This window comes from Xiphophorus hellerii, chromosome 12 (assembly GCF_003331165.1).
Source record: "Xiphophorus hellerii strain 12219 chromosome 12, Xiphophorus_hellerii-4.1, whole genome shotgun sequence".
Classification (NCBI taxonomy): Eukaryota; Metazoa; Chordata; class Actinopteri; order Cyprinodontiformes; family Poeciliidae; genus Xiphophorus; species Xiphophorus hellerii.
The window spans coordinates 26,651,701-26,901,252 of record NC_045683.1 but is presented as its reverse complement, the minus strand read 5'-3'; the positions used below and the strand labels follow the sequence as shown (position 1 = coordinate 26,901,252).

Here is a 249,552-nt window from a genome sequence, read left to right as displayed (position 1 = left end):
CTAGGACAAAGCTTCTTTTTCTTTTTTTTGGACGTGTCGAAATCGATTTATTTCGCAAAACTGCAATGGAAACACTTTTCTCGCATCACACTGGTCACATGATCAACAACCGGATGTTGCCACTGGTGGAAACCACAAAGAAGATGACAGGAAGTAGTTGGAGGATAATGGAGAAGCGTGATTTTTAGTGTCATTAAAAGTCAAACATATTCACGTGGAATTTTAATTGCGTTTCTTGTTTTCTGGGGGAGGGGGGGTTTGACATTAGTCAAATATTGACAACGTTTTCTGCACACTTGTAATAGAAACAACTCCTGACTCTATAATTTGTTGATGTAAAGGTTTTTTTCAATTCTCTTGACATGAAAGTGACGATATCTGACGAACAGCTTCTTGGACTCATTAATTTCATCAGATTTATTTGAAGAGCTTTATTGCGCAGCCTGATATTGACTGCACCACTTTATGCAAACACTTGAAGCAACAACATAATTTGAACATTTTTTTATTAGAACCGCATGAACCAGAATTAGGGTTTCGAAAAAGATTAAAAGCAGTAATTGCAATTTGCCAGTAGCTGTAAAAAAAAAGCTGCTACATGAATACAGCTAATGATTTAACAGAGCACACAATTGTCTTTGATGGGTGTGAGAAATAATTTTTCATCCTTTTCATTTCAGTTGCCTTTTTATAGTTAACATAAAGGGCGACGCTTGCCGCGATTCTTTGTTGTCGTGACGTTTGTTGTCTCGATCGTGAGACAAAGGATTTATCGACTACCTAGGGGAATATTCTACGAGCAGAGGTAACTCCAGACAGGCTGCAGGTGGGAGTGATTGGCAAATTAGAAACCGGTGTCAAAGGAGAGCAGGGAGGAAGAACAACAGAAACAAAACAGGAAGCAGATAATTAATCCTTGTTATCAAAACAAAGCAAAGTCCTGCTTTGTCTCAAAAAATTAAAAAAAAACACAGCCAGTTATGGAATGTGGCATCGTCCATCCTCTCCTTATTAAGAGCAGGACAAAGCACATGGTCCATAAAGAGACTGGCAGCCTGGTTTTCCTCAATTGGCTCTCCGGTCTTCGGTTCCTTCAGTCTGGCACGCTTGGCCTCCTCATCGATTTCATCCATGATCCGCTCCTGGGAGACTGAATAAAACGTGTAGCCATAGATACCCAACACGAGCGCTCCCATTGCGAGTCCCGTCACAATGTTCCGCGTTCGGAGCTTTGATGTTTTCTTCTTCACAGTACTGCATATCTGCTTTCCATTTCAACGATGCACAATGAACATGTAGTTTTTAAGCAAACGATGTTCTAGGTTTATGCTGATTCAAAATCTACCATGACATGTCATTTTGGAGATGACATGTCATGAACTAATTTGCCGGTTTTCTTGAGGTTGTTGTCCATTTGAAAAAAAAAAACATGTTTACCTAAACTTCAGTTCACTGCATTATGTCTTAGGATGCTTCCATATTTCCACATAATGTTCTTTCCTTATGATGACAACTGTTTATTTTTTTAAGTTCTCCAGTCCCTCTTGCAGCAAAGCAACCATAAAACATGATGCTACCACTGTACTGCTCCACAGCTGGGGTGGCGTTTTTTAAGGATTGGTCAACTTTCTCTTTTTCTGCTCCAGTGATAAAAATGTTTAGCACATCAATATTAGTTGGATCAGACCACAGGGCAAAAAGTTAAATATGATATCCCTCAATGTTTTTGCAAACTATGACCTGGCTTTTCATGTTGTTTTTATAGTAATGGCTTCTTCCTCACTGAATGGCTTTTCAGTCCATGTTGGTACAGCACACATCACATCACATCACACATTTGTCTCAGGAACACAGAACCTATTCATTTTCTGGTGTACGGCAACTTCTGAAACTTACAAATGTTATTTAAAAAATTTGTGTTAACGGTCTGACCAAGTCCATGGTTAACCTTGCCTTTAGCAAATGGACATATTTTGTGGAATCCCAACAGACATAAAACACTAAAGGTTTAGTCTGATTAAATGTCGAATAGTGAGGAAAAAAATGTCTTCTTACATTGTGTCTAAACATTTGGTTTCACCTGAATGGGACACTGCAACAGAATTTGCACAAGTGCCACACAAATGTCTTTGTAATCGCCCAACAACGATATTACTCAGTCTCATCTATGCGGACGTTCTGTCTGCACTGGTGTAGATTCATTTAAATTTGCATGTTGAAATGGTCTGAGTGGTTTCACTTGTTGTCTGAAAATTCAGCTAGTAATCAGTCGGCTAAACGGTGGCACACAGTCTCTATTTCGATCAGTAAACTTTCATCAGGGAGTCATTAAGTAGAAATTAAAAACAATGGCTGAGCTAACAGACTAAATACACAAGTAATAAAGTACTGAAACATGCAACCATCTTTCTAATACTTATAGAAAAAGGTTGACACATTTACTTCATCATTCCTGCAGGACTTGGTGTTTCAAACTATTTCCCTCAATTCTTCAGAATAAGATGCAGTGTAAACTCTTGCCATTTTAGAATGATGCATTAAATGGTTAAGGCAGAGTATTGTACTTTGTGGGAAATTAAAACTAACACTATGAGAAAGATTTTGTCACATCCCAGTCCTCGGAGTTCTCTAGCAATTCCTTTTTATAAGGTCGGGCTTGGAGAGACGGCGTCAACGATCAGAAGGTTTTTTTTTTTTTTTCTTGGTTTTTTTTAACCTTGCATTCCTACTCCATCTGAATCATGCAAACCAGCTAAAAACCTTTTAATCTTAGTCAAGCTCCAATTTAATTCATCCGTTAAGGCTCTGTGCTGGAAAATTACATTTCTTGAAGGGGTTTATTAAACTTTAAAGAGAGCCAGCACTGCTCCTACATCAATACACCATTTACTGAATGTTTTCTCCCCGTGCTGCTGGAACAGAGCCAGCTAAAACATACCAGGCAAGTTTCACATTGGTCTCTTTGGTTTTGTGCTCTCCGCTAGTTTATTACACAGTTACAGTGGTTTTCACATACTGCATCTTGTTACAGCCCCGGTACTCCCCATGAGACCATTGTAGCAGGAGAGTGTTTAAATAAGCTTAAATTACACCAAGTTGTCATAAATAATACGTCTGAGTGGTTATTGGTATTTTTGAGTCAGTCTCTCATGCAGATATACTGTAGAGCCAATAGACGTGGCTGATGAGCAAATATTAAACAGTCTGAAGGGATTAAATAATCTAGATATAACTGCAAGCAACCTTTATGGAAGCATGCATACTTAATGATCCAATAGAGTTGAACTTGCAGCTTGTCTCTGTTCCTTTGCGTTGGACTTTTTTTTTTCACATTATGTCAAACTATGACCACAAACCACAAGGTATTTTATTGGGAATTTATGTGATAAAACAGCACAAGGTGCTGCATAACTGAAGTGGGAGGGAATCGACACACGCTTTAATATGTTCTGTAAAAAAAAAAAAAGATGTAGATGTAGATATGTATTGCGAAAATATCTTGGTAGGCTGTTAAAGTGTATAAATAGGGTAGGCAGGTATAAGCTTTGACTTCAGCCTATTCCTTTTTTGGTAAAGTGATTGATTGATAAAATAACTGAAAAGCATAAAGTGTCCATGTATTCAGCCCCTTGAGTCAATACTTTGTCAAATCAAGCATTGCTCCATTGTCTTTTCTCAAAGAGGGGGCTTAGAGCCTGTTCAAACTGCTTGCTGTTCTAATTTTATTTGTATTTTTGAATGGATCGTTTTAGGATAATGTTTTAGAAGCTGTCTGTTATCCATCTGGTACTTTATTTGGTACTTAATTATGCAGGATGCTCCCCAGTGTTCTGTAGCAAACTCGTGAGGCCTTCACAGAAGTGGGACAAAATGTGAAAAGCATCATTACGTATGATTACGTTTCCAGGCACCTATAGTAATGCAGAGATGGACTTAAAAGTGTTGAGGCCAGTAACCTTTTATTAGCCGAACTGCTGGGAAATTTTACTAAATATGGGAGGCGGACAAATTTATTCAAAATATTGATATTATTGATTCCTAGTCGATATCAGTATACCATCATTTTTGGAATTTGGTATCGTCGTTTTTGAAATCTAGCTAAAAAACCCCACATTGTTTGGATTTTCTCTCAAATTCTATTTTTTCCCCCCACTGTTTTAGGAAAAAATGCACACAAATTAGTTTTTCTGTTTTTGTTTATCATGTTTATATATTATAAAAGTATTTTGTAGATGTCTCTAACATACTTCACCCAGACATTCCTTTTTCAAATATTGAAACATTACAATAAAAAAATGACAGTGTTGCAAGGAAGGAAAGTGATACATAGTTTTCAGTATTTGTTTTTACAACTAAATGTTAAAGTGACATGCATTTGAAATTAGCTCCCAGGAGTAAACTTGGCTTTTGTTGCCAAATTAAAGCATTGTTCCCACCATTTCTACACTAAAATCTGGGAATTTATTTCTTTTTTTTTTTTTACAAAATTACCTAAGCTCCTTTAGTTTGAATGGAAACCACCCATATATTACACATGGATGAAAAATTGGTCTTTGATTGAGCCATTCTAAAACATGCCTCATATATCCATAGCAGCTCTGGGCTTATGTTTAGAGTAAATGTCTTGCTGGAAGGCTCGACGTGTTTTTCAGCCTCTGACATGTTTTCTTCCAAAGTTGCGTGACATTTTGCTCCCTCCACCCTCCAAAAACGCCGACATGATGATATTCATGTTGTTGAGGAATATGTAAAGTGTTACTCTTCTCCTGCACGAAACATCTTACAAGTAGCAAGAAAATTCTGTTGGACTCATCCCACCAAACCACACATGGTGTTTGCGTTCACATCTTGTACTGTGTCCCCCAAACGACTTGCGTCAAACTATAAATTAGACCGCTTAATGTTTTCTTTCGACAACGGCTGTCCCGTTGCCGTTTGTTCCCTGCTGAGCCTCTGAGACTTTCACAGAACACCTGGATTTATACTGAGATTGGACTGCACACAGGTGGACTCTCTTAGCTTGTTAAATGTTGTCTTAAGGCAATTGTTTTGCTCAGAGTATCAGAGGCTTTGGGCCTAATCACATACATTATGCACACCACAGGTTTTTATTTGGGAAACATGCTGAAACCACTGCACTGACTGTCCTCTCCCACTAACTTTGCAAAAGCAGCTGCTACTCCGTCTAGCTCTTTCATCTAAAATAAACGGAAGTTTGTGGTTGTAACGCGACAGGATGTGAATAAATTAAAGGCGTTTGAATACTTTTGGAGCCCACTGTCTGTATGAAAAAAAACAAAACCAAACAAAGCAGGAAAAGAAAAAGGAAGCAGCTTGCAAGCCAAGAAGCCGCATGCAAGAAAATAAAACCGGTGAAGTGTGACCCGATGGTCACGAGGGGCCATTTGTTTCAGCAAGGCTTCTCTTAACAGCCACTGCTGAGAAACACACTCCGACTGGTGTCTTAGGCTGATAAGTCTGTGGATTTCGACAATCTGTACATCTACATGCTTCCCCCGTTCTCCGTGATCAAGCACACAAACTTCAGTTAAGAGCTGCGGGGCCAACACTGTGCTTTGCAGCGGAAGGGGCAGGGATTTATGAGGCATAATTGGTGCTAATAACCTTGGGGCTCGCAAGCTTTCCTTATTTTATAACCAATGTATGTAAATATTATCCTAAGGCCTGCGGTAAATTAAACAGGTCGTTCTCGGTGGCATAATTTGGGGGAGCCGAAGAAAGCTTTATAGAAATACAATAAAGTGTGTCAGACTGATGGAGTCACTTTGGGTGGAGATGGCTGATTTAATTTGAACCCTTTCATGCGTGGTGGTTACTATTCCCTGTCTTTTTTTACTATGTGTGGTCCAGGGCGTTGATGGTACGGTGTGCTTACATTTAGGCCACATCACTGGATTGTGATCTGTCATTCCACACAGTGCCACCTGCTGGCCAACCGATGTCAGTTTGTAAAAATGCATAAGACCTATGCTCTTTTGATAAAAAAAATAACAACAACATACTGGTAAGATAAACAACAAAGAAAAATCTAACATGAGTTATAATTTTAAAGTATAGCAACATGATATATTGGGAAGAATTTGCCATTATTCATCTATCGAATAAAGTGGACATGAGGTGATTCTACAGCATTAAATATGAAAAGGAAGAAACTTTTTTCTTATTAGCCCATATTCTACACGTTTTTAAAACCATATTGCATGACAACATGTATCATGCAATATGTTACACGACACTGTAACATGTTGCCCACTTGAGTCGGCATGTAAAAGCTCTTAAAAAACATGTGGCTAATATATACAGTACAGACCAAAAGTTTGGACACACCTTTCTAATTCAATGGGTTTTCTTTATTTTCATGACTATTTATAAGGCAAGAAATCCCACTTATTAACCTGACAGGGCACACCTATGAAGTGAAAACCATTTCAGGTGACTACCTGTTGAAGCTCATCAAGAAAATGCAGAGTGTGTGCAAAGCAGTAATCACAGCAAAAGGTTGCTACTTTGAAGAAACTAGAATATAAGGGGTATTTTCAGTTGTTTTACACTTTTTTGTTTAGTGCATATTTCCACATGTGTTATTCATAGTTTTGATACCTTCAGTGTGAATCTACAATGTCATTAATCATGAAAATAAAGGAAACTCATTGAATTAAAAGGTGTGTCCAAACTTTTGGTCTGTACTGTATATACATTTTTTATGGCTAAAGATGGTTGAAAACCCACAGGGGAAAAAAAACATCTTGAGAGAAGTAATCAAATATACGAGATTAAGACAAAAGCTGCAGCTGCAGTCTGTTTTGCAGGTAGACACGGAGAAGAAGTCAATCCTGATGAGAAATGGCTCCACTGTTTGCTGTGGATTTACAGCAGCAGCAGCAGCAACTCTGGCAGAGTCGTGCACACAATAGTGGAATGATTGGCATTCATTTGGCCGGATGCATTTTCTTCTGCTTTGGGTAATCTCAAGCGGTGCAACAGCTCCCGCTCCTCCTCGTGTTCAATCAGCCGTGGCATTGTGCAGAAACGTGAGAAACATTTTCTTTTGTGACTCAATTACGGCTCCAGACCACCCGGTTTGGAGCGGCGGTTAAAAACAATCACAAATTCAAGCGCAAACACTAAAATGAGAACATCTGAACCAATTTCTCTTGATTTGACAAAATGAAAATATGCTTTAGTCATCCTCGTCTCGACAAGAGTGTAAGAGTGTTTGTGCCGGCTTGATGTGGCTTTAGTCTTGTGACATAATTATGCGAAATATTTTGTCTGAACAAATCAGATTAAATTAATATTTACAATTAGGATACTTTGCAGTAATGCAAGGATAGTTGTTATCCTTTATGTAAGACACTTTCTAATTTGTACCGCCAACTTTATGTTAATATATGGTGGAGGAAGTTAATGGAGATACAGTGAAATAGACTGAATTCTTATAAAAAACTATTTTTGGTTGATGCATGTTGGATTGAAAGAGATGGCTTGAGTATGGTATCGCTCTTGTGAAAAAGTGGTTGTGTTTATATATACTGTATATATATGTGTGTGTGTAAATAGTTTTTTTTCTTACAAAAGGACAATACTTTACTGTTTTCCAGCCACATAATATCATTTTGCAGCTGAATCAAGTCACTATGTTACCTTCAGTTGTTATAAAAATGCTCTATATATATTAAAATATGTCGTAAAAGTAATTTTACTTTGTAATTTAATGTCCTCAACTCTGGACTCTGTCTCTTTAAGAAAGTCCTGCTCTTCCTGAAACTCCACCTTCAGGAAGTCATCACAACAAATCTTCTCTATTTACCCTTTAACCACATTTCTAACAGTGTTGAGCTGAGAAATAGCTCATATAACAAGCTCAGCTGATGCGCCGTTCCATCAGGTGTTTGCTAATTGCTACTGGCTAGTCTGAAGGGGCTATGTACAGTATATATACAGTTTAAGTAATGGTATTTAGACTTGAGTGTTTGGAAATAAATAAACAAAGCTCATTTTTACGGTCTAGATTCAACATATGCGGATATTCCCAAGTGTTTTTTCTATCCTTCAACCTCACGACATACACACATGCAGTCTTATGCTCCCAAATGCCAGACAGAGATCAATAACCCCCGTCTTCCTCCCCATCCTGACCCGAGCGGAAGGGATGAAGGAAGACTGAACTAATGAGCACTACATGCGAGATTGTCCCCCTTGCCCGCCATTGATTTGATCCCATCAAAACCTCATTGTGAGAAAGCCTTGTTAGCTACAAATGATTTCAACTGGTTTCACTCAATTAGGCCGCGAATAAGCCTTTCCGAGACCGACGCCCCGGCTTGTTAGGGTGACAGCGATGACGGGGAAACGCCGAATAAGGGGTATTGATGAAAAACATGTTGATTAGCAACTCAATAGCACAGCAGTAACTGATAAATGTCTCGCCGAGGTTGTCTGCGCTGGCGTGTCGAGAGGGAAATGTCACAATCAAGCTGCTTTTTAGTCACAGATTAGAAAATCCCCCGGAAAGTCGATGCTTGTTGCTTATTTTCAGCAGAACGCTTTCGTAAATAAACTTGAGTGTCAAAGTGGGCATCCAAATGTGTCACCGTGTTATATGTTTCAGATTTGGACAGCATGTCCATGTGAACACGGCCTTACAACAAAAATAATAAAAAGCTTTTACACTCACTTAACAGCCAGCTACCGCCACAGCCTTCTCTCCTCCCCTGGGAGATCTGTCAACAACTATTAGTCCAGAAAGGGAAAGCTTGTGAATTTAATCTGCTGGTGTGTCACTATGTCCTCATCTTTCGGAGTACGAAGGCAAGGGTATAGATAGAAAATGTGAGGAATTACATCCAGAACCACAGATTTAAAACCCCCGAAAGCTGATAAGAGGTTCGGCACAGGACGCGTGTCAGGAGCAACCTTTGCTGAAATGTCTTTTTTTTTGTGTTCCCCTTAATCATCAGCAAGCCGGCTAGCAAAAGAAGATGTGGCTTTGACGCCATCCATCCATTTTCTGTTCACCCTTGTCCCTAATGGGGTCGGGCGGGTTGCTGGTGTCTATCTCCAGCTACGTTCCGGGCGAAAGGCGGGGGTCACCCTGGACAGGTCGCCAGTCTGTCGCAGGGCAACACAGAGACATACAGGACAAACAACCATGCACACACACACACACACACACACACACCCCTAGGGAGAATTTAGAGAGACCAATTAACCTGACAGTCATGTTTTTGGACTGTGGGAGGAAGCCGGAGTACCAGGAGAGAACCCACGCATGCACAGGGAGAACATGCAAACTCCATGCAGAAAGACCCTGGGCCGGGAATCGAACCCAGGACCTTCTTGCTGCAAGGCAACAGTGCTACCAACTGCGCCACTGTGCAGCCCGCGTCACATTTAATTGTATTTTAATATTTTCGGCGCCAGACTGACGCATGGTTTTCAGAATTTGTTTCACCGACACAAATCTGAGAAGTCGGCGAACAAATACTGTGACAACCAAAGTGCACACTATGCAGGTTACTGACGTCTGAGGTGACAGGTGGGCAAAGAGAGCATCAGACTGAAGAAATCAGAGGGCCCATGGCAACTCTGGAGGAGTTGCAGAAGTTCATGAAGAAAGTTGGGCAATCTATCGAAATGTCGTCAATTAGGCGCGCAATCCACAAATATAACCGTCATAGAAGAGTGGAAAGACTCTAGAAAGCGTATTTGGGCTGTAGTTCATGGTGTGGACTTATTTACATTAAGCTCACTTAATTCTGTTGGTTTAGTGATGAGAACTTACCTTTCTGTGTTGAATTAACTGAAAAGTCACATTTTTTTTAACTTAAGGTAATTTTTACTTTGACTTTACTTGAAACAATTAAGTTCAATGCCGGGTCCGTAACCTACGTCTGACAGCGTTGACAGAAAACTGCAAGAATATTAATTTAAAAATAAAAACCTATAGTGGACACAACATTAGCTTGCGTGCTAGACCACGATGTGTGGCAGAATGCTGCATAGCACATGTGCTTCAACACAAGATTTAAACGATGAAACATGATAGAGGGAGCTTCATCAGCAGTAACAGCAAAGTTAATTATAATTGATGGGAAGATGAACTTGGCTCAGTTCTGGAAAGAAACCTTTTTTTTTCGAGGCAGTACAGGCCTGGCTCAGAGGTTCACCTTCAAGCAGGAAAACAATCTAAAATACACACCAAGAATAACGAATTGCCAAATTTCCTTCATATCCCAAACCACATACAGTATGTGATACTGAGCATTTTGTAGCAATTTGTGCCAAAGTCCGCCACTAAGGAAATACTGAAAAGTTTGCTACGCACCTAACAGCTGCCTGGACCTTGTTGAAAATTGTTCAGATCAAACCAGACTTTGGTCCAGATAGACAATCTAAGGCAAGACTTAAAATTTGTTGTATGTAGATGTTGTCCATTGAATCTGATTTAGCTTCAAAAGGGTAGGCGTCACATTCTTGATGTGACTACAGCAAACTATGGTTCTACAAAGCCTTTAAGAAGCGAATATGGATACAAAAGCATGTCGAACCTTTCATATTTTCCTTTTCAAAAAATGAAGACAATTTTAAAGTCTCCCAAGATACTGAGAAGTTTGTGGTTGTGTACTTCCGAAATATGACGAATATTAAAGGCGTATAAGTAGTCTTCCAAAGCACTGCAAATTATTGACGTATATTTCACAAGCATTTCTCCATCCATACTTCTTGGGCCAAAAGAATATGTGCAGATAGCATTTGAGCTGTGTAAAACATGTATCCATGTGGCATCATTCACACCTTTAAAGCACGGTGTGAAAAAACAAGGTAGATTGACTGCATTTTAGCGTCAATCTAAAATGTACCTTATTTTACCTTTAAAATAAGGTATCTTAAAAACAAAATCTATCTATCACAGCCTGACAGGTTGAATCTGTTCAGGAATATGAGGTTTTTTGTTTTAACAAAGACTGTCTCACCTTACAAAGACAGGAGAAAGAAAGCAGAACAAATTGTGAAACCAGTGTCAGTGCAACGTACAGCGTTTCAAACAGAACACAAGGAAAGATTACAAGCCCATCATCTCCAGACCGAGAGTACGGCTATGTTTGTCCCCACACAGGGCGATAAAACCAGCCGGCGCGTAACTGTTAATTTCCTCTTTGCTTCAAATGACTCTATAGCCTTTCCCCTCCTTTGCAGACAGCGCCAGCTGCTCCACAGGTGAAATCAGGAGAAAGTACAGAGAGGATCAAAAGAGAGAGAGAGAGACAGCCAGCGGCAAAAAAGCAATTGAGGACTTGACTTCCATGAAACCCTCAAAGAAGTTAATCTAGACTGCTGTCGAAGCTTGGCAATATGCTGCTGCAGAGAAGATGCTAGCTGAGTCTTATTTTATAACTTTGAGCTCAGGGACTCTGAGCCACAGACAGAATGAATGTAGGTACACTTCTCTATACTAACAGCTTTTCTAAGTCCTCCGCATGTCAGCCTGGCAGCGAAAAGTGTTGTCTACATTAAATATGCTTAGCACATTGATTTGCCCCCATATACTTAAATACATACACAAAAACAAAGAGCAATTTTTAAATAATAACTTCATTTAATAAGGGGAAAAAGCGATCTGAACCAACTTGGACTAGGTGAAAACCCAACCAGGTCTGATGTGTAGTATCAAGAAACAAATTACCGTATTTTTCGGACTATAAGCCGCTATAGCAGGAAGCGGCGTCAACAGCTTGCGCAAAAATCAACAGCGAGAAGAAGCTTTAAGTTTTGGATCTTAACAGCAAATCCTCCACTTGGACCAAAACAATTCTGCAAAGAATCAACATGTCTTCACAGTGACCTAAAAGACCCAGTGACTGATATCGCGATCATTTGATGGGAGTTTAGTGCCACTAGGGATGGAGCAGCCAGCTAACAGCTCTAGACAGCAATTATTTTTCAGTCAGGTTGTTTAGCTTTTTTATTTCAGTAATAAACAAAATCCTCATTTAAAAACCCCATGTTGTGTTTACTCAGGGTTCTGAAAAAGAGCAAATACCTTTTTCACAGCACGGTATTTAACCAACGCTGTTAACACTCCACAGTCTACACATGTAGTTTCCCACGTCTTTACACTATTCTGCACTTTTTTTTCTTGCGTCTACATCCTGACCAGCGATTCAGGACCCACAATCTTTTACACTCCTCCCTCTAAGCTGGCTTTTAGTGCGATCCAGGAATTTATGCTAATTCTCATGCTGTCCTCACTGCAGAAACATTTAGTCAATGCCTCATCTCAAATGCAAGCCTCTGTTGCTAAATGCCATATTCTCTGGATCGGGCCATATGAGGTTATCTGCGCCGGCATAACGGGTCAAAACGTGTTCCCGTCCTCTTTCACAAGTCTTTTAATCCAAATTCGTAATACATGCAGCCTTTTCAACGGAGGAAAGCATGAACTCTCATGATAGCAGAGCGAGTGAAGGCCCAGTGCAGAATTATAATCAGCTCTTTCTACCAGAAAAGTCATCCGGCTCCGTGGTATACCCGTGATCCTGGGCAACTTTTAATTAGTGTTTGTCCTTCAAGCCTGTGTTCCTCACAGCTATCAAGGCTCTTAAGCCCTTTGCAAATTAATTATAAAAGACTAGGCAATCAGAGTAATTCAATTTGGCCCAGGGCATAAGGCCTGGTCTTTGACCTATCTATATTGTGGATAAAATACATTGTGATGTGAGCCAAGGCCAAAACTTGTATCTGTAGAAAAATGGTTCCAAATCAAAGAAATCCTGTCGTAGGCAGCATTTGGTCCTGAAATCTAGCTGTAAATATTTCTTATTCCCCTGCTTATTAGATCTCGTTGCATATTAAAAAAACAATAGAAGCTCAACTAATGAGTACGGAAAGCCACATACCCATAGGCCAATGGTTCTTTCAGTAGCACAAGGAAGGGCATCTTAGCTTTCATTAAACGCAAATATCCTGTCCTGCTGTTTTCTTTGTTTTATGTTTAGGTTGGCCTTCTACTGCGCAGGTCCTGAAGGGGTTTCACCCGTCCCCGAACATGATATCTGACCTTATCCACAAGTAATGAGGTGTGTACAGGCAACAAAGCACAGAAGTGAAACTGTTGTCTTTTTGCATTTCAATTAGATAACAACTGAGTCGGATCTTGGAGCAGGACAAATAGGCCGGTGCATGGGTGCCAACCGCTGGCAGGGGTGCAACTGAATGAACCCAAAAATGAACAATACGACAAAAATATCAGCATTATGCAACGCTGCCAGGAGTCATGTGTTCATGCTTTGTCCTGAAAGTAAAAACATCCAAAAATACAGTATAAACAAGTGTTTTTGTTCTTCTTTTTTGATGGAAGTTCTCTAACAGTCAATCATCTGTGCCATAACTGAGCCTACCAGCCACCGTGCCAAAATCAGGCGTTCCAATTCACTTTTAAGTTTTCTTTTCAAAGTATTGTACAGTTTGGAGAGAGGTTGAGAGTAAATGGCAAACTTTTTAGCATTTTTTGCAATTTATAGCTTAGCTAAGCAGTGCTACTACATGATTGGATTGTGCCTTTACTGATGGTGAGGGGGTTTTTTTGTCAGTTTTTTTGAGCTTCACATGGTGAAAGTCTGCTCTTGTATGCTGAGGGTCTGATGTTTTTCTTAGGTTAGCTTAATTAAAATAAAGCAATGTTGCCTAACAATGCTACAGACAACAAGCCGGTGCTCACTATGGAGAAACGATGATCATAAACTTCTGCACACACCCATCAGCCTCAGCAAGCAGAGAGTAGAGGGAGTGGAAAGCATTAAATTCCTCGTGGGGCAGATCTTCAATGACCTCTACTGACTGAAGAACCACCGGGATTATGGAACAAGCCCCGGCAGAGACTGCACTTTCTCAGAAAAACTTCACACACACCATCCTCCTGATAATACTTTTTCAGAGCTGGGGTTCTGCCAGCGTGTGGATGAACCCCATCTTACTGTCGACAGAGCGCTTTAGAGCTTTCTGCCTCGTGTTGTTGAAATGCCGAAATGTTAGCATACACTTTAACATCATTGCAGTTATTTTATGTTTTATCTTTTGTGTGTTTTTTTTCTCACCATGGAAATGTTTAATTGGTTTCCCTCCCCCCCCCCGCATTTTTCCTCCAAGGCTATTGTTTGAGAATTGAACTCTCACAAGGTTTCTGTGGAATTTAAACGACCTGTCCAGGGTGAACCCCGCCTCTCGCCCGGAACGTTAGCTGGAGATAGGCACCAGCACCTCCCAACCCCACTAGGGACAAGGGTGTTAGAAAATGGATGGATGGATGGATGGATAAGAAACAAACACCTAGCTAAGAGTTCTGTCAGGCAGAAAGTCTCTTGTCTCTTGAGAACTAAATGAAGTAGTAGAGGCTACATTTAAGCAAGGAACACGAACAAGAAACCCCAGAATTGCGTTTGCTACAAGAGATGTCATAATTAATGTGGAGAAAACACAATCAACTAATTAATAATTGGAAGTCAAAAAGATTAAAATAGCTTTAAATAATACAAGTCATGGCACCACCACACATATAACCACTGAAATCGGAACAAAGAAGCAAGAAAGGACAAGGTTAAGTAGATTGTTTAGTAGGGAAGTGTTTGTCTTGAGTCCCTATTTTAGGAACCCCCACAGGATTTGGACTGAGCCCACAGCAGCACAGTAGTGGCTTCAGCAGAAAGGTAAGTGTTAAAGTAGGCCAATTACACTGCAGGGATTGGCTGGTCTGAGATCAAGTCTTTAGAAAGGAGGCCAGGATGCCAAACAATGAGCAGCTATTCTCCTCCGCTCAGTAAGCAAAGCCTGCCTGGCCCAGCCGTAACATGAGGCCCAAAGACCTGCAGGTCTCACAGTCCCACAGAGCCGCGTTCCAGATATGTCATTTAATCATGTGCGGAGCCTGGAAGGTCCCTCAAGCAGAAGGGCTGGCGACCGTCTTCGCTGTGGACAAATGTGTAAAAAGAACTTCAAATCTTGAGGAACTGATCGATACTAATGGGGTTTTTTTCCCAGTGTTTTCTTTGGAAGCTGTTAAGTCTCATCAATGGAAAGGGTACAAATGACTTTTATTTAAGTAGACCTGACAGATCAGAGCATTAAGTTACACATCTTATTAAATACAATAAACAATAATAAAGCTTTAGTCTTTCTCTCTTGGCGTACTTCCAATATTTTAGCAAATATAAAGTCCATTTCAAATTTTTTTCTTTCTCCAGTTCTTTTTCTTGTTGTTGACTGCAATCGTATGCGAGTTAAATAAAACTCTTCAATCTCAGTTCTCAGTCTGATGATGATTCCTGAAGTATCTGTGAAATGATTGATATGTAGGAATAAGCTGTCTAACAAAAATCCTTTATTAAATACGTATTTTAATTTAACCTTTACTTAACCAAGTAAGTGGAGTAAGGACAACAAGCTGTTCAGAAAACAACAAATCATAGTACAACAGAATATTATACAGCAGAAAAATAGAAGAATATCATTAAACTGATTAAAAATATATAAAAATACAATGTACTATAATACATGTGATAAGTCAACAGCTGTGAAAACAGATGCATTGATCATGTACAATGCTTTTTACCGAGTTTATGCAGGTTGATACTGAAGTGAGCATACTGTTTCGGGTGCAGCAAAATGAAAGGAGAATTGGTCTAACAATGCACGAACTCTTGGAACCGTCATTGTGATGAACATATTAGAATGAAGAGCATGGATGGGTTCTGCCAATCATAGTGTTATAGATTAATTTATACCAGTTTATCAATCTGTGTGAATGAAGAAATGGCCAGTTAACAAGTGAGTATACACGAGTTCAGTGGGTATTAAAATAGGCACCAGTAACAAAGCGGATTGCAGAGCGATGGATGAACAATTCTGTCCTTTTTGTGCTGGAGCCTTGATGCCAAATGACTCAAGCTTCATTTACAGAATGAAATGTTTTCATTAAGTCTTATTAGCATCAGAGGTGAAGCATTGTGAACTGGAATATTCTTAAGCAACAAAATAACGTTATGTTGGGTTAGGCACTCTTCTGTAGAGGATAGGATATATTCCTTTGACCCTGACCAATCAGCAACAGCGCTGGTCTTTAAGTATGACACATTTTTCTGTGTTTACCTGAAACCATGTGGTTATAATGGAATGAGCCATACCAGGTCCAAAATAAATTGCTAATTGTTTATATTAAAAAAAACAAAACTCAAATACATGCTATTTTTGCTATCACAGCCAAGAGTTTTATTATTTTCCGTTAAATAATGAAGACTTCAAGTGTGAACAGAATGGGAGTCCCATTATTATCTTTTCTACGGAGGCTGGAGGGGTGAAGCAATAATCTTGCTTAGGCCACCGAAATGGCCGGAACCGCTTTTGATCGGATTGGCTCTCTCAAAGATCACACACGTGCCAAAGTTAAGCGCTTTGAACATCCCCTTTTAACTGCTCTGTTTGCGTATGAGCGCGTTTGCGGGTGTGTGTGTGTGTGTGTGTGTCTCCTCACCCCCATGAGAAGATGCCGTTGTTGGATTGCAAAGCGCAGATGTGTATATTGCAGGGTGCCGGAGGTCAGTGTGGTAAACAATACTCCCCGTGATAAATCCTCCTGTCTGTTCTTTGTGTGCGCCTCGCTCATTTTTATTTATTCCTTTAGAGAAGGAAGGCAAAGAGGACACATAGATAAATAATTCAGAGGGACATTAACATGAAAGAGGACCGCGGGGAAACAAAAACACAGCCATTTGGGTCGATGTGCCGTTTTGGATTAAACCAGACATAAGAGGTTTTTGTATGTGGGTGTGTGTTTGTGTGTCTGTGGGCCACTTAGAATGGCTTCGCCAACAGCACAAGGCAGGTGGATGTCTCACACATGATCGCTTCCTCTATTTCACTGCTGGAGATGAAGCTGCACAACAAACTGGATGGTGGGACTAAATTAGGCTGACACTTGTGCATTATATTAGTGACAACCATAATAAATAAGACAAATATTAGCCACCAGTGGACTAAGGCGATGGCGCACAGGGATCCAGCAGGTGGAAAAAAAGCAGTGCACAGCGCCAGCGTCACTTTTTTTCTTTTGGCCTCCGACCATCCTTCAATAAAATGCATAAATAATGTATCATGTCACTAAAGCTTGTTTATAGTTCCTCAAATTTCAAAACCGATTCTGTCTGTGCCTGAATAAAATTACTCGAGAGGCTAATTGTAAGTGACCGCAGGAGAAAAAGGGAAAAAAAAGAAACGTTTTGTCGTAATACAGTGAATTTTTGCTAACATAGTTTCCGGCAGCAGGTCGGTGATACAATAAAACATACTGGTGCAAGGGCAGTAATAGACCTAAACATAACCAAAAAAGAACCTTAAATTGACCCTTAAACAAATCGGCAGTGGAGCGATTTGCTCTCAGTTCTGTGAAACTGTTCAAAACTGCACTGCTGCATTTTAGACTAATTCAAGATGTGACAAAGTGACTGCTTAATAGAAGATCTGGTCAGCTCACATTTTGAGAGTATAAATACTGAAACGCAGCACCCTTATTTTTTAAAGAATACAATAGAATAGAATAGAATTTAATTTACTGCAGCTTGGACACGATCCTTCTCTCTGACACTACTGTCAGAGTCCAGCCTCACTCCTGCTGCTCCAGCACAACACAGCATGCAGGAAATCACTGGCATAAAACATCCCGAGCAAGGTACGGCAGACGTTGAAGGACTTCAGGTGCCTCAGAAAGCAGAGGCGACTTTGGCCCTTCGTCTGTAGAGCAGTTCAGTTTGTCATCAATATGGAGTCCCAGGATATTTATAATCCTCCACAATGTCTGCAGGTGAGCCAAAAACCAACTTATGTAGTCAAATGCAGTGTGTGTGGTGAAAGTTGTGCCACAGAAATATGGTTTGTGAACCGTGAAAGCCAACGATACCACATGGAATCAGTGCATATTTTTTGTATTTTCTTTGTACCAACATAAAACTGAAAAAAAAAAAAAACACCGGGGCAAAAATAACACTAAATGACGATTTTTTTTTCCAGACTCTTGTGCAATTTATGTCCACAAAAATAAACACACCACAAGGAAATCCCTTTAGCTGAAACAGCAGCAGTGCATTGGTAAATCACGCACCCAAACCTTATTTCCAAGGGACAACTCTGCTTTGCTCAAAATCACATTTGCAATTCGTGTACAGTGCCTCGGCGAATGGCGGTGTGTTTGTCAGGGAGTTTGTATTTATATTTGCCGGGTCCGTCTCACTGACTGCCTGCTATTGTGTTTCGGTCTGGCTGTGAGTAGGGGAGCTGAAGGCGCTTGTGATTGACTCCCCTGCTGTGGCAGGATGCCAGCCTGTCCGTGAAGTGCATACAGTCAAAGTCCCCTGCATCAGTCAGCTTGACTGACAAGCCGGCGGCCCCCGGGGAGCCGAGCAAGGTGTCAAGGCGTTCAGCTCACGGCGTCCTTCAAGGCCGCGCTGTCGCTCAGAAGTGGTAAAGGTCCTGATGTAGAAACTTAAAAACATTTTTCCTTTTTTACACAATTATGCAAAATCTTGCCATGGTAGAATGGTGTCAATCTCTATTTGGTTTTGGCAGCGCATGTCATGGCTCTGCATAAATCACTCTGCCACGTTAAAAGCATTGGCGTTTATTGGAATAAAAATGCTGCTTTCAGAGAGGAACTCTGTGGATTTTAAATTGAAATCGATTTTTATCAACACGATTAATCAAATTCTACAGCAGGACTTAACATAATCCTAAAAAAAAATCAGACATCTTTGGATTGGAACCGACTGAAAATGTCCAAGCTGTGTCAATGTTTGCGAAATGAACTCCTGTTTCCAGAGACACAGATGCACAAGAGTCACAGCCGGAAACCGCTGGAGTGTGTTTCCAGGCTTCGTCTGCAGAGCTTTCTGCCACTCTGGTTATGTTCACGATGCTGACCTCTGTGAGATTGCGAGCTCCCTCCTGTTTCCTCTTTCCACACCATTTGCACTGACTTTCTGTGGCCTGCAGTAAACTGCATGCCTTTGCCTGTTTATCGCTCGCATTAACTGCCTTTTTTCGTGCAAGTGTGTGGCATAAAATCAATGCGTAGAGGTAAAAAAATAACAAAAAACTCTACCCTTAGGAAAATGTCATCATCTAAATACTCCCTGTGTTCAATAGGCAGCAAGAATGTTTTCAGCTTCGCCTATAACGACATCTGCATTAGTCAATGAGCTCACAAAGTTTTAGTTTGAGGCACACCAGTAAAGTGAGTTTTGCTATAACGTGAGCCGGAAAGCCGTCTTCTCATTTCTCAACAAATAAATGTCTACTGTGATGTTAGCGCCGTAAATTCGGATCATGAAATTCCTTTGCTAATGCAGACCATGCGTGGTGGTAGATGGAAAAATGGAAAGCGGGGTGTGGAGGGACTCTGATGACATTTGGCTCCGGTTCAAAGGCAGCTTTCCAAGTAAGCAGGTCGAGCCTGAATCCCCTGGGGTATTGTTGAAAACCAAAGATAATCGGATGTGAAAGAGGAGATAAACGCGCCCGATGATTCCACGTGTAGAAGCGAGAGAATGAGGACCTTGGGACAGGGAGCGGCTAACAGAAATTTCACAATTTGACTCAAATTAGTGGAAAGCGTACCAAAGAAGAGCAACAAAAAAAAAAGTGACTTTTTTTTTTCTTTGTTTGTATGCAGTGTCATAAGCAGACATTTACAGTTACTAATCATTGGCAGGAATGTAATGTTCATGATGGCCAGTGATGGCGTTTGCATTTGAACCGCTCTTTGTTCAGGGTGAAATGATAATGCACCTAATTTTACATGCAAGAATAAGGAGCACAAGTTTGAATTTGCTGTGGATTTTCTCAGATTATTTTAAACTCAGAGAGAGTTCTGATCAAAAGTCTTAAAATTTGGGCAGGAGGGAAAAGGCTGCTATTTATATTTTGTGCTGGTAGTTCACAGTTCGTGATGGCAGAGATACTTTGAAAAAGTAACTTGATTTCTGATAGCACCTTGAAAAAGTAACTTAGTTACTTAACTGATCACTTGATATTGAAAGTCCCAAAGCTACTTTATGAATCACTTTCAGCAGCTGCCATCAGTAACCCAATTGGTCAGTGGTTTTTCATTGAACTGGTCGTTCTTTATCAACCCTGCTCAATTAGAACTGGTTCCCATTGTACAGTTCTGTCACAGTTTTGAGACCTCTTCATCTGACGCCATTTTTACTAAGACTTTCCATTCTGATGCTGTCTTTCTTTCTGAGACCTTTTTGTCTGATGCCGTGTTTGCTAATACTTTTTATTCTGATGCAGAGGTCTGAAGGCTTTTTGTCTCTGGTCTGACATCTGAGGCCGTTTGTTCTAACGCATGAGGACGCTTTCCCAAGATCTGAGGATGTCCTAAAATGTACGCCGTAGTTCTGCCTCGGCTGGCTTCTCAGTAAATATTGTGATAGCGAGGATTATCAGGACTGTCCTCTCTGTTTTTAGGATTATTGTGATGTGGTGTGAGAACATGCTCCGAATGCCGACGGCATTATGGCCGACAGATTTACATGGATAATCTCCTCTACGGGTTTAACAACAATTTGCAGAATGACTTATCTCTTTATCCCATTGCACTGAAGTCTACCAGAGGTCTTTACGCCAACATGCAGAACGATGATGATCTGAGTGATTTCTGCAACTTTTACAAAAGACTTTCAGACGGTTTCACTGCGGCAACGAGGAGTTTGTATTTTACCGACAGTTTTTCATTTGCTAGGAACCGCATAATCTATCTTGTTTTCATTAATAGCAAACCACAGCAATAGCGTTGCTGCAAGATCTCAGGAGAAAACCACAATCTCAGGAGAAAACCACAATCAATGTGTGAGACCTGGCTTTAATTATGACATAGAAAACCTTTACTTTCCTTGTTAAACAAGCAACACATCCCCCGTTCCCTTTTTCTTCTTCTTCTTCTTCCCCACACAGCGTGTATTTCTTTGAAAAGTTTGTTAGAGTTATCAGAGATACCCGACTGGGATCCAGATACAGTTTGGCAGCAAATCAATGCCATAATGAGAAGGAGCCGTTTCGAGCGCATATGGGCATCTCCGTGTTGAGCTGAAAATCCCTGACGGCACAGCAGTTGTGTAATATGTAGTAGCGGAAAATAAATCCTGTGGGGAAATAACAGCCAAAAGTGGCTCATGTGAGAGTCAAAAAAAAAAATAAAAGAAAGTTGGCAAACATCTCACCACCAAAAAGAGAGTTTGCCGTTATCGTCAAAACAAAGCTAAACACACATCTGTGCGTTTACTTCCGAGACCTCTCAGATTCTACAGATCAGATTATTATTCGCCAAAGAAAAGTGAAAAAAGAAAGTCTTCAAATTTAATCTGCTTGTCAACATTTTTGTATTGACTCCAAAGGGTATTTACTGGTGATGGTCTTTTCACCATTTTCTGCCGTGTCCTGTATGCCACGGGATGTTTCATGTCTACCCAGCAAGACGTCGATTTTCCAATCATAAACTCCTATATCTCTAAACTGGCATCAGAACAACAACAACAACAAAAAAGAAATCAGTGAAAATAGGCTGTTGTAAGAAATAATATCATCCATCCATCCATTTTCTAACACCCTTGTCCCTAGTGGGCTCGGGAGGTGCTGGTGCCGCGAGAGGCGGGGTTCACCCTGGACAGGTCGCCAGTCTGTCGCAGAGAAAGAAATAATACCAGCAAGTAACATTAGATAAAACCAACTCAAACCTAAGATATGAACTCATTTTAAGGTTACCTGTGTAATTTATCGAAATGCTTAACAACCAAATGAAATCAACCGGTTCACGGTGGTTCAGCAAATGGGTGCACATTTTTGGGGGGGATGAAATGACAATGTATGGGAGCAAAATGGTGCCACAAACTATAACAAAAATGCAGAATGATGCACATTCAGTTATTTGTCTATTTATCTTTTTGTACGAGTGTACTGTATGTGAGTGTGGTCTCACCTTTTAAGCCCATTTTTTCAAGAAATATGTTGTGAGGACCTAGTGTTTCTAATGGGATGCAAAACCTGAAGAAGTGCTGTTTTGGGCTTGTGGGTTAGGGTTCTGAATAATTTGTGAATTGAGTTCAGGTTGGGTAAACAATGGTTAGGTTAGTTTTAGGATAAATTTTAGGTAATATGGACTGAAAGTCCTTCTGAAGATATGTGCGTTTTTGTTTCTCCATCCTCGATACTTGTATTTCACTATGACCTAAAGATGCTCTCTCATCCACAGGGTTTTTCCACAAAGATCCGTTGTTACCATGACAATCTAAGAGAACTAGGAAAAAAAAAAAGACGACTCCAGACGCATCCAAACTGCATGCTGCTCTCTTGTTATTCAAGCCTGGCAACCTGACAAACCTCATCATCATCCCATTGAAAGCTGCACCTGCAGCAATTCAGCTGTGCTGTTTCAGCTCCTGATTTGTGTACGTGTTGGAGAAGTCTGTTAGAAAATCTCTGCTGGTTGATAAAAGCTACCGTCCCCCCAACTATTGGTTTAGATGTTCCTTCATCACAATGCCCGCAATATCGTTCAAGAATTGTGCTAACCAAGCTGCTGAATGGAGGCGATAACACGGTTAGCTTCATTAGCCACAACGGTTGTGGCTACTTGCAAACCTTTTTGCGTTCTACGGGGAGTAAAAACGAAACAGCTGACGCAGACAGGCTTGCAATCTGGTGTTTTGATCAATTATAAAACGCTGTCACTGCTGCGGGAGCAACTTCCAGACTTGGAATGTCTGAATGTGCATTGATCACAGGCGCTTTTAAGAGCTAAATTATCCTAGATGATTATAACGCAAAGCCTCTTAAGAAAAGAAATGCAAATGCGCTCAAAAACAAACACGACTCACTCAAACTTGTATTTTGTCATCTTGATGATTCGTCGTGCAAGAGTAAAATGGTGAAAATCGCAACCCCAGCGTTGGTTTGTTGAGTTTTGTTTTCACCCTGAACACGTCATCCGATATGTGAAACATGGAGGCGGTATAGTCATGCTTTGGGAATGTTATAATCCTACTGTATTTTCCGGACTATAGAGCGCACCTTACTTATTTCTCTTCTGTTGTTAAATTTCTTTATATCAGGGCACGGCGCATTTCGTTTTGATTTCTTTCAGCTTACTTTATGTTGTCGGGCAGGCTCTATTTACCGCACCTCACTATAAGCCGCACCTACAAAGTTTTTCTAAAAAACTGGAAACGTACATATATAAGCCACACCGGGCTATAAGCCGCTGGCATCTCCGCCGCTCTCGGTTTTTCACAATAAATCTATGAAAGACGCAGCCCTGTGTCTCCAACGCAAAACCATGGATTCGTTCTCGCCGAGCTTACGTGCAGCAGCTATCAATCTGTACTGCCAGACTGACAGCCTTCAACTTAAAAGCTGCATCATATGAACTTCTTCGTGTTGTTTCCATGAGGAGGGGTTATGAGTTTGAAAACATTTCTCCGACATGCCTGCTGCTAGAATGTGTTGTTCTAAATGAAAATTAGCACTTTCTTCTTTGATTTCCAATTCTGACTTCCAATGATTCATTTCCTGCTAAAGAGCCCCCTGGTGGTTGAAGAAAAATCCACAGAAAAGCCGCACCAGGCTATAAGCCGCATCATGGTTCAAAGCGTGGGAAAAAAAGTAGCGGCTTACAGTCCGAAAAATACGGTAATTCGGGGGTGTGTAGAGTTGCTCCCTCCTCAGCGTGTCGTAATGTCATCATCTGATCCAGGCGTGCAGAACTGAAAACATTCAGGATACCGACAGACTTTTAACACCTCTTTACCGATTGCACCAATACAAGCGACTGACATTTTGGCGACATTTCTACAATGAATTCATCTTACCGGAAATCAACATTACTAAAAGGAAAAAAAGAAAACAAGATATTTTTTGAAAGGATTAATTCAGCTTGGAGCTAAATCTCTTTTGTCTCGGTTATTGCTTTAGCCAATAGTCCATGACAATCTTGCATTGGGCCGCAGAGAATCCTTTAGTCCGCTCTGAATATGTTGTGACCTTTCGTGCGGATCCCTGCAGAATGCCACAGACACGGCTTGCAGCTGAAAAGCTTGGGCTGCAATCAATACTAATCAATTTGCCAGTCTGTTAGCTAATAACAAGCTAAGAACCCGTGGCTCAGAAAAATGTCTCCCAGATCTCTTTAATTTGTCATAATAGGAGGTCAGAGAGAGCCAACCTGATTATCTGGATGAGTCAGATTCCTCATCTGTGGTAGATGGCGTTCAGAACACAGCAGGGTTATTTAAGGAGACCCACTTATGCTTTTCGGTCAACATTCGCTGTCAGCTGGATTTGATTTGGAAATCTGGCTGTTCCTAATCACATTTTAGCACCACTGGAGCCCTGACGTATGGGAACACGAGTAGTTACACCTTTCAAAAAGAGCAGAGCACGCAGAAAGAATACAAGTCAAACAAAGAGAAACTTCCAGCAAGGTCTGTTGGTAGATTTGTCACTCAGAACATACGTAATATGTAATTAAATACCCTCAGATTCTTGGTTCTGGGTGTCAGCCTTACGTAAGCATTTGGACATGGTGTTGTAGAAGCTAATATGATTCATTAGAGCAGAATATTTTGCCCACATATTCAGATGTATTAATAAATGAATAATAAATTTTGGTTTCATGCATATACTCACAATCTGACTTACAGACTGGTGAGGCGGCAGGACAGACTTCGGAGAATAATGGAAGTTTGAAAATGTCCGCTGCTGTTTAGACGGACATTTCGAAACTGTTTCAATGAAGTAAATGTAATGATGGTGTTGTTAACAGTCATGGACCTCAGTTGACGATACTGACCACCTTAGCAGACTGTGTTTCAGATTCCTACCTTGTGTTTAAATCTGCCAACAGATTGCCTGTATTCATAAATCCTTTATTTGTTTTTTGGCAGATAGAAACTATCTGATCAGATAGAAACCTGAAAAGCTCAAAATGAAGCCGCTGTCAATTTTCTGATTATGAAAACACACTACAAAGCTTTGTGGCATCTAATGTCACCATTATGAGATTATATAATGCCCAAGTTCCTCTTGCAAAGGATGTCTGGATCTCAATGGGATTTTACCTTGTTAAATAAAGTAAAGAATTTTAAAATGATCTCAAAGGAAAGTAGCTACTTGCTGTCCTAAAAGTTGCTCATTAGTGTCACTGCTTAATCTGCACAATCATCAATTTCTATGTGTATGTAAAACATGTGGGAAGACAGACAAATATATTGGGTTAGAGACAAAAGTGGCAAAAACCTTTAAGAATGTTTGGAACTGCAATTAAGTCATCTTTGGTCAATTCTGTCTCACTTCCTTCTTTATCTCTGCTTGGGAAACACAAACATGTGTTCTTTTTTTTTTAAAAATTTACATTTATTTTTAGCTGCATAGATAATTTTTTACTTTACTGTGTAGTGTTCTTAAATACAGTGTGGTGTCTAGCCATACAGTCACATAAAGTCATGGTTTAAAAAAAAAAAAAAATAGAACTATAATTTTTTACATTTTTGTACATAATCTACATTAAAACTTGAGATAAACCTACAGAAAAAAAAAGAAATGTAATTTATTTTTGACAGATAATTTTACATCTACACGCCCACCTGGGTGTGGTCAATTCATTTGCCGTCTGGAGGGAGTTTTGAATGCTTTGGGAGAGGGGAAGTTCCCATGGAAGCGCTCTCTAATCTTCCTTTCTATTTCGCCAACATCTTCCTTTTGACTGGAAGTGATGTCACTGTTCCGGAGCGCCAGACTAGACTGAAGTTTCCCAGTCAATCTGTTGGAGAATGGGCGCAGGAAGCTAAAGATTAAGGTCTCATAACAACAAATACTGGAGGCTTTTCAGCAACTGCAAGAAGTGGAATACCAATAAAAGCCCTAGTAAGGGAACATATAATTTCTGACATTGGTCAAAATGTGAAAAAAAAAAACAAAGAATTTTTTTTTTTTATTAAACTTTCTTACTATGCCCATGTCATTTCCTATCAGAATAAACTTTTGGTTGAGTGAAAATAACTTGGGATTAGTAATAAGTTCCTTCTCAACTGCACAAGTTTTGAAATAACTATGCTTTGCTTAGCAACACGCTTTTAGGCGTTAAGCTTAAATTTCTAGCTTGAAACCATCGACGGTTATACCACAACATAAACAGGAGTGTTTTCTTTGGATCATTGGCCTCAAAGTAATATGTGATTGAAGAGCAAAGTCAGTATGAAGTTTGCCATACATCATAAAGTGATGAAAGTGTATCTATGAACCACTATGGAAACCTGCTGGTCAGTGTGACAAACTGGGCAATCCCTCAGGCTGACTGGTTTCAGTGATTTCGTCTTGCGGTGACGAACAGGCTGGAGGACGCATTGATCTTAGTTGGGTTCTTCAGCCTGTCACTTCTCCCCTATTCAACACTCTGTGGCTCTCTGTCAGAGCTGTAGATCAGAGAGCCCATTAATCAAACCCAAAAGGTCAGCAGCTAAGCCCAGTTTACCCCTACTCTCTCCTTTTTGCTCACAGCGGTAATGGATATGTTGGTGGGTGAAGAAGCCGTCCAGCTACAAAATCGTTCAGAGAGGGTTTAGTCCTTAAAGAAAAAAAAACAAAAAAAACATCTGCAGCTGACTTTATCTCAGGAGGGAAAGTCGCTGCATCATTCGCCCATCGGCTTTTCCTACTCCTTTCTTTTTTTCCTACAGCGGATAACGGTAAGCACAGTGGATGTATGAACATGTTCAAAATGACACAACTCCAGTCTGCAGTGTGGAGGCTCAAATATTCAACAAAAGCGGACAGAAAGCAACAGGCAGGCTGTATTGTTAGAATATGACATCAATCAAATGGTCCAAAAGAATGCATTTTCTGGTCACTATTTTCTCTTTTTACACACTTTATATACTGAGCAAAGGTCTTTCACTCACCTTTCTCTGTACATTTACATTTGTTTCCACAAATTAAGACTGGAGATGTCTTTTTCATGTGTTAAGAAATATTCCAATTTAATTTCTGCACAAAGGCCATTCTTCACCCTATTTGTTTCTGGGTGCTAAGCACCGTCTTTTAAGCAGTTGTGTGTACTCAATCTGAAAACTGCCAGGTTACGTCTTTAATACAAAAGCTGAAGTTGGGTAACTTCAGGTAAATGCTGGGTCAAAAAATCAGGACCAGCAGTTTCTTATTTACATAACAGACAAGTTTCCAGGTACTCTGGCCTGTTTCCACCCTCCAAAAATAGTTACTTGGCCAATCTAAATTGCCCTTAGGTGTGGATGTGAGTGTGTTTGTGTATGGTTATTCAACCCATTCTCACTCCCGACTCGTCATATGTTGACGCTTTTGCAGGTTCCCTCAGCGTCACATGTTGAGGCGTCGGGTATCCCCCTCGCGTCAATAATTGACGTGAGAGGGTGAACCCTAAGCCTAACCGTAACCCTTACCCTAACCCTAAACCAGTTCATCGGTTTTGGACGCTTAGGGAGCTGTACAGCATTCAATTAGAGAACCCTTCTCGTCAATTATTGACGCAAAGGGGGGTAACCGACGCATCAACATGTGACGCTGAGTCCCAAATCGTCAATATATGACGAGTTGGGAGTGAGAATGTGTTGGGTTATTTGCTCTGTGTTGCCCTGCCGAAAAATGCAGAGACTACCCTGTGTTTTTGCTCAATGGCCACTAAAGATAGACACCATTCTCCCCAGACCGCCAAATCCCTCCTGACCAAAATACTTCTCAAAGATAAAGCAAAAATAAAGAAAAAATTATATGTATATATATATATATATATATATATACTGTATGTATATATATATATATATATATTTGTCTTGCAATTTATTTTATGGGTTATTCTTTTCAACGCATTGTACGGTGTAATTTTGACCCCATGGTTTAGGCGTTTATAACCAAGCAGTTGTTTTTTGAGTGCCACTGACTTGGCAGATACAATTTATCGTTTTTCCTCTGCCTCGTTTTCATTGACCTCGTTAGCTTTTGGCCATAAAACATTTACTGCCTGATGGTCCCACTTTGGTACTTTTGCTATTTTAATTTTAAAGCCACGTTTGCCCGCAGTGCATTTCATGACAATTGATCTGAAGTAAATCATAGTTTTGGCCCACTTTAGCAAAGAGCAGAGAACACTAACGAGACAGCAGTGGTGCCTGCTGGGCATACTGAAGGACGAGAGACAGGCCATTATCAACAGCATGTCTTTAACTAGGCCCAAAATGCTAAATCTATCCTCGGCACAATCTTTGTTGCACGTCCTTCGCTTTATTTCATATATTTTTTTGAAAGTGTGAACATGTGTTAAGATAAGGCTCCTTCTCCAGTACCTCTTACTCTTCAAACACGTTGTAGATGTTCCAGAGCGCCATCAATGTCCACTGCTTGTCTTTCACGCCCTTCGAAATGCCTGTTTGTACGTGACTCCTGAGAGTGTCCTTCACTTTCTGTCGGCTTCCTCTCTGCAGAGAGAATCCAATGACTTTCCCCTCATCCATAATTGAGAGGCCATGCTAGGTGCCTGGAGAGCTGGAATGAATTAGCTGGAGGTATTAATAGGCATCTAAAAATACAGCTTCAAGTTTAATTCTGGGGCCCCAAAGGGACAAGGTCTTACTGCTATTAGAGGCATTAAAAGAAAACCGTAATAAAGACGTACAGGGGCCAGTCACAAAGGCGCTTTCGTGTCAAGTCGAGTGCTTTGCCAGACTTCAGCAGTGAGGAAATTAATTGGATTCAATGAAAATGTTTGAGATGTGAAGCGAAGGAGAAATTAAAATTACACCGACTCTTTTGAAAAGCGCTTTCTGTGTTATTGTGATTTTAAAACGGTATTCAACTTCTCTCTTTTTTTTCTCTTGCTTAATTTGTTTCAATCAAACCTCTGTTTAATTAAACGTCCTACCTTCCTCTCTCTCTCACTCTCTGTAATTTTAATAATCTCCCCCATCATCGAGTGCCGCCCACAGAGTCTTAATAGAAACACAAGAAGATTGTCGGGATAATGCGGGTGAGCCCGAGTCAAACGAGGCAGACACATTTCAGCTTTAATGATCTAAATGAACTTATCACTGTCTCTTCCCCTTTGTGTCTGAATGCCTCGGCTGACCTGCTGTAATTACACCTTTCATTAGCCATTAGCAGGGATGGCCTGCTGGCCCTGGTGGATTGATCGGGTGTTCAGGGGAGTGCTGTTAACCACACGGCAGAGGCGGACGGGACCACATCCAGACGGCTGATAAGGCCAGGTACTTCAGGGAAAGGGAAATGATGGGCAAGATAATGGGAACTGTGCCGAATGCGCCAACTGTTTCAGCTTCATATTGAGATTATATCTAATGTATGAATCCGTGGCCTTACAGGCATTGAGACGCCTCTTAATATTGTACATTAACCTCTGAGATTTTTCCTCGATCGCTTCCGTTTCTTCTAAGATTGCTGCTTCGACTGGAGGGGTTCTGCATTTTTTAATTTCTGTGAATGTTATCACTCATATAGCTTATATTATTATCACCTGGTTTTTTTATTTGATATCCCTTTTAGTAGTAGATGAATACATTACTTATTAGGGGCTAAATGAGATCTCACGAGACTGAAATGGAGCAGGGTCGCTTTCACAAGCTGTTATTATTGAACTCCGATATAACGGTGTGTGCTTACAGTTTGACTGTATTTTTGTTAGATAGTCGGATAGAGAGGTGAGAAAGGGAGAAAATGTTCAGTTGTCTTGTTATTTAATTTCTCTTTGAGATCTATAAAGTATTTTTGAATTGTATTAATGGAGTTCCTTATAAAAACTTAGGGAGAAAAAGTATTTACCACTAGCGAATAAGAAACATACATGGACTGTGATTGAAACTTTAAATACCGGGGGAAACCCTCACTCAGTGTGTTGAAACAAAAAATGCTGATTCTTAGTCTTCTGACATGGAGTAACTGAACCAAGGATTATTTATCCTGGGGACTTTGATTACAGGAATCAATGCAGGGCAGAGGACGAACACACGGAAACCGTTGCAACCGAGGCAACTCCAGCAATCAAAAACACAGAAATACAATGAAACAAATGCGTCAATGCAACCAAAATTATGACAAATGAAACTTGTGCTCCAACAGGTTATGACAGAGTCTGTCATTCACGTTCTGATTTTCAAAATAAATGCATTCACATTAACGGCTGCATGCCATTTATGTCTTCCGCGGCTGATCACAAACCAAACGCGCGTTCTTCTACGTTGAGGAAACATTGTCGAGCGAGCTACTGATAGCTAACAAAATAAGATGAACAGAAACATATATTTCATTAAAAATGTCAACATCCAATTGGTGAATATAAAATAACAGTTGCTGGGATCACGTCATTGTTTTGCGAGTTACTAATAAATCTCGAGTCTTACCACGCAAGTATCGAGTGTAGAGCCAAGTAAAGGCGTGAAAGTCCAAGTTGAGTCCAAGTCCTAAACGTTTAATTTAGTACTTTTAAATGACACGTCTTACACGTCATTTAACCATATGTGTAATTTAGTCAGAGTGTTGATCTTACTTTTCAATCAGAATAACCAGCAACAGGAAGAAAGCCTCAAAAACATTTGAAAATCGGTGTCGATGTTGCTGTTATGCAGGAAACAATAACCAAAATGAATAAAACATCCAACACCTCAGAAAAGGAAGAGCTATCTGCTCCAGAATTTTTTAAAAAAAAGTGATTTCTATACATAATGAAAATCATCACCATGTTAAGCAGCTGGAACTTTACAAACTTATTTTACAATATTATAGAAGTAACATAAAATCATTGAAGCGACAACTCAAATTATTTATACAACTGTGTAAAACGTAATTTTTGTAATTGTGCTCATTTTATGAGACATGATTATGGTGCTGCTACCTGCCAGCTTGGATGCATCGACTGTATCTGTGGTTGAGGCTCAAAGCTCAGAGGCTCGCTGTGCACACGTAATACGAAAAGTCTTTTCACGAGGATTTACTGTCTGACTTAAAAGTCGATCTCTCTTCTTTTATCAATTTACATTCAAATTAGAACGTTTTGAGTTTCCAGGCAGCATGATTAGATTAGGGAAGACAAAGAAAACAACAATTGTTAAGCTAGCACTAAGTTTATTTTAGCTCTTATAAATAGCTTTGATTCATCAGTGTTGGCAAGTAACTTTTAAATGTCCAAATGATATTAGATGTTGCTGCTTTTCTACTTTTCAGCCCACATCTTTTCCTAACGCTTTGATCACCTTGTAATCTGCTCAAGCAAAGGAAATAATACGTTATTTTCCTCCGTTGTGTTAGAAGTGGGAATTCTGAGAATTTACCAAACACTGGGTGGAAATGAATGCATCTGACTTTAACTAATTAAAAGTTAAAGTTTATACTAAATCAAAATCACATTTTACGTTTCACACTGTAAAATGTTGGACACTTATTTCACTTGTAAATCTTAGGAGATCACGACTGCGTTTGGCAACAGTAAAGTACAGAGGTTCATCTGAAAAATTACTTTTTTCATTTCAAAAATAAAGACAGAAAGAAAGAACTTAAACTATAACATTGCACTGTTGTAGGCACTGTATTTGTAACATATTAATTAAGACAAAAAAAAAAAACCCTGCTTGGCATTATCCCCATAATGCCAAGCAGGGGTTTTTTTTGGAGGAGAAGATATTGAAAAAAACAACAACATTGTTTTATCTGCTCATTTTGACTGTAGGGAATTAAGGGGTCTTCATAATATGCATTGGTACAGAAAGCGTAACTAAATGGTTCCTTGGACAAATTTCATTTTTTTAATTTGCAGTTTCACTTTCACAGTGAAAGTTGTTGCACTTTCAGCTTCAGACGTGTTTAGTCAAGACCACAGCTGTTGTCTGCTGGGTCAGGGCTCTGCAACTTGCAGCTCCGGAGCCACAAATGGCTCTTTGGCTCACTTCATAGACCAAACGATAATTCACTGCCTTGTTTTTATTTTGTTTTATATTTTTTTACTTCTTTGTTTTGTTCTGTGGCCCCATGAAGAAACTCTGGCCCGCCTGGTGAATTTGGTCTGCCTCTGCGTTTATGGCAGCTCTGGCATCTTCCCTTCACCGACTCCAGGGTTGCAATTAAGGATAGGTACCCAGTGTGCTTTTATTTGCATTTAAAATCTTACTGAAAGTACCTTAAAGTAATGGAAAGAACTGCATAGTTACCCACCTACTGTTTGAGTAATGCAACATGCAGCATTTTCTTTTCCTTCTTTTTCCTTTTTCCGACTTTAGCACACCTCGTTCATAGAGCTGGAACAGAGCGCAGCTCCACACCCACCAGCTCATTCACCGTCATCGTGGGATACAAAAAGAAATCAGACAAACAGAACAGCAGACTCAGAGTGGACGTTACAGCAACATTAGGAGGGAGTATTGGGAAGTGGCCAGAGGTGAGCAGCGGCCTGGATCCTGGACCAGGCGTGGCTCTGCTGAAACACACTTTCTGTTTCTGTAAGATATTGGGTCTTTTCCAGTCAGAGTGGTCAAGTAGAAATGACATCATAAGTCCATTGTCCTTTACGATACTCTCAACAAACAGCTTAAAGTAATCACATTTGTGGCACGACTTGATTCTGAGCCACATGACTCGAGTCTATGCCTTCGCAAAAGCACCAGCACACGTTTTCTGGTGTTGGGGTCTGGTGTTTCTGGTCATTTCTGGAAGATTTTTTTTTTTTTTTTTCCAGAGCAATACTCAACCAATGCTATAATATAAAATTATTCATTTTCACTGGCATGCATGAACTACTTTTATGAAGTTGCTGTATTTTACATCGAGCGTATAATTTCTTGCTATTAACACGTTGGAAAAGTTGAGCTGAAGTGCGTGCAAATGGACTTTAGCCATGGGTAGTTTTGTCTGTAGTGAAAACAGAAGGCGTTAAACTTCATTGAGGCGGTAAACCCTGTAAAATGTGAAATGTTGGACACTAATTTCATTTGTAAAGCCCAGGAGATCGTCACTGCTCTGCGGTTTATGAAAGCGGATCTCGAGAATCAGTTTAGGATGGATTGGGGTTTTTTTCTTGCAAAAAGAAGACATCGCTAAAAACCTAAACCTTGAAGATTCAGCCTTTCTTTACAGTGGATATCTGCCTACAAATGATGACCACGTGCAATAACAACTCCAGTTATGCTGACTGTTAGATTCACGGATTTGTTTTCTCTGTCAGATTCCAAAAATGTCGGAATGCACGCATGTTAGAAATCCCATAATCCAAACCTAATTTAGTCTAAACTTTATGAAAACTTTTCAAAGATAAATATAACTGTAGTTGACTGAATACAAGAAATGAACAAAGGTTTCTTATAGGTTTTGGCCTGCAAACCACGAATACCGCTCTTGTCTTCGCCGAAAGAGGATATTTTCTTCTTTACTTGGAAAGTTTTGATACGCCTGAAACCACACAAAAAAAACTCTCAAACGCTTTAGTATAAACAGTTTTTTAAAGCAAATGTTCTGACCTCAACATTGACTTCTCTGCCAAGCGAAGAAGAATTTGCAAGCTGACGTCGAGAGGGCCGCAGCTCTGACAGATTTAAGGGAAGAAAATTCCCACAACTATCACAGGCAATATTTAAGTGCTGTTTTCCATCACGACTGGATCCGCTTGAGGTTAAAATGTGATTTCAGAAAGCCGAACAAAAGACTCCCAATTAATTCCCTGGCCAGTATAAAACTCCACGATGGAGCTAATGTGACAGTAAAAGGCACTTGGAGACGGGGTCCAAGAAAAACAGAAATATCTGTAACACTAAGAGCTGTCATATCACATCGCCTCGGCAGTCGTTATATCCACAGCGTGTCATGAATCATGAGTGTCACTGGTGTGTTGTAATGCAACGTGAGACAGTTGTGAGTCTCACAAGCCCCCTTTGGAATCATTAGAAACGGCAAAAATCAAATAAGACGTTCTGGACATCACAGTAAAAACAAGAGGTGTTAAAAAACAGTTGAAGTCCTAATGTGATGCCCGCAACACACTGCTATGATTCAATTTGAGTTTCTGGAGTCAGCGAGTTTTTTTTTTTTGGCAGTTCGTTTCAGCTTTTTGGACGTGGCCTAGCTACAACTGCTCTTGACAGAAAGGGGAGATCATGAATTTATCAATACAATGAAACTTTTCAACAAATGTTGATTGTCCTGTGATCATTATTGTTTAGCATCAAGAGCTCGAGAGCCGTTCTGGATAGAAATAAAGCAGTAAAAGCAAGAACAGAGGTAAATTGCTCTGCTGCCAATTAAATGGCGACTCTCTGCACTGGCAGAGTGACCATTTGGGAGCCAATCATGCATTGCCCATCCCAAGAAAAGTTACACATACAAACATTTATTTGGAGTACGTAATTGGAAATTGCAAAAATAAATTTGCTTAATGGAAACACAGCAATTTTTTAAAAACACGTTTTCCGCTAAAATGTTTTTGCTCTTGGATAATGTCTTGATTTCCATGCGCCAAAACTGCAATGAAAAGGCTTTTTCTGCACCACACGAGCCACGTGGTCAACCGCCGGATGTTATAACCGGCGAAAACGACGACAGGAAGTAGAAGGAGGATGACGATTTGTCTTTGGGGGGTTTTTTCGGACAACGTGCAGGTGACTCCACCAGAGCTCTCAGAGCATCTAATTTAGTCATAAAAAGTTGTGTGTTATGAATCCATAGCTCTTGTGTAAAATCACTTACTAGAATTTCTCCCAAACGCAGCACACGTTACTGCTCCCATGCATCACAGGTTTGTCGCTCCTGAATAACACCGATGTCTCAAACGTTCTTCTGTAAAGACATTTTTTCCTGTCCACAGTTGCATTAGTTTTCCTGATATCTTGTATTTCTTATTGGGGAATCCAGCCGCTGCACACATCCAAGGATCCTCAATGGGTTTAAGGTCTGGACTCTGTGGTGACCAATCCGTTTGTGTAAATGATGAAACACTGCACAGTTGAAGCCTGATGAATCCTGGCACTGGAATAGTCTCTCATCGTCAGAAAGGATGTTCACTGATGGAACAACCGGGTCAGTCAGTGCATTCAGGTTGTCAGCTTGACCGCAATCTTTGGCCACATAATGTGCGTGCGCCTCTCATCTTACTCTGATGCTCCAATCACACTTAGAGTAAAATTTGTACACAGTAGACCACATGGGCTCCAATTCTGGTCTTCATTCTACTTAGAAAACCAAAGTATTTCATTGTGATCAGCTTCATAGATCACTGGTTTGCTAAAGGTTACAGTGCCGTTTACTCCCAAAACCTGTTGTCCCATTTGCATCGCGGCCGCAGACCATTCACAATCCAGAGATGGTGACTTGAGTTTAAAACTGCGACTTGAGTCGCACTTAAGTTGCAAAAGTAAAAAAAACGTCAGACTCAGCTTAGACTTGTGCTCTTAAGCACGTCTGAGACGTAACTTGGAAACTTGGTTTGAAACTTGAATCATAGTAACAAGTTTGATGGATTTGATGGGAAAAAAAAGTTTGTTTCTGCTGATAGACTTGAATCTTGAGTCTGAATTGGGTCAACAGACTTGACCTGGAAAAAAAAAAAATCACTTCTGAACAAATCTGTTATTTTCATTAGTTCTGCTGTTGTTTTTAACTATTTGATTTCACCAGATGTTTAAGCGATCCCCAATCATGACTATTTAGGATCGTCTTCTGACCGCAGTTCTGCAAAAAATAATGGTTCCCTACTATTCCTCGAGCTTCTAAAAATATGTTGACAGCTCTTTCCCCCAATTGCAGTAGCTCCACCAATCTGATGGTCTCCTTTCTCGATTCTTCTCAGTAACTTGACCCTTCTGAAAGAGATTGAAATAATTCTCTCAACCACAGGATGCGTCTTCTTTGATTTGTTTAATCCAAGTGGTTCCTGTTTTTGAACATGCAAAAACATTGTAAAAATGCTGGAGCAAATTTGGATAAGATATACTTACAAGTCTGACTTCAAACCGCAACACAGTGTTTTTGCTTCAGATTTTCCCTGACTAGCTACGTTTGCGACTAGCACTTAGTGTAAAAAAATATATATAAGAAAAATCACAAAAGCCCACTGACAGTTTTTTCTTAGAATATACTCAAAAAAAGGCAAAATAAAGAAATTTGAAAGCCTCAGTAGATTACCTGCAGCTCCTGGTAAATCCTCTGTAAAAAATAATTAACCTCAGGAGCATTTGATGCAATGCAAAGTAGATACCAACTGAACACAAAACCAGCTGCTTCATTAACACAGAGTGCACACATATTAACTAAACACCTGGCATCTTATGGAAAAAATGACTACTAATGCTTAAAACAGCAGTTATGAAACCAGATTGGCCATAGACTGTTTGCGAAAAGTGTTTTTTTTGAGTAGTATGTTTCTTCATTTCCGTTTGGACAATAATTGAATCACTTTAAGGCAGCATGGAAAACCTAAAGTTAAAGATATACATAGGTATAACTCAACGTCGCTCTGTTTCGGTCAGGCAGACAGCTGAGTGAACAATCCCACTGTTTCCACTACTTAAGATAAAAAGCCTACTTCCTAGCAAGAAAAATCAACACAAAACAAGACTTCAGTTTCAAGCAAAGTAAGAAAAAAGCTCTCTTTTTATTCTGGTATCTCTCACTAACGGCCTGGGGGTTTATATTTTGTTTAACAGCTCGTACGTGTTCTGTATGCTGATGGCAACGTGATCGCAAATTGCTTTATGTACTGCTCTGAATCCCGTGGTTATTAAACCCAATATCAAGAGGATGATTATGAGGACGGAATCAGTTAAGAGAAGGAGGTGTTGCATATTCATATGGAGCTTAGTGAACTATAACTCCATTGGTAATATGTCTATTCATTTCTGAGTCTGAGCTTTTTTATCTCCTATTAGTATGCTGAGACGTAGCAGGAGCTGTTGAGTGCTCTAGGAGATTCATTTGATGCCATTAAGTCTGACCCAAAAAAAAAAAAAAGTATATTTATATCACGTGTCCAACGTACATGTGCAAAATATCATGAGCAAACAAAAGCCTGAGGGTTCGAGAAAGTGATTACCGCCTCAAATAAATGGTGATGTAAGCTCCCAAGACCCGTTTAAAAGTCAGCAAACTAGAAATCTCTTTTAGTGTCCTTTTATTATTATCACCGTTTTACGACAGATGATTGAAAGTGGTTAGTTTTGCTTTAATTTCCCGTAAAAACTCAAGTCTTGTCAGTTTAACGGCGTGCCAATAAATGTCTCCATGAGCATCTCAGTTATCTAGCAGACATGTTTCTTCAATGACCTTGTAAAACTTTGCTGTGTAATGATACCGGTTTGACATTCACAGAGAGATGAGCCGACTTATAAAGACGTTCTAAGTCAGAAATCAGTACGTGCCCAGAATGTCACTACTCCAAAAAAAAAAGAAGAAAAAAAAAACAAAAAACAAACAGCATGGTTCTGTGCTTGGTTTATTTTCAGTATTACTCCATTTTTTATAAGTTAATATTTAAAATGACACAATGAACTGATCAGTTACAACATCCAGAGACTTTAAACAACCTGTTAAAATTTTTCTCTTTTTTTTAAAAAAAAAGCACAGCTTGACAAAGAGGGATCTTTTCCTACCAAACAACATTTAGAGCGACTTTGTTCTTCACCAGCAATAAATGTTGAGTCCAATAATTTAACCTTTTGCTGAGAATGTTTATATTAGGGGGAAAATGATTTAGCTTCTCATTTCATTAAAATGTTTTTCCTAATAACAGAAAGAGCATGATTCATATTTTTATTAATAATATTGGTAATATTTATATGGAAGACTGTCAAACAGCTTAATGTAGGTTAGCATTATTGTCAAAAATGTAGTATAATACATTTAATATATATTATTTTTTACAATACAGAAACTCCGTATAGAAAAGTTCATTCATTTACACATTTATTTGCTATTTTGGATCAGCCTGTTGCAGTGTGGTTGATTTTTTTTTTTTTACCTTTAATTGACACTAGCATTGGCTTTCCTAGTTCAAGATTTACTTGCACTTATTTTTGATTAACTTACTGTAGCGTTATGAATACAAGTGACATGGGACAAAGATATGCTTTTTGCGCAATTGTGTCACTTTGTATTTACCTCTTTTCCAATAGTCCAAACCTTAATGTGGGGGTGTAAGCCCACCTTACAGCTTATAATTTATAGCATAGAATGTTGCAATTTATTTCTATTCTGACAACATACATAATGTATGTAACATTAACACACCATGTTTTTGTGTTTGTACTCTCAGTGGACCTTTATTCTTCGTCCATGAAGGGCATGCTTAAAAATGCACGTTTTTCCTCTCTCTCTGTCAAGCATTTAACACATTTAACCTGACAAAAAGAGTGCAAATTGCTCTCATCTGCTGGAGATAGCGGCGCTTGCGCCAACATGTCATTGGCGCTGTCTGCTTTGTGAATCAGGTGCAGCTGGCAAAAAAAGATGGGCAACAAATACTGCAGTTTTTGTGGATCATTTCTGGCAACAACACATTTTAGTGTGTGAACAGAAAATGTCAAAAATGTATGCTAGTAACTTTAGGTTGCTGGTGAGTCAACAAAGTCTTTTCGTGTTAAGAAAAACACATAAAACCTTGCGTTGGCCTTCTTTTTACTATAAATCAGGGGCAAATGGATGAATAGTCAATATATTGAAACGTCAAAATGAATACGAGACACAAAATGCAAAAGCATTTGCTTCTTATTTTTAATAAGAATCACTTAAGATGATTTAATGAACAGCTATTGTGCATAAAAGAGGAAAAACTGGGGCACCCCTCGTAATGGGCCTAGTACAAACTTTAATTTAACATGATGAGCTTTATAAAAGACTGCCGCCGTATAGTCTCGTAAAATCCCGTCTCCATTCTCTCTATTTTTTTTTTATCACTGTCCAAAACAACGAGGAGCTAAAAGTCTAGGCTTAAATAGATTCGGCCTAGCATGTTATGTTCTACAAGGAGCAAATCTTCGTATGCCTCAGCCGCTCTTCTCCCAATGTGCCGAGAGTCTGAGCACTCGCAGAAAATCAGGAATGAGTGTGGTGAGCAACAGCTTCATTCCAACTGCAGAGCGCTTCTTTATCCTGCCAAAATTCATCCGCCATGCCTTCCTTCTCACTTAACTAAATCCGTCAGCTCCCTTACAATGTGCTGACAGGTCCCCTCATTCAGCATCATTCGATTATCAATTCTCATTTCTCGAGCCGCGGCTAAGCTCGTTTCAGATTTAGATCCCAGACTTCAAGCAGCCATAGATCACCTGTCACTTGTCAGAGCTCTGTGGCAGAAAAGGACAGAAAGCCGTCAGTGGCTTTGGGCAGTCTGCCAACAATGACAGAGAAATGACTTTATTTTTATGCCCTGGAATTGGCACTTATATTGGAAGTGACAGAAAGCAAATACCTCCTGCATGTTCACGCCGTGTTTGCCTCTGGTTATTGTGGTTGTGTTGAATGTGTTCTAGGTCCATCGGCGCAGTGCCTTGCAAAGTCCCCATGCCGCTTATGTTGTGCTACAACAGTCTTTAAGGTCTTATTGTGGTCATCAGTGAAGCAGTGACTGAGTGGTAGTATTACATGGTTTCAGGTGCTTCATTAACATTTGCATTCAGACTCCATGAGATATTACTTCTTTTCACTGTCAGTTTCAGTGGTGGGAAGTTTTTTGGGGGGTACATTTCTACAAACTTTGCACATAGAGACTGAAATCTTAGTGGATTTTCTTTCAGGCCTCCCTATGAAGTAGCTGGTTACCTACATGTGTCAGAGTAGCATGACTCTGCAATGAGGATTGCTTGATTGAGTTTATTAAATCAGAGTTGCATCTGGCATCAAAGTAGACAAGTTGAATTAATAAAATATGAACCTGTGGGAGAGTGATTTATGTATGACCTTTTGGGTATTTGTGTGCGTGAGTGTGAAGGTGTGTGAATGTGTGTCTGCTGGTTTCATTTCATTCACAGGGGTGACTGTGGCTTAGAGGGTGGTAGACTTTCAATTGGAAGGCTGTAGGTTTGATTCCAGCTTATTTCAGTCATAGGTCGATTTGCCTCTGGGCGAGGTACTTAACCCTAAGTTGCCGACCTATTTGCATAATGATATATCGATGTGTGAGTGGGTGAATGTGACTCTGGAGTGCTGTACTTTGGGTGGTCAGTATGGACAAAATACAATTTCTTGCCACTCCATTAAGGCCAGTGTACAACCAATAGTTCCCCTGTCAACAGAAACTTGCCCTTGGGGTACGGAGATTCTTGGCTGCCGGTAAATTAACGAATGCTCTGCGGACATTTTAGCTTGTTTGAATTGCGCTGCTGGGATTTTTAGTCAAGGTATCTCTAATGTATAGTTTGAGTTTTTTTATTTTGTTTTATTGAGTATCTGAGTCAAACGATGGTTGGACATTCCCGTCATGTCTACAGTTGCCTACAATTGTTTGAGCAGATGAACGCGGCTCATTCAAGCATCGGTAAAATTGTTCCCAAGGATGAATCAGGTTTATGTATATGATGCGTTGGCTGAATTCTTTTGATTTACCCATCATGTCATACAGTAAAACTATTCATGATGTGGCCTTAAAATACATTTTAAAAGATGAGAATACCCAGCACTCAAAAAGTGTTCAAAGGTTTCAAGAAGGGTAAAAATAAGCCATTGTCAGCTTGTAACAGATATGCGACAAACAATGTCTATATAGAAATTAAAGGGCGACTAAGTCAATCAGAGAAAAGCCAGACAGTCAGTCCCAGAAAAGAGACATCTGTAAGAAATGAGTTAAGTCAGTTTCTCACAAAATTGCAGAAAACTTAAGCACATATGAATACATAAAACCACAAAAGTCAAAGGGCACAATTCAAAACCAATTCTTTATATTCTTTATTGTTTACTGCTTCTAAAGAATGGATCTAAAATGCTTTCTTTTGTAACAAGAGTTCATCTCTGCCACCTCCTCTTTTAAGATCAGACACAACTATGCCCTGAAATGTCAGATTTCCTCTAAAATCTCCACAAAAAAAAATCACAACTATTTAAAGAAAACCGACCGATAGGAACGCACTTTTACATTTCAGTAGTTACCGTCCTCCTAGCTTAAAGAAGAGTCTTCCTTTCAGTCAGAAGGATTTGTAATACCGAGGAAGCTTTCGATGTGCAAGCTAAAGATTTATGTCAGAGATGAAGGGATGGAAGTTATGAGGACCAGTTACTGCAAAACTGTTACAAGGAAGCTAAATGTCTGAAGACGTTAGCATTGGCTCCTAACTCTCCTTCTAATATAGACTCAAACATTGTGTTGGCAACTATATTCTCTCCACTTTCTAAGGAGATTAAAAGGTGTATCATTAAACATTAGTACATTTTATCTAGCGACCCCACAACAGGCCACAGCTTTTCATTTTTTGCCAGTAAGCAGGCCAAGAGTTTGGGGAACTTCTTTAGTTAGAGCAGACTCCTATACCTCTACTTCCTGTAGTTTCTTTTATTCAAGTTGTGCTCAGTGTAGTGAGATGATTAAAGGCACCGTGGTCCAACATCCTCACGCAGGCAAAAAGTTTTCTGTCTCGCACAAAATAACTTGTCAGACTAAAAATATGTCATATATTTATCGATGTGTCTTTGTGGCCTGATTTACATGAGGAAAAACCAAAAGAAAATTAAAAATCAGAATTTTAGAACATGAAGGTAATATTCGTAATAAAGATGAGAGAGTTCCTATTGCCAGACATTTCATAACACCCGATATTTGCTCCCTGAAATTTGAAGGCACAGAAGTTGTGTCTGTCTGATATCTGTAACAAGCATATTTTTTTTAACCTCATTAAAACTTCCGAGTACTTTTGGATTGTTGGTTATTCCCTTTATTTGTAGAACAATTTATTTTACCCCTGTCTTTTTTTTTTTACATTAGGGTGTGCGCACCACTTTCCTATTCTTCTTAAAATACATCCACAGGTGTGCAACGAATTAACACTTAACACGTTTCAACGAAAAGGAATTATTTTTTTAAAAAGTGTAGGGTTTCTTTTTTTTAAAAAACATCTTAAATGTATACTGTTTGTCTTCCCCCCCCCCACTGAATTCATTCTCTCTCAGTCGGGGATCTGATGGAGGCTAATGCTGAGTCCCCGCTCACTTTTACAGCAGTGAGACTTCACAGCCAGCTGTATGATTTATAAGACTGATGCAAGGTTAAGACTGAGTTCACATACAATTTTCAAAAATCCAAATCGATGCTCTTAGGGGTAAATAGAAAAAAAATAAAATCCACCTCTTCTCTTACATGACTGCATAAAAAATGAGAGAAACCTTTCCCTTTGCTTTCGCTCCAGTAATGGTTCAATCAGGGAGAAAGTGAATTCATTTCTGTGGCAGGCTGAGAGTGGATTGAAGAGTTTCTATCACTCATTTCACCACCCAGTGGGCACGTCGCTCTCTTCCGGCCTCTTTCCGCGTCTGACAGACGGCCCCACGTTGTTTTAACCCCCACAACTGTAATTTTTGTGCGAGCCGACAAGAAAAGAGACGCATTTACAAAGTTAAGATGCATTCACGTCACCCTGACTGCTGCCGACGATGTAAAGGAGGATGATGAAATGTTGTGGCGCGCAAGGTTCAGGCGACCTAAATCCAAACCGGCGCAGAAAAATTTGCCGTTTGCTTTCCAGAAGTGGTAGCTTCTGGAAAACATTTGCAAAACTCAGACGAACGTCATCAAGTTTCAGGCTGAGGTTGTAGCTACGCCCCAAAAATAAAGACTTTGGAGTTGACTTGAACTTTAAAGTCTCTAAATTCGACTTTAGACTTGAGTCTCGTGCACAATCTTTTTATTATTATTACTATTATTATTTTTCAACAGAGGCAGTTAAAGAAGTTTACTCCAGCTTCTAAATTTGGCTTTTGCATATTACCACTGAAGAAGTATTCACAGTACATTAGCCAAACACTGCAGCTCTGACAGGGATGCCAATATAGAAAGTTAGATTTATTTGCCTGAAACATTCACCGGCGTTGGCGTATAAATAGTTAATAGCAACCTGCTTATGTTTGTAGCCTCAAAATAATAAACTTTCAAATGTCATTTAAACTGAACCTCGCACTGAATGACTTTTATTTTATTTTTTTAATAACAAAATTTAATTAATTTACCTCTAGTATCTGTTAAAGCTTAATCATTGCAAAGGAGTCATTCATAACAAAGTTAGTTCCTGTTGCATTGATGTAGACACATTAATTGTTTTTTTTCTAACTATTTCTACTATTGTTCTTATATCTTGAATGCATATTTGTCTAAATCAGAGCAGTTAAATTGTATCTAAAATAAAATATTTTAATTATATTTTCCTTTGAAATAAAATGTGTATTTCTTACAATCGAATTTAACCGAGTTGGAAGATGTGCCAAAAATATTTTTCTTTTCTTTTTTATTATTGAAAAATAAATCCATTCAATCCTCATGAATTAAATTAATCCTAAGGATAAATATTTAAATTCTTAGCAGTGTTTGTGCAGTTTTATAGGCAGGTTAGATGGCTTCCATTCGAAGTGAGATTTACTTTCAGACGTTAAAGAATTGAGACTTGACTTGTGAACATCTCTGCTTAAAACTGAGAACTTGTCTTCTGATCTTCAGTCCAAAGTCTACTCACTACAGAGCGACTCCATTCGTATGCACATTTTTTTCTTTATAAGATTTTTTTCTTACTCGGAAGAAAAATAATAAATTAATCCTGCCACATAATATCAACCCCAATTCATCTGAAAAGCAGCGCAACAGTGAAGTGTACTTCAGTACGGAACTTAAAAATATAGTAATTTCCTTGAAAGGCCTCGTGTTCTGATTTATGGGGATTGTTTGTCAAGTTCGAGGGAAGAAGCAGGTGGTGGAGGTTGGAGGGGTGCAAAGCCAGAGGGGAAAAAAAAAAAAACATGTCAGCTCCTAATCCATTCTTTCCATTGATATATGTGAGGAAGGCTTAACAGAGATTTAAATAATTCAAACTGCTTGGATTGCCAAAGCTTTATAATCAGCTTCCAAGCTCAAGGAAGCAGTGTCCCAGAGTGCAGACTGATTGCTCAGCCCGTGTGAATAATTAAGCGAGGTGGTGGTTCAAACGCTGGAGTAGACCCATTTACTGACTTCTCTGAGCAGGTCACCAGAATGAACAATCAGCTGGATGGCTGTCTGAGAAGCCAAACAAGATGACATACGGGATGCAGACCGATCGACGAAAGACCAAGTGCATCATCCCGGATTTTGTCTATCTCATGGTTCAAATCAGTGGAAACTCAGAAGAGCAGACGGAGTTGATTAGCAGCGGCCCTCCTGTTTAGGTCCAGGCAGCTCTCATTGTACGATTTAGTGCGCCAACATCCAAGAGCAAACAATTACTTTTCACAAGCTAAATATATAATGAGCTGGAGACTGCTAAATATGTTTGAGACCAACCAAAAATTATTTTTGAGTTTTCATAATGGAAATGAAATGGGGGAGGGGGCGAGAGACAAAAAAAAAAAATCACACTTTTTCACATTGAAATTGAAAAAGGTTTTCATTTTAACTAAATGGCAAAAGAATAAAAAAATTTCTCAAAGGATGTAAGGAATTTGGAGTAGATGAGCCAAAGACAAATACTTTGAAAATAACTCTAAAGCCACCTAGTGTTCAGCTGAATTGGGTGGGGAAATTCATTTATTAATCAGGTGATAAAGAACATTATGGGTAACAAATGTGTGTAAAACTTTGTTCTGCTAATGTCGAAAAAACACTTTTGCAGATAATGGTGTTTGCAATAACTTAAGAAACAAAATTAAAATCTCACATGATGAGTCACTAAACATGCAGTACAATCATCCTCTGTCCATTTCCTGTTATCTTCTTTTTTATGGTTTACGCCAGTGGCAATATCCAGTTTTTCATCAAATGTGTTTCCATTCCAGTTTTGCAAAACAAACCAGTTTCGAAACGGTGAAGAAAAAACATTTCATCCAGTGCAAGAACTTTTTTATTGAAAAACAAGGTTTTTACTTCTCAATATTGGTGTTTCTATTAAGCCAATTTATTTTAAAAATGTCAAATTGTACTATTTCGAGGACAGTGAGAATGCAGTTTATGTGAAGTGAGAATCACTCAGATTATTATTTTTTTACTGTATCACCTCAGTGTCATTGGCAGTATTAGAAGCTCTCAATAACTAAACATCTTTTGTTCCATTTGAGCAGAAAATAATTCTTTGCAATCCAAAATCTAATTTTCAACAGAGTAAAAAAAAGTGCATAGAGGTGGTGATTTTTTTCTCTTTCAAAAGAAAAACAAAAAATCACTTTAGGCAAAAAAAAGAAAAAAGAAAAAGACAGGCCATTATTTTAGGAAAGTGACAATATTTTAAACTATAACATCTGGACAAAGCATTACTGAGATTCACTGTAAATATATTTCTACGTTTGATCTCGAGTTCAAACTGTCAGAGATAGTCCTGTGAAATAATGTAAAGTAAAAAAATAAAAAACATAAAAATTGTGTGCCATGATTCGATTTCAATTTTGACTATTTTAGTCTTCTTACATAAATTGCTCCACAAAGAGATAAAACATTTCTGACTTACTTCCATGTTTATCCAACTGTGACAACAGTTAAAACAAATGAAGTGCTGAGAACGAACACCATGAAATCAGCTCCATCAGGCAAACTGTGTGTTAACCAGTGTAGGCGAGAGTGTATATAACATTACCTCCTGTCCTCCCACTGACATGTCCCTGTCATCGCCCCCCCAGGCGCCCCCAGCCCTCCACCCCCGGTCCAGATACCCAGATGGCATGAGGTGGCAGTGACCGGGGCAACGGCCTGTCTCCTTGTCCGGCTGACAGCAGTGCCAGAGGCTCTTCACTGCAATGCTGCCACAGAAAACGCCACTGACAGGAGCATGCAACCTCCATATGGCAGCATCCAGCTGACCACACACGATGCAGAACACAAAGCCATCTGTGACCACAGCGTGCCGTCAGCAGGCCGCAAACAGCCCACTTCTTCTTTCTCTAGTCTAACAACGGCAGCAGCTGTGATTAGGAAACTTCCACTTCCAGCAGAACTACGACCGTACGGGACCGGTAGGAACCCCCCCCCCCCCCCCCCCCAAAAAAGAAAGAAAGTGTGTGTGCCGCAGGATTACATTTGATTCTGCTTTTAATACCACAAATGTTAAGAGAATCAATTTGCAAATAGCCTGTTTTCTTTTCGACGCCACGATTATTTATTTTGTTTCAGTGCTCGTATCTCCAAGAATCCTCACAAATATTTTCTTATATGATGAGGCACTGAAGCACATGAGTAATGTTGCAAAAGAAAGTCAGAAATGAAATCACAAGGTGTGACGTTTGTTTACAAACACTCGCTAAGAGAACTTTTGTGGAAAGTCTGAAAGTTTTGTGTCCCCTTAAAGGGTTCCATTTGCTTTCGAACAGCAGGCAGCACAAAAAAAAACAAACAGTATCCACAGGGAAATCTTCTGGTTGCATGCTTTACCTACTGAGCAGCACAAATTTCTCAAAAAACAAAAGGAAGAAGACATCCTGCAGTTGAGCATTTTCTCTTATCTTTGCATTCTCTGTTTCAGAATAAACAACCTGTTTGTAGTACGCGAAACAGAGGAAAAGATGGATTTCTGCACACATTGTTTTAAATCTTTTTTTTCTGCCAGTCTGCAATTTTCACTACGGAGAACTGTAATGTTTCCAGGAGAAGAAAGGATATCTGAAATAGCAAAAGAGATGGAGTGCATGAGCGCAGATCAGAGCCGCAAACCCATTCTGCTGTGGATTTAATTACCGTAAAGCCTAATTTAATCTTTTACCTTTAAATGTTTACTTTTCAGTGAGTTGTAATTACAGAAAAGTGCCTTTTTTTTTTTTTAGAACACAGGAAAACAGGTACGGTAATATGTTGGTGTCATAAATTAAAAAAAACATCCTGCAGACTGAAATCCAGTTTGACCCAGAGTTTAAGAGACATTAAAAAAAAAATGGTGTTCAGTTATTGAAGGTGTCCTATAATCTTCCACTGGCAACAATCAAATGATACATGAGTATCAAATGATACATGAGTATCAAATGATACATGAGTATCAAATGATACATGAGTGCAGCTAATCAGTGGTAATTAAAACAGCTCAGGAAATGAAACCAGAATAAACCAAAGCAATCAACGTCAAGACACACTCCTCTCAGACTTTCACTCAGGTTAGTAGAACGTGTTTTACAATTAGTGCAAAACTTTTAACACGGCGATTTAATTGAATTTCAGCAAAATAGCCTTTGGTCCAGAAAATGTAATTAATCGTGAGCTAATTACTACATACATGGATTTTTGTTGTTTTTTTTGTTACAGTTGTATTGTTTGGTTTCTTTTTCATGCAGCTGCTTGTTAACAAGTAGCACTCCTAATGTTTCTTTCTTTTTTTCTTCCTCTTTTCGGCTATAGGGTTTAGAATTTCGGACTCGGTCCGTTTGCCTCTGCATTATACCTAGATTTTCTATTTCTGTTCATCAGTTCAGACGAACTTGCTGTATTCTTGTTTCTTTTCCAGCTCCGGGTTGTTTGAAAAACATCTGGATGGACTCCAGGTCAGTTCAAACCAGCGTTCAGGTACATTCCTAAAACACGCAGAGCTTTTTTTCCCCCTTTTTTTTTTAAACATTTCTAATGTATTTGTAATCCAGAAGTTATCTTTAAGTATACATATAAATAAAAAAAATCAACATACTCATCCTCACTGTGAATATACACACACCAGAAGTCACACATGGTGCAGAGACGCAGCTGCGACGCCCAGAATGACTCTCCGGAAAGCTTCTCGCCACGCCTGCCGCCGTCTGACAGGACCGGAGGGCCTCGCAGCCTCACAGTGACGTTTCCTCCTCATCGTCCTTTTCACAGCAACTAATAACCTTCTGGCAAAATGTCAGCAAAAATAAGAACTCACTTCAACAACGCTGAACAGTTTACACGACCCTCTGCACTGCTAATTCAGCCGCCCGTCGTTTCATCCATCGGCCAGTTCGTCTGTCGTTTTGTCCCATTCAGCCATTCATCCCGCAGTTTTCATACATTCATCTCTCAATTTTTCCATCCAGCCGCTGGCTGCTTAATCTGTCCATCCACTAAATCATACACTAAAACCATCCGTCCATCCGCCTCGAACGTCCAACCATCTGTGCACCAATACCTTCCTTTCTTAGATCGTCTGAGCATCCTTGACTGTGTGCATTTTTCTTTATTTTCAGTTGACAAATGAAATAACAAAAAAACCTATTGGTTTCCTTTGTAATTTGTTTGTGAATTGGATTAAAAAAAAAAAAATTGAAAAAGTTTTTTTTTTGTTTTCCGACATCAAAAAATACTAAAAATGGAACACCGGGCTGCAGGACTTCAAGATTGTATTTTTTAGGTTTCCGTGACCTGGAAATGGTCAAATCTTGCATATCTGTCTTTGGTTATTACATTCAGCTCAATGTTCAAGTATCCACTTTGTAATCTAATTTACTTTTCTGTTTCTCCATGTCTTCATGTCCTCTCTTTATTTTCTCTTCTTGAGGAACTAAGCCCAAAGGAGCTGAAATTGTTTTGTGTTATTTTTTGTTTTGGTTGGTTTTTTTTTGTCTCCATCCCAATTGTCATTATTAAAAAAAAAGGGATTTGACAGAAAACTGTACAGTTTTTCCTACTTGTGCATCATTAGTTGGAGGAAGCCCTCCTCTAAGTACCTTTTTTTTCCCCTCCCCTCTAAATTCATTTTCAGTTAAATTAAAAATGTGCACTCCGTTTTAATTAACAACAGCTGTTGCTTTGTCATGGCTTACTGAAAGTGGAGTCATGGGACCAGTAATTTATTATCCAAAGTGTTCTTTAATGATGTAGTTGTGTTTCCATTTAGCTGCTATTGATGTGTCATTGTTATGTTTTTCCTTCCCTGCGAACAGAGTTTAATTACACAAAGAACAGACAACTATATCTGGGCGCTCTGCGGGAAACAACGCGAGTCGAACCCTGATGGTTTATTGGGTTTTGTCAGCAGGAGACGGCCAGTTTTCCCCAGCAGAAACACAATGCCGGGTTATGTGATCCTGACATAAAATCCCTATGTTGAATTGCACATTTGAGAGCAGAGCTTACTTGTCAGTCAGTATTAATTACAAGTATGCTATAGCGGTAGATGTCTTCATAGGCTGCAATTTGAAAGACACATGTGAACTTGGAAATTGTAGCACATTCGGCCACATGTTGTTCACTCAATGGACCGGAGTCATTCTTCCTTCTCTTTGCTTACAGTTCAATCAATTTGCCCAAAGAAACACTTGAAATTATCAATTTTGTTTGACACAAAATGTTCCTATTTGAGGGGGTGGAAAAAGTATCTGCCCCCCTGCAGATTTCTTCTTTCATTTGCTTTTTGCCACACCTAAATATTTCAGATCCTCAAGCAAATTTAAATAATAGCACAAAATAACCAAAGTAAATCCAAAAAAAGCAGTCTTCAAAATTATTTTTTTTATTTACTAACTGGGGTGGAGCAAATAGTCTTTGGACTGACGAGCTGAAAGTGAAACTCTGCGGACGTTTTTGATCCTGTTACAACCGACACGAAACTAACGTGGCCTTTCAGAAAATCATACCAAAGTTGGAACTGGTGGTGGTGTAATCCTCTGTGGATGGTCTGGGCTCTGCTGCTTTAGGGCCAGAATCATGAATTGTGCTTTTTATTTTACTGTATTTTTTTAACAATATGCTGAAAGAGGATCTGACCATCAGCAGGGAGGCGGTTCTTTGTGTCACACATGGTGTCCATTTTCCCCCTCAAATTGGACTGTTCCAAACAAATAAATAAATAAAGGCTTTAGAGTGGCCTAGTCAAAGTCTAGACTTAAATTCAGTTGAAACGTTAAGCAAGACTTGCTAAGCAGCCCCATGGTATGTAAAATACTGCTAAAGATGCATAAAGTGTTCTTGAGTCATTCGAGCTGTGTGTTCCTGACATTATAATAAAATGTATATTGTTATTTAAATAGTAAAATGAAGTATGGCTAGATGATTTTTATGGGCTGTATTGTGCTGCTAAAACAAGAGAGTGCAGTAGAAAAAAAAAAGGCCATCTTCTTGCGATCCAACCTGAATTCCATTTCAATGCATCGTCTCTGGGCGTTGTGCTGTTAGATTTCCTATAGCTCCGTGTAAAATCAGCACCGTTGCTAGAACACAGCCGGGGACGGCGGCAATATACGGCTTACGTTCACTCTGCCGTTTCCTGTAAATTACCGAAAGCGGCAGAGAATCCCTCTGAGCACAGGCGCTGCTGATGAGATGCTGGTCAGGATTAACCAACAGAGAGGAAAACTGGTGAGAAAACAAAGTGCAAGTTAAAGGAGTTGCTGTCTGTGGAGCCTTGGTTGCGCCTCCATAACCCCCCTCCCCACAACCCTCTACTGTTTCTATTATAGATGAGGGCCTCTCTGTGCTTTCATGCTACCCTCTTTCATCCAGACTGAAAACTTTGAACTCCCCTCTGCCTGTAGCTTTAAATGTGCCGCGCCGTAACAAATAGCAACCAAAGCTTCCAGCTTCTTTTTGGTCTGTACACAAATACTGGTGGGACTCTCCTGGCAGTTTATGGAACATGATAGCCCCTGTGTGTGTAAATGTGTGTTCAGCAGTTCTTAATTAACAAAAGCCCCTGAAGAGCTTTACTGCGTTATGTTTGGGCATAAAACAGAACAATGAATACATTACCCTGTACATTAAACCCATTCTTTGCGTAGTCGCTGTAAACGCCAGCACACACACACATGCATTCATATGGATCAATACACACATGCCAGTCCCCTTCTAGTGGATTTATAAATGACAGAACTCGGTCTGCTCAAGAAAAATAGTCGGAGTAAAGTAAAGCTTTCCAGGGAGCGATTCCTTGACTCCATGCTCCTTATGTCAATGGCTGTAAACCGGTCTTTATTTTGCAAAGTCAACAGCCAGCTTCAGTCTGTGAGCTGTAAGTCTGTCAGAGGAGACTTGAAATATGTCCCTCCTCGGACCACCTAGTAGCTGAACCCAGAATAAGTGCTCATGTTTGTGTTACAGCTGTGGATAGCTCAGAGCTTTGTTCTACTCAAAGCACCACTGTGGTTTTCTCCCTTTCTGCTGCTCGCTTCTTTACGAGCTGCTCTTTGTCCTACTGCGCTCACAATGTGACCCAGAGAGAATTTGTTGTTTATGACAGCGGCCGGTGAATCCGACAGAGCTATTTCAACTCTATCAAAACCTTTGATTTTGCAAAATCTGCAGTGTGGATTTTAACCGCTTCCTCCTAGATTATGTTCCACCAAAGCATGCCTGGAATGCCAAGGAATAGAAAGCTGTTTGCACACTTGCAGGTATGTTTTGTTTCGTGGTCTCACTTAAAAGGGGCGGTATTATGTCAAATCAACTTTTTTTGAGCTTTGCATCATGTTATCATTCCCTCATCAAAAACACACCTGGAGTGTTGCTTTGATTCTTTCGTGCATGTTTGAGAAATCCTTTTAATCTCCCGTAGCAACCATTCAGCCGTGTAAAACACCTGGGTGGACTTAGCCCCGCCTTCAAGGACATAGCTCCTCCTCAGAGCTGCAGTTTTCAAGCTACTGCACTTCTGCCCCGCAGAGCACCTCCCTCCTGTGACTCCTCCTCTCAGTTCCTTCAGACTAGCCAGCAGCAATTAGCAAACACCTGGTGGAACCGATTCAAAAATCGTTTTATTTGGGTGGGTAAAAGCTCCCAATATATGGATCTATGGGAAAAGCAACCGCCCCTTAAATTCCTACCTCAACAAATGTGATCAAGAATTTGGAGCGAATAACAGCGAATCCTTTAATCACAATGCGAGGATGTTTGAACCATTTTTTTTTTTTTTTTTGGAGAGTTGTTTTGTTTTAGCCATGTTAAAGGGATTTTAGGCATGAACAATCTGCTTAAGCCAGAGAATTTCCATTGGATATCATTCCAGACTAAAATCAAGACCAAGCTACTTTGTTTTAACCGTTCAGTGATGTAAGCACAACACACGTGATTGACAAACAAAGTGATCACAAACTGTGTTTTTTGTTGTTTTTTTTCGGTTGCAGAGAAAATAAATCATGATTTCATTAATTACGTCAAGTCATTCAGGCCAGAAACCATCACACAATAGCGCCATGCAAAACTGATTGTGTTTTTGAAATGCTGAGTTTCTTTAAGACCAGACGTAATGCTTGGCAGATCTTACAAAAAAAAAGAAATCACTTTTGTCCCGTCAGTACACAGAATATTTCATAAGCATTTGCGTTCTATCTCATCAGAATTTATGTATTTATTTAGTTATGCCTGGGTGAGTCATCAATCAGCGTTTGCGGATAACACTGATCAACTTACTGTGGTTCACTGGAGTCAAATGGTCTTAATAATGGCTTTGCAATCCTTTCCAGACGGATGTCAGTGACTTTGTTTTTCATCTGCTCTGGAATTTGTTCAGAGTGAATCGTGATTTTTGAGAACTATACCCGTGCGTCATTTTTGGTTGCAGATACTTCCCTCCGGACAGAGAACGAGAACCGAATTTAGGACAACACATAAAACAATCATTCTAAAGAAGGGTTTCTTTGTTTATCAGTGGAACAGAATGTGCTGAATATTTTATGGTCAGATTATGCTTGTCTTCATAAGAGCGAAACAGGGTGTGAACCACATGGCTGCGACTTGACGTTTGTTGTTTGTCGGAGATAATGAGGGGTTCCTATGGCCTCGTGTTGTTTTGTTTGAATTCATCGTTTTTGAAGTGAAGCTTTACAAGAAACCACAAAAGAGTTTTATTCACCTGAATGCACGCTCAGACAAGTGGAAAGCGCTTGACACATGCCGCTAGTGTTTACTGTTGAGCATTGTGTCAGCCTGACTTCCTAAGCCGCTTTAACATCGCAGGTTATCAGTCTAACTCAGCACACACCGCGACCTTCTGACCCCTGACAGACTGCAGCTTACTGCCTCTGACATCCATCACCCGCTGCACTCTCTTCATCCAGCTGAAAGATTTCTGCTCTTTGTGTAAAAATACATTCAGTGCCGGTCAGAAATGCACTTACATTGGTTTGAATGTCAAAATCGAGTTTGGGCTGTTCTTTTTGGAGGATTGGAATGATTTCACGTTTAAAAGGGCATCAAAATCAAGAATTTTGTGGAAAAAATGTAATTTATTTTGAGTGCAAAACAATGCATAAGAATACATGACAGGTCAAACATTTACATACCTGTTAATAAAATTCTAATATATGAATAAACTGTAAGCTGCAATTAAACCACAAACTTTTTGCAGCCATTCAGGCGACTCTAGTATAATTTTGTCAGAATATCTGACAGGTTTAGGTTGGAGCTTTGGATAGGTCATTCAGGAAGCTTCATGTTTGCCAGCTTTAGCTGTATTTGACCCGTTTGGGATCATTGTAATGTTGTAACACTCAACTGTGTTGTAGTTCCAACCATCCAACCCAACCTTTCACCCTTAGGTGAGGGGACGTTGGTCAAACTACGTAATAGCAACTCAGGAACCCTCCAACTTCAAACCAGTTGTCAACTGTCAGAAAGGCCAGAGACTGAGATATTGAGTATCACTCTCTCCAGAAACAAGCCTGACTTACTGCCAGCAATGGGGACCAGGTTCTGTACCTGTACAGTGACCCTGAGTACTCTTTGGTACCGGGTCATAAGGTTGACAGAAGGACGTGGTCAAAATGCCTTCTCTAAATACACAAGGCAGTTCAATGCAATTGGCAATCAATGAACTTTAATTACAAGTCATGCCAAAAAAAAAAAAACAATCGATTTTGAATCGACTCTGCTAGAGTGAAACAGCTAGAGTTAGCCCAAAACATTTGTTGTTTATTACAAAAAGAAAAATGCTTATTTACTCTGCAACTTGCCAACAGAAATCAAAATGTATACATATGTCATTGGGGGAGAGAATGTATTTGACTTTATGTGTACCTGTTATGGATATACGATTCTGTGTTTTTCCTCTCCTATATCTAACACACATACACACACGTTAGGTTCAGGAAATGACTTCATGGGGAGGGAAGGCCGTCTTTAGGGAGTAGCTTAGACAGAGGCCAAAAAAGGAATAGCATTCTGTTGTTCGGTTCGTGTTTGTCCCTTAAGGACGCACGGCGATGGTCCAGCGCTGAAACGGTAAACTGTTTCTCTGTTGTTCCAATTCAATGTTATCACTTATTCATTGTTATTTGGACTGATGATTTTAACTCTTGGTTTTGTGGTTATTCAAGACGATCCATCCCAATATGGGAGAACAAACCTTAGAGTCCGTGTAGATTAGGTGAAAATCCACCAGAAATTCAAACTTGAATCCTTGAAATTGTGAGATGGATCATTATCCTACTTTGGAAAAAGAGCAGCCCATATATATATATATATATATATATATATATATATATGTATATACACACACACGTATACATATACGCATACAGTACATAATACAGTACAGACCAAAAGTACAGACCAAAGGTTTGGACACACCTTTCTAATTCAATGGGTTTTCTTTATTTTCATGACTATTTATAAGCAATAAATCCCACTTATTAACCTGACAGGGCACACCTATGAAGTGAAAACCATTTCAGGTGACTACCTCTTGAAGCTCATCAAGAAAATGCAGAGTGTGTGCAAAGCAGTAAGCACAGCAAAAGGTTGCTACTTTGAAGAAACTAGAATATAAGGGGTATTTTCAGTTGTTTTACACTTTTTTGTTTAGTGCAAATTTCCACATGTGTTATTCATAGTTTTGATGCCTTCAGTGTGAATCTACAATGTCAATAGTCATGAAAATAAAGGAAACTCATTGAATTAAAAGGTGTGTCCAAACTTTTGGTCTGTACTGTATATATATATATATATATATATATACTGTATATACGTCCATTCATGAGGACAAGTGGATGGAGATTTCTGCATGTAAGCCTCGGGGGTGTAATAGTGTGGGATTAACACCATAAAAGCCATTCTTGTTTTGATGAACTAGTCGAGATGTGGATGTCTCTTTGTTCAAATGAAACCACACATAGAGCTGGTGGGCGTGCGCGCGTGTGTGTTAGTTATCGGAACCACTCAAAAATCCTCTAGTTACACATTTTCCCATATAAAGCTGAGCCCTTGTGTTTTCTCAGCATGAAAGACTATAAACCTTTCAGCCTTGTCAGTTTGAATGATGTTATCAAATTAGGATTTAAATGAGAGCAGCAATAATCTTGTTAATTAATTTCATCTTGACAAAGTATCAGGCAGAAATAATGCCTCATTTACAGCCTGGTGTAATGTTGAAAGGACTACTTCTAATGATCTTGTCTTTTTTTGTGATAATGAAGTAGTCAAACAATCTTACAAAGCAGACTAGCATTTATAGCTGCTGCTCATATGTCAATCGTTCCAAAAAAAAAAAGGATCTGGTTATTATTTTGTTGTGGCTACAGAATGAATAAAATCACACACAGAAAGGTATGGTGGAGAATTGCAATTAATATATATACATATATTTTAAACCAGGAGTCTTTACATTAATTTATTAGATTACCTTGGAAATATGATGCTGTTGCTGCATAAGTTAAGTGAGTGTTTACTCTTGTGTGTAGTGTAGATGTATTTCAATTCAATTTAATAAGTTAGTAGAAAAATGTAATAAAGGAGAATAGAGAGATAACGCTGATTGTCAAAGTAGAAGTTGTCGTCAATCAGACCAGTAGTTAAGACAAAATTTTTTTTTGAATGGATGAAAAAAGAAATATAAGACAGCAATATATACACAATAAAACAATATCGTAAAAAGGTTTGTAAAACAGTAAGAGAAAGCCTTCATCCATCCAAAGCAACTGTGCTACCAACTGCTACTGAAGATTATTAAAGTACTGCATTATGTCAATTTATCCAGCAGCATTATGGGAACTTTAATCAGGAAATGTGCACAAGTCTTAAATGAGCACAGTTCAAATTACACTGTGTGCTGAGTACTTTGTAATGAGCTGACAGCTGTCTCAGCTTGAATATCATTTAGAGGACTTCATGTTAATAAAGTTGTCATTTCTGTATGCAAATATACATACATATATACATATGTATATAATTAGCAATCGAGCTTCTAATTCACATGGGTCAATTGGCTGCATTGAAAACAGCACAACGGTGTGTCAAATAGCATTGTGTCCAGGTATTTCAGCTTCCAAAGCTGCATTTTTTAAAAATATTTCGGATAGGCGTTTTGAAAAAAATACATATTCTATTAAAATATATGTATATTCTTATTTCTGTTTTTATACTAGGGCATTGTGGCACCTCTTTGAGCATTTGAACTTGGTTTGTTATACTAATCTTAAACACTTAGGATGGGATTCATGTCAAAGAAATTGTGACTTTACAAAGTTCCCCTCAGAAAACTTGCTAAGAACGGTGGTTGGGGTGCTCGGCAGTCATTCATCCAGCAGCCTGTTGTGTTCTTTGAGTTTAAAAATGTTTAAAGTTGACAGGAAATTTGAAAATATCCATTGATAGTCATGTGTTGTTGGAAGATTAATACCTAAACACCAACTATAAAGTTTACAAAAATTCAAACAAACAAAAAAATGACTTAACTAAGCAAAGCTAAGCCTGGTGGGGGCACAAGTAAAGTCTGGTGGCCCTCCAGGCTTATAAGACACTGAGGGAAACCCTGCCTTATTTTTGGGCTGTTAGAACACACCCCCTCTATTAGCATTAAACTTAAAGATATTTTATCTCTGTCTCATTATCAAAAGTTATAGAGCCCAAAACATTTATAAAAGAAATGTTTGGATGTAGCTACAGATATGTACGATGATGAACTCATTAATACTGTAGCAATAATCAGTGTTATTGATAAAGAATGACACTTAAGGGTAATGACTTAATTTAAGGAGGATGTTGACCTGAGCAGTATTTCATGCATTAGTTAATATTCAGTTTTATCTTAGAATATTTTTTTCTTTAGTTAGGTTATTTAAAATGTGTGTTTTGGGGGGTTTTTTAATCGATTTTGTACAGTTTGTTTTTAGGGTGATGTTCAGTACTGGGTTTTGAATCTTGGCTGGAAAGTTGAGTTACCCGAAAACCTAACATGTTCACTGTGTCCCTTACTGCTTGTGGTAAATAAGAAACAGAATGGTTCTCTATTTACCAGCTAGATAACTTTTAAATGAATATGCTTGGTTTTATTTACAGTTAAAGTAAAAGGAACTGTTTACAAACGCACGCCACACTATTCAGTTTTTGATTTGAACACACACCACACTACTCAGGTTTTTATTTAAAACGATAACAGAAAGCAATCTGCTCTTTTCCTTCCAACCTCACAATTATCCACTACTCTCTACTGGCCTGTCAAATTAAATCTTATTGAAATAAATTGAATTCTGAGAGTCCAATTTGAAAACAAAATGTTTAAAAGTTCAAAACGTATGGATCCTTTTTTTCTTTGGAGGGACGCATTTAAAAAAAACCCACAGAAATAAAGTCTAGCTGGTTTAATCAGATAACCGTCCTTTGATTATTTCACTCTCTCATCTTTGTACTTCCTTATGTAGGTGTTTACACTGGAGACAAAGTCAGACCTTCTTCCTCCCCCACTTCGCTGGATCCACTTCTGTTTAAATGACTGGGTTGTAGGAGCGTTGGAGGATAAATGTAGGCTGGCAACCACATCTTCTGAGTCACTCTCCGTTTCTCTCCCGTTCCTAGTGTGCCTACTCATTAATGATTTCTTCACACATTATGTCTTGTTTTAGGCGCAGGGGCAAACAAACAAAATTCCACTTAGCTGTGCCGCAGGTGACTGACTCCAACAGCGCTGACGTCACCAGCCCACCTTTACTCGGCTGCTCAGCAGTCCTCCCTCACTTCTCCCCGACTGCAGTCTCTGTGGTCTGTTTAATGAGCTAACTCTGAGCTGTGTTTAAGCTCATTAACCTTTGTGGGTGGTGAGTCCCACTGAGAGGGAAAGCCATTGATATACAGACACAGATGTAGAGAGGGAGATTTCTTTTTTCTTACCCTTCAAACACGCAGCTACTTAGACGTTACAACAGTGCAAATTATACTTGATATCTTGATAGCTATGAACAATGGATGGTTGTTAATATCCATGAGATAAAGAGAAGTGGGGAAGGTTTTCCTGTTTAGTGAAAATTAATCCAAATGATATTTTTTTGGCATAGGAAAACTGATAATGCCCCGTAAATAAATACACAACCTTTCCAAAGAAATGTATCAATTTAACAAAAAAAAAATTAAAGTGAATAGGTAAGATGCTCCAGATGGACAATTGCTGCATGGATGATTATGGTTCAGCTAGCAACAAATTACTTCACCTAACTGATGCATGATGCAGAGAGTTTCTTCTTATATCTTTAACAACCTTAGAAGATAAACAGCTCTTCCACAACCAAAAATTCAAATCACTGGCATGCATCGAGTAAAGAAACCGTCTAAAGAGATTGCTGAAACTGCTAAAATTAGGATTGGAACTGTCCAACCCATGTTAAAATGTGGAAGCATAGAAGGAAAGCTTCATCAACATGAAGAAATGTAGTCAGAAAAAAAAAAAAGAAATCTTGGACAATCATGATTGGAACTCATTTAAGCATTTGGCGAAATCAGATCTTAAACAACTGCATATGCACAGCTGTGTTGAATAGTGAAAGTAAAAGCATTTTCAAATGCATCATGGGAACATCATGGGATTGCAACCAAATGACATTCAGTAAATCAATGATCAGCGAGGCTAATCAGTGTGAAATGGCTTTAATTTGCCAGAGGGAATCTCCAGAGCAATGGGAGAAGATTATATCCCGAGTCACAGTGATGGTCCCATCAAAGTAAAGAGAGAGGTGGATGAAGTGATCATGCCTCCTCCCAGCCTGTGGGGGCAGTGTTGTGATCTGGGGTTGCTGTATTTGGTCAGATTTAGGTTCATTTCCTTCCGATAACAGTACCAGGATTGATTGGGCTTAAACTGTGCAAGAGTGTTTCAAGGAGCACGAGATGTTTGAATAAGCCCCACCAGAATCCAGACCATAAACACATTGAAAATGGGATGTGCCGAAGAAGGCTTCCTTCCATATTTTGCAAAAGCTCATCAAAGTGAAATATTAGAGCCTGTGGCATTTTATTTTGGGCTATTATTGTATGTTGATACATGAAATTTACTTAAATACTTTCAATTCTCTTGATAGAGTCCATGAGACTTGAAGGGGGAGGGGAGAAAAGCCTGGTTTCTAAAGTTCTTAGACGGTAGACACCTAATTCTGTAACCATTGTATACAGTGATGATAGGAAGCTTTGTTTCATCTGTTCAACTCAATGCCTTTCAATTTTTGTAATTTATTTTCTGTAAATTGCAAATTATATGTAAATGTAATGTTTAAGTATAATCTTAGCAACCCAGAATCCAACACACAGCCAAGACAACGTAAAAGGAAAAGGCCTCAAACAGCCGGGGTTGCCAATCTAATGGATGTACACAACACACAGGGAAGGTTTGAAGCCAGTGGCAAAAACATTACACGATCTAGTTTACGAAGCAGGTGTTCAAATAGGGAGCAACACAGGTGAAGACGATGAGTAATCAGCAGGAGCAGTTGGGAGCATGAGCAGTAAACGGCAAAGCACGCCTCAGCAGAATGAAAATGACGCTAGAACAACAAAGCTTGTGTAAATACAAGAAATCTCACTGGTACATAAACTGTAACTCTGTGTCTGGTGCATGTTTGGTTCTTCATTCAGTGACACAACTAAAGGCGGGTAGAGCAACTGCAAATTGTACTCAAGTGAGAGTGGCGTTGCGTCAAAATGCTGCACTCAAGTAAAAGCAAAAGGTACAGCAAAGTCAAAGTAATATGTAAGTTTGTGTTTTTCATAAACTCAAATAAATGTAACAGAGTAACTGCAATTAGTTACATCCCATCATTGCCTGTTAAGGCCAAGGAGAAGAAAAACCTCAGGTCTGTCTTGGTCGGACAGTCGAACGTAGTTGCAGGGAGTTGCTTGCGGTCTGCGGGTTCCCATCAACTTTAATGTCTTCCAATTGCTGCGTACATCATCCGATCATCGGATCATGGACGCCAACAGGCCAAGACACACCAGATCCGTTTAGAGTGTGACGATGTTACGCTTAAAACATTTGACCACAACATGGGTTTGACACAAAAACAACATGCCTCATCAATGAAATGAAACGTCGTAGTGGCAATATTTTTCAGCTTTTTCTTTGAATTGTACAGGATTACACATCGAGTTTGAAAAACGTTGGGAATAATTTGTCTTGGGCTTTTTTTTTTTGACACCACCAGACTTAAACACTTCTTCAGGATATGTAGATGTTTTAACTCCAATGTAGGCACCATTTTTTTACTTTTCAGGAAAAAACTGCTAAATGTATTTAGCTGTTATTAGTTTTCATAGCTTACCCTTTCCACTTAACCAGGAAAATGTCCTCTTCATCTGTTGAATCTTTGACTATTTTTGGATTTACAGTTAGAAAACGTTGGGAATAATTTGGTAAAATGCCATGTACTCCATTGCTAACCGATTCTGGATTACTCTATTGCAATTGCTTTTTTGTTGTTGTTTTTTCTGTGTGTGTGTGAACCAACGTGTGTCATCAATAGTCCCAAGGTTTTACAGAATCCAATTCAATTTTTTCCCCCCCACACAGACAGTTTGACTAATTGATCATTTCCGGCTGCAGACGATGGCTGCAAATACATGTGGAAGGAGTTATCTGCAGCTCGGACATCACATTCTCCACATCCGCCCGTTTCTTTTTCCCTTTTTTGTGCACTCTCTTCAATGTCTTCTTTCTCCACACCAGGTCGAGGAGAAACAGGAATATTTGTCTATCCTTGACCTATGCTGAAGCAGCTTGCTCACAGTTAAAAGTGTGGCAGTTGTCGGACATTAGTATTCTTGTCAAACTGTATCTAAACAACGCAAGTTGCCGCGGCTATTTAAAATGAACTATCATATCACTCCCCCCGCCCTCCCCCTTTTACTCTCGGTTTCTTTCGCTTCAAATTTGCATGACTTGAAGAGTTGGGTTTTTTTTGTACAGTGGGGAAAACAAGTGGCATACATATTAACTGACTACACAGGCTGACACCGCTGTTGAAGGAATAATAAACAACAAAACATCCTTTGCCTGGCTGTCCTGTGGGACTTGTGGTTTCGATGCTCATCTGTCTCTTCTAGAAAGCCTGCTCGTTTTCACCGCTCTGTCTATTTCTGATTGTCTTTTACAGCCACCGCTCCCCGGGGAGGAAGCCGTCATAGTGTTTTCTCCCTGTAGCAGATGCTCTCCTCCTGCTCTAATCTGTCCACTGCTGAGCCAATATTATTAGCTGCTGATGTTGTTTTGTTTTCCTTTTCTTCCCCCCTCCCCCCTTCTTTTTCCAGGCGTGGGTGTTGGTGGTGGGGGGGGGGGGGATTTGGGAGGGGGGGGTTGACATTATTCACATCTTCACCGTTAACTTCCCTCGCCTTGTGGTGGTAAAGGTTAAGAGTGAGTGAGACCAGACCATAGGATTAGTCGTGGGAGACTTGCTTTTTATCACCGCTAAGGTCACGGCCATATTTAAAACCCATCAGAGGAGCTAGCGTCGGCGGAATCCGTGGCCAGCTGGAAGTGCTTGTCTCAGCACCGACGTCGATTTGGCTAAAGGAGACGCGCTGTCAGGAATGAACAGCAGCACGAGAGGAGGAGATAACGCCGACAGTGGTGTCAGTAATCACCGGGAATCTAAACGGGAATAGAGAGCCTGTCTGTGCCATGTGATATAACGGGGGCTGGAAGGGATTACATCATCGTTTTTAGATGTAGGTGTGGAGGGAAGCGGAGACGGAAGACTTAGACCGCCACCTGGTGTCTGTCCCGCTTACTACAACGCATTCTGCAAGAAAACAACTCTTATGTTGCTGCTGCAAGAAAAAAACAAAATGCTATTTTATCTCAGAAACCCTAAAGGAGCAATTTAAATAATCACTTTTTGTGATCTAGATGAAAAGCAGAGGACATCCATGCACAATGTGTCGGGTGGAAGTCGACGTCTCCTCGCCGAACCTCTGCTAATGGTTCCGCAGTCTGCCTGAAGTACCGTCATTGCCTTGACGCCTCTGAACAGCTGTGTGGTGTTTGTGCAGCATAATGACACAGAGGACTGTATTTAGTGCTTGTCATTACTTGGGGATTAGGACTCCTCTTCCGAGTCAATGCATCCCCCCGAAGAGCCTGCAGCGCACGGAGTCAGGAGGGAGCAATAAAGGCCTCGCCAGGCGACGAGACCGAGCCGTGTTCTTGCATATTGCGAGCACGGCGAGTGCTTTCGTGTTTGTTTGCAGATTGCAAATTGAGAGCAAATCTCAGTAGAGCTTCTTAATGGCACTTGCAAACTAATAGCAAAATGGCTTAAAAGCCTCTGCTGATACCGCGCTGTGAGTCTGCCAGGAGCAGCAGAAGGGGCTTTTATCCACTACCTGCTAATCATTTAGTTTCTTTTCACTTAGCAGTGATCTTAAAAAAAAGAAGAAAACATTAGAGGTGTATTGATTCAATTACACATCTTTATTAAGAGATTTATCACAATTTATGGAGTGGAACTCGAAGCAGACTGTGTGCAAACTGACTTCATCCTAAGCAAGGAAAAAAAGCATGAGGCTCTGAATGATTTCAAAGTGGCTCATTGCTCTAATAATCTGGGACTGCTTATTTCTCTTTATATTTATAGTTCTTTATTATTTGCTAACTTTGATTACTAAGAATTTATCATAGTTGGGTTTTTCTCCGTTAGACTATTGCGTATTGGCTTTGCATTAACACTGTAACATAAGTAATTTTGTATGTATAAGCTCACAAGCCATGCCTGCTGAACATGGGTGGGACTGCTACCGGAATGATTCATGGGCTACTGAAGTAAATCAGTATTGACACAACAATTACATTCCAAGCCATACAACACAATACAAACGCAAATGTCTGAAGATTCATTCCCCTGGGTATGACAGATGCTTGACATCTAAAGTGAAACTTAGATCTTAACATACGTGACATGTTGCAGTTGAACGCTGAAATCGACACACTTGATCCCAGTGCACATGCACTATTCATGCAGGAATGGATTAAACGCAATGCACCTACTTTACAGTCAGGATACCTCCAAGGTGAGGTGTTCCAGGCACGTTCCACCAGGAGAACACCCAGAGGAAGACCCAGGACACTCTGGTGGGGCTATGCTTTGGGATTCCCATGGAGGAAATGGCCAATGGGAGATATGTGGGTGGATGGAAGCAAGGAAGAGTTAGCAATGCTAACACTAATCAGTAGTAAAGGTTGTTGAGAGCAGAAATAACTTCTTAATATGCTCTTGGGTTCATTTCATGAAAATACTAAGATCATATTTCGCTGGTCGGCTTGCTGCTACATCTGTACATTTCTGCAGCTTGTGTAATATTGATGTGTATTAATAACTGACTGCTCCTGACCGAAAGGTCTGGTAAATTACAGTGTAACTGAGTGGTTACCTGAAGAGCTTAAGTAAAAGGCAACTGGACTTCTTCAGTTCTGAACATGGGGTGGAAGCAATAGGCTGATATATTGTTGTCAGATCAATCACACTAATAGGACAATTCAAGTTATTAATGGGACAAATGGGACACGTGTCACTGGCCCTGCCCTCTATTAAGATCAATATTTGGGTCTTGGCATGATGTATTTATATTAGCTATTACACAGTCATTAAAAACAAACTGTCTAACTATCGGATTGGAAAGTATTTAGTGTTTGCAGATAATTAGATTCAGATATTGGCATTGGATTAAAGCCTAGAAAACCAGATTGGGTCGTTTGTGTTATATCTGTCACCATAGGAATGAAACATATAAAGCACTAAAGATACATTTGAATATTTTGCTTGTAGCCTTGAGAAATGTATATCACACATTGCTTGTTCAGCACAATCAGCCAAACCTAAAGACAGAGTCTGCTGACAATAAAATCCTGTGGATTATCCAGAACAAGCAGCCATGACAAGTTTATGTAGAAATGTTCTCCTTTTAATTGCTGTGAGGATAAGGCCTCTGGCTAATACTGTATTCAGCTGTCTCAAAACACACAAATCTCACGACCAAAGAACCGTCCAAGTGTGTTTCTGCATAGAGCTTTTTGTGCTGGTGTGTGAGAGGAGGAGTTGGGGGGGGGGAAGGCTTCTTGAAATGGTAATGATGAATTGCGGTGTGCAGCCCATTTTGGGGTAAACCTAAGTTTAGACTATGCAGATTAATTTTTCTCCAGTGAGCGTACGCACTGCGCTGAACCTTGCCTTAACTGTAAAAGCGAAACTCTTTCAACACACCAGAGTGGTTCTGAAGTGCTTTTTCATGACTTGAGAATTTATTTTGAAGCACCATCTGCTTGAGAGATCTCAGCAGCAGCATAAACTACATCATCCCGGACCTGCCACTCTGCTCATTCTCGGGGAAAATGTAGCAGAACTAATAACTTCAAATATTAGTACAATCATTCACAGCGGCTAACTGCCAGTGCCGAACACTCCACAAGCCGAGATATTTCATCCGCGCTTGTGATTTCACAGCCGCCCCGCGAACGCCCGCTTATGATCTCATTTCGGTTGCTAATGTATTCACGTTCCTCCAACTCGCTTTGTTCTCCAGGCGGAAAGTGTTTAGTGTGCCAAAGTAATGATTTCTGAAAAAAAAAGAAGTGCTGTTTACACGCTTGAATGGGAGCGGCGAAATCAGAGTGAGAGAGAGAGGCCTCGAGGCTGTATGTAAATTTAATTAGGTTTTCAATCTCCGCTGGTGATTTCTGTCCCTGTTTCATCATGGACATCTTCATAAAGATGATCGCCCTGTAATTTATGCTTCAGAGAAGACAAACTCACAAATTAAGGCAATCAGTTAAACGTTAGCCGCAATGTTAAAAAATAAATAAATAAATTCTACAGGGTGAGGCTCTTACAGGTTCATTTGCAGCCTGGAGTCTACAGCCCATTAAATAGCAGTGTTCTTACCCTTTTCCTCACCTGTCACAATAAAACTGCACAAGCTACACGATGGTGCATGTTTTGTAGCAGTGTCGCTTTGCTGCAGGAAGGGCTTGGATTTGAATCCTAGCCTGGGGTCTCACTGCATGGAGTTTGCATGTTCTTCATATGTGGCTTCGCTCTGGATACTCCAGGTTCATTGCCCTTCCAAAAACATAAATATTAGAATGAGTGGTCTCTTAAATTTGCCCTTAGTATAAATGTGAAAGTGAAACACACCGGATTCTGCAGCACATCGACATGTTAAGGTCGTCAAAGTCAAGCTAGCATAACCGCCCTACTTCACTTTCCCTCTTTTTCCTGACCTTCTTATCTAGTTGTCGTAGTGTTGACAATCGGTAGCTAAAGCACTGTCGCTTTTTCTTTCACATGTCACGCATACATGTAAGATTTCGCACAACATGTTGGCAACTCTTAAACTAAAGCTCTAAATCAGGGGTGTCAAACTCCAGTCCTCCAGGCCCACTGTCCTGCAGTTTACTCTAAATGTAGAATTTCTAAGTTTCCAATCAGAAAAGTAAGACTGCCCCTTGAAGTCTGAACTCTGACAGGGAGAGTTTTGGTAGCGAGTGTTCATATTAGCTATTTACTAGCGCCTCTGGCAGCTTGTAGCTTATAAACATACCACAATGTTGTACAATACATATAGGTGAACATATTTCTTCAGTGTTTGAACACAGCAAGTGGAGAAAAAGACATTGTTATAGGCTTGCAAATTGCAGATACAGTTGCCAACCAACCGCCTTCGATGGCTCAGCCTGAGTGAGAGATCATCTCCAGCTCTGACCTTGGACCTCCAAATGCAGCATAAAGCCCATACAGGTGGAGGAAATCGGGGGGTTTTTAACTGCATTTTATTTAGGAGTACTATAATAAATGGAACTGACTACAAATGCACAAAAGAAACATCAGTTATTTCCCATCCACGTCTCAGTTATGCCTTTTATCACCGAAGAGTCCTAACGAAATACAACAAACGTTCATTTTCACGTTACATAATGTGAATGAGCATTTTTGTTAGGCACTGTTTGCATTCAAATTGAGGAATTTTGCACAAAGAAGAAAAAGTATTTGCCTCACAGAGGTTAAATGCAGAGGTACTTTTGAGGCTAAGTGATTTCAAAGACCTGATGTAAAAGCACAAATTGAGGAGGGTTTGTAGCCTTGTAAAACCATTGTGGATACACAATTCAGATGGAACAAAAAAAAAAAAAAGGCAGAGTACATTCAGTCCTACTATCAAGGAAGGCAACTCTAAATTTGTTATTCAGGTCAAGTTCTGTTCTCTGCTACTGAATGAGCACATTTTTAATAGCGGTGGATCCCTGCGGCAACAAACTCTATTCACATTCCAAACACAGCGCTTTCATTTACTGACCTTGAAGGGTCTTGTTTACACAAATTGAAACTGAACACCAAAGAGGAAGGATTCTCAGGCTTTAATTGACCTGTACGGAGTAAACAGATCACACGGGGAGAGTACAGTTTTGCCCACAACCGAGATAACGAGCTTTGCGTTACGACTGAGGAGGGACAGCTTCCATTTCTGCTGCATGTTCGTGTCAGACCGTCCTGACCTGGGAGGTAAGAAAACCAAAACCAACACTTCCCATCTGCAAACTTGAAGAAGGAGTGCAGTAGAGTGTTATGATGTGTAGTCTTCTAGGGTTTAGTGTCTATAAAAGTCGCTGTAATGGAACTGGTTGGATGGCATGCATGGTTAGAAGGTAGTGATAGGAGGTTTGGGGGGCGGTGGAGGAGGGAGGGTGAGGCTTTTCCAGAGCTGGCTGTAAAAGCCCGAGTCCCCGAGGACCTCTATATGTCACCCAGCTCCGCATCTGTGAGCGCTCCGCCGCACACACTGGCCAACCTTTTGAAATGTCAGCGTGATAAAACCCGATGGATTCAATGTGCAGAACTCGCTGGTGTCAAATGCCATTAGTTTTAATCCCATTTGCGGTGAAATTGCTCTTGAAAGGTAAAGGGATCTATAACTGTCGTGGCCCTGGGCACGACCGGTTTAAATCTCTCTCTGTGTGCAGACGACTCCGCTGCGTCCCGCGTGGAGACGCCGTGCCCCCGCTATTTCCTCGGCTGAGTGATGGAGCTGTAGCAGTTTTAGGGTTCTATGCATAACACTGCGCGGGGTGGATTGCAATTGCTCAGAAAAGAGCTCTCCTTTCCGGTCCGCCACTCTCCATCAGTGAGGGCCGGCAGGATTCAACGGTGCTGTGATGACTCCATTTTAAACTTAAGCTTAAATTTCCACTGTTGATTTCACTTTTCTCCTTGGTTGAGAAAGAGAAAATTGTGATAAAGTGTGTTTTCTTTGAGTAGTAAGCTATGTATTTTGTTTAGAATAAACTATTAAAAAGAATATAATGCATAAATTGAATAAGATTTTTTTTTAAATCCACAAACATGGGAAGGTATGATAGTATAGCGTGAATTGAGATCTAGCTATATACTGTATGTCTTGTTAAAAGTGAAGACTGTCGGTGGTATGTAGTTACTGTTAGCATGTGACTTTGTCTGATAAATTAAAGTATGAGCTATTATCATGGGGCACAGGTGCAAAAGTGAAAGGTCATCCTGTTGTATCCACAGCTATTGCTTGATTTGCAATGTTACATTGACACTCAGGCAGCTAGCTAACAACACTTGGTTTACAAAAGATTTGAGAAAGCCTCCACCACTTTTAAATGTTAATCTGCTGGTATTTTAGTTACTCCGTACCAAAAAGATGCAGTAACAGACGAAGATTAGAACATTTTGCACATAGTAACAAAAACAAAAGATGACTGGCTGCTAACATTGCTAAAGTTAGCAACTGCTTTTGGATTTCCTAGCTAAATGGATGATTTAACAGTTATGTTTATTTTATTAACCATCTCAAGTTCAGAATTGTAAACACTTAGACAGGTCAAACCTGAAGCTGGTAATTGTGTAGTTTTAGATTAATGAACATGAACATTTTCAAGGTATTTTGTCATCAGGGCCATATCTGAATTTAAGCAAGATGGAATTACACCACACTGACTTAACTTTCTTGACTTATTTGGAAAATCTATACAGAAAAAATACAAATAATATTACACAAGTGTAAGCAGTTGCAATCATACTATAATTTTTGTATTACCTTTCCCTCTACAGTTCTCCGCACAGTGTATAACAACGAAAGCTTACTGAAAGTAGTGCACCACTAAAAAAGTTCCTAAGGATTATTTGCAAAAAAATCATCAGATTCTTTAGAAATGATCACCTCGAGCAAACATGATTGTGGTTTAATGTTTGGTAAACTAATGTGTGCATAAACCTGTATGATGTTTCGAGTTCGGAGTTGTTTTAAGATGATCAAAGTTCAAAAAGGATCTCCTTTCAGGCTCTGGGACGGAGTAATCTAGATAGAAGCTAAATGAAAACAGCAAAAACTTCTGTTACCAACCCAAATGTATTGCAACATTTAAATTTCATTCATAATGGTCTCAAAAGGTCTTGAATTTGAGTTGGCAAAACCTGCATAAACCCTGTGATGGGCTATTTATTGCCCATAACTTTTAAAGTAAGATAGAATATGGAACAAAGAGATACTTGCTCATTCATACTTGCTTTTTGTATGAAGAACGGTGCTTTCTAGTGTGAGATAAACCCGTTGGTTGTATAACGTCAACCATTTGTTTGAACAGAGCAGGAATAGCAGTGTGTGTTTTGTCTTGGGACCTCTGCTGCCATTCAGAGCAGATCTGTGTACCTCTCACTGCCTTGTGTCGGCCAAGGTTACGGCAGGGTTCCATAATTTATCTAAAATATGTTTGCTAGAAAAGAAAACAAGTGTGAGAGCTTCTGAACGCAAAAAAAACAAAAAAACAACACGATTCACTGCAGGCGGAGGATAGCAGCTGACAGCTACATTGTGTAGCCCATCATCCAGGCCTGTCAAAACGTGACTGCTTGCTTGTGTTTTTGTGCCACCTCCTGGACGTTGCTGCCGGAGCTACACTGCAGCAGCAGCAGGAAGTACAACGCCACCATAATGTCTCCCTCGCTGTCCAGTTAGGTTCTGTTCCGCTGCACAAACGCTGCACACGGGCTTCCAGGAAATCATCAGCCACTGGGAAAGAGACCATCCTGTGGGTGTGGGCGGACCGCGTCGTGTTGTCTGTGTGCGGCTGCCAAAGCGATGTTGGTGTCGCTGTGTGTTAGTGGCTGTTTAAAGTGAGCCAAACATGAAGCGCTGATGAGAGGACACGCCACAAGACACGGGCCACAAGAGCTCGCTGTGGTGTCATGGTAATGTAACTCGGGCCGGTCTAATTTGGAATATCAAGGCGAGGTCTTAAAACACCAGATGGTGTCTCTGCAGCCCCGCGCTGCTGCCCGAGAGCTCCCCAGCTTTTGGCTGCCGATGAGGTTCTGTGTGTGTGTGTGCGGCAGAAAATACACAGGAGGAAATTTCCATCATCCAAAAATTGTCACTGCGGGCCCGCGCGGGCTCACGACCAGCTCAATCAGGAGAGAACCGCTGCAGATTCTGCAGGTTCCTTCCAGGCCCGGATGGGCATGGTCCTATTTGCATGGTTACTGGAGCCGTGTTTCCACCTCCAAGGCAAAACCAAAACATCCCCCGCTTTCCTCGCCGGCATGTGAATCAGCTGCGAAATAAAGCTGCTTTTCGGGTGAGCTGCACCAACAGTTATTAATTTAAGTATGACAGAGCAGAGTCACGTAGGGGGCCACAAACGTAAATCAATTCAAGCACAAGTCATTCAGGTCGCAGTGTTACATGCCTTTAATTTCACTTCGCATGTAGAAGTTACGTCCACAACATGAGCTGAATAACACATTCTGTAGAAGAAGGTTCAAGCTGGGGCTGTTGAATCCGTCCATCCGTTTTGTTTTCCTGCTTACCTTCGCACGGTCACCCCGGGGCTGGTGTGTACTTTTAGTGCGAGGCCGGGTACACTTTGCACAAGTTTCCACTCCAACACTGGGCAACACACCGGACAAAAAAACAATGCATGCACCCACTCAGATCTATGGGCAGCTTAGAGGGACAAATAAACCCAAAAAGCTTTCCTTTGGAAAGGTGAGAGGAAGTACAGGGAGAGAACTCAGGCATGCATGGGGAGAACACGTTAACCTCATGCAGAGAGATTTCAGGCAAGGATTCAAACTTCCTGGAAGACAAGTCATTTTATAAAGATTTGATTAAGTAGATTAAAGACTTTTTGCTTTCAAATTCAAATCCCCCTTTTCTTCCCCCAAGGAGAACACTGACCCCAAGTGGAATTTTGTGACAAGCTCTTTTTTTTTCTTTTCTTTTCTTGTTAATGGTAAATTGACATTTACCAGTAACAAAAAAAACCTGTTTCAGATACTTCATCATGATCTAAAAAAATGATTATTCCAATCTAAAACTTAAGATTTAACATTTCTGGTTTAGACACGTATGAAGACGCAGACAGTATCTAGAAACATATGAAAACATGTTTATCAGAATTCATCCATTCATTCATTCACTTTTCTGCCATGACTGAAAACATTTAAAACCTTGAAAAACATATCACTTTGCAAATTTTATTTTTTTTAAAAGAAATATTCAGAAAACTCAAAGACACAGCTTTAGCTAGCTGTTAAAAACCAAAGTTTTACTCTTCTCAGGTTTACAAATGGAAGGTTTAAATGAATAGTTCTGATTTTTTTTAATAGCGATTATTTTAAAAATGCACATCTCTTATGTAATATCTCACCTGCATTGACTAACTCTCTATCCCTCATTTGGTAAAATTCAGATTAAGCACACAGCTAGTCCAACAAAGGACAAGATCAAAATGGACTCCACTGTCTTCATGCGGCTTTAACCCTCAAAACATCACAGCAGTTTGTCTGAACTCCATGTTATAAATGTATAATGCCATATGAATTTGTAACCACTACTTAATTTAATTAGCAATAAATTCAGTAGGAAAGTTACTTTTGTTCTAGGGTCACACAGGAGGATGATAAGCAAATAAGTTTTAACAACTCAAGTTTATTTTTCTTTCCCCACAAAAAAATTATCCAACACTAATTACCTTAATAAAATTAAGGTATAAAACTTAAATTGTCCACCCTTATAAAAAAAAAAAAATCAAATTAATATATAGAAAATTGAGGGTAGGTTTTCTAAACAGTAGCTTTAAAACTCATTCCAACAAAGAAATTGCATATTCCAGTTAGTCCTTCAATATAACAGTTCAGTCAGTCAGTTCAGTCAATGTCCACATAAGTTGTCAGTTTTGAAAATGTTCATGAACAAATAGTTTATGGAATAAAAAATTTTAAAGGATTGGGGACCCACTTTTTGTTCAATAAGCTTACCTGTTGTCCAAGCAAAACATCCAGCTCCAGCAGCACCAGGCCCTCCGTCTTTCCAGGCTTCAGTCCGAGTCACAAAGATGGCGGCGGGACCCTCCTGGTTCTGGAACCACGGCTCGTTCAGGTATCGGTCGTCCAAAAAAAAAAAAAAAACCTGCATGCAGAGCGTTAACCGATCATGCAGGTATACGGAAATCAGAGAAATCTTTCAATTACTTCTCAGTGAAAACCAAACTAGCCTCTAAAATAAACCAAAAACGCTCAGTAATAAAGAAATTACTTAATAAACATCACTTCATCATAAACAGTCTCATTTCACAGAGCTATGCTGCTTACAGAGAGACACTTTACACTCTGGTTGGGTTTTTTTCCAGTTCGAAAAAAACCGAGCAACGTTAGCTCCAGCTAGGTAGCCATTCTGCGTAAGTAAGCAGCTGAAAATAAAACAACAGACTCACCGGAGAACTCTCAGAACAGAATGTACATTATCCAGTTCAAGATAAACAGATTTCTCTCATATCACAGCAGGACTTATGAGTAGTAACTTCTCTACTTCTGCTGAAATGTGCATAGTCTGCCATTTCTTTCTTCTTCTTCGTTTTGTTTTTAATGGCGGTTGGCAAGCAACTTAATGGTGTGCATTACCGCCACCTACTGGTATGGAGTATGGATCAGAACGCAACTTAAAAAAAAAAAAAAAAAAAAAACACTAAATCCTTTCTATCAGTTTAGTTTTCTTAAGAAATTTTATGAAATAACATAAATATTCAGAGGAAGAGGAATATCCCAAAATATCTGGTATTTTTAACTGTAACTTATTCTTTAGAAGCCTATATTCTAATTTCCTTCTCTCCTCGGAGTATGCCATTTCTTTTTTCTTCTACCCTCTCTTTACTCTTCTTCTCGTACCGACACAGGAGAAATGTGGGTCTAGTGCCCTCTACAGGACATTCTGAGAACTAACAAAACAGCACATTAAACATACAGACAGATCAGCATAGTTTATGGGGGTTACACATTGAACGGATATGTGCAGAGAACCTGATGTTTTAAATATGGCATTTTGCTATGTCAAAATGCCAAGAGTTTTCTGCATGTAAGATATTGACTTCTTTTAATATTTTAGCAGGACCCCACTTCCAGAGTCCATAACCTTCCCTTTAAGATTCCTGAGAGGCTGAAAATAGTTCTATAGCGAAAACGCACTTTTGGGGAAATGAAAGCTCAGTGTCAAACTGTTGAGATTCTGCCTTCTTTTGTTATAGTTTGCAACCCTCAAAAACATTGAAAAAATAAAAGAAATAGTGCACAGACAGTGGACGACTGTTGTTTAGGGAGCAAGGGGGTGTGTTGATGGTTTGAAACCGTGCTTCGTCCAACTTAGCGGTTGTTTCCTCGTAGAACAAGGGTGTCAAACTCCAGTCCTCGAGGGCCACTGCCCTGCAACTTTTAGATGTCTTACAGAGTCATTGAAAATATGAGTTTGTTGCCACTGTAATTTCTTGCCGGACCGAAGAGACGCCTGCATTAAGAGACCACAGCGCATAGCGTTGATTTTAATAGTATGCACAATTAATCAGACTGCTTCTGTTTTATTGGCCTTATTAAAAGATTTGCATAATGCCACAGAGGCCATGCAATTGTGCCTGAAGGAAGACGTTTCTGCCTGGAAAGAGAAATCGGAAGGGGCACGGTAACATCTAATGTTTAAAATTACAGGTATGAAATTCTTCATCATACAGACATGGTTAGCTCAGCGGTGATGGTGGGAGAAAAACAACCCCTGAAAACCCGTCTAGAGTGTTGCTTTTGCAGACTCAAGCTTAGCCTCATCTGACCAAAGCATGAAAGCATCACTTATGTTCCTATTTATGAACAGACAGAAAATGTTTATTATTATTATTATTATTATTATTATTATTATTATTATTATTATTATTATTATTATTCCTGCATCATTCACAAACAATCAGTTGGCTTGTGGATAGCATTTAAAAGCAAACAAACTCGGGGACTTACAAACATTTTCCTGCATTTCTCCAATAGTCAGTTTTGTCAATTTTGTACCTTCTTAAAGATAAAAATAAACATGAATCCTCATCTGGCCTAATGCCTACAGTATGAAAGGAATGTACTTTTTTGTTATGTTAAATATACAACTCAGAGAAAAAGAGTACACAGATTAAATAGAGGTTTTGTTAGAGTTAGGGTTAGGGTAAAATAAACGGGCGGTAAAATATAAAATTGACTTTTTTAAGCTTTGCATCATGTTATGATGCTATTCCCTCATCGTACTTGGAGTGTTGGTCTGTCGTTCATGTTTGAAAAATCCTTTTATCTCCCATGCCAACCATTCAGCTGTGCACAACGCCGGGGAGGTGGGGATGGACCTAGCTCCGCCTTTGAGGCTCAGCTCCTCCCCAGAGCTGCCGTTTCTAAGCTTACAAGCTTCTGCATTACAGAGCAGCCCTCCCCCTCCCCACTCAACTCCTTCAGACTAGCTAGCTGCAATTAGCAAAGGCTTTGTGGAACTGTGCATCTGCTGAGCTCGTTATGTGAGCGCCTTCTCAGAGCAATGCTGGTAAAAATGTTGTTTAAGGGTTAATAGAGGAGCGATGTTGTGTCTCTGTCTCTTCTTAAAGAGACAGAGGCCCAATTTGAAGGGGTTAATTTCTTTTAAGATGTATTTGATATATACAGCATTTTTATAACATCTGAAGGTAACATAGTTACTTGATTGTGCTTTAAAATGGCACTATGTGGCTGAAAAACATGAAATTAAAGCAACATTTATGTTTGGTTCAGCTGCATTTATACTATAAAGGTTTCAGGTCTCAGCAAATTTCTTTCCACTCACTCCCAAAGCTACTTTTCTGTACTTTCTCCTTGTGCCCTTCATTTTTTGTTCTTTAAAAATACACATTTATCTATCATGTAAGCTGTTTAAGAAAAAAATAAACTTGAGACCAAAGGGTTCTTTTATCTTCTTCATCACTCGGGTGAATTATTTCGACAACACCACAGCTACACCGAGAACGTCTGCGAACAGCAGCACGGTCCAATTCTTCTTACCGATAAGAATCAAAAGGCGGAGAGAAGCTGGAACAACAGTCTGCTCTCCTCGCTCGGCGCTCTATAGGAACACAAATGTAGAGTGTCGACCTCAGAAATGCAGGCAGAAGGTTAAGTGAAGGATTTAAAACAGTGTTTAAAAAAGCAAGAGAGAGTGAGCGAGAGCTAGGACACCAGCCTGTGTGTTCGCATGCCTCAGGAGGAACATGTGCACTGACCATACGCTCTGGGCCGGGGAGATGCACTAGCTCATGCTGAGCCGCCGGGTTGGATCAGGCTCGGCGGAGGAGAGGTGAATTCGTCCACCCCCACTGAGCCTGTAAGGCACTCCAGCCTTCTCCACTGACCTGCTGCTTTTCTGGGAGACCAGCGGGTAAGAGGACCAGGGGCTGGAAAAGCAGGACAGACCATGGCCTCTGTAAACTTTGTGCAGGGTAGAGTTTGATTTGTATAGACACTCTTGCAGCTTCCCACGCCAATGCTGCAGCTACGAACTGATAAAAACTGAACTGGATGTCTCTAAATTTTTGGCAAAAACTGAAAAACTGAAAGTTTTGTAGGGAAAAAAAATTTAATATATTCATCAAAACTTTCACTATGTAGACAAATATGTGATTTTTGTTGTTGCTTCTTTTGCGATGTTAAATTGTTTCTCCTCCATTAGCAGGAGAAACAATCTCATATATGCATGGCATATATGAGATTGACTGACAGCGCTAAGACCCTCCCCCTGGCTCTGATTGGTTGTCTTTGACCAGATGTGGTGCATTTCTTCAGTAGAACTAGTATGAGGTGGAGGAGCTTGATTTTTTTTCAGAGTATATGTCACCTGCTATGCTGTCACGACTTGGTGGCAGTTTTAACAAATACATAAAAAAACAAACAACATATTTTTGGAAAACGTGCACACTGTAGCTTGAAGAACATATCTTTGGTTTCAGAAAGTTATGCAAGAGATAAAGTAGTAGACTGCTGACTCAAAAATGTACAACTGAAAATCAGAAAATCTCCAAAGCCAAAAACTGCACTTTATTCATCTAGATTATAATTTCAGGTGTGGTAGCCAATATTGAAGGGCCATTATCCAAGCTATTCAAATGCATTTCAAAAGGACTCATAATGCTAATGTTGTTTGCGTTTAATGCCATATTCTCCTGACTTCTTATTGTGGAAAAATCCAACTTTGTCTGTTGCTCCTTTTCATGGAGCTTTGGAACCTGTGGCTCTGAGAGACTCCACAGTCTTTTTAATGCGACTCTCCTCACCACATGCAGGACAGCATCTGACCAGTCGCACCTCCTTCAGTCTTACAGGAAGTCGACCACATGTCTCTGCGGGGCCCACCGTCGCATTAGTTGTCATTCTCAGCAGGGCAGGCGCTGGGAACAGGCTGGAGAGCCGTGGGGTTATTAAGGGACTCAGCTTGGCATCACTGAACTCTTTGGCACCATGCTGGAGAGGGGCTTATGCTGAGCTGATGGGTTTTGGGGAAGAAGTAATGGGGGAGTGGAATAAAGGGAAGAGGTGGTACGGTAAAAGAAAATGACAGAAAAATACCCCACACATTTTTTTTAATGAGTTAAGAGTTTCAAAAGTTATATATCTATATATATATATACAGTATATAGATATAGATATATAAAATCAGAAAAGGAGCACAATTGTTGTTTATTTATTTCTAAACAGACAATGCACATCATATATTATGCCAGAATTAACCATAAAAGTTAGCTTTCATCTGTAATCTCCGTAACTGTAGTTGGTAAAACTGTTCTGTTTTTGTTGAGGCATTTTGTAGCTTTTAAGTTTCGTAAAAATAACATAAATTTATATTAATATAAGCACTTTTGTGGGGTTTTTTGTACTTGCTTGTTAAGTTCTCCACACATTGATAGAGTAATTAGTCAATTATCTTCTGTATCAATAGTGTAAGAAAAATGCTGCTGTCTTCTCTTTACTGGCATGCACATACATCACAATGTCATCTGCATGCGTCTGAATGTTCTGAATGGAAATAGGACAAAAGATGATCTTAAGTACTAAAGTTATGTGATATTGTAAGAAGCAATGTGTGGCCCATTTTTAACAAGCACTCGGCTAACAATATTTTAGCTTGTTTGCATCATGCTGTTGACAAAATCTTTCCAGTTTTCCACTGAGGAGTATGAAACTTTTATTACCCTTCACAGTGACATTCACAGTGAGACAGAGGCTACCTCTGCTTCCTGTCTGGCGCCATGTGACCTTTTCTGCCTGCTGTGCTCAGATATTCCCCAGCAGCTGCCAGTGCAGAACAAAACAAACATTATTTATTAGGCTAAGCACAGAGTTTCTGGAGGCAGGAGAGAAACGGTCTGTAAGTTTTGTCACAATTCTCAGGAACTAAACTAAAAGAAGTTAGGAAGTGCTATCAAGAGATGGAGTTATAATTAGCCTCACACTAAAACAAACTGGGCATTATGAAAACAGGTAATCTGAATTTATTGAGCACTGTTGGTGTATTGTCAGAAGAAAATGCTTTGGTTAACTTTTTTAACCTGATCCTGTCCTGCAGAAACTCTAGTTTATATTAAACATTTGCAAAGTCTCAGCTACCTGTAACATCATTGTTGACCGAGTTGTAATCTTGAGAACAAGAACTGTGTTATTTTACATTTGTGTTTTAAAACTACTTAGTGTAAAACTTTGATTTTATGAACTTCAGTGTATTTGAAGTGTGTTTTGGCTGATGATTACTCATAAAAGACCCAGATACGGATCAGAAACAGAAACTCCTGCGGGACATCACTGAGTAAAAGACCTAAATATGAACTTAGAGAGACACAAGTAACAACAGTGAAAAGCCAACTTTCTTTGTTACCTGGCTTAACTTGTATCGGCTTTTTAAACAAAGATATCCAAAGTAACTCAGAGATAAGGAAAATCACTCACTCTAGGGAGTGAATGATTTTTGTATTTTTATATATGATTTTGGCCTTGTGTAACTTAGAAGGAAATTGGGATGAAAAGTGAAAATTTTGGAAGATATGTGTATTTACCAAAAATAATGTATTATTTTTAAAATCCAAGTATTCTGTGAAGAATTAACAGCACAATCTCTGCAATGATAGAAGAGACGGAAATCTGATGCCTATCCTAACTAAATTCCATCAGAGAATATCTCCACATATTTCCAGGTACATCTTTGATAGACTACCTGTATGTCAAACATCAAATGTTGCAGCATAGTGAAAACATCTCAGAATGTTGTTTTTTTTCTCACTTTCCCTCTATCAAAAGACAACTTTCAAGCAATGCTGGGTTTGCAAAAACCAAAAGCCATTAGAAGGACCCTTCCAGCCACTGCCAGATTGTTTGACTGTCTGGCAGGAGGTTCTGCAGCATCAGGATTTGCTCTGCAAGACCTGCTGTTATTTCCCCAAGCTGTTGGAGCTGTAAATACCCTGGTGCACCCAACAATTCATTTTCAGAACAACTTACTTCACACACCCAAACCTCACACACCCACGCACACATGTGTGCGTGGCTATCTTTGTGGGAACTTTCCATTGACTTTCATTCATCTCTACAGCCTAAACCAGCCTTAAAAAACCCTCATCCTAACCCTATGCATTACATACCTAACCCTTCACACCTTAGTCCTAAATCTAACACTTGACCCCAAAACAGTGTTTCGCTTTGTGGGGACTAGGCTTTGGTCCCCACAATGTAGTATGTGTCAGGAAAATGGTCCCCACAAGGTATTACAAACAAACGCACACGCAAAGATCATCCAACACACTCAACAGACCACAACATCCTGAAAAAAAGAACAAGAAATGATTGTCCAAACCTCTGAGCACTGTCACAAGAAAATGGACAAGTGTTCCATATATGGTTCTTATTTTCGATAGAAAGCATCATAACATGTGTCCTGATTCTGCCACTTCTGCTTTATGTGTTCTTGGGTTATATTGAAGGTTCACTTTTTGCAAAAAAAAGATAACGATAAAGTTGAATTGGTGTTGATATACAGTCACATTCGACAAATTGCGATATGCTTTCCGACGAGGCTCGTTTGTCACTTTAAAATTGCCTTTTGAAAAACCTTCTAATTCCTTCAGGCAGGAATTAAACGTAACCACCGAGATCAAATTTCTGCATTAAACATGGTTTTTTATTACTCTGATGTACTACTCTAATGCTAAATGTTGCGTTTTCATCAGCTGTAAGCGGAAAATAATCATAATTAACAGAAATAAAGGCTGGAAAATATCAGTCTGCGCGTAATTAATCTCCATAATGGGTTTTACTTAATGAACTGGGCGACTGAAATAAATAAACTCCTCAATAATATTCTGATTTTAGTTCACGAGTCTGTAAGTCGTAACGTATAGGGGGAATGTTTCTGTGCTGGTAACAATTGATTTCTTCCACTGCTGTGGAAACAGGAGACCAGCCCAGACCTTTAAAACTCCTTGGCTTGTTTTATTTCATTCTTCTAAAATCTGCAAGCAGCCTACTCGATTCCGAGAAAATATTGACTTTTTTAGTTTACTTATTTTGTAGCAAGAAAAAAAAGAAAGAAAGTAAAGTAGTTAATTAAACAGCTCAACATTAATGCTTTATAACATCAATTAAAATAGAAAAACAAGGACACTTGTAATTAATGGTGCTTCATTTTTACAGATGACATTGGGAAAAACGTCTTATGAAATGATACGTTATGGGATTGCTAGTACTCCACAGTTTCTTTTTTTTTAAGGTACTGACTTCACTAATGAAAAAACAATATTCTTCATCGCCGATGTTCCGGCGTTGTCGTGTAACATCTGGCTGATCAGCTTTGAAGGATGGAGCCTTCCGACGCATCACTTTATCTTTTAATTTCCATAATAAATGTTTAATGGTTTGGGGATGGATGTGTCATTGAGTCGATCTGCCTTTCCTGAACAGAGTTTAAATGATCGTTGCTGCAAATGTATCCAGGAAATTAACTTGGGTTGACCGATGTGGAGAAATGTCCACACTTTCAGTGACTACCTGTGTGTTTCTTGTGCAGATGATACTGTTGTCCAGCTCCTTTACCTGTCAAGTAAAACTATATTTAATTTCCAATGATGGGGGCCATGTGCTTGTGTTTATGTATTAATCGTTGTTTGTTTCACTGGGATGGGTCATAAATGTTTCAGCCACATCGTTTTGGCCAGCGTAGTTGTTTTCATCCAATCATTCACATTTAAAAGCTGCTGCTCTTTGATCAGCTGCAATTTAGAAGCCGACGATGAGATGTTTCATTTATTTTTTTATTTCTCTGCCTATCACATGTCCTATTTCCTGTAACACATTTCTTAAAGTTTGGCCGTGACCACTGACTCCTGTGTACGCCCACGTCCATTTATCTACCTTTTTGTGTTTGTTTTGTTTTCGGTGTTAATGTTTGTGTTCATCAGTGGAGCTCAGTCCACTGAGTGGAGCTCAGTGGACTGAGCAGTGGAGTCATTTAACGGTGCTCTGTTTGCTTAATGCGCTCAAATGTGCTTAACTAGAGTCTGCATTTTAATCAAGAGGAACGCTGTAGTGCACCAAATTGCAAGCACAGTTTTGACTAGACTGCTTTCTAACCGAACTTTCAGACTAATTCGGTTTTACGATCACAGAAACCACTAACATGTGGGAATTAATATTTGCTGCCCCGAGTCTTCGGCCATTGGGATATGTAATCTATGTGAGCAAAGACAAAAATAATAAGAGCACAGTGTAGACCGGGTGGCCCCATTCAGGACTTTGGATTCCCTTTTGTTTAGTTTTCCCTCAACTAAAAGGAGAAAAGACCTTGTATGGATTTTGAGTACTCAAAAAAGAAAAGCTTACAGGCACACGCAGAGATTCAAAAGAAACAGCACATCAGTGGCAAGGACATGAAGAGGATTAGTAGCACAAGATGGGGGGAAAAAATGGGCTTAATAAAAGGATGATCTGGCAAGTAACTGAACGATGTTTAAATGGAGGAGGGTGACTGCTGAGCGCACAATCAGATGAGTTTCACCAAGTGACAGCTGAGGAGAAATGAGTAATTGACATAAAACTATGGAAACAATATAGAAAACTAGAAAATTTCTGAAGAAATTTTAACGGAGCCTGCCAAAGTCTGCCTGTCGGTTGGCACACTTCGTGGGCGTTCTGATGCTACAAATTAGCATCAATGCTAAAGTAAGCTACAATGTACTCAATAGCATGTGGAGATTGACAAACATGTTGAGTAACATGGACTTATGCCATTCAGTATGTTGAAATTAGTGTACAAGTTAAAATGAGCCAAACTGCTAACATTAGCCAAAATGCTGTCAGTAGCATGTGGAGCATCACTCCATTCAATGTACTAAGCATGGCTAATAAATAAGAAAAATAGCTAAAAGCTTCTTTTAGGGAAAAGGCTAATGCTAATGGGGGCAATAAAATGCAAAGGTTTGTGCTAAGGTTAATTTACTGTCTTGTGCAGCAGGGCAGTGCAATAACCTGAGAGAAAAAAGATAGTAAAGGCTAATACTAGTTAGCACTACCCTGAGAGGAATATTTAGGCTTTTATTTTGAAATTCCGTTACAAAACTTAACGCGGTGTCACTGTTGCTCCCCGTGATTAAGCTCATAATTACAACCCTCTGTACTGAATAGCTCTCTGATAGCAGACGGTGTCCATAAACAAGTTTACTAAATATTGTACAATAACTGAAAACAGAGATGTAACTTCTATCATGAATATAGATTAGCCAAAAACCCTCCAAATTACAATGAAATACTTCTACTTCTGGTGGGCGACGGAAGTAACACCCTTAATCGTTTCCCCAGTAAGCCTCCCAGGAAAAAGGTTGATAGAATGTTCAGTTCCAATGGTATCAATGACATCAGCGGTTATGACGTCACTCTATGATACCACAAAGGAGTCTCTCTCTTGAATGTAGCTCGCAGACAGAGTTTTCTCAGACCTGTTCCACAGTTCTATCGCGACAGATCACTCTTCAGAGCACGTTCGAAATTAATTGAAACAAGCGGGATATCGATTCCAGATATTACACGCCTTTCAGAGAAGCAAGAATTTACCACAATATAGACATGAAGCAACAACAGATTGTTTGTGAACATGAAGCTTTTCCAGCTGAGCTTTCATGGGTCGACATGATGGACCTCAACATCCAAGTCGACTACGACGCAGTCATTTCTTTTGAAGATGACAGCGACAGCCCCATTAAGCCGGAAGATGAATCAGTAGAGATCCAGGGGGAATCAGGTCCTTCTGGCAACTTTGAGAGTCCAACATCATTGGAAGTCAAGCAGGAAACAACTCCCTCTGCTGGCTTCGAGATTACCCCCTCAGTGGAAGTTGTGGAAGAAACAAGCCAACACGTCATCGATCTCACAAAGCAGGTAGACGATCTTAAGAAAGAGTTGCAGAGTAAGACTTTTGATCTCCATGAGGAAAGAGACCGAAGGATTGCATATCAGGCTGAAGTCAAATCACAGCAGGAGGAGATTGAGAAACTGCAAAACATGGTAGTAAAAGAACATCACCTGCGAGTCAAACGTGAACATGAAAGAAACGTGCCAGAGATTAAAGCTGTATCAAAGGTTTCTTGCTCTACCAAAGTTACAGCCGACAAGAGCATCCTTCAACAGCTGGAGTACTTCAAGAGGGAGGCTGAAAAATACGCCTCCCGCAACAAAGGTCTGATAGAAGTCATGGTAGAAGAGTACAGAGTGAGACTTAAATACGAGGAGCAGCTCAAAAGTCACACAGAGCAAGCTTCAAAATTCAAAGAACAGGAGGAAACGGTGAAATCTCTGCAGGGTCAGGTTGCAGACCTGAAGGTGAAGTTAAAACTTGCTCTGGAAAACAACCGTCCTAGAGTCTCCACCCAACCAGAGGTCCCCCTGCAAATAGAAGGCTCCCTACGACCAGAGGAGTCCAAGGAAAGACAGACCTCCAATCAATCAGGGAGGTACGAGGAAAGACAGACCTCCAATCAACCAGGGAGGTACGAGGAAAGACAGACCTCCAATCAACCAGGGAGGTACGAGGAAAGACAGACCTCCAATCTATCAGTGAGGTACGAGGAAAGACAGACCTCCAATCTATCAGGGAGGTACGAGGAAAGACAGACCTCCAATCAACCAGGGAGGTACGAGGAAAGACAGACCTCCAATCAACCAGGGAGGTACGAGGAAAGACAGACCTCCAATCAATCAGTGAGGTACGAGGAAAGACAGACCTCCAATCAATCAGGGAGGTACGAGGAAAGACAGACCTCCAATCAACCAGGGAGGTACGAGGAAAGACAGACCTCCAATCTATCAGGGAGGTATGAGGAAAGACAGACCTCCAATCAACCAGGGAGGTACAAGGAAAGACAGACCTCCAATCTATCAGGGAGGTATGAGGAAAGACAGACCTCCAATCAACCAGGGAGGTATGAGGAAAGACAGACCTCCAATCAACCAGGGAGGTACGAGGAAAGACAGACCTCCAATCTATCAGGGAGGTATGAGGAAAGACAGACCTCCAATCAATCAGGGAGGTACGAGGAAAGACAGACCTCCAATCAACCAGGGAGGTACGAGGAAAGACAGACCTCCAATCTATCAGGGAGGTATGAGGAAAGACAGACCTCCAATCTATCAGGGAGGTCTAACGAAATACAGACCTCCAATCAACCAGGGCTCTCCATGCATAGTCTGGCTCGGCCTTTGCACCAACCCACACCCAGGTTGCAATCAGAGGAGTCCACGCAAAGCCAAACCTCCACACAAACATGGAGGTCCGAGGAAAGACATACGTCCATGCGACCAACCTCCACTGGTTGCATGAAGGGGCTTCATGTTGGCATTGGCATGAAGGCCAGTCTATGCCCGGCTCGGCCTTTACGCCGACCCACACCCAGGTGGCACTAACCTAGGTCACTATCCAAACCTAGGTTTTGCTAACACTCGGCATTAATTGCTTGATTAATTGATCTCTCTAAATTGTCCTAAGGTGTGAATGTGTGTGTGCAAGGATAAGTGTGTTAGATGATGGATGAATATTTGTTAAAAGTGTCTGACAGTAGAATTTGAAACAGAGAATCTGCGAAAATGCATCTAGCTCTGCTACTATCCAGAAACAACCAATCAGAACCAAAAGGCAAACCTTTGGTTCTGATTGGTTTCTAATGCGTTGAATGTGTCTCAGCACATTCAACACATTAGACTACTAGTGTACTGCAGCTACACAATTGGCAGAAAAACACCCTAATATTATATCATCATTGTGTATAATGATTTAGAAAACAAAATGCTGTACAGGTTTGTCAAAACTATTTCGACCCATATTAGAACTTTGCATTGATTTCCTTCATTTTAGTAGCTGTGATTTTGCCTAATCCACACATTTTCCCTAACCCCAAACAATATTAGTCTATTCCTAACCCTAACCCTATCTAAAACTTAATTAGCATCTTACCTCTAAATGTTACCCCTGACCCAAACCAATGAGTCCATCATATTAGGACCAAAGCCTGGTCCTAATATGATGGAACTAATGCAGTGTTTCTCATTTCTGGTCCTCAGGCCCCCCTGCCCTGCATGTTTTAGGTGTTCCCCTTCTGCCACACACCTGGATTGAATCTGTGGGTGATTAACATGCTACTGCAGTACTTGATGACTGCAGAAGAGGTCATGCTGTTCTGGAACAGCTGTTCTGAAACAGAGACACACCTAAAACATGCAGAGCAGGGGGTTTAAGTACTGGAATTGAGAAGCACTGACCTAATGTGACACTGGACATATAATGGTGCGTTCACACCAAATGCGTTTTGAGCGTCAGGCGCAGCTGGTTTGCATTCAAAGTCTATGTGGAGGCGCGTCGAGGGCCGTTGCGTCGCGCTTCAGGCCTCTAGCGCGGCGCAATTTGAACCGTTTGGAGCTTTTGACAAATCTAGCGCATCCAACGCTTCACATAGACTTTGAATATAAACCAGACTCGCCTGACGCTCAAAACGTGTTTGATGTTAATGCATCAGTAGAATGTTCAGTTCTACTGGTAACAATGACATCAGCAGTGATGACATCACTCTTTGATGCATCAAATGAATCTCTCTCTTGAGTGTAGCACACAGTCTGTTTTTCAGACCTGTTCCTGTTTCCTCACCTGGTATAAAGTTAATTTTTTGGTACTGGAATCACACCGGAGATAAATTAGTTTAATCAAAGTATGTCATGAATATGTGTGCATGTACTCCATCTTAAGTCCAGAGCACACTAGATTTTTGTTGCTTTTGCCACCATTTGATGATATGCATATAAGATATAACATAAACAGCACCATTCAGAGATGCGATGAGTTTATAGCAGTTGTTCCACCATGTCTGTAGTTCTGACGTTCTGCCATCACTGTGGTTCTAAAGAGCAGCTCAGAGAGGCAGACTAAATTCTATGTCTATTTTGAGTCTAACTGACACTGTTTTGTGTCAGTTAGACTTTTGTTTTGAGTTAAATTTGGCTCGTTTTTTGTTAATTATGTCGCCAGTTACTCGAAATGCCAACAAAAGTAATATCTCCCCTCACGGGATTGAGCCGCACGTTTAGATATATATGTTGTGAGGGGCCACGCAGCGGTACGAGCCACATTAACGGTAGTAGGAAGGGGCAGTTATTTTGAGGTGTAGAACAATACATCCCTATGCATTGCTATGTGCAGGCCCCAAAAAGAACATCGAGGAAACAAACTGAAAAATTGTGAAACTAGGACAAACCTAAACTCAAAATCCTTTGGATCAAGACAAACATTTAGTTTCTCTTCTCTGCTCTGGGTGAAACTCCATGTAAATCTGGAATGGGGGTGTTCTGTGGTGGTGCAGGGGGTTAGCACGCCCCACGTTTGGAGGCCTTAGTCCTCGACGCGGACGTCGCGGGTTCGACTCCCGGTCCCGACGACCTTTGCCGCATGTCTTCCCCCCTCTCCTCACCTTCCTTCCTGTCTGCCTACTGTCAAAAAAATACGAGCCACTAGTGCCGCAAAAACTCTTCGGAGAAAAAAAAAAATCTGGAATTCAGAGAAGTTTTAAAAACTTTACAATTTACAGGAGTTTTACCGTAAAATGGAAAGTCTTTTCTTTTAAAAATCTATTTTAGAATGTCTTTGCAATTTGGTCAAAATAAAAATAAAAATGCCTTTCTTTATTGTAACGTTTAAATTTTTTTATTGTATTAGTTATTCCCAGCAACATTTTGCTTTCAGTCTTCTCCTTTACTTTTCTTTAAAGCGCTACAAAACGACTGCGTTTGTCTTGTTTTTCCTCACCTTTCCTTGGTTGTTGCTGCTCTTGTTGCTGCTGCGTTTTACCCCACAGCACCACAGACAACCAAACGAGACCTAAGCGCAATTTGACAGTGTTTCCGGGAACATGTAAATCTGTAATGATGCTGCGGGTCTACATGGATGCAATGTGAGGAGTGGGGGTGGGTGTGGGGGACGGCTTTGGTGACACTGCAGCGCTGTTGAGGAAGGTGACAGCTCTGGGAAATGGCTTTCTGTAGCCATATAAGATTCTGTTCTGCGATGCATAATGCAGCAGAACACGCAGACATGCGTTCTCTCTGAAGAACGGGACGGAATACTTAAAAATACCTGAGAGTCTTTCAGAGGCGGAGGAGAATTCAGCAAACACTCGCTTGTTCTGAGGCCAGCGGTTTTTGGAGCGGTTTTAATAACATGCTCTGGAGATTTTACGTCTGCACTTGCTGCAGGTGAAATAATAAGCAGAGATGATGCTATGCAGCACATCAGAGTGAACTTTATTCTGCCTAAAAGTTGTTGAAGAGATTTTCGGGGTTTTTTTGCAGAAATGAGGCTTAGTGTGTTTGTGCAACTTTTTTGCTTTCCCCCACCAAGAAGAGCAGATGTGTTGAGAGAGCTTTATGTGGAAGAATGTGAATCGAGCGTCCCTGCTCATTTTGGTGAGCGATGCAAATGGAATAAGCAGATTTTGACAGAAAATATACAAGTCTAAAGGTCGCAATGTGTGTATTGTCTTTTCATCTGGTCTGACGACAGACGCTCAGAAATGTCTCTTATTTTTATTCTCTTTAGCTTTCAAAAACAGCAAACTTCGTTGTCAACGACAACAAATAAGTTTCAAGAGCTAAAACAGATTGTGCCCAAAGATTAGATCATTATTTTGTAACAAACATAGAAACCGGTATAACCTCTGAAATGTTTTTGTCTTAGGATAAACTCGAGATATTCCCAACGTCATGGCGATGTTTTGGTTTGGAAAACCATTTTCCCCACACTCGTTGTTCGATGAAAATCTAACATTGAGGCAGGCTTATTTCTGAACGTATCAAACTGTCACTGGTCGGCTTTCTGGTGACACTGATGAGCTGCGACACACACCACATCGTCTCATCTTGTTAATTATGATGCACAACAGAAAACAGCTGTGAAGCCAAAAGAATACCAATTAGTGTTATTTGCACCTTTATTTTTCTCCTTCAAAATAAACCGTTTTTTATATCAGTTGTTCTCAGGATGTGTTAAAAGAAATATTTTTTTTTATAGAACTCAATCTGATAGAGGAGGAGGCTCAGAAAAAAATGAAAAGAGATTTTTATATTCCTTCGGAGATAAAATTCTAATCGGGTTATCTCATCAGTTTTTAAATTTTGTATTCTACACTTTATCTGAATGATAAGATTGTAATTAACTTCCTCACACTTTGTATTATTTCCACCATAGCCAAATATATCTGCAGGGCCATAAAAAAGCATCCACCCCCCTAAACAGATCTTTTTTACTTTTGCTTTTTTTTATGTTTCAGCTCATCAGACAAGTATTAATAAAAACAAAGATAACCTGAGTAAATCCAGCAAAGTGTCGAGTCCGATGCTGTTGGTCGGTGGGGTGGGGGGGTGGAGGGGTGCGCCGCAGTACTCCGATGTTGTTTTGTTACTCATTCTGCTGCAACTTGGCTCAATTTTGACGCGCAAGACGTAACCGGTAAAACCGGTTTAGGATTTTCAAAATAAAAGATCCGGAAGTAGTTCATTATTTCTTGCGCTGCCCGGTACCAATTGGCCCGGTGGTTGGGGACCACTGCATTACATGACAACAAACACAAAAACACAAAGTCACACAATGCAACATACAATCAACAATCAAATCATTACATTAAGTCAAATGCCATCGTTAAATCCGTAATTGATTACGTTTCAAATACAGCTCTAACCAGATGGGTTTTTAGTCGAGATTTAAAGAAAGTCAGTGTTTCAGATGTTTAAGTTTTCTGGAAGTTTGTTCCAGATTTGTGGTGCGTAGAGGCTGAATGCTGCTTCTCCATGTTTGGTTCTGGTTCTGGGAATGCAGAGCAGAACCAGAAGACCTGAGAGGTCTGGAAGGTTGATACAACACCAGCAGATCCTTCATGTATTGTGGTGCTGAGCCGTTCAGTAATTTATAAACTAACAGCAATATTTTAAAGTCTATTCTTTGAGCTACAGGGAGCTAGTGGAGGGACTGTAGAACTGGTGTTATGTGCTCTAACTTCCTTGTTTTAGTGAGAACGCGAGCAGCAACATTCTGGATCAGCTGCAGCTGGACGACTGATTTTTTAAGGCAGACCTGTGCAGTAATCAATGTGACTAAAGACAAACTCGTGAATGAGTTTCTCTAGATCTCGCTGAGACATAAGTCCTGGAAATATTCTTCAGGTGATAGAAGGCCAACTTTGTAACTGTCTTTAAGTGGCTCTGAAGGTTCAGGTCAGAATCCATCATTACTCCCAGGTTTCGGGCCTGATCGCTCGGTTTTAGTTGGAATAACTGAAGCTGTGCATTGACTCTAGATCGCTAAAGATCTAGAGTCTAAAGATCTAAATGTGTTTTTATTAATCACTGCATTGGTCACGGACTATAACTTGATATCGAGTAAGGCTGAGGCAGCAGTCACTTAAACTCAATGCTTTTGGCCAATTTTGAGAAAATATTGCGGTAAAAATCACAAAAAAATGTGGGGCTCTGCTTTTGCTTGAATCTGTGAAAAACTGGAGAGACTTTGGAGTCTAGAGGGCCACATAAAAATCTACGGCGGGCCAGATTTGTCCCCGGGGCCTCGAGTTTGACACATGTGCCACATGCCGTACTTTTGCCACATATCTTTTTGATAACGTGGGCAGGGGTTGAATCTTCTCTCATATACAGATAAAGCTGATAAATCGTCAACCGGGCAGCTTCTTGTTTATCGTTTTGAAATTTTGCTAAACATATAAAATTATTTGCTAAAATATTCATTTGAAGAAAACAAAATAAAGGCAATATTCACAATGAAGAATCCCTGTGCCGTATATCCACCTCTGTCCATCCTGACCTCGTTCAGTCATACACACACAGCATGAGGTGTGTAGCCTGTTAGGTGGGGGGGTGAGGTGATGGAGACTGAAACGGTGGGATTTAACTGGATTTCTTCGTAAATCACCTAATCTTCCCAACCGGCTTACGGCTTCACCCCTTTAACTGGAAATGAAGCCAAGCCACTTTTCACCCACCTCTTCTTCTGTGCAGGACGTCATCTGGACCCCCGAGACAATCGCAGGGTTTTAATAGTCAAATAATACTAGAGTAGATCTCAAAAGAAAGAAAATATTCATTCTTCCTTCTTTTTTCCATTATTCAGGGTGTGATGGATCAATTTTAATGCGAACAGGTTTGATGCTTCAAGCTTGCATCGTTATGATAGCCTATTGAGAGCCATTTTCTTTCTCCGTTTTTTTTTTTTTTATTATTATTTCCTATTTCGTCTCCTAGTGTGGCATAATGACACACTGACTCACTCGCAGGGCAGAGGGGGATGAGACAAGCCATGAAGCTAGTGGCCTTGAAAATCCAAATCAAATAGCATCTTAGCTCCAATCAATTCTTTGAACCTTTTTGTCATCATAAGCTGTAGAGTCAAATATACCTCTCACAGGTATGAAGTGAAGTGAGAACAGCTCATTTTCATCTTCACCGACAGAGAGGCTATACTCTCTACATGCAGAGTTCTTGAAATATTCCTCGGCCCCCGGAACACTACTGAAGGAAATCGGATTTCATTTTTCTCTCGCACAAACCTCCGCCACCTCTAATCCAGTGGCGGCTTCCGCAGTCATCTCCCCCAAACGGACTAGAAATTTTTTATTTTTTTTTTAAAACACGATTTCCTCACCACATCAATAAGCCGGGGGTTTATTCAGCTGCATGGTGGTCCGTGCGGACTGGCTGCCTGCCCTGCCTCTGACAGGGCTTTATTAGCGGGAAGAGATGGGGAGGCTCTCGCTGAGGCAGGGGTGGGGGAGGGTATGTGCTGCCTCGGGGATGAAAAACTGCCGCTTATTATCGGCGCTGCTGCATTAAAACCGCAACAGTAAATGTGTTCCATATTTCTTCCCAATTGTAAAATCGGTACCTCTTTTCGTCGTAAACCTTTAGCGTTATCACTGTAAACACAAAGCAAATGCATGTGGATTTCTCCTTTAACAAAGTGGCAGCTGCATTGTTTGTTCTACTACGAAGACTGAAAAGTAGAGTATTGCACACATAAGAAGCATGTCATCTCTTTATCCCCATGGTTACTCGTCCCAGTGACTGATTCCCTTGGTCTTGGCAGAATTAAGTCACACAAATAAAACACAGCATTATCAGAACGCTCAGTGGATCTCAGTAGGATAAAAAGACACTTTGCTATATTGAAGATGACTCCTTTTATGTAATCAGAGACTGTGGGATGAAGTCAGAGTGCCAGGAGAGAACCCACATACGAACTGGGAGAGAAAATCCTTCAGCTGATAGTGTATGGCATCGATTTTTAGAAGCGTTGAGTAGATTGTTTTATTATTGCTTTTATGTTATTTATTGTAATGTATGTAACAGGTTACGCTTTGAAAATGAGACCCAAGAGATTTTCCTGTATAAATGAAGGATTAATAGTGGTTAACAACATGCAAACTCCAGGCAAAAAGATCTTGGGCCAGGACTTTCTATGGACAAGGAAAGAGTGCTAACAACTGTGTCAACAGGAGTCCAATATTATCACCAGCATTGATAAAAAGGAGTTGTGATAACAGTAATATTTCTTATCATTTAATCTCTCTCTTAACAACATGCTGTACACAATATGACTTCTTCTGCATTTAGTAGTTGTCATGCACAAATCACAGTCAACAGTCTGAACATACAAAACAGCAAATTTCAGATTGTTGTGTTTCTTGAGGCAAAGAAGATGATGGAAGCTATTTTAATTAACGTTAGGGTACGACATCTTCAGCTTAGAGCCCAGTATTCACTTTATACCTCATTGGGGCGACTGTGGCTCTGTGAGAAGAGAAGTCGTCTTGTGATGGGAAGGTTGTAGGTTTGATTTCAGATTCCCCCTGGGCAAAGCACTTAACACCAAATTGCCCACCGATCTGCGTATTGGTGTATGGGTGGGTGTGTGTGTGAAAGGGTGAATGTGACTCTACTGTAAAGCGCTTTGAGTGGTCAGAATGATTGGAAAAACATTATTTAAGTTCAGTCCATTTACCATTTGAGATGCTGTAGGATTGACTGTGTTCTGAACTTCCAGTATGAAAGGATGTTTAGGTAACAAATTGCGTAGAGAACTCCTTCCTTTGTCCATTGCTGTGTAGTTGACAAGGAAGGTCTGTGTGATTGTTCAAAGTTTTTCAGGTCATCCCCACAAACTGAGAAACATGAATGTCCAGCTATCAATTTAATATATTAATATATGTAGGAGTAAGGCGGATCCAGGGCTGAGGCTCCTATTGTGACGGTTTGCAGTTAAACATCTAAAAAACAAAACAAAGCAAAAAAATCCTTCCTTCTGCAGTTTAAAATTCAAAATGCATTTAACAAATTATGATATTTGGTTGATGAGATATCTTTGTATTTCCACTAGCTGCAGTTTGTGTCTGCAGCAAAATTCTAACATTTCCCCATGAATTACGACATTTGTGAAGCATAACAACATGTTACTAAATTGTATGTTGGGCAACACAAGTATGATGCCTAATGATTTCGAAGTTGCATTCTGTCCTGTCTTACTGGTTTTGTTTATTCATATACTATTAATGGTTTGACAACCATACAGTTATTAAATCACACAGTACATTTATTGTAGACGTAGTTAAGGGGACCAGATTTTGTTGGAGAGACCGTCATTATACTTGGAGGTTGACGATATCTCGATGTGCTGCCCAACAGTTCACCCGCGGTCGCTATATTAAAAACAAAACAGAACTGTCATTATTGATTTCAGGTGTTTCAGTCATACAGTCGCTCGTATATTTTAGTAAAGGTAGATTATCCGATGTCTGAAACTTTGAGTGCAGCAGGTAAATTATACAGTCAGAGTCACACCGACTGAGATGTCAGGTTGATTTCCTATTTCTTTGCAGAGCAGTGGCCCATTGTCCAAACAGCCTGTCTCACACTGCCAGGATGCTGTGAAGGGTCCATTGTGTTTGTCACTATCTGTCTACACCTGTCAGACATATTGTCTTTCATTTTGAAGTTCCAGCATCAGGTATGTGTGTGTGTTTTTGTGTGTATTCTCCCACACACACAACATTGAGCCCATTGATTTTCTGTAGATGCTTCTGTACATGCACAGACCTCACCCCCGCCCCCACCCAAAGCAGCAACCCATCAATCTCAGACGCTGTCTGAGTGAATTGGGTTCTGGTTTTAGATTCCTCAGTCTGTGGCACAGCCGACTGTAAGATGGCTATTCACAGCCCCACTCAAAATGCCTGTTGCTGCTGATAGCATTCCCTAACCATTAGGCCCCTCCAGACGATGCTCCGTGAAGAGCGTTCAATTTTTTGTGCCTGCAGAAAGGAAAAGAAACATCCGTCAAGAGGCACGAGGAATAGAACAAAGAATGTTTTTAACGCGTTGTTTCTTTCGAGAAAAACGTTTAGACACGTGTTATTTTTAAAATACATATATATAAGATGGCAGAGTGTAATGGAACATTTTATAATGTGCTCCTCACCCCTTTTGTGCTTTAGTTTGTGTCTGATGATGAGATCATGTGTCTGCATGATCTTATCATGAAATTGGTCAAGCTGCTCTCCTATAGACTTCTACAGTGCCATATAACAGCAGGGGATGCCTTGACCCTGGAGACTATCTAGTGTTACTTCCCCAACACAGGACTTTTCTGCCCCCTTTAGCATTAAAGAACAACCCCCTTTCCTTAACAAGAGACAAATGGCAAGACTATTTGAGTTGGGCTCCACAGAATTGTTGGTACATAACAATCAGGGATTCACACCTCTTGTCCAATCAAGTCTCTCTTCTCTGACCAGAACCTATAAAAGGAAGCCAGATCCACTGTTAGTCAGAGCAGACTTGACAGACTCCTTTGACTCTGTATTTCTTTTTCTCACCTTGCAAGGTTTTAATACATTTCTCATTTCTTCTCATCCAGACTCTTGTTACAGTAATTTCTTCCATGACACAGAGTTCAAGGACCCTGCACAGAGCTGCTCTTCCGTTAAACCGGAACGTTTTTCCTGCGATCAGGCTGCTGGTTTACACGACACCGGACCTTTTTGAATGCAATTTTCCTTTAACATTCCAGTGGAGGTGTGAAAACCGACATGCACAGAACGCACGGCTGAAGGGTTTGTTTGGGCTGATACCAACCAAAACAATGGCGGATAGCATTGTACTACTTAACCTGTTCAGTTTAGCACATTTTCTGATAATGAATATATGTGTTACATTAGCACTTTGTTCATGGCAGATGGGTTACCGTTTAGTGGAAACTAGTGAGCTGGAGGCTAAGGATCAAGAGCGCAGACACCATCTAGTGGCCTGGCATGACAACTGCAGATGACTCAATTTGTCTTGGTGGTGTCAACTAAACTTGGAACATTTTCCCAATTAACCTCCGAACATACCAGCGGTTTCCAGGCAGCGATCTCATGTAAACTTAACCTAAAGTAAGACGTCAGCTGCTGAAGTAACGTTCCTCTGCAAGTTTGTGGTTGACTGCAGATATGATCAAAGGTTCCTGTAAAGGTTTGTTGAAAAAAAAGCCTAAAAAGAGCAACTCAGCAGACTGGTCTTGTAAACATTCATGCCTCCTCGTCCTTCCCTGGAGATTCTACGGAGGTACTGCTGTGATTTTGATGATGATATTTGACAAAGTGTAATGTTTATTGCTTGTTTCATAACTGATGGCTGTATGATGTTTTTAATGACATAAAGCTCTTTGAATTGCTTTATCGCTGAAATGTGCTATATAAATAAACCTGATATGTAACCTGACATCTGCAGCAACATTTACAGTGTTTTTTTTTTTTTTCCATACGTGTCTTTACACAAAACCCCACTGACTACCCTGCACACACCGACCAGTGAAATATCATAAATAATATACACACAATGCTGCAGGAGGTGAATCATTTCTATTTTTCATGTCACAAACATAATAAACCCGAATGATGGTTCCCACCCCAAAAGCAAAAGCAAGAAAATTATTCTTGAGAGTTAGTATCGATTCGATTTGCCAGGATTTCCCCATTTTATCATTTATTATGACTGCTCAGGTGATTTATGGTTTCCTAACATGTCACTGAATTTCCTCTCATTGACTGAAACAGGAATACAAAGTGGCACCTACAAACATCCATCCATCCATCCATGGACTACACCTTCATCCCTGAAGTTTAGCAGCCTGTCATGATGTCAGTATGTTGAGGTGTTGTGTGGTGTTTTTTTTTGTTGTTGTTTCATATGTGTTGTTTCCTGTCAGATGTCAGGTTTTATTTTGACCTAAGTTATTCTCCAGTTCTCTCTCTGTTAATTTAGCCCTTGCTTGTCACCAGTGTCCGCTGATTAGTTATTTCCCCTCACCTGTTTCCCGTAGTATTTAAGTTTGAGTTGTGTCTTTGTCTACCACGGGATTCTTGTCTGGGTACTACAGTATGCATGTCAGTGTCTCTCCAAGTGTTGACCTGAGTTAAGAAAATAAAAGCAAGATGCCACATCGCCGTCTACCATCTGGTTCATCCCCACCTTTAAAGACTCCATTCCTGAAACAGTCCTGAAACCTGTTCAGTTTAGCACTTTTTCTGATAATGAATATATTATTCATTATTATTATAATTCATGCACTTCGTTCATGGGAGATGGGTTACCGTTTAGTGGAAACTAGTGAGCTGGAGGCTAAGGATCAAGAGCGCAGACACCATCTAGTGGTCTGGCATGACAACTACAGATGACTCAATTTGTCTTGGTGGCGTCATCTAAACTCGGCCATTGGACGAGAGGCGGGTTAGAGCGTGGACAGGTCGCCCGTCTATTGCAAGGTCACAGAGAGACATGCAGGGCAAACAACCATGCACACACACTCACTCACACACACGCAAACCTAAGTGGACTATGATTTGTAAACAAAGTGATAATCATTGCTCCCATTGGACAGATCTGACGGGGGCAGGACAGAGCACAGATCTGTCCTGCCCCCGTCAGATCTGTGCCAATCAAAACTTTGTCATTCCTGCTTCTTGTATTTCTGTTGTCTGTTATCACAACCAGTTTGAAAGTTAAGAGCAGCTCATACGACACAGGTTTCGCAATATGATATTTTTAGTTTTGGAAATGCCTACCTAACATCACGCCAGCAGCAGCCTTGATAAGGATTGGACAGAAATGATGGGGAAAGCAGCAGAGGGTTATTTTTTTACCATTATGTCCAGAAACGGTGGCTTGTGAAGTCCAAAAAGACATAATTCATATCACTGGTTTGGACTGAAACCAGTCTGTGTTCACACCAGAAAAGAAACCGCACCAGAGTTTGTTTGAAAGCGGACACAGATCACCTCTAAATGCGAGTCTCGGTCTGGTCGTTTGGTCTGCACCAGAATTTCCTTGAGCTTTTTCACGACATGCACAAAAGGTCTGGACCAACAGGCAAAACTCTGATGCACTTAAAGTGGATCAAATGTGTCAGGTGTTAATACACCTGGAGAAAAACAAGACGAGGCAAACCTGAAATGCAAACGGTAAAGATGAAAGAAAGACATCAAACAGACATAGCAGGGAAAAGGACGCTAAAGGAGAAAACAGAAGTCCGTGCACAGAAGACTGACACTTGATGTAACACTAATCAAAAATGATTTGTTCCTTATATTGGAAAGGCAATTTCACATGCTGGGAATCTGAATGACATTCCACGATGTTCATTTAGAGAGCTCAGCCTCTGTAGAATGTCAGAACGTGTTCATAATTTAAAGGTAAAATGTGAAATATCACAAGCTGTATTAAAAAAAAAAAGGAGAAGAGTGGGGATGATGTGTGACTAGAATCAGAATATATCAGTCTTACTGCAACAACCTTCTTAATGAAGTACAAAAATAACTGATGCAGACAGAAGAAAGCTCTTTGGATACAGCAGCTTTCTGCACTCAGCTGCTGCCTGCTGAGAATTAGCTGTCAGCAGCGAATGAGAAGTTGGGGAAGAAAAATAAAATAAATGTTTTTGTGCTTTTGATAAACCTGAACACATGCTGTCAGCTCCTCAAATGTGCCTGTGACAAAATATCATATAGGTCTTTAGGAAAAGACCTATATGAAAAATATAAAAGATAAATTAGTTCTCAGTAAGCTCACATACCTCCCAGTTAGAATAGACACATAATGTTACATTTTCTAAGAGTTGTTTTTTTTTTTTCTTGCTAGGCAGATTTGAGTAACCCTTGAGTTTAGACATATTAAATAAAGAAAAAAGGCATAATTAAAAGAAAATACACTGAGGTTATTCAAAAAATGTTTCAGCAGAAATCTATTTTCCAAGCTCCTATTTAGGAAGAAACATTTGTTGGTTTGTTATGCCTTCCTGATTCATAAATCCTGTTTTGGGATAAAGACAACACTTGAATGTGTGTTGCTGCACATTACAACTCCCGAATATATATATATATATATATATATATATATATATATATATATATATATATATATATATATATATATATATATATATATAATCTTTTTTTCTTTGTTTATTTTCTAAGATATGAAGCCTAAATTCTTAATAGCAGTAACAAATGTAATGCTTAAGGATAATTTCAATTAGACAATCTGAATTTGGGGTGGACAGACAGATAAGTTTGATGTTCTTTTTCTGTTAACACCTTCCAAAAATGTCCACTTTTGTCTTGATATACAGCAGAATGTCTTCCCAAAAGTCTTGGGGGCCATTAAGATGTTCTTGTCCAATTTTTTGACAAGCCTTTTTGTTCTTTTTTTGTGCCTGGGCATTCCAGTTACTACTCAGTCTCTTGCTTGTTTGTTGAATTGTGAAGGCTGACCTTTACTGAGGTAACGCCTGCAGCGCTATAAACATATTTTTAGGTTCTTTTCTGACCTCCTTGTTAAGTAAGAAGGTCAGAAATGTTCTTGAAGTCGTACAGAAGACCAGCCACTTAAAGTTCACCAGGTTTTCTATGTTTTCTCTGTTTGTGGATAATGCCTCTCACTGTGGTTCACTTGAGAGCCCAAAGCTCCGTTGAGCAAAAACCTTTATGCCAAATGATCAGCTGATCCTTGAATAGGAAAAACACTAAAACAAGACACTGGTATGGCAAAAGAGACATCCTCCACACAGATAATGGAGATACACACTTGGGCACAATATTAAAAACATACCTGGTGAATACAAGAGGACTTGATTGTCCATGAAAATGCACTTCATTTTCTGATAATTAGGACGTTTTCACACTTGATAGTCCTGTAGGCTAAGTTCGATTGGGGACCAAAACTGCAACATTTGTTGCACTTTCAGCTGGTGTGGTTTGTTTTCGAACAACCTAAACTAACCAAAAAACGTGTTGCTCTCCTCGCCTGTGGTGGCGCTGCACCGAGAACTGATGTAGGAAACAACACAAAAACATTTGAAGAAGAGACGAATTTTACTTCTTTGCAAAATACATGTAAACAGAAATGGAGTGGCATTAGATTTTAGGAGCTGTTGGGTTTGTCTTTTGTCTTTGGTAAAAAAATAAATAAATAAAAAATAAAACCACAAATCATTTCTTCAGCTAACGCAAAACAAGCACATTTGTTTTGGCTGTATTTCCCCAGAAAGCCCTGCGCTTTAGTCTGCTTCCTGCTTTTGGTCTCTGGTCCGCTTGCATCATTCGAGCCACGCCAGACTGAAGAGTTTTCAGCGGATGAGAGATTTTTTGTTTGTTTTTTTTTTTGGTCCGCATCAGAGTTTGATTGCACATTCACACCTCCACAAACTAACCAGACTATCAAGATAAATGAACTGGAGTTTGATTAAAGTGAACTAAACAGCCCTGCTGCACTATGAAAACACCATTTCCAATCATTTCGAAGCCATTAGCTGTTGCCCCGGGCTCTCGTGTGACGTTTTAGACACTCCTCCTTGGAGGTAAAACATGCTTCGCCCAATCTGTTACAGCAAGCAACTGAGGTTGCATATAATTTCCCGTAGATTGCTGCTGATGGTGTGGATTTCAGCCACCCTTGAGTGGTGGCGATAACACCTCCGTGTGCTGAGTGGACACCTGCCAACCACAGCTGAATCTGCACTCTGGAGCTTAAAAGTCTTTATCTCTGCCTTTCCGTTTATCATTTAGCAGCTTGGAGCTATTAGTTTACAACCCCTTATCCAGCTAAAACCGTAAAACCAGACCAATCAAAGGCTCGGTGTAACTGAAAAGTTTAGAGAAATCCATTGGCTTTGCTGGGTTATTGATCTCGCCCTCCAGAGCCAAGGCCTTTCTGTGGCTCAGAGGCTTTACGAGAAGGTTCAGAAATATAGACTGGTTTGAAAGGGGGCTGCTTATCCCATTAAGGGGTGTAAATTAGATGCTAATTAAACGTCCATTGGGTAGAATATGGAACCAGATTATTGTCAGCTAATATTTTGTCAGATTGTAAACAGCAATTTTAGAGTAATTTATGGGCATCCACTGCTAATAATAATGTCAATTATTAGCAGTGACCTCCACAGATAATGACCATAGTGAAAAGAAGAAAGGTACTGTTGAAGGAAAGCCGTCAGAAGTCCCTTTTCTTGACAATAAAAAAAAATGTAGGGGACAGAACAAAATGTATTTTTGTGTTGCACAATTCACAAGTTATGCAGCCTTGTGAGTTTTTCCTTCTTGGTAACATTTTATTGGACGGGGTGTGCATAAGACTGACATAGATGTCAGTCTCTGTCATAAATGTGACATAACACCTGTCACAAAGATGAAGGAGTCTTCATGAATGTTTACGACTGTTTTCCTGAAGTCTCATTCGGTAAATAATGGCACTTTTAATGCAAAGTTGGCAATTTTAATGGACCTTTAATACAAGTTTTAATGCAGTTTTGTATTAAAAGTGTCATTATTTGCTGGATGACTCCTCACAACAACAGTCATGCTGGAATTGTCCGACGTGTTTTTGTTCTCCTCTTCACATCGGCTTTATCTAACAAGTAACCATTTGCATGAAATGAATATGTGGAAACAGGCAGCAAATGGCCGAGTACTCAGCTTAAACTCATTAGCAAGCCCAGCAGGGGCATTCGTTCCCCAGCTATTAAGGAATTCTGGGCCAATTTTCATTATGTATTCTCCCCTAATGCCTCGAGTCTCTATTTGGTTGGATAAAAGCATTTAACTGCGAGAGATATGAAGATTGCAGAACGGAATAGCAATGCCTCCAGCTTCTAGCAGAAGGGTCTGGTTCGTTTTTTAAAAACAAAAAAAACTGCATTGTCCATGAAAAAGAAAAATTGATTACTAAGAATAAATTAAATTCTAAGAAAATATGGTAATTGTGAACTTTGTTTATTACTCTACGTCTGCTTCTGTCAGAAGCCTTTAAACTTAATGATTTATTTACAGATCAAGCACTGCAGAATTAGCGTTTGCTCTAATGTTCTCTATCATCTTCCTTATAGAAAAAATGAAACGGTTTGGAAGACATTTTCTGTCCTCTTCCCCCAAATGATGACGCAAAAGTTAATAGACACTTACACTGCCACTCGGTCTTTCTCGGGAAACAGAAGTGCTTCTGCATCAGAGTGTAAAAAAAGATCTTGCGTTCAGTTTGACAAATGTCCTGGCAACCATCACATTCCTGTAAGGACAATGTCGGCGTGGGGCGAGAAAGAAAAGGCAAAGTGACACACAAAGACAACCGTCGTTTTAAAGGCCGTAATACTGAGCTGATCGATCAAGGACAACGCTGCCCGCGTTCTGTTTTGGCGGCTCTTTTGTGAACAGATCAATATTTATCTGCTTATGATGCTTTGAAAACAGCCTTTCAGCTCCACGGTTTGTGCGGCCAAGGACACGCTTCGTCTGTTTTAGCAGTTATATTCCCTCAAAATAATCAGATTGGTTAGAGGCTGTCTCCTGAATGCTTAGTTTTCTTCAGACTATAGTTTCCAGATGAAAAGAAAGCGCAGCTCAAAGGTTCAGTGAAAAGCTGCTGATGTGGGAACCTAGAAAAAGGAGACAAGAATAGTTTGGTCCATAGCGTCTATGTTAGGTATGAATACATTTTGACTTGCATTATGAAAATGAATTAATAGAAAATATTAGCCGTGCATTTTTTTGTCACATGTCTTAATCTGCCAATGTTGTCATGGATGATTTCTTTGTTTCATGTTGAATCATTTGATTGGTTATTTGCTTTCTTACATTTTGCCGTATACCACTTAGCTCCTTTATTGATTGTTGCCCAGCAGTTCCTGCGTTTCCATTGACCATATGATTACAAAAATTGGATTTACGAAAATAAATTTGCTGAAAGGAAACGCGCCAATTTTGAAAAATCAATTTTCGACAAAGAGAGCAAAGACAAAGAACACAGGAAACGGTGGCAGAGTGACGGCGGTGCGTGTTTTTAATGACTCAACACAGTCAACAAACTTAACCGTGTGTGATTTTAATTCCGTTTCTTATTTCACGGAAACGTTACAATTGCAAAATGTTTTTTCCACTTTAGTGTAACATCTACAAAGTTTATCGCACATTCGTAATGGAAACACAGATACTCATTGTCATTTTCAGTTTACTAGTATTTCTGTAAAGGTCTCGCTTTACAATGTCCACTGCTTTGCATTTAGCTTCTACATTTATTTTTGAGTTCTGTATTTTTGGGCATTTGAAATGAGATTCCTTACATTAGTGTTGGCCTTCTCACCTTGGCTTATTATTTACTTATGTCCTCTTCAGCTTCTGCCATGTTTGTTGTTCATTTTCTCTTTAAATACTTGTTTACCTTCTCTCTCTCTCTCTCTCTCTCTCTCACAGCTGCACCCTGTTTCCAATTAGCCACCTGTTTCTCGTCAGTAATCAAGCTCCCTGGTATTTAAACCTCTTTTTCTCTGTCATTCCCTTTATGGTTCTTTTGTCGCCCCCCATGTTTTGGTTTCTCTAGTGGTTCCTCAAATTCTTTTCATTTCTTTATTAAACAAATTTACTTCTTTTTTTGGTCTGCCTGTCATGTCGTATCCCTGCCAGGTATCTCTGCACCTCCTGGATGACGTCGGCTGTGACGCTTTTGGTCTGCCTGCCCACTTCCATGTCAGGATGTTGTGGGTGCAGACAGCTGTTGTGACGACAGCACTTGGAGGAACTGCTGAACCCAAGTGGTTTAAACTCGGGGTCCAGGAGTGTTGCTAGGGTCAACACGCTTAACGACTCCAGATTGGAAGCAGCGTCTGTGCTCATGTAGGTGTATGGCTGCCTGTGTGTGCAAGGTTGAAGCAATACGCTCTAGTACAAGATAGAGCATTTTCTCATCAGGATGACCTTTGACCCCGTCACTCGCCGCTCTTCAGACAACTCCACTGTAGCTCGACGGAAAGGAGCAAGCACAGGAAGTGTCCCTCCTATGATGGCGTAGTCTTCAGCTGTAAGTGGAGATAAATCCGTTTTTGGAGAAGCCAAACGTTCCAACACTGGTTCCCTCTCACCATGTGGCCTTGATAGCGTTTCCTATGTGCTGTTCCAGCGCGTTGGCACCTCACTGTTGAGTTTCCGGGTCGGTCGTCCCATCTGTTGCTGCACTTGAGCAAGCTTCTCCTTGGCTGTAGCGCTTCATCTCAAGCATGTGACGGCGTGCCTGGCCGGCTTTGTGTCTGGTGGATGTAATTGTGGGGATCTGATCACATGACTTGATAACTAATAAATTGAAACTATGTTCTATGCAAATTGAGTGCCAAATTTGGAGCTGTCTAATGGATGCAATCATGTTTGGCGCCGCGTCGGTCACAAGACGCTTTACTTTATTGGTTATGGGCCAGTCCTCCATCGTGTCCCTTTTGACTTGGGCCAAATCGTGTGACTTTGTGGCAAGTATTGCATTCCCGACACAGATGTGCACATGTGAAGATTCTCAATGTAGTGACAGGGAAGAGCCAAGTGAGCCTCCGTGTTCAAAGCTGCTATACTCCCAGCCACAGCTTGCTGTACTTTCTTTTTCACTTGCTCTCATTCTTCCTTGTACTTTTTGGCCACCCTTTGTTTGGTGGTCTGAAAATTGCACCAAGTTAAACCAAAAGCAGATCATTATACAGTATTTAGATTAAAAATGAAATAAATTGGGTATATTAACTACTACTTCAGATAATTTCCACGCAAATATTTCCTGTTCTGAAAACGTATGAGGGCTGAAGGAACAATTTCGCAAATTTTAAGACTTTTCTTAAGACAGCTCCCTTGTCCTTGGAGATCAATTTTATGTTGATCGTTTCACCAGATCACAAGTGTATACAAATAGGCCATTGGTAAATTGCTGACAGCTGAGCATCCACATTGCTATCAAATAGATGATGTGGTAAAGTGACCAGCAGGGTGAGAATGTTTTTTTTGTAAGCCAGATTCCACACTCCCACCCTCTACTCTAACCTGCCTATCTGAAAGGTTCACCTCCAACTTCTTTATAGTGACAAAACTGAGATCCTCTTTGTGGAAACCAAATCTCTGTAATCCAACACTGACTTTCTCCTTTTTACTTAACGGTTCTACACTCTCCCCTCTCGTCTAACATTAAGAGTCTGAGTATCGTCCTCAGCAGCACTCTACACTTCACTACTCACATCAACAATACTACCTGTTCTGCTTTCTTCCCCCATCTATGTGATATTAATTGTCTTTGTCCCTCCCCTCACTCCACATGTGCTCTTGTCCGTAGCATTATCACCTCCCACACTGACTACTGCACCTCTCTTCTCTTTGGTCTTCCTCATAAATCCTTCCATAAGCTCTGAGTGGTACCGAATTCAGCTGCTCACATCATTATTAAAACCTCTTCTCTCACCACAGCGCCCCGACCTTACAGGCTCCCTGTCAAACTCTGAATACAATTCAAGATTCTCCTGAATGCATTCACCTTGCTCCTCCCTACGTTTCGGGCCTATATTTCTACTTCCTCCTACAGCCTTAGATCTTCCTCCTCTCTTCATTTTGCTGTTCCCTGTGTTCGTCTCAGCACCGTGGGGAGCAGAGCTTTTTCTCCCGCTCTCCTCCCAAACTCTGGAACTGTCTCCTTCTGGACATTTGCAACATCGATGCTCTACCTCTGTTCAAATCCAAACTCAAAACCTGTCTAAGATTGCTTACTCACTGTGGTTGCCTACTCCGTAGCAATTGTTACTGTGTACTGTTTTCAATTTGTGTCTTTTGTTGCACTCCTTTTCATTTGTACAGGATCAAGGAGTTTCTTTGAGTCCTCTGAAAAGCGTTTCTAAATTAAAAAAAAAAAAAGATGTATTATAGAAGCCGTGACAAATCCCAATAACGATGAGGATGTAGATAAGGTGCGATCAAACGCGTTGCTGCGGTATGGCAATTAATTCAATTTTACATAGTTTCATCATCCTGACACACTTTTCCTAATCCAGTCTAGACTCCACGATTGGCTGATTTCTATTGGGATTTTTGTGCGTCTTATTTTGTTTCTTGTATCAACCTAGCAACGGGATCAAACACACCTCATCACTAAGACAGGACTTTCTGTTGACCCCTCCTCACTCAAGAGAAACTCTTGGCAGGAATTTTTTGTAAAAAAAATAGGAGCTCTTTGAGCAGTCAATATTATCCGATTCTCAGCAACACTTTAATCCAAAACCTGTTCAGGCTCAACAGCCTGATTGAAGAAAGGCTGGCTCTGTTCTGGGGATTACTGTGGAACTGTTTAACCACAAGTTAAACACAGGTTAGCCCCTTTTATCCTTGATGCCCCTAGTGCCCTTTTTGAGTTTTTTTTCTTTTTCAATTTTTTCTTTTCAATTTTTTTATCTGTATGTCAGAAGGCCTGTTTTGTGCCCCTCCGCAATAATATTTAGCTAAACATAATAATTTAGCTAAATAAGTTAGTCTGGCTGCCCTCAGTCTAATAATGACTCTGGATATTTTGGTGCAAAAAAGGATTTTAAATACAATCAAGAAAATTCAGGAAAACCCTGACAATCCTCTTCATGAGACTGTCATAAAAAAAACCTTTTCTTCGATCAGAGGATTCTTCAAATTTGTGGTTAAACAGATACCCATTGGAGATGTTCCCTGCCTACAGCCATCATCATCTGCAATAACGCTTTAATTAAATGAGTGGCAACGGCATTTAATTTCCCTTTTGGGATCAATTAATAATTTTTTAATTGAATTTAATTTTGCTTCACACATGATATCCCTAGCACATGTGCTCAGGAAAACTTGCCTGTGTTACTTACTGGTTCATGACTGCAGATACCATAATAAACAGTATATATTCTTAACAATGCAGTTGCTTTTTAAGATTACAGCCACTGGAAATGTCCAGGGTTAGGTGTAAAGCTTGTTGTGGAAAAAAAAACCCAACTATTTCCAAGCACTGTTCAGGTAAAACCACTCAGTCAGGTTTATTCATGAATTGTGCACAACTCCGAGAGCTTGTAGGACAATCAATAATGAAGCAAGTCTGGATGAAAAGCTCTGCCAGGCAGAGACAACACATGAGTTTTATACAAAAGGGATAAAGGATCCAAAGCATTGGAAACAGACTGGTTCCCATGCAGCTGTGAAAAACAACGTCCAACCTTGTACATGTAACCCAAATAGCTTTATCTTGGTTGGAATATACAGGAACTTAGAATAAACATATAGCAATACAACTAGCAGGTGTGACCTTATTGTAATTTTTCCACATCAAGCGCATGATTAAATTTCTGCAAAAGAACTTATGAAGTGTAAAAAGACTGAGAAAGCTGGGACTGAAGAGCAACAGGGCTTGACAACTTGACCTGCAGCTAGATATAGTTCTCATAGGAGTGATTAAAAATGTTCCATAAACAATTGTCGCATATTTCTTTAAAATATAAACAATTCAATTCTTCATCATTTTAAAGTTGTCAATTTTGACACAATTACCAAAAGTTGGCATGTGCACAATCAGTATGAAAAATTGTCAGATATCCGGCATCCTTTGTCTTGCTTGATTTTCTTTTTTTCTTTTCTCACCAAAAATTCAAACTGAGTGCAAACATTGCAAAACAATCTGCAGGTAAAAAATATCCATGTCGGTGTGCACAGGTCCTGTGTATGTGTCCACAATATGTGGGCATCTGTATACCTAAATCTGGTTTCTCTTCTGTTTCAGTGGTGGGGAAAAACATGATGTCATAAGAAATAATTGCACCCACGTCACTTTAAAATAATATTTAATATGGCATGCATATACAAGCGAGTCTAACAGAGTTCTTGGCCTGGTGTGTCAATGCTGCAGAATCAACTGACTTAAACGTCACAACAACTGAACAGTGGCACTGTTCTATCCAGATGATTAGCTCACCTCGGGATGCTTACTGCTTAAATGTTCAAAAGGGAACATTATGGCTTCACCTACCGTCTGATTAATTAGACGAATGATTATCTGATCATTTTGAAGCACTCTGACGTTTTCATTTGTGGGTAATCAACTGAAAAAAGATTAAATGAAATGGTAACGTCACAAAAAAGTAACCCAGTAGTGATGCAGCAGAACATTGTGAATTCCTCTCCCTTGAACCCAAACACACACACAGACTACATGGAGCAAGAGCCCATCAAAGGTGATTCACATACTTCAAAGATGTGGCAGGGCATGATGTTCATAAATTACCTTTTTATTTACTCATATTTAAAAGGTGTTTTCTCAGCATTCCAGCGTGGCGAGCTTTCACTTTTATCTTACAGGGATTCTATCAGAAACCAGCAGCTGTCCATTTCTGATAATCTAGCTTAAGCAACTGATATCATATTTTACCAGCAGATAGGAACACACAACGGACGTGAATAAACTGTCAGATGTGGGTGTTTTCTTGCTCTGAGGCGCCCTCAGGGAAGAAGTGAAACCTGGGACTTATCTGTGTGTAAAAACATCACTGGATAGACACCCAGTCTTGTACTTTCCCTTTTTGGCTACTATAGGTTTATAACTGTAAACGAATGTTTTTCTTCTAAAAGTGGAACTCTTACATCAACACTTACACGTACTTACAACGTGTCATTACGTTATATAGTCATCTAATCGCCACGTTGACCAAGGTATGCATGCCGGGTTTCACCAGACTGTAAGTTAATCTGCTTAAAAGAGACGGCGCCACATCAAGGTTGTCAGCCTTTACAAAGGGCTTGTGTGAAATCCAATTGGACGAGATGAGTTGCGACAGTTGATGTAGAGAGCTGTGGCGCTGATGAAATGGATTCATTGTGACGGCTGAGGATAATGAGCTTTACTCAATCAGCTTGAGAGGCCTTCCCACTGCCGTTTCAATGGCTACCTTGTTGACTGCTGGAGGTTTGGGGGCCTGTGGGACAGATAGGACACAGGCAGATGTTGTTGGGGTTTGGTCTCACCCGAGTCAGTGGCGTTTGAAACAAACAACTTAACAGGCTCAAATTCAACATCCTCCATAGAGAGAGCGCTTTTTTTTCCAGGGTTTTTTTTTTTTTTGGTAAATAAATACATGAACAAGCAACAACAGCAAAAATAAATATCATTTCTAAATATCTGTAAAGACAGCAGGGACTCTTCATGGTTTACTTCATTCCATCCATCCTATTTCCAACTTGCGTTTTGAACAAAGTAGAACAAAATCCCACACATGAAAAATGCATTAGGCTTATAAATGATGCACATACACAGAGCAAATTATTAAGGAAACGATGGCAAAAAAGGAAAAATTTTTGGGGGTTTTTCGCTGTTCTCTGAGTGATTTTTTAAAATTATTATTTAAAAAAAATGCATTTCAACATCAATATGTAGGACACCGACTTTGTTGCTTGGTGTAACAGTCAGCAGCTTGTGGTGTGGAGTGGGCGATCAGGATTAGTAGCAGATACAATACCTCTCTGAATCACTTTGCTCTGACAATTTCCTCTGAGAGTAGACAATGTGGAAAATTAAAATTCTATTCAACAAAAAGCAGAAGTCTTTTGTGTGGGAGGCACAGCGATGCCCGAACAGCTTCTTTTAGTTAGAGCAGTTGACATCGACACGGCATGATTCCAAGACAATACCTTACAAAAATGTTCAGACCTTTTTCTTTTCTTTTTTTTAATTGTCTCATTACAATAATGAATTTCTAAGGATTCTTCTGGGTATGATGCGATAGAGCATCCAGAAATTGTGTAAAATTGTGAAATTTAAAAAAAAACAAAAACAATTTTTACAAATAAGATCTTAAAAATGAGAGACATGTTTGTGAACCACATTTTGATTTTCTTTTGAGTTAAGCCTCTCCTTTATTTCTCCATGTAGAGACTGACATCTTCCGTCTCTGGAAAATTGCTCAGGTTTTTTCAGACTGAATGAATATGAATGAATGAACATCTAGTTTTCTATTAATTTCCAATTGGATTTCTATCTGTACTTTGGCTGGATTAAGTTGACTCATGAGTATGCTGTTTGGTATCCAGGGTTGTGCTGTATTTATCTCCATCCACCTTCGAATCATTTCTGACCAGCTTTCTGTCTCCTGCAACATTTGTTTTAACTCTGTAGAAACTTTTTAAAATTATTATTTTTATGTCATTTTAATTGAATAGATGGGGTCCGCGGTGACAACTCGCAAAATACAAAAGATTTTTAAAAAATAACAAATTTGGGTTTTGTTAATCGGACAACTCAAAAGCTTTAAGGGGGACTCAAGGTGATGCTCAACACATGACAAACTGGTCGAGGACAATGGGTGTCAAATTCCTTTTTAGTCATGTTTCATTAAACTTAGCATTTTTTTAACAACTGAAGTAAAAGCAGTTACTTTATTGTGTTATGAAAAGGCACTATGTCCCTGGAAAATGCATACTCCCCCTTATATAAAAGTGTTACCTGAATTTCTTATTGGAACCACAAAAAAAAGAAAACCCCAAAAAAGCAAAATGAACAAAACGTTGGATTAAGTCTGTATCCTGGTTCAGCCAGGAAGTGATAAAACTCAGATATTCTTGATTTTTACCACCTGTGAGTCATTTGTCAAGATTTCAAAGGTTTTAGAGGCATCTTTTTTTTCTATCATTATTTGACGTTCTTTTGATGTTTCCCTGTGTGGTTTTCCTTTTCTTTTTTTGCATCACGTTGAAACCATTTTGCATCACTTTGGTTTTCGTGGATCTCTTTTTAGCTTTCTAATCCTTTCATCACTTGTAGTTGTTTTTGAAGAAACGGCGGCTCCGTATCGGTTTCCGTGCCGCACGCAGAGAGGAGCTGATAGTAACAAGCAGAGATAAATCCCAATTTTTTGTGTTTTGGTGGAGCATTTGTATTGGTGGGAGGGCCCCAAATTTGGCCAATCACTCTGCAGGATTCCACCCTGCTGGTCCCACCTCTGCTTCTTCGTGATGCCTAATGATATATATATATATATATTAGATATTTATATAAATATATATATAGGAACAATCAGTGTAAGATAAGGTGTTATTATTTCTGAAAGCGGTTATCTCCCCATGGTACGCCTCCTACCTATTGAGCTGTGCGTCGAAATTAATCAAACTTTAATTGAGGAGAAACATTTGAAGGTAATTTAATTCTAACAAAGCCATTCAAGCTGAGATAAACTGAACATCTGCTGAAGGGAAAGTATCGCAAGTTAAGTGGCATTTCTTCTGCTTTATTTACTGCGGCTGCTGCTTTGAAAGCATTGTGTTTGCTCACAGTGGTAACAGAAGACAATTACCCTCTATGCATCCAGCTTGCCTCCGCAGAGATGAAGCAGTGCAGGAGCAACGGTCCATCCCTCACGCCACCGAGGTTATCCGTTGTTTCTCCACATTTTCTTTTTCTGAACGTGCACAATGTGATAATGAGAGCAGAGGAAATGGAGGGGGGGGGGGAGAGCCGGATGTGCATAAAATATGGGCCGAGCGGCTAATGAAATCCACTTGTCATGTTTCCGCCGTGCATCACACTGACTCATATTGCTTTATTATGGAAGAGTAAGCATGTTATGAATGTGTTTTGATGGGGGTTTTTTTAGCGTGCCCGCCGTGATGGACTGCGGCGAGGGTGTTATCGCCACACCGTGCAGGGGAGGACTCGGAGGGGGAACAAGTCAAGGAAATGAAATTAGTGGAAAACCATAAATATCTTGTAACATTGTTGATGGTGCCGCACGATTTATTTTTTTTTTTTTTCGGCCCGATGCTAAATGAATTCCCCTAATGTCTGTGGTGAAATGAAAACCCTATTCAGTCAGGGATATTAAATCATTTATGCTCACAGTTTCTATTAAAGCCCGGTCTGGCCACTCAAGCAGGGAGGAGGCTTAATGGAAAGAGACAGTAAGGTTAGCAGTGAGAAGGAAAGGGAGCGTGTGGGTGAGGTGGGGGGGAAAAATCTTTAGAGAGATGTTTTTCAAATTAAATGAAATCCAATGAGTTTTATGAAAAATTTAAAACCATTAATGTGGTTAAACTGAAATTAGGTTAAATTCTGTTTATGCCGTGCTCCACGTGAGCACCGTCTGTTTGTGTGCAGAGCTTTTTGCATGCACTGGAAATTTGCTGCACAGAACTTTGCTCTGTGCAGCAGGGAACTGGGCTGGAAAACACAAAGCGCAAGGACTCAGTCAAGACCAGAAAACAGATTAAAGAAAACAACAACAACAACAAAAAAGAATGTTTTGTTTGTGAGTTGAACTGGACAAAATGCACATCTGCACTGAAGGCACATCTGTCGCATTGACAGTAAACGTCTTCATTTTCGTTATTTCAGACCTTTGCCACATGATGGAAGCGGAACAGAGCAAAATCTCAGAACGTTGGTGACGTTTTGTCACCTTACGGTCACAGACTTCTTTTGCCATTCATCCCACTTTACTCTGATTCCCCCAAATAACCCCAACGTCAGCAGAAATTTTAGTAACTCTGTAAAGGCCTCAGATGTTCTCCAGAGGTTCGCTGGAGAACATCAGGGAGCCGGGAACAAAGCAGACGGTTTTGAAGAAGTTTAAAGTAAGATTAGATGTGTTGTGGAAATTTTCCTTTAACAAACACTCAGGGGAAACTGTTTCAAGAACCAGAGAAAGAAAATATTCTTAATCAGTATTTATTCGAAGGCTCTGCAGCGTACGAAGTCTCTGCTCACTGATTGCAGTCAGGAGAAAGAGCCTCGAGCAGAACACAGCTTACAGTTTTACAGGGAGAGTTTCATTCCATTCACATAGTTTGATAATGTACTTGGTTACAGAACAGACAGCAGACAGCAAGCACACGTCTTCTTTCACTAGGAGCCATGAGAGACGAAGAAACAATTCAGTGACTTAATTGTAATGTTGAGGACAGAGGAACTAAACTCCTTCAGAAGTCTTTTTCATGTGCTCATGCGTCTCACAAGAATCTTAACACGGCTAAGCAATGATTCAGCTAATAATCATAGTAACCTTAAATTTTCCCACTACACATGATCAAACAATATTCTTACTTTGAACATCCCACTGATCATTTTATCACCGGAAAATGGAATTGCCATATTCCATGGTGGCATTTGTCCCCCCTTCTTACTTAAAATATATTACCTGCATCCCCAGAACCAGAACCAAACGAGGAGAAGCAGCTTTCAGCATCTATGCACCACAAATTTGGAACAAACTTCCAGAAAACTGTAAAACAGCTGAAACACTGACTTCTTTTAAATCTCGACTAAAAACCCACCTGTTTAGAATTGTATTTGAAACGTAATCAATTACAATTTTATTGATGGAATTTGACTTAATGCTGTGTTTTGATTGTTGATTCTATGTTGCATTGTGTTTCTGTGTTTGTAATGATGTAAAGCACTTTGAAATGCCTTGCTGCTGAAATGTGCTATACAAATAAAATTTGATTGATTGAATGGCACAATTGCAAATCTACTAATACATGACCCTCTACTCACAGACTAGGTAAAGTGAGCATTAGTCACACAGGAGAAGAAGAAAGCCATTATTAGAATATAGCTCTAAGAAGACCAATTTATCCACAAGCAATGGCTAGCATCACAGCAAACATTTTTTATTTCAAGATGATATGATTAAATCAAATCAGAGCAAAATCTAACTTTCTCCAGGAACAGGGAAGTGGTTGAAAGATAATGGGAAGATGGATGGAGCTATAGATGCAATAAAGGCAGTCATGGATTTAGACATATTATCTAATAATGGTGAAACGTGGTGGTGGTGGTGGTGTGGTGTGTGTGCGTGTGTGTGTGTGTGGGGGGGGGTGAACAACCGCCACAACTTTCAGATATGTCAAAGTTTATTTCTGTGGCACGTTTAAGCTACAAGGCAGTTCAAAGTGCTTTACATCAGAAGGAAGAATAAGAAGTCATAAAAACAACATACAGTCAACAACTGAGAAACCAGTGGCAAACGTTACATTTTGACGAGTGCCATCATCAATACGCATCAAATATGTTCTAATTTTGCAAAGTTTATTTGTAAAAATTTTCAAAAGTATGTCTGGTTTTTTCTATTTTTCTACATCGGCTTCGTCCAACAACCAGTTTAGGTTAGGTTCGAGGGCGCATGGATGGTTTTCTGTCCGGTTTGTTTCTGCGTTGCCTCGTGATGAACTGGTGACATGTGTCCACGGCGTGCTGTTGCCTCTCGCCCAATGAGAACTCGAGACAGGCAACTCTGGCCCTAAGATAAAGAAGGAATAGAAAATGGATAGATGTGCTGTATCTTCTTCTTTCAACTTCACAATTATGCATCACATCAAATCCATATGAGGCATATTTAACTTTGTGGCTGGAAGGTGAAGGAAGAACAAAGGCAAGGCGCTGTACTGCACAAGTCGGCTGAGCAGAATGTTTTCACCTCTTCGTCTATTTTTCTTGCTGCTCTGTCGTTACCTTCTGAAGAGCGAAACTCCAGCATCACCTGCAGCATCAACTGACTAAAATCATTCTGCCTTCCTCTTTCATTTTTGTACTTTTTCTTCTTCTCCAGAATTGCCAAAACTGTACATCTGTTAACAAAAAACAACAACAACAACAAAAAAACACAGACGACACCTCCAGCACCTACAGAAAGACAGCTGTTGTCAGACGATGGCAACCCGCAACAAAAACATTTACTCTGGGAGAAAGCGGGGGAATAATTACTTGTGTGTGTCGCTCGAAATGAAACAGTTGAACAGATTAGAGCGCCTTCCTCCAGCCCCCATTAATCAAACACACTGGAATTAACTTTCAATTGACTTTCCTACCCTTCCACATAAAAAAAAAAAAAAAAGATGCCATGCCTGAGCAATGGCAGGAGCAGGCAATCTCTAGTTCAAACATAGTTTTTTGGGGTTGTTTTCGTTTATGCAAATGTGTTCCACGTTTCTGCTTCTGTTATTGTCATTAGGAAGGATTATTTTTTAGTTTATTGTTGACTTCCCACTCATGAGACATGGCGTTCGGCCCAGCAACAAGGACTAACAAATGGATGAGTTTGAGCTCATATTCAGAAATGGATGTGTTCATGGCTAGCTAGATTTCTGGTAGTGTAATTAAATCTAAAAAGTAATGTGTGTTCTTTACAAAAGAAAGAATCAGTGAAGCTAAATTAATAGGTAACAATTTTCGTTATTTCCCATCAGGATTTCAATTATAATAGGCGGGATATTACTTATTGATGTGAGGATTAGTTAGCTAATAGCTAACAAGCTAATGGCTAATCCCAGAGGATCAGAAAGAGGGGAACCAGGAGAGGATTGGTGCTGTTCTAAAAATCCCTCCAGTCTCAAAACTATCAAAGCGGTTAATATGAAGGGTTGTTTATGAACCTTTTATTTGTTGTCACATTTATTTTGGGTCGTTATTTACCCAGAGACTGGTGAGAAATGGAGGTGGGAGGGCGTGTGTTAGCAATTATGTAAAATGCAACCTGAAAACAAAAGATGTGAAACATTTTCAGTCAAAGTAACTGAGTAAAAGCCAAAAATATTGTAGAGGTTATTTTGTGGTTTACATCTCCTTAATATTTTAGTAGGAAGTCACTCTGAATAGAAACGCTTTGCATGTTTCGTCCTCACTGTGCCTGTGTGATTCCAACCAGGCGGTCTACATGTATGTGTATGAGTAATATTTGGTCCAGCACTCTGTTTACAGACATGGGAACGTGGGAACACGTGGGAACGGATAGAACTTTACCAATGCTGAACATTTGTGTAGTATACGTCACAGCAGCAATCTACGTTCTGCACCAAACTACAACAGAAGTGTTCTGTTTGGGAACTCTGTGGGTTCTCTGTTAACTATGTTAACAATGGAGAACAAAAGGACAGACCTTACTCCTTATTTTTTATCAAACCAAAATAACCTCAGAATAAATTCAGGGTAAAATCCAGTCAGTCACACGCTAGGAAACAACAGACCCTCCCTCAGTCTGAAATGGCACGGGTTCTTCCCCTTCGTTTCCAAAAGAGCCAGTAGCCAACATCTGAGCCAATGCTCTGATTGCCGACTAACAGCAGCAGGTTCTTAGCCACTATTCAGTCTGCACAGACATTCACACACACTCACAGGCTTACGCGCTTTCAGGTGCAAATTAGTGCCTGCACACAAATGCAAATGATATTAAAATTCGCTCTCTATAAAACTTTATTTCCCCCAGGTTGCCTGATAGCTGCAAAAGTGAATCGCCCCACGGAATACCAAGAAACACCAAGAAAAGGCTAAATATTTTATAGAATGTAATTTTGTCTATTTTATGCCTAATTATAATTCTTTTGAAATGCACAGTGCTAACAAGGGGCGCTTCATAAAACCTACAGCAAAGGCTTACCCACACTCCTGTTTGTGTACAAAAAAAAGCCCTGCTGACAGTGTTTCCTTTACAAAAGAAAAAAAAAAATAGACAAAGTCTTGCTGGCACTGGCAGCGGGGATCAAAGCGCTCAGATGGCCGGACTGGAATTTACTTTTGGTGCAGAATAACATGCTGGCCTTGTTAACTCAATGCTACTGCCTGAAAACTGGCGGCGTGGAATCCAAGCTTTCACAATCTGCTGTGGACAAAGGCGCTCCGTCCATCACTGCCAGAGAATATGAGGCGCTCCGGTGTGAATGAATGGGCTCCAGAAATAACCGTACTGCCATTTGCCTGGACATGAAAAAGAAAAAAACTGGAGGGCCAGGAGCAAGACAACATCAAAGCCGCCTATCTCGCCCCTCCTGTTGAAGCTCCCTCTTGCATGATCGTAATTAAAGATAGAGACGAACACCAGCAGCATGTCTCCCAGAGAAAATAATTACGTGGCTCCGCCAGTGAAGAGGTTATGTGGGAGGTGTAGTGAGGAGGAGGAGGAGGAGGGATTGTGTGAGGATGAACAGTAGTTAAGGTGTGTGAGAGAGAGCCACGGGGGACTGCAGCGGCCAAGGTCGAAGAGGTTGCACGGGATTGTGGGTCACTGCTGTTCTCTGCTAAAAAAAAAAAAAAAAAAACGACACACAAATGAAGACTCTCACAATCCCTGATGGCTGATTAGAAGGCAGAACAACGGAAAAAGATAGAGTAAAAGAGGTTATGGGTTACTCTTTGTCCAACAGAGGCTCTTTGGCCCTCCCTTCCCTTTTGGGACCTGTTTAGAGACCCCGAGCTTCAGGGAAACTAATATGCTCATGCTGCAGAAAATCAAGAACCCACGTATTTTAATCATCTAAGATTAGAACCGTCAATGTGGAGAAGTCTTTGACATCGCTCCAACATAACATAATACGCAGAGCTGATTCCATGTGCTTCCGGCTGGGATTTGCCATTGATATTTTTGCAGCGTAACGAGATTGCCAATCATGACCAAGCATAATGAAAGCGAGGCCAGAATCTGATGTGCGACAAGTGATCATTGATCCTCCTGGCCTGGGTCTGACCGTCGGTCAATTTTCCTAAAACAAATGCAGGAATTTATCCTTGTCTCTGAGGGGGTTTTCACACCTGATCTTCCAGAAGACTTGATTCCGTTAATTACCAACGTAATTAATATTTGTTTCGTTCTCGGTTAGTGCAGTTCGCTTTCACACTGCACTGTGTCAAACGAAACAAACCCTTCGACCACAGGTGAGAGGGTGAACAGGTTTTTCAAAGAATATTGAAGGAAACGACATGAGATCCTCTGAAGAAGACATTGAGCGTGATTTCCTTCTTCACAAATGTAAACAAAAACGGAGTAGAGTCATATTTTAGCTGTTGTAGGATTTCTCTTTTGGCTTTGGTAAAAGACCACAAGCTATGCCTCCCTCTAGCACCACAGTTACGCATTTGTTTTGGTTGCTCCTACCCGAAATACTGTGCAGTCCACTTCCTGCTTTCTCTTGTATGCTTAGATCCACTTGTGCATCCGGAGTTCACTTCAGACGAAGTGAACTCTGGGTGGACCAGAGTTCAAACTTCTCCAAGCGAACCAGACCTTCTAGGAAAACAAAATAGTTTGATGAAATCGAACTAAAAAAGGGCCGGTGTGAATGCAACTTAAACAACATAAAATTGTGTTTGACAAATAAAAGTCGAAAAGAATTTCATAAAGACATTAAGAGACGACCAAATTTGATTGAAAGGCTGATGGAGTTGATTAAATGGGCTAACTAACACTGATGTTCAAGCTCTTTGTCTAGGTTAAACAATATTTTTCCGGACTAAATAAAGACAAGCACTGTGCAATCTTTTATTGCCTTAAAACGTTTCCATGGATCACCGTGTTTGTACGGAATAAGTTAAGCTTTTAATATTACAAGATGGAATATTCAAATACGAGCTGTTCTGGATGTTCAATGTGAACTTCTGTGAAAAAAAATGCATAAGTAGTAAATAAACTTGGCTAAATACCAGCTAACCAATGCAGCCCCATTTTAAAGAAACAAAAACGAATTGATGGTGAGGTGGTGGGTGGTACAGGTACAAATTTATCCTGTCATGGGCTAAATTAAATGGCGCCAGCTGTAAATGTGGATGTGAGATTACCCTAAATTACTGAGGTGAGCTATTTCAAGACATAATGTATTGTTATCTCTGAATGTACCTAAATGTAAATTTTGTTTTTCCCAACTTATCAGCTTTTGTGTTTAGAAAGTTTAACAATCAATAATTATGTGTGTTAAGAGTCAGTATTGTCTGAAATGTTCACTTTTTTAACAGAAAACAATTTCTACTGCATTTTTTGTGATCACATAATATTGCTAGCTAACCTATAGCAATGTCATGAGCACAGGTGGCGCTATGAACCAGGAGAGCCAGAATCACTCTGTCGGATCGGCAGACTAATTGTTTTTGCAAGCGGCCAGATGTCTTATTGTGTTCCAAATGATCACTTCTAAAGAAAATCGTCATCGCTTTGCATCAAAATTGTCTCAGTGGAAGAAAATACCAGATAAGCACACTGGGCAATTTTCTTTCTGGATAATCAGTAAGATCCGTGTGAGATTTTAAATTCGCGACATCCTGTCGAACGCTTCACCAGCAAGTGCAATTAAGGAAACCGGGTGAGCAAAACAAACCTTTCCCGACACTCTGAGGAAAAATAAACCTGTTAGAACTAAACAAGACAAGACTAGTTAAAAGAGGTAAAGGAAAAAAATTGAGATTCTAACATATTGTTAAAAACAGATAGGTTGAACGTTGTTTATGTAAAAAAAAAAAGAAGCTTGAATGCTTTTTCTTGTAACTATATTTTCTCTTGTAACCGCCCAATTCACACCAAGTAGAATCAGTGCTTTAAAAAAAAAAAGAAGAAAGAAATAAAACAAACACAACTTGTTACCTGATTGCCTTAGGATATACCAAGCCTCTGAAGCATCAGCCCATCCATGGGGAATGAGTGGGAGAGAGTGAGGGAGGGAAACTTTAGAGGAAGCTCTGAGCTGAATTCAAAAGGTTAACCCTTCCAATTTTCTGTAGATGGAGACAGCATCTTTTAAATCAGCACAAGACAAATGCACTTAAGCTGCTGGACCAAAAGCAACTTGACAGGACAAAAGGGAAGGGTGATGGTGGAAGGAGGAGGCCACTGCGCTGCTCTCCTTCTCTGCTCTACCAGTCATTCTGGGGCTTTAGAAGTTAAAAGGTTTGCACTGCTGCTGTGGTCAGTGAAATATGTTCAACTCTTGAACATATTTCTTGGTCACAATACGTGACCAAAGAAGGTGAAAAATATAAATAAAAACACATGCTACGTGCAGAAAATGTTAAACGTCTTGCCAGTGGATTTATGTTGCTCCTACAAAACCAAAACATTGAAGGTAACATGGCAGAATAATTCGGATGTCCCAATCAGAGTCACTTAAGAAAAATCATTACACCTATACTGAGATTCAGTCTGACCATAATAAAGTTTATAAAATCAACCTCATGTACATGCTTTAAAAATCAGTGTCTTTACAGCGGAGTAAAATAAAATGCTACGTTTAGTCAGAATTACAACTCGCTCTCCAGTGATTCTTTGGGTGCAGCAGTCTCTCCTAATCTTCCTTTTCTTTATAGTTTATCCCCAGCTGGAGTTTCTGCAAGTCATCCTCAATATGCTGCTCCAACAAGAAAGCTTCTTTTAAAGTTTGGACCTTAAACCACGTAAAATGTGCAATGAATTGAGACAAGTTAAAATGGCTTTCGTTTTTAAATGAATCGGCAATATTGTGCGAGAGAACAGGTTTAGTAAAAAATTGCACAGTTTGAATAAGATGGCAAATGAATATTTAAAAAAAGATGAATAAGAGAACAGGAACAGGAAGTGGTAAGGGAATGACGACTCGCCATGTTGTTTATTGACTTACTGCGTGAACGAATTTGTTCACGAGATTTTATCTTATTTAATGGAAACACTGCAATTGCAAAATTGTGCTTTTTCAACACTTGCTGAATATCAACAGTTTTGAACATATTTGTAATGGAAAAGCTAATGACTCTGTCCTACTACAGGAACAGATTGGTACAAAAATAGAGACGCATATAGATTGGGGGTTTCTGATATGGGCAACTACCCGGGGCGGCACCTTGTGGGAGGCAGCATGATGATTTTTGTGAGGATCAAATCATTGATATAGTTTTGTTATAGTTTCGTCCCAATCAATACAGTAAAAATCGTCACACTGTAGTTGTTCGTATTTTTATGAACTTCATTAGAAAGAACCCAAAAAGATTTTTGGTGTATCGCAAATGGTATGAAGCCATTTTCTTGGTCTTGGAATCGAGTTACAAATTCTTATACCAATCAAAACCTGGTTGTCTGATAGCAAGCTAGAAAAAATCTCACATTTACTGAGATGTTGTAAACTACTTAGAAAGTAACCGGGGATGTGTTGGTAAACGGTCATGTCTTCTGAGATCCTAAAATCTCAAAAACATTTTGACATTGTCTATCAGCCAAACATGAAACTGCCCATTTAGCAATAATGTTGTTTTTACAGTTTCAATAGAAAAACTATAGTCGTGGTATAGTATAGTGCATTAAAGGTGAACTCCTGATCTGACTCGCTGTTAAACTTTCCACTGATCCAAGAACTGTTTCACTTTTCGACAAATTCTCGAGACTTTTCCACTGACAGTCCGGGAACTACAACTGATAAAAACCTTCACATAATATCTAAACTACTCCAGTAAATAGCTTTGGTTGCATTTCTTTGTATTAAATGAATAAACCGAAGTGCTTAGCCGATTTTGAATCTGAACGCGTTTCATGATGGTAGCTGAATTCTTTTGTCAGTCCATCAATAACCTTCTTTCTGACTATGATACCCCCCATTGTTTCAGCCTGCAGCTGAGTTTATTCACCGAGGGGATGTTTACATGTTATGAAATATCAATCAGTCTGCAAACAAGTTGGCGGTGTCAGCACAGCAATAGATTTTGTTTGAAAAACAGTCCATGGCTGCTGCACTCTGGGACTTAAAACAATCATCTCTCCGACCTAATGACTGGGTAATATGGACGGGCCATTTATCTTTGATTAGTTTTTTTTTTTTTTTGAGGCAGGAATTCATTCCCCCGACTCCCTGTTTCATTATTCTTTCTAATTACCTGCACCGATTTGCCCATCTAGCACTGGTACACTGGCATGACATAATTGCTTCTGCTATAAATCAGGAAGCATTTGCCGTCATCTGGAGAGCTCCAGCTCTAATACAGCGAACTTTCTGAGAGTCCAGGCTCGCGTACATATTGAAAAACCAAGTCATTAATCCTGACATTTTGATGTTTTGATGTTAGTAGTTTCCAGCTGAGATGGCGTGTGCGGGCGTGTGTGTGTGTGTGTGTGTTATTCTTGCAGTGCTGTCACTGTTCACTTGCTAACATACAGAGACAATGAATGCTTTTATTCTCTCCGAGTGTCTCAGTTATTTAAAGGGTCAACAATCACCTTGGCATACTTTGAGTTAAAAAAAACAAACAACTATGCACACTTTGTTGGTTTTTCACTGCACAATACAACAACCAGCAAAGCAATTTAAAGCTTTGCTGGTTGTTGTATTGTGCGTGGCAAAAGCTGTTAGTTTCCTTGAATCTTCCACAATTTTGTTACTAAAGCAGCCTTCAACGTATTTTATTGAGCTTTTTATGTCTGTGTAAACTCCTAAAGTTATGCATTTATATGCAACACCTTTTCATTCTGATGCAGTATGAAAAGCTCTGCTGCAATCAGATGTGTTCAGGAGGCCTTCGCGTGTAATTTCACTTCAGAATAAATGCACTTGTTCTGCCAACGCTTTGGATGTTTGTTGGAGAACATTAGACAACAGATAACTTGAAGTGGACCGTGGAGCAGACAGGTCAGCAATGAAGTTTGTATTAGATTAAAGTAAGGTCCGGTTAAAAACTACAAAGAAACTCACATCTACTAGCAACTTTTAATGGAGAACAACACAATTCTGGCTATTGTGGGAGTCATAGAAATGATATCTATAATTTCAGTATTCAGTTTTAGTTTTATAAAAGCCAGATATAGTTCCAGCTAGTTATAGTCCCTCCCCTCCCCATTAATTATCGTTTTTATTTATTTCAGTTAACAAAAAATGTTTGCTCAAGCTCAGTTTTCGTCATTTCATTTGAGTTAAGTGTAATAGCCTTGCTGGATACAAATGCACACTTCACTTTTGTGACTTTTTTTTTCAATTATTATTATTTAAAAATATGGAAACCATGTGAACTATCTCCCACCTTACAATTGTTTACTGCTTTGTATATGTGGGAAGTTACAATTTAATGTGAAAGTACCTCACAAAGATTTGAGGGGCATGGATACTTTAGTGAAGTACGGTATCTTAGATACAGCCGGACTCCTCTGCACAGGTTTAAAGAGCACACTGTGTGCTAATGAGGCCCTGGCTTTAATAAACACACAGCTGCCATCTGGAGCGTTGGCTCGTCTCCGCTGTGCAAAAAATAAAAAAGTTTTAAAAAATGAAAACACATCCCTGAAAACGCTGGAATGCGCTTGCCCGCAGCCACACATTCCTTTCCTCGGGGTTATCATTCTAATTTAGTTAAGGCATTAGGCAAATCAACATCTCCCACAGCAGCACAGCAGTGGGGAGAAGTAGCTGGAGGTGGAATGTGAATGAGCTAAGTTAAGGCAGACAGAACTGGGGCTTCGCTGTTAGCCTCAGGGTCAAAGTGATAATGCATGAACTTAGCCGAGGCGGCCAGGCGGGCAGCACTGCATTAGCGGCCAACAAGTGTCCTGGTGCGGCCTGCTTTACGCCGACACGGAGACGGCAGGGTCCGCTCCCCGGCCGACCGAGAAGAAAACAAGCGTTTATTTGCTGCGTTTAATCAGAACCCGTGTTCCTGGCGCATCACGCTCGTCTCACTTGTTTTCCTCGTTTTTGCAGTGGTCACACTGACCTTGGTGCAGTTTGTGGTGAATGAGATTGTTTTGCAGAAACATTAGGCTTATTAGGCACTCGGAATACAAACGGAGGACATTTTCTCTCCCTCTTTGGGAAACACGATTTGTATTTTTAACAACCTTTTGTTTACTGTGAGACTTGCATAATTTATTGTGCTTCTGTTTGTTTGTTTTTTCTTTTCCCCTCAGATCTAAGTGTTGCTACTCAGCTTCCATCGCATTACAGCAATGCGTGAGAAATATGAATGCAAAAGGCCGTTGTGACTCTCAGTTGATTGTTTCTGGTGTTCAAAGGTTCACGCAGGAGTGTGAAGTGTTGAGAAAAGGCCGAAAATAATGGAGGCATAAACACGACCGCCAGGGGATGAAAACCCTTAAACATCAAGATTTTACTGAGAAAAGGCAGACATCTGAATGTTTTTATGAACATATGAAAGGAACAGGACACTGGCGTACTCATTAAGGGTTGGATAGACATGTATTTTTAACTTAAAAACAGACAGAAAATCATTTAAACATTTTTTTAAGTATGGCAAAGAACTCAACATGTCTAAACAATGGCCTATCAGCTCATCTCTTTTGGTAGCTATATATACAGTGTATAACCACATACTAAAATAAAATCGCTTATTTTTTTCTGCATGCTTCTGCTTTCAGCATATTTAAATTTTTTGTTCAGTCTTCACTGGGCCATATTGTGAAATATTAAACTAAAGTAAGATAATGTGTCATAATCTAATGTTGTTTTGGGTTTTTCTTAGCCTGGCCATTGCCTTCCTACACCATTCAGCTTGATTCTAATCTCCCTTCACTGGTCCATCTGGGCTTCCTCCCATTGACCTGGATTTGTCCGGTAGAATTTCCAGCAGGCCAATCAACAAACAGAAGGACAAGTTGTGACATCAATTCTCTGCGCTGTTTTAGAATTGTAGTCAAAAACAACGACAGTGGAGGAAGTGAACGAAGCCATGCGGTCTGTGTTGACCACGCTTCCAAAGATTGAATTAACCTGAATTTACATATCTCACAGATAACAGTTAGTGATTGGGGGAAGATTTTAAACTCCAGTGCACCGGTCACACAGGGCTAGAGCACATAAGCCAAGAGCGGCGGCTTCGGTCCTCGACGTGGGAGTCACGTGTTTGATTCCTGCCTCGTTGACCTTTGTCGCATTTCTTCCCCGTCTCTCACAGACCACTTTTCTGTCAATTCCCTGTTGAATAAACACCAGAAGAACCAAAAAAGATTCTTAAAAAATGAGGTCCCAGACCCTCTGTACAAAGCAAAACGTAGAACAAGTGGCTGGTTTTTACCAGGCTAGATTCTCTGTTTGTACTTTTATTCATGCTCACTTTAGATCATATCTTTTAGTTTGCATTGTTGTGTTCAGGTTAGTTGATTCTTGCTCTTCCTTAGATCGGTTTTTTTTATTTGGTTATTGTTTATTCTCTCCTCAGCTCCTTTCATGCTCATTAGTCTCCTTCCCTCAGCGTGCCTCCTTTGTTTTTGTCAAGTAATCACGCTCCCTTCAACTGGCTCCCCATTTTCTGTCACACACTGCCGGATTCTCCTGCTTGTTTCTGGGTTCCCTGCCTATTACTTGGTTACTTGTCCTCCTCACCATTTTGCATTTATTTTCATTAAAAAGTCTTTTGATATTATCATGTGAGAGAAAGTGACCAAAATTGTACTTATTTACCACTTTGTGCCTTAATTTAATCTTCCTAATATTGGCCACAACGCCTTATTGTAACATTGCAGTTGTAACTTTGCCTCACATGCTAACCCGGGTTTGTTTGTGGTAGCACTACGTCACGCATCGCATCCAATATAAATACAGCCAACACTACAGAATCATCAGCTAATTTGAATTTTTCTTCTGTTGAGGGAAATTTCTGACGTATTCTGTTTGTTTCTTTGATTAAACCCACAATTGAACAGAGGTATGGGAGGGGCCTACCCAGCACTTCCTGTTTATACTGGTTTATGATCGATTTCATCACCAGGTACAACCAAATGGAGGGTTTTCTTTCCTTTTGTAAACTTCGTTTATTCTCTTTAGCGTAGCCTTTTGAGTTGTACTGTATTTAGTGTTGTTTTTTTTGCAGGACATTTTGTCGTGTAGATGAGTTTGTAAGTTAGAGTAATCTCAATCCTGTTTTTGTTTTGTTTTTTGTTTGCGGGTGTGTGTGTGTGTGTGTGTGAGTGTAGAACCAGTGAGATTCTGGTTTTTAAGGTGGCAGAAAACCAATATGACTCCATTCCAGTAGATGGCGGCAATGTACATCTAAACGTTGCTTTCCAACCGCCATAGAAAAGGAAAGAAGAAAAAGAAAGTCAAGACGTAGGAAAATCAAATCCACCAGGAAGAATTTGAACTGTCTGCTGATGCTGTTGACTCATCACAGTCCTTGACATTTCACATCATGCCTCAAACAGTGTCTGCATCCGAGTCCAACACCAACCATCACATCTCGTGACGTCCTGCTGATGGATATTATTTACTGAAGTCAAGGTGAGTATGAATTGATGCGAGGTTAGGGCGAAATGGCAGGAGTTTGTTAAATGCATATCGTGCGAAGCAAATTTCCCTCTATCCATAAGAAGGCCATGTTAACGCAGGATCTTTCTCGATCACCTGTTTTCTTCCTCTGGATTGTTTGACTTGCCAAAGAACACCATAAACATCTTGACTGCTCAAAACTCATAATTTTTCCTGATTCTCAGACTCCAGCTAGACAGCAACTCCCCGATGTTGTCTAGATTGCTTTTGAACCTATTCACGAACATCAACCCTTCCGATACAACTATCCACAGCTGAAGATCAGTCCTCTGCTCTGTGTTTGTGAAGTTCAGACAGATGTGTTCTCTGTGTGTGTTAAATATGGCGATTGAGTCACAGCTCTTAATCTATGTTCCTCTTGAGGGGATATTACACTTTACACAGTCCATGAGATGAGTTGCTTAGGTGGTTTCTTGGTGATATCTGTAAGTCTGTTCCCACTCAACAAATCTTTGTACGTGTCATTTTGTCCCAGTACATTATGTCCTTTTTGGTCGTCTTACCATCTCTAGCATATCGCCCGCTTTAAATAGTTCTGGAAAGTTTATCGAAGCAATTGTTTACCCAGACAGAAGCCCAGTGCTTTTTTTTTTTAAAGGAGCAGAGAACATCTTGAGTCTTTGTTTGAATAATCCTGATGTACATCAAGATACAAATGCTGATTAAAAGTGGTAAGTGAATTATGTTCATGGAAAACAAGGACAATTTTGAGAACAATTTTGGGTTAATCACAATCTATATCAAAATGTCTTTTTTTTTTTTTTAACATTCAGCAATCTTACAAGAAACTTTGAGGCTTGACAGGGTTTTTAAAAATTATTTAATTTTATCGTTAGAACCTAAAATAAATAAAGTGGTAGAGCACTTTGACCTTGAGACCTTTGCTGCATGTCTTCCTCTTTTCTCTGTCTGCCCATTTCCTGTCTAGTGACTGTCAATACAGGCCAAAAAAAATCTTAAGTTACCTACAAATGGACTGACTATAGAAAAAAAATAAAGGCTTGATTAGATGTTTAATATTGTATATGTCGTTCAAAAGCTAAAGCAAAAGAAAGAATCACCTGATAACCTGTATTATGGTATTCTTTCCATCCTATGAGCTATTTTTAACCCTGCTGGCAAGAACTATCCAGTCTTCTGTATTTCATTCAGTTCAGTTTATTTATACAGTGTCACATCACATCATCTCAAAGCACTTTACAAAATATGTTGAATCAATCCAATCGTATGTGCATTCCAATAGATCCTAGGCTTGAAGTCAAGTTTAATTTATTCTTCTAATTGGTCATGTTTTCTGGAGGAGCATGTAGCTTTGTTGTCTTTGTAGCAATCCGTCATACCGATTGTGCATGTGGCGACTGTGGGAGAAAAAACCCCTCATGTGTGACAGGAAGAAACCTGCAGCGGAACCAGGACCTGGGTCAGTGTGAATGGTGATCTCCTATGACCGTCTCAGGGTTTGAGAAGACAAACCTGAGGTTATTCAGCATTAAGTGTACCAACGGTTTAATTAGATACAAACCGTCGACCACTGGGGTGATTGTAGACCTCCTGGTTTTCACGTTGGAAAATCCAACTTCCAAGCACAGATTATGTACTGTTACTTCCTGTTGTTTCTGCCTCCCAATTCCATCTGGTACCAAATAACCAGACCTGTTAGTCATGCATAACTTCCCTCCACAGTCTATATGTCTCTAGGTTTGTGCCAGACCTTTGTACTTCTGCTGATGGCATGTCTCGCTGCTTGTGTTGGTGTTGATTTCCTGTCCCTTGGTAGCATGAGGTATGAGCCTGGCTTTCGCACGGATTCTCTTCGGTCGGTTACTCTAAATGAATCTGACAATCGATGCTTGTTTTGTGCATAAACAAGGTGACACTTTTTAACAAGCCTTAAAAATTCATACGCTCACTTTGCAGAACAAGCATACTTCTTGGTTGGTGTCAATTTCTTGTATAAGAGTAGGATACGCATTGCAGTTTTCCCGCATGCATCATGCAAAGGAAATATTAGCAGACTGACTGGTTGTAAATTCCTGTACCACACAGGTCAGTAGAGATGGTTGCTTACCTTAAAACATGCAATGTTTGTACATCAAAGCTGGGTTATGTAATGTTTGTTAAAAAAATCTATTTTTTACATATTTGCTAAAACTGTCACCATTTGTGAAAAAAAAAAAAATCAAGCTCCTTCTGGTGAAACTATTGACATCTGAAGAAATCCACTGCTCCCAGTCAAAAACAACCAGTCAGAGATGGGAGGAGGGTCTTAGCGCTGTGCATCAAAATCGTGTACGCGCAACTTAATGGAACAACTTACCTTTCTAGGAAAAGTTTTATCCGCTGTCATCAGTGGCCATGCCAGCATTACTGAGCATTCAAGGCAGGCTCTGTTGACAGGGAGAAGCTGTAGCGTAGCAGAGAGCAAGGGGGAGGCTTGTACATGAGCATGATTGACAGCGCTAAGGCCCTCCTCTTGGCTCCAATTGGGTGACTCTAACCAAGCTGTGTATTTCTCTAGTTAGCACTTTTTTCCCTGTCTCATACTTTACCGTCATGACAGTTTTACAAAAAAAATGTTTTTTTTTGTTTTTAAACTTTTCCCATCCGCTGTAATTGTGACTGTCTGCATTCAGAATGAGCAAACAACTCCCAGCATGTTCTGTGAACACAGACAGATGACCGGGCGGATCGTTTCTGGCGCTCGCAACAGGGCCACATCCACATATTTCTGTCTGGTCTGTGTCCTCCCACTGAATATGTTCAAGTGGGCAACACCGCAGAGTGGGACGGCTAAAAGTGCGGCAAGCCACTGACCCAGGTTAATATGATTAAAACGCTTTTCGGTGCCAGCGTCGGCAGTCGCAGAGGCACGCGGGGTGCTGAATGCTGAAAACAGAGCACAAATCCTCAGAGAGTCTTACAAAGCAGCGTTGGGTGGGAAGGGGAGGTGTGTGTGTCCATGTTGTGTGTGTGTGCGGGTGTGCGGGGGTGTGTGTGTGTGTGTCTGTAGCTGCTGTATAAGCAGCTGTGCTGAGGCCAGATCTGAGGCTGCAGAGGAAGCTGTATCTGTGATTTCCCCACAGTCTGTTTCTGCAAACCCTGAATAAAATTCAGCACCTTTTTGTTAAAAGAAAAAAAAAAGTTGCTGCAGAAATTCTAATGATAGACTCAACATATACAAAGCAGATGATTTTGAATAAGCTAGTGAGACAAAGCTGGAAATCACAATTTCTGGCCCGGACGTAATGGTAATGATCTGTGACAGGAAGAAAGCGACGGAGCCATCACACAAAGGTGAAAAGGACAATCACAGGTTTTTCTGTTTTGTTTTTTTTTTGTTCCCCAAAATGCATATCGGATTTCAGAGGCTTTTTAAAACCAGCATTAGCACCTCTGGCCGCATATCCCTGTGACGATGCTGAGTAAAACCTTTTGATTTGTCTCATCTCGAAGATCATCAAGGATAGCACAGGCCGCCATTCACACAAACCACGATTTAAACTTCTCCTTACCATCTGATCGCAAAGCTCAGAACGAGCTACGGAGGACACCGCTCCAGGCCTTTGCTAGTGCCAAGACATCAAAGTAGACAGCCAGCATCTTTGTGCAGGATCTGTTACCGCCATAATTAGCTGGTTGTTACAGGAGGCAGGTTACAGAGGAAAGTCCTTAAAAGCCACAGCAAGCCTCTATGGAACGGATGGGTTTTAATAATCCGGGTTAGGTTTTGCTTTCTGCGGGAATCTGCCAGCACTGTTGAATAAATCAAAAGCCTTAAAAAAAAGCATTCTGGTCAAACGTTTTTTTGTTTTGTGTTTTTCTTTTCTTAAATTGTTGTGTAGCAACCAGAAACTTTATGGAAAATTTTGGTTTTGGAAATCTTAAGTGTTGCATGCATAAGCATCCAGCCCCTTTTTTACTCTCATAGCCATAAATAGACTAAGAATAGAATAAAAAGAGTAGAAATATCAACACACAAGTGTAACAGCAGCATCTAAGGTATGTTAGTTCACAGAAAACATCGAAAAGTGTATAACTTTTTGTTTTACACTAATAATAATATATAACCCCGGAGAGTTGGCCCGTCAGGCGAGGCTTGCAAACTGATTTTCAGTTGACTTAATGCCAGTCCACATGTGCAAAAACTGATAGCACCCAAAACGACTTGCAGCTCTTTTGTGTTGCCTCAAGGGGTTGAATATCAATGCGTACCTCACTTTTCAGACCTTTTTCTCTAAAATGTATAATTTAGAACCAGACGTTTTGGGGATGGAATGTGACAAAATTGGAGAGGGGTGGGGGAAAAAAAAAAGTTGATGTGAAAGTTCTGCCCTTTCACAGAAGGAGATAACACCGTGTCAGTTTTTAATATGCGACATTTAGATGAGAGCCGCTCTACGAACGCGTGCAAGGGCGGTTGCATAATGGTCAGATTTAAGTCGCGGTGTGTGGAAAGCCTTCTCACCTCACGTCACCTATCAGCTCGCATCTTCACGCACGTTTTCACAGTTCACTAAGTGGGAACCGCTGCCGAGTGGAAGCGTTTGTTTCCTGTTTCTCTCTCTCTCTCCCCCTTCGAGTGTGCGCGTGTGTGTGTGCGCGCGCGCGCTTCTCCTCCAGTCAGCCCAACACGGTTCCTGAATATTCATGATAGCGGCTCTAAACGTCAGGACGCAGCGGCGGCTCGTCCTCCTTGTCAGAGAGGCTGGGAGAGAGAAGAGGAGGGACAGCATGCCACATCGCTCGGCTGCGTTTCTCCCACCGACGCTGAGCGACGGCTTGTGCGGTTAAGCGCAAATCTGCCCTCAACCCGTCTCCAGGCTGCAGCGGCAGCTCGGCGAGGCTCGGCGCTGCGATGAACTGACGGGAGGAGAGAAGCAGCAAAGCAAGAGAGAGATAGAGAAACACCGCCTTCTTCTCTAATCTCATTTATTTATTTATCTTTAAAAAAAAAAAAGCGAGCTCGTATTTACTGGACGCACCTTGGGTTCGTATCTTGAGAGCGGGAGAGGTGGGGAGGGGGGTGTGGGGAAATCGAGCGACCGCCGAAAAGGAAAGACGGTGACTGCGAGGAAATGCTTTCGGGACAAGCGGCCATAAGCAGAGAGGGAGAGTTACCTGCACGATGAAGGAGACACGTCGGGGTTAAACGGAGCTGGCGACTTCCCACGTTGCGGGGGAAGAGATGTTTTGCAACTGTCGTCCGCTGTTTGGAGGGGATATGCCTCCCCTGGCGTCAGCATTCGCTTGTATGGCGTAGTGTTTGGGGGAGCTGAGCACGTAAAGCTGTCCCCGTTGAAGCCCATAAACATAATAATAACAATAATAAGCGTCGTACTCCGGCTTGAGCAACCATTTCTTTCTTTTTCCTTTTTATATTTTTTATTTTTTTTGCCCTCGGTCTTGAACTTCCATGACTCCGAGCGCAGCCTCCTGAGCTGTCCGCGGTGCTGAATGAACCAGCCGGCACCGAAGCCTCCGCCACGCCGGGACAACCGCCGGGCTTGACTGGGTCGGCCAGACCAGTGTTCCCGCACTCCCCCCCTTCAGTTGTTTTTTTTTTTTTCATGGCTGTGGCACGCAAAATCAAAACTTTGCTGACCGTCAACATCCTGGTGTTCGTGGGGATCATCCTGTTCTCGGTGTACTGCAGGATCCAGGACCGATCCGAGGAGCTCATCCAGCTGGGGCGCCTCTCCGACCAGAGGCTGAGAGCCAGGAATGGCAAAGTTTCCAACTTGGTGGACAGGCAGTCAATTCTTCAGCGACTGGAGAGGCTGGAGGATGTGGTGTACAACCAGCTAAACGGTAGGACGTGGCTTCAAAAAGCCGGGAAGTGTTTTAACTTGAGATGGGTGAAATGACTAAACATGAATAAAAGGGACAGTCAAAAAACTAGGACATCACATTTCTTCTTTTTATTAAGAAACGTTCACATATTGATGCTTAATCTAATTTTTTTAAAAATTTTTTAGAGAAAGTGATTTAATTGCATTTAGGCAGAAAAAGAATTCTTACAAAAACTACTTTCTATCTGAGGATCCTACAGAGAAAGTCTTGGGCTGAAATAATTTCAGTGACACGCTTCATGCAGTCAGATAGCAATACCAGACATCCGTCTGATCCAAATTTTCTCAGCTGATTTTTTTTGTTGTTTTTAAACTGATGATCTCACATTTTTCTCAAGCTCCTTTTTAAATTCCATGTTGGTTCATGGTGGAATCCATGCTGCAGCAACACATTCCCAAACTATGGCAGTTCTAGCTCTGTGCTTCACAGCTGGTTTGAGATCATGTTCCTAGAATGCCGTTTCTAGTGTTTGAAATATTAAAAGATCAACCCATCTTGTCTTAATAATAGTTTTACATGAGTCTCGGTTTTTGTCTGCCTTTTTTTTGTGTGTGGAAAATGTAGTCTAGCCTTCATGTTTTCCTTATGGTGCAGCTGTTCTCTCCCATTGAAGTTAAACCTATGCTCTCTCTTTCTGAATGTAAATGCGTGTTATAAAATGGAACAGCAGCAACGCTTGCTCGGACAGCCGGATTCGGGCATGTCGGCAGCTGCTTTGGATGTCCTCCTCTTGCAAAACGACTTTCAGTAAAGAATCAGAATGACTGATTTGAAATTCTTTTGAGACCTATTTTAGGTCTCCCTGAGGTGCAGCAGCTTATCTGAATCATAAGCTGCTGCAATTTTGCGTCTGAATGCTCTAGACAATTCTCTTTTTCTTATGTTTTGTACTGACCATGGTGTTCACTGCTAGAAACACCGACCTTTTATAACCAGGAAAAGTCCTTCAAAACGCTGAGGAATGTTGTCCTAATGTGTCTAATTTGAGACATTTTAAGTGGGTATGCATATAGGGATGTTGCATTTTACAGTTTTTGTAATTTATTTGTGCTGCTTGAATTTCTCAGTATTGCTATGATTGACGTTAAACGTCTCTATATCCAAATACAAAAGAACAACAGCCTCCTATTATTTACACCACTGTATAGCCTATCTTGTCAACACAAGCTTGCAGTCTCATGAATTTGCCTCTATGTGGACCACAACTCATGGATCTGTGTTTTATTTTGTAATCTTGCGGCCTCAATTTTATTTTTGTGAAACACTGAAAAATAATTGGTTTCCCACATGAAACTGCATTAACCGGTTTGGTGAGTTTTGGCTAGTTTCCTATTAAGAGGCTAATGAAGCAAGGCTCTCCACTAGAGTGTGATGCCGTCTGCGTGTGCTGTCCGTTCAGACTTTACTGGACTATATTCTTTTAACAGCCTTCCCAGTAAATGACTTGTTGTAAAGTTCACAGTGACTGTAAGTGTTTGTGTCGGTAATTGTGTGCACATTAGATATTTAAATAACAGACGTCAACATGCCAGCAGCATCACCTCCAAATAATTTTCACCAAGCGATTTGCCTTGGTGGTGTCAGTCTGTGGTTTGGTCACTTCAGCAGTGCTGCTTTCTATAAAATCATATTTTATTTGACAATAACCCCTTTACATCTATAATCTTCCAGTCAGAAGACTGGTTTGGAAATATCCCTTGATCTTTTCCATATGTTGTCATGGTAATATTTGCTATGGTAGGGAGACATAAAAACAAGCTCCAAAAACTGTGAAGTAGAGCTAAAATGATTAAACATTTTTTACAGTTTAAAAAATCTGCTTTGCGTTTGTGTTTTTCGCTGCCATTAGCTACTAGTCTTTACTTATCAAAAGGAGCAGTAATTTTTGTTGCCTAGTTTTCTTGGGAGAAAAGCACAAGCGGAGTCAGACTGTATGCAGAGCGTCCGTGGACATCAGTTGTCAAACCTCGCTAGTTAGATTCTGGCCCAGACTTTGACTAGGGCATTCTAACTTATAAATAAACCTTTATCCTAACTAGGCTTGCAAAATGTTAGGTAAATTTGTAATTGCAATACTCCTAATTATGATTCTAAACATATTTTTTGACTTGTTTTCTTTAAAATTGCTCAATTTTCCCATCCTCTCTGAGCTTTAGCATTTCAACCACTAAGGACAACCACCATATTTGGGCACTAAGGCTGGTTACACTCCTTCCACCATATATTTATAGAATTTTATTTTGTATTGTTTAGCAAAATATTGCATCAAAGCAGTCCTTTGTGATTGCAGTAACGCATAGACTGATATTACAATAAATATTATAATTAGATACATTGATTGAAAATATTTCATTGTATCTCTGGATATACTTTTGGCATCATGGTCCTACTAAAAGGTAAACCTCTGTCTGTTCTGAAACCATGTACTTTCTTGTTCCTTCTATTTTACCATTAGGAGCAACTTTATGTTTGTTTATCAATGAAAGGCAAAAAAACACGCAAGTTTGTTGTAATAAAATCTTAACAGACATAAGAGGTTTTAACACTGTGTAAACAATCCACCCTGAATATCAAGACCACTACTGGCAGGTAAAGTGTAGTTTATTGCATCTGCTGTATTTGTGGGGGCATCTTTTTGTGATTCTATAGGGAAATCCTTTATGATAGTATTTAAGTAACTTTAGCACTTAGGATATATCTCGTGTGCTGACCCAGTTTTAATTTTCTTAGTAAATCAACTAATGGTTTAGCCGTAACTAATCAAAGTGTAAAAACAGTGTAGAACAATACATTATCTTCAAATGTACTCTTTTCTGTTATATTGAGAAAACGTACATGCCTGTCGGGGAGGGTGGCACGAATAGTTTTTCATTCTGTCTTCTGTGCACCCCGCTGTTGAAATGAAAGAAACTATCTCTTATTGAATAAAGTATTTTTTTTTCTCTCACTCTCCACAGAACAAGTAAAATGTTCTTAATTTTCGACTCGTACAGCGGCGCTTTATTACATTACATCACGCTCGGATCCAGCAGCGTTGCTGATGGAAGACTGATTCACTGATTAAAAGAAGAAGTGAGACGGCAAATTGCAGACATTTCAAAAGTATATTCCAGCTAAAATGTGTCATTTCAGACACTCGCTAACTCTGTTAAGCTGTAGCAGGCGTGTTTAGTTTGTAAAACTTTAAGCACCTACAGTACAGACCAAAAGTTTGGACACACCTTTCTAATTCAATGGGTTTTCTTTATTTTCATGACTATTTATAAGGCAAGAAATCCCACTTATTAACCTGACAGGGCACACCTATGAAGTGAAAACCATTTCAGGTGACTACCTCTTGAAGCTCATCAAGAAAATGCAGAGTGTGTGCAAAGCAGTAATCACAGCAAAAGGTTGCTACTTTGAAGAAACTAGAATATAAGGGGTATTTTCAGTTGTTTTACACTTTTTTGTTTAGTGCATATTTCCACATGTGTTATTCATAGTTTTGATGCCTTCAGTGTGAATCTACAATGTCAATAGTCATGAAAATAAAGGAAACTCATTGAATTAAAAGGTGTGTCCAAACTTTTGGTCTGTACTGTATATAAAGACAAAAATATTCTATGACTTATTACTTGCTGGTCAGTTAGTCTGAATAATATAGTCAGTAAATATCACGAAGTCTGAGTGCATGCAATGCAGGAATATGATCAAATATTCCCTTGGATTGTTTTATCTCTTCTAATACTGTGTCTAATAACAATTTGAAATCTAGAGATGGCATTGAAACAGTTTCAGAAAATATATTTGGTGCTTTAAGCTATTACTGTGTGGCAACTATACATAATACATATATTAATTCTATAATTAGAGGTAACATGTAATCAACTGATTGGAGAACAGCAGAAAAACAGAATTAAACAAAACTATAAGAGAGACATCTTGTTTCAAGCTGTTCACATTGAGCCTCTTGTCCCCATTTTTATTTTCATGAACTCCACTTATTATGGCGATGAAAATCATTTTATTCCACTTTAAATGTTTCAGCAGTAAGAACTGTTAGACATTTCCATTTATGAAAGACTGCTCCCATGTTTCTTTTACTAAAACAGATATTAAAGCTAGCATTGAAATTGATTTCCTTGGCTTTTTAGGGTACTTAAAAAGCTCTTACAATGGCTGCTGGAGAAACGACACAATTAAACCAAAACTAAACAACCCGTTGTTTTGTTTTCACAGAGTGAAGGTTTTCGCGTATCTCATAGTTGGAAAGAATTTTTAATAAGTGTGAAATGTTACAGTTTAGGTTAGACTGTGTTGTTTTGTCTTTTAGTGCTTAATTTTGAGGAGGTGCAAGTGTCAGAAGTTTTGAAATGTTTTCGATTCTGTTTTCATGAGCAGAATAAAGGTTTTATACATCAGCAACTTAGTTCTAAGCTATCTCAGTTCAGTGCAGAGTAGAGAAATTTACAGAAAAGTGAAATAGGCCTTTACTTCAGCACAGAGCCGGTTCTGACCTTTTACATTGTTGGCAGCATCGGTAACAAATTTATGGCATTTTTAAAATGCAGCATTTTGTGGGACTAGATTTTATTTTGCTTTAATATGGTGAGATCTTGTAACATCTCTGTCTTTAAACTTGTGCATATTCACCAGGTTAGAAAATATTTTCAATTCAATGCTATAATGCAATACATATCGTATTGTCCAAAATGTATTTTGATAAAAAAACATTCATCATATTCCAAAAACCTTTTGATAGGGAAGAAATTATATAAAAATATAGATTTAAAATTGGGCATGATTTTAGTTTACCACACCTGTATGTCATTCAACAATAGCTGCCAAAAATGTTACATCCAAATAAAAATAGATTCTTGGAACATGGTAAAACCTAATGTATGACAGAGGAGAAAGGTTGCAGCTTAGTTGTTGAAGTTGCAGTATCTCATCAGCTTAGATAGTTTCACAGTAGTCCGTTTTTATTCTTAGTCTGTTTATTCACATTTACAAAGTGCAAATGCAGGCTTTTCTGGCCTTGATCCTGTTATAATGCTCATGTCAGCACATTTTGGAGGGTCAGTCTGTCTTTTTGAACTATGCTTAGCTTCTGGCATACAGCCAGCAGCGTTAGGCTCTCAAACCGAACGTTGAATCCTCTCATTCACTCAGATGTACAGTACAGACCAAAAGTTTGGACACAACTGTGTGTCCAAACTTTTGGTCTGTACTGTATGTGAAGATGATGCAAGTGAACAGTGAGGTAAAACACCCAGTGGGCTCAGAACAGGGGTGTCAAACTCATTTTGGCTTTGGGCCCAATCAAAATCATGAATGCTCTTAAAGGGACTGATGTGCCAGAATATCCTGATAAAACCTGATCTCAAATTGTTAAAATGTCAATGAATTCTTAAAATTAAATAATATTACTTAACATCTTTTCAGTCCCTCGAGGATTTTGTGATTCTTTTTGTGATTTAAAAAAAAAAAAATCAAAGTAGTTGTGGTACTAATTCAAAAAATATTCAAGATATTTACGATATTTATTTATGACGGTAAATGCGACTTTTTATTACTTGCTGTATAGATCATGGACTATAATTTGACATCGATTAAGGCAGAGGCAGCTGTGTAGTGCAGTCAAGAAAGTTTTTGAGAATTTTTGAGAAAAATCTGACTGATATAATTTGACAGTAAACAGATGAAAACTGCATTGATTTGATTGATAACATAATATTCAAGCAGACTAGAATTTACTAGTCTAGAATTTAGAGGACCACATAAAAAGCCATGGCGGACCAGATTTGACCCACGGACCCTGAGTTTGAGTTTGACACACGTGGCTTAGAGGAAAGAAATAAACACAACTTTAAAAAAAAAAAAAAGTTTAAATCCGTTTCTGTTTCTTCTTATGGTATTGTAGAAATGAATGTAAAACTTTCATTTTTGTCCATTCTTGACCGGTCCAAAAAGTCAGCTTTAATTATTTTCAGGTTCCAGGTCCCACATGTGACACAGTTAAGTTGTTTGTGCCTCAAAAATGAAGATTACAAAGGAGGAGAAACAAACACGAAAAAAGGAGAACAGCTTCCACAATTGCCGCATTGCCGTTGTCGCTCGAATATTTGCGTTCGAACGCAGCAGATTGAAAGCATTTCTGATGCTGAAGTGGCTCCAATAAAGCCTTCCAGATATTTGATATACATTTGATGAATTAGATTTACTCTGAATCATTTCGCTCCGTTTCAGGCTGTTAGGCTCAATTTCAAACCGATTTTTAACATAACAAACTGCTGAACTTTATTCTTCAAACAAATTAAGACGTTCAGCGTGACTCCGACAAATTCTGATTTACCGTCTGCAAACAGTCTCTCTGTGAAATGTAGGTCTCGAAAGGAGAACTGCAATTCAGTCGCAATTTATCTCGAACAGAGCCAAGGGTGTGTGGAAACATTTGCTAGCTGTCGCCTTTCTCCATGATTTGTTTTGAACTCTTTAATGGCATACTTAATCACGTCCTCATAGTGCAGGTCAACAGCCTCCTTTTTTTTTTTTTTTTATCCCCCCGCCTAACTTGTGCAGAGACCACAAATTGTATTCTCCTGCTGTAGGGAATAACTACACTAAGAGGGAGACTCATTGTGCAAATAACTATTACCATGTCCACCAGCAATGCGAGGTAATTGCCCATTTCCTTCGTTGTTTATGGCCTACCAATGACATGCCATCGGAGCAGCAGCAGGGACCAATTAGATTTGGAGGACAATAAACAAGTCGGAGAATTCCTCTTTTACTGTTTGCCTGGTAGACGGTCACCAGTCTCCCAACGAGTAAACAGCGAAGCCTTTTCAGCCGCCCGTTCTGCACAAAAATGAGCGATAAGAGGGTTATAAGCAACGCCGCTCTGCTGTTGATGCCATCAGCCTCGGAATAATCAGACGAAGGGGGGTTTTAGGCTTGTTAGCAAGCTTAATATGAAGCAGTGTTTGACCCCAGGCGTTGCATTAGGATCTATAAATGCCGCTTCTCTTTTGCTCACCTTCTGGGGGTCTAGTGAGTGCAAAGGTCCTAAACGAACCGTTACGCACACGTGTGGAATGACGCCGAAAGCAATTATTCTCGAGACGGCGATGTCCATTTCGCTGCGTTCCCTTTCAGCTCGAGTGGATTAAGCCTGACGATGGTAGACCGAATGTGCTTTTTCCTTTTCCATTTTCTCTCGAAGATATTTCTCTCCAGCAGTTATTGGTATGATGTTTATTATCGCGGTTGGTATGTAGGAGCCCGGCGTTCAGTTTTATCTACTCAAACAAGAAAAAAAATTGTGAATGTTGACAGAAATAGTGAAGAGGGAAGAGGAGATGGGTTCATAAGCAATTTGTTTTTGCAGTTTGGTAAGAATTCGATAGATGGTCAGTATTATGCAGTTCTCCAACAATTGTTCTCTACTATTTTTGGAAAATTAAAAATGGTTTTTTTTGTATTACTACAGTAAGGTCAGACTAATCCAGCACCACAACAATAAAACTCAGTAAGAGCAGGAATTGCTGCAGTCTTCAGTTTTTACTAGTAATCTAGTATATACTGTCTTTTGTGAGATGCTGGGTCTCTAACAGGGCCGGTTCTAGCCATTTAGGTGCCTTAAGCACAAATGCTTTGAAAAACCCCCAAAATCCAGAAATCCTGAAAGTCTTCAGAACATCTTCACATTAAGTTACATGTCATTTTATATAAACCCACTTTAACACTGCTGTTCAACATAAGTCACTTTTGTGTAGGACAAACGTAACAGGCTAAATGTAGGATTATTTTCTCATGATTTTGTTGCTTTTGTATTTCCCATTTCTCATGTTTTCTTAGTTTGCTCAAGGAAGTTCAGTGTTGCTTTAGTAGTGAATAACTTCTATTTTTTCGTTTACATCAGTAAAATAATTCCAGAGGTTCTTTCTACTTCCGTCTCTCTCGACCACGACAGACCGTCACTCACTGCCGCTCTGAAATTGTGCACAAACAGCGCAGAGTAGGAGGAAATACGGATGGCAGGGGGAGAGAGAGAGAGTACAAGTGACACATGAGCATCATCTTGCTGTGTCTTCTTTTCACTTGTCCATCTCCAGCTGTTCGTGCCTTTTCAAAGGGAATAATATGCCACTTTTGTGTTATATCTGCTAAACATGTTCAGCACAATATTTGGCCGTTTTTTTGGTGTCCCCTGCGGGCAATCTGTGCCCTTTGCGTGGTGCTCGATCAGTGTGAAGCTCTTCTTTATCGTGGTGGCAGTAGCATATTTGGGTCAGGGATGCTGCATGGAGGAGCCTCGGTGTAGAAAAGCTATTTTATCGATGGCGTATGGCTCACAACCGATTCCAGAAAGTCAATGTCATCGTTCATGACTTCACCTTCTGTTTGCTGATTGGCCCGGTAGGAAATCTACCGGAAAGAAAACAAGTGAAGGGGAGAAACCCTAGACTCTGCTGTAAGCAAAAAAAAATAATTCTTGCGAAGTTGCACAGGAAGGCGATGGCCAGGCTACTAGGGACATAAACTGTCCTCCAAATTATGAATTGGCTGGTTGATTAAACAGAGTAGAGTTGTTTTGTTTTTTTTTATTCTGTCTCTCTGTCTAGGGAAATGGATTTGCAGATGGAAGTAGCATAATGGGAGGATGGCTGGATGCTGCAGTGGCTGATTGCTTCAGGGTAGTCTTAGTCTAGTTCAGAGGGGATCTACATAACATGAGCTCATATTGTATAAACCTTGCTGTTTATCGCCAGCTCTCCCAGCATGCAGGTGGTCAGTATCGATTCGTTCAGTTTAATAAAAAAATTATCTATGGCTGTCTTGTTTCAGCAGGAGAATACAAATCCCTGACTTTCCTTTCCACTGTCCACCATTTTCTCCAGTCACTCACTCACATAGAAACTCAATGAAATAAAGCTCTGTCAATCCGGACATTGCTCTTGGGTTCGCTGTCTGACCAACGGCGGATGCGTCGTCTTTCTTTTTATTTTTGATATAGGCTGTTGTCCCACAGCTCACGGTCACACTGAGGCTTCTGTCATCAGCCACGCATGTCACTGCCATTCGTCTCCCGGCGCGTAGGCGCTGACGGGGATGGAGGCCACAGAGGCTCAGCTGCAGCACCAGATATACGTCTTATCTATGACGCACAATTATGACAAAGAAACCAAGGCTGTTTATATGCCAAACCCGCTGGAGCAAAAAAAAAAACAACAAAAAAAAAAGCATGATGAGAGAGGGGGGTAAATGTCACATTCACTGTCTTCCACGCTGACAAACCCGTTAGGCTTAGAGTAGATCTGGGTGATGCGCATCTCCGTGTGCCTATATATTGTGTAGCGTGCGACTGCGCCGTGATTCCCGATGACATGAAATGTATTCCAATAAAGATATGCAGATGAGCAGCCGGTTGATAACATAGCTTCAAAAACAGATTAAAATCAGTTTTTCTCAGACTTGGAGGGGTGCGGGAGAATAAAGTTAATGAATTCAGCGACTCACCTGACAATCAGCAGGTGGCCTCAGAGAATAAGGCTTGTTATTGATGGAGCGAGTCTTTCTGTTATGCATGCTGCTGGCTTGGGGACGTGCTACGATTGCATACAGCTGATGGTAAGATTCAGTAGCAGAGGGGCATGTGCTCATATCGATGCCAGTAGACTTTCAATGAAGAATCCAAATACCACTGTAATCGAGTAAAATAAATAATTTATCTTTTCGCATTCTAACTGAACAACAACATATTTTAACAACCTGTGTTGCGGCTGTAAATACATGTTCAAAATCTGTTTAAACACATTATATTATTGTTATATTATTATTATTATTATTATTATACTAAACAATGTATGTTTTTAATACATTTGCATTAATGAACCAGGTGTATCTTTAATAAACAAACAAAATGCTCCATTTTCATTGTTCTGATCAGATTTTAAACCTAAAAATACTTTTGTGACAGGTTTTTTGTTTCAAAGTTTTTATAATTGTAGGTACTATTTTCCAACATAAATATTTATTGACCTTGAAAGTCATTGACATTCATTACATTTTTTTCTTTCACACTGCAACTACACACTTCAGTAGGTTTTATTGGTATTCTATGTTATAGACTATCAGAGAAGTAAAGCACTAAATTGTGAAAGTTATACATGGTCTTCAAAATGTTTAGCAAACAAAAAGTGTTGTGTACATTCTGCTTTCACCTCTCTTTTGCTGTTAAACAAAATTCAATCCCACCAACTGTCTTTGCAGACTTGGTCTTGAATTGAAACGTAATCTTAACCTCAATCTTTTACAGACGTTTGTAAAAGAGTTCAAAACTAGCAGCATCACGAAGACAAAGGGCCACAGCAGATGGGCCAAGGAGAGTTTCAAAGAAGTTTAAACTAGGACTAGGTTATAAAGTTGAATCTTAAGCTTTGAACAGTTCACAAAGCTCTGTGGATGGAAAGAATATGACACAGCTGAAAATCTATCTACAGTAAACATGGAGGAGAAGAATTGATTTTTTTTTTTTAGATGAAACCAAAGTGAACCTTTTCGCCTATGTAGAACATGCTTTTTGGGGAGGAAAACCAGCACTGCTCATCATCCACATTATAATCCGTCATCCACAGTGAAACATGGCGGTGGCTATGTCATGCTGCGGGGATGCTTCTCTTCAGCAACCCTGGTGGCGGGAAGATGGATGGGGCTAAACTTAGGTTAATGTTAGAAAAGAAAAGGTCAGGCGTGAGATTTGAGACAGAGCTTCACCTTCCTACATGAAAACAGCCCTAAGCATAAAGCCAGAGCTACACGTTTAGGGACTCAAAAGCTAGAACGGCCCAGTCAAAGTCCAGACCTGATGGATACCTTCACTAAGAGCAAGTAAAATACCTGTGATACAAAGACAAAAGATGTTGAATACATACGCACCAGATTTCTTTTAGATTTTTACTCTACCTCCCAATTTTTAACTCCTTTGTGCTGCTCTCTCATAAAATCCAAACAGAATACATTTGTAGTTGTAATGCGGTGGAATATGGAGATGTTCACAAGTTATGAATGGGTTGCGAGGGACTGTAACATTCAGAATAGTCATGCAGTAACTCAAACAAAGAAAGGAAAGGAAGTTAATAGTGAAAGCGAAACTGTATTCAGGTGTGGAACATAATTATTTTGAATAAAAACGCTTGCTGCAGTTGTGTCTGACCCAACACCAGCACTAGTCAGATGATGGTGCTGCTAGTTTTATTACACAAATGTCTGACAACAGCTTGCTGAGGCTGCAGGGTCGATGTAAAATGCTTTTAAAAGATGATGATCAGTCAGACTGGGTTGTTAGTTTGATGTGGATTGCAAACTTGCTTTCAGTTAAAGGTTTGAGACATTTTAAAAAGGGTAGAAATACATATGCCAAACCAAGCAATGTAGATCATTTTGCTAAAATATTCCAGTGAACCTATCACACCCACATTATGTTACAATGGATACTGATTGAAATGAAATGTTAAATTGTAGTTTTGTTTCCTCTTTGTCATTTGACAAAAAAATTAATTTACCCTTTTTAAAAAAAAAAACTATGACGGCAAATTTATTATAAATGAGATTCAGATGCGTGAAAATTCCTTGTCACACCCTTTGTCTTGGGATTTGTATGTTGAAAACTTAGAGGTCTACTTCCAGCTTTCAAATCACGCTAGCTGTTCCCTTGATGTGCCTGCAGCTGTAAGTGGAAAAGCCAGACTTCCTGAAGCCCTTCTGTGGGCTCTTAATATTTCATAGGTTTGTTTTGGTTTTTGAATCCTTTTAAACCAACAAGATACTTTTTTTTCCCTTCCCCCCTCCTCTTCAAAAGATCACGAGGATCCCCCCCCTCGCCCCCTCAGCATCAATATTTAGCACTCGGCTGCATCACTTTGGACATACATAAAAACCACTCTTCCTCTTAAATATTTCACTAAAAAAATGGGTCATCTTTGAAAATGAGACTTGTTTTTCATGCAGGCAAATCAAACGCTTTCTGGAAGTTTCCTCTTCAAGTCGAAGCCGGTGGAGGTTTACTCAGTCATATGATGGATTGCGAGTGAGACGAGCGCGGAGACAGATGCGTACATGGACACAATGAGATTTAAATTGGTGCCCAGCTTACAAAGTATCTGCACCCAGCTGATTTCTTTAGATGGGAACGGAGCGTCAGCGGAACAAACAGATGTTGGCTTGTAATTGCTTCATTGTGAAATGATAAAAGAGTCAGAGCTGTGCGGTGTGTTAATAAAACTAGAAACACTGAATGTAAAAAAAGGAAATGCCTTATTTAAAATATATGAATTCTTGAAATTTTTATCAGCATTTTCATCCATCTGGAGTCAGAGTGTGTTCTTTATGTTTTACACATAAGGGTTTCACACGTTCAAAGAAATCAAAACAAAGCAGTCAATAAATTAATTTATATGTAATAAAGCCTAATGATGCAAAACACTGACGGCATCAGCTACAGATGTGTTTCTAAATGTTTGGTGATCACCAGAACATCCCATCGCCAACAAGACCACAATCCTGAAACAGAACATAAACTCAAAATGACCGACCTGTGAATACGTGCTCCCCTATGAGTGTTCGATGCACAAGACTCCACTGCTGAAGAAAAAAACGCATTGACCATAAAGCACACCATAAAGCACACAAGTATTTTCACACACCATGGTTTGATTAGAAAACATGGTGCTGTGTAGCTGTATTAGCTGAACACTGAATTAGCTGAAGCTACGGCTGTATTAGCTGCAACTGTTTGTTGTGAATGTGTATACACATTCACAACAACACGTTCTGCTAGCTGTAGGTGTATTAGCTGCAGCTAATCTGTAGCTAATACTACAGGTTATCTTAGAAAAATCATACCAACAATGAAGTTTGGCGGTGTGAGGTTGTTCTTCAGAACTTGATAACTAAGAGAGGATGAATGGAAACATTTTCGGAGACATTCTTGATGACAGTATGAAGATGAAACAAAGGTGGTATTGTTACACAAGAGAAGAAAACTCAGAGAAAGACCATAATCCTAGAATGACCTAGTCAATTAAATGAAAGAGCCGCTTAGAAGATTTTGAAGGAAGTTTGTTCAGAATGACTGTAATCAGCAGCTATGCTAACAAAACCAAACATTAACAAATGCTTGTGACTCATTTGTCCATACGTAAGATGTTGTGACATATTCAAAACCTAAAAAAAAAAAAAAGATACTAATTCGCATCACCATCTACACAAGTCCTATTTATCAAAGCGTCCGACTTTCACAGCAGCTTTCCAGACAGGCACTCATCCTCTCCCCTCCCTCACCTGAATGATTACGTTTGAGATTTAAAGCGGTGAGCTTTTGCTGTAGCATTTCAAGAAACTCTGGGAAGGAGCCTTTGCGACGCTTTTTAGTCAAAAAGAGTTATTTCGTCTATGCGGCAGATGAACAGAAAAAGATGAAGTCTTCCCATAAGCCCGGACGCTGGCCATGGTCCAGAGACGAGTACTAGAAACCTGGCAAAACATCCTGAAGAGTGACACTCGGATTTCTGAGAGGGATTTAAGCCTGTTAGTACGACTCCTGGCTCTGTAGCCGTGAAGGAGTGAACACGCCTGACGACTAAAGCTAGTGTTATCTGGTAAACTATTAGAAACGTACAGATGGCTAAAGACAGGCAGAACATGGAGAAGCAGCAGAATGACCAACTCATCCACCCCATGTTGCACCTCAGTTCATTAAAAAAGCAGTCAGTGGCTAATGAGTTGTTTAAAGTTGTGAACAAACCTAGATTCAAGTTGAAATTTAGAGCAGAAACTAGAAAATGTGTTCAATACTTTTATTTCACACAACACACAACTTTATTTATGGGCTCATTTGTTTTGTTGTCTGTGTGTATGAGTAGATCAAAGCTAAGTTATGTAACTTTTATAAAAAAGTTGAATTTTTTTTTACATATTTGTTAAAATGTCACCATGTTGTGACAGTTTGCTATGAGACCGATAATTTGTGAAAAGACTGATCTCTACCTTCTCCTTCCTGAGCTACTATTGTCATCTGACGAAATACACCACTCCAGACCAAAAACAACCAATCAGAGCCAGGAGGAGGGTCTCAGTGCTGTCAATCACCACATGTAGTCACTGCTAAATGTGCTAATGGCAGAGAAACTAATCACTGTTACAGGAAAACTGCTTATCCACTGTAATCAGCAGCTATGCTAAACAGTTCAAGCATTCACAACAGACTCTGCTAACTGGATGAACATGGGGGACGATTGAGAGCGCTAAGACCCGCCTCTTGACTCTGATTGGCTGTTTCTAGTTTACACAGAAGAAGGTAGAGGAGCTTGATTTTGTTTATTTCTCTTTTTTTTCAGATTATCTGTGTCATACAACATACGACACATAGTGAGTTTCAACAAATATTTAAAGAAATATTCTTTGTGCAGGTTACATTCTGCAGCTGGTGTGGTGTGAATTTTATGTCAATACAAGAGAAAATGTTGGCATGCTAAGTAGAGTACTTATTTTCTCTGATGTATAGTGCTTCTAACAATAAAATAATGTTTGTGGGGGCCCCTCAGTTCTGTTTTCCTTTTTCGGAGTGTAGCAGCTGACTTGCTTGATGTTTGTGCCTCAAAGCATTCTGGGTGCATGCATTTTTAACCCATATAGTCATGGAAGGAGAGGAGCTCTTAATCCTAAGCGTTGCTGTTGTAGTTGGTGCAGTGCTTTCCCCGCAGGCGAACTCCGTCCAAATTCTGCCTCTCAAGATGTGCGTTAAGAGCTTCCATTCAGCGTTGGTGAGAAATTTCACAAAATGAGTGAGGTATCTGAATTTCTGCAAGTGATTTTTTTTTTTTTTTTTAAGCAAACGATTTCAACCAACATTAAAAGGTAGAAACATAAAAGAAAAATCAAAGCAAGTCAGTACAATTTCCCTCCATCAACAAACCGACCAAGCTTCATAAAAGCAGCATTTTATCAGCAGCTGCGTCAATATGGAACCGTGCAAGAATAAAAGTAAGAAAGAAAGAAAGAAAAAAAAAAAACACTCCCGCTGAATCTGGCAGCACTGATTACATGTCAGGTGTACTCTGACAATATAAGAATGTTTGTGAATCTTAAAGCCCCCCGCCCCTTTCTATGCTCCAGTCCAAGTTGAAGTGGATCAGACAGGCAGGTCTTATGCTGTTATGGAATTTCCTCCAATCAGACAGCCGACAGCGGAGGAGAGGCTTGGAGTAGGCGACACAGCTGGTGGGGACTGTTTGGCTTCCAAGACTCACACGTAGCCTCTATAGCTCCCTCCTCCACCCCCAGCCCCATGCGCTCACTTCTCAGACTATCTGAATTATTGTGCGACGCTGTGCCAGATGGCTGGCCCGCGACGTGAACCCCATCCTTACTTGTCAAAATGCCACCCGTTGGCCGGCGCCGGGGCACGCTCAATCCCTCTCGCGGGAGAAGCCGGTTTGCAACCATTCAGCTCCAATTACAAATCTCCAGCAGCACCCGAGGATTTGGGGCCATCCAAACACGGTGATTACTGCGTGGCTCCTCGAGGGGCCCCCGAGCTGAGAGATGAGCTCTTCATTGCTGTGCGCTGTTTACTTTTTTTTTTTTTGTCTGTGTGTCCATCTGTTGATACGGAGAACAGACGCGACTCGACTTCTCTCGGCGGAGGCTGCGCTGGAAACTCGGCTCGCATAACAATGATCTGACATTATCCTGCCATTTCGCTGAATTTTAAATAGCTAAACAACGGCGGAGGCCTGGCTTCGACACAAGAAGCTGCGCGGTTTGGTAACAAACTGTCCGGGGTTTAGGGTCTGAACCGAAATAAGGGATGAGGGTGGGTATAGCCTCGGTGGGGGGAAGAGCTTTCATGTAGCTGGTTTCTGTTGGGATTCTTCCTCATTTTGTAAAATTTTAATGCCAAAAGAAAAGAGAGAGAAACATTTGCACACTCTCACTCCACATGAAGGTTTAATGTAACGTTCAAAGGCTACCTTAGAAAACGCGTTGGCTGATCTTGTTTAAATAAAATTCCCAACAAAGAATCTATTCCCTTTCACCTTTTTTTTTTAAAACATTTAATCACAATCATAAACTTTAATTTATTTCATTTGGGGTTTAGGTGATAGACCAAGAGAAAATAGTGTGTGTTTCAAAAATGGCTGAACAATAATTCATGGATTTTGAAATAATTTACCAAAAGACACCAAAGTCTGATTGGTAAGGAAAGGGCATCCATGCAGGTCAGATAAAACATGACTACAGTGGAATAAAAACAAACTCTGAGAAAGAGAGTCTGCACAAAGTTGAGTTACCATGGGAACACACCGAAACGGTTCTGAGAAAACTCAAACCAAAGTTAGAGGGAGAACCTACTTGGAAACAGAAAAGTGGAGCGGTCAGGGGAAAGGTGGAAGAAAGCAGAAATGAACAAAGAAAATATTAAGCAAAAAATACAAAAAGGTAATAATGAGACAGTTTTATCGAACTGCTAATGAAATTTAAAGACTGTCTAAAGACCTTTTTTTCTCCTTTTTGCTCTTTATTTCTGAAACATCCTTCTGTTCCTTTTCTGAAAGCCACTGTGTATTATTCTGACAGCAGTATCCTCTGGGTTATTTTTTTTCCTTTACCGCCAGTGTAATAATGGCCTGATGGGTCTCAGAGCTGCCATACAATAGCCTCCTTTCACTGATACAAAATGTCAGTCAGCTGCTCGTTCTCGTGGCCTTTCACTTCGCCTGTCTCCCCTTTTGCTAATTTCTCATTGTTTTCCTTCCGTATCTTCATAATTGTTCTTCTGGTTCATCTAAAGGTCTGGCGAAGCCAATGGGGCTGGTGGAGGGACCCGGAGGCCTCGGCCAGGGGGGGGCCGCTGCCACTCTGGGAGAGGACAGCCACGACGCAGAGGGGAAGTATGAGGAGTACGGCTACAACGCTCAGCTCAGCGACCGCATCTCCCTTGACAGGAGCATCCCTGACTACAGACCTAAGAAGTATGTCAGCCTTTTGCTTCTTCCTCTTTTTTTATTGCCACACATTACCACATGTGCTGTCCTTGTCTTGAAAAGTCATCTTGGGGGGTTTAGACTGGTAAACAAAACTTTACTTTCTCCTACCTTTCTAGTTTCTTGTTAACATGTTTTATGCTGCACTTTTTTAAGACTTAACGGGTTTTATTAAATTAGGGAGTAATATGTAAAATAGACTTTTCTGAACTTTACATCATGTTATAATGTTACTCTCTCATTTAAAACATGCCTGGAATGTTGCTTTGATTCTTTCATGCATGTTTGAGAAAACCTTTAGTCTCCCTTGGCAACTATTCAACTGTGCAAAATGCCTGGGTTGACCTAGCCCCGCCTTCAATGTTGAAGCTCCTCCTCATAGCTGCAGCTTCCAAGCTTCTGCCTCATAGAGCACACCTTCCCCGCAACCCCCCTACTCGGCTCCTTCAGACTAGCCAGCAGCAATTAGCAAACATCTGGTGGAATAGTGCATCTGCTCAGCTCATTATAGGAGCTACTTCTCAGTGAAATGCTGTTATTACTTTGTTATAAGTAATAACAAAGTAATAAGGAAAGTAATAAGGAGCAATGTAGTGGTGACGTCCTGAAGGCTGCTTTTCAAAAGGAGCAGAAGACCCAATTTCAAGGTGTTAAGACATGAACAATTTTTTTTTTTAAGTCACAATTGACATATAGATAATTTTATAACAATTGAAGTTAACAGTTATTTGATTGTGCTTTAAAATGCCTGGAAAATACATAATACTGCCCCTTTAGGAATACAGGTTAGGTTTTCTTTTCTTTTAGGTCTTAGTTTGACTTTGAGTAAAGCTGTATTACTTTGCAAAAACAAAGTAGACTCCTTTGAAATGTGGGATTGATAAGATAAGATAAGATAAATCTTTATTGTCATTTTCACAAGAACAACGAAATTTAAAATTGGTTCTCACCATCTCATCTGTGCAATTTTCATATTGAGTTTGCATGACACCAACGTATAACCTTCATATCTCCACAACATAGTGGACAGACAGCGGAGCACCTTCTCACATAGGCTGCTCCAGCTCCGCTGTCGTAGGGACAGATACAGGAAATCCTTCCTGCCACATGCCATCTCACTGTACAATAAAAGCTAAATCATTGTTCTGCACTAATCAGTCCAATCTCGCACAACTGCACTGTGGCACACTTGCTGTACATATATTTACATATACATTCTGTTCTGCATTTTGAATCTTTGCAAGGACTGCTCTAAGCTGCTTTTTATATTGACATCATGTCATATTTTATTCTTATTTTATCTTGTCTACATTGCTACTCAGTGGTGGATGTTGTGTGTCTTGTCTCTATGCTGCTGTAACTGCGAAATAATTTCCCTGCTGGGATGAATAAAGTAATTCTATTCTATTCTATGCTATTCTACTCTCTTCTATTCTATTCTATTCTATATACGGTTAGAACAATGACAACATTAAAAAAGCTGCCCCTTATCACTTGGTAAATACAAACAGAACACAAATTGACCAAATCCCCCCTTCATTTCAGGAGTAGGTGAGCAAATCGATGTGCTTTTGCAACATGGTATCCAAACATGCTTTCTATTTCAGCTGAAAAGAAGCTCTTTATTCCCCGGACTTCTTTCATAGAGCAGAACCTACCCTTTTATTGGCCTCTCAAATTACGAAATGCAACATTCATCAAACACCGCCTCATATTAAAGTTTTAGTCATATTAAAGACTAAAAAAGTGTACTGCACTGTTTCCATGAATGAATGTATGAACTTACCGAGGGTAAAATACTGCTGGATGTCAAATTACAAGGTTATGCTGCATAAAGGTGCCTGGACTGGAATAAGTGTTGTTGACTTAATACTGCATGTAGTCAATTTTTTAAGGCTTTCTAATAGATCCAAAATACACAGACGTCAAAACATCTGCCAGAGTGCACCAGAAAGTCCGGTAGACATGGGAGACATCTTTTTGTCTCGTTTTTTTCTCTGTTACAAACGATCGCCATGGCTTCTTCATAGACGGCCATGTTTGTTTACTCTGAATTCACATCGATCGCCATGGCTTCTTCATAGACGGCCATGTTTGTTTACTCTGAATTCACATCTGATCTCCAGAGATTTTACAAGATTTCCCGTCTGAGATCTGAATGTTTGAGTGAAATATGTCCGTGTGGGGTGTGTTGCATTTGCTGTGTGGCTGGACATCATCCTCCCCCCCACCACCACCAAACCTGTTGTATCTGTGAGGTTTTATCATCATGTGTGGGATCTCTCAGGCTCTGGAAAATCAGCTGAGAATGTTAAAATCTTGCCACGTGAACCAGGCATTAGTCGACTGCTTCGATACACTTCTGGTGGATCGCAATCAAAAATTCATTGACTTGAGCCAAATCATTTTACTGTCACTGACATCCTTTTCAACAGCCTATTGCTTCTGTCATTAATCTCCATCTGGAAAAAATTCCTTTGAGAATTTCCCCCCCTCCATTCATCTAATTTAATCCTGCTCATCTTCCGTGTTTGACTTGTTGTCTAACTCTGGTGAATTTTGCCGCAAGTCTCCCACTGGAGCTCAGGCAGTGTGTGACCTGGGCCCTGGCAAGTGCCGGAAAGGAGATCTCCTTTAGGCATACGCTTCAACCCAACATGAATAGAATCTGAGAAGATGATGATGATGGTTGGTTTGTCTTCTTAAACTTGTAATTAAACAAATGTGGAATTATCTGGGGGGTTGAGGGAGGGTGGTTTCCCCCTAGAACAGACCTTTAATGGCCTTTTTTCTTTCTTTTAAAAGAAATTTAGCATTTAGAAAATGAAATGTAGCTCTATTACAGTCGGGACTCTAGGGGCTTGCTGATAATCAGCGCTGCCAGTGGCATTTATATTACACCGTGTCAAAGAACAATGACAACAGGCAGTGGTGTAGAAAAAATCTGATGGCCAAGAGAGGTTTCTGTGGGTTTAGCGGGGGGATAACAATTCATTTCATCTGTGGCCCTTTGTTCTCTGCTCTTTTTCAAGACAAGGAATGGGGGAGTTGAATAAGAGAAGATTGCTAATTAATAAAGTCATCTGAAAGTGTTTCTAATGAAAAAATATTTTTTTATGAAAAGGCAGAAATGAAGAGTGCTGGTTTCTGATTAGAAAAGCTGCCTTTATTAAGGGCTCTGTGTGGATTCCGGCACTTGTTGCATCAGTAGGCTTGTCCTCCCACACTGTAAAAGAACAACATAACACTTTTTGTCTCTCTCCTAGTTTTTACTAATCTGTTCTTTAATTGTCCCAGAAATAAAACTATTTTTTGTCTCAACGAGCACATCAACAAAAGAAAACACTGAGTTGGTCAACGAAAGCTTTTATCTCTGCCAGCTTTGTGATACTTTAGACAGAAGTTAAAAAAAATGCTTCTAGATTTGTCATTAGAGCAAGACTGTTAAGAAGAGAAGAAGCATCAAACCAGAATTATAGGAACTAACACAATCTTGAACTGCTGCTTTAGCACTGTTTTCCCTTGACTTATCTGGCTGATATGCTAAGATAAGTACTATGGAGAAAGATCTCTAGCTACCCAGGCTAGCTTGTTATCATAACTTACAGTGGAAATCTTGTAACCTTTTTCAGAAGAAATAGGAGATAATAATATCAGATCCAGACCATATTTATCATACAGACACATTCTAGCTGAGAAGTCCAGATATTTAAAAGAAAGCGCTTGATGTTTACATGAACAAATTTTCAAGGTTCAGTATATTATACTTATGAGATGTTAGCATTTAATTCTGCTAATTTAAACCAAGTACATGTTCAATGACTTTTTTCGGCATTCATTTATTTATTCATATAGGTTGTTGGAATGTAGTTGAAATGCTTACCTACTTGCATTTTTGTTTCTTTTAGAACTGATTAAAGAAAATAGTTTGCTTCAGTTTGATGCTTATTTCTAGTCGGTGACCCCGGCAGAGCTGTGCTTTTTTTTTCTGTTTTGTGATTGTAACTGTGGAAGGCTCCTTCAGTTTTTTGTCCCTGATCAGTTCATGAAGAGACATTTATCAGTGACTACCTTCAGTTCATTACTACATGAAAATTAAATACTGTGAATATGTAATGAATTTGCACTGTTTCCATGTTACAGGGATTAGGTCAGTATTCTGATTGTGTTCTAGGGCTGTTGTAAAAGAATATTTTAGTAATCAGGTACTCTATAGAATATATTTTTTTAATTTATCCGAGGAATCGGATCTCTCTCTTTCTCTGCGCCATTCCTACCGTTCGTTCCAAAACCGTGACGATGCGATTTCAACGCCAGAAAAGCTGTCGTAGTCCAACCATCCCACCGCAAAGTCCTACAATCCTTATTTGTCCCCAAAACGCCGCACAATTCAACACCAAGCTGCTAGCACTTCACAACAACGCATAAGTGGAAGTAAGAGTGCTGCCCTCCACAAACAATGATCCGGCTGGAACACGGTGCGCTACATAATAAAACATAATTTAACGAAGCTTTGAGGCAGATAAATTTACCTCGAGGAATTTTAATAATCGAGGTTCTCAAATCATTCGAGGAATCGTTTCAGCTCTATTGTGTTCCACTTCACTCACCCACCAATGATGTCCTGGAAGATTCTGTGTCCTCGTGTTGACAGATAGGTTTTCCATACAGAAATGTCTGCACATCAGCTTCAATGTGCTGCTCCAACACAAGTTAGGAAAGTTACTTAAATTCCCTGAAAGTGTGTTACCTTAAATGCTGATAGCTACGTTGTTTGAATGCAGCAGTGTTTCTCAAACAAACACTCACGGACGACCTGACTTGAAATTGCCCCCCCTTTCCCCGACATAATAACGCAACATCTTAATATACATAATCTGAAATGAAAATATAAATATCTAAACGTCTCCTAATGTGAAGGGTGGCGCTGTTTTTAAATGCGACTGACCACAATAAAACCATGAACACGTCAACGGGGGTCTTTTGAGTTATTTGCAGTTTCTGAAAGTATGGATACTAAGCTTTCCAATAATGGAAAACACATGGAAACCAAAAAAGTTCTTTACTACAAGTGTTGTGTGCCCTAGTAAAGTTTTAGGGCTATTTGTAATTTAGAAACATAATAAAAGAAAAGAAGACTTGAATTGCAAAAACAAAATATTTTGTTTCAGCCAGTAGATAGCCCAACATAAATAATTTTATTTCAGGTGCTAAGATGCAGTTAGTCAGCGTGGGGCGCAGCGTTGTTCACCGCCTCGTCACCGACATATCGCATTCAGCACAGACGAACATCTCAAACGCCGCCACAGTTTGAGAAAGACTGCTCTAAAGATATATCTGACTAGACAGCCTTTAATTCTTTCTCTGTCTGACGTTGTTTTTACACAGAGATGGTTTCTGAAGTGCCAGGCTGTCTTTAGTATGTTTTGCTAACGACTCTATGTTTTGATCATTCATGCTGTAATTTGGTTTAGACAAAACTTGCAGTAAAAGTTGTGGATTAAATGAAGTACTATTTTGTGTTTTGAGTGTGCAGCTCCTCCGGGGTAGCTGAAGGGGTCTGAGGACAACGCAGCACAGAACAGGTCACATGACAGACAGAACAGCAGCTGAAGTGTCCTTCTCTCTCAATGTGAATGTAATTTCAACAGATGAAAACGCTTTGATCATAAGTACAAAACTGTGACTCGTTAGTTCAGCACAGGATTGTACATTTACAATGCATGATTCTTATAAAAACAAAGAAGCCTCCAGCTGGTAGTGGAGTGATTTGTAGCAGATTGTTCAGAAATATCACCCCCATATTTGAGGTGACTGTCCTCAGCCAGGAATAGATTGATTTAAAACAACACGTTCGTCTTAAGTCGTGGACTTTTGAAAGGAATTTGCTGCCTTAGTGTCATTTTAATGACTAGGGGTATAACTGAGCAAGACACAAATAGAGAAAGGCAGACTAGGACAGCCGCCACAGTGTCACAGACACTGCACCAGTCTGTCTTGGTAATAAGAGAGCCTAGTCAAAGCTGTCAGTCATCCACATTGGAGCCCTCTCTGGCCTGGGGTCCCTCTGCAAAAGCAGAGAGAGGCCGCTAAGGACCAAGAAGTCTGGAAATATCAGCTGAATTGTTGCTCTGACAACCTGATCCCAGATAAAGATAGTTAAAAAAAAGAAGAGAGAGATAGATGTCCTCTTGGGGTTCTGTGAGAAAAAAAAATCTGTTCCACCCTTGAGAAGGAATCAAATTTAAAAGAGAAACATCTGTTTATGCATCATTTAACAGAACATTATACCAGACATTCAATTAAGTCAATAAATTGATTTCAATTGGATCTTGTTTTTATCATATTTTCAGGCGACAAGGAATTTCAGTGTGAAGAAGTAAACACTCAATTTAACCAGCACACAAACAAAAATAGAAATCCCTGATTGACTAAGGAGGATAATGCTACCATTATACTATGCTTGACTTTTATCAAATTAGCATAATGGCATCATGAGTCCAGCTAGCATGAGGATGCCTGATTATGCTGCATTTCTCCCTCACGAGTTTTGAAATCTTAGCGCTAGACATTGTATAAATAGTGTGGAGGACTTGGTTTTGGTTAAATGATTTTGTTTTCTGGACATTTACTGTTTCAGGTACTTTGGATATTTAGGATTGTGTTGGAGGCTTTAAGTTACTTTTTCTGTAGTGTTTTCCTTAACTGCAGTCGCACTTCTTTAGTCTAACTTGGGGCTGTCAAGTAATCTGTAAAAGTGTTTTAAATACATTCTTTAAAAAATACGAATTTGTGTCAAATTCAATACAAACCGAGCCATTTTCATCTCTTCAAGTTGGTGTGCAGCTTCAGCCAGAAGTGCTTCAGGCATTCAGAAAGTCAAATGCCGTCCCATTTGGTGGATATCAAAAACAGGGAGCCTGAAATATGACCAATACACCCGGGAAGAGCTTTTCTACCATTGTTTAGTCGCAAAGATGAAATCAAATACTTTTTTTTAGGTATTTTGCATGTGAGAAAAACTAACATAAAATACAGATGTTGGTTATCCTTTTATACCAGTAATGGACATTATTAGAAGAAAGAAAGCCATTAAGCTTCACAAACTTGGAAGTAGTCTAAGGATTGACTCTAGTGCTTGTGAGGAATTTGAAGGGGTCAGTAAAGCTGCCATATCTACAAAAGTTTGAATATGTTATTTTGGTTAGAGCAGAATAGTTGTTTGGCTACAGCAGATACTAAAGGCATAAAGTCCTTCATCAGAAGTGCTGAAATCAGCTTTCTGTGATGTAGTCACGTGGCGGAAATTGCTTCATTTTGTTTGCAGAGAGGCGGCCGGTGGCCCAACATTTCGACAGAGCCGTGCGTGAAGTGTTGTGTGATTGGTCAGATGTTTGTTGCCGTGTTTTATGTTTTGACTAGTCTGCTATCCGCTTTTCACATCTGCACGAGAAATAAAAATATTCCTTATAACTTTGTATTTTTGCTTTGCGGTTTTTCTTTTTCCCCTGTTGGTAAATCGGGGGTGCAGAACTCCAGAATTAAGGTCAAACACATGCGTTTGGTTCTAACAGGCATGAAATTGAAATCCGAATCATTGAGCAGAGAGGTATGTGATGACTACAGGGAGCCATACTCCATCACCAAGGCAGAGAAACCTACACATTTTTCCAACCCCCTGTCTTTTTCAATACTCCTTGTCTGCAGCAAAACCAATTCATGATAATTACAGCCCCAATAGCATCTTCCACAAAAGCCTGTAATCCCCATTCGCCACCTGCTAGCCCGTATTTCTCTCCCTCTGCCCTTCACTTGTGCGAGTGACATTCTTAACTTGGATACAAAGGGGTCTTAAGTAGGCTGTATATTACGGTAACTCTGGGCCCACCATCCGCCGTCCTTGGGAGGCTCATGAGTACGACATCGGCTCACGGGGGAACGAGGCGGGGAAAAAACAATAAACGCAGGCAAGCTGGTGAGATTACGGAATCCCCGGCAAAACAAACAAGGGGGAATGCAGGTTTTTGTTTTCTCACCTAAATCCAAAATTCATCAAAAAGCACCAACGCCGCCTTTCAACCTCCAGTTCTCCTCTATCAAGAGGATTCCTATTCAATTACACCTAATCTCGCCTCTATGTCCATGGTCGCTTTGCCCAAGATTTGATTTCTGTTTTTGACGAAAAATAGCAGTTAAATCCAAAACTTTATTGAAACACGGCGTATGCTGCGTTCTCCCCTCTCCCCGCAATCCCCCCCTGATGACCCCTCGTCTGTGTTTGTCCGCCTGCGGGAGGACGATAACTGGAGAGGAAGCCCGAAGAAACAAGCTTACCTCATCTTCTAAGTGCCTGATACTGCAGAATGGGATCATAAGGTCTTTGCGGCGCAGGAGCTCCTACTGCAAATTGTTACTCTTTTCACTGCTAGAGTTTATCTCTTGAAATGGGGAAAGGGGGTGTGGGGGGTGAGACGGAGGGGCAGAAAGGGGAGGTGACAAGGCAAAACGGTTATCTTTCAGGGAAAAGTGCTCGCAGATTGGAAAGTTGCTTTGGTCTTGCCTGCATTCTGCAGGTTATGGGAGGTTAATGTGAAATTTCACAGCAAATAAAAGTGGCCAGCGGGGTAGGCGTGGGGCGGGGGAAGAGAAAAGTCAGAGGGGCCAGAGCTGCGGGCTGCTAAGGGAAGCAAGCAGGGGGTGGTGTGATAGGAATACATCTTAATCTGGCGCTCTGTTTCTGTCAAAGCTTGTTCCGGATCAAATTATGAGAGCTGGCCGGAGCGCTCAGTCCCATTACTAACAGATGAGCCGATCGCTCATCCTGTTACAGCTTTACAAGGCTTCCCCCGCCACTGCGGACAGGTACAAATTTAAGGGTGACTGATGCCCCAAATTGGATCCCATAACCAGGGCAATGGAACTACAATATCACTTTATGATGTGGGTTCTAAAATCCTCCTCTCCTCCAACACGTTTCGCTTAGAAGCGATCCGGCTGCCTTGCCCTCCCCTCCCACCTCCCGCGTTGACATTTTCAAGACACCACTTCGGTAAAATTCATGAGACACAACCTCGTTAGCGCTTGTGTAAGCGAACGGCGGTGAAATATGCATCCAATCTTCTTTTTTTTTGCGTACTCACCATGTCATGCTCAAGTCTTTGCAAAGTAGAGCTGTGATGCAAAAAAAACCCCAAAAATCCCTACTCATGCTCGCTGCCAGATTTTTCATTGTATTTATAGACCTGGCAAGTCAGACAGAAGAGAAAGCCGCGAGAAAGAGAATCGAGTTGTTCGGGGAAAGGCATAAAAGCGCAGGGAGAGACTGAAATTATATGGTGGAAGGGTTATCAATATAAAAATTCACAGCTTTTTATTCTCCCAAAAGAGCAGGAGGACAGAGTTTAAAAATATAGATAGACCTGTGCGGTGTCCTTCATCAATAACACCCTCCTTGGTTTTAGCTTTTCCTTTATTAGTGTCTGCTGTCAAACGGAGACAAAGTGCTGTAATGGAAGTGATTGATAACAGAGCATGAAATTAAAGTGTTTCCCCTCCAGAGATGCAAATACTACCTGCCCAATACGGAAACCTTGCAAATTGTCATTGTCACACATGAGGAGATGTCACTATTAGCTAAAGTGTCTAGTAAGAAATTTCACAAATGAGCCTTAGCGCATCGCTCTAAGTAGCAATCTCTGGGAAGGAATTTTAACATGAAATAAACATTTAATTCAAGCTCAACGAAGGTCTTCATTTTTATCTAATTTTATAACTATCATTTAAGCGGGGCACCATAAATCTCCACTAACATGATTTACATTCGCTCAGATAAACAATACAATGTACTGTGATGGTAGTTTCCAAGTTTTATTTCATAGTTTGTTTGTTTTTTTCATGGCCATCACTAACAAATAACAAAATAACGAAAAACAATAATTATGATATTGACATTCCTCTCTTCAAGATGAACAAAGGAGGGCTGGACAATATGGCTGAAAAATGTAACCTGATCAAAGCGATTATTGATTTATCCACAGTTTTCACTCTATGCAATTCCTTTTTTATTTCAAAGGAGCTATGAGGCAGCAAGTGGAACCTGAAACTGCTGCTGCGCAAGTTACTCAAGAGGTTGTTGCTAGGTAACCAAAGAGTGAGTGAGTTTGTTGATGCCACCATCCTTGTTTAGCTGGCAGTGAAAAGTTGAACGGATAAAGTCTATCCTCTGCCTACATCCCCCAGAATGCAGTGCGTTTCTGTATCAGAGTTCAGTAAAATGAGTTAACGTTCTCAGACATGTTATCTATTGATATTGGTCATGAGTTTGTCGCAGTATGAATCGTTATTGATTTATCGACCAGCCCTAACAGAAAGACTAAAGAACACAACATAGATTTTCAAAATAAGAGATCAAAAAGAATCATCTTATATAGTCATAAAAAAAAGAAACTAAATTAAATTGGTCGGTAATGGTAATATACGCTTACAGTTAAAAAAAGTAACTTTTTTTTTTTTTGCAAATGGACTGAGTGCATGTTACTGATGATGCTGCACATTCTGCTTTGCTATTGATTCAGCAGAGTGATATCTTTTCCCCAGAAGGCAGGAAATTAAACGCCACATGGGAGGAGGCGAGGGGCGTCTCTGACAAAAGAGAGGGCCTTTCTTCTGGCATCTCTTCACAAAAACGTCCTCCAAGGAAGGGATTGAGACCCCAGCGACTCTCTCAGCGATTCTAATCACACGTTTCAGATTCTCGCTGTCAGTTGTACTGATGTTAGTGCTCCAAGATGCACTGCAGCAAGTCATCTTAGTAATGTTGCCGGAAAGACGAGACGTGCGGATAGGATTCACTGATGGGCAAATGGCAGATTTAGCCTTTTGTACTCCAGAAAATGTGACTTGCTGAAAGCAAATATTAGAGGCTTAAATAAGAAAATGATGGATTCTAGATGTAAACGTTTCAGGGATATTTAGGTATGCAAGTTCTAAAGAGAAATACTAGTAGTCTATAAAATATAAAAATCATATATACAGTTGTTACATACAGTATGTTTCCTCATGCTTTCATAATGCATATAAGTAGCACGACTCAAAGTAATTCTGCATATTAAGTTAGAAGTTAGTGAAATGCAAAATTTAAGATGCAACTGGATTCAGAATTATACTTATTTTTGTATTAAGGAATTACATCTACAGTAACTACCACTAGGAACGCCAGTCTGTCGCAGGCAACACAGAAACAGACAGGACACACAAAGCACACACACACTCACACCTAGGGAGAATTTAGAGAGACCAATGTACCTAACAGTCATATTTTTGGGCTGTGGGAGGAAGTGGGAGTACCTGGAGAGAACCACGCATGCACAGGGAGAACATGCAAACTCCATGCAGAAAGACCCTGGGCCGGGAATCGAACCCAGGACCTTCTTGCTGCAGGGCAACAGTGCTACCAACTGCGCCACTTAAATGCAAACAAAAAAAGAAAACCAAAAGAAAGACAAAAAGGTAAAAATATAAAACTACATATTGGTTCCCCGTGTTTAATAAGAATAAGTAGTCCATAATTTATGTACAAAGGTTTTCACACAGGTTGTGAGGGATTTCTCTATATACAGTATAAAACTAAATGTTGGTTCTCCATGTTTGATTTTATTAGAAAGTACTACTACGACTGCGTCATTTGTGTTAACTCAACTGTTCAAAGAGCAAAATGCCCAGCTTGTTCAGGATGGCTTAAAAGTGCAGAAGGTTCAAACGATTCAGAAATGTTAACATGCTGCTGTGCGCAGATCTCTGGAGCTACGGGATCACAAAACCTACATATCTGTGATCCTCTCAACAACCTATGTGAAAATCTTTGTCACACATCTGATGGATGTGCCTCAGGCTTTTATAATGGATCCTGTCTGTTTTCATGTTTGCATTGGACTTTAACATTAGCCTCCTCACAAAAGGGCTGTGTCAGTCCTCAGGACCCCAGTTCATCCCCTCATTTTACAACCGGATGTTCCTGTTTTATTACTTTCGCCTTTCATTAGATTCCAAGAAGTTACGTTTATTTAATTGCATAGCACATTTCAGCAACAAGGCAGTTGAAACTGCTTCACACCATTCAGTCATTAATTGTAAAACAAGCAATGAACATTACATTTTGTCAAATGGCATCATTAACACACATCCACTATGTTGATCAATGTTCCATTTACTGCTAATCAAATGCATTTCTAAACAGCTGGGTTTTTAGCCTAAGCAAACCTTTTCTTGATTTCTACACCTCTTCTTCTGATCGTTTCCCAAATATGAGAGGTCAGTCCCCCCCTCTGGGATTAGTATAGGAGAACACAGCCGATCCAACTGTGTGCAGGCAAATCCAACTTCAACCTGCTGCTCAACTTCCCAGCTCCTTTCTGACCAGGAAAATGCCACTCCATGTCCAGAGTGGTAGTTTGTAACAGAATCAGCATGTCCACGTCCCAGACGTAACCTTCCACTTTACTCCCAACTCGACTCCTCTATAAAACTGTGGATTCCTGTTGGTTAAAGTTTACTTTTAGACTGACTGAGCTCCAGGAAGCAAGTCGCCCAATAGGTGCTCGCTTACAAGTCCCCCTCTAACCTGGCTTCTAGGCACGTGCCGGCGTTCCCCTTAATGGTGCAATACATAAATGTGTCGGAATGATTTCTGTTTCCACTCATTGTAGCACAAGCAGGGTTTACCCAAGCACAGACTGCACACGGAGAAACCTGAAAACCCGAGTCGTAACATATCCATTACACCCCAAACAGGTTTGCCATCTTTAGCCAACCATGTGTATGACGTTCAGCAGCAATAGCACACGTTTCTGAAAGCATACGTAACGATTCAAAGCCACTCTGCGCAGGTGACGGCTGCTTCTAACTCAAGTGACAGTAGCTGTGTTTCCATTGACTATGTAAAGTTGTGCAAATTGGAATTGAGAAAATAAATTAGTAGAATGGAATCACGGCAATTTAAAAAAAAGAAAAGTTTTTTGATAAAAGGATGAGATTGTTCAAAGTCCATTGACTGAAAAAAATAACAAGAGTTTACCGCCTGACTGCCATTTCAGTCCCAAACACTGTGTGAGGAATATTCCCAGCAATCACAAGTGAGACGTCAGTTCCAGTTTCACTGAACTCCATTTTATTTTTCATCTGTACGTTCTGAGCCATTAGTTTGTATTAATATTTAGCAATTATGAATTTCAGCCAATTTTTTCCAACCGATTCTCTGGGATTTTATCTTTTTTTGGTATATTGTTTTATATATTTTCTTATTTATATATTTGTTATATATATTTTACTGTGTACAAACATGTTATTTTTGGTTTGTTAGCCTCAGTTTACATGAAAAGGTGATTAGATATTTGCTATAAATTTGAGATTTTCTGCTCTTGTTCAAGCTGCAGTAAATAAAGCATCCAGTGGATTTCCATTTATTGAATTGTACAGTTCATCTGCTAAGGTTGGGGGCCGGCGGGCGGGACTGGTCACAAATATTGCGGGAGTGACAGAGACAAACAGCAGGAGCGTGAGGTCGTGGTTAGGAATTCAGCGGGAGTGGGATTAAAGAAATTTGTTCCGCGCCGAGAGCAGGTTCACCATCCAGCAGCAAAACGACGTGTCAGGTAAAAGCTGAATGTTAAAACACGCTACACTTCTGGGATTTCCATTCTTTAAAAAAAAAAAATAAATGTTGAAAACCACATTTCAACTTTCCTCCTCTTCATAAAGATGTGCTTCTTTGAGTGAGTCTCTCACGTAAAAATCTCAATTGAAAGTCAGCGGTCGTAACGGGACCAAATGGGAGAAGGCAGTATGGATGGTGAAACTGTAACGCACACGGGCTCAGTCATCTCGCTGTAGTGGTGTAGAACATTTGAAACAGCATAAACTCAGTTATGATTCATCTTCAGATGTCAGAAATGAGTTGGCGAAAATATGATGCTGCAGTGTTTGCGAATTTCTTGAAAATGTGTGATTAAATCTATTGAGCACGCTTTCACACAGCCCATTTACTTATGAACTTCCCAGAAACTGAGTTGTAACATTAATAAAAAGAAGAGGTGACCTAGTTTGACTTTTCTTCCTTTTTCTCATAGATTAGCGTGATTCTGCCTTCACTAATCGTTCTTCAGTAAAAACAAAAATGTGTTTTTATTCCGAAGCCTTACTTTGACTAATCTTTATTAACGATGCACTGTTGATAATGAATTCTGCAGCTAAAGAGCCGTAAAGTAACGATGTTGCAATTTCTAATCAATAACAATAATTTAACAACTATTTAGCAATAGTTGCTTTTATTAATAATGTAGGAGCCCAGTGGCTTTGTCAGCCTGCACGCCATCCTGTTAGGTTTACAGGACCATAAACGTTTGTGTGATCAAATAAATGTCTCTTTAAAATTAAATCTGCACAGTCCGGCGTCGTCTTCTTCTTCTTCTCAGTGGAGTTAGTTTCTTTGCGGTTGAAGTTAAAGTTTTGACATATTGCAAGAATCCGGTTGCCTGCCATGAAGTATGAGAAAGCAAAGATGGGGAGGAAAAACATTTAAAAAAGAGGGGGAACATAAGTGTATTCCCATTTTAACGTCTTAACAAAAAGTGTTTACAATGTAACCGCACAATTCAGTGTGCACCATCTGTTGTGTCATCCCACGTCGTCTTTGGCCGACGCTTTTCACTGAAGGTGAGAATCTTCTCAAGCCCTTCCACACACACACGCCCACGCACGCCTGCATACACACATTAAAATTCACCCACACAAACCAGTTGCTGCAGAGCTGCAGGAAGGTTTTCTGGGTAAGGGAAGGAGGATATAACTTTAGCACCATGCTGAGATCCATCTGCTGCGGAGCCGTCCCCCAGGGGCCTGACACCGCGGATGCGGCTGTGTCCCAGTTATCGCTGCTATCTGGGAGCCAAGCACCGGTGGAGTTCAGATGGCTCACGGCAAGAGAGGAAAAGCGGTTACAGGGCCAGCGTGCAAAAAGTATTCACTCTCTTTGAACTTTTTTTCCTCCGTTTGACATGTAAGCACCACAAACTTCATTGTATGTCATTTGAGTTGCATAAAACCCAAATGACATAAAGTGGAAATTAGAGGTGGACAACAAGCCAATAATAATATAAACATGTGATCAAAATCAATAGATAAAATGTTTGAAAGAAAATCCAACACATAGAATATTCACTGAACTCCAGTCCAGAACTGCACAGCATCCTGGGGGAAGAGGAAAGACTTCAGCCCCTCAACCTCTCATGAGACGTTGAACAAGGCATCAACTAACTCACTCCCTCTTTGGTTACCTAGCAACAACCCATTGAGTAACATGCGCAGCAGCAGGTTCAGGTTTCACCACCTTGCTTCATAACTGCTTTAAAATTTGAAAAAGCAATGGCATTTAGTGAAAACTGTGGATAACAGAGGAACGGTCACGCCCACCAGTATGGCAGTATTTCAGATAATTACAACAAAAAACTAATTAATTATTGTCGACTGAGATGAAATGCGCATATTGTGATACGCTTTTCAGCCGTATCGACCAGTCCAAGTTAGAATAATTATGAAGTGGAAGAAAAAATATGCAAGCGATGTGTACTGGTATTAAAGCTAATATCTGTCACACATTGCCAAAAAGTGTTTCAGTGCTTCTTTCAACTGATGGCAACAAGCTGCATGTCAAACAGTTGGCATGTTATTCTGAAACACTTTTTATTAATTCTGTGACTTTGAATGCACCAGCAGGGTGCTCTGGATTTTATTTAGGGGTATCATGGTATAAAGGGCTCAATATAAATACGCATCACACTTTTTACTTTATGTTGGTCTATTTAAAAAAATGTAATTGAGATATTTAGGTTTTTGGTTGATGTGACACATAAAGTCAAAATTAACTACCCTTCAAGGTTAGCAATAGTCACCTCACTACTCCTACATAGTGATCCAGCCTCCTCAGTAGTGTACAAGAAAACATGGAGAAAGATGGTGGAAAATGTTTTTCTTTTTTTCTTTCTTTTAGCTTCAGCATTCAAAGCCTAATTGGGTTTGCACTAACACATTCCATATATGTGCCTGAGATAGCCAATTGCTTCAGCAGCTGCTAAGTGCCGTGGTCTGGTCAGCTGCGTTATATTTTACTTCAAAGCTGGTGCAAATATGTGAGAAAAAACCCCCCCAAACATCTCTTAAAAAGACTGCAGCGGTTTGGTGGATCTGATATCAGTGTGCAGTTTGTCTTATTTAGGTTTGGTTAAGTGGTAATTTGACCTTGGGTTTTAATAACAAATTTAGAAAAAAAAAGAGGCTATTTTAGAGTTATTATGTGAGATAAATAGAGGATGAGAGACCAAAATGGAGAGGGAAAAAAATTACATTAGAGAGATGAGAAAATTGATCCTGCATTATAATCATATTTGGCCTTAAATTGCACAGAAGGATCTGGTTAATCTGATTCACTGTTGGGTTGGGTTATATTTTCTGGAGTCTGTAAGTCTTTTCTGTGCACTTTCTAAATCTACAGAGTACTATTACCCACTAAGTTTTACCATGTTGTAAAGAATGGCAATTCTCAAAACACAGATGCAGATCCAGACATAATGCCACGTCAATCCGTATCCAGCTAACACACTTTTTTTTGAAGCCTTATGATTTCTGTTATTCCAAAAATTGCACATAGAATAATGAATTGGTCACATTAAAACATTCAATCCACTGTAATACACAACATTTTGTGTAACTTTGTAATTTGTGAATTTGACCAAAAAACATGTTTGTTTTTTTCCAATTGTCTACATGCGTCTTTATACTTTAAATATTTCAGCCCTTCAATCAAAGTTGTCTTCAAAAATATGTTCAAATGTAGTTTGTAGATGTTGATTTTATTTATTGGGAGGGAGAAAAAAAACATCCAGCAGTTGTTTTGAATCTTTGATCTTATCTAGAAATCAGATTTGGAGCTTTGAGAATTAAATCTGCAAACCTCTGAGGTAGGCAGTGCTAACAGAAGAAATGTTAGGCAAAAGTTCACAGCGCATCTTTGTGTATTCCTACCACTGAATGAAAAGGAGACAGATTTCAAGTGGTTTGAAATGCCTCCAAATCCCAGTTTCTATTAGTGTTTGAGAAAAGATGCAGTATATAGGTTAGAGGTTCATATAAAGCAAAACCTGAAACCTATAAAAGATAGCAAAAATATGTTAAAACTATGCACTCTTTTGCTTATTTAGAAGACTGTCTAGGTATAAAATGTAAAAACAAAGCTAATGAGATACTTGAATTAATTGTGAGACATATCTTGCAGGTGCTGTCATGGTTCAGAGTAGCCTTAATTTAATCAGATGGAACTGATTCTTCAAATTAAACCTTTTTCCTTTGTTTTTACTTGCTCTCATACTGTTCTAAGAGAGACATTGTTTCGGATGCATTCATTTTATTTTGGGGAGAAAGTCAAAATAATGTGCACCATGGTAACAAATGTGCTCGTGACTATAACAATCCGACGAAAAAAATGTACAAACTTATTTGTTTTCATTGTTTTAGCTAGCAAAACATTATCTTAAAACATTAATATTGTCGTCTTTTTCTTCTCCTAGAAGAGCTGATGCAATCAAACACAGGAAAAGCAGAAACTACGTTATCGTCGTTAATTTCACCAGATGTTACAATTCTAAAATGTATCAGAAAAATCTTTTTGGCAGTGGCTAAAAATCGATTTTTACATGTTTTTTGTTTTATCAGGTGTAAGCAGCTGACGTACCCGGAGGACCTTCCTCAGATCTCCGTTGTGTTCATCTTCGTGAACGAGGCGCTGTCGGTGATCCTCCGCTCCGTCCACAGCGTGGTCAACCACACGCCGGCACACCTGCTGAAGGAGATCATTTTGGTAGACGACAACAGTGACAGCGGTAAGATCATTTTATGGCACTGGTTATGAAATTAAATCCAAATTTAGGTACAACTTCCTTTAAAAAAATAAGTGGCAAAAAAGAAAAAAAATATAATCAGTGAATCAGTACAAGACAACCTCGGTAGATGGATTTTTTTTTTTATATATATTTGTCCAAACATCTCCTCAAGTTTCTTTTCAGATTGCACATCAAACTATCCAAAGGTTATCAGCGTGTTATAGATTTGTTTATTCAATCGTTTCGATTACTTTTCGATAGTTAAAATGCGGTGTATATTAAAGCACGTGGATGTGATTTTACGTTTTGCCTCCATATGTCCTATGTGTTTGAGTAACAGAAGAAAGAGTGAATAACTACCGAGGGTGAACACATCAGTGTGAGGGTTTTAAAATAGCTTAAAAACAAGAACGAAGGAAAGGGGGGATGGGCTTTATCTATCCTTCTTTAAGCTGCTGCATACTGCTGTCTCCATAGCGATGTGGGCAAATCCTTTAGTTACATCTGTGCTGTGACGCCCACACCGGCTGACAGCATTTTGCGTCCACATCCCGGGAGCTTTTCTGTTTGGAGGGTTGACGGGTCGTCAGCTGGGTTACCGACCACACTGGGCTACTCCCCAACTTGGCACAAAGAAACAAACCTGCTTCGTTTAAGATTGGCAGAGGAAAATGGTGCTTTAATAGCATATTGAGTGAAGGCTGATGAGGATTCACCAGTGCCTGCTCTCTGCTCCCCGCTGAGGAGCTGACTGCCTTCCTTCTAAAGAGGGAACAGTTAAAAGCCAGGGAAGAGACCGAAACAGAAACCGACACCACTCCCCTCTCTAGATCTGTCAACCCTCAAATTTAGGCTTAACAGGTTTAGATTCTTTTTTTTCTCTAAAGTACACTTAAAAATGACCTAATTTGAATGTGATATTCAGAGTGAAGTGTAAATGCAAATCAAGACGAGGACTACCCAAGTAAAACAAGATTTCATCACAAGCAAACACAAAAGCTGATTGACACCCGGTGGAGAAAACACATTTCAGCCACTTGTATGTCACTGTTTCAGTCACCTCCCAGAGCTTGTGATCACAGATGAGGGCAGGAACGTAGACCGACCGGTAAATCAGGAGCTTTGCCTTTCAGCTCAGCTCTCTCTTCACCACTTCGAACTAGTGCAGCACTAGCATTACAGAAGACGTAATGCTAGTGCTCAGTGACGTGCGGTCAGGGGAGGCAGGGCCATATTTTCATCCTGAAAATATCATATATAATGATAGAATAATTTATATTGCTATTTTCACCCTGTGGTTTGTACCATAAAGTACCTATTTTTCATTTAGCTTAACCAAGTTTGATTTTTTTTTTTTCAAAATTGCTGAATTGTCACATTTTCCCATTCAAACGCTCGAAAGCGCAGCAGGTGAGGCAGCAGCGAGCTGAGAGCCTCACCTGGGATTGCGCAACCTCTCTAACTGCACTGGCTGCCATTCTATGAGAGCATCCTCCTCCTGTCTGTACGTCGCCAATAAAATGGTGAAAAAACATTTAATGTATGAACTGATTTTCCATATTTTAGCATATGTATATATTGTACAGTGGTTTTTGTCACCAACTGTGTGTGTAACGTGTTTCCTGTGCTGAGGAGCGATCAGAAACGGCAGAGAACAGATTCGAGGTGAGGCAGGCAGTTCTCTTGCCTCATGGCAGGGGGCGCTCATGATCCCAGACATTGTGACTCCGCACCTGCAGAGTAAGATACAATAACAGCGAGCTAGCCATGGAGCTAGCCATATAGTCAAGTCAAGTGCCGCAATATATTTATAGATTTCTCGTCCTACCACAGCAATCACTTATTAATAATCGCAAAATTTACATTAAGCCTAAAACCATACTACTGTAACAGACTGAATGTTCTGCTCTTTGTGTGAGAAATATTTGAGTGTTTTTTCCTTGGCGTTGTTGTCAGTTGCTATGGCAACGTTGCTATGCAGCGCGCTGCTGCACTGATACAGAGAGCGAAAAAGAAGTGGTTTTGAGTTGTACTTTAACGATTTTTCCCTTTGCTGTGGAACACAGCACAGAATTAATAATGTCTACATGTCCAAGTTTGATGGAGTTAACTGAACTATTCTGCGGCGGCAGCGCGGCTATGCATGACATGTAAAAGAATTATCTTTTTGCCCTCCAGCGTTGTCTGCGTGCGCAAAATTTTCTTATGTAAACAATAACATGCAGGGGGTTTATATTTGTTAATATGATTATGATTAAGTCAGGGGGGATGCGGCGCGCATCCCCCCTGATGTTGTTTTGTTACTCATTCTGCTGCAAGTTGGCTCAATTTTGACGCGCAAGACGTAACCCGTAAAATCCGGTTTAGGATTTTCAAAATAAAAGATCCGGAAGTAGTTCATTATTTCATTATTTCTTGGGACCACTGGGTTACACGACCTGTCATATTGTATTAATGCTACGATGACAATAGCCTGATTGAAGCTTCCTTGTGCACACATTCCCTCGTTAGCTTCCAATGCATGTTGTCATTTGAAAATGAGTCATTATACCATTTTGTCACAGGAGAGACTTTTATATTTTACATTCGTAAGAGGTAAGTCTTTAATTCCCTAGTAGAACAGGGCCAAGTGTTTTCAGGTAAGGAAATGGAGTGAAGTGAAATCTTGAAGTAGTTTCAGAGCAAATAACAGATGTGTTCGTTTATTGTTATGATTGCTCAGGGATAACTTAATCAGCCATAATTAATTTAATGTCAGCAAAGGACTTCTTGACTTTGTGAAGTAAGTAGTAAGTGGAATCTAATACCTCAGTGTTATTGCACAACAAAATGTGGGAACCTCAGGGCATCAAGAATCAAGTTATTATATATTATATTATTATATATTATTATAACAAATACTTTAAAAAAAATAAAACTATAGAATCCCCTTTCTTAACATAAAATCCATTCTTTAATTTTAGAAAAAAAAATGGTGGCTGAAAAATCCCTTTGTAAGACTTAATTGTTTGAATAAAATATCTTGTGCTTCAAGTATTGGTACAGCTAACAGTTCATGAAGAAAAAAAATGCAGTTTAAGCGTTTTTAAAGTTTCATCCAAATGTTTAAGACTTTTGCATTAGCATACCGTGATATTCTGTTCTCCTGGACTATAAATATTTAATAACTCACAGTAACATTTCTTTTAGCCTCTGGTCGTTAGGCTTTTTATTTCCAGCATGTGCTGCACACAGCATGGTAAGGGTGGACTAGGTGAGGTTATAAAACGACTTCGGACTTATTCAAATTACCGTTTGCCATCAGTTGTGCCACAACGGTTATTTAAAACACGTTTCTTTTTGAAGATGGGTTTGCATTACCCAACTGCTGCACACTTGGATAACAGAGCAGAAAATAAACCAGAGCCCACCAGCAAATCCACCACTGAAATAACACAAAAAAAACTAAATGAAAGTTTGTGAGTAGCCTAGTTAAAGTCCAACCATAAGACCAAGTGAGATAATGTGGCATATAGGTTGCTCATGCACCTCTGACACAATTAAAGCAACGTTAGACAAAGGCCAACACATGTGAAAGTGCCATTGCTTAACACAAACGCTTAATGGCAGTTATTTGGGGAGTGATTAGTTTTTCACATATAACCAGGTTGGTTCAGATAGTTACTTTTTACATTAATAAATAAAAAATCATTTTAATCTTTTTTGATATTAGTATTTTATTGATGGTATAAAACATGTGCGACAAAAAAGTCAAAACAAACGCACATCTTAAAGTGTGGGGCGATAAATAGCCATCTATTTTTATCAACAAATAACATGGCTGTCTAATTATCTTGTTTTGTTTTCTTTTAAATAAATAAATTATATTCCCACTAATTAAATGTTAAAGAGATTGCCTAATTGTCACAGTGATGCTCCAGGCACGGAAACGCATTAGTAATGTCAAAGCAAAACAGTCTTTACCCACAGAAAAGTAGCCAAATTAAAATTGATACCAGGCCAAATTTGCTTCCACGGTTCCGTGCGATGTCGCTAAACGACCTCAAGGTGTTTTCGCCGTCCGTTTGCCTCTTGCATCTTTAATAAAAGGTCACTTTCAGGTCTTTACCACATTTGTCGGCTCCTCTCGTCGGAATAACCGCTTCCCAAATCTGACGGCAACTCGCGCCGAAGCGTGAGTAGATTTTTGGTGACTGCTCCGCTGCAACATTGCAAAATTAATATTAGCATGACCTTTTCAGGAGGGCCCTGCCTCAGCTCAAATGTGACTGTAACACGTTCGGTTTCTGGGACAGGCAGTGACATTTGGCTGGTGATGGAGAGGTTCATTCACAGCAACAGCAATCTTACTTAGCATTTCCGCTCCCATTGATTACCTTTTTGCCTCATGTGTCAACCAGAATGACTCCAGGTTATTGTTGTTCGCGGCGCTAAAAGCACAGAAAGGCCTAATAAAGCCTACAGGATCCTGTTCCAGCATCAATTTATGAGTTAATGATTCATATAATGAAGACAGGAGATAAACTTAGCGGCAGTTGAGTACAGCTCATAAAATTAAATTTAAGTGATGATAAATGACCTAATCGTTGTGTACATTAAGTCCTGCTAAAGCTTGTGAACATAGGATTGGCTTGTTAACGCTCAGCAGAAAAATGTATCCGACACGGCAACAGAAAATGTGATTAAGAAAATGCCGAGTTTTATTTACAGGCATTTTCATCGGCTGCTCTTTACTTACCATGTAGTGTGACACAATACAAGGAGGGCTAGTAATCTTTACGTTTGACTGAAAAGAGAATTAAAAAAAATTATATTGCCTTTTGGCATTAGAAAATATCTTTTATTTTTGAAATTTGAATTTTTTAAAAATATATGATAAATAATTTTTATTAAGTTATTCTTTGAGCTGCCTCTGACGGTGCATATAATGAGCTAAGTCGTTGCCAGGCTACCAACACAACACCCAAATGTCTTGATGTCAACTTTTAAATGAATGTTAACGAATCTCTTTCTTAGCTGCCATTTTTCAACCTTCCCTGATATGAATTTTATATGCCTGAGTGGTTTATCTTGGCTGCTATTTTGTGCACAGTGGTTAAAAAAAGACAGAAAGAAATGGCACAATGTCTTGAAGCTTTTCCACCTCACTCTATTCCTCTGCCCCTTTACGCCTCCAAGCCAGGATCTGTTCTTAGTCTGCGGCCAAGCTCGCTCCCAAAGGTTACAAGTGCATCTCAGCATAAACTTCCACTTTTAAAGTTGGTTTTAAAGTATAGGAAAGGAACATTCACTTTACCAAAGAAGGAACAAGTACAAAACTCAGGAAGGCTGATGACAGCACACCTACAGAAGATAAGTAGATCCACCACTGGAAGCAGAATTTTAGAAAAAAAAAAAACATACCGAAAAGATCCATGTTTTTCAAAAAGTCGTGTAATGATCTGGGTGTCGGTGGTTTGACTTGCAGATGTCAAACTCTAGCCAGTTTTGGAAATGACAGCGGAGGAAGGGAACAAAGCCGTTCAGTCCGTGTTGGCTGCTCTTCCAAATATTGAATCAACATGAACAGCCATTTTGTGTGACTTGGCACTTCTCTTTTCGCAGTTTAGGATGCTTGTTTGTAGTGCAGGCAATTTTCTGTAAGCTTCATAGCGTTGAGCGTCATACGTCACAGCCAAACGTTAGCAGTCCGGTAAAATTTCAAACTTGAACAGTCTACACCAGGGGTGCCCAAAGTCGGTCCTCGAGGGCCGGCATCCTGAATGCTTTAGTTCTCTCCCTGGTTTAACGCACCTGGATCAAATAATGGCTCAGTAGAAGGCTTAAGAAGAACACTGACATGCTGAAAAGGTTGTTACTACCACCAAGGAGAGAACTAAAACATTCAGGGGTTTTTTTGCTGTAAGGAATTATTTTACTACAGCATCACAGTGTTACTACAGTGTACTGGAAATGATTGTTGTGAATCTTGAAAAGTAATTTTCATAAAAACCTTTTTTTAGTAAGTGACGAACCATTATAACTAAATGTATGACTTCTAGGCCTTAACACAGAGTGGATACGTTTTCAGGAGTTCACTACAGTCATTCAGTAAATGTTTCTCTAACAATTTTCTCAAACAAGTTTTCCCTTCAACACCTTATTATTCCTTAAAGAGTCTGCTATAAATTTGTTTGCATTCATACTACTTTATGTTGAATATTTATTAATTTTTCATGTTCCACTTGCAGGTCTGAAAAGCAATCATTATTCCATAAGTGTCTTGAAATGTGTTCAGTATGTTTTCCTTCTTCCTTTCTTTCTTTCTTTCTTTCTTTTTTTTACTATCGGCTCAGGGGGTTGTTCTCCTGCATTTCTCTTTTCTGGCAAAGTCCAAAAATGAATACACTCTAAAAGCTTTAAATATGCTGTAGCTCCAGGTCAGGCTGGTCCTGAAGGAGTCATGCTGAACTGGCTTTGGACCTCCAGTCAGAGCACATAGAACTTCAAAGATGTGTGTTTGCTTGGAGAGCCAAAATCGGGCTTTTAGCAATAACTCATGTAACATAGAATGTAAAAGTAGAGATCTCTTGTTTAATTAATTGTGTAATTAAATAACATTTGGAATCAGTGCAACCAGGCACTTTGTGACATAAAAAAACACGTCAGGGTTTAGTTGTTTTTTCTTAGGCTCTTTAACCAAAACTATTCAGTTAACTAGGAATTTTTGCTGTTTTAAGAAATTAAGTAAATGTTTCATGGGACACAAACTTTTTTAAAAAATCTTTTAGTAGAATTTTGTTTCACCCAGGGTTTATTACTGAATATGTTGTTACTTCCTGCATCGCCTTTCTTTGTTGTCACAAATACTAGATGTTTTGTAAAATGTCAAATTATGTCTCAGAGTTGATTGTGAATAATTAGGTCAAGGTTTGACCATTCTGTTTTAGAGTTTGAGCTGGAAGTGCACAAGTGTTGTCCAAACTCCTTAAGAATTGTCAAAAAACCCTTCAGTTTTTGTAACGATGTTAAGCTATGAAGTCTAAGCTACCTGTAGCATCATGAACAGCTAAAGGTTAGCCATTCATGGTATTCCTAAGGCGATCGTTTTTACTGTGTCCTTTTTTGTCTTTTCATCAATTAATTTTTAGTCAAGCACCCAAAACACAGTGTTACAAAATTCAAAGAAGTTGAGGCTTTCTCGGTTCTTTAATTCCTCGTACAAAAGGAAGTAAAACCATTTTCATTTTTACAACAACAATAAATCTCAAACATTGTCTGTACAGCCAATTATACTGGAATTATTGCAAATTCTGTTTTTGTTAAAAATGTTGCTTTCCTGTGAATAAATGAACTAATATTCAATTATACAACCTCTGCTTCTTAGAAATGCTCCCCATTGTTGCATAGAGTTTTAAAACTCCTAGCATCTGCCAACAAGTATTTTGACCTGGAGAATCGGGACATGCAGCATGTTTGATATCACCAAGTAGGATTTCTGTTCAGGGATTAGGCTGGTCACACCATGACATTGATGATGTTGTTTGGAACTAAGATACTGCTCTCTTACCTGTGGGTGTGTGTGTGTGTGTGCTATTGTCTTGTTGAAACACCAATTTATGGGATATTTTTACTTTGTGTTAAGGCAGTGTGGATCCTTCAAGAACTTTGATTTCTGCAGCCTTATCCACAATCCCTGATATGTAATAAACAGCTGAAACACTGACTTCTTTTAAATCTCAACTGAAAACCCACCTGTTTAGAATTGTATTTGAAATGTAATCAATTACAAATTTATTGATGTAACTTGACTTAATGATTGATTCTATATTGCATTGTGATTCTGTGTTTGTTATGATGTAAAGCACTTTGAAATGCCTTGCTGCTGAAATGTGCTATACAAATAAAATTTGATTGATTGATTGATTGATAACATGTCTGGACACATAGGATAAGAAATATCACCATAGCATAATGTCTAAGCCACTGTGCTTGAATTCAGTGTTTAGAGCAAACGTCTAACATGTCGTCTGCAGCCCTTAGATCCAAAAGGACAATCTTGCTAGCATAAGTACACAAAATGTTCCACCGATGTCCTAAAGCATTTAATTTCTTGAACATGGTAATGTTTCAGTAACACAGCATCAGCGACATGTATGTCATGCAGTTGGCTCTGTTAAATTTCTATTTCTTTACTATGTCCACTGGCAAACTATTTCACCTGTAGAAATAGATTTCATTTTACCTTAACAGGTAATCTGGTTGATGATGTAGGACTGCTGTTAATTTTACCAGAACTGTATATCAGGGCACCAAACCTATGCCTCAGTTCCACTCAGCAATATGGCACTGAATGGTTTGACATGGTTTGGCTTGGCATATTATTTCTACCAACGGTTGGACTCTCAATGGGCAACGAAACACCTAAGGTGGCGTCATACTACTGCAACGACAAATGTGATGCACTAGTATGTCTCATTCTTGTTGGAAGCAGTCGCAATTTTCTATCCAATAATCAATGGACTGTATTGTGCAGTTCTGGCCTAACTGTACCTTACTGATGTCCTATGGACGTAGAACTGAAGCGGGCACAGGATTGGTGTGGAACGGGTCGGTTGTATGGGCCGCTTTTACACTGGGAACAGAAAAAAATAGCATAGAAAACCACTATGACACTTTTTAGCACTTCTCTTCATAATAACAGCTCAGACTAAAACAGCAACGTCATGAACCAGAATTTATACCGTGCAGATTTTTACATCACAGCACGTTGTTACCCTCCTGTTGCTCAGTGGATCTATTTTTCCCCCAATATTTCACTCTTGCTTGATTTTTGTTTAAGAAATGATGAAATAACTACATTTGCTAATGTAGAAACACCAGAGCGCCCTAAATGAAAGGAATCCTCAAAGGAACAACATTAAAGGGAATGTTGCAGCGACTCGTCCGATGCTTTAACACACTGCCAGAAGCTAACACTTGTTCTCTTCCAGGGTCAATGCTTTTAAGTTCAACCTCTTTCCTTACAGCAGACGCCACAATATATTAAGACCTTCAGCTGGAAAAGGACTCCTGACAATCCTTCCGCTCACTGTGTGTCCTCAATCACACAGGCGAGGGATTAGACTGGCATTTTTTTTTTTTTTTCTCTCACTGGCTGATTTATATTGCAAGCCAAAGTCAGCAGCAAGGTGTGGATACCGCTCAGAGGCGGTGTCCCACAAGCGTCCTTATTAATCTCTCTTTCAGAAACTGGAACGCTCAGCAGTAACCCAGAGGAGAAGCTCAAACAACCATCAATCCTCCAATAAAACACAGACAGCAATTTGCGAACCTCGCTGTAACACGCACACGTTGCTTCCGCCGAGGACAGCCGGCAGCGTGTGCGAGCACCGAGGACGTAAGATGTAATATTACAGCAGGAATAAATACATTAGTAGAGAAATGCATCATAGGGGACGCTGCACATTGTTTGTTACACAGCAGCCCTTGAACAAGAGGCGTTTCTTTATTTATGTTGAACAGCATGAATTTCCGAGGGAACGCCAGATTATTATGTTCATTGGGAAAATATTACACCCTGACCTAAAGGAAACAAACGCCTTTCTCCTCTTGGTCAAGATGAAAAATGGTCCTTCATTACTTCTTTTAAATGCATATGTTATTTGAGAACATTATAAGAATCAATCCGTTTTTTATTGAAGACGTATTATTGCTTTGAAAGGAAAAGGTCAGAATTAAAATAACTTTGCCCTAAATCCATTCAGGTCTCTAAATGCAGGGATTCAACTCATTTTCCTACTGGCACATGGCTTTGCATATTGTAGAGAAAATGAACTTAAGTTGCATTTCTTTTCTGTCCTCCAAGTCACATTTTCACATTGGAACAAGTACAATTCTATAGTGTTCAATTTAGCAAGCCGCACTGCCTTGTAAATGAGGCATTAAAGGGCCATTTTGAATAAGGAAAGAAGCGGATTCTTTGGAAGATCAGCTCCTGACACATTGATGTGTATGTGTTTTATTTGCCTCCATTTTTCATAGTGTGTGTGTGTGTGTGTGTGCAAAGTTTAATAAGCACAATGTTGTACATCATCGGAGGTCAGTAACTTACTTTCGGCGCGAGCCAACTTTTATTTTTCAGTACTAAATAATCTGGAGATGAACAATAAATGAATAAATATCAGTTTGTGTGTGTAAGTGGTCAAATAATCATCAGCTGAATATACAGAAAAGTTGGGCTGCAGGCCATCAGCTGTAGGCGCTGCATTTAGCATGCAAAGGACGGTGAGTCTTTATCTGAGTGAGTCTAAAGAGCACAGCATGAGATGAATCAATGCTACCTCTGGGAAAAAAGTAATCTTCTAATTTTACAAATGCGTGTCTTCGGACTAAAAGTATAATTAGCATTTTGCGGCGTCCCAGCAAAAAATCTGACTTGATTCTGATCAAGAAGGAAGAAGTTAAAGATTAAGGTGATGGAAAGTAGGCCTTCCAGCCACAACTACCTAGGTCTGATCACAAAACAGAAATTCTCAAAATACTGATGAAACATAAAGAAAGTTGGCCAGCAGTAATATAAAATGGTTGGATTAGTGTCATTCTATTAAATATTTTTGTAATGTCTATAAAGAAAGGTATAAATCAGAGATGCACAATATTCGATTTTTTGTTCGATATCTAATATGCCGATATACTAAAACTCATTTGGCCAGTAACCGATACCAATAGCGATATTTTTCCCCTATATCTACTTACTAAAACTATATGGCTTTTTCTACTGTGGAATTAAAATACTGCATTATCTTCATCAATTTATCCTGCTACCAAATGCAAATGCTAAAAAGGAGGCTGAAAATGATGTAACACTTTCAACTTGCCTTATGTTTAATGTCAAATTTATTCATGACATCCTCTCTCTCCAAGACAATGACACTCAAGCGGTGCACATTTGTAAATCTTCACAAACAAAAACTTCACAAACCGGCTCACGAGCAACAAGTGAAAAGCCCATCAGTCTTGCATTAATGCTCTCAGTTTCTTATGACGTCGTTCTGTGCTGCAGTCACTGTCACTGGTTTTTCATATATAACTCCTTTGATATCGGTGAATTATTTTGACGGAATGTCCAATGTCCGATATTAAATTTTACAGCTAATATCGGCCGATGCCGATACCATGCCAATAATATTGTGCATCCCAATATTTTTAACATGTCAATTTAAAATAAAAGGTAAATTTAAAAATATATATATTTAGGTTTCAAAATTCCCTATTTTTCTCTGTTTTATTAGCTGCTAGGCATTCCTGCCTGTCTCCAATCTCAAACAATCCTCTTAGTTGAAAGAAAAGGACTTCTCTACTGGAACTATAGCGTGTTGCTGTAAGACTATGATAATATTTCAGAATCTTTGTGCTTTGTTACGTTTTGATACTGAATAAGACATATGTATTATATGTTAATATTAAAGAGGATCCTCTCTAGCTGTTTGGTCTTGTTGAAATTTTCATTGCAGCTCTTTATGCAGAATCCAATGTAGGTGGCATAATTAAGCATAATCTTCTAAACAAGCCAGCAGATATGTTTTGTAGCCTTTGGTAGTGGGTTGAGGCTTCATTGAGTTACATTGGCTACATTTTACTTGATTGAAACATAAATGGAAAACCTTTTTTTTTGTTGGCCTATTTAAAAACAGTCATATGAAAACCAGTCGTCCTGTTTTTCCTTCTCTGTGCCAGTAAGTGTAAGGCACTTGCCTTACATGTGTAACAGCACTTTTTGTGCACAAAGCAATTCAAAGTGCAGCGCTGAACATCAAAAGAAATACAGAAAGAAAATAAAGCTTAAGCATAAAGGCATCGCATAGAATACAAAGATGTTAAAACGCTGATTAGTAAATGTTTTTTTTCAGGAGCTCATTAGTCAGGTTCATTTATTCAAAAACTGCTGCAGAGAGAATTCAGTAGCCCTGATTTAAAGGAATCAAACGATTCTGCACATCAGGTTTTCATGGAGTTTGTTTCAGAATTGAGGTGCATAGAAAACAAATGGTGTCTGATCTGGTCTCAGAGGACCTGAGGGGTCTGAAGAGCAGCTTAGAAATGTATTTCAACCCAAGAACCTTTTAGTTTAAGGATCAACAACAGAATTTCTCAGATTACTAGACACTTTAAATGAGAGAGATAATGTGAATATGTACAAAATGTGGGTTTTAAAAGCTGCTTTTAGTTATATAGGGGGAAAAACGCTTCTCAAACCAACTGGCCATGTCTGCCTGAAAAGTAACCGGTCTCTTCTTACGATAAAAAAAATACGAAGTGATTCCCAGCATTTTTCTTTGTTCAGTTTCAAAAGCCACACCAACGTCTAACTACTGTTTGACTGGAGGACCAGAACCACAACATGAAGTAGGTTAAGAGACCTCAAAAAGCCACACATCATGCCTGAATATAAAGAAACTACAAAACAGATGAGAAACATTGGCAATGACATCCATCAACCTGAAAAAGTTTTTTCTTTTCTAAGACTTTTGGGGCTCCAGGAGCCACAGCACTTTGACTGTTTCAGATGCTTGGCATAACCTTAAGTGGGGCTTTCCATGCTAAAAAAAAGTCTCTCCAGTTTGGCTAAAACAACAAATATTCTGTAAAGAACAGGGAACCAAAATCCCTACAATACCAGTTATTGTAATCACTAAAGGGCGAAGTATTTATCAGGTTTTCCATAGCGGGCCAGGCTGGTTGAGATTTGATCCCTTCCTAAATAAATTCATCGTCACAAACAGCTCCTTGCATTCCCTCTGGTTATTTTTGTCTGTTCATCTCTGAACTAAACAATGTCAGGCCTCATTTGGCTCAATCCACTTCATCATGACGATCATAAAGGCATTGTCTTGGATTAACATAGAGATCTCCAGAGTTACTGTTATCTGATTCAACCTGTTTCAATGACTGTATTTTGACTGAAATAGCTGCGTCAGTGTGGAGAAATGCAATCATTTTTCTTATGAGTTTAACACTCAGGTTTATTTGATTCTCACTTCCTTACACCAAGATACACTTGTTCGCTGTTCAGGCCTCGCCCTATTGTTCGCAGCGGAAAGAGTAACAACTTACAGGCCGCTACAGCGGTCGTAGCAAAGGGCAGTGTAAGAAATCCTGCTTTGAAATAATGTAACGTTAGACAGGTAAAATCCACTTTTTTTTTCTTCTAGAGATTTTCTTCCCTCGTTTGTTGAATCAGATTTGAATCCAGTTTAAGCTGATACCGAATATAAACATGCAGATTTAGTTGACGCAGCGTCCGAGGCGTCTGTTTAGTGTTTTTATTTGGGGTGTTTTTGTATTGTAGGGTGCTGCTGCTCTTCTAATTAGCACTTTTTCAGTGCGATCCTCTCTTTCCAAGCATTGAAGCATCCTCGAACGACACGCCAGCGTTGTTGTCGACCTTGTAGCTGCGAATCTGTGTGAGGTGGATGTATGATGAAGAGGGATCTAAATATGGAGCGCAGTATGGCATCCTGTAGGTGTGAATGAGTACAAAGGAATCTTATTTTGGTTCGTTCTGTTTTAAAGTAGTGAATGCAGTTTTGTACATTTTGAAATTTGATCTTGCGTTTAACTATGGGAAACCGTTATATAACACATTTGTATTTTGAGGTTTAATTATTATTTAAGGACCACTAATTCCAACCCATTAGTGGCTGTCAGTTTATTTACTTGAATGACTCAACACTGAGAAGACTAGAAAGACTTTTTCTTGTTATTTGTTATTCTTTATTTGATGCAATTCATGCAAACCAAAGATTTATTTTCCCTTAATTTACACAGAAATCACACTTTTCAAAAACAGATTGATTTTAAATCTCCATTTAGCATTCACTTTTTACTTTTAAGTTACTTTGACTTTCTGTGTAACATGACCAACAATTTTTGAAGTTAATTTTAGACAGTGTTATGTTCAGAAAGGACGTGAGGATCTTTGATTATTATTTACTTCTGTTGTTTTTTTGTTTTTTTTAGTGGAGCTGAAATTCAACTTGGACCAGTACGTGAACAAACGCTACCCGGGCCTGGTGAAGATTGTGAGGAATAACAAGCGGGAGGGCTTGATCCGAGCCAGGATCCACGGCTGGAACGCCGCCACGTCGCCTGTCGTTGGCTTCTTTGACGCTCACGTCGAGTTCAACACTGGCTGGTAAGAAAAGGTCACATTTAAAAGGGGAAAGTCCAAGCTGCTTCTTTGTTCTCGCTCACCTTTGCCTTTGTGCTTGGCTTATTTTTTAAAACAGAGGGATGTCATGTCACAGCATGTGTACAAAAAGAAATATGTTGTGCAGTTTGGTCTGGTTCTGATATAACACCATGTCAAGCTCTAACTGATACATCACTATCTATACAATGGTCCAAACATAAATGCGGGTTTTTAGATGCTTTTTTTTTTTTTTATGTGTTTTATGTGTTTCCCCATTATTATGTGTGTTCCACTATTGTCTGGAAAACTCTAAGAAGGATTTTAACCCCCCCTCACCCCCAGCCTCCGGGTTCTGCGTTACGGCCCTGCGTTTGTTGTCAGAGCGCAGCGCACAGCGCTCCTCCTGCGGCTCCACAATTCAGATGGCTGCTGCACAGATTTGTGACACTTATCTTAGTATTAATAATTATAATGGCGTTTAGTTGCACAATTTTACGGACTTTTTCATTCGTGGCTGTTTTCACGTTTATTGCGCTGTTCATATTAGTCTCGATGTTTCCAATGTTCTGGATAGCTCGACGTAATTGACAGGTAATATATTAACTTGACATTAACAAAGACACAGCGGGACGGATCATCCGGGAAATGATGGACAGGGAGAGCCTGACTAAAACTAATTGGAGGTCAGACACATTCTGGTGTTTATGTCTGCTTATTTCCAAGCCCAAATGAGCAACTTCACGTTCAAAAATGAGCCCAAAAAGCTCAACCCGCGACTCATTAAATTTGCTAGCGACTTAAAAAAAAAAAAAAAAGCCTACAGCTGCTTATAATAATCGGACTTGGCAACAGAAACTTTTAAGTAGTTTCTGTTTTTCTACCAACAAAATGCGCATCTCCCTCTTCCCTCCATTGTTTACGTTTCTGTCGCTGCTGATACTGTAGCATAAAAACGGTGATCACTGAACAAGACGCGTAGAGGAAATAAAATTAAAATCCGAAAGAAAATAGTAACACACAGTAACGCAAAATGATTTTGATAAGTAACTCTGACTACTGGGTATAAAATAGCAACGCGTTAGATTACTCGTTACACGTTACTAAGTTACTGACATCACTGGTAAGGACCACAGGGAGTTGCAGTACTTTATTCTGGTTCACTGTAAATCCAGAACATAATCAGCTTCTTTTTTTTTTTTTGTGATAATACCAACATTTTTAGAACGCCATGAAAAGCATGTTACGTACCATTAGCGGTACTTGCACCACAGATTGAGGTGTTGCTGTAAAACATGCACATTCAGCAAGCAGCCCTGACCATTTTGGCTCAAAGTAATTTTATCCCTGGGTGCTGCACTGATTTTGGTGGAATGAAATTACTTCCCGGCATCTCACTGTGTCTGCCTGTTTCATAAGTTTACCAGCAAGCTGAGATCGATGCAATTGGCACCTAATTTGCGCTTGTCACCTTGTCAGTATTTGAAGATAAAGTGTAGCGGCAGTTTCCTTGCAAGCTGCCTGGAAGGCAAGAGTTCAACACGGGAGGAAGAGGCGGCTGGAGGGAGAAGCGGAGGAATCAAGGAGGACAGCAGCTTGTGACACTTGGGTCTCACATCAGTAAAAGTCTCTGGGTGATCCGCTGCTTCTAGCAGAGTAGATGGGTAAAATTGAAACAAAATATAAAATTATTTTATCCTTTCTTCACCAGGTCTGCCACAAAAATGACATAAATCTTTACATTTAAAAGATAGAATAATTAAAATGCTGTTTGTTTCTTCACAATCAATGCAGTTCCAACTTTAGTGTGCGGTTGCAGCTAACAATAATCTTAGTAATCAATCAGTTGTTCTGATGATTCATTGAGTAATTGGATAAAACAAATGGCACATTCTGCGGGTGTTTCCTGTAACCACTTAAGCCTTTTTTACACAGTATTAGAAACCGGTTAAAATATGCACTATTTAAGTTCCCCTCATGTCTTGTTTGTGAGGTCAGTTTGTGTTTGAGTTTGTTCTGTTACCACCTGAGTTGTACTTTGTTATGTTGACCTCAGTTTGGGCCCAATTTATCATTTTTGGATTTTTTTTTGTTAATAAATTAAGATTATATTTTGAATTTTCTTCAACGTCTCTCTGGCTGGTTTATGCAAAACCTTCACAATTCCACATTAAAGATGCAACAGTAAACTGTAAGTCAACGTCCAATTTTTAAACAGTTGTAAAAGTCCTGCTCTGAGATCTAACACCGAGCGGTACACAATTTCTGAATTTAGTTATAAAGCTGAGTTTACTACAAGGCTGACTTTATGGTGGTGTTCCTAACAGAAAATATTTGGTTCACCAGTGCAACCAGTACACAATTTTGGTCCTGGATCCGTCAGAACGCTGACCTTTGACCTATCAGCCGATAGGTCAAGACTCCTGTCGTGGTACCACTTGAATTCCCAAACACCCTGAGAGCAATCCATTACTTTACAAATATTTGTAGACTCTGTCTGCATCCCTTGACTCTTGATATTTTCATTTTTTGAATTTCTTTAAATTTATTTATTTATTTACTTCTTTGGCCACAAAAATGACTAGACACTTGATTTCTATTATTTGGAAGGGTTTCCCATACGTGTCATTATAGTGTCCTTGGATGCTCACAAATAAACTACTAATAAGTAAATCACATAATAAATTAAAATGAGCTTTATAATTTACATACAGTTGATTATTATTTTTTGAAGAGCAATTTTAGTCCATTTTACATATGGTTTTGATTTTGTGTGGGTTTTTAATGAGTTTTCTTTGGTTTTTGTGTTTTATTCTGGATATTTAGAATGTGGAGCGTTCTGGACAAAATTAAACTTTACTGGTCGTCGAGAAGGCAGACTTCCATTATTCTGCCATTATCAATATATTATTGTGAAATGGTCTCAAAAGTAACAATGTTATTGTTTATCTCAATAATTTCTGGGATAATTTATCGATATTTAATGCTGTCACCTTGATAGACCTGCTCACGAATCTCCTGAAGTTTATTTAGCTGAAATAAAAACATTTGAAGGGAAGGTGGCTTGCAGAGGGATGTTTTAATGATCCTTGGCTGATGGCTGGAATGCGACCTGCAGGTCACACACTGCATGCCAACCACTCAGGAAGCGGCGCACATGAGAATCTGCATCATTGCCTAATGATACAGATAATAATTGATATCTGTGTGGTTCCCGCAGCAGTTTTCCCATCTGTTCTTTCCATAAATAGACGTGCATTTCCTTCCTTTCCCCCCCATATAGGCACTCTCACCTCCACACAGCGCTATTGGTCTCCACCCATCTCCCTCCTCACTCTGGCCCATCACCAGAACAGTCTGTGGCCTTAGCTTTACCTGCTGCCAACGTGGTATTTGTTTTTCTCCCAGCTGCCAACCTCACAAATCTGCGCAGACACACACACCCTCGCCGACTATCAGTCATCTTCGTTTTTATTCGACGACCAGCAGCAATAGCTTTTCCTGCCTTCAGATCTGCTTTTGCGTGAGGTTTTATTTACTGAATTCAAAGAAAACGAGAACGGCGTCGCTGTGATCTTTGTTCAAGTGCCGTTGCCGGGTGGAAGGATATAGCGACGGAGGAGATGACAGGCATCTTCAAGAAGCGCATTTGTGGTGCTTTTCTATCAGAGCGTGTGTGTACGTAGATATAAATGTATAAATATATATATATATGTGTGTGTGTGTGTGAATTTATCTCAGGCTGTATGCCTGCAAACACTGAATAACTTTCTGCTTTATTCAGATAGATTCACTCGTGATAACTGCAGTTCCTGTTTGTTAGAACGGGAAGAATACCTATTTATCATAATATGATTATTCACCATGGCACATGCATTGATAAGTGAGATGGATGGTAGCTGAGATGTTGTGGTGAATCTCCCCTCAATGACCTTGCACTCGCTGCCTGTGCATACTGAGCCAGAGACAGCGCTGTCAGCTCCTAGCTGCAGCATTGTGATTCATTGGCGAAGTCTTCCCCTCCAGGGGGTTCGGGGGGAGAGGGGGGTACATTTGCAGCTGAAACGTATCGCTGGTTCACATTATTATTAAGGCAAACATAATTGCATCGTGCCGTATACGGTGCGTTTGAAAGCAGCGTTCCATTCCCTCACACCGCGCCGCCTTATGAGGATTTAAGAGGCCGCTGGCTCTCAGCTGCGGAGTCTGAATACCGCAGCTCTGCTTTTGCTATAATACGAGGGTGTCAAACTGTAGCTTAGGTTACTGAGGTGTTGCGTCAACCGCCAGTCCGTCCCTGCCAACACCTGATAATGATTCAGCCCTGCGACAGCAATTGTTTGTCGAGCCCTAAACGGGAGCGTGCTGTAAAGAAGCAGATTAGGAGGAAGTAAAGGCGCCGTAATTAGGGCCAACCATTTCCATAGCGTCAACCGCCGCAGCTGTTTGAAAGCGCGGGGAAATTGATATTTATTTGGCTTCTGGAGTCGAATCTGCGATTAACAATTGATGATAAGCGGAGTTAGAGCTGCTCCATGCCGACTGTAACGCTGAAGATAACATTGCCGTTGCAGGGAGGTTTTAATAAGTGCCACGCTTTGATGGATTTCAAACATGCCATTGCCTTTATGAGCCATTAAGAGCATCTGAGAACAAGACAAACTGAAGTTTATAAAACTAAACCTGGATCAAATCAACCTCCTGTATTTATTGAGTATGTCATATTTCTCACAGCTTTAACGAAGAGTGCTTTGTCAAAAAAACAAACATTCACAGTTTGGAACTTTATCCACTTTTTGGCACATCATGATGTCAAATACTACTTATTTATTGTTTTTTTTATTAGAGACGCACCGATCCGATATTAATATCAGTATCGGCCTTGATTTTACTTAGGGATATTAGATGAGCTTGTAGTCATAGTGGTGCAGAGATACTTTCAATTCATGGCACGTAGCTTTTTTATTCTTAGCAAATGTGAATTATGCTCCGATCATACTTTGTGCAGGAGCAGCTGGAGTGAAGTGAATGGAAAAAGCCTCAACAATTCTGAGATCCTCAGATCTCAGGCTAAGCTGACCTCCAAATCCAAAGAAAGGAAAAAAATAATACGCAAAAAAAAATAATTCCGCAACTGTTCAATGTCTCACCACCTCCTGAGCAAATACATTTGGAGTGAGTGCAGAATCTCACATTGCACTCCTAGACCCTTCTCCAGTTTTATGCCTCTGGAAGCTGCCATGTGCTCCAGGTGAAGCCAGACACCGTAATGAATTGAAATTCTGCGCGGGGCCCTTTACCTTCTTGAAATTCAGCCTCTTTCATGGGAGGCAAAAGACCGGCCGGTTTTATTATGTGCTCTAAATATGCATGTCGAAGCCGCTCTGTGAGACTGGCAGCAGAAATTACAGTGGCTGGTTGCACAGGCAAAGATTTAAAATGGTTAAAAGCCCTTCCCATATTACTCCCATTACCATATGCATTCAGAAAATGAAAATTACAATTCGCAGGACTTATTTTTAGCATTTCGTAGTTGTCTAAAGCAGAGAAGCCTTGGTGCTGTTTTTCATGAAAACCAACTAACAGTTTTTTTATGATACAAAAAAATCATAACTAAAAAATCCTTTAGTTATTTTTAGTTATTTAAAAAAAATTCTTTTTTACTAAATGTTAAACTGTAATGTAACATTTTGTGGTTATTATGGAATATATTTAAAATGTTTTGCTGAAAAAACATCAATGAGAAATCACACCAAGAGGTTGTGATGAGTAAGTAATGACCTTTACACTGTAAAATCTTAAATTAATTAGTCAATAAAACAACTAATTTTGCTTACTCGGTTGATTTTTACCATCACATCCTTGCTGCCTTCTCAAAATTAAAAAAGTGAAACATTGTCAATGTCTGGTTTAAGGGCTATCAGTAGCATTTTTATATTTTTCAACATAATGAACTACAGGTTGAGTACTTTGTCAATTTAGACCGTTTACATGCCTGATTTCAAGAACAAATGAACAAACTCCTGGCTTCAGTGCATAACACAATGACTGCCCAAAGTGAAAGCAGAGGTAGCTTAAATGTGAAATAATGGGGTGAAAGTGAGCATGGTGTCTAGTGCAAGTGAGGAGGAGACAGGAGAAATATTTTGTGAGAAGCAGTAGCTTAAAGATCTAACACACCGGAACCCAATCTTTTTGTAATTCACCCCAGTGACATATGACCACTTTAAAGTAAAACCCTGCAATTCTTTCAGCGTTCGATCTGGTTTGGATAGCTCTTGTTGATTTAACATGTTAGCACTTTCATTTAGCCATGTAGTGGTGTGCAACACATAGCAGAAATGAAGTGAAGCACCTGAGCATCTCAATTTAATGTAGATTAGGTAAAAAATGTCACTTCAAGCTAATACATCACATCACTGATTGTGATGAAGTTTTATAAAATGCTCACATACATTTAAAGAAGATCAACAGCTGTCTCCTCTGCTTAGCGTGGAGACTGAGAAACAATGAGTTGCTGCTGTAGCTAATCATCATGGGTAAAAAGATACACATGATCTGAAAGCATCCAAAGATATTTTGCACTGACAAAGCTAAACGTAAAGAACACAAAAAAAACATTAAAATGTGAAAACTTTAAGCTATTAAACAACACCCGTAGGCCCCGCCCACACAGAGGCAGAAAGCTTTTTATTGTTTGGGCTGTGCGTCCACACAGATTCGGCATCTTGGGAGACAAGAAACGATCATTTTTGGCACCAGGTTCCAGAGTGGATAAATGTCCACACTCTGGTTTCATGTTTCCCTGTGACCATGCGACCTGAGTCTTTTTAACAGTGACATCAAACTCTAACAAATAACAAAAATGGTGTTGTTTGTGTTTTTGTGTCGTTCTGTGGAAGTTTTACAGCACCACCGATTGGTCTGACATATCTGCAACATGTCCTTGTCGTGTTCATGGACATTTTTACTTGATCATTTAAATCGACCATGTTCGTCTTTGTGTGCATGAAGGCCTTGGTCTTCTTGAGGGTGTGGTCGATGACTCCATTTGTGGTATCTGGTGTTGCCGTGGCATGAACCATATTGTGTCCTCTCCTCTCTCATCCTTTGGTTGAGGATTCCAACCGCTCTACAATCCAAAGCAAAATGTTGTCCGCACTAATTTACTTTCACAAAGCTAACCTCCTCTTCCTACGCAGAGCACCTTTTGAGAGCACGAATGCTCACTCTGTCCAATTTGTGTCGTCAATATGAAGCCACACATTTCTTCAACACATTAAGGGCAGAAAGGTCTTTCATTGTCTAAAAAACATTCTGTTTTCTGCTTAAAATGCCCTTCTTTGCTCTGAGACTCAAAGCATCACATTCTACAGCCCATATGGGAGCTTTGTGGCTTTCTGTTCTGTGGGTCCAAAAAAAAAAGTGAATATGTGGATAAAAAATTTTTCTTAGAACATTTTCAAGATGTATTTGCTTCTAAAATATGTTAAGTGCACTTTAATTTTCTAAACCTAGAAACCTGATTTTCTTTTTGGAGAGAAATTCTTTTAATCAATTTATCAATATCCATCGTGCAACAATACAGACTTTCTGAAACAGGTTGGTATGGTACATGCGAAATGAAAATCCACATTTGTTAACCACTAGTGTCCCGAGAATTATGCTCACTTTACTAATTTTATTAAGTGCCTCAATGAAAGGAAGCCAATGATTGCCAACTGCACTTGCTCTGGGGTATCCATTTTACAGCTGGTAGAGTTACATTTGCTGGAGACAGCTGGATTTAAATGACCTCATTGAATGGATGCTCATCATCCCTGCTCTTTATGTTCCACTTTAACTAACATCTGATCCTGCATTGTCAGCAGTGCATACCAGCCAATGGTGTAAATGTCCTTGTGGCCATTGTTTGCAACTGGCTCAAGACCAAAACACTCCGGCTCTTATGTAGGTTGACAAGTTAATCAAGCACATTTGATTAGCAACAACTGACCTACTTAAGTTTATTAATTTATTTATTTTAAGAGCTGTGTCATACTCAGTGTGGCACAGTGAAGGGAGCAGCAATCGAGACCGCCATCAAATATTCAGTTTTGCGTGAGTCATTACTTGAGGGAGGGGAAATCCTAGTCTTTAATATGGAACTGAGAGTGATTGGGTTCAGTGGGGATGAATTACCCTCTCAGTGTTATGTAGACGAAATAGCAAATAGAAAGACAGATGATGCATGCTCGCCTGTCAAAACCAGATGTGTCCTCATTCCCAGAGTTTCTCTCATCTCATTAAGCTTGTGGATACTGAGATGATCTGGAAGAGTCATATTTAACCTGGAAAAATAGTCTACTGTTGCTCTCTGCGGTAACGACTTTATGGTGTTCTTGATAAATAAAATTGATTTTGTGAAAAATAAAAATGCCGGCGTCCTCCCGAATGTAATTACTTCATCCATAGTAAGTGAGGAAGCACTGAATATAAACTGTAGAACCTGATATGTTTGGACTTATATGATCTAGTAGGACTTTCTGTTTTATCAAAACTATTAGCTTCATCTTAACCTTCAGCTTGCATGTTGGACCCAAACCCAACTAAATTATTCAGAGAAATGTTCTCTTTGCTCATTGACTCCATTTCAGATTGATCTGTCCTTAGAAAATTGATACGTACCAAAGGCTTTTAAGGTAGCTGCAATTAAACCTTTACTTAAGAATCTTTCTGTCAAACAAGATGAATTGATAAATTACAGACCTATATTTCATCTTCCTGGTCTTGTGTCTGTTCTGGTTTTGTTGGATCTCAGTGCTGCTTTTTCCACAGTTGACCACAATATTCTCTTAGAAAGGGGTCGAGGGAACAGCACTTGGCTGGTTTAGCTCATATTAGTCCGATAGAGTCTAATTTGTTCATATATGTGATAAATCATCTACACACCCCAGTGTTATTTGTGGAGTGCCACAAGGTTCGGTTCTTGACCCAATTCTCTTAAGCTGTCTATATGTAGCATGGGATAGATTTCCATCATTATGCCGATGATTTTTAGCTTTATCTATCCCTAAATCTTGATGAATTCTAACATGGCCACTTTCATTCATTCTGCTACGTTCTTCCTCTACCACTCTCCATTTTGTATAACTTATTATTATTTCAGTAGTTTATGTTTTCTCTTGAAAAGCCTGGCATTCTGTTTAGCTGTGATACCTTCTTGAAGGTGGGGCATCGACCGAGAAAACGCTGCCAACAACTAAACGTTCTTCTTCTCCCTCTATTAACTCTTTCCTTTTCTGTAACATAGACAATAGTTTCTACATCAGTTCTTCTGTTTCTTTTTGTGTGTATGCTCTGTCTTCTTCCCGTTAAAGGGGAGTTTTCCTTTCCACTGTTGCTTTATGCATGTTCATGACGTAAGAGGGATGGCTGTAAAGTCAACGACACAAAGCAATCTGCTGGGTTTCCGTAGAAAGATAACTTTCTACACCAATTTGAGTAAAGAAGCGAATGTGATAGACAGTTTGAGAATCAATTGAAAGAAGACATTTGTACTGAAACAAGATTATATGTCAGTTCAACTTGTTAAAAGAAGAACACCCACATGTTTAATCTGTCCATGAAATTTTAAGGGCAATGAACATCGCTAGCATCAGATGTGCATCAAGTAGTCTGTTTCTATTTTTATCTAAAAAATAAAGAAGAAAACAACCAACACCAGCTGCATCTGGCTAAAGCTCTGAGGCTTTTCAAACGGGTTCTGTTCAGAAGTGTTGATGCTTTTGATAAAACTGTCCAAGACTTGACTCCAGTATTTGTTCCTTTTTCTTCACACCTCAGCACTATGCCTCTAATGTGTGTTAAAAGGCACCAAACAGTGTGTGTTGATTGACAAGATGCACTGTGGCGCTTCTGACGTGCATCCCAGCACAGGAAGCCCATTAGCTGCTCACAAGTTGATGGGTGTACATTATACAATACTTTACAATGCAAAGAATTTACAAAGAACATATATAGCAGTAAATTGAATCCTTGCTCTCATTATGTTGAAGTAGAAAATGTTAGGATGTAAATCCCTTAAAGCATATATATATATATATATATATTAATTTATGGTAATTAACTGAGGTATTTGCAGTCTGACACTGACTGAACTGCAAACAAAATGCCTTTTTGTTGCGGAAAAATGTTCTATCGTTAAAGCCGGTTTATAGAACCGGTAAGAAAGGAAGCAGCAGTAGATTTATGACTTTACAAGTCCCTTGTAAGTCTTTCAGTGTTAAAACAAAGAAATGGTTCAGAATTAGACTGCTGCCCAATTCACATCACGTTAAAGCTTTATTACACTACAGTGAGCAGATTCCATTGGCAAAAAAGAACTTGGTGAAGAACCGGCCACCAGGTTTTTGCTGATGAGCCTCAATTAGCTTGATTGGGAGGCTGGTTTCAGATGACGTGTTTAGAGGCTTCATTGCTCCCATCAAAAGATTCATCATTGAATCTCATTCTGCCACGAGAGACCAGATCAGGGACAAACAGCTCTAGGAAAACATCATGCTTAGGACCAGTGGCACCCCGTTCCTTCTGGTGTGGTAACACATTACATTAGAGATCAGGAACTTATAAATGATAAAAACAATAAATTAGCAATGATTAGATGACACAACTTTTATTAATGTTTTATTTTTAGGGGGTGAATGTCCTTTTCACATCCCTTACTGTAGTGTTGGTCCACTGCTTACCATGGTTAATAACCCTGTTCATACATGGCAGTGGTGTAGGTGTAATGTCCAACTTTAAGCCGCTGTCACACTGATTCCTGTATACAGTGGACCCGATTCGCAGGGATTTAGCACCACAGCCGCTAAATCCGCTCTAAGAATGCTTATGACTACCTACGTTAATCGTTCAAACACCAAATCAACCTCATGATGCATTAATATACATAGTAGAAATTGTTTTAGCCAACTGCAGTAGCAGATTTACGGTCTTTGATGTATTCGCTCTTGGGAGTACAGCCAATCAATGCAAAGGTGAATAAATGTCGCTCTTGGATTGGCTGCTTTGCAAATGCCAGCCAATGGTGTGTCAACTAGCAATTTGCATTTCAGCTACCAACCTGCATGTTCTTGCAAATATTTTAGGCATGCTCAACAAAACAATCTGCAAATAGGCAAATGTTCCACTAAAATCCACAAATAGGTGAATCCTCCAATACTGAACCGTGAATAGGCGGGGGTTTGCTGTGCTGATAAAACATGTTGTGTAGATCTTAATGTGAAGATATAAATGGCATTTGGTGGAACATTAAGTCCTTTCACGTTACTGAAGTGTGTTTTTGCTTTTGATGTTTTCTGGATTTGCATATTGAATGCACTGATGTCAAGGGTGGGAAGTTCACAGCGTTCTACTCCATCAGGACAGAGTATGTTGCTTTTGCCGCATATTTATTAATAGTGTTAATAAATATGCAGCAGATGTGTTCAAGATGTCTTAAAAAAATCTGTGGCAACCTGACTTATTGAGTGGTCAAATTGTCTCTGTTTCAGTGTGAGATATTAATATAATGCTATCCAGTGTTTCATTGGCATTAAAACAAGATGCAGAGCACAAGAGGGGCGTTAGGCAGCTGCTTGCTGGTTAGAAATTTTGTGCACTTTGCTCTCTCTGTACTGCATGAGCTGGCAACATCTTCATAACTCTGTACTAATTCACTGAAAACTTTATCTATCTAAGGGAATAATGTACTTCCATTTGTGCATTTGTATTTCCTACAAATAATCTTACTCATCAGATTTTCCTTCCGCTTAAGGAGAACCATATTTTTTTCTTATGAGTAGGGACAGATAAGAGTATGGTGCATTGTGGTGTTATTTTGATCGCGAAAGCTGAACACAAATGAAAACCTCGACAGGCAGGTCACTTAAAGGAAAAAGGAAGAAACAATAAAAACACAGCTAACGGACCATTTTATAAAAGCTAACTTTCTCCAGCCGGGCAGGGTAGGCGAAGCAGTTGACAAAGCAATCTGAAAAAAACTCTTACAAACCAAACATCTCTTTGACTTTGAAGGAAAACAGCCTTGTTTGCAGGAGTTGGGGGTTGGAGGGGATTTGTTGTGTGTATAAAACTTTCTTAGACATTAAGTGTTATCACTTAATAATATAAGGATGAAGAAGAATATTGAAAAAAATTAAGAAAGTCAGACTGGGTCCATTTCTTTTGATTGTGTGTTTATATTCCATGCAAGAGGAGTTTGTTTCTAGGTCGTTTTTCAGCATTAGCTTTAACAAATTTAGTTTGTGCAAGAAGCACTTGTGTAGCTTAATGAATTCTTGGCCTAAGAAGTGGTTTTAAATAGCTGAAGGAGGTTACTGCACAGCTTGTGATGCTGACGAGAAACCAAGAGACGCAGGCATCAAATGTAGATAATTAATTCTCAAAAGCACCACATTTCTGACAGTGCTGCAGCATTGCCTCTGAAGGGTCAGTTAACAAACCTACTGCTGCTACTACTAATGATGTACCAAATAAAGAGAAACTCAAAAGAAGATGAGCCTTTTGAAAAAGAAAAAAGCATACTTTCTTAAGCAGATCGAGGTGAGAAAGCAAATGTACAAATTGGTGTGTTTTGTTCTCTCAACTTTCAAAATAGTTTTTGCTTCTTTAAAAAATTAACTTCAGAGATGCAGGTTAGAGGCTTACAGGTGTTAGATTTTATATTAGAATGCTATAAGGAAGTTGACTGGTTGCAGAACGGTTCGATTGGGTGTGTAGCTGGAAACGGTTTGAAGCTTAGGAACTTAGCAGATGCCTGAAAGGTCCGTCCATCTGTCACTGTATTTCAAGGTCTGGCTTTAGTGAGCTGAGCTGGTACAATAAACCTTTTGGAGAAAAGAGTAGAATTAGCATTTCCACAGAGGTAATACTGTTTCTTTCTTCTTTGATGAATAGCCATCTATGCAAACTTTTCTGAGAGAGCCAACAGTGCTGAGGGTCCATTAACATTTAAACTCTGGGCACATTTTCTTTGACTTGGTAAATTTCTTCAGATTTCAGCAAATCAAGTTATTGTCCAATCATGAATACATATCCTGAGGGGTTTTTTTTGTGATCCAATTTTTATTCTTTTTTTGTCATTTTGGGAAAAACTCACAAAGAATGTAAATCTAAAAGGAATGTTTGCCAAATAAACCATTTTTTTTTATTAGTTAGTCTATACAATATGTTTCCTTATGTTTTTTTGTTTTTACAAATAAAATATTTGTATGACTTTTAAGTTGTGAATAGAAACCATTTTGGAAGTGTTGAAAATATTCTTTCTTCTATATTCCTACTTACCCTGCTACTGTAAAGCTGCGGAAATTACCAATACCTCTTATACTGATCCGAATTATTTAAGAAACGGACATTGGATTGTACAGGATTGCAATTTATTACTTGATTAAATTATTAAATTCACTCTTGTCCCTATAATTCAGAACTTGCAAGATTCGAGGAGGAGTAAAACAACAAACTGTTTCATCCATATTGCCTCTCACTCTGTTGTTGTCTCTTTTTCTCAACAGATATTTTGTCCCAACACAAATTAGCATTAATCTTAGCATGTTAAATATTTTTCTTCTATGAATTAATAATATTTCTGGCTGTACGAAACTTAAATTTTCTTCCATTTATTAGTCAGGCCACACAACTCGTGTGTAAAGAGTTAGGGCGGTGCTTGGCATTACAATGAGCTGATACCTGGGATCAGATAAGGATATTAAAAATAGAAATAGTCAAAAGTTCATCAGTGATGTCTGAAGTGCTCTTCACATTTATTGGCACCCCTGGCAAAGATGTGTAATTAAAAAAAAACCCCTGAAAAGTAACTGCTTATCACAGTCGCATCTCTCACTGAAAATGTTGCAAAAAGCCAGCCTTCCCATTTGTTCAATGGGGAAAAAAGCTAGGTTGGACTCAACATCCCGCAGTCTCACAAAGAAATCACAGTTTGTGAGACTAAAGGGTCGCGTTTCTCACCAGGTGGCCAGCAAACACAGGAGCACCACAGGGGATTAGATTCTCAGGACTCATTTTCACTAGTTACACCTCAGACTTCCTGCAGTATTTCCGCAGAAATACTCCGATGACTCTGCCATCATCCGGTGTAGAAGAGAGGGACAAAAAGCTGAGGACAGAGAGCTGGTGGACTTACCTTGTCTTGAATGTGAGCAAAACAAAGGAGGTGATCTTAAATACTTCCTTGGATTTCAAGAGAAAGTATTTGACCCTGTAGGTCTTGTCCTGGAGAGTGTTCCTCTGGATATCATCATGCAAAAAACATATTCTTCACAAAACGAAGAACGTTGCAGGAAACACTGAGCATCATCTTCATCAAACTGTCTTAGACCATAGTATCTTCAGTCAGAGGCATCTTCAGAAACACTGGAACATTGATCACTACATGAGTTCCTTCTTGTAGGCGTGTCAAACTCATTTTCATTTTGAGCCATATCAAGATTATGAAGGTCCTCAAAGGTGTCTTATAAAGTGTTATCTTGACTGTTTTATGTATGTGTCCCTGTAGAGTCTAGAGGGCCATCTAAAAAGTTATAGACATCTAGTAAAACTCGAGTTTGACGCTTGTGCTCTAAAATAACTCGTAGAAGAAATGGGAGTAATGTAAGTTACAGCAACTGGTAATTTCCTTTAGGGAATAATAAAGTATTTTTAAATTGAACTGAACGGTAAAAACAAAAACAAAACCAACATGTTTTTTTTTTTTTTTAAATGTGCCATAATACTTTTCTTTTTAGGACTTTGTACCCAACTTAACCAGGCGTTGCTATAACAGTGGTAGGCGGTGTGACTAAACCTTGACTAATGCAAATATATTCAGTCATCTAGATGTACTCATTACTCGTCTTTGTTTTAAAACATCTTAAACCTTCCCTGACATTACCCAACATGTCAGTCTTGACTGTCTACAAGGTCTGCAGTCATAGCAACAGCCCAGAGGTGTGACCAAGTCACTGTGTTGCAAGTCTCAAGTAAGTCTCAAGTCTCTGTCCTCAAGTCCGAGTCAAGTCTCAAGTAAAGACAGGCAAAGTCGAGTCAAGTCTCAAGTCAGGAACCTTTAATTTCAAGTCATTTCGAGTCGTTTTTTTTTTTTTTTAATAATTTGCAATTATACATAAAATTCAAATATTAGACCATTTGTTCTTTTTAAAATATGTATTTGAGGTTCATTTGTGATCCTCTTATTCATCTGGTATTCTTCAAATCTGTCAGAAGTAAACAGATGTCAGAAAATAAATTACAGCCTTTCATGAATTACATTTGACTTCAGTTTACTCCTTCTATTCATAAATAAACATCAACACTACAACAATCATAGTTTTCAAAAAATGAAATAAGTATAAATGAAGTTATCACAAGTAAACTCAGGAAGGTCTGGTGCATTTATTTTTCTGCTTTTATTTCTAAGTATGTTAGTTTCAGTCCTCCGTAAATATGGGACAGATATTCTAAACACAAAATTTATTTGGGACAGTCACTGTATTTGGTCTTTTTTTTTTTCCCAGCAAAGCTATACTACTTGGAAATGGGTTCTGTGCGACATGTGACAGTCACGCCGGTCAGTGCATTACGTCAAAAACAGTTGACTTAATGCACTGACTGCAGTAAACAATATATTGTCAATATAATTTCCCAACGTAGATGTCTTCAAATACACCAACCATCCTTAGATGATACTAGACCCGGCTCATCATCATGATGGGACAGAGAGACTCTGTTCCCTGTGTTCAGGTCCAGAATCTGCTTTCTGTTCCGGAGCCCCGCTCACTATCCACCGGCTTCCTGAGCTAACACGGTGCACATTATTTGTGGAGGCATTTGAAGGACCGGATTTATGGTAAATCATCACCAATTTAACCCGGAGTACACATGCTAACACGAAGTTAGCTAAAGTCAACTATCTTACAGCAAAAGAAAAGTGCCACCTACCGATCTCTGTGAAGCCTCAAATGCCGGACAAAGTTGGACGTCGTGGCATCTCCATCCGATATTCTCTTCTTGCATGTTTTACAAGTTGCAGTTCGTTTTTTAGTCGAAAGTTCATAACCTACGTAGCCAAAAGAAATTACTCGCGGAAGCATATTCCAGCGGTTATTTCGTATTTCGTTCCTGAGCTCTGTAGCTTTGCCGCGTTTTTTTAAACGTCCAAATCCTGTTAATTTGATTGGTTGTGCTGCAGCTACGTACGCATACATACATAAGGAGAGAGGAAAACCATAGTGACGGTCTGCGCATATTGATACGGAATGAGTGAAATTAATTAATGACGCCACTTTATAAATAATGTGTTTTAAATTTTAAGACTTTGAGTAAAAAATATCAAGTCTTTTCAAGTAAACAGCTTCAAGTCGAGTCAAGTCCCAAGTCAATGGCATGAAAGTCAAAGTCAAGTCCGAGTCTTTGAGCATTTTTTCAAGTCAAGTCTCAAGTCGTGATTTTAACGACTCGAGTCTGACTCGAGTCCAAGTCATGTGACTCGAGTCCCCACCTCTGCAACAGCCCAAACCTCTACACAGCAGAACTAAAATAAGCACCACACTGTAACTTCCTGAGCAGCGAACCGCTATGAAGCTTCTGCATGAGTTATTAAAAACAGGTCAGCTCTTAACATGGTGTCATCTCCTTCCTTTCCAAAGGGCTGAACCCATTCTGACCCGGATGAAGGAGGATCACACGCGCATTATTCTCCCCGCCATCGACAACATCAAGTACAACACCTTCGAGGTGCAGCAGTATGCCAACGCCGCCCACGGCTACAACTGGGGTTTATGGTGCATGTACATCATCCCGCCGCAAGAGTGGCTGGACAAGGGCGATGAGACGGCCCCCATCAGGTGAGGGCATGAGCTGGAGAACGGCCTCCATTATAGATGAGGATGTTTGATGAAATATGGATAGCTTTGGGATATGACTTATTCATGTATAGAGCCATCAAACTGTGGGGATCCGTGGTTCAGTGTGCTGCACACAAATAAAGCCGTCCCGTAGTAAGCTGTCTAATTAATATGACGAACGTCTTCATTTTGATGCAGGATCAGGAGGCCATTTTTGATGAGGTGTCATTAGAGTAATTGTGAGTTCCATCACCCCCCACCAACACTTGACCTTCAACCCCCAGCCAGAGGACATAGAATATTTCGATGCAATCCAGAAGATTTGGTCCATAAGAAATACAGTAGAGAAAGTACAAACTTCCCTGTGTGAGAAGAAGGACTGCAGTGACTAGTTATCGCCATCTAGGTACTATAACGTTTTAAAAGGTTATGGATTCAAAACTGTTAAAAAAGTTACATCAAAGAGTTCTTATGTGAAGTGATGTTTCTTTGAGACACCCTAAGGACTGCCAAGAAACTTGAACTTGCAGTATGTAACATTTATTAAAAAAAAATGTTGTTTGCATATATGTTAAAACTATCACCTGACAGTATAACATGAGGAAGCAGTAATATGAGATTACTGCTCATATTACTGATGATCCACTTACAGTATCTGAATGTGGTTATGTTGTTTAGTCATTTGCAGAATACAGAATAAATGATGTTCCTTTTTGTTAGAAAAAAATAAAAAACAAGTATTCAGTACTGTAAAAAAATTATCCTCCCCGTTACATTTTGTTTCATTATCAAACAAAATGTAATAAATGGCAAAGATAACCTGGGCTGTCTGGCAGTATAACATAAGAAATTCAGAAACAGGTGAGAATCAAAGTCACAGGTTCCTATCAGTCTGGAAAAGGCCACAAACCCAGAACAATAGTTCTACGCATTGTCGGCAGGAATGTCCAATTACCAGTTATTAGGTGCAGGAAGCAATTTCTCTTTTTCGCATAGAGCGAGGTTTGTTTGGATAGCTCTTCCCTGTTCTATTAAAAGTCATAATTTATGCATTTACTCAGATTATCTTCATTAGAAAATCCAATTTGTATGATCTGAAGCATTTGAGTTTATGGCAAAAGCAAAAACACCCCATTTTTTTTGAGAGAGCAAGCTGGTATAAATGGACAAAGCACAAAGAAGTCTAATTTGCAGGAGCCACAACTGTATATATAAAAAAAAGGACTGAGGAGGTCAAAGGTTTCGTGCTGTTTGATCTGTTACTGGAGTATCAAGTAAGGTTTCCAGTACTAGCATCTAAATTACAATAACATACATTCCAATGATTATCCTCTGAGATTATTTCATTATTGCAAATAAACAAAACATTGGCCTTTTAATTTTGAACAAGAAAAACAAGAAGAAAACTTCAAGCTAGTTTTATCGACTGACCACAGTTTGTCCACACACGCCTCCTCTTCTCAGAAGCTGATGACAGTTTGGTGCGTGGAGCAAAGTGTCGTGCGTCTCTTCAAAGCTTCGTAAAAACAAGACATCACTGAGTGTCGGCCGCTTGGCATGTGGTGCACAAGCGGCACAAGAGGAGTTTCAGACGCCACAGAGTCGGGTCGTTTCCCCTGTTGACAATCGGCTACCAGCAGACGGATCGCCTCGGGGGCCGGCTGAAGTGTGTCGGCTGTGTGGATTTCTATTGGAAATCGCTATGCCGCTCGTTTTCTCAGGGTCTGTGTCCATCAGTGACAGAAGCTCTGTCATCCTCAGAGGTCACTCTAGCAGGCTTCTTTTTTTTTTTTTTGGTTTAGAGGGATTGAATCACACACACAAAAAAAAAAAATTGCAAAAGGATGCCAGAATGTGCAAAGCTGTCACTTTCTGAGAGGACAGGAGATTGAAACCATTTCGGAGACGTGACAGAGACGGACAAAGGCTTTCATCTGCAACTGCTGTGATTATTGATGGCACGTTAAAACGGAAATATTGGGAGACGACAGAACGGAAATATTGTAGAGATGGCAACCAAGTGTATTTTCTAGCGGGGGCAAATAGGAAACACTCAACTTAAGAAGAATGATAACAGTTTTCCAAGTGGAAAAGAAAAGTGTGTTTATGTGTACCATTCTTGTACGGCCAAAATGAGAGAGTCCAAAATCATTTTTGAAAAGATGCACAGAACTTTTCAGTGTCCCTTAGTGTGGGAGGTTTCATGGCTAAATTGGACCAGTTCTGTGCATCTTATATATATACAGTATATACGTATACAGGGGTTGGACAATGAAACTGAAACACCTGGTTTTAGACCACAATAACTTATTACTATGGTGTAGGGCCTCCTTTTGCGGCCAATACAGCGTCAATTCGTCTATATATACAGTATATATATATACCTGACCTTAGCTATATAGGTCAGCCTATATATATATATATATATATATATATATATTGCTAAGGTCAACATTCCCTGCACATTTTTACTTCAAGATGTCATTCAGCTTAAAACTACAGCTGAAAACAAGCCAGAAGTCAGCTGCTTTGTTTCATTGTTTAGTTACAACACCCTTAGGTGTGGAAGTTGTTGCTGCAGGTAAAATTATCACCCATTTTCTGTACAAGTACGTAAGTTGTTAATAAAAAAAAAAGAAAAAGGAGGAATCGTGAAAACTGTAAGAAGTTTCTTGAACCGACACCTTTCGTAAAGCAATATGCTAGCTGTTTTACATTGCTAAACAAAGCGCTGGACTTCAGCAGATCACAAGAAGGTGGAAGACATCACAACAATGTTGCTTTGTTTGATCCTTTTGAGCGGAAATTCTTGATCTCTTACGGAAAATGCTGGATTTAAAAGTGTTTGTAGCTTTTCTTTTTAAAGCATAACATGTAGTAATGACAACCACTCTAACCAATAACATAAGATGTTAATTACATTTTAAATTAGTTTCTGAAATAATACAAAAGTACAATTTTAATGCTAACGCTAACTGCTTTCCTTCACACACCTTGTGACATCATCCATGGTCTTGATCAGCCATAGAAAGGCTTGTTAAGGCTGCTCTGTTTTAACAATGAATTATTAGATGATTGAACAATTCAGCACATGTGATGATAAATGAATGTTGTTTTTGTCCCAATTTCTAAATTTAGCACATTTGTTGATTATTTTGAATTCATCGTAAAGAAAAAAATATATATATATAATAAGTTCCATTCAAGGACAACGGAAGGGAAGTTATAGAGAGGAGCTGAAAATATCCCCGTGTTGCTGAAAATATGCAAAAATAGATAAATGAATAACAATAACAATATCACAAATGGTGTTTTAGCTTATATTACATTCACAGTTTGACATGGGTATGGTTTATCATATTTGCTTTAACCGTATTCGCCATTTTCCAACCTATTGCAATAAATGGACATTATTGCAACTGGCGGCACATTGGCTGTGTGAAGGGAGAAAAAAAAGAAGTGGTATCAGCAGATCAAAGAGTTCAGAATCCAGCTACAAAATTATGAATGATGCATCTCAATTTTAGATGATTCATGTTGCTGCTATACTGCAAGAAGTATGAGCAAGTATCAGGACATGGGAGACCCCTGCAAGCTCACCATCTGCACTCCAAAAAGAACCAAACCATGTGACGGTGAATCAGTAAAACACCTCAACACCAACAAAAGTCACTTTTTTTTTTACAACTAACTTTTTTAAGGTTTTCATTCAAGTTACTACCCTCATGCATAGCCTAGCATAGCAACTACCTTTTTTCGTTTTGTCAGAGTAACTCCTTATTTCTTTTCCTTTAGCTAATTGATCCTCTGCTTTCAGATTGCTGCTGTAACATCTCAGCTCAGAACGAGCAAATTAAGAGGTGATTCTTGAAGCCACTTCAGATGTATGGAGTTTAGCCTCTGTTTTTCTTTTCTTTTTCTTTTTTCAGGAGGAACAGATGGCTCTAGTTATTCACATAATTGGCTTCAGTTAATTGGCTCTAGTAAGGGGGAATTGCCTTAATACTGCGCTTTTGATCACCTCGCACATCAAACAGAATGAGAACAGCATGGAACTAGGAACTACTTTACACTACTTAAAATTTCCTCTATACAGTGAACCCTCGTGTTTCGCGGGGGTTGCGTTCCGAAAAGAACCCGTGATAGGCGAAATCCGTGAAGTAGTTACCTTTATTTTTTTTTACAATTATTATACAGCATAATTAAATACTCTACATTGAAACCAAAGAACAAAGCTTGTTTTCAGGCCTAAGCATTTTTTTAAACAAATAGAACGCTTTCTTACAAATAACTACAGTAAAATAATCATTTTAGTCATCAATACGAAGTACAGTAGGACAAATTGTGACTCGCGTATTTCACTGTTCCTCTGACTGTGACGCTGCGGCCTGACTCCGCTCTCTAGTGGCTTTTTCTTCTGAAGCCTGTGGTGCAGGTGTGTTTTTTCGAGAGAAGAACATAGTTATTATCGGTAGTTGTTGTTGTCGCTCTTTTTTTCTTCTGGGCAAAAATATTTTCCAAAATTTGGCAAGCTGTCTTACGTATATTTAAATTACCGTAACGTTATTGGCAGAGAAGAAGCGCGGAGACTGTTTAGCCAATGAAGACGCAGAACACAATGCACTGTGGGAAAAAAAACTGCACAAAAAAACTCCACGAAAACTCTGCCCAGACGGTTTCACACGAAGTTTGTGGAGTGTGGAGCGGCGAGGCGGGTGGCCTGTCGAAAGGATGAGAGAGGACGAGACGAATAAGGCCGAGTGTCTTTCGTTTTATCTGCGCAACCGAGACACTTGAAAGCCTCTTCCTGGTCGCTCGCTTAAAACGTAAGCAAGACTTTCTTTTCGTTATGTCAGGAACCACAAGTATGCAGTGTGTAAGTCAGCAGGCATAAAAAGCAACTATACGCCGTGTTAGCTTTTGACAAAAAAAAAAAAAGAAAGAAAAAAGTTTGTTTACATCAAGTTGTATAACTGCATGGAAGTGGGGGGAGAAGTAAACCGCAGCTCTCTCAATTTTAACATGACTTTTGCGCCGCAGTCTCTTTGAAGTGTTCTGATTTGAGCGCGGAAGATTAATTTGACACGTCATTTACCATAAACACCACGATTTAAAGCCATTGACACCATATCCGCAATAGTTTTGTAAAGGAGCTTCTGCTATACAACTCAACTTTCTGAGTCTTTCCCTTTTTTTTTATCCATGATGTTCAAAATAAAACTCAAAGAGATGGCTCACACTGTGTTTTATCTGAAGTCTGAGCTTAAAAGCCTCTTTCACTTTGCCACTGGCGGCGTACGAACCGGTGCACTCTCTTAGTACAGAGTCAATAAATCACAATGCAGCCCCAAGAAGCTCTTAAAAGTATCGCCACGTCCCTCTGGCTAAGGCTGAAATGTTCACTTGTGAGTGTCTTCATCTATGTAATAACATGCATGGTCAACTCAGTTCAGGAATTATGTTAGATACATGAATGGAGATCATATCTGTTCACTCCACAGTATTAATGCTCCCAGTAAAAAGGCTCTGACTGAAACCCTCTGAATGGGAAGAGTTGGCACAAAACATCGAGCTGAGAGGGAAATAAAACCGTCTCTTACCCTGCCTTCCTTTAAAGCTCTGTGGTGTAGAAAATGTCTTGCGTAGTAAAAACATCTCATTTGATTTTATTTATTTATTTATTTATTGCAGTAAAGTGGGACATATATGAAGCCATATTCTTCTGTCTGAGCTGAAGCTGTTTTATTTAAATTGTAAAAAAAAAAAATGGCAAAAGGAGAGTAAGGAGTTTGTTTCATTTGTTTTGTTTTTTCCTTCACATTTTTTTTTTGGGGGGGGTTGCACTCTTTTATGACTTGTCCCACCCCTTTACTTTTCCCTTCTGACAGCAGTGAAAATGTTCCCCAAAATGGGTTTGTCAGGCAAACACTTGACCTGTGTTTAAAGGCCAGTGTTGCTCAGCAAAGCCGGTGACAAATGTCATCATAAATAAACCTCCCAGATTTCCGCCTGAACAGGACTTTTGACCAAGACAAGTTTATTTTGTTTTATATTTTAGGTGTTCCAGCTCAAATCTACCACAAAAAAAAAACAAAAAAACCCAGTATTATACAACCAGATAAATGACAGATTATTGCATTAGATCAATCGAAAGATTTGTTTCCCTAACTTGAGCTTTTGAGTCTTAGTTAAACTGCATTAAAATGTTTCAATTGTTTTGTTTAAGGAAAAAAAAACCTAATGCATTTTACTTCCACTGATTTGCAAATCAAAAATTCATAAATGTTACAGTAAACATTATTTACTGAATTGCTTGGGATCTAAAAATAATGATGTGAGTTAAAGGTGTTGCTGATGTAGCCAATGCAGATTTGCATTGCATTAAAAGAGAAATTTGCTTGTAAAACATAAATTTAGAGTTTGGATTCGGAACCGGGTGTTTTGTTTGTTTGTTTGTCTTTTGGAAGATTTAAAGTACAGGCAATCAATTTCTGCACACAGTAGATTTACTTCAGAAATAGAATGTACGAGTCTAAAGACAAAAGTTGACAGCACCTTGTCAGGAGTTGCTCCAGGACTTTTGCAGAAATTTATGCTTTTTAATTTGATGTTTTTTGGACTTTGAGCTTAATAAGTAGCAACTAAAATCTCACCTTTTCACCGTTTCTTTTGATTGGCTAATATTTTGAGTTCTTTTCTGTGGAGTACTTTGTGATGTATGCCTTTGAAGTTTCTATATCCATAAAATGTTACTTTCTTAAAATCAGTTCCATGCACAGTTAAGCTCCATATTAGTCACCATATGCCAAATTATTCATACTGCAAATTATTCATGCCTCAGGCAGACTTGGGCTTAAATTAAGCTTTTAATTTTACCAACATGTTTCATGTGACTGGCTGGGTTGCTGTTTTTTGAGCAACCCAGCCAGAGTTCATACTTGGCTGAGTGAACTCTGGCATGAGCTAAAGATTAGGGCGATTGCAAGGAGACCTTCCCACCGCAAATACTTTGAGCACATTAGCAAACATTAAAGCTGAAAACATCAGTGGAAACTTGCAAAAAGCCAGTCATGTCAATCAAACTTTCTACTGATTATTGGGAATTGTGTACATTTTTTACATGCCATTTTTAATTGATTGTAACCAAACAAAAATCTTCTTTCCTTTTCCATAGTTTTATTTTCTTTCCAAAGATGCCAGCCTCATTCTTACCTATACAAACGTCTTGGTTGAATAAATAATTTTACATCCTGATCTACTGAGGACATGAAACATTTGGGCTTAACTGTTTACTCTAAGAAACTCTGTGGCTTCTAAGTAGAAAATAACACACTATGTTTTATCAGCCTTGCAGTGGGCCACTTGACGATCAAGTCAACTACAATTTCAACACAATAATTTCAATATAAATCGATTATTGATGTAACATTTTGCAACCCCGAATCCCTCCCAGTCATATACACAACTTCTAATACAAATGGCTCTATTCTAAAAAAAAATCCACTTCTGTGCCTCCTATGCTAACAATCCACTGACCTTACTCACATGTAAATAAGGGCAAAGCTACCTGCTTTAAGTGATCTAACTTGCCTTTAGTCCCGTTGCCAAGTGTCCCGATTACTTTGTCGATGAAATATCTTTGAGATGGGCTGTTGCGTCTGAAGAGTGCTTCTCAGAACTCTTGGTGCTCATAAAGTCTTTGCGGTAAAAGCTGCAATGAGCTTTTCCGAGTCGCTCGATGTCCTGCTCCTCTGGTTGCCGGCGGCAGGTGGATCAGCGGTTTTTCTGCCTCGCCCAGGTAGCAACACGGTCTCTCTTGTTTGCTTCAAAATATTTCCTATTAGTTGCGCTCAGTCTATATAAGACTCTTGTCTGAGTCCTTTTAGTTAAGAGGGTAGAGCTGGTGTTTGTAAATCAGAGTCATGCGTTTGTTGTTTCCCCCCTTAATGAGACTGGTACCCTAATGCATATGGAACAGAGAAAAATATGTATCACAGTTTTAACTTCAGCCTCAATGAATACTGTCTGTATTAAATAATATCTGTCAGGAATGAATGACAGTCTGCAGCCTGAACACACAATGCACCCAGCATTTATCCTGTTGTGTTTTTATAAGCAGAGAGGATACTATAAGAGCTTTTATCCGTATGCGGCTATCTCTTTGTATCTGCTGCAACCCGTCTGAGAAAATGCATATGATTGCATTTATCGTTTCAATAGAAACCATTGTTATCCTAAGCTACTTATAGCGGCTAAAATCCTGTATTTTAAGCTAGTGGTTGCTGTTGTTTCTGGTAGGCGTTGGGTTTTACGTGTGCTCAATCAGAATTTGTTATCCCAATCTTCAACTTAACTTATAATCATGAAGTCAGTTATTTTCTGTACAATGTCTATTGTCTTGCCATTTCCATTTAGAACCACATAAATCCAAACCAAGCACAGTAGAAAACTGTTTGCCCCTTCCCGTTAGCAACACCTGAAGAGAATCACACTTGACCTTAAATGACCCTATGCCCCTTCAGACACAAAATGAATTATGCCCCCTAGTGGCGATAAACACAGAAAAAGATAAATGGCTCCTACACTACAACCAAGGTAATCATTGATGCCATTCATCCCAGTTAGAATGTCATTTAGCTCATCTGCCCTTAATTTCCCAAGCGAAAAGAATGATATTGGGACATTTTATGCATTGTGGATCAAGAGGTCTCTAGTTTCTGGGTTGGGTCAATAGTTATTTCAGTTTAACTGATGTCCTTCATGTCAAGAAGACTGATAAAAGTTGCATATAATACTTCTTTGTACAAGCAGAACTTGTCCTCCTGTGAAGTATCTGACTTGTTCCGAGCAAATTCAAACAAACCTGACTATAGTTCTTACAAGATCAACATTTACGGAGAAAGTTGACTTTGCTGAATCCAATTAAAAAGAAAAAAAAAACCTGAAGCCTCGTACTGAAAACCTGAGGCAGCTTTAAAGAACTATGTTGACTTAAATGAAATTTATCAAGATAGATCAGCATTACTACTTGAGAAAACCACATAAATGAGAGACCATTTCCATCTGAATTTTTCTTTATACATGCCTGATGTAAAACTTTTAAGTTATCAGTTTTAGTGATATGTTCCCTAACCTCTAAAGCTTCTGTCTGCGCTGAGGTGAAAGCCGAACAGAATTCTGTGTGAAACAGACTGGACTGCAGCACGCCATCTGCAATAAAGTGGAAAAATAGATACAGAGGGTCCTTTTGTTGGCCCCACGCCTCCATCTCCTATAAAATAACTTCTGTCTGAAAGATGCTTTGTTTTGAAATATGATAGTAAAACTCATCCTCTGAGTTCAGACAGAGACTTTGAGCCTTTTCACATTAGGAAGCAGGACCATAAGTAGATTCTCTTCTTACGTCTACATTAGAGGCACATTCTTTGGCTACCGTGGAAGAACCTCAGCATGAATTTTGGAAGAAAGTTTAAAAAGTGTCTTTAAATATGTTGTGTTTATTTTTTTAATCTGTGTTTCTCTGGTTATTCAGGACTCCGGCTATGATTGGCTGCTCCTTTGTGGTCGACCGGGAATACTTTGGTGAGATCGGTCTGCTGGATCCTGGCATGGAAGTGTATGGAGGAGAGAACATCGAGCTGGGCATGCGGGTGAGGGGCTGCTTTATACCACACTGACTTACAAGAGTATTTAATCCTATTGGCCGTTTTCACATTTTGTCATATTACAACCAAAAACTTCAAAATATTTCATTGGGTATCCATATGATTCCAAAATAAAGTACTCCATAACTGAAGTGGAAGGAGAGCTATCTATGGTTTTAAACATGGTTTTAACACAAAAGCGTGTGGTGTGAATTTGAAGGCAACACTGATCATTCTAAAACTGCTAAATAAAATCAATCCATGCTACCAACTGGCAGCAGAACATATAAATATGGATTTGTGTACATTCATATCATCCGACTACTGCTGCTCTGTGACGGCAAAGTTGTGGAAAAGTTAACAGCAGGATTAGGTTGTAATCCAAACATAGATTATAGCCTAATCCAAACATAGAACTGTTCAGTCAGTCATCTGAAAATGGCCAGGCTGTGGCACAATTGCAAACCTACCAAGGCATGGCAGTCCATGCAACTTAACTTAACAGGCCAGCCGAGGAGACCAGACTGGACTACGTTATTGTAACAACACGAAAATGTAGTTTTCCAAAGAAGCTGCATATTATCGCAGGGGATTTATAATGCATCTTGATTTCTGGTGAGACTTTGATTTGTCTTAATTAAAAGGCAGTGGATTAGAAGGGGGGGGGGGAAAGTTTTTCTGAGATTTTCTGCAAATAAAAATACTTTTAATGATTTTGTGTCAAATCCCAGCCTCCACAAAAAAGCTGTAATTAGAAATCCAATAATTTGTGTCAGTGTAGGGTTGAACGGCTCTTCCGGGACTGTTTGTGAAATTTATTTCCTGACTTTTTAAAAGCACTTTTAATGGAGATTTGAATGTTTCTCTGCCTTAGGGATGAAGCTTAACATACAAAACCCAAGGGGGTGCCAAAGGAAGCTATGATGACACATTTAAGTTCCTTTAGTTGGGAGTAGAAGGGGGAAAATCCCCATAATGCAAATCTTCAGCCAACCCAAAAGGCCCTAATGCCGATAGAGAAAAAAAAATTGCAAATCTCTTTTTTTCACTGCTACTTTGAGTTGAATTTAATGCTTCATGTGAGTGGGTGGCATGCTGAAGAATCGGTTAGCTTTTAAATTCAGAAAATGTTTCTCTCCAGCCGAGTGGAACCGCTCTGAATCCGGACGCCCTCCTTGGGATTATTGGAGAGAGGAATGCTCGAAAGATCCAGCTCCTCATTTTACGTTTCACCCATTTCAGAATCTTGAGATGGCTTTAATGACACATCTGAGGTGCTTGGTGCTTTACTTGTAAAAAAAAGAAAAGAAAAAAAAAATCACTTGAACTGAGGCTGGAGAATGGATCTTGGGTTACAAATTGCTGCAGTGCTTTATTGGAGCCAGAGACATTTATGGTTGTTGATGACCATTTCAAAGCCTCCCATTATACCCCACTGAGTAGCTTTCCTTCTATATAAATAGCATGTTTTTGCTGCCAGCTGCAGTAATGATATAGTCATCTGGCCTCTCGTGTTTCTAGCTGATCGTTGTACTGTCGTTATCATAGAGTGATAACTCAGCAGTTTCTGTTGTGTCTCAGCCTCCCCTGGGGTTAGGGACTGTTTCGTCGTTCCGGGAAGCCGCTTGGGCACCTAAGGAAACCACACTGCTGTGTCAGATGGGGTTTGTGGGCGAGATCTATTCAGCTACAGGAGCTTAAAAAAACCCCCCCAAAAAACCTTAAACTGGACTCTCAGATACCCACATTTTTGCAGACCTTTTACGCCTTTAAGGAAAAACACCACTTTATCCTGCAGATGATGTCTTGAGACTGTCTGACATACACCGATGTGATCAATTTGTTTAGATATATGGCAATACCTGTCAAATAACGCTCTTTAAAACAAATTATCCTTGGTTTGTTTGCTTAAAATTCCTTAAACTTTTGAAATGATCCATGGTTGTTGAATGGTGGGTTATAACCTACTGTATTGTGATGCAAAACTTATATTTTATTCTTAGACCTTGAATTAGTCAATAGCTTTGGCCATACAGGTAACATTTGTACTTAACCCACAGAGAGAGTAGAGCAAGTGGGTAGAGTAATTGTCTTGCAGTTGGAAAGTTGCTGGCTCGAATCCAACTTCCTCCTGTTGCACATCGGTGTGCCTCTGGGCAAGGCGCTTAACCATAAGCTGCCTACCGATCTCTGTATCGGTGCATAAACGTGTGTGCTTTGGTGAGTGCGACTGGGTGAATCTGGCTGTAATGTAAAGCGGATTAATTGGTCAAAATGACAGGAAGAAGAGACAAAACCAACCAGCTAGATCAGAACCAAAAGAAATGCTTGTACAGGATTGGTTTGTGACAAAACAAACTGGTTGCCCTGTGAGTGGACTGAGAAGAGGGGGCAATTAGGAATACAGGTCAAGAGGCCCCGTCTGGCTTATTGAGGGGTGTTTGATTATTTTGATAACTCAAAAGTACATCCCTTTTGTGTCTTTCAAAGCTTTCCTTTTGAGCTATGTCATATTCGTAGAATTCGAGAGAGTTCATCATTAAAATATATACGATTAAGCATCCTTTGTGACTAGTTTCAATATAATACATAGTGTGAGTCTCATACATATTTTCTGATAAATAAATTGAATTTTGTTTCTGCTTAAATCATGCGACGGGCTAGCTGATTAAAACAAATTCACCCTTCAGATTGACTTTCGATGGATGCGAGACTGATATGATTTCAGCATCTGAATATAATCAAGAAACCTTATCAATCGCTACACTGGGTTGAGCTCTCAACCTGCTCTGCTTAGTGACTCAAATTTCTCACCGTTTTACACTTGCTCAGGCGTTGTGGTTCATGAAATGAAGAAAACATCCCACACTGTCTGCAAACACAATTAATTCCCTCACTCCTCTTTCTTTTTGACCTGTCTGTAAAATAAAAGAAAATGCCATTGAGTTCATGCCTAAGCTTGAAAAGGTCTACAATGAACAACCAGCTTGATTCATTTACAATATACAGCCACTAATGGAATGGAGTCAGGTGACTGGTGGGTGGACCACAATTATTCCTCTCGGGCTGTTCACTGAAATGAGCTGAGTGGGTTGCCATTTGGGGAGAGGCTTGATTGACAAGAACATGTTTAGCAATTAGCCAGAGCAGCCCACAATACCGGAGTATCAATGACTGCAGCGAGCTGACAAAAGGCAGGGTTCATCCGGGGAAGGTTACTTGGATGTTTATGTGCGAGCTGCAGAATCAGCACGGATGAAAAAGGCTTTAAGGGAGCAGCGAACTGCTTCCCTCATTCCAAGCGAGTTGGGAAGCAAAGACGTGCAGAATGTGATTATGCAGCACACGGCTACGAGGGTGCCGGTCTTTTGGAGTGGAATGTGATAGAATAAAGTTAATGGCAGAAAAAATTAATTAAACATCTCATTCGAGTTTCCGGTGTGCTGAGGTGTGAAATAACTTACGGGGCCAGGACTTGTAAATGATCAGAAGCTGGAATGAATCTGCAGAAACAAAGAAAACTGGCAAGATGCTCGAAAATTATGCACGTAAATTATTTAAATCAATGCAGAGAAGCTTTTTCTGTTTTCATTCCTACTGTCCATAATTAGAAAGTTTGTAGCAGTTTGTATTCAGACGCCTTAAACTTTTTCCGTCTTGCTCATGTTACAACCACAAACTGAAATATATGTTGTTGTTGTTCTGTGAAAAGCTTCTTTCAAGTCTTGACAGCTGTGTTTTGGTAGGTGACTGCGTGAAAGTTCATATGCTTTTCAAAAGGGGCAGTATTATGAAAAATCTAAATTTTTGAGCTGTTCATCACCTCGTAATGTGATTCCCTCATCAAAAACACAGCTGGAGTGTTGCCTTGATTCTTCCATGCATGTTTGAGGAATCCTTTAATCTCCCGTGGCAACGAGACGCCGTTGCTCCGTGGAGCTTCGGTTTCCAAGCTGCTGAACTTCTAACTCGCAGAGCAGCCCTCCTCTGTGACTTCGCCGCTCAGCTCCTACAGACTAGCCAGGAGCAATTAGCAAACACCCGGTGGAACTGTGCATCAGCTGAACTCATTATAGGAGCGGCTTCTCAGTGAAACACTAGTGAAAATGTTGTTAAAGGGTTAATAGACGAGCCATGTTGTGATGACTTCCTGAAGTCAATCAGTTGATTTCTAGAGGCAGTTGGTTGTGCTGTTAATTCAGGGATGTCAGAGTAAAAGAGGCTGTAGTACATATGTATGACACTCATTACAAGTTTTTCTTTGCAAGGTTTTTTTGGAGAAAAAAAGAGAGTATGGTGTGTAAAGTTTGTGGCTGAGAGCAATGTGGACACATTATAGGTACTGAAAGCATTTTACGTGATGAACACCTGACGCAGCCAAACACAACATTCTTTCTGTCTCTACAAGCAACATCGTGTTGGATACACTTGTAAACAATTGTAAATGGCTCGTCTGAGCTTGGTGCTCACCTCTACCGCTCTGTGTGTAAACGGAGAAAAATGATCTTGAGTAGAAATGATGAATTCTACCAGAAGCGTCCGTATGAGTTTATCATCACTTCGTGATGAATCTCATCCCCCTCCTGCTCTGCTGAGCGCCGCAAGTACCGAGCAGCTCAGGAGAAGAGCATTTTGCTTTTTGATTTCAAAGTGTACAATACAGTCACAACTCTTATCGGCAAAGATTATGTTACACATAAGAATCTACTAAAGGCAAGCAGCCGATTCAGAATATGAAGTTGTATAATCATTGCAAATTTTAACATCACTTGCTTTTCTTTTGTGACATAAATGCTCTACAGAGAATTGCGAAATCTTCAGAGAAGCAGAAAAGCTGACAATGCGCTGTTAACTTCTGAATATGTTGTGAATACATCTTTTAATTAGTGCACTTTAAAAGAATTAAAAGTGAAGCATGTTTTATTTAAGTTCAATGACAGTTTGCAATCTAATTGTGCCTAAGATTTTTTTTTTGTTTTTTTGCCAGAGTGAACATAATGGTAGTTATAAAATGGCAGTTGGTAAAATGTTGTCCAGCTCTGGACACCAGTAATTGCGTCCCATGTTCAGCCATTAGGTAGTGGGCGACGCTTGATAGGAGAACACTGTTTTGACAGTAAGATGCGTCCAGCAGGATGGTAAGCCATCTGCCTCGACCATCTGGGAGGTGAGGGACAGGAAAGAGAAATGGGCCGACAGGAAAGCACCGCAGCAGGGATGCCTGCAACAGGGTAGAAAAGAAAATGAAGGGGAAAAATTTGTTATTTACTCCAATATTGAAGTATATATAGCATAGAATAAGGAAAGTAGTGGGAGACGAGGTAAACAGAATACAATCTGATCTTCCTCTGTACACTAAAACTGCTGTGTCATGGTTTCTTACAGTTCTGTATCAGTTGCTGCAACTCAAAACACTACGTGGATCTAAAAACTGAGAAGAAAGAGAGAGCATTTTGTAGAACATCAAATACTGTCACATCAGTGAAACAGGGTTGATGCTTATGATGCACAACCATTTTGTATGACGTGTGTACACTGGGATGAATGGTATGAATTTTAGTCTGCTGCTGTGTTACGGGAGAGTAAGGTTACTTTTGCCATTACTTTATAGTGTATTTTTTTCCCCCCATATTAATATTTAACGGACCATTTGGAGGTGAAAATGCAATGTTTTAAGCAGTCTATGAGCAATAACAAAGTCCAGATCAGAAAATAGGTCAAGCTGCCTTCTGTTGGAGCCACTCCGAGTATTTAACATGCACACGAGTGAATCTACATTGATTGAATGAGATTATTTAAAGTTTTCAATATCATTCAGATTTAGATTTAAAATTATGTTTATGGAATAATATAACCGATCAATGCTAAAAAAAAAAAAAAAGTATTGTATTTTAAAAAAATATATGTTTCTGTTTCCATTTTATGTAAAAAAAAAAATATTTATACAGATATCTTGTTGAAAATCATGCATACCCTTCAATGGAAAAATGTTTTGTGACTTTAAAGTCAATAAATTACAGAAATCAATTACTGATCATGCTGTTCCAGTTCTTCCAATGATACATCTTTTAATAATCTCTGATGAAGAGCTCCAAGTCTTTGACGTTGGAGGACTTCGACCTGATCTTTAGCTTCATCAACTGATTCCTCATCAGTTTCAAGTCAGGATTCTGACTTGTTGCAATATTATTACTTCCATATATTATTACTTCCAGACTGGGAAAAAAAAGATGATGGAAAAATAAAAAGATTACTTTAGTTATTGCTTGTGTAAATTTCAGAGCAGCTGTTGTATCTGTGTTGTAACACTCATCCCTCAGAAGTTATCAAAGTTTCCATAAAATCTGCAGCACCCTGACTCAGCAGGAGATAAAACTGTGTTTGAAACGGTACGGAAATATAATAATGGAGCTAATTTTCGGCAAAACAAACGTGCTCTATAAAGCAAATAACTGAAGAGTTTTGATCTCAAGTAAACCAAAATGTGCTGCTACTTGAACATTTTAAAAGTGATTATTTTTTCTTTCATTATTTATTCTCAGTCATCAGATCAGTGAGCCAGAGAAAACACAATTCAGCTACTCTACACTCTTCAAATTGAAGACTGACACAAACGGCAACATTGGTTTACTAACGTGAAACTAAATAAGACTATCTGAAGCAATTTATGTTTTATTATATGTGTACAATGATAGTTTTTATCTTTCTAGATAAAATTGTGTGAATTTCCTGCTCCCTTTGATGAATGCAATTTCAAAAATAAGCAAGTCTTAGTCTTCAAAACAAAAAGAAAAAAGAAAGCGTTATCTAGCGAAGATTAAAAATGTTAATTAAAATTTAATGCAATTCTGAACATTGTCGGAAGAACCCGTAGGGAAGCTGTGTAGCTCCGGTCTCCGCAGCAGATTGTTTCTTTATCAAGCCCCAGTTATTCTCCCTAAACCTGATTTAATGCCGTTCATACCTTTGGAAGCCTTCGTGTATTGCAACTTTATACAAGAAGGCTGCCACTTTGATGCCAGAAGGCTAATAAGTGAAGTCTAGATGAGTTTACCAAAACAATCTGCTCAGGAGCTCACTTAGCCAGCAGGAAGCCATCCAAAGTACTTCATGATGTCTGTCTCATTTCACAGCAGCCCAATCAATCAGTCCAGGAAACGAAGTGTGATCTCACCGGGCGGCCTGCTTCTGTTCATGGCATATAATAAACTCACATTGGACTGCTTTCCGAGTTAATGAACCAAAAAATTATTTATTTATATATATTGGGTTTTTTCCCCCCTTCCTTTAAAACTTTGTCTTTATTTCCACCTGGACGGGGCCCAGAGGCTTCTGGTCATAATCTCCCCGTAGTGGAGAAAGTAGAGCTAATTAAAGTCTGGCGAGAGCAGCGGCTGTACGGGATCGGGACATAATTACACTTCACTTAACTTGGAGCCCTATACATCTCAAGCAGTTATTAAAAAGTGATGACAGCTGACACCTCATTATTTTTATTATGTTTGGTTTTGGCTTGACTTTACATACGTTCTTTGTCAAACAAATTAAACAGGAAATGTTTCACTGTAAATTCCGTTTTTATATCCAGCTAATTTCAGGAGTGAAAACTCTTGCTTCCCTGCCAGTTGATTACAGCTGTTTTGGCACGAATAATATTTAGACGTAATTTTGGGCTGTATCCATATTTTGATTGGGACGACTTAAAATAAATACGTGGTTTAAATAAATGGTTTTGAGATGCAGCGTGTTGTGTTTTCCTCTGAAATTACATCATTCTCAGAAATTGCTGATCTAAGCTTTAAACAGTTAGGCAGTCATTCAAAAAATTTGTTTCATCTGATCCAAAGATGGGATTGCAGAACAGGAAATGCGTGTTTTTGCTTTTTTGATCCTTTGAAATGTTTCAGATCAAACGAATTTGAAAATCAGGCAAAAAAAAACTTGAGTTAATGAAAAAAAAAATTATTAAAGGCACAGTATTATGTATTTTCCAGGCATAGTGCAATTTTATAGCACAATCAAGTAACTATGTTACCTCTAGTTATCTATATTAAATATCGCCTCAAAGAAATTTGACTCCTTGATTTAACGCCTCAAGTTCAGTAGCTGAGAACCTGCAGCTCTGAGGAGGAGCTTCATCGTTGAAGGCGGGGCTAGGTCCACCTAGGTGTTTTGCACAGCTGAATGGTTGCCACTAGAGAATAAAGGATTTCTCAAACATGTATAAATCAAAGCAACACTCCAGGTATGTTTTTGATTAGATTTAACATCCCACCATAATGTGAAGCTCAAAAAGGTCGACTTCACAAAGCACTGCCCCTTTGATAACACAACCATAGGTGAAAAAAGTAAGACTACACTGATCCTCATCCAGGAAGGAAAATAAAAACCCAGAAGCTTTAAAGCACTGTAGGCCTCACTTACCTCAGTTGCATCTGGTATGAATCAAATATCATTTCAGAAAAAGAGCATCACAGTGACAGTCAATCATGCTGGTAGTGTAATGGCCTGCTCTCTAGCAGACGATCCAGAAGGAAGCTTTCTGGCCATCAATTTATGACCCTAAGCTGGAGTCCACTTGGATCATGCAGCCAAATGTCACAAACAAGTCTGAATATAAATAGTGAAAGAAGAAAACATTGAAGTTTTGGAACAGCATCAATGTCTTGTCTTTGGTTATAACATAAATCGGTTTGAGGTGCCGTCACTTTAGCTCAACAGAAAAACCTCTGCCCTGTTGTTGCCAATGTTTGTGGCAGTAACAAATTTTTAGGTTAAGGAGTGATTACTTTCTAACTTGGTCTCATAAGCCAAACAATCATTAAGATTTTGTATTTACATCAGTTATCTTTGTCTGGCACTAAAGATGGATAATCTGAAACGTCTTGGGTAAGGAGACGGTAACTTTTTTCATAGCGCAGGACTGCCCAACCCTAAAGAGAATTTTATTTTCCGTTTAAATTACCTGCATTACGATTTGCCAGAGCTGAAATTTTCAAGTTAATCAAGCTAAACATCGTCGACCCAGCCAGCATTCTTTGCATCCTAATTGCTTTTAAGAGAGAGATTCTTCCAGGTTTAAGTAACCTAAAAACTCATGGGACCCTGAAAAAAAGTGTAATACCGAGTTTTGATCTTGTCCGGGTCAGTGTGTGTAGCTGTAGAACGAAAAGTCACGCATCAGTCACAGCTGTCTAAAGTGCAAAGATGGAGAGTGAGGGTGTGACGGACCGAGCAGTTAAAGAACAGCCAGGCACCGGTTCAAAGTCAAAAATAGTTATTTTTTATTTAACCCAAAACAAAACTTGGGTAAATAATAGAAAAAATGACAAAATTTGGGCCCATAAAAGAGGTCAAAGTAACAGACATCCACTCAGACTAACTCAAAAAACAGACCTAACAAACAGAGACAAAAGGGGACTTAAATACTGGCTGATCAGGCCACATACAAAACACAAAGGGGAAAATACACAGAAACCTAACTGAAACTAACATAGCAAATCCCATTCCCCCCCTCTGGATGATGAGTAATGGTGTGAACCAATTTGCAGTCTCAGCTGGCTTGCTCCACCCCTTCTCCACCTCTCTGCTCTCCTAAGGATTGGGCAGCCAGCACTTAAACTCAGAAACAAAACAAAGATTAAATCAAGCAAAACACAACAATATAAACTAGAATGTGCGCACTTATTCTAGAATACAATGTGATGTGTTGCTTTCTAAACAAAACCAGTTATTCTGTAAATTAAATCCTAAACTTAAAGAAATCCAAATATAAGTGAAATGAACTTATTGCGTGTGGTGAGAGTGAATATTACCACATTTGTGTGGCTGTAACTGCAGCCATCACAGAGGGGGAAAAAAAGTAATCTCTCTCTAAAATAATAAATAAATAAAATGACTAGAATGAGCTGCGGCGGCAAAGCAGAATCTTAACCGTCAGACGGCATCGTGGACAATACATGTGAAAATCAATCAACATCTGCTCTGACAGCCCTGCAGCAAACAAATAAATCCCTGTAGCAAATGCAGACACAGCGAGGAAAAACAACAAATGAACAATGGGTTTTGAGCAATCAGCGACAAGGGACCACATGTGGAACAAGAATAAGCAGCAAAATGAAAACGAACGCACAGGGAATAAAGCCTTCCAATAAATGAAGAAGAAAACGCACTCGACAGAAATTTTTTCTTTTTCTTTCTCTCTTTCTTGCTTTCATTTTTTCTTTTTCTTCCTTTTTTCCAGCAAAAGTATTTATTATTTAGAGATTTAAAGGTAAAAAAAATTTCACCTAACTGATTAGGCGACCCAGGGTTATTGATCTCTTCACATATTTATATTTTATTTCTATCCCTATGCAATGCCCTACTGTCCCATCGTATTTCCATGTCATACTTTCAAACCATGTAGCTACACATCCGTTTCACATCCCTTTGTTGTATTGGTGAATTATAGAAATGCTCACAGCAAGGCCTATATCATAGTATATATTATATACTACTAAAATGATTTGATGTTAGTTATTATTCCCATGTTAGAGCAACCTTCTGCTGGTAGATAATATAATTTTTTTTGAGTCACAAAACCACATCATCTTGCAGTAGATTCAGTAAATTATTGGAAAGCACATAAAATGTCTTGTTGTAAAAAGCTTGTCTTAACAGCCTCCAGGCAGGTTTGAATTGACACATTGGTCGATACAAAAAAAACCCCCAAAAAACTCCTTTTTATTTCCAGAAGCCCAAGAACGAAAAAACAAAAGCTGCAAGTTGAAGTGCGGGTATTATTTTACAACATCGCAATATTGATCGTACATTAAGGCACTTTATCAGGGACATGCAGCGAGGTTCATGACTGGTGAGGCACCGACTGGAGTCGGATGGATCAATATATAAAATCCAAAATAAAAGCTAATATGTCAGGCTTTACCTTGATTTAGTTATTTAAAAACCTTCTAGTTATGTTTTAATCCCTTTCATACTGTTCAACAATATGATAGCAAGACGAAAAAAAGATTATTTGATTGAGATTTTGACATTTTAAGTTGACATCATTCTCTCGCTCTCTCTCTATCTCTTTTACTAAAATTGAAAATTGCACATGATCTAACCTATATTTGTATATGACATTTGTTGGCCTATCATTTTCCATAAATATCATCATCACTCTATTGTAAAAAAAAAAATTATCCTTGCTTTTTTTTCCCCCTATATTTTTTAGCTTTTTTTAATGTGTAGAAGAGCTTCTGTTGCTGGCCGTTCCTTTGAGTCTTAGCACTGCTCCCTCACAGCGAGGCGTGGTACTTCCTGCCTCTCCCTCTGCATTTTCACTGCACATTTAGGACGGTACATACTACATATGTTACACACGCTCATTAACTATATTAGATGTCGACATGTGTAGTTGTACGTGCATATTTCCATCTTAAAGAGCAACAGAGCAATGGACGTGTGTCAGTTTTGTTTAAGGCAGAGACTGTTTGAGACAGCGCCAGTAGAGGTGAGGATCAGCACTGCACTTTTATCATGTATTTCAACAAGCAATGCATAAATCCAGCGATTTTGACCATGAAAATATGTTAGTTCTTGCACAACTCCTTTAAGATAAGATTTATTTGTCATTGTCATCAACAGATTACAACGAGATTGAGATTTGCTCGACTCGAGTCTCTTTTATTTTTTTTATGTTTTCAAATGGCCTCCCTACTCTCCAGGACAAAGATAATATATTTATAAAAATTCCGGCGCTATTGCTAAGATGTGCTTTGTTTCAGGTGGCAAAGTGACAGCTGCTGTTTTGAAACAGTTTGTAGATGTAGTCAGACGACACCTTCAGATTATTCTGAACAGCTGCTGCATTCATACAATTATAGAACAGGAAATTTTAAGCACAACTGATTAACCTTACGCGCCATCTGGATTTGTAGAAACAGAGAGCCGAATTCCTCCAGATGTATTTTTTTTGTTTAAGGCAGAGAGACTGTACATGTGGGGGTGGGGATTAATATTTTAGCCACAATATGCATAAATTTCTGCATCAATCCAGCAAGAAAGTTTCCTTATTTTCTTGATGCACTTTTAGTATGTTTCTTTTTTTTTTTACTCTCGATAGAAATAAGTGTAAAGTTCTCGGATTGTAAACATGAAGGTTGTGCTGAAGCGGCTCTGAAGTTCAGTGAAAGTGCAGTCATTTAAAAAGCAAAAGAAAACGCTCTACTCTGATATATTGTTTTTCACTGTGACTGTGGGTAAATATTGGACGGAATTTCAAAGATTTTACCTTCAAATGCGTAGATTTCTACTATAAACGGAAAAGAGTTTATGCCAAACATTTTTGCTTGCCTTCACAACTCTAAAATTTAGCAGGCCGGCTAGATTTATTGTGTTCCCCTGGAGGCAGGGTTGGGGGGCGTTGTGGTTGTTGTTGTTTTCTCTTAACTGTCTGGAAGAATCTTGCGTGGTTAGGAAGCAGGTCAAAACAGGATGCGTGTCCTCATAATCTCCATGGCGTCAGGAAAAGCTCTTGCTATCTAAAATCACAAAATATAACAAATCTTTCCAATTAATCTTTTTTCTGCTTGTGCAGTGACTATTTTTTTTCGTTGCCATACGTGGGAACATTCAGATACCGCAGACTACTGCTGCGACCAGACAAAAGCGGAGTGTCTCTCAGACATGTTTGAATCAGACGTCTCCAGCGGGCTGCAGTGAAAGCAGTCACCTTGAAAAGGACAGGAACGTCGTTATGAGTGGCAGCCATCTGTGTAAAAAGGAGCCGTTCTGGCACTTTCTAAATCAACACTGCGCCCGTGTCCGTCAAACTGCAAATGACGGTAGGCGCTCACCATATGCGAGCCCTTTCCAACAAGCGCAGTCATTTTGTGGAGGAGGAGCAATCCAGGAGCTTCAGAAGGACCCTGAGTTTACAATTTAGCAAATGGATAATGATAAATGTGGAGAAATACTGGAAGAATTCCATAATGTGGGATGTTGGATATAGCAAGGTACCCTATAGCAATCCATTTGGTTCCCAACATTTTTCATTTCAGAAATTAAATGTGTCTGTGATTTATAGATAGATGCAAGACTACTTTTGTCAGTTTTAGCTTTGATTTAGTTTGAAACTTCTTGCATTAGAATCACATTTACTTCTAAAAGTAAGTGTGTGGTAAAGATGTGTGAAAAGCCTTACAATTATTGCTGTACTACAATTTTTTATGGAAGAAAATATATATATTTTTAAAGTAGATAAATAATCCAATGTCAAAAGTCACTTGTGGGGCAATTATTGATACCTTTCTTCCTCAGTCTAGCTCCTAGATTTTCTTTGATGCTCTATTATCTTCAACTCACCCTGCAGGTTTTCTACAAGATTTAGGTCTATCGGGTCCAATAGACTGACTGTCTTGATTTAGGCAAATGTTTTGGATCACTATCCTGCATTGACCCATATTGATGTCATCACATTTACATTTAATGCTGTAGATGTGTAAAGTCTCTGATTTCAAAGACTTCACGATGCTCTGCACAGTAATGAGGTTTCCTGGGATCTTTGGAAGACAATATGTTCACAGCAACACAAATGTTCCACATTTCTTAACAGTTGGCGTGAGGTGCTTCTCTGTGTGAGTTTCACGCCAAACCCACCTGGATTGTTTGCTGCCGAAAAGAATGTTAGTTTCATCTGGTTAAAGTACACGGTTCCAGTTAAAAACCACAAATGTCAAGTATGTTGACATTTGTGGTTGTAGGACAGAAAACCAACTGGCATGTTGTTAGAATCCGAAAATTGTTTTGGCGATCTGGTGACCCCAGGATGGCAGTTTCTGCTGCAGTTGAACAATAAGTGTTTTAATTATTTTAACTGTATTTATTTGTTTGTGGTGTCAAGATAGTAGCCAGTGACGACAAGAAATAGATATTTGTGTCACCGCATATTTATGCCCCTTGGGAACTGACCAGTCATTAACTGCCTTTCCACTGGTCTTGTGCAAATTTCAATTACAAAAAAAAAAATAAATTTAATTAATGGAAACTCTGCAATTTCAGAAAAACTCACCTTTTTTGCTAAAAAGTTTTTTGCGCTACAATAAGGTGGTGTTTCGACTGTATCAAAATTACTGTATTTCAGGAAAAAAAAACGCAATAGAAACACTTTTTTTTTCACGCCACGCAAGTCATGCGATCAACAACCGGATGTCACTGCTGGAGTAAAAGAAGAAGAAGAAGAAGACAGCAGGAAGTGGCAGGAATATGATGACGTGGCATGTTTTTTAATGAGCAAACATATTCACGCGTGATTTTCATTGCGTTTCTTATTGACAACGTTTTGCACACATTTGAAATGGAAACCCAAGTATTGATTACAATATACGTCTTACCAGAAACTTGGACCAACTTAAAGTAGGTAAAGTATAAAAATACATTCAGTTACCTTAATTTTAATTGAAATATTTCATTTCTCCTGTGCGATTTTTCTTCCAACTGATTAATTACACACAAAAATTAAAAGTTGGAGAAATTTAACCTTTGAGATAATGTTGCTGCAATGAAAGTTTCATTAATAATTTTTTTTTTTTTTTACACATCTTCATCTAAGCAGCCACCAACGATGTGTACCACATGTGCAGTATTTGGAATCTATTAGAATTGCCTGTGGCATCTCTGGCACAGGCTTGATTTCCTCTTTTGCCACACTCCAGACTTCCAACACGCAAGTATTCTTCTCAGTACTCTTCATCAATAAAATGTACATGACGTTAACTATCACGCTGAATATCGCTCGACTGTTTGTCTCTTTCAATGCCTGCATCATTTAGCGGCTGAATCAATCTTCTGGTCTCTAATGCACTCAGCGTTGCTTACTCAGACGCTCGCTTACTGTATGTACCAACATGACTCTGTGTCCAGGAGCAGGGACGAATGAAAAATAGATACAGCTGTAAAGGAGCGGGATCAGGTTTTGTTTGAGGAATTACTGCGGCTGCCGAAAGGACTTACTGCAAGCATATGGCGAGGCGGAGCAGTTCTGCATATGATTTTGTTTTGCGGCGGAATTTGTTTTAGGGGTTTTATTCAATCCGCTAACGTTGTCAACCATGCATTAATGAACGCTGTGCATGCATAATTCACAAATTATATTGTCTTGCTGTCTGTTCGAGGCTTGCTGATCCAAGCGATATGCATGAATTATACCACATCGGATTCCGTGTTTGGGAAGCGTGTTTTAAGCGTTTCTGCATTATAATGACATACGACCTCTGTCGGGAAACAAATGGAGTCTGAAGCATACGACTCAGAGTGTGGCGCCTTGGTACAAGACCAAATGAACATTGTCACCTTCCTAAAGTAATGAACTAAGTTTTTTATTTTTGAATTTTTTTTTGCCACAATCATGTTTTGGCAAAAAATGACTTGGGTCACTATTTTAGGAAGGTGCCAGTATGTAATTAGACATATTCCTTTGATGCAAACCTATTTTTAATGTGACTATAGAAACTTCCTCCTTATCTTGAAGACATAATTTCAAGGCAGTAGATAAAAATGTTCAATAAATCTCTTGAAGACAACTGAATTATTTACACTGCTCTGACAAATCTTTTTCAGAAGGCCGCATAGTAACTAAGAATAAACACTTGAGAAGCGGCCTCGCCTGTTCCACTTATCGCCTGAGCATCAGAAAGGCTGTTCACATCATGGACTCTTTCGGATGTCAGAAACTTTGGCTGACAACTTGAAGTGTTCTGGCAGCGCCCAAGTATTTGAAGAGCACTAGCTTGCAGTGGTTTAGCTGCACTAGCAGTCTGCAAGCCATATCAAAGGCGAAGGGCAGCGACTAGGTGGAATTAGCTTTTGACAGGCACAGTTAAAAGGGCCTTCATATCCATCACTCTTTTCTCCCCACTCCCACTATAGACTTATGAACAGGAAAATAGGGGGAAAAAATGTATGATACGGAGTGATGGATCATGCGGATTTCCTCTTATCCCGCCGCACAAAAGAGCGCAGGCGGGCGGGGTGGCGGCTCTGATCCAGAACGCTCTCTGGTGATGCATCACTCATCTTCCCATCAGATTTTAAAGGACGGAAGAGGTTGAGCCGAGCGTGCTGGCATTTCGGCTCAAAAGAGTTAGCTAACACTATTTATTTTTCTTTTTTGTGGCAAGCCAACAGCTATTCATCAGCAAACAGATGCTCAGTGTCCGATGAGAAGACTGTGTCCACTCTGTCCGGTGTGCCTTCTGAAACCATAACTTAAAAAAGTGACCCCCTTCACGTTACAGTAACACAGCGCATGGGCTCCATGACCCATACAAGCTCAGCTTATTCACAGAACGTCTCCAACAGGAAGGAATGGCACCACTGCACTCTTACTGTAGCACGTTAAATAGGTTTTTCCCACCTATTGTACAACAATGCAGGGGTTACAATGTCTTTAGGACTGTTCCTTTCAATCTGTGGCGCTCTCTTATAGATTTGGTAGGTTTCTGTACCTCTGTCATCACATCTCAAGTCTTGATGTGGGGTAACAAACACCTTCAGTACACGACAGCCTGAGAGAATGCAGGTTCTGTACAGAAGTACAACATTACAGGAGTTATACTGTTGTAGAATAGAGCTTCTTTCTTCCACCTAATACTTGTCCTTTATGTTCTCCTCACCATATTTGAGGCCAGAATGTCTTATTGATGGCATCCCAAGAGCATTTGTCCTTTGAATTGTAGCCTATGAGAGTTGACAAGTTCTTTCATTTTTACCACCCTATGTGCAAGTTGCATCAATAAATGGTCTCAAGACCGAGACCGATTACTACAACAGCTGACTGGCATCTCAAAACCTCTAATAACATCAGAACTACAACCACAAGTCCTAGAAGTGGTGAAAAGGAGGCTTCATGGATGCAGAGCATGGCCAAAGAACATAGAGAGAAATTCAAACCATCTCTACCATAAAGGTAAATAACCATATCACTGACTTCAATGCCTCCCTGCCAGGTTTTCGAACCATTCAGCCGCTGCTGTGAACCCCGTTTAACCAGGAACTCTGTGCACATCAACTTTTATGTGCGAGGCTCTGACGTGGCACTGTGTTTACTGACATGCTGGATTTTAGATTGATCGTCTCTGCAGCTTGATGAGACCCTTATGCTGCAATCAGAGCAGTGGTGTGAGGCAATGTACTAAGAGCATTACATTATATCATTTAGAGCCCTGCCTGCCCAGAGTGAGGATGGTTAGGTTGGCGCGACGCCTGTACGGCATCTCTTCTTTCACAATGTTCAATAGATAGATGGGTCCATGCAAGAGGAGAAGCTACCACTGTTCCTACCAGGCTCCTTTAGGCAGTCGGTAAGCTACAGATGCTATATTCTGCCACCATAATGATGAGGCTCCACGGTCTCACAGCTGATTGTAACTGTACTCTCATAACAGGAAAATCTCATGCTCCATGATGCGTAATTGGGAGCGCAGCGCGCTCTTGATGCATCCCAGAAGGCATCTTTAAGACTCTGCGGAGACTATCCACATTCTGACTGAGTGTGAAGTCACGGTGCATGCTAAGTCCAGTGCGAAGAGGGAATCTTATTAAAGAGTCGGCATACCACAAACAGAAATACCTCAAGAGTGAAAACGTTTCTTTCTTTTACAGCTATGAACTTGGAGGGAAATCTGATCTTTAGCGTGTGCATGTAGGCATGTTCACGTCGGAACAAAATGAGCGACCTTGAGTGTTATTTGACAGATTCTTGGATACGTCACACCATGCGAATTTTTTATATATTCTTACACACAAAGCCAAAAGCACTGAAATGACTGTTTTAAAAAGAAGAAAGTGTGTAGAAATGTGTTGCTGTTTTATGACTGGCACAGATTTTTGTACCTTGAAATTAGCTCGGTTGTGATCAAGCATTGCTTAAGGCCAGCAGAGCTAATTTAAAAACAAAAAAAGACAGGTAACTTTCACATGTCTCAGTATTTGCTGTCTCCTCCTTGTTTCTCTGCAAATATATACCAATGAAAGTTGACTATGATGCCCAGTATCCAGTGAGGACCCTCTCAAGCATGAACCTTTGTCTTCATGAAAAGATATAATTGCACAGTGTAGGTAGTCTGCACCTTCATCAGCATTTTGTGGTATTTCTTTGAACTAGTGAAGACTTTTTTTATTTTTTCCTCTGGAAAAACGCAGCTTTCCTTCTGATGGCAAAAAGGAGAAATTTTCAATTAAAACGGGGGCGTGTAAAATTCCCCAGATGTAACTCTGTGCGCACAAGTTATTATCTCAAGGGGACACAGCAAATGAGTTAGTCACTTTCTTCCAAGTTAATTGTGATTTTTTTTTTTTTTTTACTTGATCTTCAGGGAAGTTGTGGATGCAGGTCTGCCTTGAAATCAATAATCCAATTGTCAAAGTTGAAAAGTAATTGATACGGTGGCGTGCTGGAAGTGCAAAAATAATGACTGATTAGTAGACCGCCATTCATGGGACAGCTTTCCTGGTTTTCAGCCTCAAATCTAGTTATGATTTTTCCCTAAATAAAAACAAATGCTATGTTGATGCTTTTAATTGTCTAAAGAGCAAATACCTTTCATTATCTTATCTAAGTAGCTTTCTTACACCATTCTGCTGTTTCCCTGCTGTTTTAGCTGAGCTCTTAGTTTTAATCTGTGAATTGCTTTTTGTGAATATTTATCAACTTTTTATGCTGACAATTATGTCATGTTTTGCTACAGACTGACAAAATGCAACTGATAATGTTGTTACTGCATCTGAGGAAAAGGGAATTATTTTAGTTTTAATTGAAACACTTGGGGGGGAAAAAGTACTTCAAGTCTGACATAATTGTCTTTGAAAATGATGTTGCAATCCAAGATGGTGGCAGTTCGACCTCAGCTTTGGGAAAGGCAGCTCTAGAAAGTAAGCAATTTGATAGAAGTATTTACCATGTCTTGATAATAGTTTAAAAAAAAGAAAAGTAGATTGGGGAAAATGTTTGCTCATCCATATTTTTTTCAATATCCAATTGTCTAAAAAATATTTTCTCTATCTGAGAGAATGAAATTCTGAAAACCTGATTGAAAGTGTTGAAATTTGACATGGAACCTTTTTTAATGTTGCTACGTAAATTTCACAGCATTTCTGTTTTTTTCTTTTGTATGTGCTTGGGTAATAGCTGGGACTAAAATAGGGATCTTAGGACGCCTGATTGGAAAGAAAAGTCATCATGAATGTGTTCTCAGAAATTGAGCTCCTGGATTAATGCGAATGCACGGCCCGTTCTGAATGCATTAGTCACGCTTCTAGATGACTATTTGGCCAGCCTTTCAAATGTTACTTACTGACAAAATGAGCCAACCACTCAAAACGTTCACAAGATGAGAAGTAGCTGTTATTGAAGGGTCAGTGGCGGGTGACGCCTCAGCAACACACTGGCAGAAAAAGCAAACTTAATGGATCCACACTGTTTCTAAATAACACATCCGGCTCAGTGAAATAAACTACATTGTCTGAAGTAAAGCTGCGCGAGAAAAGGCATTTTTACATTTGCAGGATACGGATGCATTGCTGAAAATGTACGACAGCTGGGGTTTGTGTTTGACGCAGAATCCTATCGTTGACATTTCATCACACCTACCTGTGTCTGTCTGTTGCTGAGTCGCATTAGTCACTGAGCGATGAACTCCAGCTGACCCTCGACTGTCGACACACTCATTTGGGAGATCCTGAAGTGTCTATTTGTCACCGGAGGATGCAGCTTTTAACCCTGCGTGTCAAACATGTCAAGCGTCCCTGTCAGACGGAGCATGCTACGAAGTGTGTATGAGCTCATCACAACCTTTCATCATCTCAGTCTGGGTTCTTGGCTCCTTGTTGCCCCGCTATGCTTTTCATTTGACCACTTATGGGGGGGAAAAGTCAGATGGCTAATTTGCAGTTTCCAAAAAAAAAACAAAAAACGTTTGACTGCTGAGATAACAATTTGAAAGCCTCTATCAAGAGGCTTGGAAACTTTCTCCTGTTCTGAATTTGAACAGCATCTGGAATCCACCAGCTTCAACAGCAGTGATATCTATGTTGATTCCAGCTCCACCACGAATGAAGCGAGCTTTTGGATTTGGCGTTGAACTGTTAGTCATACAGGAAAACGGCAGGTAGTATATTCCTCTGCTTACAACTCCTGTGGTTGTTTGCTGCTTTCCTCTTCTCCAGTTTATTTTCCTTTGAAGCAAAGCTCAAGGTGTCGTGACATCTTCCTGCTATAGGCAACAGGCAAGGGAACTACTTTTGATAACTTCACAGAGTCTGACTTAAAGAAATAACTAAAACTGACCCTGTAAGGAAGCCCTTAAGGCTAAAGGGGTCATTTCTGGTTCTAGCATGGTGTACAGTGGCCAGTTTGTTTATGTCTTCCGTGAACAACCCACTTGGTTCGAGTGTCGCTCAGGTACCATGTTGTAGAAAATGGGTTTATTTGAAATGCATCTTGCTTTGAGAAGACCTTCATGTACCAGAATATACTTCACCAATGTCTTTATTCCTAAAGCGTCACTATAGGCGCATTTTATCAAGCTTTACATATTTTATTATGTCAATTATTTGTATCAAACCTACTTTTACCTCCTTTATAACCTTTTATTTATTTGGTATTAAATTTAGACTAAATAGGAGAGCAAACTCCACTTACAAAACTTCTTAGACACACACAAAAAAGACAGTTTGTCTGAACCCTGTGGGGTTATTCCAGTCTGGGCTCAAAGATAAGAGACTGTCTCTACTGTTTTACTGCAGGGATGTTTTTCACATCCTTTTGAAGTACTTTATTTCATATATTTATTTGTTTCTTTTTTGGAGAATGTACTTAAAATACATTGTTGAATTCAATAGGCACTCGTCATACTGTTTTACCAAATACATTTAGCTTTACACAACCACTGGAGAGAGCATGTTTACAGTTTAAAGCTTTTACATTGATGTTTTCCAGAGCCTTGTGGAGCTTATTTGGCAAAATGGTCCACCAGCAATTAACTAACTGTTTGTACACAGACAATTAAATTAGATTAGCGACTGCATTCCCACCACATCAAAGATCTCTGTGTCAAGTGTGTCTACTTAACAATGCAGGCTGCAATTAGATGAAGGGTCACCTCCAAATGGACTTTGCAAAAATGCAGACCAGAGGACCTCCATGTGGGATGTCATGAGAGGCTGCAGATTAAAGCAATTTTATATGGTGTTCATATTTGTTATTTTAATCATTGCCGTAATATTAAAAGCGACAGACTGTTAGCTAGGCTTGTGTTGCACCGAAGGAAGATCCATCCCACTTCAATGAATAAATCCAGATGTCCTGTATGGACTGTTTTTAAATTTATGTTAGCAAAATTTTAATAATCAGATGTGGATATTTTAGTTTCAATTGTAAGCACAGCAGCTAATAATTAATGGATTATCATAAAAGAAGTACAGTGGGACTTACAATTTTGTAAATGCTGCTTATGGGCATGATTGTCTTAAGTTAATTTGAATCCTTACGTTTTCAGGTGTATAATAAATAACTTCAGGCCTTAATACTGATATTCATACAGCCATAATTCCTTCCTCTACCTAATATTTGGATAAATGTCCATTCCCAAGTTGCCAAGAAATAATATACATTTGTAACCATCAATACGCTTTTGCTATTACTCTATTTGGATATTTGAACATCCTCCCAGTAGAGCTAGAAATTATTTAAATTGGTTGTTTTTCTGGCATGGGCTTGATTTTTGAGTCCAGTCCAGTCCATACGCTTACTGTTAGCCTTTCTCATCTAATCCAGAACAAGTTTTGATTTGGCTTTTAATTAATTGTCTTGCTTGAATGCCTAACCAGGAAACAATTGTATCAACTTTTTTTCCCTCAGGAAAATCTCATTGAGATTGAAAATGTGTCTTTCAAGAAAGTTCTAGTCATGACTGGCAGCAGCACAGAGTTTACAGAATCTTCACATCAAAACGGATAAAGTTAACATCATCATAAATAAAATGTAAAAAAATATTCCTCAATTAAATCATTTACCTCAAAAACATACAGCGCCTGTAAATTCATGTTTTTCTGAAAATATTTCTTTCTGAGTTTGTTTCAGACTTCAGGCACCAAAAGTGAAAAGTAAGTTCTCACAACAAAGAATATTCTCCGGTGGACTTTCTATTTATTTATGTAGGCCAACAAAGACAAAGGGAGAAGTCCAAGTTAAGGCCTTATAAATAAAAATGAACTTGGTTAGAGTGACCAGGAACTAACTTGGAACCTGTCATAAAATCAAAGCTACTAAAACACCACTGCCACCTTAAAGCTCACAGGTATTAAAAATCCTGGAATATAAACCACAGTGTTGGCAGTTTGCTGAGCTCATATATATTGTGAGTTTTTCGAGCTGAGAAAAGGTTTCATCAGCATCCTTCACAACAGACTCTATTCCCTGCGAACGTTCCCGCAGCAACTTATCGAGTGTTTAAATTTTGAAGGAAATGCACCTTTGCCTCCCCGAACCTCCTGGCCTGTTCTAGTGCTGGCTCGTTTGATTAACTTCTCTCACACATCCAACTTGAATTAGGGTCACGAAGGTTACGGTGCAGACAGATGATATCTGTAACAATAACACTTCATTCCAGTCTAATACGGGTTTGAAGTAAGCAGGGAAAATTCAGAGGATTGAAGAGTCTGAAGGCCAGAAGGTTGAACAACAGGAATCGAAACTGTTTAACAAAAAAAAAAAAAAAAATCCTCACCGCACATTTTTTCTGCTTCTGTGTTTTCATGCTTCCTAATATCACACCCACTAATAATTACCCCTAGTAATTATTATCAGTAGTCACTTCATCTGTTGGGAGTCATAATGATATGCCTGATTGAGGTACATTGTAAAACATGTTATAATACATACTTTATTTGCAATACACGATTATGAAGTGGAATCTTTAGATGTTGTAAAAAAAATAAAAAACATCATCGTGAGCACAGCCTATTTAAATTTGTATAGCTTGAATTGATAAGATGATAATTGCTCTTTAATTTTTATTCAGTAAAACAAATTGAGGCCTAATTTGATTCAAACAAACCATTTACAGTTTGGCGTGCGTCCTTTCCCGACAGGTTCCTCGACCCTCGAGAACAGCTCTGGTGGGTATTGATCTGCAATTTTCTTTAAGTGCCAACTGCTAACTGTGATTACGCATATCCACATTTACAATTATCCACGAGTGGCGCGTGCATATATCCATACCCAGTTACTGCATACACTTCCACACTAACTGCACTCCTGCTATTGATTTTTTTTTTACACAGCAAACAGAGGGGTTGGGGATAAAGGACCATAGAGAGAGCATTACACAGTCAAGGGTTGTTGCCAAGGGAGACGGATAGGAGCTGCAAGGACTTATAAAAAACCCCAATAAAATAGCATGGTACCAGCGTCCACGAAAAAGGCACCAATCGCCAAGCCTTATGTGGGGAGGGAACTGCATCACGGGCGGAAGAAAAATGGATTAACTCAACTCAAAAGCACTAATGGATTTTCTTTAGACCGGGGTCGTGGCGGTAGATCAGCGGTGAAGATGAGGGGGTTTGTCGGTCAGTAGAGGTGTCACGGCTCGGGTCAGTCCTCCCAGACTCCTTCACCGCTGATACAGACGGTTTCAGGGAGAGAACAACAGCGTAGATACCTCTGATGGATTTTACTAACACAACAAATGCATACGAGGGCGCCTGCCTCCTTGAGCATTACACAAAAATATATATATATATATTTATATATATTTATATATATATATATATATATATATATAACACTAATGTGTGTTTATTTATCCCATAAAATTGCAACAAAGTACATTAAAGCAAGAAAAGGTTGAGATAAATCAGGGGTATGAAAAGTTTTGCAAAATATAACAACATTGTAGAATAGTATCTCATTTAAACAAATGCATCAAACAGATCACAACAGAAGAAACTCTTCATTAGAATAATTAGAAGTTGCGAAAGACAGACTGTCTTAAGCATCTCACGCCATTATATGAGTATTTATGTGGCAACAAATTAAATCATTTTAAAAGTGACAAATATAGGAACTTAAAACACTGCAACTGACTCAAACATATTTGTGATGTGCAAAGCCTGATATTTCCGGTTCAGTTGCGCTGCAAAGGTCCATTGTTATAACCATCAGGACGGCATTAGTGAGTCACCGTGTTTCCCTGGGTGACAGTTCCCCTGTTAAAATGTAAATGGGCGCTGATTCTGAATCGGTTCCACGTTTGCTGCTTTACGGCCAAAAGTATTCCCCATGGGAAAAGAAAAGCACCAGTTGAGCTTTAATATGTACCCGTAAAAACGAAACTTCAGCTTCGGCCTTCTCGCGTCCAAGCAGGATTGTTTGCCGTCACGCAGCCGAAACAGGAAGCTGTCGTTGGAAGTACCAATCGTTAAATAAATGCTGTCGGTTCAGCACGGGACTTCTTTCCCTTTTCCTCAGGTAGTTGGAGAAAATAGTTTCCCAGCGATATTCTCCTTAAACAGTGTGCAGCGTGTTTCATTTTTGGGGTCATAGAGATGTTAATGAATGGCAGCATCTGTTGCACATTGTGGTGATAATCATTAGGACACAGTAGGTGATGGGGAGGCGGCGGTAGTTCGCGTAGCTGTAAGAACATTAACATACGCTCTGGCCTTATGGCGGCACTGTGTCAGGATGCAGCTGCTGCGCCTCTTTACCCCAGCATGACTCGCATTCCCAGACAGGCAGGCTTTATTTCAAGAAAGGGCCCTGCTTCGGCAGAGTTATTTTTTCTTTTATCTTTTTCTTTTTTTACATGGCTTTGAGAAATGACTTTTCTGCTTCAAGACCCTGAGCATGTAGTCGGGGATCACAACATCCCTCAGACTACAATCAATTATTTCTCTCTGCGCTGACTGATGCTTTTAAAGGTGACATTTATGCAGTGCCTGGTTTCTTATATAACTCTCTGTGCCATACACTCGTCGTAATAGGGATTTCTGGTTGTCACTGGTAACTCGCTCAGGACTGGGACTTGGAGCTGTAGCTGTAATTTTTATAAAACATCCATCCTACTTTTTCACTCACTTCAAATAAGCTCTAAAATAAGAATAGCAGTAGTAATGTTTAAGCCATAACGATGACAATAATATAATAGCGCTTTTAATAATGTTGGCAATTACAATAAGCTGATGATAGTTCTAATTATAAATGGGCTGTAACTTCAGATGTGTCATCAAGTTGCTCTATGAGATAAAGCTGCTAGTTCCCAGCTGTTTGCTACACCAGATAAAAGCTGAATGGTGGCAAAGTGTCTGTCCTTGTAGAGTGTAGTGGTGGACTGGTTCCTATCTCCAGCGGTCATGTTTTAAGACAAGAGCACTGCCAATCAAGCTTGTATACGCGCTGCTCACACTCTCCCCCTTTCTCTTCACTAAGGCTAGTTATCATGGCCACCGTGTCGGTGGATAAATGGTTTTTCTGGAACAATCAGTTGCTTCTCCACCATTAGCGCAGCTGCATGAGCATGGTTGACAGCGCCAAGACCTTCCACTTGGTTCTGATTGGTTGTTTCTGACTGGGAGTGGTGAATTTCTCCAGAAGGCAAAAGTAGCACAGGAAGAAGTGTTAATTTATTTTTATCACAATTTTTTTTGTCTATTTGTAAATCACTTTTTTTTTCACACAGATTATCTTGGTCTAATTAAATTTTCTTTGTTTGATGGTCTAAGTTACATTTATTGTGAAAAAAGCCAAAACAGGAGAACTCTCAAATACTTGTAATTGCAGTGTAAACGTCAATTCAGACCGCCACATTTGATGAAAACACGACTTCCTCTCTGTGCCGTCTAGGTGTGGCAGTGCGGGGGGAGCATGGAGGTCCTGCCGTGCGCCAGGGTCGCCCACATCGAGCGCACCAAGAAGCCCTACAACAACGACATCGACTACTACGCCAAACGCAACGCCCTGAGAGCGGCGGAGGTGTGGATGGATGAATACAAATCCCACGTCTACATGGCCTGGAACATTCCCATGAACGTGAGCCTCTCTTCACTCCGCGCTTTAATCCCTACGCAGCCTTTGGCCGCCCCCTCTCCTCACATCTCACTTGTTCATTCAAACCTGCAGGCCAGGTGAGACGCTGATCGATAGAAATTCAAAATTCAGATTTCATCCTCCGTGACCTTCACACTGGCGGTGGGCCGAGTGAGGGGAAAGAAGAGCTGAATCAGACGAGAGGAGCACTAAGTAAAAAGAAAAAAATAAGAAAACAAGCCTCATGTCAGTTTAGCATAATTGCCTTCAAGAGTCTACTGAGATGGACTGCAAACTACTAAACAGCAGCTTTTATTAATGGAGAGTTTAATATTGAATTCTTATTCCCTCCTTCGGCGCTGAGAAGGAGATGATTATAAATGAAGGACAGCTCAAATCTTCAAATGCTTCTTAAAACAATGTGTTGTCCTGAAAACTTTAATGAGCAGCTGCTGCTTAGTTATATGTAACTACTACATTTATATTTATATGTATATACACTCTTCTGAAATGAAACCACATCAAAGCCAGAACAGAATCAGCAGATTCCAGCAGGAGTAGTGGAGGTACATACGGGGAGAGTAAAAGGTGGCAGGTGACGAACTAGCCATTCCCGAACTCAGTGGCATGGCGTGTTATTACCCCAGCTGTCCTGTGGCGGGGAGTTATTTTGTGTACTGTAAAGACCTAACGCTACGATTATTTCATCAAACCCCCTCTAAAGTCCCCCATACACACTCACAGACCCTTGTTATTGTCTGAGGTGCCTGCTGAGAGCACAATTGCTTTGAATGGAGAAGGCTTTATGATTCGCCACAGTGGGCAGCCCTGAGTCCAAATACCAAACAGCAGCTCTGAGAATCTGAATGTGTGTGTTGGTGTTCCGGTAGCCAAGAAGCGAGTGGATATTTCAAACTGGAATTCATTATTGACACAGACTTGAAGCGGGCTTCGTAGCTGGCCGCAGAAAAGGCTTCTTGGAAACAGCATCTGGTAGCAGATTTGTGTGTTGCTGTGTGTATTAATCTCTTTGGATGTGGTTGCTGTGCATCCTGACTGGACCTACACCAGGGCTGCACCCATCCACTTTTTTCCACTTCTGATACCGAAACAGATACCAGAGGGTTAGTATCGGCAGACAGCAATCCGTCAGAGAAAAACAGAACTGAATTGACTCAAGACGTTTCATTTTTCTAAAAGGGTATAAATGCACTGCACACCATTAAAAATGGATTCAGTCCTGCACTGGTGTTCTGTGCACCAGTGCAGAACACTTTAATACACCATTAGCTTCACAAGGTTGGTCAAACATGTCAAAACAACTTTCATTTGTTCAGTCAGTGCAAACAGTAGTATAAAAGCCAGTGTAAAGTAAATGATAAAGAAATTGAAACTGACAAAAACAAGAGGTTGATTACGTTGGCCAAACATAGTCAAAAATAAACTGCAACAAACCTTCTTTTCAATGGTTCAGAAAGTGCAATTAGGGATTCTAAAAATAAATAATAAAGCATGACGTCGCTCAGAGCAAAAAAAATAGAAATAGACTGAATAGATCTACCCTTATGGATTGGGTATCACCGATACCCAATGTAGAATTATTTTCATATTCTGGACTTATACAGATATTGATTTTGGATTGGTGCACAATGCATTTATTTCCATATGAGTCCACATTAATGCAGCACATATTGATATGCATTTAGTGTGCAGGCGTGTGTCAGAATTAGGCCTGAGGCATTTCAGCTACTGGGCCTTCCCCCAAGACAATTCGGAGACCGTCCTCTATAAAGCTATCTGGACGTGAGCGCTCATAATCAAGCAGCTGATTAAAATCTGCTAAGTACAGATCATGTCTAATGGAGAAACAATGAAGGTCTTACATGACGAGTGCATCTGTCCGTCTCTTGCCTAAATGCTAATGGCGTCTTTTCAATGCCGTATAACTGCTGCATCTTCCATTCCTGCAGAAGACTCTGCTATACTGTGTTGCGCCTGACTTTTTTTAAAAAAATTGTCCTTTCTTTGTCTTTGTCTTTGCTTTGCGCCACACGCTGACAGAACCCGGGAGTTGATTTTGGCGATGTCTCAGAGCGTGTGGCCTTAAGGAAAAGGATGCAATGTCGAAGCTTTCGCTGGTACCTGGAGCACGTCTACCCGGAGATGCGGATCTACAACAACACCATCACATATGGCGAGGTGAGAGAATCACTTGCTAAAGGGATTATTGGAAATAAACTGAATGTTAAATTAACCCTCCTGTTATGTTCATTTATGAGGTACAGCAATAATGTTTGTGGGTCAATTTGACCTGTGGCGTGTTTAATCATGCAATAGTGTCAGAAACCAAAGAATTCCTTAAAAACATTTTTGTATCTAATTATTAACTCCAATGCTAACCATTTCAATCAAATGTTCAATCAGTTAAATTATGTTTTTTTATTCACACAAATAAAAGATCAATGACGATCAATGATCAATAATGGAATTTACATTTTTTATGTCCACTGAAGAAAACCTAGACACAAAAAACTATAATTTCCTTGAAATTGATCTTTGGTCAATTTTTTTATATTACACTTTTTTTTTTTTTCAATGGGTGATCTTTATAATTGAATTTGAGACACACATACTGTTCAGGGTCAAATAATCCCGCTAATTAAAATCAAGATAAATGAGTCATGCAGAGAGTATTTATGTTTTCCTCCACATCTGCTGAGTGTCACTCAGTGTGGGTGGAGTTTGTCCACGGGAACAGAAAAGATTCCTGACAAAAGTTGTATGAACACCTGCTTTCTCGCAGTTTCCTAGTGAAGTAAAGAGAATAGTGAGAAAGTGGACTTGCGGGCGTGGGCATGTGTGTGTGTGTCGGTGAAATATGGTTGGTAGCTGCAAGGAAACATATAGAATTGGAATTTTTTAAAATCTTTTTTACCCTTTAACTTGACTGCCGGGTCAAATTGACCCAGACAGCATCTATGTAAAAAGCAGACGTAGGGGGGTTTACAAATGTATAAAATTAATACATTTTCTATTTATATATAGAGTGCACCTATTAAGACAAATAGAAAAAGTTTCATGCAAAAAATACTTCCAAGTATTAAAAAAAAACTTTAAAACGGGTCAATTTGACCTGAAACATAACAGGAGGGTTAAGCATAACATAAGCTGTGATTCTGTTGCAGGTGAGATAATAAAAGGGAGCTGTTTTTAGAAAGGATGCTAAAGCAAAGGTGGAGAATTTGATTCAGCAAATTATCAATAATGAAAATGAGCTCTACAGAGGTTTTTTTTTGTGATTCTCTTTTTAAAGTAAAATCTTCTTGGGGAAAAAAACATGTTTGAAGCCAGAGTTTCCAAGCTATGAGTCAAGGTCACAGTGCTACTAAATACTTAAAACATGTGAAAATTTTCTCTGATTTCCTTAAATCACCTGGCTATTGCTTTGCTGTGCAATTCCACGTAAAAAAACCACCCTTTTGCTTCCAGCGATCGCCTGGTCTTTCTCCACTTGACTCTGATTCTCTCCGGTAGATTTTTTTACCGGACCAATCAGCGAACAGAAGGAGAAGCTGTTAACGGTGACGCTGATTTTCTTCACTGTTTTAGAATTACAGTCTGTCTGTGGTTTTAGCAATGGCAGCATGTTGACCTCGCTTCCAAATATTGAATTAACATTAACAGCTGTCTCGTTCGGATCGGCACTTCTCTCTCCGCAGTGGAGGACGGTTGTTTACAGCTCAGGTAATTTCCGGTAAGCTTCATAACGTTGAACTGCCACATTACATACGTCACGGGTAAACGTTAGCGATTGGGCAAGTTTAAAACTTAAACACAGTCCACTCCTCCAGGAAGCAATCGTTTCTCAACCAGGGGCTGGTTTTTACCAGGCTACCTCAGTACTAATGTCACCAGGAAAGATACACGAACACAACAGTCGGCACACCATACAGACTGTGGTCCTTTTATAAAATTATCTTCAGCTCTTAGTACTTTAAATCATCACTACTGTTTGATTTCCAATCTTTAAAGAATCAACTTGCTCCTTAGATTTGGCAGGTTGGATCAGATATTTGTGAACGAGAGGCTCTGATCATGATATTTCTTTGATCCATAAATTCAACAAGGTGTCAGAACCCCATATCCATATCGACATGATGGTATCACATACCTGATGCAGATTTGTTAACCGAAGAAAAGAAAGTCTTGCAAAAAAAAGTGGAACAACCTGTAAAGGGGAAAATATTTTTTCACAATATCGCATAGCCGAATAGTTTTTGACAGGCTAGTAGGAGTTAAGTTTCTCTATTAGAATGTAAGGTTGATATCGTGCCAGTGATTGTGATTGCAATTTCTTCAGCGTTTAACTTGAAATGTTCCCCAATTTGCCTAACCAGAAAGTCCTACTGCTTCACCCTGCCAATAATAGATCACATAAAGAACCGAGGCACCCCTGTACCTTTGTGGGGAAACTAATCAAACATAACCTTTTTAAATAAAGCAGTAATTAAACAAATGGACAACATTGACCAACGAGACAATATGACACCATTGAGGCCAAATGCCTTGTCCTCACCTCTCACATGATAGACAAACACCATGACTCCAATGTTTCAGGTTTAGGGTAAATTTCTATTGCAGCTTTAACAGAGCAACATCACTACACAAAATTAGATGCAATTTCCCTATAATGAGTTTTAATTAAACACTTATTAGTTTTCCATTCCAGCTTGATTGTCTTGTGTCTGCTTGAGCACCCGGCACAGTCGGGGGGAAAAGAAGCTTTTTTTTTATGGCAGACTGAAGAATTGAGCACAGTCCTGAGTCCGACGTCGTTTGCAGACTTGCTGAAACGCGCCGTTTGTAACCTGCATCCATTTTGAATATGGGACAAACTCTGAGGGGGGAAAAAAAATCAGAAGGTCTAACCATGTCAGCAGACATCGAGATTGTATTCGTCAAAGTTTTGGGCGATTCACACCGTCCTTTGTTTCCTCCGCCGCCTGTTTTTTTTTTTTTTTTGTGCTCCAGTACCCGGCTAATGGATTTCTCAGAGTGGCGTCCTCTCAAATGGCACTATTTCAGATCTGTCGGCAAGCTGGGAAGCGGTCGCCTCGCCTCGCGTAGCCACACAGCGGCTGCGGCAGACTCGTGTCCCATCTGTCACCGAGCATCAGCACCTCGCTGCACTAAGCCGCACCGTCCAGACCGGCCGAGTGGAACCTTCCCCCGACCACAGCCACATGATGGATGTATCACAACCTGGAAATGAAGCCATACACATTCAAATCACAGCGAACTGAAGCCCACAGTAAATGCACGCCATCATCTCGCCTGGAGGAGAGAGCGAGACAGAACAGGGACTGGTCACTGCATGATAACATCCTATCACGGCCGGGCCTTTGGGATGACTTGAAGCCTTGTGACGGCTGTGTGAATAAGCCATCATGGACCTACAGGAAGCAGAGCAGGGAGGAAATGTCAGAAATAGACAATGGATCGGTCTTCAGCAGCATATTAATGTAAATGAACGGCATGGATATTTTGGTCGCAGGCTAAATTATAAAATGCATTGATGATTACTGAAGGATATTTTTACTCTAAAGATGTTGTTCATAAGTTGTCTTTTTCACGTTTTTCCACTGAGCAAGTTTTGTTGTTTTTTTTGTCGTTTTCTGATTTGCATCAGTTAGCTAACATCAACGTAGACAGAGGTTGCAAAAAAATACGACATCATATATCATGGCACACTAATGATAACACTGAAGGAGCAGCAGGAATGTCTGCCAAATGTAAGAATATTTGTGTTGTGTTCTACACAGGACAGCAAAGCTCCTGCCTCGTTCGCGCCTGGACTGTAAGGAGCAGGGAGGCAAGATGGTAGCTAGAAAACAGTGATGCTGGCAGAATCATTCTTAGGGTTACTTCTGATGGAACTGGGTTGTTTTTAAGGTGAATGAGATTATGAACAGCTCGGATTAGCACCCAGTTTCAACCACAAACCTTTAGGCCGCTTAAAAACTACAGGTGAAGAGTTTCAGCATCGAAGTGAGACGAATCAAGTTTTACCAGGGTTGAACGTTTGTACATAAATTATTCCTAAAGAAGAGTCAAAGCTGAATTTCATATTAACCATAGATTAGAATAATGGTGTGCACACTTGCGTCATTGCACTTTTTCACAAAATATTGTATCATATTTGTGGAAATTTCATACTTTATCATTGACATTTTTTTCCTCTGAAAATCTTAGCATTTTAACAGAAGTTAAAATGCTAAGAAGAGTGGCTTCTATAGCCACTCTACATATTACATGCACCGTACGTCATCCACATCTAACAAAACCCCTATTAGTAATAATTATTTACTGTTGAACATTTCTTAGTATCTCTGGTTTGAAAGAAAGGAATCTCTAAGGGTTAATTCAGGATTTTTGAAACGAGACTAAAATGGAAGGAAGGATTTAATGTCAGACCTGCAGTAAAAACTTTTGTCGTCTTTAATTATTATAAATCCAGATTAGTCGGTCCCAGAGGTCGAAGATAACAGCTAGTCCAAAACAAACAGTCCAATGCAAAAAAACAAAACAATAGTTTATGAGTAACACATGTAATACAAGCAGGACAAAAATGTTTTAGCCAGAATACCTAAAAAAAAGATAAATTAGGCAGTGTGATAATCATCAAAATATTAATTTAAACTAGTATCAAGTGTTTCACCCAGGAAGATGACTGCTGGCGCACCACCTCCTATTGCTATTCCCCATATTTTCTTTTATTTTTTAAAAAACCATCCACTTCTGAGTAAATGCTGCCCAGTGCAAACATAAAAACACTTTTAGTGTCATTCTCATGAACTGCTGCGACGTTTTAAGGTTGGAGTTGTTTTTGAAGCATAGTAGCTGCTTCTAACCCTTCAACAGAACTTTACTTCAAAAAGTCTGAAGTATTCCCCTTTGGTTTAACCAACATAAAGCGCTACCAAGGGTTGTTTTGATGTACATTCCCAGTAACTACACTGATTCTTAGATTTAAGTTACTTAATTAACTTAAATCTATGGCTTTGCCCTCTTTCAGATACATGTCTTCTGTTTCAATTCCCCTGATGTTAATATATAACTCTTAAGTGTGTCGTTAAGGCTAGTGTTGTATGGTTGGTAAAAAAAGAAAAAAAATCAAACATTCAGCTGAATGATGCAGAACAACAGTAAGTTGGCAGGAACTATAATGAGACACTTCATTAGTGATTTCCAGGGTTATCTCTGGGTGTCTTTCACTTTCCATATGCTCTGATTCTTTATTGACGGAATCAGATCTGGATTTTTCCCATCAGTCAAAATGTCCCCTGTGGTTTTCCTTCCAGGTGAGAAACAGTAAAGCCAGCGGCTACTGCCTGGACCAGGGCTCCGAGGACGACGACAAAGCCATCCTGTACCCGTGCCACGGCATGTCCTCCCAGGTCAGGGCAGTCTTCCTGCTTCAGTTGTTTTGCGTTTGTGAAATTTATCACTTAAAAAAATGATAATAATAAAAAAATCATTCAAAGCGTCACTTTGATTAAAAAGTTTTTCCTTCAATTTCAGATTTCGTACTCCCCTGAAAAATATTTGGTATAATTATTCTCCTCTTCATGCTTTATGGAGAGTAAAATCAAATTTGCCATTGTAAGTGGTGGCAGGAGAGAAGTGTGCGGCTTACTGATTCTCTCTTTACACGAGCGTGGACGCCCACACACATTATCTGTTGAAGATTTTCACCGCGGAATAACACGTTTTCTTCTCCAACAAGTAATCCAGTTGATAAGGAACTAAAGTAAGCACGGTGATGTATGCAGAACTCTCATCCATACGTGGAATCACTTAGTTTTCATCTCCTACACATCTGTTAGTTTATTGTTTTTTTTAGGATGTACAACTTCACAAATGCCACAGAATTCTATGTGCTTAAATTCGCCGTAGAGGAGATGAATGTGAATCAGATTATTGGTGCATAATCATGTTGTGATCCTGCAGAGGATGTAAGAAACGCTGGGAGGTACAGCTCTGATCTGACAAATACTGAAGGTGTCTTTAAATCCTTTACATGCATTTCACATAATCATACTGTGCAAATGCATTATCGCTACAGCAGGTTTGTATAACCTGAAAAAAGTAATTGCTTTTTTGCAGAGAATATTACATGTTGCAGTAATATTACATATACTGTATGTCCCCAATGCTAATGTCAGCAAGTATTTTTTTTTTTAGAAACGTTACATGAATGATGAAAGGTTCACCTAAATAACAGATTAAAAACATTAAGTATCTTTGTTGTTGAGCTCAAATGTCTTTTTATTTAAAAAATTATAGCAGCAAAAAGTGTTTTGAATTGAAAATGTTTATAGGCGATATGACTTTGGATAAAAGTGCGATTACTTGAGATTAATTATTCAACTTCCAATTAACTTGATTGAAAAAATGTAATTGATTCCAACCACTACTTTTGAGATATAAAATTTAAGATGTTATATTAAATACGGTTTTCTAGTCTTGCTGCCATGAGCAATCATTCATATTGGACGTGTTGTTCTGAATGACAAAACATTCCATGTAAAATAGTGTTTTACTAATATTTTAATGAACAAAATTTAATGATTGCAAGATTTTGGCTCTTATATTAATTCCTTGTGCCTTTTTTTTTTATCTAATACTTCATTTGTAATATTTTTGCCATCATTTCCAAATCCAGCATGTTCCCTCACAAAGTTTGGAAACATCAGAAGGATAAAGAAGTGACTTTGACAACCTCCATCCACCTTTACTGTTATGCGTTCTCTCTTGCAGCATGAATATCCTGTGGATATGTAAAATAATCCACTCTGAGGTTCGTTTGAGTTGGTGCCGTTTCTAAACATCTAACTCTGAGATGTTTCCTTTGATTATGGTAACTCAACAAAGAAAACCAATACAAACAAATCATCTCAATTCTTCACTTCTGAGTCTGTTAATTCACATTGTGCCCTAAGCAGCAGTTAGCACAGTTAGCAGTAATGGTCTGGGTTAAAGGATCTTGAACTCATAATTTGTGATTTTACAAAGATTTAAGCTCATTAAACAGATGTTACACCTCTTCTGCTTCATTTTAAAACACCTTATTGGTAATGAAACATTGAGTCTACTTAAAACTGTAAAACTATTCACGATGAACCACTGTTGTTAATGTAGTCAGCAACATATTCCTACGATTTGGCAGAAAACTGAATGATCCTGGTCACTGGATGATTTTTGGTGCATTTCTTCTTTCATTTCCAAACCTTTATCTTGATTTTCTTAAAGTAGTCAAACATGCTGCATAGATAAATCAGCAACTAACATGGTTTTAGGGGTAGACAAAGGTAGACCAGTGAGTTACACATCATATTCTTGCACAGTAGCTTAGAGCTCTGCAGCCTTTTCAAAACAAAGAGACATATTTGAACTCAGTTAAGCATATTGTCATCTTCTTAAAATAGTGGCCAAAAGTTTTTTGTGTTTTTTTTCTAAGTCAGCTTTTGGCAAAAACAAAAAAACAAACAAAAAAAAACATTGGTGATTTTTATATTATTATTATTATTTCTGCCAAAAATCACTTTTGGCAAAAAATGACTTGGGCTCTTATTTTAGGAAGGTGACAATATTAAAACTATCTTTGAGGCAGAATATTACATGACCTTTTGGAAAAAGACTATTTTACTTTTTTTTTTCATTAGCCACTATTTTTTGTAGTTTTAGATTTTAAAATAAATAGACATAACTTTTGCAAAAAGAGGGTTTGTACACTTTCTCCTCACAGTGTTCTAGCACATACATTTACATGCACAAATATTGATGTAAAATTATCATAAGTCATCTAAGGATGTTCTGTAAAAAACCTTAACCCATCTCATTTGAAACTCAGTTACACACAGATCAGTTCAGTCTTACTATATAACAATGCCAGCAAGATTCATGTTAAGTTACATACTGCACAGCTCAACCCTATTAGTTCCACTTCAAAGAATGCATTAAAAGTAGGGGCATGTGATTATATCTGCACTACACTTCCCGAACATAAAACACACATTCGTCCAATGGTGTTCGGCATTTCTGAAAAGTCTCTTTTGGTCCCTTCAAGTCGCCCTAATCAGAAGTCGGAGTGTTGAGATCAGGGCTCTGTGGGGGCCGCTCCATCTGCTTCAGGACTCCTGGTTGTTCTTGTAGCCGAGCAAAGTTATTTTTAACTCTGCCGTATGTTTGCAGACATTGTCACACTGAATTAATGACTTTGGGATACACATGAAAGCTCCTTAATGGGACTGTATTATAAAGATTTGAAACATCCGAATACCCAAACTTTTCACCAACTGAGGATGTGTAACTAGAAGTCCTTTATTATTGTTGTTATTATAACTAATGCTGGTTCATATGGGTCAACTGCCTGGTTCTACTAGGGGAACCAGAGGTGGACACTGACCTTCCTCACAATGCATGATATATTTTTGTGCTGCCAATAATATAATTACAGATCCTGCTCAATAGATTATTGAATTGCAACTTAAAAAAAAAAAAAGATTAACTAATAGGATTTTACTGAAAGATAGTAGTGGAAACACAACAATCAAATAATCAGGCATAAATATCTGACAAACAAAACTTTTTTTTCTCTTTGTACTGTATGATGATACTTTGCAAATATGCTCAGGATGCAAATGAAACACTAAAAATCTGGGGCACTTCAAGGTGAGAGAGCGTGAAAGAAGCATATCAAAACATCCAGATGAGAAATGGATATGTGCTCAGCAAAAACTTTGCTTAGACACCAGAATAAATAAAAGCCAAACTGGATGTTTTTGTGTGTATTTTGTTCTATTTATTAAGCAGAATCCATCTCTGGTTGTTATGGAAATGCTGTTCATGCATTTGTTTTTTTTATCTCTTACTTTCCCAACTTACATAATGGCGGCCTGCTCTTGACAGAAACATGTTTATTTTCTGTTATTAAATGGAGTTTTAGAAGAAGGCCGGCAGCTTAGTTTGTCTTTAGACCACTTTATTGCTGACCCAAATGAAGATGAACTTGGTGCTTGTGAAACATTCAATTCCATTTAAGTGAGATTATTAACATTACAGTGATTGAGTAAAACTCTCCTTCATGGAAGACTTTAAAAAAAACACAATAAATGTTACAATGCGTCTATATCACAGCTGTGACTTTAAAGAACAGAATGTTAGTTAGTAACATACTAGTATGTTAGTTAGTAACATACTAGTATGTTAGTTAGTAACATACTAACTTATGTTAGTATGTTACTAACTAATAACATACTAATTTGGTAGTAAAACTAACAAAATATGTTAGTACTAACATGTTTTAGTATGGTGGTTACACTTAACCAACTTATTAATATATGTTAGCACGTTAGTAACTAAAATGTGTTAGTATGTTAGGTACATATAACTAACATATGTTAGTATGTTATTAGCACAGTTAGTAACATACTAACCATGTTACTATGTAGCATACTAACATATGTTGGTGTTTTAGTTACATTAAACTAACATACTAACAAGTTACTATGTTAGTAACATACTAGCACATGTTAGCATGTTAGTTACTTTTAACTAACATATTAATAGCACAGTTAGTAACATACCAACTATGTTACTAACTATGTAACATACTAACATATGTTAGTTATTACATATGTATGTTATTACATACATGTGTAATAACATACATATTCTGTATGTTGGTACAGAATATATTCTGTACTAACGGAATAATTTTTTGTATGTAATACATTTACATGTATTACATGTAAATATAATAAATATTTTCAAACTGCTAATGTACAGATGTACATTTTGACACAAAAGACCTTTTTTTTTACACATTTTTGTTAAGGATGAAAAATAAAAAAGTAACATAATTATAATAAAACATCAAAATAATATGATGAAATAATATAACAATATGTAACAAGTGCGACTCATAAATGTTTTTTTTTTTCAACGTTAATTGGTGCGGCCTATATTCAGGTGCTCTATAGCCCAATTATTACGGTAACAATTGGATGGTAATAAATTACGGTAAGTTTCAAGCTAACAGATGCGTCTGATTTAACAGCGAGGTTAGAAGCAGTTGAAACGCTGACACACAGACAGAGCAGAGAGCTGCACTGCAACTCAAACAATTCACAGATTTATCTCTTTCAGCTGTTTGGCTCAGACGTCAAAAAGAGGTGTGTGTGTGTGTGTGTGATATCTTTTAACAGCTTATCAAAAGCAGAACCCAGGACGACTGCATGTTTGTCAATGTGATTAAACCAGTTCACACTTGTATAGGTGTTGAGTGTGTCTTTGCAGATTCAAACTTGACATCTTTTTTTTTTTTTTTTGAAAAGCTGCAGAAAAGAATACACTGACTTATTCCTTCAGTCTGACTTCAGTCAGTCAGCCTTTTGAATTATCTTTGAAGCTGAGTAAACTATTACAAAGTTCTATTTAAATAAATATCGGGGTTGTTTAGAATTTGTCCTTGAGACTTACCTCACAATGAAAGAACATTAAAAAAATGAAAATTTACCAATGTCACACTATTTACTCCACACTTAAAATTATGCCTGATATTGATGGACATTCGGGCCACACCTTGTCTTTTTTTCTGATTTTTAATATCCCCATCCTGCTAAGTTCTATTCAGACTTCACAGCTACAACTCTCACAACTCATTTAGATCATGAATTATAATACAGGCTGATTGTAAAAGAAAAGTTACACGTCCTTTACACTATTAAAAAAAAACATTTTTTGTTTGTTTTTTAATTTGGTAAATTATCTGTTATAGTCTCATTTTAAATATCAACTGTAATTCCTGTCAGGTTGTTTGGCTTGCTCAGCCACAATAGCGCACCGGTGGATGCCAAATAGCTGCACAAAATGAGATCAAGAACTGTGACTCTAAACGCCGGAGGAAACCTCAACAAAGCATTTTATTTTCTTAGGTGTTTGGGGTAGAACTTTGAATCTTAAATCATCTGAAAACTCAGATCGCTTACGACCGTTTCATCTGTCGATACATTTCCTCTTAAAAAGATACATGCTAAAAGGTTTACATAGTTTTGTGTTTTGAAACTGTATACTGTAATTTGTGGTTGTGGGTTACAGTTAACCAGTGTACGTCAGCAAGATAATACGTGCATTTTATTACATCTGAATGTTTATGGGAGTTACTGAGATGTTAATAAGATTGTGACCTCAAGTTCACCATTGATTTGGTTACGGAATTGAATTTTTCTTGTTTACAAACCTGTTTTTTTTTTTTTTTTCCTCAACCAAAACTAAATATCATTCACAGCTAGAGGTTTTCACACCCACTTGTAGGATTTTAAAATGTACACCCTAACATTCCTAGGGAACAAGCAGAACAATATGCAAGAGTTTTAAAGGGGGCGCTGTTGTTATACTTAACATCTTCTGATCATTGCCATCTCATTTTTCAGCAGGGATTACTCCCATCAATAATAAATACTGTCTGAACTCTAAATTATGCAACAGCTGCGATCAGCACAAAACACTTTTGTGAACGGTATTAAACAATGTGGAGTCAAGTTTAGTTTTTTGGGGGTTTTTATGCATTCCACTTTTCAAATAAGAGCACAGACCAAAGTACACTAAACAAGTATTTGGTTTAAGTTAAAATTAGGACACAAAAAAGTGAAACAAATACGACATAAATCTCCCGGTTTGACATTATTAAAGCATAAAATATTAACGGAATTAAATGCATTTCTAAGTGAAGTATTTGTTTCATGGCTTCAAGCAGCGACTCCCATGATGACAGTATTTTCCATTCATACTTTGTGTGTTCCAGCTCGCCCGCTACTCCACCGAGGGTCTTCTCCAGCTTGGACCCTTGGGGTCGACCACATTTCTTCCTGACACAAAATGTCTCATTGATGACGGCAGAGGACGCACCCCGGGTCTGAAAAAATGCGATGCCGTCTCCAGGATTTCCCAACGGCTTTGGGATTTTACACAGGTACAAAAAAAAAAAAGAGAAGACAGAACATTAAATAGCAGAGTTTCAGGAAATGTTACTGGTTGTAAAATGGTCTCATTCTTATTTGACGTTTGTTGTAGAACGGCCCGATCATCAACAGAGACACGGGTCGGTGCTTGGAGGTCGAGATGTCCAAAGATGCCAACTTTGGTCTCCGCCTGGTGGTGCAGAGATGTTCCGGTCAGAAGTGGATGATACGGAACTGGATCAGGCACCCCAGGCACTGAGGAGGCCGTCATTTCCCAGACGTTTTGGCCAACATTTCCAATGGCAGCAGCAGACTGCTGAGAGAGGAGCAGAAACCGGTTTATTGCCGCAAGGCATGGGATTTCACGCTTACAAACTTGCAAAGCACGCCGACCTCCAACTCGGGCAACAGAGGTTCCGCTGCGACGAGCCTTAAAGAAGAACACGATCAATGTATTTGTTCCCCTGAGCTTCTTCTTCACGCCACAACCTTCAGCAGAGCTGCACTCTTTGAAATGGCCAACCTCTCTGACATTCAGCCATATGTATAGAGCACATCCCCTTTGTGCAGTCCGGTTCAATATTCTGCGGCAGTGACTCTACTGTAAAACTCTCGCTTCTTAGGAAGAAAAAGAAGAAGAAAAGACATGTAGGGCTTTTTGGGGCGTATTGACTTTCACAAGGTAGACTGGGGTAAATTAGGAGAGATAATTGTTATCAATGGCCAGATGAAACTGAGTCTTTCGGGAGTAATTTGAGGAAGTAGCTGTGGACATAACGTGCCGCCCTGGCAGGACATGTAATGAGCTCCAGAGCTGCTGGCTGTCATCCAAACAGGAGTGACTTCACCTTTACTCACACTTCTTTGTTTCTGTGGACTGTATGGCTCACTGTGGAAAAAAAAAAGAAAAGAAAAGCAATCATGTGCCTTTTGTTTATGATTTTTCAGCTTCATCTGACCTGAGATTGTCAGCCCCAAAAGCATGTATAAAGCTATTTGAAAGTTAAATTATAAAAAGTGTATAAAGCCGTTTAATAATAGTAATATATTGTTAAAAAAAGAAAAGAAAACGAGAGTGGAAAACTGATAAATGTCCTCAAAACAATTACTATTAGAATATTAAAAACCCTTTCTATTAGTTGCCTGTCTTTTTTTTTCAAAATCTTCTTTAACGAATGAATGTTAGCTTTTTCTTCACGTTGTGCTATCATTGCGTTCGGTGAATACCTGCATTTTCTTTTGTACCGGGCCCGCTGCTGACATTGACAGAACAATTGCTTGTCTTTTGTTAATGCTGCTGTTACAGAAAGCTAAAGTCTCCATCATGTTTGTGTCCCTCTGCTCTAATTGATCCAGTCCACCAAGTTCTTCAAAAAGACACACACAGACTTTCAATGGCTTCTTGTCCCTTCCACAAAACAAAGAGGTGTAAATTTTTACTCTATTTTTTATTGATTTTTTTTGTTTGTTCTTTTTTACCTACGATAAACACATAAAACAAATGCAGCATGCACAAGCACCAGTAGGATCTACGTTAGTTTCAAGAAAAGTATTTGAGCAAAAAGGGACATTTTGAAGGAGGATCTGACTGGTGTGTTTCAGCTCATTACAGTACGAGTGTTTCCATAAAAAAATTAAATGTTAGTAAATACATATTATATCATCCGAAGTATTTTCTTATTTCCAAATTCGCATATCAATTTGAGTGACATCCAGCCTTCTAGAAAGTTTTTCCAGTTGGTGTGTTTATGGGGATTTCCTCAGCACTGATGTCAGACAGTAGCTGCGTTTCCACGATGAATGTGTGAAAAATCTAGCGAAAAAACACAATTTTGTTATTGTGTTGTTTCCAATAAATAAAAAAAAACAGAATTAAAGTCACACTTCCCGTCGTTCACGTGCTGCGCCATCATCCGACCACTTCCTGTTGGTCTCAAAGTTGTGAGTGTAAAAACAGCCGCCCACATTAATCCCCAATGCACTCAACTTTAAAGTTGAAACTGTTCTGGCGGGAGAGCGCCATTCTCCCTGGAACTCCCAAACCCACACTCATCCGTTGGGACTGCCAGACCCAGAGGCATCATTCTTCACTCTAGAGGACACTTTACTGCTTTAAGCCAGAGAAAGCCTGCTGTACGCCACTGCACCTGACGCTCTGCGTTGCTTGGTGATGCAAGACTTGGATTCAGAACAGCTTTTCTACGAACCTCTATACACACGAAGGGTACATGAAGTTTTGAGGCCTGACTGTAGAAATCGACTATATACCTCACGCTTGATATGTTGCGTTGTTTTTGTGACACACATAGCTTTGTGAATATAAAAGGTTCATTTTCACCTTCAATTGCCCAAACCATCTTCTTCCGACTCGTTTGATTTCTTTATGTCTTTATGGACAATATGGTGCAAAAACACCAAATTTGTGAAGCGTTTGGTAGTTTTTTGTAATGACAGCTAATCCCACCCGAGCTGTGGATTTCTGTTGCTCCTTCAAAGTTACTCTATTTATTAATACTCCTTGCCCTTCCTTGTCAGTTCAGCTAAAAGGCAATGTATGCCAGCTCTTTGCCATTTATACCTCTTTGCCATTTTTGAATGTTGAATTAAACACGGATCTTTGAAACGTCCACCGTTTGGGATATTATTAACTAACTTTGCCCTGCTTTAAATTTCTCTGGTGTGTTTCTTGGTCTCCATGATGCTGTTTGATCACTAATGTTGTTTGTCGGACCTTAACAGAACAGCTGTATGTAGAGTGAAGCCATTTCGCTTCCACTCTACGATGACACATTGCGGTTTGTTGATGTTTTAAAGGAAGTCCCTTTAACGTACATTGCGCAAGTTGTAAAAAGTTCAGTAGGTACGTATACTTCTGCAAGCCGCTGTATCTCCCTGGGCCTGTCTCTCGCTTAAAAGCTTTATTTATTGGGTTAGGAGGAAACGTCTGCTGTAAATGGAAGTCAGATTTAGCATTTCCATCAAGCTAAAGACACTGTATTTATATGGACTACCCTTTTTTTCCCCCAACAATGTTTAAAAAAAAAAGCAAATCACTTCTCTGCTCTAATGCACGGACCTCTTTTACCAGACAGCATGATTTGAGTCTACACTGAGCACTGAACGCATTTCTTAGGGTTCAGAAGAGGCTACCGTGTGTGTCCAAAACGTGTTCTCCGCCGCCGTCCAGCCTGGATAGAGTTCATTTCAAGCTACTGTGGAAAGTAAAAAAGACCCTTTTCCTTGGTTTAGCCATGCTTTGTAACCTCCACATTCCAGAGGCCCGCTTTAATTTGGTTTCCACCTGGTTGACCCTGAGAGATTGCCTCTGCTTGCCGCTATGTTCCGCTTCTTTGGCTCTAATCATTCCATATAAGCAATGCATCATCTGCGTGTCCTCTAAACAAAGACCGCTTCAGTCTCCTCCCGTGGTAATATCTTATTCGGGTCTCCGACAGGGTTTGCAAACGAGCTGCCGAGGTAATGTCTCACAGGAAAAAAAAGTACGAACCAATAAATTATTCCAACAATATGGTTTCCTTAAACTTAGCACCGGAAAAAAATGATGTTACCACTCCTGACAGAGTGTTTGATTCAGCAGGATGCTGCTCTCCACCACGCCGACCCGCCTGTAGAATCCATTTAAAACAAGCTGCTACGAACTGTGATGATGGCAGCGCTGCACGAAATGGCCAAAGGAGCAAATGAGAAAAACCTTTTTAATTTTATTTATCCTGCCATTTGGGAATTGTAGCAGTGGCTACACTTTGAAGAAATCTTTTAACATTCCAGAAAAGGTCATGTTAGGTCTTATGTTTTCAGTACTAGTGCTAGTGTGGGGGAGATTGAGCCAACTGGATAAATTAGCTTTTAGCGACCATAAGAACGCACAGTTATGCTACTGGCCACAAATAACTTTTTTTTTTTACTTGTTTGTCCTTTTTCTTCACTGCTAAGATGTGAGTGCATAAGTTCGGGAGCAATGGTAAAAAAAATGTACATCTCAACAGCAACAGTGTAACTCTACTGACGCAGAAACTTTATTACCAGAGGCATGTGAATCTGGGCGAGGTCCAAAAGCAACGTGTGATCACAGACAGAGGGGTTCCTTACAAGACTGCAATCATCATTTCTTTGTTTTCTACCACATGAGCTCGAAGCTTTACCTTCTGAGTTTGACGCAGCATGGGGAAAAGGACACACACCATTTGCATTTTTTTCCACAGAATGAATGACAAATAAATACTGAAGTAGCACTCCAAGGAAAAAGTGCTAAGGTTGAGGAATAAGTGTTGAGGGCTGGATG

General features: G+C 39.5%; 2 protein-coding genes across 3 annotated transcripts; one reads left to right on the top strand and one right to left on the bottom strand.

The window, feature by feature from the left end:
* Positions 1-950: 950 nt before the first annotated feature.
* On the bottom strand, positions 951-1,941 carry LOC116729679 (cytochrome c oxidase assembly factor 3 homolog, mitochondrial-like). The gene is made up of 2 exons (XM_032578356.1): positions 1,933-1,941; positions 951-1,262 (listed from the first exon to the last, which is right to left on the bottom strand). The coding sequence occupies exons 1-2, from the start codon at positions 1,939-1,941 to the stop codon at positions 951-953; spliced, it is 321 nt and encodes a 106-aa protein (XP_032434247.1).
* A 126,326-nt stretch (positions 1,942-128,267) lies between these two features.
* On the top strand, positions 128,268-246,387 carry galnt9 (polypeptide N-acetylgalactosaminyltransferase 9). 2 transcript variants are annotated; one of them, XM_032578700.1, is made up of 11 exons: positions 128,268-129,464; positions 146,344-146,524; positions 164,297-164,463; positions 178,465-178,639; positions 195,316-195,513; positions 205,046-205,163; positions 231,043-231,228; positions 233,287-233,424; positions 238,587-238,682; positions 245,093-245,260; positions 245,362-246,387. In XM_032578700.1, the coding sequence occupies exons 1-11, from the start codon at positions 129,224-129,226 to the stop codon at positions 245,506-245,508; spliced, it is 1,815 nt and encodes a 604-aa protein (XP_032434591.1). In that variant the 5' UTR covers positions 128,268-129,223; the 3' UTR covers positions 245,509-246,387. The 2 variants fall into 2 exon arrangements, with proteins under 2 accessions (XP_032434591.1, XP_032434593.1); XM_032578702.1 differs by lacking the exons at positions 128,268-129,464; positions 146,344-146,524; positions 164,297-164,463; positions 178,465-178,639; positions 195,316-195,513 and adding an exon at positions 200,218-200,339.
* The last annotated feature ends 3,165 nt before the right edge of the window (positions 246,388-249,552 follow it).

Bases quoted from the DNA above. Each gene is read 5' to 3' on its own strand.
- galnt9 (XM_032578700.1), top strand. From the start codon at position 129,224: ATGGCTGTGGCACGCAAAATCAAAACTTTGCTGACCGTCAACATCCTG. The intron at 238,683-245,092 runs GTCAGGGCAGTC...TGTGTGTTCCAG, and splicing joins GCCACGGCATGTCCTCCCAG to CTCGCCCGCTACTCCACCGA. The intron at 245,261-245,361 runs GTACAAAAAAAA...CGTTTGTTGTAG, and splicing joins GGCTTTGGGATTTTACACAG to AACGGCCCGATCATCAACAG.